We start from the raw sequence: 288,358 nt of genomic DNA on the forward strand, positions 1-288,358 counted from the left end.
GCGGTGGTGGTGACTGGCAGCATCTCCTCACTCAGCCTTCCACTTCCCAGAATTCCCTCTCTCTGCTTATCACACCTATACTATACTTCCTGCCTGGCTACTGGCCAATCAGCGTTTTATTTATCAATCAATCAGAGCAACACATTCACAGCATACAGAAAGACATCCCCAGCAATCCCATGAACTTTGAACTTGGCTTAGCACCATATTGGAATTGTGTGGCTCTCAAGACTGACACTGACTGCTGCTGTCATCCAGCTGTGATGCAAGCTGGTACTCAGGCAGGGAGTACACACTTTCATCTATCATTGATGTAGAGGCTTTACACCATGTGTATCAGGCAGGAGACAGATGCATGAGGGTGTGCCCGGTGCTGGTTTTTAATGTAGTGCATTCAGTATGGGGGTCTGAGATAGAGTTCTTTGAATACAGCCTCCACATTCCCAGTTGTTGTCTATGTATGTTATGCTAAAGAAGATGGAAGAGGAATTGAGGATTTAACTCAGTGGTAGAGCACTTGCCTAGCAAGCACAAGACCCTGGGTTCAGTCCTCAGCTCCAAAAACAAAACAAACAAAAACAAAAAGAGGATGGAAGAAGGGTATAACCATAAAACCATCCTCTCTACCTCTGTGATGGATTATCTCTTACTATAACAGGTTTATTTTGCCTTCCCCAAGCAAGTATATTATTGTACTTTCTCAAAGTCACCTCTCGTTACCAGATCTTGTCCCACCCTCACTGGTTCTGTCTCTTCCCACATCTGCTTTTATGTCTTATGTATTTTTTAAACCTACACTCCACATGACCTGTCTTAAAGTTCACATTCTTTCTTCTGTTTGATAAATTCTCCTACTGATGCTCTCTGTCCAAAGAAAATACAGTCTTTGTCTTTTTGAGTCTAGCTTGAGTTCTGCAGGTCCATTCCATTCCTGGTAGCTGCAGCGGGGACAGAGAGCTGTGGCTCCACATTGTCACCTCCAACAGTTGAGGAGTTCCTTTGGCAAACCTTGACTCAGCTGAAGCTGAACCCTTGCCCTTGACACAGAACAGAATTTCAGCTTAAGCCAGTATGAAGCAGAGTTGGAGTTTACTAAAACACATTTTAGGCTAAAGAGCTGTGTCAGTGGATAAGGGTACTTACTACTCTTACAGAAGACCTGGGTTTGGTTCCCAGCACCAACATGGTGGCTCACAACCATCTGTAACTCCAGTTCCAAAAGGTTCAATACCTATTGTTTTCTCCTTGAGCACTACATGTACATGATGTACATACACACACACACACACACACACACACACACACACACACACACCAGGCTCAAGCACATACACATAAAATTAAAATTTCAAGGATATTTTAGTATAGTTTTAAGGGTTAAGAGGAAGAACATCATTCAGAAAGAAAGACACATCCAATGATATGAGGGGGGCTCCTCAAGAATCTTTACAATAGCCATATGCACAACTTTGGAGGGTTTTGAAGTCACAGCTTTCAAAGGGGTTCCATGAAATCACAGGGTGATTGCTGAGTGGAAATGACAGGATTACACATTGCACAGAGACAATGGACGTTAGGATAGCTTCATTGTGAGCAAATTTGCCAGTCATTTGAGAATCCTAGAAAACATTTAAGAGTAAAGCCATATAGGCCACATGTGTGTGGGCCTTAAGCATGCATTGTTCATTACTATTTTAACATAAAATATATTAGTATGAAAAGATTGTTGCCTCTGCCTTGGTAGCCTTCCTAGAAATGTTGTTAGTTATGAAAGGATTCTTGTCTCCAACTGATACAGGCCTCAACCAGACTCCAGAGTGAGGTATCCCATAAGTCTCCTGTCTTACCATCCTGCCTCAATTCTCTGCAAGTGATGTAATCCCATTCTTCTTTAAGCTGTGACGAAAACCCTACTGAATGACCTTTCACACATCCACCCATAGATACCTAGGCTGACTCAGCATCTTAGCTTTTCTGAATAGTTCATCAATAAACAGTGCACGGGTATCTGTGGTGTGCTGACTGGATTGCTTAGGGAGCATCAGGAGGATAGGTCAGTCATTAGCTTTTGAGGAAGCACAGTACCCATGCCCACAGTGTCTGGTTTCATCTTTTACTCCCACCTGCAATGCGGGAAGATTGCCTCTTCATCTAGGCACCCCGCTGGCATTTCCTAGCCCTTATTCTCTTGAGGATAGTCATTCTACTGAAGTAAGATGGAATCTCTCAGGGTCATTTCCATCTGGCAGATCCCTGAACAACTAGAGATATTGTACGTCTTTCATACATTTATTGGTGATTTATCCTTTTTTTGACAACTGTTTGACCTGTCAATCAGCCCATTTGCTTACTGACAGTTTTTCTGGAGATTTTGTTTGTTTATTGTTTTGTGGATTTTTGTTTGTTTGTTTTGAGATGGGGTCTCTGTCTGGCTTAGAACTCGCTCTGTAGACCAGGCTGGCCTGGGACTCAGAAAGAACCTCCTGCCTGTGCCTCTCAAGTGCTAGGATTAAAGGCCTGTGCCACCATGCCCAGTTTAAAGGGCTTTTCATGTTTAATTTATTCTACTTCTTTCTATGGTCTGGATATTAATCCCTGACAGAGTGTAGCTGGCAAAGCCTTCCTCTCATTCTGTAGGCTGGCTTGCCTCCCTGTGAACTGCCAACACTTGCTGTAACTTCCTGAGCTGTTAAATCCTTTCCAGATAGTGCCTGCCTTTATATTCAGCTTGGGATATTTCCCCATGTTTTCAAGTCTTATATCACGATCTTGCTGTACTACAGTTAAGTTCAGTCACGGATAAGCTAGCACAGCTTTCTTGGGTCTTTCCTCAGCATGCAGGTAGGTACCAACATGCATGCAGCATGGCATGTTGCGTGTCTAGGCAATTATCTAGATTTTTCAAAAAGTTCCAGAGCATCTCATCCCCACTTTGCTTCCTTGACTCCAATTGTGCTCACTGCCTGAAGTACCTGTGAGGTAAAAGATGGGCTCCTAGAATAGTGTCACCTTCACAGACCCACAACTGAGTCAAAGGAACTGAATGCGTGCTCAGATGGAAGAGCCTTTTTTGTTGGTGGAGCTCTTGATGGGGGAGGGGGGCTGTTGGTTTTTCAAGACAGGGTTTCTCTGTGTAGCTTTGGAACCTGTCCTGGAACTCCCTCTGTAGACCAGGCTGGCCTCGAACTCACAGAGATCCGCCTGCCTCTGCCTCTCGAGTGCTGGGATTAAAGGCGTGCACCACCACTATCTGGCAGTTAAAATAATGACCACATCTGGGAGGCAGAGCTTTGAGAGAAGGGGAGAAAAAAATCCTCCTCTGGAGAGGCTGCAAGTTCCTAGTCTTCATAGCTACTATGGAGCCAGCTACTACTTTCAGTTCTTGGTTTGGTAGCGTGACAGGTGGTACGCTCAGCTGTGGAGGTCAGGGGACAACTTGTGCGATTCTCTCCTTCCACGGTGTGTGCTCTGGGGCTTCCTTCTCAGATCCTGAGCTTGGCCGCAAGCCTCCTCGCCTTCTGAGACCTCTCACTGCCCACACTTTAAGAGTGACCAGAGTTGGGAAAATGACAAGGAAATTGCTAGAACTCTCTTTTCTCGGTGTGAGTCACACATTTTTTTTTTCTTCTTGTGTCTTTGCAAAGCTTTAGTTTAATCCCCCACTTCCCAAATGGTGTTTATTTGTGTGTCCGCGCCCCTCCACCTCCAACCCCGCCCAGAAGGTGGGTTGTCAGGATTCTCATAGTGATAATGAAGGAACAGCTCTTAAATCCCTAATCCTCAGTGCTATTTTGTGTTTGGGGTTGTTGTAGAAACCATCAAATTAAATCATTGAGTTATTAACCTGTGTCATACACAGATTTTTCACATACTCAATAGTTCTTAGGGAAATAACCATGATGTCCCAACTTCCCAAAAAATATTCCATTGGCTTAATTTAAATGTTTCAACCAACTACATATTCCTGCAGGGGGTACTCCATTTGTTCATGACCTGTCACTATTTTTAAGTATGACAAAATTCACTAAGCAAGTTTTTGTTTAGGATTTTTTTACATTACTTTATCTTGTATAATATTAGAGGGACCAGCCTTAATACCATACATCCCAGGGGCTCAGAAGAGAAACTACAAACAGTGAGGACTATTTTTGGGAAAATAGAATCTCAGCACACTGAGCTCTTTAGTCCACTTGCTTTAATTCCTCTGGGATAACATCCTGTTTACACTACTTCAGTTCTGTTCTCGCGCCTAGCTCCTTTCTTGCCTGATTTCTCTCTATATTTATCTACTGCTCCCTCTAAGTTCTATCTTAATTCTGCCACATCTAGGTCCTTTTCATCTTGTTCATACCCAGCTAGTACTTCACCATCTGACTCTTCCTCATCTTCCAGCTCATCCACACATTCTTGCTGGTCAAAATCCTCCTTATCCCTCTCTGTTCTCCCCCTCTAAGTTCTCCACGTTCCTCCTCAGTCTCCCAGCAATCCAGTTATAAACCCTAGCAATAGCAACCCCTGGTGGAGCAAGGTCAGCAGGCTTGAATTCTACGGGGTCATAAAGGCAGGTAAGAATTTTCCTCAGGCAGTGACCACCAGGCTTTCTTTTACAACCCAAAATGGCAGTGGTAAAAAGAGGAGGTCAACTGAGTGCTAACAACCAGTTAGTAGATCAAAAAGGGGAGCTATGTGCTCAGTCTGCATTCCGAGACGTGGTTAAGTAAGAAGTTATGGGTCTATTAGTAAGGCTGTAAGGAAGGAGGGTCTCACCCTAAATTGCACAAGAAATAAAGCTATCCGCCTGACCTAGGAGACAGGTGTTGTTTTGTTTGGCCTTGGTTGCTTGATAGGCATTTTAGATAAATACACTGTTAGGAGTTCTTGGAAGCACACAAGAAAATCATTGTAGGAACCAGCTAATATATATAACAAAAGCTAAAATATCACCACGACTTCTTAAGCCATGGCTTGACCTTTGGAGAAGTCCTTGACTTTTTCAAGTAGTAGCTTTCGTGATAGCAGCTGAATTCCCTGACGGTTTCCTGCGGCTTGCAGCAAATTTAAAGCAAGGTTACAATGTAGCTTTCTTCCATGTAAGATCTTTTTCCATATTTGAACATTCTAAAGTTGCAGAGGATAGTAGACTTTTAAAAACTAAGTCTTCTGGGCCAGAGTGGCATTTTAAGATTTTGGCAGGTTAAACCAACTAAAAAGAAATTTTCTTTAAAATGAAATCTACAAGTCACCAATGTCAAGAGATGGAAGATAGCAGCACAAATTGCAGCTGGACGGCGGACAGCTGGGGATGGCCTCGCGGTTCAGAGTCCGTACCGCCCTTACACAGTTCAGAGTCCATACCGCCCTTACACAGTTCAGAGTCCGTACCGCCCTTACACAGTTCAGAGTCCGTACCGCCCTTACACAGTTCAGAGTCCGTACCGCCCTTACACAGTTCAGAGTCCGTACCGCCCTTACACAGTTCAGAGTCCGTACCGCCCTTACACAGGACTTGATTCCAAGCATACCTAAAGGGCAACTCCCAACTGCCCATACATCTAGCTCCTGAAGAATGCAATGCCCTCTTCCCACCTCCCTGGGCACCTGCACTTACGTGCTCATACACACACACACACACACACACACACACACACACACACACACATCTATCTGTGCAAGTAGAAATAAAAAATAAATATTTTTAAAAGATTAAGTTTTCTTCCACATTGGATTCTAAGTCTCTTGAATGTAGCTACAAAGCTGTTCTGTTGTTTTGGTTTGGGTGTTGTTGTTCTTTTTACAAAGCTATTTTTTTGGTCATTGCCTACATTAGTAGTTCTCAAGTAAACAAATATCAAACACCTCACATTTTCATGGGGCATGCAGAAAGAACCCAAGTGTTGTTTGTCTAGGTATCCACAGTCCAGATTGGCCTCAAATTAGATTTTTTTTTTACTTCATCAACAACTGAAGCTTTTACACATTCATGACAACATTTAAAAAAAGAAATTAAGAAATGAAATGTTAGTTAAGCATCTTAATCTTGTGTTCCATGTAAATAGATACGTTTTGATAACTCTAATAGTATATTGCTAGGCCCTTCTCCTCCCTAATTTTTGAGATGTCATGGGTGTTGTTTAAATACTGATGTGTGGGAAGTAACTTTCAAATGCTCCCGTGAAGAACGCTGCTGGCATGGGTGGGGTTCCAGTCTCTGCATGATAAGTGAAAAGGAAGTGTTGTCTAGTCTTATATAATGAAGAAATACATATTTATTTATTTATGTATTTTTTTAATGTATGAGTATCTGTATATCTGCACACCAAATGGCATTGGATCCCATCATAGGTGGTTGTGAGCCACCATGTGGTTGCTGGGGAATTGAACTCAGGGCCTCTGGGAGAGCAAGTAACCAGTGCTCTTAACCATGGGATGATCACCTCAGGGGTTGGCCAGTCTTGATACCCAGTCTAGAAACAGTATTTTACTCTTTCTGAATCCTGCATGAAGCAGACCCAATGAAAAAAAGGCCAATCTTGTGATACCCTGAGAAAAGGACAGCCCTAGAATGTTGTATCAAGGTGTTAATTCTGCTGTCCTACTCTGTGAGCACAGGTTCTTCTGATGGTGGCCCTCCCATGAAGCTGACATAAACATCGCTGGCCTCCACATTCACCTGCACAGCTTTCTTGGGAGATGAAGCCACTTAGCCTTTCTCTACTCACAGTGACCGTCCTTCTTTGCTGTAACATGACTCAGCCTAAATTCAAGACAAGAGTGGGTAAGGCACAGTGTTCCTGGGTCTGCTTGGTTAGGAAAGCCTTTCCTCTGATGAGTCTGTGGAACCACTTGGCACTGGTGCTCAGAGTCACCTTGTGGTATTCTTCTGCAGGTATAATCAAACCTGGGTTTTGCCCAGAGTTTCATCTTTTCTGCCCTTTTGTCCTCCTGCCCAAGTGCAAGCATGACAGAGGATGCAAGGGGGACAAAAAGTGCTGCTTCTACTACTGTCAGACGCACTGTGTGGAGCCATGGACAACTCTGGATTAGGTGAGCAGCCCCAGAAATGCTATTCTCGACACTCCTTCTGGAACCCTTGTGTGCAGTCCCTTGCCTTGTAGGGAGCTGCAGACTGTCTATACCTCTAGACAGTGTGGCAAGCAGAGCATCTAAATTAATTAGGATTTCCAGAGATTGTCCCCTTCACTAGAAAATGCACCATCATTGCATGGGTAGGCATCATATCACCCTTTCCTGAATACTAAGGACATCTGCATAAGATTATCCCTAGCTGAGTGGTAGTGGCACATGCCTTTAATCCCAGCACTCGGGAGGCAGAGCCAGGCAGATCTCTGCGAGTTCAAGGCCAGCCCAGTCTAGAGAGAGAGATCCAGGACAGGCAACAAAATTACACAGAGAAACCCTCTCTTGAAAAACAAAGCAAAACAAAACAAAACAAAAAAAGATTATCCCTAAGCTCCTCAACTGCTACTGGATGTTTCTTATGTTTATTTTTAGTTGCCCCTTTTCATATCTTATAGCAATGAAGCATTTTCTACTACACTTTAAATTATGAAGGAATTATGAAATTATAATTTCCCATTTACTTGTTTAGAACCATTCATGCTGAGCCCCTAATACCCTGACAGCACATCTCACTGTTCTTGGAAAGAGAGCACACAGTAGGAATCAGGGCACGGTGACTAGGTGACCCAGAACCATGTTCCCAGCACAGTTTGTATCTGTTCTTATCTCTGTTCTTTCTAGACACAAATGAGAAGACACATTTGGTACAGTCTCAGTCCAGAATAGCTGGCCTCCAGTTCCTCCTCAGTCCTCACAGGCCCTTCAAAAAGCTAAGCATTTGCTAATATGAATACAAAACAAAGGAATAAAGAGTTGGGTATTTGTCTGTTTTCTGTTACAATTAAGGATAAAAACTACCTTAGGCTGGGATTTTAGAAACAAGAAAGATTTACAGCCCAGCATTGCAGAATCTACTTTGAAAGAGTGTACACAAAATAGAAAGGAAGTTCCAGTATGAAGAATATAGGAAGAATTGATTTCACGAGAGGAATAGGAGAATTGTTAGATACTCTCCATTGATGTGACAAGATGCATGACCATATGAAGGAATGGGGTGTTTTTGATCATGGTTTGATGATGCTACCCATCACAGTGGGATTGGCACAGGGAACCTGATATCTGACAAATTCGACTTCAAAATTGGTCAGAAGAGATAAAAGGGGGCCTCTACATATTAATAAAGAGAACAATTCATCAAGAAGATATAATGATTGTGAATACATATGCACAAAACACAGAGACACCCAATTTCAAAAAACAGACACCAGAGTTAAGATGGGTCCAGATACTAAGATAGGAGTGGTTTTATTCCCCCATTCTCATGTCTAGATAGGCCATCCAAACTCACAGTCAAAAAGAAACTGTAGAGTTAAACTATACTATAGATCAAATACACTTAACAGATACCTATGGGATATTCCACCCAATGGTCTTTGTTCTCAGCAGAATTATCTAAAGCAGACTATACCATAGGTCACAAAGAAAATCTTAATAAATAAAAAGTAATCAAGATCATTTTTTGATACTATCAGATAACAGTACAGTGAAACTAGAAGTCAAGAGCAAGAGAAATTATACTTGAGATTGCATGATACATTTATGAATGAAGAAAAAAGATCATAGAATGAAATGAAAATGGGAATGCAACTTTACCTATACCCAACAGCTAAGGAAATTTCAAAGGAGAATTTGCAGCTATCAGAGTTTATATGGTGAGTCAATGTGAAGATCAGGTAAGAAACTTAAAGCATCCAACAGTCAAATTAAAATGAAAGCACCATTTAGGAGACTCTTAGGAACACAGCTGAGGCAGTTCTAACAATACTTACATTTATCAATATTTGCCTTTTAAAAAATTATCAGAGAAATCTCAAATAAATAACTTAGTCATCAACCTCAAGGTCTTACACAAACAATGAAAAGCCAAACTCAAAACAGTGGGTGGCAAGAAATAATAAAGATCAGGGCAGAAATATATTAAACAGAGACTAAAAGAAAAACAGCTACAGAGCCATCGACTCAGGACATGGAACTGGTACTAAAGCAGACATCCAGACCAATGGGAGAAAACAGAAGAACTAGAAATAAACCTCTGAAGGATACAGCCATCTGAGTTTTTCCAAAGGCATCAAAACCACTTCCCCAGCCCTGCCATCCACAGCACGTACAGCTTGTCTTGTAAACTCGGGCCAAGCTTTACTCCAGAGCTGCTGCTATCCTTAATGGTGCTCCACAGTTCTGGCATCTCCAATATCCTGGGGTCTTTACTGAAGCTGAGGCTGTATCCTCGCCAACAGCCTCCTGGCATCTCTTCAAGGACTCTGATCCTGCCTCACTGTGCCTCAGTTTCTCTTTATTACACTTTTTATTCTCTCCTGCCTAGCTATTGACTGTTCAGCTCTTTATTAGACCAATCAGGTGTTTTCAATAGGCAAAGTAACACAGCTTCACAGAGTTAAACAAATGCAACATAAAACAATTTGCATCATTAAACAAGTATTTCACAGCATGTACAAATGTAACACATCTTAAACTAACATCCACATCAAACAGCCTTGAGATTCTTTGCTTCCCTCTGAAGCTTCACAAGTCATGCCTCCATTGCTTGCACCTTTCTCCCATCCAAGTACTAACCAAGCCCAACTCTGCTTAGCTTCTGAGAGCAGACAAAATTAGGTGTGTTGGCTGTAGACCCTCATACCTTTCTCAACATTCCCATCTTCCAAGCTTCCATAACACTTCATTGGGCTTTGAGTTCTGAATGGCTTTTCCAAAGCTTCAAAATTCTAATCCTTGTCAAAAAAAAAGAAAAGAAAAGAAAAGAAAAGGGAAGGAAGGAAGGAAGGAAGGAAGGAAGGAAGGAAGGAAAAGGGAAGGGAAGGGAAGGAAAGGAAAGGAAAGGAAAGGAAAGGAAAGGAAAGGAAAGGAAAGGAAAGGAAAGGAACGGAAAGGAAAGGAAAGGAACGGAAAGGAAAGGAAAGGAAAGGAAAGGAAAGGAAAGGAACGGAAAGGAAAGGAACGGAACGGAACGGAAAGGAAAGGAAAGGAAAGGAACGGAACGGAAAGGAAAGGAAAGGAACGGAACGGAAAGGAAAGGAAAGGAAAGGAAAGGAAAGGAAAGGAAAGGAAGAAAGAAAATGTCTGATCCATCACAGAAATATTCCACTCTCTGCTCCAAATTTCTGCTCTAGTTTTCTGTTGCTGTGATAAAACATAGACCAAACCTAACTTGGGGAGGAAGGGTGTCTTAGTTACCTCTCTATTGTTGTGAAAAGACACCATGCCCAAGGTAACTTACAGTTATGGAGAGTCACAGTTTCAGAGGGCGAGTCATGACCATCACAGCAGGGAGCATGGTGGCAGGCAGGCATGGTGCTGGAGCAGTAGCTGAGAGCTCACATCTTAAAACACAAACACCAGGTAGAGAGAAAGGAGGGAAGGAAGGAAGGAAGGGGAGGGGAGAGGGAGAGACTGGGAATGGTGTGGGCTTTTAAAACCTCAAAGCCCCCCCCCCAGTGACACACTTCTTTCAACAAGGCCATACCTCCCAATCCTTCCCAAATGGTTCCATCAAATGGTGAGCAAGTATTCAAACATATGAGCCTATGGGGGCCAATCTCATTCAAACCACAGACTGTATTTGGTTTATACAGTATATCACTAAAAGAAGTCAGAACAAAAACTATGGAAGAATATTGCTTATAGGCTAGCTTACAACCTGCCCTCTAACAAAACCTAGGCCCATCTACCCAGGGTAGCACTGCCCACAATGGGCTGGGCCTTCCTTCATCTTTCATTAATCAAGAAAATGCCCCCATAGACATGTCCACAGGGCAATTTGATGGGGGCATTTTCTCAATTCAGGTTTCCTCTTCCCAGATGACTCTAGTTTGTGTCAAGTTGACAAAATATAATGGCTACAACCAGTCATAGGGGAAGTATAAACTCACACAGAGGGAAATACTGCTAGGTGGCCCCCAGAATAGCTACTGAAAAGGCAGACATTACCAAGTGTTGCTGAAATTAAGGAGCAGCAAATCTCTCACACACTGGTGTTATTTAAATTGTTTAAACATTATTTAAATGTGTGTATTGGATAGGTGTTTGCCATATTTATGATGGCAGAGTATATCTACTCTCTGTGCCCTCCACTCCATCAATCCAGCAATTCCACTCCTAACTACATCCCACTCACATTCTCCAAAATGTATGTACAAGAATATTCACAGCAACGCTCCTTGTAAGTAAGAGTCAAAACAACAAAGTGGATGCATGTACTTTTGACATCTCCTTTCTGCTGATTTGGATTTTGTTCTTGGATTTTGTTGCCCTCGTTTATTTGTTTTGTTTCTGTTTTGTAGGTTAACAAAGTAATGGTTTGTTAACCTACAGGATAGTCCCACTGCCAGTGGTCCCCCCCTTTGCTTTCATGTCACATGTATTCCATTACTTTTTTTAATCCTTGCCTCTCCTTTAAGCTCTCAACCTCCCCTCTCCCAGCCCCCTTTCTACTTTACACATACGTACAATCAACCTACAGTCCCATATGACGAAAAATCGTGAAGCATTTGTCTTGTTTGTTTGTTTGTTTGTTTTTCAAGGCAGAGTTTCTTAGCATAGACATAGCTGTTCTGGAATGTGATCTGTAGATCAGGCTGGCCTCAAAATCAGAGATCTACCTGCCTCTGCCTCCTCAGTACTGGGATTAAAGGTGTTCACCACCACCACTTAGGGGAGCATCTGTCTTTTGAATGTGAATTATTCCACGTAAGACTATGAGCTCCTGTTCCATCCAGTTTCCTGAAGATGGCATTTATTTGTCCTTAATCCCATTGTGTATGAGCACCACACCACGTTTTCTTTATTTATTCTTCTGTGGTTGAACACCAAGGCTGAATTCTTATCTATTGAGACTAGTGTGGCAATGAACATTGACTGATCTGCAAATATCTCTAAAATATGTAGAGTTCTTTGGGTAAATGTCCGGAAGTGATATGGCTGGCTCACATGACAAATCTACTCTTAGTTTCTGAGGAATCTCCACATTGATTCTTATAGTAACTGAACTGATTACATGACTACAAGTCTATAAGGATCCTTTATTTTTAATTCCCCACAGCATCTGGTATTTGTATGTTTATATAATAATTTAAAGCTTTCTATATTACACATCCCTTAACAAATTATTATAGTTTTACATTTTAACAAATTTATCTTTTAATCTTCAAATTAAAGATATGAGTGGATTTTTTGTCATTTTTTTGTTTTGTTTTGGGGGGTTGTTTTATCTATCTTTAATAAAATATTTTATTAATTCTTTGAGAATTTTATATATTGTATTTCCATTATATTCACGCCACTCCTTCTCCTAACTCCTTCCAGATCCATTTTCCCACCTCTCCACCCTTTCCCAATGTCAAGTCTTCCTTTGTATTTTAATAACCAGCTGAGTCAACTTTATGTTGCCCATATGCTAATAAATGTGAGGCCATCCATTGGAACATGGTTGCTCACATGGCTGATTTATATAGCACTGTTACATTATTACATTTGGTGGAGTTTACTTTTCCTTTATTTTTTTTTTCTTTCCCCCACTTTTTTTTTCCTATGTAGCCCAGGCTGGGTCAAGAACTCAAGATCTAGGACCTCACTAGACCTGGATAGTTGGCCAGGTTTCTAATATTGAGTGAGAGAACCTGTCCCCAAAAAAGACAGAGGAGAGAGAGGGTAAACATATATAATAATTTATTAGCCTTAATCTTAAATCCCATGACACATATGAAATTTTCCATAAATCTAGAAAGAATATTGCTGGTAACCCATTACACTGTCTTGCTTTATCTTTACAATGGTGTAGGTAGCATTTAAACATTAACAGCAAAAAGTAAAGCCTCCTGTGCACCCATACCTGAGCAGTATTTGGAGAAGTGGTGTTTCAAACTTCTGGCTTCGTGATAAGAGTGGGTTGGCTAGCTGGGACACATGGCCTCTGAGCAGCAACTCTCTTACTACCTGAATCTACAGCAAAACTTACCAATTAGGAAAGGCCAGGCAAGCCCTGATAGACCCCAAGAACACAACATTATCTCACTTACACATGGAAAGGGGGAAGGGGGAAGGCTTGGAAAGAAATCAGCTAAGTCCTTCCGGTTCAGGCAGATAACACTTCCGTTTTTTTTTTTTTTTTCTGACCTGTGAGCCACAGCACCACCTGCTGGTTATCTGCCACCAAGCGCTGATCCAAACAGCTCTTTCTTCCATGTTCACCTGGCAATTTTCTTAGATGAAACCAAGAAGTCTTACACTGTTCACAACAACCATCCTCCTTTGCCTCAGCATGGTGCAGCCTAAAACAAAGAAGAAAAGAGGTGATGCAGCGGGGGGGGGGGGGGGGGGGGGGTGGGCTGGAGGTACTAAGGGAGGGGAGCATTTTCCCACGTGAGAATTCTGTGGCACCAGCTAGCTGGTGCTTGCAGTGATCCCACTGGTGCTTCCTATTCACTCAAGGGCATTTTTCTGCAGTAACGACGCCAAAACCTGGGTACTGCCCGGAATTTTTTCTCCCCTGCCCGTTTGTCCGCTTACCCGTATGCAAGCTTGATAAAGGGTGCAAGGGCATCAAAAAGTGCTGCTTCTACTACTGTCAGATGCGCTGTGTGGAACCTTGGACGACCACGATTTGAAGTGAGTGGCCCCAGACCTGCTGTACTCGGTGCTGCCCCAGAAACGTGTCCGTGGATCCATCTTATCTGCCTTAGAGCTGAGTGTTCAGCACCTGTGGAAATCACTGTGATCAGAGCTTTTAAAATGGGGGTTGCCTAGAAAACATAACATTCAAGCAGGAAGTGTGTCCCATACCTGTAATCCTACCACTTGAGAGGCTGAGAGAGGGATTAGGAGTCCAGTGTCATCTCTGGCTGCATAGAGAGTATCAGGTCAGCCTGGGCTACATAACACCCTGCTTGAAATGGGTACCAGATTTCCCTGTATGATGGGATCATCTGGACAGCGTTATCTCTAAGCCAACCAACTATTACTGAATTTTTTGCCATGATTATTTTCAACTGACCCATTTCTCAGTTTGTTGTATTTCACATTTAAGTTGAAAAGTTAGCACACCCCAGTTCTCTTGGCAGAAGAGAACCTAGCAAGACTCAGGCCACAGTGGCATTGGGACCCTAAACCATGTCCCCAGAACACTTTACAACTGCTTCTATTTCTGATTCTTCTCTTCCTAGATGGAAACCCTTTCTTAACCAAGCCTGGGAAGATATGGTGCCATTGGTTCCAACTTGGATAGCTGACCTCAAGTTCCTCTGCCTCACAGGCCCCTTTTATTTGTGGGTTAAATGGTTATTAATATTAAAGCAAAACAAACAAACAAATCTCTATGTAATAACTGTTTCTTGGTGTCATAGTCAACTGCTTGAAGCTAGATACTTTATCTAGAGAAGAAGTTTAGTTTATTTCCCTTCTAGTTCTGGAGGCTCTAGTTAGGGACCAGAGGTGAACGGCAGCACACGGAAGTAACAACACACATGAAAGTCAACAGCAGTGCATGCAGAACAAAATAAGGAGAGGCGCCAGCCTATCCCAAAGGAAAAATTCCAGTTCCACCAGATATATGCATTGATTGTTTCTGAAGGTGTTCCTCACAAGACCTAATCAGCTGCCACTGGGCTGTACTGCTTAAAGGCCACACTGAACACAAGCTTGCCATACATGAACTCTTCAGAGAAACACTCAAAACAAATCAGACCCACTGTGTACTTTTAACTGTGCGGAGCTCCGTAAGACTTCTCTTCACCCCCTTCTCTCCTCTCTACCTCCTTCCTGCTCTTCTGTCCTCTTCCCCCCCTCCTTCCCTCTCTTCCCTTTCTCCCCCTTCTCTCTCTTCCATAGATCAGATTCCAGAGATTTTAGGGTCAAATTTTTAGAGTTTGTACCTTATGGAGGGCAGACACATCATCCTAAAATGGACAAGCACATCACATGTACTACAGCTTCCTGGACACAGGTGCTGGGTCCTTCCCACATCTTGATCTAGGAACTTTGGAGCTTTGAGTTAGAAGCAAGTCAGGAACTGTCTTTCATCTGGAGTGTTTAAAGACTGGGGAGATACTCCATAGGTCAATGTCTGCTGCATAAGCATGAGGACCTGAGTTTGGATTCCCAGGCCCATGTGTGGCACAAACCTGTAATCCCAATGCTGGGAGGTGGAGACAGGAGGCTCTCAGGGGCTATCTGGTCAGCCATAGCTAGCCAATTAGTGAACTCTAGGTTCAATGAGTGACCCTGTCTCAAAAACAAAGCTGGGGAGTGATAGAGGAAGATACCCAGTGTTGACCTCTGACCTCCACGTACACACACATTCATGCATTACACTCAGAGAGGAGGGGAAGGATTTTTTTTTAACTCTTTACTCTTTGCTCTTTGGGTAACACCTCCACCCAGCTCCCAAATAAATACATGGAGACTTATTATTACTTATGAATGCCTTACCATAGCTTGGCTTATTTCTAGCCAGCTTTTCAATCTTAACAATTATCCTTTCTACCTTTTGCCTCTGGGCTTTTACCTTTCTCTGTTTCTGTATATCTTTTCTTTACTTCTTACTCTGTGGCTTGCTGTGTAGCTGGGTGGCTGACCCCTTGTGTTCTCTCTCCTTCTTTTCTCAGTTTCTCTCCTTCTCTTTATCTCCTTTTATTTATTCTCTCTGCCTGCTAGCCCCACCTATTTCTCTCTCCTGACTAGCTATTGGCTGTTCAGCTCTTTGTTAAACCAATCAGGTGTTTTAGACAGGTACAGTAACACAGCTTCACAGAGTTAAACAAATGCAACATAAAAGAATGCAACACATCTTTGCATCATTAAACAAATGTTCCACAGCATAAACAAATGTAATACATCTTAAGCTAATATTCTGCAAGATGGTCCAGAGGGAGGGAACTAAGGTCTTTATGGTCTTGAAATTTAAGTTATTATATATTAGCAATTAAAGAAAGAGATCCTCTGTGGCTCATCCTAATCTCCCTAATAATAAAACATTTTCTGTTCAGTTTCTTCACCTCATGCTTTTGTGCTTCCAGCTTCCTTAAGAGCCACAGTAGAGCCAGGCGGTGGTAGCACACACCTTTAATCCCAGCACTCAGGAGGCAGAGCCAGGTAGATCTCTGTGAGTTCGAGGCCAGCCTGGTCTACAGAGTGAGTTCCAGGAAAGGCGCAAAGCTACACAGAGAAACCGTCTCGAGAAAAAAAAGAAAAGAAAAAAAGAACCCACAGTGGTAGTAGAGATTTGCAAACATGGCCAACTAAATTTTTGTAACAATTACAAAACAAAAAAATGTTTGAGGGAAACTATTTATTCAGTGCCAAGTTTTCATCTGATATTGTTATAATAATTACACAGTCACAGTGAGTGCAGCAAACCACCACAGGAGACCATTCTGCGTGTAGCACAAACAGGTTTATTGGAGAAGAAACTGCTGAGCTGTCTCCTGAGGGTGGAGAGCATCAGCCCAGCAAAGAAAGCAAGTAGGCTTTATAAGGCTCCTGAGGGCTTAGGGCAGATGCCTTCCTCTCAGAAGATTTTTTTCCTGTCTTGGGTAGAACAGGGTCCTCAGGCCAAGCCTACCTGGTGTGTGTTTGCTGTATTCCAAGTGTACTGTTAGGAAGAATTTTTTTCCTGGAATTTAGGAAGGCTGCTCAGTTTGCTGAAGAAGGCATACAGCCCTGCATGTGAGATGATGTAACTATTGTCCCCAACTAACAGTAATTATTTATTGGCTCACAGTGTCATTGTGTTAGTAACTACAGCAACCATAATTCAACAACAAAAATGGTTTTTCCACTCTGAACTTCCCGGGGCAGTCCAATGAAGAACACACGTCTATTGCTATTGAGTTTCGAGTGCCCATGTTCTATCAAAGAGGAGAGTGCTGCTCTTTGATAACACTCCTCCCCCAGAGGAGTGCCAACAGACTCGATCCTGATGGGATTTCTTTCATCTTTAAAAAGTCTTCTTTTATTATTTTGTGTGTAAAAGTGCTTTGCCTGTATGTATGTCTGTGTACCACGTGCATGCATGGTGCCTGAGGAGTCCAGAAGAGGGCATGGAACTCCATGGAACTGGAGTTACAGATCATTGTGAGCCACCATGTAGGTGCAGAGGATAGAACCTGGGTCCTCTGGAAGTGCTCTTCACCACTAGGCTATTTCTCTAGACCCCCCCTTTTATATATCTTTCTGTTAGTCGGTGTTGCTGCTATCAAGTGAAGACATAATTCAGTTTCACTAAGAACACTGAAAAGTGCAATGTACCCATTTTATGTAAATGACACTAATTCTGTATATAAAACTTTACACCTTGTGACTGTTAGATGACAAGAAGGCCCCTAAGATTGTGGTGTGGCTGCCAATACCCTAAAATGGCAGCTAGGGCAGATGCCATGAGTAAACAGAAGCTAACCTCCAGCAGTTCTCAAAAACCCTGTGACTCAGGGACCTTGTTTATCAGAGACCTGCAATTACTTGTTCCCCCAAGACAGGCATCCACCACAGGCAAAAGGACATCTGCTATACACAAATTGGCCTGATTGCATCAGGCACAGACCCCTCCTGGTAGGCTTGGCCTGAGGACCCTGTTCTACCCAAGACAGGAAAAAAAAAAATCTCCTGAGAGGAAGGCATCTGCCCTAAGCCCTCAGGAACAAAAAACCCAGGATAGCCAAAAGAATCCTGTATAATAAAACAACCTCTGGAGGCATCACGATCCCTGACCTCAAGCTCTACTATAGAGCTACCATAATAAAACCAGCTTGATATTGGCATAAAAACCGACATGTGGACCAATGGAATCGAATTGAAGAACCTGACATTAACCTGCACACCAATGAACATATAATTTTTGACAAAAAAGCCAAAAATGTACAATGGAAAAAAGAAAGCATCTTCAACAAATGGTGCTGGCATAACTGGATGTCAATGTGTAGAAGGCTGCAAATAGATCCATCCATTTGCCTGCAAACCTCATGATATTGTTGTTTTTCTCTGCTGAGTATTACTCCATTGAACACAGCTTATGCTGGAGAGGATGTGGAGCAAGGGGAACTCTCCTCCACTGCTGGTGGGAATGCAAGCTTGTACAGCCACTTTGGAAATCAATATGGTGCTTCCTTAGAAAATTGGGAATCCATCTCCCCCAAGACCCAGCTGTAGCACTCTTGGGCATATACCCAAGGAATGCTCAATACCACAAGGGCATTTGCTCAGCTATGTTCATATCAGCATTGTTTGTAATAGCCAGGACCTGGAAACAACCTAGATGCCCTTCAACTGAAGAATGGATAAAGAAAATATGGTACATATACACAATGGAGTACTACTCAGCAGAGAAAAACAATGACATCATGAGGTTTGCAGGCAAATGGATGGATCTAGAAAAAAATCACCCTGAGTGAGGTAACCCAGACTCAGAAGGAAAAACATGGTATGTACTCACTCATAGGAGGATACTAGATGTAAAACAAAGATGACTAGACTGCTACACAACTCCAGGGAGGCTACCTAGAAAACGTGACCCTAGGAAAGACACAGGGATCACCCAATGACAGAGAAATGGATGAGATCTACATGAACAACCTGGACGACAGTGGGAGAAATGCAGGGCAAGGTTTGAGGGAAGGGAGGCTTGGGGGAGCAGGAGATCCCAGCTGTATCAGGAACAGAAAGGGAGAACAAGGAATGGTAGACCATGATGGATGATGACCACATGAGAACAGGAGTGGGCAGAGTGCTGGAGAGGTCCCCTGAGGTCCACAGTGATGCATCCTCTGTAGACTGCTGGCAGTGGTCGAGAGAAAGCCTGATCTGACCTAGTCTGGTGATCAGATGGCCAAACACCCTGACAGTCGGGCTGGAACTCTCATCCAGTGACTGATGGAAGTGGATGCAGAGATCCTCAGTCAGGCCCCAGGTGGAGCTCCAGGTGTCCAGTTGTTGAGAAGGAGGAGGGACTGTGGGAGCATGAATTGTTGAGCCCAGGATTGGAAAAGGCACGGGGATGAAAGGCCAGATGAATGGAAGCACATGAATTGTGAACCAAAGGCTGTGGAGCCCCCAGCTGGATCAGGCCCTCTGGATAAGTGAGATGATTGAATAGCTTGGACTGTTTGGGAGGCATCCAGGCTGTGGGACCTGGACCTGTCCTTAGTGCATGAGCTGGCTGTTTGGAACCTGGAGCTTACACAGGGACACTTTGCTCAGCCTGGACGGAGGTGACTGGACCTGCCTGTACTGAATCCACCAGGTTTAAATGAATCCCCAGGGGAGTCTTGGCCCTGGAGGAGATGGGAATGGAGGGGAGGGAATGGGGGAAGGTGGGGGTGGGAGCGGGAGTGGGGAGGACAGGGGAACCCATGGCTGATGTGTAAAATCAAAACACAAATATAATTTTAAAAAGGGGGAAAAAAGAGATGATTTTTAAGAATTACCCTCTCTTTGACTAAAATGACTCATATTCAGCCTTATCCCAGCTATGTAAACAATCCCTTTGTGTGCCTGAGTTGAAGTAATTGCAGCAAATAACTTCACTTTAATCCAAATAGCCTTGGATTATCTTATGGAGAACTAGAGGGAGGGGTCAGTCCTATCATTTTGAAACCAGTCCCTCCACTGAAGGGCAAGCTGACCTGCATATCTGAAGTAGGCTCAGCTCATTATAACCTATTTTCATAACAGGACCTGGAAAACCTTCAGTCATGACTCTTCAGTGTCTCCCAGGTCCTCTTCAGCACCTTCCTCTATTCTTGCCTTTCACACAGTCATTTAGTTTAGACTCTCAGAATACTTGAAAGACTTTCAGAAGATTCCAAGCAAGCAGGGTTAAGCTCAAGGGGGGTTGGATATGAGCTAGGCTGACATTAGGGTACCAGCAGTGGGCCAGAAGAGATGCCATAAAGTGTCTTCTGGAGGCTGATGTCCCTTCCTGCCCTTCCTCACACCTTGTCCCTGCTCCCTGACACACACACACCCTATATGCAAGTTTGTGCTTGAGAGAGTCCAGAGCCTGAGTGGTGAAGACCCAGCAAGTAGATTCCAGGCTGATGGGGCCAAAAGGGAGAAACCCTGACTCCAGTGTGAGTCAGCCTCATCCAATCACTTGAGAGCATTAAGAGGAGCAATAGTGGATATGTAGCCTCAACTGGTCATCTCTGGTGGCCAGGCAAGACTTCCAGTGGAGGGATTGGCACACCAACCGAGCCACATAACCTTCACCTGCAGTCTGACCTGCCTAAGGGATGTGCTGGAAAGGCTTGTGAGGGCTAAGGGAGGGGAAACTGTGGTCAGGATGTAAAATAAATTCAAAAAAAGAGAGAGAGAGAAGAAGACAGAGGTTTCTGGAAGAACAAAGAAGTCTTCAGACATGATTCCTGCCTGGGTTTCCAACCTGTCATCACATGCCCTTCCTTTTCTTTTTCGTTTTCTTTTTCTTTTTCTCTTTTTTCTTTCTTTCTTTCTTTTTTTCTTTTTTCTTTTTTCTTTTTTTTTTGGTTTTTCGAGATAGAGTTTCTCTGTGTAGTTTTGGTGTCTGTCCTGGATCACACTCTGTAGACCCAGGCTGGCCTCAAACTCACAGAGATCTGCCAGCCTCTGCCTCCCAAGTGCTGGAATTAAAGGCGTGTGCCACTGCCACCCGGCCAGATGTGCCATACTGACGCCACAACCCGTGCACTTGAGCGCCCCCTTAACCGCTGCCACCCACCACCACCACCCACCCCTGCCAAAACCTACTGGTTTTGTAAGTATCTCTAGAGAACCTTGACTAACATGGTACATATTCATTTATTTGATGTCTAGTTGTATAAATTTTAATAAATACATAGATAGATTTGGTTAGTGAATACTATCAGGACATAGTACATTCCTGTCTCTAAACATCTCCACCACATGTTATTGTTTGTTTGCTTGTTTTTCCATAATAGTGACATTCCACTCTCAGCCCCTGAGTACCTACCACTGGTCATGTGCACACATTCTCTGTTCTTATCTCTTTATTTTTTCCAGAATGTTACACACAAGACAAAAGTGTTATTTAGCTGTAGCTACAAAAATATGTCCATGCATACAGAATATGCTGGTTTGGGTTGGGGAGGGGTCATGATGTGTTGTTGCTTCAGCTATTGTTGTGTAAGATGGGAGGGCTCTCACTATGTAGCCCAGGCTGTTCTCTAACTATTGAGCTGCCTGCCTCTACCTGCTGAGTGCTGGCATGACAGGCCTGCACCTTCATGCCCAGCTCTCCAGGTGGATTTAGAGTCATATTGCTTCCACATAAAGGCAACAAGAGCAGATTGCTCTTTTAAACCAAGGCCAAAGTCAACTAGAGAGGAAAATGACCACTGGTGTAACATTTAGGTCCAAAAATGAGGATGCCTTCACTCTACCTTTGGCCATACCTCAAAAGCCACAGGATTTGACAACATCCATGTCCACCAAGGAAGTAAAACATGAGAAGGATAAATGGAAAGTTTGAGAGAGAAGGCACTCCTAGAGCAGTGGTGGCCTGTTAAATTCTAGTCTATTATGCTCTCTGGTGTTCTATTAAATTACTATATGTTGCTGGGTGTGGTGGCATACATCTTTAATCCCAGCACTTGAGGGGCAGAAGCAGGGGCGGAGGAGATCTCTATGAGTTCAAGGCCAACCTGGTCTACAGAGCAAATTCCTAGGACAGCCAAGACTTGTAGAGAAACCCTACCTAAAAGAAAACAAAAACAACAAAAAAAGCTTTTTGTTTTGTTTTGTTTTTGTTCAAAGCTGCTGTTCTCAAAGGGTAAAAATCTTTCACCTGTAGAGCTTATTGTATGGGAAAGTTGTTGTTGTTTTAAAGAAACCGCATCAAAAATTAGCTACAAGTATACTCTGGAGACAGGAAAGCAAATGTTGCTTTTATTGTCATGTAGCATTTATTATCAGTTTTCTAAGACATGATTATCATTTTGTATGTTAGGGACTTACATTATTAGAATTTGCATGATATAGTGTTCAGCATGGAGGATATACCATCTTTGAAAGTTGTCCTGCATCACACACATAGCACCACTCTGCCTTGGGCTTCCAAACAAAACAAAACAAAACACCAAAAACAAAAAAACCAACACAGGAGTCCATAATGGATTCATATTTCTGAAGGGAGGAGACTCGGAGTCCAAGACTAGAGAGATGGAGATGCTGATTGGGCTTTTGGTGGGGGGTGGGGATTGGGGGAGTGTTTCAGGAAAGAAAACATAATTCCTATGAGTGAGATAAAACTATGACACCCATTTTATGACTAAGGAAATGAGTTTAGAAAGTGCTGGGAGCCATTCCTGGCGGTGGCTGGGTCCTGTAGAGGGTGTAAGGAGTTGGCAGGAGAAGGAAGTGACCCAGACCATGGTGGTTGGGAGAATCTTGTAGCCTGACTGACTAGCAGTCAGAGTGTTTTTTTTTTTTTTTATTTATACAGAATTTAGTTAGCAGGGATATATTTATGATGTTTTTAAAATGTAGATCATACCATTTTTGTTTTTGGACATGTGTTTTACTTTCTTTTGTTCATCTTTTAGTCATCATTAATAAACTATGACAAAACAGAGTTATCATTTTCAATCATTTTTCCTCAAGTTTTGACATCATTAATAAACAGAGTTATCATTCTTACTCATAAAACTCATAACCCAATTTAAGAATCTAGAGGCATATGACAGCCTGTGCTCAGGCTGGTTGTTTTGGTTACTTCAAGGACACTAGACCAAAACAAAATTGTCAACCACCCTGGGCATTTTGCCATGTCTCAAGCAATGTATTTTTAACTCTTAGTGGTCAGAGTGCCCAGGAAAAATCCTCAGGCTAAAACTACTGCAGTTATTATTCAAATTCTTACATAATATAATCAATGTTCACGTTTATATCTTTATAGAATTTGTCTATATGTCTAATCCTGGCATTCTGTTGTTCCTTGGTCATATGACATTATAGTGGCTCTGCATGAGCTAACTTCTAAGAGAGGGAGGTCCTGACACCTCATACTTTTGTCATCTTTCCACTCCATACTTTGCTCATCACTATGTCTCTATGTAGGGCAGAGTTGTATGCCACATAATTGTCTGAGTGTACAGTAAGGAAGAGCCTTGTAATCTGAGCTGTGGTCAACTCCTCTAGCCCACCAAATCTTGTTGACCTTTTTGAATTTACTTTGTTTTGAATATCTTGTTCCAGTGTAAGTACAGGGACAGATATTTCAAGAATGTCTCATAGCCTCATGAAGACACCTCTGGCTTCTTTATGTGTCACAACCTCCAAGGCATAAGAAAGACCTTCAAGTAGATAAGGATATCTCCCTCAAAGTGGGGAGGGGGAGTAGTATATTCAGGACTTTCCTGGATAAGCTTAGAAGCAGCATTCCTGGGAGAAGGTATAAATGATTCATAAGGAATTTTCCATCAATCCCATATCCTCAAAATGTACAAATGTTAAAAGTGCCCCAAGAATGTAACAGGTGGAGATGAAACCAAAGGTGGCATGGCAGCCATCAATCATGTGGCTCAGCTCTGCTGGACCTTTGTCAAGCAGCTGTGCTGACTTTATGACTTCTGCCTTCCATTCAGACATGGCTGTGCCAAGAAAGGAAATGCCTTCAGTCACACAACTGCTGATAGGACCTAGGTCTGCTCTCACCGGTGGCATGTGAGGGTGGCATGGTTTGGAGCACATAGTGAGCCAGTTTTAAACTGGGTGTTCCAGAGCCTTCCCTGGGGTGAGAAGAAACCTGGGGACCAGTCCAGACATGACAGGAAGAAAGGAAGACCTCTGTCTAGTGAAAGACACACAGAAACAGGGCTCAGTGGTGAACATCAGATTTGAAGAAACTTAGTCCGGCCACTGCCAGGCTGTGTGTCCATAAGTGGCTTTGCTCCCTTTCTGTGCCTCCTTCCTTCCCCATAAGATAATATCGTCTTGATGGTAATGTGATGTCAGTAGAGACTACTTATGCAAACATGGATGTGCCCTTGGAGTTTCCCAGGTCCCATTTCTGACGGGGCTTGGGGAACACAGGCCTCCCTGTTATTGCAAACTTTCAGCCCTGCCCAGCACCACTCCCAGCATTAACAACTGAAAGACAGCCTCATCCCCAGCCCCAGCCTCAGTCTCAGCCTCAGCCATATGAGGTTCTCATTTTCTCCACTCTGGTAGCTGGAGATAGCGTCAAAGGGGGTGAGTGGATATGGTGAGCTAGGTGAAGCTGGGATGGGAGCTCCCAGATTACGCAGGCCTAAAGCCCTCCCCTTATCTTGTGGTTTCCTCCACCAAGAAGAGAAAGAAGGAGTTTGCCCGGTGGACAATGTACGCTGCATCAGGAGTGAGCCACCCCAGTGTAACAGAGACAGTAACTGTTGGGGTCAGGAGAAGTGCTGTTACCTGCACTGTAGCTACAGATGTGTGCATCCTGTGAAGTCAACAGAGGACTGTGAGTAGCTCCCACTCCTCTGAATGGTCCTCCCTGTTCCCATGCCTCTGCTATCCCTGAAAGCATGGAGGAGCAGTTCTTGGAGGAGAGGGACCAGGAGGGGTGGCTATGAGCTTGTGGGATCAGAGATCAATGGCCTTGAGCTTCTCCTTAGTACAAAGAAGAAAACAAAGGTGAAGGTGTGGCAGGGCTGTCCCCAGAGCAAATTGGGAAGTCCAGCCTTTTGGCTCTCCCTCCTCCCAAGCCTGTCCTCTTAAGTGATACTACATCCTTTCCTTCTCTGGAAGCTGCTGTCATTTAGCACCAACTCACTGAAGGTCTTAAAGGGTGGGAGAAATGGGCACCCCTAGGAATCTTGGCCTCAGGGTCCTTGTGTCCAAAAGAGGGGACCACCTACCAATCCTGAGCCCAGCACAAGTGGGTTCTCTTCTGCGTGTTCTCTTCCATCTTCCTAGTTGGAGCCCTGAGGAGTGACATGTAAAACCTCATAAAAAAGGACCTCAGAGAACTGCCTCACCCTTCCACCATATAAGGACACAGCAAGAAGTACAAAGACCAGAAACCAGACCTTTCCAGACCCCGAATCTCCTGGCTCCCTGACCTTGACTTCCCAGCCTCCAGAACTCTGAAAAATAAATGTTGTTTATAAGCCACTCAGCCTATGGTCATTTGTTACACTGGCCCAAATAGACTAACACAACTTAATAGTTTAAAAAATCCTTGTTCAAGAAGCTTCGCCCAACAGTTGATGGGAACAGATGCAGAGACCCACAGCCAAACATTAAGTGGAGCTCAGAGAAATTTGTGGAAGATGGAAGGAAGGATTGAAAGAGCCAGAGCAGTCAAGGACACCACAAGAAAACAGACCAGAGAATCAACTAACCAGTGCTCACAGGAGCTCACAGAGACTGACCCAACAATCAAGGAGCTTGCGTGGGACTTACTTAGGTCTTCTGTGTATACGTTATGATTGTGTAGCTTGGTCTTCTTGTGGGACTCCTAACAGTGGGAACAGGGGCTGTCTCTGACTCTTTTGCCAGCTTTTGGGACCCTTTCCTCTCCTACTGGGTTGCCTTGTCCAGCCTTAATACTAGAGGAGGTGCCAGTCTTATTGCAACTTGATATGTCATGTTTGGTTGACATCCCTGCCCTTTTCTGAAGGGAAACAGAGGAGGATGGATGGGGGAGGGGAGGGGGGAGGAGAAACTGCAGTATGGATATAATATGTGAGAGAATAAATAAGAAAAATCCCTGTTCAACACTGTTATATATATATATATATATATATATATATATATATATATATATATATATATATATACACACATACAAATAAACACTTCTGGAAATATACACAAAATTTCTGGGAAAAACTATAAAACTTTATTAAATGACATTTAAAAAAATCTGAATAAATAGGATAAAATTGTCCATAATATGATTTTTTTAAATATATGCCCTTACAACTGGTTCAAAGGGCAGAGAATAAAGTGACTATGGAGTCTTGACCTGTTTATTCCTAAATGAGATTATCTGTGTCACACAATATTCACCACTACCATCACCAAGGTTCAGGGAATATCAAGGAAGGTCCTGGAAGATTGCTACAGATAATGTCGTCCACACATGACAGAGTCACTGTTCTCATGAACTCACAGCAGCTGGTATAACCAGCCCAAGACCTAAACAAATCAGGCCAGTCAGTCAGTCCCCTGGCATAGAGAGGGAAGGGGAGCATGAGGCCCACCTTTAGCTTAGGAGCATTGGCAATTGATGGCCACTAAGGGACCCAGGGTCAGTTTTCCTCAGTGGTTTGGCCCATGGTGGGTTGCCTGTGCCCCAGTGGATGGTGCCTGACACCCATGAGCATATAGACACAGTAGCTGGATTCACTGAGTTATTAAAAAGAGACAGAGAGACAGAGAGAAAGGTGTGAATTGGAAACAGAATGTGAGAGAAGATCTGGGGGAGTGGGAGGGATATGATCTAAATATATTGTGTTCATGTATGAAAGTAGTAGAGAATATATAAAAATTATATATGTAATTATATATATATATATATATATATATTATATATAGAATACAATGCATATATATGCCTATTCTTCCCCAAACAGCAAGTGTCCATAAGACAAAGATATCCATCTTAGTCAACATAATTTATACTTAACTACAATCTAAATCCTTTGGAATTTGCCACCCCTAATCAAGTTGTTGACTCAAGCACTGGTCATCCACAGCTTCCTAATGTTTACAGGATGCCATTTCATCATTCCATGCTCTGCTTGTCCCTGTGTTGGGGAGCATGGCTTTACAATGAGAGGTTTGAGGTGTACCAGCTGGAATACATCGGTCTGTAGGAACAACATTACCAAGAGGTGAGCTGGGCGTGGACTTCTCCTCAAGTGATGAAATGGGAAGTACACATCATCCACCACCCAGGAAGGTAACTGCCAGGGTGGTTTTCAGCTTATTGAGTTTCTAGTACATGGAAATGTGAAGGGCAGAGCTGAAATATGACAAGGAAGGGATATGGGCCACTAACTAGACATTCATCAGTTTGATCAACCAGAAATAGCAAAGAGGATGATGGGAAGAGGGGCAGAAATGAGCCAGAATGTCTATTCAGAATAAAGGAAACTTTAGGGATGTTGCAACCACACAGTAAGCACCCCTTGTGTGGATTTGGTTCCAACAACTGCACGAACTCACTTTTAAAAAGAGATTTATTTTTAATTATGTATATGTCTGTATGTCTGTCTAAGAATATGTGCATGTAAGTGCAGGTAGCCATAAAAGCCAGAGCCAGAAGAGTGTGTCATATGCCCTAGATCTGGAGTTAAAAGAGGTTGTGAGCCACCCAACATGGGTTCTGGCAATCAAACTTGGGTCCTTTGCAAGAGTGGTGAGCCCCTAACCACTGAGCCATTTCTCCAGCCCAGCCAAGTCAGTGGGGACAATAAGGAAAATATAAAACAAATGTAGAGGCGGATGATTAGGTACGACAATGGCATTAAACTATGTGAGAAAGTGTCCTTATTCCTTTTCTGTTAAAATTGATGCAGGGTCTTGCTATGTAGCCCAGGCTAATCTGGTACTCAGGATCCTGCTAGCTGCACATCCTGTAGGTACACATTGCCACACTCAGCCTAAAGTGTCCTTATTTCTTAGAGATCCATACTGTAATATCTAAAGGGAAAATGTATGACGTATTGAGTTTACTTGTAAATTCTTCAGAAGTAAAACAAAAAATGGTGGATATGTACAAGAGGAAGTATTGCAAAATGTTACTGTTGAATTTGGAATGTGCAGAGCTTCATAAAAAGAGTTACTGCTCTTCTGTATGTTTTTGAAATGGTGGTAAAATTGTTCATAGCAATCAGTGGGATTTTTTCAACTTAATAAAATATTTGTCATGTTCATATTGGACAATGAAAGACTATGATATAAGCAGTGATAATGTAAATGAGTAGAATTTATGGATACCAGAAGTCAACAACATTTCACAACAGTACTGGATCAAGAATAAACAAAGCAGTGGTGGTGCACGCCTTTAATCCCAGCACTCAGGAGACAGAGCCAGGTGGATCTCTGTGAGTTCGAGGCCAGCCTGGTCTACAGAGAGAGTTCCAGGGCAGCCAGAGAAACCCTGTCTTGAAAACAAACAAACAAAAAAGAACTGAAGAAAAAGAACAGAAACCCAGCAACAGTATATTATAATGGTAAGCTTCATTTGTCAGCCTGACACAACCTGGAATTACCTGGGAAGTCTCAGTGGGGGGTTGCCTGTGTGAGGTTAATGTGTAGGCATGTCTGTGGGCGGTGTCTTATTGACACTAATTGATGCGGGAAGACCCAGTCCACTGTGGGCAGCACTATTCCTTATGCAGTGAATTCTGGAGTGTGTAAGAATAGGGAAATTAAGCTGACACGGGCAAGCGAGCATGGATGGGTTTGTTTCTCTCTGTTCCTGAGTGTAATTGTGATGTAACGTATCTATATGTAACATATCTATATTGACTTCCTTGATGCCTTGACTTCCCCACAACGATGGACGTAAGGTGGAATTAAGATAAAATCAAGTTTTCTTCTAAGTTGCTTCTTGTCAGGATATTTTATCACATCTACAGAAATGACGCTAAAACACCCTGTGACATATATGATGAGGCTTTTTGCAAAGTTCCAGTTGTTAACGAGTGACAGAAATTTGGATTTTTGAGTCTGAAGAGATGGCCCAGCAGTTGAAAGTACTTGCTGTTCTCACAGAAGACCCAGGTTCAGGTCAGTTTGAAGCCCTATATTGTGACTCATCCTCCTGTTTTTCCAGTTCCAGGGGATCCTATGTCCTTCCCTGACCTCCTCAAGCACTGCACTCATATGAAGGACATGCATGCAGGCAAAACACTCATACAATAAAATAAAAAGAAATCAATCTTTTTTTAAAGAAAGGGCAATACAAGGATGAACATTATCAAAGTATAGTATGTGCATATATGGAACTCTCATAATTAAATCTTTTCATTTGTGAAACTAGAAATGACAAATAGATATTTAATAAAGGAAGCAAATGTAAGCGAAAAGGCTGGTTTGAGTGCCCTAAAATTTAAAACTTTGGTGCAAGTCCAAAAAATTGAAAAATGTATTTGGAATAGAGGATTAGAATAACCATTTATCAAACTTATTCAGTTCTCAAAACTGGCATATAAGATAAATATTATTTCAGTCCATCTTATAGAAGAACAACTGAGGTTTATCAAAGTTCAAATCAACTAGGACTTGGTAATACTAAAATTCAAAACCAGGTCTGTCTGCCCAGCACACATCTAGCAAACCACTCTATTACCAATCACATACAGCATCCTTAAGCTCTTTTAAAAAATCACGGTCATGTAGCTCAACAATGAAAATAAGAAGACATCCAATAAAATTTAGCAAAATGGGAAAGCAAGCCATTCACTAAAGGGGAAAATACTCCAAGCGAAGTGAAGTGAAAGCATGAGAAACGTTTGCTCTCACCAATATCCCGAGGAAGACCATTAGTGGAGGTTTTATTTAGTTTGGGTTTTGTTTTTTAAATATTTTGTGTTGGGTGTGCTCAAGAACTATCTGGCCATGGGCAGCAGCAACAGAACTTTGGAGTGTCCTCATGTGAGCAGGGCCTTCTCTGCTTAGGACTCAGGTGGAGAGGTGGGCAGGTCAGGGGTGGGCAGGAGAGGGGAGGGCAGGTGAGGGGCAGGAATCTAGTGGTCCCATCCGGATCCAGCACTTTCTCCTGTCTCAGGAGAAATACGTGGTAAATGACAACCAACCAGAATTAAAAGAGCTGGGTCAGGAGGCAGTGGATCTACCAAGGGCAGACACATGGGGCAGACAAAATGGCAGGTGTCTATGCAGGACAGATGGAGGTTCTCCTCTTCCTTTTGACTTCTGAAATGAATGCTGATCAGGTATATCCGCAGCCTGGAGAAATCCACCATGCTTTTTGACCTAATATTTCTGTTTAAACAAATTTTTAAAGTGTCTGAGATGTGACTGCAGAACTCCAGCCTGGGATTGTGAAAAAGAAAGACCAGAAACCTGCTCATCTCAGCATAGAGCAGCTCATGAGAGTTTGTCTTTTAAAACAGCACACTGACATCAGAACCCCTGGCGTTTAGAGAACACTGTACAACACAGGAGAATGTCTATAAAATAATCATAACTGGGATAGCATGTTGTCAATGGATGTGTACAATTTATACCTGGGGGAAATGGAGCCCATAAAATTTTCCCACCAAAATAAAGCTGCAAAAGACGTGCCAGACTCCTAAAATACCATCAGCCTCTACATGACAAGTTCCCCTCCTTTCCTGAGGGCTTAAAACACAGCACAAATGATTCAAGCTGAACCCAAGCCTTCCTGCTTGGTCCCAGACTGGGATTGAGTTCAAGTGAGACAAGTAAGTGAGACAAACCCTGGAATGTCACCTCAGGGTCACATGAAGTATTCCCCTGCTTTCAATACCCAGGAAGTTGCCTAGGAATTAGGTGTGTGTTGTTGGAGCAGTCCACTCTCATCTCTGGCTCACATGTTCCTCATCTTTTGAATGGGAGAGTTGGGGCAAGGTCCTGATTGTCCCAGTGTTGATGGAGCACTGTGTTCTGGAGTTTCCATTTGGGTCCCCATGGGATGCCATGCTTCAGCTACTCTCTTCCACCAAGTGAAGAGCCATCATCTCAGGTGTGAAACTCAGGGTGTGGCCCCTTAGTGAAAGGAGGGTGATTTGCTCAGGAGGCCGGGGAGGACAGGAGTCTCATTGACACCCACATTAGCTCTAGCCAGAGAATTTCGTCAAACCAGAGCCATGTTCTATCCATCCTGCAGAGCCATGCCAGTCCAGGCAAAGAGCGGTACATCTGGATGCCTTTGGAAGTGACCTCACCTAGGATGTTGGTCTCACTTCCATCCACAGAGTCTCAAGATGAGAGGCTAGTCTTGACCTCATTCACCATGCCAACCTGAGCCAACTTCTCCAGAAGGAAGTCCTAACCCTGGTCCTTTGCTGTCCCCATTTCTTGTCACCTTGTCATCCAAACTGATTCCTAGCCCTTGTCTAAGACACCATGGGAGCTTCAAGACCTTAAGAGAGTCAGGGGGCACAATCTCACTCAACTATCACCCTGCACACCATCAACGAAGCCGAACTCAGGACAGGCACAAATAAAAGGTCTTTGCTTGGAATCTTAGGAATTGAGACCCTGGAGGCACGAGTTCAGAGTCTGCCTTAGTATTCTGAAGAAGGCAGGGGTGACGGGGGCTCAGACTGGCAAGCAGAGCTCGTGCCACGGAGCAGTAGAATTCCCTTTGTGGGAAAACTGCACTGGATGTTGAGGAAGGAAAGGGGCTATGTTGAGGCTGATGGTGCAGGCCTGTAATCAAAGCTACTCGGGAAACTGAGGCAGGAACATCAGAAGTCTGGACTGACTGGGCTACATACAGAGCAGCAAGGACAATGCCAGGCCAGGAATCTTATCCAGGCCTTGTCTCAAAACTTAAAAGTTAAAGGGCTTAGGAATGCAGCTCGGTGGTAGAATGCTTGCCTAGCGTGAGAGAGGCCCCGGGTTTAATCTCCAATACAGGTTGGACAGGCAGTGGGGAGTAACTCGGGTAGTGGCCAAAGGAAACCAATGGAAGGATTATATACTTAGTAAGCATGTCCACAAAACAAAAGTTCGATGCCATCTCCTTATGCATCTCTGGGCACAATAAACTGGCCTGTTGTACCAGATGTTCCAGATGCCTGTAGTCAGAGGGTGGAGGTGGCCAAGGCTTACATTCCCAGGCAGAGCCGGCCATGTAAGTTGAACTGCCTTACAGGAAAGTCACCATGCCTGACTTTCGTTATAACCCCGCCTCCACTCCCCATGATACAGATGAGAAGCCTGAGGCCTAAAGACGCAAGACTTGCCCACTACTCAGAGGCCAAGTCAGCAATACAGGCAGAACTAGACCCAAGTCCCCACACAAGTACCTCTGCCGCCTGCCTTCAATTCTTGCACAAGCAGCCCTTGCCTTGAAGAGATCAGGCAGCAGGGTGGGGACGAGATCAGGGAAGCACAAGCCATCCTAATCGTCCTCTGGTCCTCCTCCCCTGACTCAACTGCTCTGGCATCCCTGGAGCTGCAGGTGTTAATTTGGAGGCCTCTGGGCCCTGAGCTTACTGGGTGCCACAAAAGAAACATGAGAATCTGGAGCTCCCTCCTCCTGGTAGTCCTCCTGGCTTTAGAGACCCAGCTGCCTGTGGCCTTGTGCAGGAACAAGGGAGGTGAGTGTCGTGAATTCCTCTGCTCCAAAGGCCAGGGGGCTTCTTCCTCTCTATGGAGAGTGAGGTCTTTGGGAAAGCCAGTGATTTTGTGTGTGTGTATCTGTCTGTGTGTCTGTGTGTCTGTCTGTCTGTCTGTCTCTCCACACACGTCAGTGCTCCCAGGAGCCTGCATTTTTATCTGTACATCGAGCTTGTTCATGCTGTGTCTTCACCTATCAATGACCTCTGCCACTTTCTCTGTGCTTGCCTGTGCTTACAGTCACATCTGAACGTTTTCAAGGACACACATCTGTTTCTGTGTACATATGTGCCTTTGTTCCCGTTCCTGCAAAGCTCTGTCTATACACATAAGTTTAGTGTGTCTGAGCTTATAGACATGTCTGCATGCATCCATGTGTCTCTCTGTATAGGGGAAAACATACCTACCATTCTGATTGCGTTAACGGGGGTATAAGCCTTCTCTGGGCCCCAGGGACCTGTAGAAGGGACTTGGGAGTTAGTAAGGAATGCGGCCTTCGGGATCTGGGGTCTGATGGGAGGAATCTCTGCTTTTGCCTCTCTTCTTCCTCCCTTCTGTGTCAAAGCCATTCCCACAAAGCTCAGGTTGGTGTGTTGACAGCGAGGGATGCACAGGTGTTCTTACACAGGGGCCGCCCTGTCTGGCGGAAGCCACTCCTCCGTGCCCCTCTGAGGCTAGAATGCTTTGACCTACATTCACTCCTGCAGAGCTGGCCTTGCTTTTGTGGAAAGACTCCTCCAAGGCTGGGGAAGCCTGTGCAGGGCAGGTTGATGGAGAGAGCCGGCTCTTCATGGCGCCCTTTCCTTTTGCCCTGGATTATGCCTTTCTGAGAGGCACAGGTCTCTGCCTGGGGCATGAGCTGGCTTGGGGAGGTTGGTGTTTGGAGATCCCTGGCTGAGGGTGGAAGGCTGCTAGGAGGCTCCAAGGCCAGACCTCGTGTTGACTATAATTCAGGCAACCATCATGGTGTTGTAGTGGGTCAGTACTATTTTCATCCATTTTACTGATAAGGAAGCCAAGGCACAGTGGTAACCACCTGCCTAAGGCCAAAGACCAAGATGGCATCAGAAGTGGGTCTGGTCATGGTCCTTGTGCCTCAGAAGGCTCACTTCACCAACTTACTCCCTGTGAAATGGATCCACGCTTTCCTCTCAGGAGGAAATGGGGCCTTGAAGGAGAAATGTCAGGTACACCCATAAGTACAACGCATGTGGTGATGTGTGGATCGACTGAGGTGGCCTAAGAGAGCAGTCCTGCCACCACACCCAGGCTGAGAGACCTGGTTCCACCAGAGCTTGGGCCTGCTCTGCCTGGCCAGGTGTGACACACTTACCACTCCTGCCAATCCATCCTGCCCAGGTTTCTCTGACACAGCTGCCCGGCTCTCAGTAGAGTCTCAGACAGTGACAGAAGGTGACAGGACTGGGGGAAGGAAAGCCTCAGTTTGTCTAGGTGGACGCTCAGCCACCTCTGTTTGTAGGAGCCCACGCTCCTCCTTCGAATGTCAGGGTGTTGGCAGTTGTGTAGAGTTACATGTATCAAGGGTGAGGCGTGCTCCTGTACCTGACTTCATCTGTGGAGCTGAATACATTGATTTAACCATGCCCAGGTCGGTTGCTACACAGGTATGGAGTCTACACATCAGCTGTGGGGTGTGTGTGTGTGTGTGTGTGTGTGTGTGTGTGTGTGTGTGTGAGAGAGAGAGAGAGAGAGAGAGAGAGAGAGAGAGAGAATGTGAGGGGGGAGTGTGTGTGAGACTCAGAAAAAATGTGTCATCGAGTAGGAAACCTGGGTGTGGAGGGAAGGTAAGGAGATGGGGTCGGGAAGTGTGACCACCCAAGCCCTGCACCTCTCTCTGTACGCTCCAGACTTTTATGTCTGTCTCCACACTGTGGCATTGACAGTTTGTTCCACTTAAAACACCAACTTTCTGTTCCCTCCCTATCAGTTTAGTCCCTGGAATCCAACCCCTGGGCCCTCCTCCAGAAGTTCTCCCGGCCTCTATCCTGCAAACTACGCTCCACCAGCGTGCACACCCCTCCACCCCCAGCCCGATAGGAGTTTCTGCTTCCTTGCTTAGGATCCAGGCAGCTCCATTTGGCCCACTGTCTCAAGCTTGAGCATCCCTGCAATGGGCTTGTGAATTTGATACTAAATCTTGGCCTGTAGATAGTCTCCAAAGGCTCATCCTCCAACCCCCTGGCCCAGCGCGCAAACACACACACACACACACACACACAGCCCTTCTCCCCCCACCCCCAAATACCCACATTCCCCCAAGGAAGACATTCCTCAGAATGTGTGCTCCCTCCCAGGCTAAGCTGCTCACTCTCCAGCAGGGGGCAGCAGTTCAGTTTAAATCATCAGTTTAAGAACTAAAGCACCAGCAAGGGACCACCTACTGTGTGCATAGCCAGTGCCCAGGCAGGCACAGAAAGAAGAAGGTTGGACATTGAGCCAATGGAGCTGTTTGAACGCTAAGCAAGGAGTGGGGAGCTTCTCTCTGATGGGTGGAGCTAGGGTAGGGTGGGTTGCAGGATAGGGGCAGGAAGAACTTCTGGAAGAGGGTCCCCAGGATCTCATCATAACCCTGGGTCCATCTATGATGCTAGACTGAACTGAAGCTCAAGGACCAGCCCCATCCCTATAGCTCAAAGCAGCCACAGCAGAATGAAACAATTAAAGGGAGCCAGACCCAGAGAGTCCCAGCCTAGGCCGGCGCTGGCGTAGGCCGGTCACCGTCCTTGTGGGGCTTTAATTTCTCTCTCCAAATGGATATAGTGAGTGGTGTGTGTGTGTGTGTGTGTGTGTGTGTGTGTGTGTGTGTGTGTGTGTGTGTGTGTATAACTCATAGAAAATGTTTCAGTGAGTAGAATTTCCACCTTGTGTGTGACATCACAAGAAGACTAATTAGATCAACTCCAGGACAGAACATTCTAGAACTGTTAGGAGGAAAGGTTCAAAGACAGAGTTGATGCCAGAATCTGAAGTGGTGGGCATAGCAGGGCTGATGTGCCTCATTGTAAGCAGCGGGGCACACATGAAACACTGGACCTCTCTTCAAATGCCCCTCTTCCCAATGGCCATTATGTCCCCAGCACTGTGCACTGTGCTGTGCTCGTGGAGAACCAGGCAAGCAGGTGACAAGTCTCAGCCTCTAGCCCATGAGAGGGACAGACAGCTGCAGGCACACACCCCAGTGCTGACCCGGCTCCATGGGCTCAGAGCAGCAGGGTCTCCTGCAGGGAGGTGATGTTTCAACTGAGACCAAGAAACTGATCAAGTGGCTAGGGCAGAAGATGGTCCCAGGCAAAGCCCAAGCCTTGCAGAGAGTGAGCTGCCTTGGAGCAGCTCAGGAGCCTGTGAGCAGGAAAGTAGGGGTGACGGAAAATAAGGCCAAAGAGGTGCAGGTGGGCAGGGGCCAGACCAGGCACGATCTTATTATCTGAGGTGAGACTGTGTATGTATGTTTGCACATATGTGTGGAGGCATGGAGACCAGAGGACAAGTTGAGGGAGACTGGAGTGTCACATCTCAAGTGACATCCACCTTGTTTTTGAATCAGAGTCTCTCACTAACCTTGAACTCATCTAGCAGGCCAGGCTGGCTGGCCAGCAGGCCTCAGGAATCGACCTGTCTTCACCTCCTAGGAGCTAGGATTACAAGCGCATATCACACCCCATTACCCACTCCACCTACCCCCACACTTTTTTTTAACATGGGTTTTGAGGATCAAATTCTCAATTGAGTGATCTCTGTAGCTTGAGGTTTTAATTTCATTTTTCTCCTATCTGTTATGCCACTTGAATGTCAAATTAGCCCCAGATGGGAGAAAAACTATAAAACTCATCCTGATGGCAAGCAAGAAATAAGAGACTGAGAGGTTAGAACCTGCAATCCCCAGGTCAGTGATTGTTACACAACCCTGAGTTGCCTCTGGTTACGATGTGAGGGTTCTCGTGCAGAAAAATTGGGGGGCTGCCCACCAGACGATGGACCTTGCCTCCAGGGGACTCCTGACCAGTGCATGAATGACCGCCAGTGTCCCTCATCTATGAAGTGCTGCTCCAGAGCCTGTTTCCGCCAGTGTGTCCCCAGGGTCTCAGGTAAATGGCCTCTCACTGTGCCGACCACCCAAGCCCCAACCCCAGGGCTATCGGGCACAAGCGAGACTCATTCACGCTCCTGTATTGCAGTAAAGCTGGGCAAGTGCCCCGTGGATAAACTCCACTGCCTCAGTCCTAAAAAGCACACGTGTAACAAAGACTCGGACTGCTCAGGCAAGAAGCGATGCTGCCTCAGCGCCTGTGGCCGGGACTGCCGAGACCCCAGCAAAGGTACCATTCCTGGAGGCCAAGACAGTGTCTTCCCCTTCAGCCTAGCTCTAGTCTAGCAGAACACCTCCCTCAGAAGTGAGGCCCCGCACAAGGCCACAGCTGGAGAAGGAGGGTGCATGGGCTCCCTTAGCTCTCTTATTGGGCATGCAGTGCCATGGAGACCACGTCCCGAGCTGCCTTGGACATCAGTTTGCCCTTCTGGGGGAAGCTAGGGAGTCCAGACTTAGCATCATGAGTTGGACTGATAGGATCTAACGCTGTTACAGAAGAGAGGTTAACCCCTTATTTCCCTTTCTTTAGGCTAATTCTGGCTTAAGATCTGTGGCTCTGCACCTCAAGTATAGTTCCCACCAGGAAGAGATCACGACGTGGGGCCAGGGATCCTGCCACCCAGGTCATCTCTCCAGAGCAGTTGTAACCTTCTGACAGACACTGGCCTGTTGCCACTTCCCCTGCAACTCATGCCTCCTGGTTTCTCTTCCTGAGTGCCAAGGTCCACAGCAGACCTTAAAGACACATCTCATCACTCCAGCTCCCCACCCCCCATTCCCTGTCACGCTGAGCTTCCCACCCTACCTCTTAGCCATTTTTACATCTCCCTGTACATTCTGTTTCCTCCACTTAAAATGCCAGCTCAGGCAGCCCCTTCTCTACGGAGCCCTGAACCCACCTCCAACAGTCCTTCCCCACAAATGTATGTCTAGCAGAATTTCCCAAACACACGCTGTTACAACCTTCACCATCCCTGCAGAACCGCACTGTAACGTGTTAAGTTGTGTAAAGCACCCCCTGTACATCGATTTACTTGATGTCTTCATTTAAATGGCTCACTTTTGGGTGTAACAATTCATTTCCAAAGGATGGTGTGTGTGTGTGTGGCAGGGGGTCACTACAGTAAGTGAGATCTGCAAGAAACAGAAACAGAATGGAATTGTGAAGCCAACTGTAATGAAAACAGCAGTTCCCTTAAGTTAATTTATGCTCGATTTAAATAATATCGTTAAATTCTGGATAGATATGGCCACCGGCCAAGGCAAAGCCTGTCTCTGTTTTAATAAATGGAGATTAACAAGGGTTAAAGAGATGTCAGAGATGCAGAGCTCTGACTGAGTCAGCTCCCTGGGCAGAGTTGGGAGCAAAAGGAGAGCCTCACACTGCTGGGTTGATGCTGTTTCATGTTGTAGCCAAGCGCTCGCTAAGATCATTCCAGTTGTCCCACATCCAGGGAAAGGTGCTCCAGCGGTTGGGATGCCATGTGTACAATGGGTCTGTCTCTGCTGTTGGGCTGTGTCTCACTTGTCTTGATTCCCCTGGAGCCCAGCCTGTAGTCAGGGCCTAATGGGGGCTTCTTGAGAGGAATCAGCAAGGATCTATCCATTCCTTGGGCCCAGACAGCTGAATTCCTGACTGTCCTTCCTCCCCAGGACTGTCGGGAGGGAAAAGGAGGTGCCCCTGCCCCTTTCTCTGTGGGAATGCTGGCTCTCCTGCTCCTGTTCTTGTGACCCTGCTGTGTAGCCCTGGTGAGCTGCTGTGTTTCTCACTAGATTCCAGTGCCTGGACTGTTGACTCATAGTAACAGTTGCTAACAACATGGGTCAAGGTGACATCTGTAAAAAAAAAAAAGAAAGCTCTCTGGAGTCACTGGATCTGTGCCATCTTGGATATTTCTCTGCCTCCTTCTGGGCCTCAGTTTCCATCCCATTAACACAGATAATACAGAGGTTCATAATCTCTGTCCACCATGTCCCTTCCCTTCCACAGATTCCCTAGGGGACAGTGTATGTCCTACCTGTAATGGTTAGTTTATAAATTGCCAACTTAGCAGAATCTAGAATTACCAGAGAGACAGGCTTCTGGATATCCCCGTGGGGGATTATTTTGATATGCTAACTGACATAGGAAGACCTATCTTGATTGTGGGTAGGACCATTCCGTAGGAATTGGATCCTGAGCTGGACAAAACGAAGTGAGTGAGCCCAGCAAAGCATGCGTGCACTCACCGCTCTCTTCTGGATGCAGACGTCATGTGACCAAGTGCTTCAAGCATCTGCTGCCTTGGCTTCCCTGCCATGAAGGACTGTATCTTGAACTGTGAGATGAAATAAACCCTGTGTCTCTCCCTGCTTCTGTCAGAGTGTTTCGTCACAGGAACAAAAGGAGAAGCTGAGACATCACTCCAGTCATCTGAAGCCTAGCTGGGAACCTACTTGGTAGAACTAACAGCCATAAGCCTCCATCCTTCTGGAAACTTCCAGCCTTGGCCACAAGAAGAGCTCATTGGGCAGCCACTAGCCTAAAGCTGAGCTGCCTCAGCCATGCCGCACACTTGTGAGGGGAAACTTAATAGTTGTGGTAGGACATCTAGGGACTAGGGGGGCTTTTGGTGGCACAGCAAGAGCCTGCTAGAAACTGACTGCTAACTAGTCCAGAGTAAGTGCCCATCCTAGGCTCCCTACTTTAAAACACTATGACAAGTTTTTCAGGTTAGAGTCCATGGCTCCCGGGGTACAATGTGCCTTCCAGTTCCTGGAAGACTGATGCACTCCCTCAGGCAGTGAAGTGTTCAGGCAGCTTTGTGTTTCTCAGCATGTTCCTTTAGCAGTCAAGGCAGCATGAAGGCTTGACAGGACAGATGTTAATCTCATGTACCCTGTATAGCTTGCAAACTTCATTGTATTCTGGCCACTATAACTGTCTTGATCATGGCAATCGCTATTATATTCTGTTTCTGATAAAGATAAAAAAAAAACAAAACAAAACAAACAAACAAACAAACAAACACTATGACATCATTCACCCCATCACCCCGAGAAAGTGGATACTGGTACTCTGTTTGACAATGGGGGAGTAGTAGCTTTGAGATAATGACTTGTCCCAGCTCTTAGTTAGGAGGTGATGGGAGGTGATGCTGTCAGAATTAAACTACAGCATTTCCTTCCCTAGACAATGACAAACTCAGACAAGAGCCAAACACTGCAGAGTACCCACCCCGTGCCCCATATCCCTTCATTCAGGTGGACAATCAATCCCTCTGAATCCTCACAGGCCTGCTGGGTTTCTCTGTTTCACATACAAAGAGAACTAAGGTACAAAGAGGTTTATTTGGACAAAGCCAAAGGAGTCACACATTCTAGAGCTAGGATTCAACCTGGAACAATTGGGTCCCAATTCTTTATATCTTTATTAAGTAGTTTCAGTAGGTGGACACTTCAACAACAGTGTCCACAGATGGAAAAATGAGGCTTGCCCAGCTCTAAGAAGGTTATGTGAACAGGCTCAATCATGGACATCAGAGGCCTGTTGGTTCAATCCTGATTGCCTAGGGTTTCATTCTTGAGGGAGAAGAGGATGAAAATTCAGAGGCTCAGGAAGGAAGCTCCCATATAAGCCAGCTAAAATTTGGAGACCAGTGGTCCCATGGTTCTCTAGTGGTTCCAGATTCTGAGCGAGGTCCCTGGAGTGAAAGGAGGTGCCAGATCACTGTGGGCTGTGGCTTATAGCCATGCAATCCCTCTAGCCCAGTTCCTGGCCCACTCACAATCTGCTTCTTGGAGACTAGCCTTGTCTACACAGTGTCTCCTCAGTCCTCAGCTGCCTAACTGCTGCTGCAAACCCACTGCCTCTCTCCCCTACCCTTGGGGAAAGTCTCCTCGCATGCCAGGCACCTGGTTCCTGTCCTTATTCATTCAGTTGTGTTTGCTGAGCACTTACTATAGGCCTCACACTCCAGTGGATAAAATCAAGGCCTAGAGAGGAATCTACATGATATACACAGGCCGCACAGGCTACTATAGAGATGGACTTGGGAATTCTGGCCTAATTTATCCTGGAAGCTGTCCAAGCCCAGTCCCTAAGTTTTAGTGAAAAGTGTGACATGCTTCTCCCCTTCCCAACAATAGTGTCTCCAGTTAGAAATATTGTCCAACTGGGCAGTGGTGGCACACGCCTGTAATCCCAGCACTTGGGAGGCAGAGACAGGTGGATCTCTGTGAGTTTGAGGCCAGCCTGGTCTACAAAGCAAGTTCCAGGACAGCCTCCAAAGCTACAGAGAAACCCTGTCTCGAAAAACCAAAAATAAATTTAAAAAAAGAAAGAAAGAAAGAAATATTGTCCATACCACTCAGCTACTGGAACACTTATGACGTTCTACATATTGCCCAGGGCAACACAGAGGTAGAAACTTGAAATGCTAGTTCAGCCACAACTGTATATTTGTGTACTTTAATAACATCTTATACTGATTTTAAAAGTTAAATTTCAAAGTTTTTTTTTCTTTTTTTCCTTCTTGGCTTCCTTCCAGCTAGAGATGTCCATGTGGCTCAAGATTGACCAGTCAGAAGCAGAAACTAGTCTACTATTGTTTATCCCACTGATGAGACAAAGTCAGCCTTTTGCCCCTCCCCCTTCGAGTTTCACACTTCCTGGAAGGTGGCAGCTACACCTGCAACCTAGAGAACTGTCTTGGTTGGGCTCCCCCAGGAGGAATCTTGGCAAACAGATTCATTTGGTGAGGCTGAGTTAGAAGTGTTCCTGGGGGAGTGGGGGAGGGGGTGGAGGGGGTGGAGTGGAAGGTGCCGGATGCCATAGAGAAGTAGACCAGGAGAAGAGGTGGCTCATGAGGGTGTGGCAGTGGATGAAGCCCACAGGGCAACTGCAGAAACAAGTGTAGCTCTCACTGCAGCCCCCCACTTGCTAGCAAGACTTTGGTAGCCTGGGGAAAGCTTTAACGAAGGGCACAGACAAGCTTGTCAAAAGGGAAGGCATTCCAGGAGCCAGTGTGCACGCAAGGCCAATGGATCCTCAAGAGGCTGTGCATAAAACACCAGCATCATCCACTCCTGGGAAGAGGGCCCCACCAGAGGGTAGAGGAAGGAGTCCCAAGGAGCCTGATGTCAGCACTGCTCATGAGCAGCTATGTCAGCCTTATCCTACCGCAAAAGACAGGCTCTTCTCTTGTGTAGCCACTGGGAATCCATTTCTGTTCCTGCAGCTAACTTAGCCTGAAAGCAAAGGGTGGGGAAAAATATTCGTGGGGATGGCACAGCATGTGCTAACCTGCTCTGAAATCCAGAATGGTGATACGGTTCTCGTTTTGCACTTAAGGAGAGAAACAGCCAAGAGACACTTGGTTCAAGGTCACACAGGCAGCCAGTGTCGAAGGCCTTATCTAATGCTGAGTATCAAGCCACCATAAGTAAAGTGGATTAAACGATGCACACTTATTGGGTCATAGTGTCCTAATGAAGCTGCACTCAGCCTGGTGGGAGTCTTATCTAAGCCTCAGCTGCAGAAGCCTTTGCTTGCAAGCATTTGCTGGCAGCATTTCAGCTCTGTGAGGGTGAAGGAACCAGACACCAGCTGGCAGTGGCCAGAAGTCACCCCCATTTACTTGCCCTGCATTGTAACTTGTTTCATCGAAGTTATAACCTTACATAATCTAATCACAAAAGGGACATGTCATCACCATACTCTAAAAGCAAATCAGTAAGTCACATACACAAGCACACACTTATACTAACACACATAAACATATACTAACACTCATAACACACATATATACATATATACATACATATGCTAACACACACATACTAACACACACACACATATACACATATACACTAACAGCATATACACATACATATACTAACACATATACACTAAGAGCATATACTAACACATATACACACATACACTAACAGATAGACACACGCATATACTGACACACATATAGACACGCACATACATTTAAACACACATAATGAGTACAGAGTCTAGCTATGCCATTCACAGACTTCTGATTACAGAAACGGTGAGATGACCAATTTGTAGGGTAGGGGCTACAGAAATTATAATAATTTGTAACACTGCAATAAAAAAAAACCTAGTATACTACATTTTGAAGACTTAGCCCAAAAGTGATTATAGAAAGTATCTCATTATTGATTTCTTTTATTGATATCATGTTAAAATTATATTTGGGATATATTGGGTTAAATAAAATATATTATTTTTTTAAAACTCAACTTTTTTTAAAAGATGTTTATTTATGTATATGGTATTTTGTCTACACACCAGAAGAGGGCATCAGCTCCCATGGGACTACAGGCATAGACCATTGTGAGCCACCATGTGGCTGCTGGGAATTGAACTCAGGACCTCCAGAAGAACAGCCAGTGCTCTTAACTGCTGAGCCATCTTTTCAACCCTCTTTTTATTTATTTATTTTTAATGCTGCTATGAGAAACAAAACAAGCAAACAAACTCAGATAGTATCTTAGTATCCCAACTAGCCTAGAACTCATCATTCAAGCAAGGATGACCTTGAATTTCCTATCTTCCCACCTTTGCGTCCTGACTGCTGGGGTTACAGCTGTAAAGGGTGGTGCAGTACTGGACATCAACCCCAAGGGCTTCAGGGCCAACAGACAGCACTCTACCAACTGAACCTCATTCCCAGGCCAGAACCTGTAAAGGGCATAAAGTGGCTCCCATCATATGTTGGAAACTTGGTGTAAACTTCAGCCCATGACCTAGAGAGAGGCAGGTGCTTCTCAAGTCTTACACCTCCAGCTGAGGAGTAACATCTCACCCAGCCAACAGAGACATTCACATGTTGAATGACAGATGGGCTGTGTTGGCCCAAGAGAGGCGCTCAATCAGTTTTGGTGACTGTTGTTATGTGTGAAGGAGCACACACATCAGCTACCCAAGAAATGCTGGAGGATGGGCATTGCTAAGTGTTCAGCACAGTTGCACTCCCCAGCCCTCCTGGAAAGGAAGTAATCAGGGTTCTCTAGGTGAGTGGGAGTTCTGAGCCTCCCGGACAGAGGATGGGTTGCTGGCTTCACAACTCACTCGGAGAGAAGAGGGCACTAGAGCCTTCGCAGATACATCCAAGAAGATGAAGCACCTCCTCAGCCTCCCATCTCAGACCTCCACAGTCTGAGCAAGTAACTGGGCGTCACATATTAAGTCAAAAGCTTAAGAGCCACATTGGTGTCAAAAATGCCCGGGCTAAGCACTTGAACTGGTGCCCGGCATATATTAATCACTAAATTAAGCAAATCGTGATTTCTGCCATTCCTGGGCCAGAGCTTAAAATCTTTCTCCAAGGGTGTCCCCATTCCCTAACATCCCATCCCTCCAGGCTCTGACTTTGAAGGATACTCCCAGCTGTTAAGCCCCCATCCATCCCGGGCAAGAATAGAAACCAGCGCCTCCGGCCGCCCGCGGCCTCCCTCCCTCCCCCGGCGGCGATCGATGCGGCCTCAGCCGCGGGGGACGGGAACACAGGAAAGGAGGGGGCCGCCTGGCCTCCGCTGTAGTGAGGCGCAGCGGGGCCTCCCGGGCAGAAAACAGCCCGAGAGGCGTCTTTTGGAGACAGGCACACTGGACTCCCTGGAGTCTAGGACAGGTAAGGAGCCTCCCTTGGGGAGGGGCGTGGCTGGGAGAGTGGGAGGTGAAGATGGCCTGGGGATTCCTGGTGCTAGAGTCCCTTCACGGAGACTTCCAAGGAGAGACAGCGTGACAGAGATGTTCTTGCTTGCACATTCTGCAAAATGGGATTTAGAAAACTTGGTTGGCGTCAGGATAATACTGAGTGTGCTGTGTGTGAGGAGCTCAGAGAAGCAGCCAGCATGCAGAGAAAGTATCAAGAGTGCAGAACCAGTCCCCCGAGAGGCCCACAGACAATCTGTGTGGTCTTGAGCAAGTCACTCAGTCTGACTGACTGCGAGTCTTTAACAAGAAATGTTTGTTGAATTAATTACCTGAATTCGTACAGCAGGGAGGTGAGTGCCAGATAAATCCCCTTCTAACATGTGATAGAAGAGGAATAGAATAAAAACTGTATGTTTTGATGCCGAAGCCAGTGGAGATGCCAGTGATGCACCAATTATGGGCCCGGGACAACACTACCATAAACATCATCTTGTTTAATCCTCAGAGTCTCTCCAGTGTGGTCCAGACTACAGAGCAGGGGACAAACCAGAAGCTCGGAGAAGCAATGGGTCCACTCAGGTCAACAGCTAGGGAGTGGCAAATTCAGAATCTGAAAGCAGATCTGATGAAAAGAAGGGGCACGATTGTGATGTTGACTGAGCACCCATTGTGTACCAGGGATTTTGCATGTATTCTCATAAGAGTTCATCCAGTGCCCCGCTCTCCGTTCTAGGTAAGAGAGCTAATGCCCAGAGCACAGTAGCCAACTAATGATGGAATCTCACTGCCCATAAAGCCAAGCCCAGTGTTAGTGAAAGGCATCTGGGCTCCAGGGCTTGGTGTGCCCTCCATCCCCATCCCCTGAAAGAAGGCATTACTGATCGCTCAGCACAGATGAGATTACATAGTTTCATGGAGCAGGGATGAGCCATCAGCCCTCGGTTCCAGGAGGATCAGGGATCAGTGGACAGTGGAAGAATCTAGCATTTCTGGAGTATCAACTAAGCCAGACGGTTTCCATCTGGACCACCACCACCCTCCACCCCGTCCCCGGCTATCTCTGGAACGTGTGCTATTGTCTGTACTGTGTAGTCTGCAGGAAACTGAGTTCTAGAGAAGAAACATTTTAGTTAAGGGTCAGGTCCATTAAGGATAAAGTTAAATTGTGGTTTGCCTGACTCCAGAAGACAGTGACATAGGTGGATAATTTAAAAAACTCTTTCTGTGAGCCTGAAAAAGGAATTAGGCCACACAATCATTTTACCCATCCTTTCAAGTGGGTATTCTTGGGGAAGGCTATGAGGAAATATGTGACTGTTAAGGTAATACAGAACCAATGTTTAAGGTCAGGTCTGAAGGATACCACAGGCATATTATTACATAGTCGATCCCGGTAGCTCTCAAACTTGACCATGTATTAGAATAACCCTCCAAGCTTCTTAAAAGCAGACTGGCCAGGTGCACTGGTGTGTGCCTGGAATCCCAACACTCAGGAGACTGGGGCACAAGAATCAAAGGTTTGATATCAGCCTGAGTGGGCTGCATAGTGAGATTGTCTCAAAATAAATAATAAACAAACAAACAAATAAAAACAATATAAAAATACAGAGTGCAGGCTCCAACTTCAGAGGTTCTGAGTCATCAAAATCAGAGCAGACTGAGGCTGCATCTTTGACCAACTCCTGTGGTGAAGATGCTCTTACCGCAGGGAACACAATCTGAGAATCAAGGGTCTCCCAACTGGCTTTCTTAATAGTCCTGGGTAGTAAGCCCTGACTAACCCCATCTACAGAGGAGGATACTGAGGTTCAGAAGAGCCACCATACACACCTGGTTTCCTAAGCCCAAGCTTGTCCAGGACAAGGAGAGATGTCCCACACTAGCGCTTAGCCGATGGCAGGCCAGCCATCCCGCCATCCCATCGCTTCTAAAGCCCTTTAAGGTAGGCCTCCCCATTTGTTGTGCCCTGGAGGAAATAGATTGGGCATGGGGAGGATGGGTGATTTAGTCAAACTCATCAAGTCTGGGTGTGAAGGATATTCAGACCCAGGCCTGCCTTGAGTCCAGGGGGCATTTGATATCTGGGTGCCTACTGCATGCCTGGCACTTCGGTCTCCAGCACACCTACCCTGTCTGGTGGATGGAGCCAAGGATTTTAACCCACAGGGCAGCACCCCTGAGCCATGGTGAGCGAATCCCCGGGGCCGGGCTCCAGGGTGCCCTGGCGGCCAAGAGATGAGGCGCTGCGCGTGAACGTGGGAGGAGTGCGGCGGCTGCTGAGCGCGCGTGCTCTAGCACGCTTCCCGGGCACACGGCTGGGTCGCCTACAGGCGGCGGCGTCCGAGGAGCAGGCGCGGCGCCTGTGCGACGATTACGACGCTGTGGCGCGTGAATTCTACTTCGATCGGCACCCGGGCTTCTTCCTCGGCTTGCTGCACTTCTACCGCACTGGCCACCTGCATGTGCTGGACGAGCTGTGCGTCTTTGCCTTCGGCCAAGAGGCCGACTACTGGGGCCTGGGCGAGAATGCACTGGCCACGTGCTGCCGCGCGCGCTACTTGGAGCGGCGGGTGACAAGGCCTCGAGCCTGGGACGAGGACAGCGACGCGCCGAGCAGCGTGGATCCATGCCCCGACGAGATCTCCGACGTGCAGAGGGAGCTGGCACGCTACGGTGCAGCCCGCTGCGGTCGCCTGCGCCGCCGCCTCTGGCTCACCATGGAGAACCCGGGCTACTCGCTGCCCAGCAAGCTCTTCAGCTGCGTGTCCATCGGCGTGGTGCTTGCCTCCATCGCAGCCATGTGCATCCACAGCTTGCCGGAGTACCAAGCCCGGGAGGCAGCGGCAGCAGTGGCCGCAGTGGCTGCGGGTCGCAGCGCAGAGGACGTGCGCGATGACCCGGTGTTGCGCCGCCTGGAGTACTTCTGCATCGCCTGGTTCAGCTTTGAGGTGTCATCGCGCCTGCTGCTGGCTCCTAGCACGCGCAACTTCTTCTGCCACCCGCTCAATCTCATTGACATTGTGTCGGTGTTGCCCTTCTATCTCACACTGCTGGCTGGCGCGGCGCTTGGTGACCGGCGTGGAGCCAGCGGAGAAGAGCTTGGAGACCTGGGCAAAGTGGTGCAAGTGTTCCGCCTCATGCGCATCTTCCGTGTGCTCAAGCTGGCACGTCATTCCACTGGGCTACGCTCGCTGGGTGCCACACTCAAGGTAGGATGGCTGAGGCCGGGTTTACCCGTTGAGCCAGGCATAAGGCAAGAGGCCAGATATACATTCATATTCACTCTGATCTAACCCCATGACTTTGTAAAGAAGGTTACCGGACCTGGAGTGATAACTTGATTAAGAGCGCTAAGTGCTTTTCCAAAGGTTTGGCTTTTCCAAAGGTTTCAGGTTTGGCTTCCAGCTCACAACAGTCTGTAACTTCAGTTCCAGGGCATCTGATGCCCTCTTCTGGCTTCCACAGGCACTGCACACATGTGGTGCACAAATACACATGCAGGCAAAACACCCCTACATGCAAATAAAGATAAATCTCCAAAAACTATGTAAGTAAATAAATAAAAGAAGGGCTTGGTGCTACCTGTATGTCCCCAGAAGAATACAGAAAAATTAATATATAAAATTAAATACAGAAAATAAAATGGAGTGAACCACAGGACTGGAGACATCACCCAGTAGTGGTTAAGAGTGGATTCTGCCCTTGCAGAGGACCCAAGTTTGGCTTTCAGCACCCACATCAGGTGGCCGACAGTCACTTCTGATGGCAGCTCCAACGGACTCGAGCACTCTGTGGGCACCCAGACACATGCATATAGCCACAAGCATACACATAATTTTAAATAAATCTTTTAGAAATTAAAGTGAACCACTATTGTGTGTGTGTGTGTGTGTGTGTGTGTGTGTGTGTGTGAGAGAGAGAGAGAGAGAGAGAGAGAGAGAGAGAGAGAGAGAGAGAGAGAGAGAGGGAGAGAGAAGGAAAGAGAGGGGAAAAGGAGGAAGAGCTTTTGATGTACCTGTCAAATACCAAGTAAAACAGGACAAATATGCCAAGCAGGATGTTAACTGGCTTCTCTTTTGGAGCCTTTCCTCTAGCATCATTGGAAGGCACAAGTAGTCTCAGGTCACTCTTAGCCTAGAAATAACCTAGAGCTAACACTTACTATGCATAGAATGAGTGTTCCGTGCCAATTTCACATTCATTATTGATTAGTCCTTAGGACAACTTCCTCGGGAAGATGCTATAATTAATTTTCTTCCCGTAAATGAAGATCCTGGGGTGGTTAGGCTGTTTTATAAGCCTGGTTGCAGTTTATTGGCCACTGGCCCTGCTCAGGGGGTGAAATTAGCCTGGTTCAAGGAAGGAGGCAACATGAACAACTTGGACCACAATCTGATAAGGGAACAGAGTGAATGTCAGCAGAGGGGACACAGAAGGAGGATATTTGTAGGTCTGAGGTACTGAGGGACAAGAACTCTGAACCCATGTTTTTATTTGTTTCTTTTTTTAAGTTGTTCTGAGGGCACCGAGGAGCTTGTGAAGGGCTTGTATTGTCACTACAGATGTGGAAACTGAGGTTCTAAGAGGTGACAGGACTTGTGGGAGGCTCCTTAATAAGTGGGCGACCCCAGAGAACAATCCAGCCATGCCCAGCTCCAGCCTTTTGTGCAACCCTGTGAAGGATCCCCAGAAAGGCACTCACAAGTCCCTCCCAACCTTGATGACACAGCATCTTGTATGTCCTAATGATGCAGGGCAGCCAGGATACTAGCCACTGGTGTGTGACCTGGGAAGAACCCTCAGGTACCAAGCAGGTACAGGGAACTATGTTAGCCAGACCTCTTCAATTCAGAATCACTCTAGGGAGGAGCCTTATGCTCCCCAAACCTTTCTACTTTGCAGAGAATCAGAGCTTGAGGCTCCTAGCTTTGTGAGAGTCAAGACACAGGTGTAACATAGCATGAGGGGGGTGTGGGGGGGTGGTACTAAAGTGAAGTCCCAGACCATCAACAGCTTCCTCAAAGCTTGCCAGAAAGGCAGAATCTCTGGCTCTACCCCAGACCTACTTAATTGACTTTTAGCTTTTAAACAGACCCCCTACATAATTCCTCTCTATGTTATAATTAGAGACCCTGCTGTAGAAAAGGGTTCTAAGCATTGGTGATTTTGAGGACAGGTAATTCTTCATTGAGGAGGAGGGTGTCTTATGTTCTGTGAGAGAAATACTAAGCCTTATCCCTGGCCTGTGTGCATGCATGCCAGCCTGTACCCACTATGACAACCAAGTACTCCCTGGGTGGGCAAGGCGAGCAGAACTGCTTTGTTTGAAAATCAGGCACCCATAAACAAGTGTATTTATTCTTTAAATAGCTTAGGGAACTCATCTCTTCTCAGTTTCTTTGTGGGGCAGACAGTATTTTTGTACTTGTCAGAAATGTTACAGAGCAATTCAAACATACATGAAACCAATTATTTGCACTATGAAACATAAACCGTTGTTCTCTTGTTTCAGCAAGTGCATAAAAAACACCAGGATGCCAATTAGTGTGGCCAAGCTGGCACCATGTGCACAGAAACTGGGCCTGTGTTCAATCACAGGGAGTTTTGTTGCTTAGTGTAGTTGGAGGAGTACAGTTCAGAGTCAGGGTCTTGCCATAAGTTCTACCATTTGATGTTGGCTATTCTTTTATACTCAGTTAAGCCTCAGCGTCTCCCGATAATGTAAGTCCATATAGCTCTGACTTGGGTTCATACATTTTCTTTCAGCACAGCTACCGTGAGGTGGGCATCTTACTGCTGTACCTGGCCGTGGGTGTGTCAGTATTCTCGGGTGTGGCCTACACAGCTGAAGAAGAAAACGTTGGCTTTGATACAATCCCTGCCTGCTGGTGGTGGGGCACCGTGAGCATGACCACAGTGGGCTATGGGGATGTGGTGCCGGAGACTGTAGCTGGCAAGCTGGCGGCCTCAGGCTGCATCCTAGGTGGCATCTTGGTGGTGGCACTCCCCATCACCATCATCTTCAACAAGTTTTCCCACTTCTACCGGCGCCAGAAGGCACTGGAGGCTGCGGTGCGGAGCAGTGGGCAGCGTTCCTTTGAGGACTTGCTGAGCAGCGTGGACGGGGTATCAGAGGTGTCTCTGGAAACATCTCGAGAGACTTCTCAGGAGGGGCAGTCTACAGACCTGGAGACCCAGGCCCCTTGTGAGCCTGCAAAACCTCAAAGTTATTAAAACCAGGGCTCTGCATTCCCTCCCTACAGCCTCAGAATCAGCTGACAGAGCAGAGCCCTCCCCTGCTTAAGTTCTGCACGGGAGTCATCCACCTGAGCAATGAGACCTAAGCCCAAGGCAGGATAGTACACAACAACCTCCTTTGAAGTAGATACACACCAAGAGGAGGAAGAGGATGGCCTCTATATGAGCCCCTTTAGCCCTGTGCTGGCAGATAATTATCCCCATTTCACAGATGAGGGAACTGAAGCTCACTCGAATGTCTCAGAGCTGATATAAAGAAGTCAATCTTTTAACACTAAGTCTCAGGAAGGATCTGGAGGCTGAGTCCTTTCACAATCTGTAGGGTCCATAGCACAACCATCTTCAGTACTACTTTCTAGGGCTGACTTATAGAGAAACCTGAACAGACCCTTCTGGGACTTAGACCCAGCTCTATACCTGCTCTGGGCAAGGTGGCCAACCCCATCCCCAGAACTAGATCCTAGCCCAAAGGTCACAACTGGTGACACAGAGAGAAGATTATGGAGGAAGAACCGATTTATAACCAGCTCAGCTTTGAGTTCTTGGTGGCAGAGGGCTGCTGTGCATGCTCCTGTCCTGCTTGGTCTTTGTCAACTTGACACAAGCCAAAGTTATCCAGGAAGAGGAACCATAAATGAAAACACCTCCATCTGATCACCTGTAGGCAAGCCTGTGGAACGTTATCTTGATTAATGACTGATATGGGAGGGCCCAGCCTGCTGTGGGTGTACCATCCCTAGGCAGGTGGTCCTGGGGTGTATAAACAAACTGAACAAACAATCCATGGGAGCAAGTCAGTAAGCTGTGTTCCTCCTGGTCTCTGCTTCAACCCTTGCCTCCATGTTCCTGCCTTGAGTCCCTGCCCTGGCATTCCTCTATGGACGATGACCTGGGATACGTAAGTCAAATAAACCTTTTCCTCTCCAAGATGCTTTTGGTCATGGTCTTTATCACAGCAATAACACCTGACTACCACAGCTCATCCACCCTTGGGGAGTTCTCTCTGCCCATCACACAGAACTCTAGCCCTGCCATGAGTAGCACCCAGGCAAATGTTTGAGATTCTTGTCCTTTTGGGCCAGTGCTGGTCCCATCATCCTTGATAGAGGTAAATCTTTTACACTCCCCCTACCAAATCTTCTATCCCTTTGGCTGAACAGGTTGTGAAAGGGTCCGGTCTCCACGTTTTTACACATTGCAACCAAACACCCATTTCTCTATCACCGGGGCCTCCCTGAGGCCCTAGCTGTTCCATCACACTGAACCCCAAGGTAGAAGACATCATCTGGCTCATCCCCAAGATCAGGGCAGGGCAGGTTAGTACATATTGCCTAGACTGAGCCTGCTGGGCACCAGGTACTGGGAGGAAGGAGGAAAGAGACCTTGCTCTTGAAAGAGTGTGAACAACATTGGAAAGGGGGCCCACAGGGCAATCCACCCCCGGCCCCACTTTGGTTTGGGAACTTTTAACAATGACTCCATCATGGTTTGCCACTCACTCATTTAACAGGTTATTGGAAGACTCGTCAGCTTAGGCTTCCCATCTGACCTACATTCCCTTCAGATGCATGGTAATTTTAGTGTATTTTAGACGTTTTCCAATGCCTTTGGAGGAGGAATGCACTCTCCAGTGTCCCACAGCTTCTCCTCTGTCCCTCCCCATACAAGTCATCATGTTCCACCCTCTTCTGTCCTTGTCAGAATTGCCTTGGCTGTTGGACCTCTGCCTGACTGCTTACCAGGTTCAAGAGGTAGTCATGGTAGAGAACACAAACGTCCCTCTACTAATAAGGGAACTAGTCGGGGAGACAGACTCAAATGTAATAGTCACAAACTTTCATGACAGTTAACTTTACTAGGTAGGAAACCAGGAGCATGTGTACTCTACCAGGGTCTGTAACCTGAGACCATCAGAGAATGCTTTCCTGAGTGACAGACAGTCTAACCTGCTCTAATAAGGGTAAACAGCAATCAGGCAAAATGGGTTCCAGGGAAGAGTATTCCAAACAAGAGTATACAACAGACACCCAACACATGGATTCCCAGTCTCCGGATTGTGGCAGAGACAGGAGCTGAGCCAAAAGGCCTCTGGGGAGCTCACCATGTTAATCATCTTTCCAGCATACTCACCTCCTAACATCTGTGTCCAGCTGTGCCCAGCTGAGGGACAGACTGGCAAGCTTAGGGCACGCTCCTTTGGCCTGGCTTAACACACACCAGACTTTCTGATCCCTCGAACAGAACTCTAAACGTGGCATGGGGGCAGATTGGGGAGAACTGTCTGGCTCGAGTCTGATGCAGATTGTCAGCCATCCCAGCAGCAATGCAGTGGCTCTCTGCTGCTCTGGTGCATTGGCGGAAAGTGTTACACAAACAGAGCCCTGGCTGTAACACCTGCCTCTGCTAGCCTGGAGCTGGCTGTCAGATTCATTGAGTGACGGGGGAGAGTGGGCAATCAATAAAATGAAACAACTTGTAGACCACATCCTCAGAGGCTTTGTCTGTGGTAGTACCAGCCAGAACAGTTTGCATGGACAGGAGTCCAGTTGGAACTAACATGAGAAAGTGTTGACTCGCCAGGCTTTGTGGCACAGGCCTAGAATCCCAGTGACTAGAGAGGCTGAGAAAGATTTCAAATTCAGCCTGAGCTTCAGAGTAAGTTCGAGGCCAGCCTGGGAAACTTAGTAAGATCAAGATAAAAAGGGCTGAGATTGTAGTTTAACGAGAGCACTTGTCTAGGATGCATGAGACCCTGGGTTCAGTTCCCAACATCACGAAAAAGAAACCAGTTAATGAAACAAATAATGAAAACTATGAGTGACAGGAACAAGGCCCTGGTTGCAAACACTAGAAACTAGCCAAAAAAGAAAAGAGAAAGAAGGAGAGAAAGAAAGAGAGAATTGGAAGGTGTATTCATTTTTAATGGTTCTGTAACAAATTACCACAAACTCGGTGGCTTAAAACAAATTTATCATTACACAGTTCTTAAAGCCCAAACTCTAAAATCAAGGTGTAAGCAGGGCTCTGCTTCTGGGAGCTGTAGGAGGAGAGCCTCCCCCCCCCCTTACACCCACACACCCACCCACCTCTTCAGCCCTTGGCATCACTCTCGTCTCTGCCCTGGCATTGCATCATGTTTTCCACTGTGTGTTAAATTTCCCAAAACTTTTCTTCTATAAAGATACTCTTGATGACATTTAGGGCTCACGGGGGATGATCCAAGATGATGTCATCTCAAGATCCTTTTAAACACATTTGCAAAGAAGACCACATTCTGTATAAGGTAACATTTACAGGTCCCAGAGATTCCTGGGGGACATGTGAGGCCACCATTCAGCCTACTGAAGTGGAGTACATCAAGTCCACCCAAAGGAAGAACTGACTGACAGGGCCTGAGGCAGCAGAGCCATGAGGAGAGTTCTGGGGACCTCAGCAGCAGCCTAGAATCCTTCTGTCTAGGGATACTGCCTTCTAGACATTCACCTCTAATCACTGTGTGTGTGTGTGTGTGTGTGTGTGTGTGTGTGTGTGTGTGTGTGTGTTCCAGAGCTGGAGTTACTCTAGCAGCAAATGCTCTTACCCACTGAACCATCTCCCAGGTCCATTCCTGTGGTAACATTTTATTTGTGCAACCCAATAAGGTTTATCTGAGGATCAGAGGAAAAAGCCAGCCACTATATTAAACATAGAAGTCAGGCAATGGTAATACATGACTTTAATCCTATCATTCAGGAGGCAGGGATCTGTCAGGATCTCTGTGAGTTCAAGGCCACACTGGGAACAGAGCACACACCTTAAATTCCAACACTAATTAACCATAAAGGTTTGGAGGTCTTTACAGATAGGAAGTGACAGAGCTGGGCAGGAAGAGGAAGTGATGTAGCTAGGCAGAGAGAGGAAGTGAGAAAGTAGAACAAAAAGGCAGATAGGCGTGGGTATATAGGAAGTAGGTCTCTTTTGGAAGCTGAGGGTCGGTAAGGTGAGGTTGGCTGTGGCTTTTCCTATTTCTCTGATCTCTCAGGTTTTAACCCTGATATCTGGTTCTGGGTTTTTTATTTAATAAGACTGTTTAGCAATTCGTCTACATATCCCCTTCATTATTTTGCTTACAGATCCAGTTTCCCTCCAGGAAGGATGGTGGCTTGGCTGAGTCGGCTGCTTTTCTCCTGGTAGATCTGGAGGGCAGAGCGCTGAGGTTTTCAAGTGCAACAGACGGAACGAAATTAGTAATTCAAAGACAAGGCCATGTGCTGTCACTTAAAGGAGGGTCAAAAATAACTGGTGTCCACTACAGTCCAACTCTGGGTTTCTCAACACACCTCATGCATGCACATGTGGAAACTGTCACATATAATACAAACACTGATCCCCTCTCTGAAGGGAAAGCACCCCAAAATCATGTCCCGCTAAAGGATCCAACTCGTAAGTTCATTCTTCCGTTGGTGCCACTTATCCTACCTCAATATTCTGTAAACAGCCAGTGGACTGTCACCAGCATGCACTGTGAATGAGACACGAGTAAGGAGATGAGAGCCTCAGCCTGAGAAAACCCTGAGGCTGCTGCAGATGCTGAGGATATGATCTATTTGACATGTCATGTTCACCCTGCCTTTGGCTGGCCCTTCAGTCATTGAGATTTACAATCTGATAGGGTGACCTAACCCTTTATTCCTAGAGACTCTGAACCCTTGAAAGTACTGGGAGATGCCTCAGGGAATTCCCTGGTGTTGCTTAAAACTCCTTGATGCCTTCTCTCTGTGTAGCAGTAATGGAATTTCCCCTTGATGGTATAGTTGATTACCCAGCTCAGCACTGTAATTCCCTTTATATTTGTATTCTTGAGGATACTTTCAGAAATGCCCAAGTGACAGATTCAACCTCCAATTCAGGGAGCTCACTGCTGTATCCATTAGGGAAGCATTCTGCTCTTGGGCACCAAAATGTTGAAGTTTGCAAAACTCAAGCCACAGAGATAGGAGGCAATGGATCTGCAAGTGGATCAGTGTGCTTCTTCAGAAGAGACACTTCAATGGTGAGCACCTTCTTATGCAACCAGCATACATCAGAGGTCCACATGAGCCCATGCACTTCGTGTTGGAGTCCTTGCCAGGCACGCTTGACTTTTTGTCTAAGTGGAGGACACAGTACCCAGTTTCAAATGGGCATGATTACTTGATGTCCAGTTAACCTGACATTCATCTTCAAACCCCAATAAGGCAGAATCTGATACCAGAGCCCATCACATGAGAAGAGTATGTGCCTTTCACAATGTAGGGGATAAATCCGGTACGTATGTATCTGTGAAATTCTATCCTTTCCCCTCCTGTCTTCCCATCTCTCCGCTTCCTCCTCTCCCTTCTTTCCTTCCTCTTTCTGGCACATATGTAACATGTGTGCATGTGTGCACAGAGACAAAGGGTTGATGTCATGTGTCTTCCAAGATTGCTTTCCACCTTGTATTTTGAGACAGTCCCAACACTCCTGACCTAGACATTCTTCAGGAGTCAGGGTAAAAACATGCTGGGCTCACTGGAGGCCATACTTAGTGGGATTTATGGGAAGAAAGCACAAAAAAGTCCAGTCCAGCACAATGTCTTCAGAAATCTTTTATTCCCTTCCTCTAAAGGATGCCAAAGGACCTGCATTCTGTAAGGTCCAATTCATGTGGGCTAGCATTTGGTCCAAGTTTCATTAGCCAATGCATCCCGTTGCTAGAGCCCAGCCAGCTCCTGGAGCTAGGAAAGAAGGCCGAATCTCTGGTAACTGATTCCATTTCAAAATCAGACTGGTCCGGGTCCCACTGCCTGGGTGCCTCCCAAACAGTTCAAGCTATACAATTGTCTCACTTATCCAGAGGGAGCAGGAGTGGGGAGGACAGGGGTACCCATGGCTGATGATGTAAAATTAAAACACAAATATAATAAATTAAAAAAAAGGAGGAAAAAAATCAGACTGGTCCCAAATTACATTTTCCCTCTGAAACAAACAAACACACACACACACACACACACACACACACACACACACACACACACACACACAAATCTATTTCCACAAATATACCCCAGGCTGATGGTCTCAATTAAGTTTTTGCAGTTCTGTTTGGGCCAGAGAATCTTTCCTGCCCATCTACTTTTAGCTTTCCAGGCCAAATTGATTTCACCGTCCAGCTAAGCAACCTTGAGCAAGTAGGAATCTGCGAGCTCTTACACTGAGAAAGGTTATGAGCTGCTGGCATAGGTCTCACAAGGTCTTGGGTTTCTCTCACACTCTCAGTGGGCCAAGCTTCTTACAATCCTACTCAACCAACACCAACTCCACAAAGTGCAAATTCAGTCAACAACCAGCTACCAGCTTTGGAATTCTAACTTGGCTGTACTCCAAGTCTTAGGAGATTCTTTACCATAGAACAGAAAAACTCTTTATTTTGTGCCAAATAAATAAATGACCAAAATATTATCTGGGCTCACTCAATTGATTTTCCTTTGATATCATTCAATGGATCTAGAAACCACAGGTTCCATCATACAAACTGGGAGTTGCTAACTTGTAACTGAACTATGCTGGATACTCAGAGAACTACACTACTCTCTGATCAAATGATATCAAAGGACACAAAAAGTAAGTGTCTTTATCACTGAGACCTCAGACCCCTGACTTTCCAGGCTGAAGAATAAGCAGCCCCCTCACCTGTTGTCTTAGTCTGGGTTCTGTTGCTGTGAAGAGACACCAGGAGCACAGCAACTCTTGTAAAGCATTCACTGGGGCTGGCTAACAGTTCCGAGACAGTCCATTGTCATCATGGAAGGGAGCATGGCGGCATGAAGGCAGACACGGTGCTGGAGAAGGAACTAGGAGTTCTACAGCTGGATTGGCAGGAAAAGAGAGGGCCACACTGGGCCTGGCTTGAGCATCTGACACCTCAAAGTCCACCCCCAGTGACATACTTCCTCCAACAAAGCCACACCTACTTCACACCTCCCAATAGTGCTACTTCCTATGGGTCTCCAGGGGCCATTTTTATTCACACTTGTTTTGCCCCATTAAAGTTGTGATGGCTTGTTTGTCACCTTGACACAATCTAGAATCACCTCAGAAGAGATTCTCAATGAGGGACTATCTAGACCAGGTTGGCCTGTGGGCTTATCCATGGGGGACTGCCTTGATTACATGAACTGATGTGGGAAGACCCAACCTAAAAGTAGGCGACCCCATTCCCTAGGTGTATGTTCTAAACTATATTGTCTGTCTGTCTCTCTCTTCCTCTCGACTGTAGGATAGGACTGCTACTTCAAGTTCCTGTCTTGACTTCGCCAGAATTGTAAGCTAAAATAAACCCTTTCTCCCCTAGGTTACTTTTTGTTGGGGTATTTTATCTCAGCAACTGGAAAATAAACCAAGACAACAGCCAGGTAATTTTAAACATCCCACATTACTGGAGGATATGTTGCCTACAACTCAACTCTATTTCAATTTATGTTACTGGGTAGGAATATGTGGTTGCAAACAACAAAACAATTGCACTGGATAGACTGGCTAAAAATAGAAGTAAATGACCAAGTTTAAAGAACAAGGAATGAGCTGGGTGTGGTGCCACACACCTCTAATCCCAGCAGAGGCAGAGGTGGGCCAATCTCTGTGAGTTTGAGGCCAGCCTGGTCTACACAGCAAGTTGCAGGACAATCAGGGTCATGTAGAGAGGTGATGATGATGATGATGATGATGAAGAGGAGGAAGAGGAAGAAAAGAAGATATGAAGGGAGAGCAGAAGGAAGGGTGAGAAACACAAAGACTGAGGTTTGAGAATTCATTAAAACAGCTAAGTGATATCTGCCTCCACTTGGATCACTCTGCTCAGGCTAAAATTTCCTTAAGAGTGAGTCTAACTGGTCTGAGTTGGATCCCACACCCTCAGATGGCCTGAGGGACAGATAAGAACAGTTATCACAGATGTTCCCACCAGGATACTAACTGCAGTGTCTCCCTAAGGAAAAGTAGAACGCTTTCATTAAAATGAGGGTAAAGGATCCTAAGTAAGCATATCCTTTACCACGGGGTGAGAACAGTAGACAGGTGGCTCAGCTCAGCAGTATCAGAAACCCAAACAAAAAAAGCAGAAAGATTGATTTCAGTACCATGTGGTACACAGTAGCATGCCAATGTCTGCCAATCATGCAACTTATAGTGCCTCCTCTGGAGAGCTTCCCAGCTCTAGTTTGAAAAACCCAGGATTAGCATGGCTACAGCAAGGTGTCCACACCTCTCAAGGGGGATTCACAGGGAAGTTAGGTCTGTAACAACTTAGCAGCCACCATGTGAGTGTCAACGAGTTCCCAGTAGACCAAGGGAAACTGGACAGCTCCCAGATATTCCTCAGAGTCTTATTTTCCTGGGCCTCAGTTTCATCAACCAAGTGGAGAGAAAGTCAGGAGTGACTGGTGCCCGAAGTGAGCAGGGTACATGGGACAGATCAGGATGTCTGGGACTTGGGGATGTGATGTGCTTGTCAATGATGAAGGAATAGTTTCTCTGTATTTACTGTTATGGAGAGAAACACAGCATTCTCTAGGGACGTCCTCACTCAAGTTCTTCCTCTCTTCAGCTCCCACATTACAAGTCACAGAGCCAGAGAAGTCTATATGGTCACATAATTCCATACCCGAGTCCCTTTCCAGTTCAACGGCAAACCAAGCAAGTTGTTACTATTCAAATATGCAATGTCCCACATGGGTTCAGAATGCCTAACCCCCAGGTTTGGTGCTATTTGATGGAGATAATGGATACTTTGGGAGGCAAGGCCTTGTTGAAAGAAGTCACTGAAGGCCTTTGAAGATTATACCTAGTTTCTGTCTCACCCCCTCATGGCAGACATTTCCTGTTTGCCATGAAAAAGCTCCTCCTTTGTAGTGGGTAGCCATCCCAGCATTGGCCTGGAAGTTCCAACCCCCATTGAGGCTTCGGGAATGGACACGCCCACAAGGCGGGGCTGAGGGAGGAAGCAGAAGACCCAGGATTGAGAGGAGAGGTCTCTCTTGGTTCTGGGGCCCTGGATGCTGGAGGTGGACCTACCGAGCAGAGTTCTCCAGAGAACACCACCGGACTACGCCATACCTTTGCCAGACCCTACAACGTATCCCTTCATTTGTAAGTTATCCCACAAAATAAACCTCTCTTTTAACTACGTGGAGTGGCCTTAATAGTTTCACCAATATCTGGCTCCCAGTGGGGCAAATTCCAAAGGCCTGGGCGGCTCCCTCCCTCAGCCTCCTCCCCAGCTGTCGGGTACCTAGACCCGCCTACACAGTTCCATTCCCGAAAAAGGGAGCAGCTAGTCCGGTCTCAGTTCCCTAGCTTAGCCTCCAGACCAGCGAAAACCGCTGTGAATGAGGTGTTCCCACTCCTCCCTGAGTGCCGGCTCCCCGCCATCTTGGCTCCTGCCTTTGGAGCTATACCAACACCTCCTGCTGGCTGAAAAGTGCTTCTGCACCCCCCAAAACCAAGGAAAGGTAAGCTTATTTCAAGTAAAAGTACTTGATAATTTTACACCTTAAAACTGACTAACAAATTTTGAGTAATTCTTGTAATATGGCTGACAACATTACCTCACAAGAATTTAAAAACCTTTTTGCCTGTATGATGAATGACATTTTCCTGGAAATATATGACCTCCCTAAGACATATCTGGCCTGTACCATTTTGACATTCATTGTAATAATTCACACAATGTTCAAACACTGGTTTAATAATAAGAACAAAGATGAGTCATTATTGGGACTGATACAGGCTTTAAAAATAGCAATAAAGGCTTACAAAAAAAGATTCTCTTTCTGGAATCTGCTAACCAAGATTTACAGACTTTAAAAGATAACAACGGGTCGTGGGTTTGTGCCCCACATTGGGCGCCAGATATTGGTGAAACTATTAAGGCCAGTCCACGTAGTTAAAAGGGAGGTTTATTTTGTGGGATAACTTGCAAATGAAGGGATAGGTTGTAGGGTCTGGCAAAGGTATGTCCGGTGGTGTTCTCTGGAGAACTCTGCTCGGTAGGTCCACCTCCAGCATCCAGGGTCCCAGAACCAAGAGAGACCTCTCCTCTCAATCCTGGGTCTTCTGCTTCCTCCCTCAGCCCCGCCTTGTGGGCGTGACCATTCCCGAAGCCTCAATGGGGGTTGGAACTTCCAGGCCAATGCTGGGATGGCTACCCACTACACTCCATCACATGCTCTAACTAACCATCACTGGCCAAGGAACTATGGACGAGCAGTACAGCTGTTCTCTTGGGTACCTGGGCCACAATGATGGGAAAATACTAATACACAAGGAGATTACATTGGAAAATGGGTATGGCTGTGAATCCGTTCTTGAGGCATTAGGTACCTTTCTGAGGTTCCCAGAGTGAAGATGGACTAGTGAAACCAACAACCTTCCACATGTCTGTGCACTCTACAATCCATAGAGTGGTTTCATACCCTCTTTTTCAAAACACATCTTATAAGAACCCTGAGTGGTGACAGGAACGATCATGAAACAGCATTATCATTAATGTGCAGATGGGGATGCCAAGGTCCATTAACTCAAAAGCAGTGGAGGCTTCATGGTGCTGGATTATATATACCCTTTGGTGCCGCATTCTCATCATAATCACTGTGTGTGTAAAACCTAATTCCCTAGGTACCATGAAGGAAAGGGCTCTGAAGTGTGAGTCCTTGGAGTCTTTTCTCAAGCCCTGGATGCAGCTGTGCATGCTGAGTGCGACGGTCCTCACTGACTACCAGACCTCATATTTTGGGCCACCCAGGCCCTATTCCTGAGGGAGAAAATTCTCTAGTTTGCTACACTGAGCAGCTCATTTTCTTGGCGAATCTGACCAGATATGTCTTTCAGAATCCTGATGGCTAAGAAGAATAAGGCCAGGATAGATGCTCAGTATGCAGCACTAAGTTCAGACTCGCCAAGAGATTTAGTGCATCACCAAGAGAATATGCACAGATCATGAGTGATGCTATGAAGGATAGAGGAAGCAACATGTTTGTGAGCAGAGACATGCCTCCCTCCCCCAGCTTGATTCTCTGCTATGTATAAGCAGTATGATCATTACCTCAGCATTTTCTCTCTTGGGGTGTTGATGCCAAGGTTAGGCACAATAAACATTAAACATTGCTCTTCCGGGGATGGTGCTTAGAGGCACACAAAATGTTCCAGTGTTTGACATACCGTCGTAGGCTTTCCTACAACACAGCCTCTAACAAAACTAGGCTGTCTCAAACCCCTGGCAAGAGGATTGTTTACCTTTATACCGAGAAGGTTGGAAAAGCACCAAAATCTACACACGGTTTGTGCCCAGGCAGGCATCGAGGGGTTCATGCTGGGAGATGGAAAGTCCTTAGGAGGTTGTCTAAGACAAAGAAGCATGTCAGCAGGGCCTACGGTGGGTCCATGTGTGCTAAGTGTATCCGTGACAGGTTCAAGCGGGCTTTCCTTATTGAGGAGCAGAAAATTGTTGTGAAGGTATTGAAGGCACAAGCACAGAGTCAGAAAGTGAAATAAATATGCGGTTTTTTTAAATAATAAAGGTCAAAGCTTGGTCTGTGAAAAAAAAACACTAAACATTAAACAAACCAATAAATCACAGAAAAGAAAGAGTGTGCATCCTCCACGGAGCCCTTTATTGTCTGGGAGGGAAGTGAGCAGCAGACATTGGCAAAGGAATCTGCTTTTTACCGACAGCAAACCAGATTCCTCCATAGACCTGAGTCCACATTTGGGGGAGTCTCAGAGTGAGAAGTGAACTCCAGAACCCTGGCTTGAGTCTGGACTCTTGACATGGCCCAACTTGGGTCTTGGTTGCTTCCTTCAACAAAATAAAGTGCTGGCTGAGATAAATGCTACCACCTAAGAGGAAAGACTCCTCAGTTGGCATAGGGTCGGGGAATTTGTCATCCATCCATGACCTTGGAGCCTTGCAAATAGTCCAAAGAGGAGGTGGTCTGTTTACTGGGGTGTAAGACACATGCCTGGCATGAATGCAAGCACAGATTCTACAACCTCTAAATGAACTTCCTCAGTGTGCACACCCATGCAGTGAGTACACAGAGCATCAGAACTTGACATCACAGATCCTACAACCCCTAAATGAACTTCCTCAGTGTGCACACCCATGCAGTGAGTACACAGAGCATCAGAACTTGACATCACCCTAAAGCCCTCCTCATATTCCCATCCTGGTGCTACCCACAGTCATCAAAAGGAAGATCTGTCTTCCCTGTGTCTCCTGGACATGGCAGAGCAGCCACACTCATGAAGTCACCGCAGCTCTGCTGACCTGCCCAAGATCAAGGCAGGCAACATTCCAGCAGGATGAACAAAGGGCCAAAAAGGCTCCATCCCTAGCTGAGTAGCTATTGGTTGTAGATGGCAGCCAGGAGGGGCGAGTCCATTTTCTTCAGGCCCCCTGGTAGGTTGACCATGTTCCAGTGGGCAGCCCCATGCCCACGCACCAACTGAATGCAATGGGTTATTAGAGAGATAGAGAAGAAGAAGAAGAAGAAGAAAGAAGAAAAAGGACACAAAAATGAAATGAGATGTGGTGATGGGGCTCTGGGATGAATTAGAGACTCAGACCAAAGACACTGTATACATGTATCAAATCCTTAAAAGTAAATCCAAGTATCAGATAAACAAGATTTGTTTTCCCACTGAACATCAGAGGTTTCTTTGTACACTATATATTCTTTTGTGCCTGCTTTCTTGTTGTGATGATGGTAAAATACATCTGAAAACTGCTTTTTTGATCATTTTAAATGGACAGTTCCGGGGCAGAGCATGCATTCACACTGTGACACAGCCATCACTGGACACTACCTCTCCTCAGACCTTAGCCTGCTGAGCTGAAACTCCAGCTCAACACTAATTCCCAATTCCTTCCTCACTCCCTCCAACATTCCATTCTGTCTATGAATCTGACCACTACTCTAGGACCTTGTAAATGAAATAATATATGTGCTCTTTTATGGCTGGCTTATTTTACTTATCGTAATGTCTGAGGTTTATCCGTGTTGTAACTTGCATGAGAATGAATATCCTTTCTTTTTAAGAACCGAGTAATGTCCATTATACATACAAACAGTATTTGTCAGTTCATCCAACAATGGACATGTCTCTCACTTTACTCTAGAGATTAACCAGGCTTTTGTGTCCAGTGAGAAACTAAACATAGAGGCAGACAATGGACAGACCATTCCCACAGACAGTTATGACTTGCCACCCACCACAAACTACTCAGGAAATCAACTCCATTCTTACAGCCAACAGCCTGGGAGGCAGACAGCTTGCTATCTCTGATGGCAGTTCAAGGTGAACCATAACTGCCGTCACCACCAGCCTAACAAGGCTAGGACTCGATTAGCACCCAGGCTTCTGTAATTTCTGCCCGTTTCCAGTGAGGACCAACCAGCAGCACAAAAATGTCATTAGCTGGCCTAGGGCACCTCCAACCCACAGCTCCAATCAAGGTTTTCCACTGTAGAGTGAGGTTCCCAAATCCTACTTTCTGCTTTTGAGTGTCTGCTCAAGTCTAAGTGTGACAGAGCAAGAACTAAACAACCTTTGCTCTTCTTATCTGGTCAGTCTTTGCTTTCTTCCACAAGTTATTGATTCATTTCCAGTGCTGTGTAGTATTCCACTATAGCAGTTTACATAACTTATCTACTCTATTGTCCCTGGGTGTCTGGATGGCTTCTTCTTACAAAAGGAAGGACTATGACCATACTACTATGAATGTACCTGACCTCTTCTGGTCTCAAAAGGTAAGTGAGATTGTGCCAAGTTAGTACTTGGAGGGAGACCACCTGGGAATACCACTGTTACAGGCTTATGACACAGGCCCATAATCCCAGCTACGAATACAGCCGAGGCAGGAGGACTGTTAATTCAAGGCCTATCTGGGTACAGCTTGGACAACTTATTGAGACCCTTTCTCACAATAAAATATGAAAAGAGAGCCAAGGCTCAGTGGTAGAGTGCTCACCTAGCATGCATAAGATCCTAGAATGCATGAGACTCTAGACTCAGTTTCCAACACTGTGATGATTATAGTTATAATAATAAATAATGCCATGAATATACATGTACATGTCTTGTAGAAATATGTACATAGTTCCATTGAGGAACTACCCAGGAGAGCTGCTGGGTCTCAGGTACACTCACCAGTAATCAAGAGCTCATCTGCTCCATGTCCTCACCTACCTTCAGTGAGTCCTCTTTTCTGTTTGGGTTGCTAAGGTCGGTGTGCAGGGCCAGCACGCTTGTTTTGATATGTTCTTTATTAAAGTTGAATACTCTTTCAAAATGGCACTGCAAACACATGAATCTTTTAATACCAGTCTCTTGATCAAAGATTTCTGATGGGAATCTCTCTCTCTCCCTCCCTCCCTCCTTCTCCCCCCCCCACATACACACACACACACACACACACACACACACACACACACACACGCTTTCACTTACCCTCCCATCCTCCCAGGCCTTCACACACAGCCCTCTCTATGTTGCCTCCTGCTTTGTTTTCTTACAGCACATCACCCTATTCTGAAAATTATCATTTGTTTACATGGTACAGACTTGCTATGAGTTGGATATAGACTTGGATATGAGTTCCAAACTAAACCAACAGTGTGCTGTCCTGTATTAGTGACTCAAAACTCATAGCATCGCTGTCTTTGAGGGTGTGATTTTCTGAAATGGGGAACATCTCTTGGCAAAGCTCCAACAAGGAATTCTTGAGTGTCTGCATTTCTACACAGTCCTCTCTTCTGAAGTCAAGAGTAAACATCATATAGAGTACGAACATATCTGGACATTGTACAGGACCACCAGCATACCTGTCCCTGTTGGAGAGGTGCTGGTAACAGCACCACTCTAAAACATTCCTATGCACTTCCAAAAGCACCCTAGTGGCCAGTTCTGTAGGCTGTTGAGAATAATGCAGCCACTGAAAGGAAGCACGGAGGACAAGCTGACTATCTGAAAGGCTGTCATATGCCAACTGCCTAGTATAAAACTACAGCATTGTTCCTCTCTCTGGGCAGATTGAGAATCTGACCAACAGGAATATTTGTCAGCCCTGACAAGAGTCCGAAAGGTGCGCTTAGTGTTCCAGGGAGTGAAGTGCACTCATTAGGCAACAATGAAAATGTCATCCCTCCAACTCCAAGAAGAGCAGAACAGCACAGGACAACATTAAATATTACTGAACAACTCCGCTGGCAAGATCTGCACTGACTTTCCATATCCATCTGTCTGCTCCCTACTACTGGGTGAACTTTTTATGATTTAAGAAAACCTGGGGTCATTTAGGCAAGGTAATTCCTGGATGAAGATGCACCACCCAAGGGTGTGGTCCCACTACTTAATCTTGGATGCTGGCCCATGTCTGACCTGGCCATGTGAGGATTCCCAAGCAGCTCTGCACAGGCTCCTGTCCCAGCCTGTCTTTCCACATGTTCATTCCTGCCTTCCTCTCCACCCTCTGCTGACCTTTTTCTTCACTTTTCAAGTTTCCAGATGCTTCCTGATGCCTCAGCAGCACTCACTCTTCTCTGCATTCACAGACTGGATACTTCCTTCAATCAGCCTCTCTGGTGATGCTTCTGTACTTGGCTGTTTATCAGAATCTATAAGAACTAGGTCCAGTTGCTGACCCAGAAGGAAACCTGCTACTATTGTTTTGCTGAAGAGTCACGTGGCCAAACCGTTTTCTAAGTACATCTATACTCACAGTTTAGTGCAGTGTCCAGCTTCCATCAGAAAAGTATCCTACTGCAGCTGGCAGTGGTTGATGCAGAAACCTGTAAGAGTGATGATGGAATGCCCCACATGAGACATTATGACACCCCCCCCCACACACACACACACACAAAGGTCAGGGGACATTTCAGAAGAGGGGCAGGAAAGAATATAAGAGGCGAGGATGGGGAGATGTGCAGCAAAGACATCTGTACACAACACAGCTGTTGCACAAGTCTGGCACCAGAGTGGAATAATCAATGCTTTATCATGAATGAGGAAGGGGAACAGGGGGCCTCATGCCTTCCAGAGGGACTACTGGCAATTAATGCTTGGAGGAGGGCTACTTTATTCAGTAGTGTAGCTACAGATACGTTAGCCTTGCTCCACCGAATAACTTCCCACCCACATTCAGACAGTGAGCCATGCACACAAGGAAGAACAGAGACGGGGCTCACTGAATGGAAGGAAAATGAATGAGGGGAATGGGGGTGAAAATGACGAAAATCCATTACATAAATGTATGAAACTGTCAAAGAACGATCAAAACAATGTAGGATCCATGGGAGTATAGCAAGCAGCTGGGATGTGGTGGTGCTCCCAAAAACTTGTTATATTGTATGTTTAATAAAAACTTTAATTGCATTTGTATTTAAAAAAACAAAAACAAAAACAAAAAACTATGTCCATTTCAGTTCATTGTAATAGTATTGCCACCAGCTCTGTCTGTCACCCATGTCCAGCAGCTCACCTCCCTCCTGGCTGTGGACCTTAGAATATACACTCAATAGCATCAACATCCACAACAACACTGTACAGCACTGACACTCAGGAAAAAAACCCTCACTTTTAAGGAGGGACAGTCTGTGGTCTAAAGGACAGTTTATTTCAAACAAAGCTGACAGGTGCTGGGGGAGGGATGTGGGGGAACAACTCTAACACAAAAGCAGACAGCAAGTCCCTCAAGTTAAAACCAAATGGCAGTGGAAGAAGCTAGGTCTCACACATGTACAAACCGCTGACCTTGACTATTTACATCCAAACCTTACAAAATAGCATTTCAAGTCAGCACTTAAGCCAGTGTGATGAGTTTTTGTTACAAAACATTAAAGCTACAAACTTCACATTTTTTAAATCATACATCAGCAACAGCATTTCAGATTTTTTTTTCTCCAAGTTGGTCTGAGTGCAGGCTGGTGGAAGAGACCTCCTCCTAAACCCAAAGAACATGGATTCCAAAGATGATGAATGTAATCCTAGTGAAAATACAAACACAGTGTTCAAAAGAAGGGTGAGGAGGGTGAGGGGTTCTGAGCAGGAACAACTTCCCCCAAATAAAGAACTGCAATCTTTAGAGGCCGCACAGTATGCTGGGAAGGACAGTGGCATAAGAACCGGACTCTGTTACACTCTGCTGGCATGACCTTGAGGAACAGGCTTTACCAGAGCCTCAGTTTCCTGGTCCATAGAACGGAGAGACACCCGTATCTCTCAGAGCTGTCAAGTTTTGGTAGAAAGGGGCTGTTCAGATTGCCCACATCTTCTTTGAGTAAGCTTTGTCACTTCCTAACCTTCCAGGTATCTGTCCACTTCACTTAAGCTGGTGAACTTACTAGCATGCAGCTGTCATAATATTCTGCTATTAGGCTCTGAGCATCTGCAGGGGCTAGAGTGATGTCATCTCTCTCATTCCTGATATTAGATGGGGTACTGAGTTTTAAATGGTAAAATAAATTTCTGACATCTGCCAGATGCTACTCTTCAGTGTCAAAGACTCAAGATTCAATGCCTGAGGCTTCAGATTACCATTTCTAGCTATCCACTAACCCAGCAACCTTCTCACTCCCGGCCAGTCAAATTTTCGTCCAATTAATTGGGGTTGAAGGAAAGAGATACATAAGAAAAATTAAAAATAGAAATGTGCTTCAAATCTATGACTGGGAGCACAACTAGAACATTTTTGGAGACTATGAGGTTTTGTTTGGTTGCTTTTTGAAAAGCAAAGTTAGGTGTGGGTCATGGCTTCTCAGAAGTAGAGAGCCCAGAGTCCTGTCAGCCTGAGTCACAAACGCTCAAGCTCTAAGGAATCGAAATGCAATTCCTGGGACTCAGTCCTCGAGGAAAGCATGGCTTCCTACCTTGCCTGTCACTGGATGACACATACACCCTGCCAGGAAATTTCGTTGATCCAAAACAACTGACTTCTGGCAAAGGGCTCTGTTCAGCTGGACTGCTGATACAGAGATGCATGAAACCAAATAAACTCCAGATATAGGTTCACAGCTGTAGAACAGTCACAGGAAAAATTATTTCCCTGTGCTTGGATACTGTTTCGGAAAGGAGCCATGGGCTTCCTTCTTCTGCCTGGCCAAGCCCAAAGCACTTTTCTTCGAGAGGAAAGAGCTCCAAGAATGGGCTATTAAGTAGCAAACATCAAGCATGCTTGGTGCTCTGGGTTTTTAAAAACTTACTTGACTGGGGGATGTGACTATTAATTCAGCTGGTTTTTAACCTCAAAACAAAACAAAACCACTTAAACGTAGTCTTTGTGAGAAGCCATGGTCACTTCATTCTAAGCATTGAGGACTTTCATGTTTTTGTGACTAGCCCCACAGAGTGATGCCATGAATCCAGATCCAGTGTCGTGGGAAGGAAATCTTTCAAATTCAATTTCATCATAGGAGAAATAAGTCAATGAGCCCATAGGATTACTGTGAAACCTGTAGTGCACCTAGCTCAGTGTCTGACACATTCTACCCAGGGAATGCTAGCTGCCATGTATCATTCCAGCAAGATCTGCAAATTGTCCTCTAATTCTCTCAGCTACATAGTTCCTTTGCTAGCCAAGTCCTGAAGACCAGCTGCCTCTTGCATTTTTAAAAGCTTGCTTTAACTGCAAAGAACAGAATCTGGTCACAGAGGAGAACATCCCCTTCCTTTTTATCGACTCTCAGGTTAGGGAGCAAAAGCAATTATGGGAGTTGAATTTCAGTATCCACAGGTGCAACCCAATCGTGGCTCCCATCAGAGAGAAGAGATAAGAAGAAAATAAAAGGGCGACTGTCTTTCCCAGTCTCTTCAGACTGCAGTTTGGAGCCAAAGGTGCAGGGCAGAGCTTTGCAAAGTCCTCTACTCTGCTGCAGGCCTTCTGAGAGTGCTTGTCTGGATCTGGGAGACACTGCAAGGAAGCCACCGGTATGCCGAGACTGACATGGCCCCTCTGGGGAGCCCTTCCATAGCAGCTCAAGGACCAAAGAGGCAAGGCAAGAGCAGGAGTCCTGGGACAACTTGATGAACATCGGTAGTTTCGTCCTCTCAGTGAAGAGCTCTTGGTTCAGCAGCCCAGGGGAGGAGCCCTGAGTTCCAGTCCTGCTCTGACTCGGACTCTATCTGTGACGTTGGCAATGGCTCCTCTCCTCTCCTCATTTTCCCACCCGCACAGCACAGTCAGACTCACGACTGCTACGGTCCCTTCCAGCTCCAGCATTCTGTGGACAACTAAGCCTCCTATGGGCGAGTCTCAGACCCTTGCCAGATGCTCCACAGTGAACGAAAAGAATAAAACAATCACATAAATTGAATGTGGACTACAAAAGCAATCCCCTTTACCCTGTATGTAAGAAATGCAGAGCAAAATGCCACATGTGATTTTTCACACGAACAGTGAGGCCTTCAAAACCCCTTTCTTTTTGCTGGACTGGACACAGTCCCGTTTGCTGGCGAGTTCTTGGTAGACCTGTCCTTTCAGCAGATCGTGTCCCCTTCTTAAGGCACTGGGCAGTATCTGGGATGTGACTTTAGGCAGCTGGGAGAGCGGGTTTGGATGAAAGGTGTTGAAACAGCAAAGGCTAATTTGCAAAGAGGGTGCCAGGCTTCTCCTAGGACTCAAGGAGCAAACTCAAGTTCTCCAGGCCTTCCCCTGGCGTCACCAGTAGCTTCCAAGGCCAGGCAGGGATGACCCTATGAGGTTCATCACAGTGGTGGCACGACCACCCCAGTCTAATTTTTCCATGAAGCCCTGCAGTGGGTGAGGCTGACTCCTGGGATTCGGTGACCACCTAAGAGCTTCCCAGTGTCCTCTGCTCTCTTACTCCACAGTACCATAATCTCACAGGAAAGAGGCAGAGTGTCTGAAACTGTACCTGTACAGAGACACCACCACAGAGTGGGGAATCTATTTATAATTTATATATATGCATATTTATATATTTTTTTAAAAAGTCTTCCAGAGAGAGCAATCAAAAACTATTACAAGAAAGAAAACAAAAAGACCATGTAAAATTCTCTCAGCTATCACTCATCTAGGAGTCTCTGTTCCTGGGGTCTAAAATTCTGAGTTAAAAGCGCCAATCCAAACCCTTCAATCCACCCATGTACACACTGGATGGTACGTACACGCCTGTCAAGGGAGCCCTTCCCACTGGCGCACTTTCCTGAGTTCACAAAGGTGCTATGGAGAGAAGACAGAGAGGAAGTGCCGGCTAACAGACCCGCAACCCAGGAGCCACCAAAGGCCTGGGCTGGTGCCATCAGAAATTCTGTTGCCTCCTCTTCTTGGCTTCAATGGCATCCAGGATGGGCTGCCGCTTGGACCGGTACTTCTGCCGGATCTCTTCCATCTCCTGTTCCATCATGGGGTCAAGGGCCAAGAGCCTCTTCTGAAGGTCCTCCACAGTCCAACTCTTAAGCTAGAAGAGAGGTGAGGAGTAGTCACCACAATGTCTAAGCTGAGAAGCCCAGCCTCCTCCAGCATCCAGAAGGAAGGCATCAGGAAGAGGATACTGCAGAGTCAAGGGGTAGGGCAGCTAGAGAGTGATAACTAATTCCAGTGATCACAGGCCAGAGCTGTTGCAACCATGCATCCCTGAGAAACTCTGAAAACTAATTGTTTTGATTTAATGTGCCCTGAACAAAAAGTAAGGTACATACTCATTATATATAGTAACTTACTGTATAAAAACTAATGTTGCTTCCTGCCTGATCCACGAGAGGAGCAAGGACAGTGCCCATGCCTCTCTCTGAAACTTACACTGGAGGCCACTGTTCAATACAGGTGAGTCACCTCCTTCCCCATTCCCCTCAGTACCATGCACTATGGTGATATTTTATGTGTATGTTAATAAAGTTTCCTGGGGGTCAGAGCTAATAGCAAGCCATAGCAGAAGCCAGGCAGTGTTGGTGCACACCTTTAATCCCGATCACATGACAGGCAGATCTCGTGCGTTCAAGGATACAGCCAGCATGGAGACACACGCCTTTAATCTCAATACCAACCATAGAAGACCTGGAGGTCTATATAGATAGGCAATGACGAGGAGGTCATGTGGTTGGGATTACAACCAATGAGAAGGCAGAACAGAAAATCAATTAAAAGACAGATACACAGGAAGTAGGTCTCTTTCTGAGGGGAAGGACCACAGCGGCAGCGAAGGGTAAGAAAGGTTTTTAGTATCAGCTCTTAGCTACTGCTCTCACCTCTTGGATTTTAACTCTGCATTTGGCTCTGTGTTTCTTATTTAATAAGATTGTTACATCTACAATGCACAACCATACTAATTCCCACTAACATTCATCAGAGTCAGAGTAAAGCCAAGCATTCTGTATGGTTCTCTATATGTGGATTCTGAACATATGGATACAACCTTTGGCTGGAGAAACCCTGAAAATTCCAAGAGAGAAAAGGATCTGATGTATAAATTAATGATGATAGCTAGTACTTAGATGGCGAGCACCTGAACCAGACAGACCGACTCTAATCTTCGTAAGAATGGATAGGGATGTTTTGTTATCCCCATGATACAGGATGGACAAGCCAAGGAAGAGTGACTAAGGAACCTGCCCAACATCTCCCAGCTAATAAGTGACAGGGTCAGAGCATACACCCAAGCAGGATAGCTCCACAGGTCATGCTGAGCCAGCTTTGCAAAAAGGCAGACCAGACCAGCACAGCCCTTTGCAACAATTCATGTTTCAAACAGGGGTCTTGCAAATGCCAGAAGACTGGCAAATTATGGTCTTTGGCTGGTGCAGGGGCACACAGCCCAGCACTTGGGGGTGTGTGCACTTGGTGGGCACACAACAGTAAGGCCAGTACCTTGGGGGCACACAGCTGTAATCCCAACACTTGGGGGGACACACAGCAGTAAGGCCAGCACTTGAGGGGCACAGGCAGAAGACTACTGAGAGCTGGAGACCAGGCTGGTTCACACAGCCAGTTCCAGGCCAGCCAAGACTACATAACATTACCTATCTCAAAAGAAAGATGGAAAAGGAAAGCAATTTACCAGTCTTCCTAAGCTGCTGGTATCTACAGGAGGGGGAAGTGATATTTCATCAGGAATACTGTAAGAATTAAATGAAATCTGCTGCCCTAAGTGTGTGAGGTATGGTTGATTTTTACACAAGGGTGGTCCTGTTTGGCAGAGGTGTGAGTGAATGCTGGTATTATCCACACTGGGTGGTGAGATTCACTCTGCTGCTCCTGAGAAGCACAGTGTTCCTAGAACTTAGAGGCGTGCCCCGTCTCACAAGGGTTCTGTTGTGCCCACATTTATAACCCTATCATATCCCCCAGTTAGCCCTGCCTGAGGCCGCCACAGGAACACATTATAGAAGCGGGGTGAAGGAGCCCCTTTCTGCCCACCTTCCTCAGGAGGTAGGGCGTGAATGAGTGTTACAGAGGCCTCCTTAGAAATGGTTTGGTGTGACCTGTCACCACAGGAACTTTCTTTGGCTGGTATCAGGGAAGTTTTCCGAGAAGGCAGAAAAGCTTACCAGTGTAGGACGAAAGGTTCTTTGTAATGGCAGAATGGAAAGACTTTAAAGTATGGGGAAATGCTGGAAAGCTGAGCTGAAAAACTGCATCTTTTTTTCCAGGTTGTGGTTTTATACCACCTTGGAGGCTTATTTCTTTTGGCCCAGGAACACCCCGAAGACTGATGCTTGCCTAGTCTTTTCAATTCCTCCTCCAAAAGAAAACACCCCAAGCCCAATACCGAACGTTACTGGTAGCTAAGAACTTAATCTTTAGTCTCTGTCTGTGTAACCCTGAAGAAGCAACTTCCGGCTTGAGCCTCAGTCTCCTCTGAAAATACAGATAGCTTTAGTTCCTCCCCAATGGGCTTTAAGGAGAGGCTGGAGATCATGGGTGCCATGAATGTGGTACTCTTGGCTCAGAACTTCTACAGTGCATGTCTGACAAACAGTGAGCCCTGATTCAAGAAATGCTGGTGGGGTCTGGAGAGATGGCTCAGAGGTTAAGAGCACCAAAAACTGCTCTTCCAGAGGTCCTGAGTTCAATTCCCAGCACCCACATGGTGGCTCACAACCATCTGTAATGAGATCTGGCGCCCTCTTCTGTATACATAATAAATAAATAAATCTTAAGAAATGCCGGTGACCACAACTGTTATTACTGATATCCCAGGTATCTAATCATCTTCCATAAACAAGCTGTTTGTGAAACTGATTCAAGTAGAACCATACAAGTGAAGGGGAAAAACTATCTTACTCATTTGTTTTAACAATACCTAAAGGCTGGTACTTTCCACAAGGTCCACGAATTCAGTTTAAGAAAATGTTTCAACCATCCATTTCTGAAATGCTCACTACTGAGGATACACAAGACATGTAAATGAAACAAAGAACACAACAGAAGCCACCACCCCGGTAACACAGTATGTCAGTAAATACCCTCATGTCAGAGGGGCTGCCCGCTCTGATAAGGACAGAGAAAACAAAGGGAGGGAGACTTGCTTCTCACCCATGCATCAGGACAGAATGCAAAGGGAACTAAGGAACTGCACACATATCCGGACGTGCTCAGCGGCTGCAGGTTAGCCCCTTCTCCCCTGAAGGCCTCTGTCTCCACATGGTTCTCAGACATCCTCACGAGCTCGGGGTGTCTCCATGGACACCTGCATCAGAACTGCCTGTGAAAATGACGGTCCTGAGTACCAGCCCAGATGCCACAGGAAGTCTGGAACCTTAGAGAAACTGTGCAAGTGTTTCTTATACAGCCCCAAAGTGATAAGCACAAGTCTACATCTGTCTTTCTATTTATTGTTAGCAAACTTCTCACAAAACTGCTGCTTGGTCTAAAGCTTCTTTGAGGTTCCTAATTTCTAAGCCACTCTGCTGCTCTTGATCCTGACCTGGGGTAACAGGCACTCCTATTCTAACCTGGCCACCTACAGTCTAACCATGGTGACCCTTAGTCCTCTGGGGTTGATGCATATTTGTCTTATTAGGACACAGCCAGCAGGGCATGGCTGAGGATCTGATCACACCATCCAGGTATGGATTTTTCAGACAATCAAGCTCAGATAATAGTGTTATGGTGCCAGGTATAGCATTTCACCTTCCTGGTCCTTGGTGACATAAATAAATTTCAAATGGAAATCTTGCAATAAAATATCTGGTTCTGCAGTTTTGCTGTAACCAGCATCCAAAGGATCAGATTCTCAAATCAGCAATACAGTGAGTCAGAAACAGGCTCTCTATGCTGAGACTCCCACTCAGTCACATCTGTACCACAGACTCCAGCTCTGGACTCCAGGTGCACCATCTAGGAGACATCTGGTCCTCCTGGCTGTCTTAGTCCCTGGTACCTCACAGGAACTTGCAGCTTGCACCAAGGAGAAAGCTCTAGAGATCCACTCTGCCTTCCTTCCTTTCAGGATCTCCAACTCATCCTGTTCCTTCCTTCCCTCACCCTCCTGCCACATGTAAGCTTCAGCAGTTTTAGGGGCTCACCTCTGACATGCTGGCATGATTCAAATCCCATCAGTGTTTTCTGCTTCTGCCTCCAGTCCCCAGGCCAAGCCACCACCAACCAGCAGCAAAAACCCAAGGACAACCAGAGTAAAGCAGGTCTTAGTAGCCCACACCTCCCACTCCAGCCTTGCTCCTTACAGTCCGACCCTTTGTTTGCTCTACAGACAGTTTACTTGGGAGTCCTCCAACAATCCTACTTTTGCGGCATCCAGGGCCCGGAGCACAGTGGCTTGTAATCACATCCGTAGCCTTCCCATTTCCACTGATGTTCACTCCTCAGACATCACAAAACTCTTCTGACCAGATTATCCAGAGGGACTACAGCCACCACTTTATTTTTTTTTTTATTTTTAACATCACAGTTCAATGAACTTGAATCAGAGGGGAAATATAAATGATTAAATGACTAATTTTATAATGAGTCTGTTGAAGTACATAAAGCTTAAGCCATTCTGCCACTTTTGTCAGGACAATAAGGTTACTTTTCTAAGTTCCTATTTTCTGTTTCATTTCCTGGCTAATTCCAGAGTAATTTAATTTTATGACCAGGTAAAGGCTGTGGCATGCATTCTTTCTTAAGTAAATGCGCCTGCTCATAAAAGCACATCTGGTTGTTTTTACTGATTTTACTTGTTGGGAATTACATGGCCTCATCTAGCTTATCCGCTAAGCCTTAACTGGCTGAAGAGGCGACTAAACGAATAGGTCTTCGTTTCTGGTGACGGCTTCCCATGATGAAGTCCCCAACCTTTAACTTCCCAACAGCTCTACCAGCCAGTCCTTTACCATGTGAGCCTGTGTGTGTGTGTGTGTGTGTGTGTGTGTAACGTCCTCGAAGACAAGCCTCAGCTGAATGAATAGTCCTGTTTTCTGCTACAGTCTCTGGTCAGCCATGGGTAAAGGGCATGTCTAATGTGGTGTCTTCCCTCAAACGAAAAACCTCTACTAGAACAATATTCCTTGGAGGAATAATCAAAATATTAAGAAATGTGAACCTCTGAAAAAGACTAAATCACTGGCCACCCACCTCACAGCGTTACTAAAGGTGAGAACAGACGACACACAAATAGGATCCTGTTCTAAAAAAGCTTTCATTTCAGATGGAGAGCACAGAATTAGTCTCTCGATTAGAATTTCTGGGGTCACCTGAAGGCTAATCAACACATCAGTCCTGGGTCGATGGAAAGAACAATGGGAAGGCAGCGTTGATTCTGGGCTGCACTCACTCACTGCAGTCTAACAAGCACCCAAACCTCATGGGCCACAGCCCTCCCTCCTCTGATGTGTGTGCTGGCTGTTCAAGGACACTTCAACAACCTGAGCACAGCTGCTGTTTCTCTTTACAGCTGCTCTCTGACACGTGCTTAGATTTGTTTTCAGCCTACAGTTCAGTCTTCTTTAAAAAACATTTTTATTTTATAAATAAATTTTACATATCAGCCACGGATACCCCTGTCCTCCCTCCTCCCACCCCCCAGCCTTCTCCCCAGGTCCACCCCCATTCCCACCTCCTCCAAGGCAAGGTCTCCCCTGGGGAGTCAGCCCAGCCTGGTAGATTCAGTTGAGGCAGGTCCAGTCCCCTCCTCCCTGCACCAAGGCTGAGCAAAGTGTCTCAGCATAGGCCCTAGGTTTCAAAAAGCCAGCTCATGTACACAAGGACAGGTTCAGGTTCCACTGCCTGAAGGCCTCCTAAACAGTTCAAGCTGATTGACTGTCTCACTTATCCAGAGGGCCCGGTTCAGTTCCATGGGGGCTCCTCAGCTACTGGTTCATAGTTCATGTGTTTCTGCTAGTTTGGCTATTTGTCCCCGTGCTTTTTTCAATCATGGTCTCGATATCTCTTGCTCATATAATCCCTCCTCTCTCTCTCTCCAGTTGGACTCCTGAAGCTCCACCTGGGTTTGGCTGTGGATCTCTGCATCTGCTTCCACCAGTGACTGGATGAGAGTTCTATCATGGCAGTCAGGGTGTTCAGCCATCTGATGAGAATAAGTCAGCTCAGGCACTCCCTCGACCATTGCCAGTAGTCTACAGTGGAGGCATCTTTGTGGGCTTCTGGGGACCTCTCTAGCACTCTGTTTCTTCCTATTCCCCTGGGGGCCTTCATTTATCATGGTGTCTCTTTCCTTGTTCTCCCACTCCATGTGCGTCCATCTCTCTCGAAGCTGCACGCTCGGTCAGTTGAAGAGGATGACCTTCCTCGAATAGAGGAGGACCGGTCTTTGGTCAAGGGTATACAAGTAGCTGCGCTCCCCTGCTAGAACCTCCAAACAAGCTATCATTCAGTCTTTAGGCAAGATACATGCTATCTTATTACTGGACTCTATACTTGTGCATGTAAATATATACTAATTACCTTAGTTTTGCCAAGTATTAAACACTGTATATTAACTGCACTGTTTCATTTAACCTGTTTATAAGGTAGGTACTATGATTGCTCTCCTTTTACAAAAGAGGTCAGTGCAGGTTAAGAGTGGCTAATGCCAGGCGGTGGTGGCACACGCCTTTAATCCCAGCACTCGGGAGGCAGAGCGAGGCGGATTTCTGTGAGTTTGAGGCTAGCCTGGGCTACCAAGTGAGTTCCAGGAAAGGCACAAAACTACACAGAGAAACCCTGTCTCGAAAAACAACAACAACAAAAAAAGAGTGGCTAAGCAGGGAGCTGGAGAGATGGCTTAGTGGTTAAGAGTGCATACAAGGACCGGAGCTCAGTTCCCAGCACCTACACCAGGTGACTCATAACCCCCTATAATAAATACCAGCTCTAAAAGGATCTGACACCTCAGGCCACAAGGATGCCTGCACTCACATGCACATACCTGCCCCCCATATATATATATATATATATATATAATTTAATGTTAAAAATTAAAAGAGTTGCCCACAATACAAGCTACTGAAAGAAAGCAAGAGTTGTGAAAATGATGCCGGGCGGTGGTGGCTCACGCCTTTAATCCCAGCACTCAGGAAGGTAGAGCAAGATCTCTGTGAGTTCGAGGCCAGCCTGGTCTCCAAAGTGAGTTCCAGGACAGGCGCAAAGCTACACAGAGAAACCCTGTCTCGAAAAAACCAATAAAGAAAAAAAAAAGAGTTGTGAAAAACGAGGCAATGAAAAGTTATGAACTAACCTAAGTATGTCACGTGGCCCTCACATTAAAAATTCTACCAGTGTTGTCATGTGACTTAGGTGAGTCACTTCACCTCCCTGAATTAGTCCCCTCACCCACAGACCCGTGTGCTTGGCGCTTTGCTCTCTTTCTTCGTGTGGAACTAGGAAGTGCCGACTGTGTGAACGTGCCGAAGTGACTAGATACAAAATGGTAGGTGAACGTTACATCCAATCAACCAACTCTGCTGGCAGCTCTACTGCCAGGAACTGTTGGGCAAGATGAATAAAGCGCAAAACATCCACCAGAGAAGTGACTCCTGGGACAAGGGCAGTGGTTCTGAGCTCTGTCCTTAGTAAATCCACAGTACTGGGCAGGTCATCTGGTGTGTGCCTCTGAGGGTCCCAGCACGCGTTCTCACAGTATACACACTAACACCTGGAGCATGCCAGGACATGTGCTCAGGAAGAAACTACTGTCTCTGAACTCCTTGGGGAAAGGAGGAAGCAGATAATATAAACAGTGGGTGTGACTGCCTTAAGATGAACTACGAAGTCATTTTAACTACACACAGAGGCATCTCTAGCAAACCCTGATGGGTCTTGGATTATTTCCTCTGGGCGAGACCATAATCAGATCCTCAGATTCTAATATGAAGAGGAATACAGAACTGGTTTCCTCTCAAAATATCCTTAGCAACTCTTGACTATGATGCTCTGAATCATGCCATGTCACTGTCAACACACCATCTGGCTCAGGTACATAAAACCTTCAGCACAACAGAGAATTTACAAGAATTGCACAGACAATAGCCCATCTGGAATCAACAAGGACAGTGGAAACTAAACAACTAAGAATACACAGCAGAGCTTCATCCTGCCTTCACAGCAAGCCCCACAGTGCACAAACAGGTAGTCATGGCCAAGACACAGTTGAAGCCTTCGTCCTTTACTTCTAGAAACTCTCACCTTGATAGTTCCATACACACAATGCCTAAGTACTAACAGTTCTCAAGATGCAGAATCCCCACTGAGTGGACACATTAGACTCAATTTGAGCCAAAAATAAGGATAAAAACCCACCTTCTGGAGTTTAGGGAAATGACAGGAAGCTTAATAAAAGCTCAACAGTCAGATGACAGTACCAAAGGTGCCACCCCATACCTTCAACATACACCAGCCACTAGATACCCAGCCAAAGTGCCTCAGAGATGCTTCCATTCCACAAAAACTAGCTCTGTCTAGGGGCAGGGAATGTGTCCCTGATAAGATGGCATTCCCCAGTAATCAGCTAATTCATCAGATGAAGGTGAAAGCTGAGAAGCTGAGGGCAGTCTTATACCACATGGTTAGGTGAGCACCATCAACTCCAACAGAACTTGCTCCTTAAACGAAACTTGGAAGAATTTTAATGAAATAGTTCCTCTGATTCAAATAATAGTCATGGAAACTCATGTTCCCATTAGGCCCTTTAAAATCTTCCTAATGCCATGTGTGGTGGCCTGTGCTCACAGTTCTCATACTTGGTAGACTAAGGAAGAAGAATCTAGAAGTGAAGGCCAGCTTGGGCTACATCTTAAGGATGGGGGAGGAGTGAGTAGGGTAGCACATATTTATAATTCCAGTACTTAGGAGGCAGAGGCAGGAGGACTGGAAGAATGGAGAGATCTGGGGACTTCTCAGGTCTGTGAAAACACTGACCTCTGCACCTCCACACTTCTGCTAACTGCGCCCTCTGCATAGGAAAATGTCCATCCAGCCTTCCAGCCCTGGTTCGAACTTTTCTCTGTCCTCTAATGCCTTTCTTTGCTAATTTGAGAATCATCTGAAAGCCGGTAGACCTAACACATTCCCAAGCCAGTAGAAATAGTTCTGAATTAAGAAATATACCCTTACACTTTAAAACTACTTGAAAATGACACTGATATCTTACTGGATTCTCTCAAACACTAGGAAGATGCTGGGCTGTTGAGAGGTTTTAAAAGTACATAATCAATAAATACATAAGCCTAAGAGGACAATATAAGTTCATTAAGTAACTATATCAATTGCTCAAAACTGACCCATGCAGTCTAAAATCAAACGAACAGCTCATCCGGTGTCCTGATTATAATAAAACTACAAGGAAAAATGAACCAAAAAAATCCACTTGGACCGGGGTTATCTCTGGTACAGCACCTGTTTACCATTTCTAGGATCCTAGGTTTGACTCCTAGCACTACAAAGAAAGGATTCACTCTGGTCCTGTTGGACAGCATTGCTCTTTAAGAAAACTTGTTTTAAGAGTAGCTCTAAATTGATACATAAACTTCATACTTAAGAAGGTCAAACTGTAAGAGGAAAACCTCCAGAAGCTAATAAACATAACCCCCCAGAATAACTGTAAATTCCTAAAAGGTGGAGGGCAAGAACAGTGCAGGAGACGCTCCTGCTATCTGAAAACACTAAAGGGAGACACTGAGATTAGCGTCATTCTTGTAGGACATTAATCTTTCAAAGACAGGAAGATCTAAAGCACCAAGTGCACCAAGCTGCTGTTTTAATGCAGCTTAATAATTTAAGAAAAGGGTTGGCTAACCAGAAAGTCCCCGCGTGCTGTGGCTTCTGGGCACTTTCTTGAGCTGGAAATTTCCAAGAGAGTAGGAAGGTCAGGCTGTTTCTTCTCTGTTCCTGTCAGATAAAAGAAGCCAAAGCATCCCACACACCATCTGTTAACCTGCAAACTGAGGCTGTGGTACCGTGGTGTATGCCTATAATTGTAAGTACCTGGGAGACTGAGGCAGGAGGATTAAGGTTCAAGGTCAGCCTACGCTACACAGTAGGGCTCTTATTCTCTCAAAAATTCAAAGCCATTATCAACACACACACACACACCAAATTAATTTTAAAAAGGCACATGAATTAAGATTCAACTTTACATACCAAGAATAAACCACTTGCAGAAAACTAGTAAAAAGGCGAATAAACCAGAACACCAGCACAGCCTGATCCAGCTACCCAGGAGACTAAGGCAGGAGGGTCAAAGCCAAAGCGGACAACACAGTGAGACTTCGTCTTAAAAGTAAAAAGCCAGGTGTGGTGGCATGTGCACCTTTCACCTCAGCACTTGGGTGCTATGGAGTAATCCTTTTGTACACTGTAAAGATTTGTCTCTCGGATTGGATCTGGTCAGTAGCTAGGCAGGAAGTATAAACGGAACAGCCAGACACAGGGGCTGGGAAGAAGAGGGGCAGAGTCAGAGGAGCTGCCAAACAGATAGAGAGGTAAATGCCACAAGCCTTGTGGCAGAATGTAGATTAATAGAAATGAGTTAACTTAAATTGTAAAAGTTAGTAATAAGCCTGAGCTACCCACCAAGCAATTATAATTAATATTAAGTCTCCGTGTCAGTTATTTGGAAACTGAGGGGTGGAAAAGAAAAGTCTGACTATACTCGGGAGGCAGAGGCAGGCAGATCCCTGTGAGTTCAAGGCCAGCACGGTCGACAAAGCAAGTTCCCGGGCAGCCAGGACTGTTACACAGACAAATCCTGTCTGAAAAACAAAACAAAACAAAACAAAGCAAAACAAAACAAAAAAAAGAGTAAGTGTCTGGGGTTAATTGCTCAGTGGTAGAGCACTTGCCTAGCATGCACAAGGTCCTGGGTTCAATGCCTAGACCACAAAAACAAATAAATAGAAATGTAATAATAAAAGGAAATAGAAACTAAGTAATAGCACTATTTTCTAGGAAGTGAATAAGCCCTACAAGCCCTACAACTGGACACTCCTGTACACAATGAAGGACAAGAGAGTTATAACCTAAACATTTGGGGTGCACAGGTACCTCAAAAGCTATATTCTCAGCCGAGCGGTGGTGGCACACACCTTTAATTCCAGCACTTGGGAGGCAGAGCCAGGAGGAGCTCTGTGAGTTCGAGACCAGCCTGGTCTACACAGGGAGATCCAAGACAGGCACCAGAACTACACAGAAAAAAACCCTGTCTTGAAAAAAAAAAAAAACCACCACCACCAAAAAGGCGGTATTCTCTCTCGGGGACAGTGAGATTGCTAAGCAGATGAAGTTTGCTTTCTGCCAAGCCTGAAGACATGGGACAGACATGATGGAAGGAGAAAACTAGCCCCCCACAACTTGTCCTCTGACACACACACACACAAATAAATGAACAAACTAGTGTGTGTGTGTGTGTGTGTGTGTGTGTGTGTGTGTGTGTGTGTGTGTTCTCTCAAGCAATCCTTTGGGCAGATTCAGGGGGAGGGAGACAGGATGGGGCTTATGAGTATGAACTTCCACAACAAAACTGAACAAGAAGCCCTGTCTGCAAGGTATGTTAGAAGGTATGTTAGTCTTCCTGTAGGAGTCATAAAGTCTTGAGGCCTGAACTCATGCAGTGTCAGAAACATAAATCATACCTATACAGATGGTGTGTACGCACCCACATGTGTGTGACTCTTAGTTTTATGAGAACCATGTAACTTAATTTATATCATGTATTTTTTTCATGTTCCTCGTTTAAGTGTCTGAAAAAAGATGTGTTTAATTTTTATTCTATGAAACATTAGCATATTTATGTCTCAGATATTTTGGAATAGTGGATCATTTTTTCCACAAGTGCTTAATTGTGACTGAACATGACTTCCATGTAATATGTTTCAAATATGAATAAACTCACAAGCCTGACAGTACTCTTTGTTAAGACCATGTGTTCTAGTTTTTCTGTTCAGAAAATCTGACATCACACATCCAAGTAGTAAGTTCATCTAAGGTCAAAATTAAAAATACTTAGCTTCGATCTCTGTGAATGAATTCAAGGTCAGCCAGGGCTACAAAGTGAGACCCTGTCTTACTTCTCCAGTATAACCCCTCCCTTAATATCTGCTTCCTAAATCACTTGTACCACTGTAAGCACTTGACAGAAAGAAGCTGCCTTTAACTTGGAATCCACAGTGACCAGGAGGGAAGCCGCAGTGACAACACACATGCTTTGTGTACCACAGACAGGTCTCTCAGCAAAGTGAAATTCACCACTCACATGATAATTACGTGACTGTGAACATGTTCTTTGTTACCGGAAGCTCTATGCTCCAATTGTCATGTGTTTCCTCTGGTGAAGGGTTTGCCTGCAGACTGCACCAATGTGCACTCAGTACTGCCTCCGACTTAGTGTGTTTTCTAAAGAGCACAGGGAGTATGTATCAGTGAGCAGCTGCCTCTCAGGTCTGTGGGTACCTTCTCCATGGGCTCTGAGGCAGTCTTTCATCCGAGGGAACACATCTTTCCCTGTGTAACCTATTCTGTGGTAGCTACCTCCTGAATGGATCTGGACCATTACAGGGGGGAAGAATGTAAGTGAACATGTATAATCTCATGAAAATCTTCCAAGATGCCAAACCCTAAGTCAAAATTTAAGACGGAAAAACTGCCAAGATTATCTTAAAACACCCAAGAGCCTAGAATCTGAATTTATAGCCTGTGCTGTCTAGTTTGTGTTAGCTCAACATAACCTGGAGTCATCTGTAAGGAGGAAGCCTCAATTGAGAAAATGTCTCCTTAAGACCTAGCTGTAGGCAAGCCTGTAGGGCATTTTCTTAATTAGTGATTGATGGGGGATGGCCCAGTTCATTGTGGATGGTGCCATCCCTGGGTTGGTGGTCCTAAGAAAGCAGGCTGAGCAAGCCATCAAGAGCAAGCCAGTAAGCAGCACCCTTCCATGGCCTCTGCATCAGCTCCTGCTTCCAGGTGCCCACCCAGTTTGAGTTCCTGTTCTGACTTTCTTCAGTGATGGACTATGATGTGGAAGTGTAAGCAGAATCAACCCTTTCCTCCCCAACTTGTTTTCAGTCATGGTGTTTCATCACAGCAACAGTGACCCTAACATAGCCCAAGCACAGAAGAAAACATTCTCACTTTCTTCTACTGAAAATTACTGCTGACTAGACAAAGTCTAGGATCCATACAGTTAAAGGAACTCAGAAAATATAACCAAACAATCCAGGCAAATGCGGTAAGATGGATGAAATGGACACTCCTGGGCTAGAAGAAAGCTGAGTGGAGACTGAGTAGTAGTTAGGTCACTGGCCTGATGGTGCCATGTGAGTGTCACGTGAGCTAGCCAGGGTAAATATTGGCTACATGCTAATGGGTCCTCACTGGGGGTGATAATGCTGAGCAGTCTCCACTGAGAAGACTCTTCGAAATGGCTAGGGGCAAGAGATCACAGCTTTATCCATCTGTATCATGGAAAATACAGGTAACCCCACTAACCTGAAAATTTGTGAAGAATAATCAAAACTGTGTGGGTGGGAAGTTCCCTGAAGAATTTTAGTTGAAAACTTAAAATGTAGTATCTTCAGGGCTGAGCAATGATACAGCCTATCTGCCAGCTTGTGGAATTCTCCCTCTTCTCAGAAATGATCAGAAGTGGTTGAGAAAGCACAGCACGACAGCTCTGCCAGATCTCTAAGAGGAACCAAAACACAGGCCTTTAGCCCCCTGACTCCTGAGAGGCTGCACTCCTGACCGACAGGGTTGGAAGAGCACTGAGAGACCACTGGAGTCAGAGATGGCATTCACTGCCTGTCAGCCATGCTTACTGGGAAGCCACAGAGAACAGGAAACTGGCTTCAGAAGGCCTCACAGGGCCCATGGTGCCAAGATACTCGTCTGCAGTTCTTAGGGTCCATTTCTGAGCCAGTCTGGACTCAGATATCTAGCTGACTGCATTTGAGATTAAAATTATCCTTTAACACCAGAATGGCAGAGCAGAAGTGTGAACTTTAAAAAGAAAGAAGCCAGGCATCCATGGATCAGGCAGTCTCAGACTCCAGCAGAGCAAATGAAAGAGCATCAATCTGTGTCCAGGGCTTCCTGTTTAGCGTGTTTTTATTTTTGTTGTGTGTGCTTTAAGTGACCTCTGGGGTTATAAACCATAGCATTTAAGTCCTGATTTCAATGCCATTTCAGTAACTGTTAAAAAACCAAGCTCAGATCTGATATTGCGATCACAGCAGAAGCGGGCAGCTGTGGGTTCTGAGACAAAGACGACATTCACTAGCCGTGGGGTTTCTCAGAAAGCATATCTACTCAGCAGCTCTCCCTGGCAAGCCTGACACACATGCCTTTTTCAGATTGCTATTTTTGGCCAGGTTTCTCAAAGTAAAGAGCAAACATCTCTTTATATTCCAAAGCACAAATGAGTTCAGTCTCAACATACTTTAAAATTGGCTGCAGAGAAAAACAAGAAGTTGAAACAAAAACAGTGTGTCTTGTCAGGGACTATTTCAAAGAGTCTCCTCACCAGAGACTGCTCAGCATGATCACCCTACACTGAGGAGCCATTAACATGCAACCAGTATTTACCCTGGCTAGCTCCTGGGCACTCACATGGCACCATCAGGCCAGTGACCTAAATACTACTACTCAGTCTCCATTCAGCTTTCTTCTAGCCTGGGAGTGTGGGGGAAAAGAACCCTCACCTGAAAATGTCTTCAAAGTAAACAGTGCACACAGTTTGAGAGCATACAGTCTCAATGGTTAATATCCCGGCTACTTCACACTCTTAACTAGGGCAGGAGGGGACCCCACCAATAAAAGCAAGCACAAAAACCCAAATCCTAAGCCTCTCTCTTTTGGGCATGAAGAATTCCTGGCTCAATAAATTGGAATGATCTAAACTAATTAAAAAAGCCCCAAATGCTAACTGTCAAATAAAGGAGACTGATTAAGTCGATCATAATAATACGTGATGGCTATTATATGACCATAAACAAGTTGAGGCAGGAGGATTACAAATTTGAGGTCAGCACAGGCTACTGCTAGAAGATAGTTCTAGCAGGCTGGACAGTTGGCTCTCAGTTAAGAGCATGTACTGTTCTTCCAGAGGACCTAAATTCAATTCCCAGCACCCACATCACATGGCTCACAGTTGCCTGGAACTCCAATTCCAGGGAGATCCAGCATCTCTGGCCTCTGTCGGCACCTGCATTCATGTGCACATACTCACATAACATAATTTAAAACAATTTGTTAAAGATGATTCTACAAGTGTGTTTAATTATACAATAAAATAGCTAGGTTATGTTAAATGAAAAAATAAAAACTCTAGTCGTATAAGATTATAATCATAAAACCCACAAGAAAAGACCTCAAAATAAAAGTTATAATTGTTGCTGGGGGTGATAAATAACAAGTGGCATCTTTAAATTTTTCTTCCATCTCTAAACTTTCTGAAATGGGTATAAGACATTCTTTTTACAGTTGGAGTAGAGGCAGTTGATATCCTATAAGATCCAAGCACCACTAAAAACCAAGAAAGAAGAAAATAACATTTACCAAATGCTTAATATAGGCCAGGGATGTCTACATATTTTATACACAGTACATCAGGTGCTACTCACTAGCTTCACGAGAAAAGTGTAATTTTTAAAAATGTGTGTGTGTGTGTGTGTGTGTGTGTGTGTGTGTGTGTGTGTTGCAGCCACTGGGGCCAAAAGAAGGCAACAGATTCCCAGGAGTAAGAGCCACAGGCAGTCGTGAGCTGACTGATGTGGGTGCTGGGAATCAGACCCCAGTCCTCTGGAGGAACCGCAAGTGTTCTTCACCACTGACCCATCTCTCCAGCCTTCAAAGGTGTGATTTTTTATCCACCTCTGACAGACAAGGAAATCGAAGGTCAGACAGGTGACGTAATTGGTGACACAGATGGCCGCAAAGGCTTAAAGAAAGACTCCAATGGCTTTAACTGTGTGTGCTGACCTTCAGCCACACTGGCCGGACTTATTTCCTTCACTGGTGAAACTTATTTTAGATGATACATAATCTATTTTAGATGGAGCAGGACAGCTCAGGAGACTTGGCTACAAAGGACACATCTGCAAAGGTCTAGAAGGTTCTCAACCTTCCCAATGCTGTGACCCCTGAATACAGTTCCTCATGTTGTGGTGACCCCCACCATCAAATTACTCTGTTATCCTCTTTGTTGATGCTGTCTTTGAAGCCATGGCTGTCCAGATTAAAACTGCAACTCTGCAACTACCAGCAGCAGTTAGGCCACAAGGGCTATAGCTGAAGGGATTCTGTTCCCTCAGCACCAACTCTTTTAAGGCTAAAAAGGGAACTTAACTAAATCTCTGTCCCTCTAAAGAACTCTTCAGAGGCTGAATAGCAAATAACTCACCTCCTCTCCTGCTCATGTCCTACAAAATGCCCCTCCTGCTTCTCCTCAGCCCTCCACCTGGCTCCTCCCTACCACTTCCTGTCAGCTAGTCGACTGCAGGTGAATTTTGTTTAATCAAACACGTTTGCATCATTAAACAAATGTTCCAGAGCATAAACAAAGTAACACACCTTAAAATAATATTCTACAACATTATTTTATTGTCAGTTCATAACTAATTTTGCTACTGTTGTGAATCGTAACATAAATACCTGATATACAACTCCCAAAGGGGCTGTGACCCACAGATTGAAAACTCGCTGTCCTAGATACACAGGGAAGTTGTCAGACTGGAACTAAACACACTTCTAATGGAACAACAAACTGGGTCAGGTATCGCCACATCTGAAAACACAACAGCATGAACCAACACAGCAAATGCCATGATACAAGAGAAAACTAGAAGTGACGGTCAGGGGTTTATGGAAATGCCAAGGAAACAGACGGGCATCCAAAAACACCGTTATTAGCACGGAGACCTGGAGAGACAGCCAGAAGGCACCCTCCAAACAGCCTGAAGCACAGGACACAGACCCTGCTCATGAGTGGAGCTTAAGAGGAAAATTAAAAGCACGCCTCGAGAGCCAAATCATGCAACAGCCCAGCCAAGGAGGCCGCCTTCCTTTTCTCAGTTCAGTGCCGTTTAGTCAGAAATAATCAATTTTGCTTGGCAAAAAAGGCATCAAGACAGAAGAAACACTTTGTATCAAGTTCTGTAGAATCAGCCTATTTGAGATGCATTAAAGTCAATGCCAAAATCAATATGGTGTTTCACAGTTCCTTTCTGGAGGCTTTTAGAAACAGAAGAATACTGAAACTCCAAGTCCCAAGGAGGAACCTTCTAACTGTAGAAACAAGCCACTTTTACATACAGATGATGCCATGAGCTGATACCTCAAAATTAACCACACATTTTGAAAAGCCATGACTGTCAGCAAAAGAAGCTAAGAAAGATATAAAGCTGGGTGGCTACCTTACTCTTTACACCAAGACAAATTCCAAACAGATTACATATTTAGAAAAACTAAAACAAAGCAGCAGTTAATATTTTTATAGTCTTAGAATATGAAAATACTTTCTAAATAAAATGACATTCTATAAGAGAAGGAAATTAATAAATCAAAATACATAAATTTTAAATGCCTGAATAGTTAAGATACTATAAATAAATCAAGTTTTTAAAACAGCAAAGAGGGTTGAAAGGCTAGTTCAGTGGATAAAGCAGTTACTGTACAGCATGGGGACTAGAGTGCAGATCTCCAGAATTCACAAGAAAATTGGGCAGGTATGGCAGTACCTACAGAATCAAGCACTCAGGCACGGACAGTGCCTCACTAGGGAAACCTGGCAAGTTATGAGTTCAGCAGGAGATCCTACCTCAACAGAGTAGTGAGCAATCAAGGAAGCAAGCACAACTTTGTTAGCTTTGCCCCCCCCCATATACACACATGCATAACACACACTCACACACACACCCCAACAAACATAACTTTGTTAGCTTTGCTCTCCCATACACACCACACACATATATAAAACACACACACACCCCAACAAACGTAACTGTTAGCTTTGCCTTCCCGTACATACACATGCATAACACACACACACACACACACACACACACACACACACACACACACACACACACTGAGACAGTATCTTTATGACATTTGCTGCAGGGTTTGTATCTTATTTGATATACAAATATTTTTTTAAAAAAATCAGTAAGAAAAATCAGAATTTCAGAGAAAACTAGGTTAAAGTAACAAACTGTCAATTCCTTCACAAAAATAACATGGGAAATAGTCACAATTTCTAGTTTATACTTTGACTCAATAATTCCACTTGCAGGAGTTAATACTAAGGGCATAATATGCAACGGGGTTCCTTAAAACAATATTTACTAATATTGAAAGTTCAAGAAAACCTGCAGAAGAAGGGGAGGAAGAATTGTAGGAGCCACAGGGGTTGAGGAACCAGGAGAAAACAGCCCACAGAAAACAACTAAGCGGAGCTCATAGGAGCTCAGAGACTGAAGCCACAATCACGGAGCCTGCACGGGTCTGCACTAGGTCCTCTGCACACATTATGGCTGTGTAGCTTGGTGTTTTTGTGGTACTCCTAACAGAGGGGGAGTGGGGATGACTCTGACGCTTTTGCCTGCTCTTGGGACCCTTTTCCTCCTCCTAGGTTGCCTTGCCCAGCCTTGACATAGGGTTTGTGCCAAGTCTTACTGTACCTTATCGTGCTCGGTTGATATCTCTGGGAGGCCTGCTCTTTTCTGAAGGGAAATGGAGAAGTGAATCCAAAGGAGAAGGGAAGTGGTGGGAGGGGGAACTGGGAGCAGGTGGAAGGAGGGGAAACTGGCCAGGATGTATAGTATGAAAGAATTAATAAATAAATATTAAAAATCTATAAGCCACCCAACATTTTCCTAACTTGGAGCTTCATTAAATCATGGGTCAGAAACATAAATGTTTTCAGCATTCTGTCCAACACTCGGGTATAAAAGACATATAGGAAGTGTGTCTGTGGTGTACCAGAGCTTATTTTAGTAACCCAAGTACACACATCACATGTGCCACAGGCCAAACTAGCTCTCCCTTCTCAAGTCCCATACACCTGAGTGAGATGTGTCAGCCAAAGCACTGGGCCAAGACTGCTGACTGTTCTGCACCAGCCTTTGAAGAACCTTTACTCTGGATGCTGAATGCTCATCTATCTATCCGGTCACATCTGAGTGCCCACATGAGGCCACTGATATGGCATCACAAACTCCCAGGACTGACCAGAAAGCCAGAAGTCAGGGAATGGGGAGTAGGCCAGGCTACCCTGTCTGGTTTTCATTTTTCCATAGAAAAAACCTGTGAGCCAGGAGGAGAGGAAGCAAGACTGGAAAAGGGTAAACTCCTGTGTTTCATGTAGCTTCCACATAACTCAATTAAAACTCACACATTGACCAAATACCACGAACCTAAGCGCTACCTCATCTAAACACATGGTTCCCTTGTTAAACATTCCTTCAGCAATAAACTTCTGGGCACCTGATTTTCTCATTAACCAGGCTGGCTCAAGGAAGGCTGCCACAGATAATGTGACAGATTGTGTATGTATTTTTACTGCAAAGATCTTAATTCATCCCAGAAACTATTTTAAATTAATCCTAGAATGGCTGTAGTTTGTAATTACTGCCTCAGCAGCTCTTCTAAAAGTGGAAAATCTTCACTGGATCTGGAATGGAACATTTCTCCACAATGTGTGAAAACAGCCTTTTGCTCGCTGCCTCATCTGGGAAGAGCACTTGGGAGGGGTAGCAAAATTCTCCACTGTACTCATTTTAAACACCACTCCCATAAGATATTTTAAACTCAAACTACACACAGCCATGTGTGAAGGCTATAAAACCCTAGAATAGTTTTTGCCACGACTTTTCTAAATAAAGAGCAAATGGGAGAGTGTGCTGAGTCTGGAAGAGGGCACTAGTCTGTCTTTCTCAGTAACGGCCACCTCTGGATCCCAGGATCTGGATCCCAGGCTGTGCAAGAGCTTAGACACAAACAGGGCAGCTCTGTGTCAATCAACATGATTGACACTTCAACCGCAGGAACATGACTGCCAGGCTCAGCTGTGTGAAGTACTGAGTAAGTGCTCCAAGGCAGGTCTAAACTACCACAAGGCTACCAACAAAACGGGAAAAGTGTGTTAGAGCTTCCTTCCACCTTCCTTAGGGGCAGCTCACCTGATTTAACTCTTCTTTTAAACCCTTTTTGCTGGTTCATTCATCTTTGCCACCTTAGATATTAAGTATGTGCATGAAATTTACTAAATGCTCACTCTGCTAAGTACTTTAAAAGCACTTTTGAATTTAATACTGTCAATAAGCCCGAGGCAATGCAGTCAGGACACTCACTCCACGTTAAGCTTCTGGCCACAGTTACAGACCTCATGAGAGGACTGCTCTTGCTAAGCAACCCTGACACTGGTGTTCACTTTAATGTTCCAATGCCCAAGGCACCACAGGAAGAAATACATGCCGTCTCAGTTCTTTCCAGCTCAATCGGCTGCTATGAAAAATACAGCAGCTCCATTTTAAAGATGAGCAAGGAGCAAGAGAATCTGAGAGTGAAGCACTTTTGAAACTGGAAAGGTAAGGGGCTGACAAGGACACAAAGCTGGCTACTGGCAGACCTGACCCCTGCCCAAGCCCTAACCCACTGCTCTCTATATGTAAGCCTGAGTGAAAACGAACCCACATTAATAATAGAGTAGAATACTGGGCACTTTCTAAATGCTTGATGTATTTCATCCAACTTTGGTCAACATGCTCTACTAAGGGCTTACCAAAAAGAGAAAAACCAAAAATGAAAGATAATAAAACAAAAAAACCTATGTTCCACACCTGTCATACTTATTACTCTAATTAACATGGTCTTATAAACACAGGTGAAAAGTTATTACAAAATGAAAATCTCAAATAAATATACAGTACTGCAAAGAAGGCACAAATGGGCTAAAATAACAGAATTCAATAACATTCTGAACATTCATGTACTGTGGCTATTTGCCAAATGTTGGGCGCAGTAGAGAAAGAAATACAGGGCACCTGAATTAAACAAAGGTTCAGCAGCAGCACACATGAACATTTCCCAGGCAGAAAAGTATGTTATCTGAAGGATAATAAAGACTTCACATCAGAAAGCTGAAAGCCTAAACTCATCACTTACTAATCACCTGCTCTTGTATGGGCCATGCACGTCACCTAGTGTTTCCAAGCCGTGTTGACAAATGAGTAGGCATAAGATCTATCTTAAGACAGTTGAGAATTGAATGGGACAAAATGTTTACACGGGGGCATACACACAATATGCACTTCGATGGCTGCTATTTTTATCCCAAACTCTACAACCTAGTCTTTTTATGTTTATTTTATGTGTGTGGGTATTTTGTCTGCACACCACATATTTGCCTCCTAGAAGAGGGTGTCAAAGCCCCTGGAACTGGAATTATAGATGTTTGTGAGCCATCATGTGGTTGTTGGGAATTGAACCTTATTACTCTGTAAGAACAGTAAATGCTCTTAACCCCTGAGTCACCTCTCCAGCCCCTACAGCCTAGTCTTAAGGCAGCAAGTATCCCAGCAGTCAAAGCAGAAAATCAGACAATAATCAACACATCTACAGACAGTTAAAAATATTCAGTACCTATTAGTGATGTGGGGCATGAAGGGAGGGAAATCAGCACAAAGCCCACCCATACTATCAGACAGGAGATGAGAGCATCAAAGAAAAACTCAGGAGCAAATTCCTGAGTGAGATTAAAAGGCACATTGTGACAGAGGTACCAACAGAAAAGCCATCAAAATCTCTTCTACAGTAGGCATCTTTGTTCTGACAGAGGTTACATTTGGTCAAAGCCAACAGGATGCCTAAAATAATAATGTCTTTTTAGTGACATTTCCTGACAACATATTACTATAAAGCCCACTATTACAAAGTCAGTAATATAGAGTAAAAACAGATCACTTCAACTTGGGGCATTATTTACCTAGATGAACAACAAAATGAAGTTTGTCTACTCTGTACTCTGAGTATGAAAGCACACCGAGTCAAGGACAGACAGACAGCCCTCTGCTGTCTTCCTCCCCACTGACATCATTCCCATTACATATGAAAAATGATTCTTCTTTTTTCTGGCTTGTAACACAAACTACGTACCTACTATGGGCTCACAGCCTTGGCTGTCCAGTAAAAGGAAGCATCCAAGAATTAACAGAACCAGGAAATGACTTGGGGGTGATGAGTTCCAGACCTGATTCTGGCATGAAGTAAGTCTCTGGGGGCTGGAGAGATAGCTCAGTGGTTAAGAGCACTGGCTGCTCTTCCAGAGGACCAGGGTTCAATTCCCAACACCTACATGACAGCTCCACAAAAACTGTCTGTAACTCCAGTTCCAGAGGATCCAACGTGCTCACACAGACACACATGCAGGTCAAACACCAATACACATAAAATAAGAATAAATAAATCTTTTAAAAATAAATTAAAAGGTCTCTAGGCTTCCATTTCTCAAACTATTATGAAACATCATCTCATTCTCTCAAAAAAAAAAAACCAAACAAAACAAAAACCACTGTATCATTAAATAAGAGTATGACTATACTTGAACTGCATTAGACTTTGTATTACATGATGGTGTTTGTTACAGTCACCGGGCATGCCCCATGTGTGGTTTACCAATGCTTTGACCTTCTGTTGTCCCTGGATTATCTCATCATTCAAAGAGCTAAAAATATTATTTACAATGATAAAATGTGAAATAGAAATAATATACAACTCAAACATAAATAGCCTTAAAATTCTTTGCTAACAGAATTTTACCATGGATCTTACATTTGGCTCATAAATCCAATCTACATTTCCTTTTATCCTTTCTCCAACCCAAAAGAAAAAAAATCAGGACAGGTGGTATCATGCTTGATTTTTGCAAACCACAAATCTCAAGTTAAAAGAGGAGAGATAGTCAACTAAGGTCCCAGCTAAGGCGAAAGTCACTGATCTCTCTTCTCAGGCAATCTGATGTTGGTTCTACTGGTCTATATGATGAGGTACTCATGCTCAAGGAATGTTACTTCATACAAAGTCAAATTCAAGACTGGTAAACTAATTTTGTCATGCACTATACACAGCTGACGGCCTCTGCCACAACACTACACACAGCAGACGGCACACAAGAAGCAAAAGGGTGGCATCTGCTGGCCACAGTGTGCTGTTGCAAGGGAAGTACCAGAGCTTTGGGATGTAAGAAACATCCAAAACACCAACAGTTCATGGAACGGGGGAAAGTGGAAAAAAAACTACATGGAATAAATATGTAAGAGGGACAAGAGGGGGGAGGGGTGGGCAGAGGGGAGGGAGGGGGAGAGAGGGAGGCCGGGAGGGACGGGATGAGATCATCTAAAAATGATACCTGGCACAACTTGGGTTTTCCCCACTGGCAGGGTTTTAATTCCTGTTTTGTAAAGTAGCTCGTTTGGGAGCAGGTGCTCCTTGGGAATGCATTTCATAAGGGAGTCAAGGCAAATCATGGAGGAAAAGATTTAAGTAACTAGGCTTACTCCACGAAAGAGAAAGGCGGAGAACACAGAAACCGGAAGTTGGCATTTACAAAGTGCCTGTTACATCGGCCGGGCTCTAGACAGTATCCTCTCCACTTTAGAGACACCAGGCCAAAGCCACTCTTCACACCACCAAGTCAGGACCTGATGCCAGAAGCCTGACTAGACCTAGCGACCCTGACCAGCCCCATGCCACATTAATTAGAGGAGCAGGCACTCCGGTATATGTAGACACGGTCCTCTTTCATGCAGAGGCCCAACTGTAATTTTATAGACTCTTCTTATAAATGTTAAGCTAATATTTTTCCGTCAGAAACCCCCAGACTTGGTTGTGTGGAACCGCCAATACCGCTGGCTGTGCTTCTCGTGCATGTACCAAAACAAAGGTCCACCAGTGAACTCTTTCCGCCTTGACTCACTCAACACCACTCTCCCGCACCCTGCCTGCCATCTTGAAATCTCAGTAATCAACTCTAACACTGGAAGGAAGCAAGGAAAACAGGTCCGCCGTCATCCAGAGTTATCAGTGGACTAACTGCTGCCTGCTGCAGACAGGCTGGTAACTGTACACTGGGATGGGAGTGGACGAGCACCAAGAGTTTTAAGCACAGTGCTCATACTGGGACAGGGAGGCTGCCTCACAGGGGATATCTTGATGTTGAAATGAGTTCCCCTCAACCCCGAGACGTGACTTCCTTCTTTCAGAGGCCCTGGTAACACAAGCAAATACTCCATTTAGAGTTGGGCCAGCCTTGAGCACTGTCCTCCTGCCTCCATCTCTGCTCACACAGAGTCTAATAGACTCTTTGGACAGAAGTGGGAAACTGGCCTAAATCTCTCCTTTAGTCTTCTCGACATCTCATTTCCCGGAAACCTGGACCTCTGGCAAGACTGAACTATCAAGAGCCCACATGAGAAAAGATGTGTGATGTAAAGCTGCCAAGTTTGGATAAGGTATTTCTGATATGCCAAGGAAAAATAAGAAAAGCCTGCATCTTGGTGAACAAGATCACAATGCACACTCAAGTCTGCAAATTCAGTAGTAAAGAAATAATTAAATGCAGACAAATAAAAAATGTTTTCTAGATCAATAGCTAATTTACATTTAAAATATCTTGAAGCCTTTGGAAACTTCTTGATGAACAAACAATACTGAATTTAGTTGCTTTTCTTTTTCTTTTCTGACTTCAAATTACAACATTAAAGTAACTACGCCAGATCTGGCCCTGGCTATTAGGAGATTCAAACTTTGAAATGTCAGGCTCTGACGACAGCAGTTAGGAATGCTAGGCCCCCAGGGACCTCTTCACTTGTTAGCACCAACTTGGCAGCATTCTGACTGATGTCTGGGGCAAGCTAACCATGTCTTGCCAGGAGACTGATTGCTCATTCTCCTGTGGCACGTGGTATTATGATTAAATTAGTCTTACAGATTAGGTACTTTATATAATAGCAACAGGTTAGCACAGGAGATTCCTCTAAAAAAAACAAAAACCTAAACAGGAAACTAACACAGTGCCACTTAAAACTGAAACAGACATTATAAACCAAAGGCAAAATTTCTAATATATGTGTGTGTGTATACATAATTCCTAACTTACAAGTAGGCTTATACATGAATCAACTTTAAAGCCCCTGCCAGGTGCTAAGTATGTGGCTGCAGAGAGGCTGTACTTACTACAGGCCATCCTCCCAATAAGACACCACACATAAGGAAGAACAGGCTCACAATTCTTCCTACAGACTGATCACATAAAGTAAACAAAGGCAGAGAAAAGTACACGCCGTCCATTACTGCTACCTACCCCAGAATGGGAGTGGGGTGCGTGCGTGCGTGCATGCGTCCTCTGCCTCCATCTGTGAACATAACAACAAAAAAGAGGAGGAAACAAGGTAGGGAGACAGACATGAGCTGACAGCTGAGTAACCTTGTTTTATGGATTCCCACTTGGAACTATATAGTCTATATAATCACAGAGAAACTTAAAAAGTAAAACCTAAAAACAGAAAGCAACATTCAACACAGATCTCTGCACATTGACGAACAACCATGTGGAACCATGTGGAACCAGTCTAAGGGGCCTTAGCAACAAGAGAGGACAAAGGTCTGTGGCAGTGCCTAGTGGTGGAAGTACTGGTGCTGCCACTCAGAGGTGGCATCCACTGTGGAAATGTTGGCACTGCCAGGGAAAGGAATTATAGGCACGGATCAGAGTGGTTAGTTAAGTAAAGCACCAAATATCCAGCTTGTGCTTAGTGTAAAAAGGTGAAATAAACATATGCCTTTGTTCTGTTCACTGAAAAAGGCCTAGGGGGGAAAAAAAAGACCTGACTGCACAGAGCACACCTTGTATCTAGACTGGCCTTTAAAGGCCATTCCTATTAAGAAGAACCAGCTGATTGTGGTGGCACATGCCGGTAGGATTTGCTGAAGAAGGCGAAGGCAGGAGGATCATGAGTTTGAGGCCAGCCTGGGCTACACATTTAGGGCTGGAGAGATGGCTCAGAGGTTAAGAGCACTGACTGCTCTTCCAGAGGTCCTGAGTTCAATTCCCAGCAACCACATGGTGGCTCACAACCTTCTGTAATGAGATCTGGTGCCCTCTTCTGGCCTGCAGGAATACATGCTGCTACATAATAAATAAATCTTTAAAAAAGGAGAAGGAGGAGGAGGAGGAGGAGGAGGAGAAGGAGAAGAAGAAGACGACCCAAGGATGGCCTTGAACTCTGAATCCTCTCCTCTCAATAGATATGTCATTTATCACACCATCTTTTAAAAAATTAAATTAGGGTTGGGGATTTAGCTCAGTGGTAGAGCACATGCCTAGCAAGTGCAAGGCCCTGGGTTTGATCCTCAGCTCAAAAAAAAAAAAAAAAAATTAAATTAAAGGACTGTAGAGATGGCTCAGTGGTTAAGACCACTGGCTGTTCCTCCAGAAGACCCAGGTTTGAATCCCAACACCAATGTGGCAACTCATAAACATCTGTAACTCCAATTCCAGGGGAATCCAACACCCACTTCTGGTCTCTGTGGACATCAGGCATACACTTGATGAATGGATAAACATGCAGGCAAAACACTCGTACACAGAAACTAATAAAAATAAATTTTAGAAAGTTAAATCTTAATAATGATTTAAAGTCTCTTTAAAGAGACTTAAAAGCTTTAAGAAAGGTCTTTTGATTCTCAGTGGGAATTAATTTTTAGAAAATGTCTGCTGATATTCAAGTCTGAGTAACTGTAATTTGTTAGTATTTCTTTCAATGCATTTGATGGCAGAGGACCACTGTTCTTCTTGACTACTGCACATGACTATCACAGAAGACTTTAAATTTTTACTAGTAGTTCTACAGAAGAAAAGCAAGGATCAGCAAATGTATGTGCCTTCCTCCATCACACCTAGGAAGGAGAAACAGTGGCTCTTAGAAATACATCATACTCAGTCCTAAGTCTCAGATGGGAATTACCTTCCAATCAGTCACACATACAATTCAGCCAGTGTTCAAGAAGCACTGGCGTTGGGTGTACTGCTCAGTGGCAGAGTATGTCTGCAGCATACACAGGGGCCTCAATTAATCTCCTGCACATCCCCCAACCGGGAAGAACTTTTGTCTTTACTGTGTAGTAACTCAGATACAATCCACAGAACCTCCTTCTCTTTTTCTTCCCTTTCCCCACCCTTTCCTTCTACTTTCCCTTTGAGAGACAGGGCTTCTTGAGAGGCAGAGGCAGGCGGATCTCAGTGCGTTTGAGGCCAGCCTGGTCTACAAAGCAAGTTCCAGGACAGCCGGGACTGCTACCTAGAGAAACCCTGTGTCAAAAAACCAGAGGGGGGGGGGGGGGGAGACAGAGACATACACACATACACATACATACACACATACACATACATACATACACACACACACACACACACAAATGTAAATTTAGAAAGAAAATGTCACAATAGAATGCATTTCCCTGTATACTAACCAAAAATTAATTTTTAAAGCGGGGGGGGGGGGGGGGGGAGAGTAGCAGCCCTTTTAAAATCATTGGTCATCTTTGTAGAATGGTAGGTAATCAAATAGTTATTTTGAAAAATGGCAAATAAAGGGGGATGCCTAATATAAATTCTGTCTTTTGTACATCGATTGTAGCTGAGAGTATCTACATCTCTAAGGAAACACTGATAGAGGACCTTCACGTGATAAATGGACAAGTGGTCAAATACCACTACCTGTATCCTTTGCATAATGGCATTTAGGCCAAGAAGCAGAACAAAGCAAGCATTAGCAGTGACTTGTATTCTCCACAGGTACAAACTACAGTTAAAAAATAAAATAATAAAAAATAAAAATAAAAAAAACTTAAGCCCATTCCTTTAGGATGCTCTCAGGTGCAGTAAGTAGTAAAAGTACTAATTTTATTACAGCTTTTTAAAATGGTATCCATGATGAAATGGGAGGCCTGCACAAAGCACTTTTTTAACTGAAATCGATGGTTGTCTTAAGCAAAGCACTTGTGCAATCGAGCTATGAGCCCAACCAGCTGCTTTTTCCATGGAACATCAATTTCACTTGAAAGAAACATTAACAAACTGTGGTTATGTAGACTTGGGTATCTGGCAGACATTTCCTTTAAAAATGAAAAATAAATCTGGCATTTAAAACAGCTGACGGTGTTTACTGCCAATGATAAAATTCCAACTTTCAAACAAAAATTAGAACTTCAGAAAACTTGACTGCCGTGGTAAGTTTGACAGCTTCTCCTACATAGACATTCTGTTGATGAGACTGGTTATAATGTCAAGGAACATAATCTCCTTATGTTGTATAATGAAATGCCAGCACTGTGGCAGATCTCTGTAACTCACCGAGGCAATGTTTTCCAGATGACCAAGCCATGGGGTTACAAAACCACGTGCAAGTAAACCTTCTATTCAAACACAGGATGAATCAATGGATTCTTATATGCAGTACTGGAACTCGAGCAGCCCACTGATGGCCTGAGAGTCTCCATCATTAACCGTTAGGAAACCACCACTGTTGGGCCTGTAGGGCTGGTTCAGCAGTGAAAAGCCCTTGCAGGTCTTTCAGGGGACCCGAGTTCAAGTGCCAACAGCACCTGAGACAGGCAGCTCACAACCACCTGTAATTCCAGCTCCAGAAGATCCAACGCCCTCTCTTGACCTCTGTAGATGTATCCTCTTACAACCACATACCCACACACAACACACACACACACACACACACACACACACACACACAACTAAAAATAAAATCTTTTTCAAAATTAAAACTATCCCCCATACAAGGTTGAATAAAAATATCTAGCTAATAAGATGCATTTCTCTTTTCCAGTGATACTTCTTTATTTGGCCATTCTCCACCCAAAACAATGTATGGCAGACTGAACGCAAACACTCATATAATAATCTAGCTGTCTCCCATTCACACAGATTTGAAAACATGTTCACATCGTCATTGTTACTCATTTTTGTTATAAAATGGAATATTATTTTTAATAAAAATATTTATAGTAATACATAATAGCTTACTGCTAACTTGAATAATCAAGAAATTATTTTATTATGCTTTAGAATAAGAAGAGATTCTTAACATTGGGGTTCCCCCCAGAGGAAAGGATACTTCAAACTATGGGCCTTGCCCATGCTAAGCAAGGGTGCTAAAACTGAGGTTTTATTTTTATCCATTTTAGTTTCTAATTCTGTCAAGTATCAACAGATAAAACGCACACAAATAAAAGCTTTTTGAGAACCTTAATAATTCTGAGAAGCAGGAAGGGGTCCTGAGAACTGCTGCTATACACTGAACTACCCACATATAAGAAATTCAGAACAAACTAAAAAGATCACTTAGAGGTAATGAGCAACAACCATCAATATGGCCAACTGGAAGGAACACTGGCTATCCCAACAGTATTACCAAGTATGTGGGAATGAGGGGCTGTGAATTAAGTGATGGCCAATCTTGGCTGTCAACCTGATGACATCTGGAATTAACTAAACCCACACAGCTGGGCACACCTAGGAGGGGTTTTCCTTGGTTGGATTATTTGAGGCGGAAGACCATACCTTCTGGTGGCAGCCCACATAACAGGACATGGAAGAAGGAAGTTTTGTTTTTTGCTGCTTGCCCTCACTCTGGCTCGAAAGTCCATCTATCCTGTTGCTGAGACATCCCTTCACAGGTGTTATAATCTACTTTTTCAAGATACCAGCATAGACTGAAAACCAGTGACTCTCTAGGGCTTCCCTGGAACTTCAGCACCAGATTGTGACTGCTAAGGAATTCAGCTACCAGATCCCTGGCCTTTCTCTATCAGGAGACAACCACTGTTGGACTACTCAGACCACTGCCTATAAGCCACCTTAATTTAAAAAAAAAAAAAGTATGTATGTATGTCTGTATGTATGTATGTATGTATGTATGTATATCCAACCCAGGAAAATCACAACTGCCTGGTTTTAGTTAATTCCATATATGTATATACATATGTGTACACACACACACATAGGCACACAGGCACACACACACACACACACAGGCACACGCGCGCACATGCGCTCATTCTATCAGATCTATTCCTTTAGAGAACACTGATTAATACAGAAACCAATTGCTACATAAGAATCTTGTTGGGGGCTGGAGCGATGGATCAATGGTTAAGAGCACTGGCTGCTCTTCCGGAGGGCCTGGGTTCAATTCCCAGCACCCACATGGTGGCTCACCACTGTCTGTAACTCCAGTTCCAGGGATCCCTCATGCCAATGTACATAAAGTTAAATAAATTATTAAAAAGAAGACTCTTATTAGGATTCTAAAGCAAACTTTGGAAGGTATGATTGGAGAAAACTAAACAGTAACAAGTACTTCATGACATTAAATATTTTTAAATTTTAAAAGGTACACTGAGTTATTACATTTAGAGGAGTCTTCGAATCTTTATATATAAAGATTTTATATGCTTGTATTTATAGATACATACACACATATAGAAAATATTTTCAAATAATACAATACACACCTACCTTTGACTTACTTGAAAACAAACCACGGGCGTGGGTAGAGAATGGGAGAGACAAGGGCTTCAACATGAATGAACTGACTGCTATAGGTATAGGATAATAGTGTTCACTAGACTTCATCTTACCATGGAGCCTGGCGTGTTTAAGAAAATGAGCTAATATTTAAAATTCATTTGGAAGTAGATAGAAAATAAGCTCAAACACGACGCTTTAGAATGTACTTTTGTCTCCGTAAGATAGCTGGTAAAGGCTTAAATTGTACATATCTGGGTTCCCAGAGAACATTACAATGTGCCCTTGGAAGTATTGAGCATGAATACCCAAAGCACCCCTGCCACAAAGTCAGCCATGCTGATGATAGTAAGAAATGGTTAAGCCTCACCTCCCAGCCAGTTTCTAATTTCTAAGGAGTATAGATAGTTAAAAGCAAAATGTGAAACTTAATAAAGAATGAGTGAGTGATCATGTTGTGATAATCTAGTAAAGCCTCTTTATAAAATCCCAAAGATATCTCAACTTACAATCAGGTTTGGAGACTTGATCTAGATAAAAATAGTTAAGATAAAGTTTCAAGAAATCCTTGCTAGCCTCTTGGGGGAAACTCAGGGCTAAAACTTATCCTTCCCTCCTACAAAAAGCCAACTTACTGGCTTATGATTATACAGGGAATCTGAACAATCAATATTCAGGTTCTGGTACATTTATAAAATTAATTTTAAATTAACAGTCAGTGGTTTTTAACACCCTGGAAGACCAATTATCACATGGTTTCAGAGAGTTAATTAATTATCCTTATGCTGCCTTAGAAGTCTATTTTTAATTTCTCCAAAACACCCAGGAAAAATCCAAGACAACTACGGATTTAGGGGAGGACATAGCACATTGGGCATTAATGGCTTCACCCCACACTCCAGACATGACTGTGGAAGGTCCACACTGCCCTGAGCTTGCCCTCTCAGCTCAGACCTTTGCCCTCCTCCTCTAGCTAGAGAATGCCAATCATCTTCCAAATGCTCTTGCTGCCTATCTATAAACCCAGCATAGGGCAAGCTAAGACAAGAGGATTGTGAGGTGAAGGTCAGCCGGGGCTATACAGCAAGCCAGACCTTGTTGAAAGAGACCAAGAAGGGGCTGGAGAGATGGCTCAGTGGTTAAGAGCACTGGCTGCTCTTCCACAGGACCCAGGTCAGTTCCCAGAACGAACATGGTGGCTTGGCTCACAACAGTGAGCAACTACAGTTCTAGAGGATCTCATACCCTCTTCTAACCTCTTCGGGCACTGCACACATGTGGTGCTTAAGACATACATGCATACATATAAAATAAAAGTAAATCTTTAATTTAAAAAAAAAAAGGAAAAACTTCAAGTGAGACCTCTTGACACCTTCCCTAGGGTTCTTGCCGAGGTTCCTGCTCTCTTCTGAGCTACCCATCCACCACATTTCCTGAGTTTCTAAGAGAGGCTTGCCATGTAGTGCAGGCTAGCCTCAAACTGGAACTCCACCTCCTGCCGCAGCTTCCCATTGTTCTGCATGTGGTGCTGGGGACTGAAGCCAGCCAGAGCTCTGTACAAACCAGACAGGCTGAAACTACACTAAGTGCTCTAACACTAAGCTCCAGCCCCAGCCCCAAAGCATGTTTTATATATACTTTAAGAAAGCCTAGAGAGAAGCCACTCGGTGAGGATGGTTAAGATGGGCACTACATAATCGTTTTAAACTCAATCAAAGCCAAGTCCCTCCCACAAACTGACTTGGTTTTATGGATTAGTATTTTCCCATTTCATTAAATTCTGCTCTGATATTTACCCTACTTATGCTCTAGCTACAGTCTTTCTTGCATCCTAAAATTACACATCTTCCAGAGTACAACTTTTTCTTGTTGTGTTCACCATGCTCCTATCAGGCAAGGGGTACCCTGTTCTCCCTTGAAAAGGGCAGACCCATCAACTAGGTCCCAAATTGAATCTAGGCCCAGCTCAACCTCAACTACAGGAGGATTTCTGGTGTTTAGAGAAAAGCAAGCATTCCTCAGGAATTTATGAAATCAGTTCCCATCTGCGAAAAGGAGTCATTTCCTTACATCTGATAGAGGAACATATGGCTCCATTGATGACATATACTTGTGGTTGCACATCAAAGTCCATGCTGGCCTCAGCTTCCTCTGTCCCTACTCCCAAGTACTTGGTATACATTTTAAAGTCCATACTAACCTCCCCAGGCTTCCCTCCTCCCAGACAGCCATTTATTCTTTACAAAGGCAAGGCAAGGCTTCCCCTGCGATACTCTCACTATTCTCTTACTCTCCATCTCTGGCTATTCTCCCTTCTCTCATGGACAGCCCTGACCATGTCCAGTCTGCTTTCTCTCTCTGCTCTGGACTCTCCTAGATGCCTCTGGATATTTTTTCTCTTATTTGTAATAAGGATCCTAACCATACCATGAAGTGGTCATATCAGTAGTTTCTTTGCTACGCCCCCTTGCATACAGTTCCAAACCACAGCAATCTGAACTTTCTATAGTTTTTAGAGTTCAGGTCTCAACAGTTTATAGGTCTGTACTGATTTTATCTTTAAAGCCATGATTACTTAGGGATATATTTTTACATTTTTAAGATAATGTGGGTTTGGCCCCTTTCTTACTAATTTCCAAACGACTGAATTACAGACAAAAAAAATTATATGATTTCTATGCTGAATGAGATTTCTCTTTTAGCACTTTAAAAGACGGGCAAGTTTTGTGAGCACTGTCTGTTCTTAAAGTTTAATATTTGAAAAGTTTTCCTGTGCTATAAATGTTGTGAGCTGTGTTAGTTTTGGTGCTGGAGCCTGACCCCAGAGCCTCTGAACAATTTAAGTGTGTACTCCACCCCTGAGCTACAGCACCACCCTGTCCAGGGTGTGTGCATATGCACTCATGTACCCGTGTGTACTTCAATTCTTGTTCTTCAGGCACTGTGGTTTGGTTTTGTTGTTTTTGTTTTTGAGACAGGGTCATTCGTCCATTCATTGACTTGGAGCACACTATGTAAGCTAGGCTGGCTGGTCAGTGAGCCCAGGGATCTGTCTGTCCCCACCTCCCCAATGCTGGGTTACAAGCATATATCACAACCCCTAGATATTTTATAAATGTGGTTCTAGGGATCAGGTTCGTGTCCTCAAGCACTTTGCTGACCGAGCTATGTCTCCTGTTCCTGAAGTGGCCATTTTTGAGAGAATAACATTTATGTCATTACCAGGCTTGCAGTTTTCACATTGTTCTTTGTCCTTCTACTCTATGTTGTAATTGGATGGTGAGATTTGTCCATCCACCATCAACAGATAAATGCTTCACATAGATTCATGACTCTGATCTCCTACAGTTCATTTGTACCCTATCGCAATACAAAGTAGATTTCTTCCCATATAATGCTCTTTTGTCTTGAATTCTGTTTCACTTCATTACTGTTGTTTGTTTTCAAGATGTGGTCTTGCTATGTTGGCCAAGTTGGACCCCTCACCTTAGCCTCCCAAGTAGCAAGGCCTACAGATGCACACTGCACATCTAATTTCTACCTTACTTTGAGTGTTTGCATGGGCATCCTTTTATATTTCTCTATTTTAAGCTTTTTGGTAACACTGTATCTTAGGTTTTTCTTTTATATACATGTAGAGACAATGGGAACTTTTAATGTAGTCACACTTTTTATGATCACTAATGTGTCTGTCACTCAGCTCTGGCTACTATGACTTCTTTCCTTCCTTACACACTCCACTATATGTGTGTAGTGCTCAGTCTGGGCAGAGCTTCCTTTCCTTCCAATGGCTTCTTCTTCTTCATGGGTCTTAACCGAATGCTCTATGTCAGGCCTCTTGCACGTTTTCCCTTTACCATACTTTACAAAATGTGCCACTGTGGTACCTTAGCTGATTTTATTTTCTGAATTTACTGAGTTTATTTTTGTTTCTCTCATTACGAACTCCATAAGAACACAGGCTTTGTTCTGTGCATCCACTGTGGACATGAAGTCATCTTAAACTGAAATATTACAGGGTGGTTTTGATTTTCTTTGAAGATTCATGAACCAAACTGGATTTAAATTTAAAGCTTTTTGTGGCATTAGGAATAGCAAAATGAGACTGTGAGTTCTCATAAAAGGAATATTCTTTTTTTAAAAAAATGTTATCTGTTTATAGAATATCAGTTTATAAAGTATCAGTTTTAAAGAACATTTCTGAGCACTGTTTTTACTTCAATCACCAACCACATATCTTAAACACTACAGGGAATCACTGGAGGTTTTTTCCCCCACTTGGTAAATAAGGCAATTCAATTTTAGAAATGGGATAAGTATTCAATTTCAGATTAAGTATCAAATTCTGCCACTTCTAATTAACTTATTTCCTATTTTGGGCAAAAAGTTTGTTTCAAAAAAGCAATGGCCTTCTCAGGAAGAAAGAGGGTATCATTTTCATAATTAAATACTGCTTGTCTAGACTCAGAAAGCCTCTCTCTGAAGCTGCTGAGGTAAACTTGTTAGTTATCCTCACAGACACCCATCTCCTAAACATGCTAAGGCTGCCCAGGCACTCCTCCCTCAGTGCGTATGCCTTTACCATGCAGAGATTCACAGAAATACATCCTCCATGCCCCAGGCACTTCTTTGAAGTACCACATAGAGAGAGATTCACAGAGACACACTCTCCATGCTCCAGGCACTCCTCCCTCAGTGTGGTATGCCTTCACCACGTCGAGATTCACAGAGACACACCCTCCATGCTCCAGGTACTTCTTTGAAGTACAGCAGACTCAGAAGAGAGAAGGAAGTTTTAAAAATCAAACACTATTAACAAAACACGAACACACTCTGTTTCTGAATCATGGCACCTACTAAGAAAAAAGAAACTCGGATAACGGTACACTACACTCCAGGAGTCTTTTAGGTCAGAACTTCACAGGTTAGTGTCACCAGCAGGGCAGGCTGAAGCACCACCTGGTGCTGTCCTCAGTTCAGTTATCTCTTGGTGACAGTGACAGCTGCTTATGGGGAGCACCTTGAGTGCCATCTTTTAGACTACCATTCCAAATCCTGGCTTTCAGATTGTGGCAATGGCTATAACACCAAGGCATCAGAGGAAGTTTTCACTTATCTTTAGTTCATCTGTGTACATCCTAATTCCATCTTCTCTCACCACTCAAGTATGAAATGCCCTTCAAAGAGAATTAAAAAACTAAAACAAAAAAAAAAAACAAATTCTCAGAGGACTGGAGAAATAGCTTAGCAGTTAAGAGTATATACTGCTCTTGCAGACAACCTGAGTTCATTTCCCAGCACCCATATCAGGTGGCTCAAACTGCCTGTAATTCCAACTCCAGGGCATCTGGTGCCCTGTTCTGGCCTCTGCAGGCACTGTACTACGTATATGTGTCCTTGTGCACATACTCCCACATAGATCCACACATAAATAATCAAAACTAAAAATAAACTGTTTTTAAAAGATGAATTTTCAGGCTGGAAAGATGAAAAGTCCAATGGGTAGAGGCAGGCACTTGCCACCAAGCCTATGCACTTTAACAGTATACCCAGGACCTACATGGTGGATGGAGAGAACTCATACCCAATCCAAATTTCAGTTTGGATTTAGAACAAAAGTCCTAACAGCAAATATCTCTAAGTATGAGATAGGTCAGACTATCAGTAGAAAAAAGTGAGACTGGCCAGGTAAGGTGGAGAATTGGAGAAGCCATGCTCAAACAGGGCAGCCCAAATAACTATCATCCAGTAGAAATAACCCATTATGCCAGGTCTTCCAAGTTTCTGGGCCAAGATGAAAATACAGCATTTTATGTAAAATCGAGTTTTAAACATTGGCAACTGAGTTTCAGTTGGGTTTTTTGTTTTGTTTTGTTTTTTCCAAGACAGGGTTTCTCTGTGTAGCCTTGGCTGTCCTGGAACTTACTCTGTAGACCAGGCTGGCCTCAAAATCATAGAGATCTGCCTGCCTCTGCCTCCCGAGTACTGGGATTAAAAGTGTGCACCATCACCACCTGGCAAATTTCAATTGTTTAATACTGAACAGACACACACAAGTGTCTCTGAGCTGCTGCTGCTGCTGCTGCGGTCTTTGGATTAGAAGAGTCTTGGGTGAAGTACAGACTAGACAGATGTTAGTTAACTTGTTCACTCATAAGGTCCAACTCCCTCTAGCCACCACCTTTCTCCAATAAGGTGCTCTCTGAGGACCAATGGACCTCTGCAGAAACAGCCTGCCTGCCAAACCAAGCTCTTTGCTAATGACTCAGCTTAATAAACTAGGGCAAAGATAAAGGAACTCTCCATACACTAGACCTACTGACTTCAGAATGGTGACAGCATCAGGTGACTGAAATCTCAATTTCTATGGCATCTAAAAATGAAAAACCACGTATGAGTACAGATTTAAGGGCTCCTACTTTATGGCAACAATGATGTGATCTTCTGACTGAAATTCAAGCAGGCTTGCTTAAACTAAGAAAATCAATCTTTACAAATACATTGACAACAACTCCACAAGCAACATGGGGAGCAAGGGGCAGTTCAAAGCTTGTGATTCTACTCTGCCTCACGATAGCAGGCAGAGCACCCCAAGAAGCATCCAACACCAATTCAGAAAAAGATAGATGCCAAAGCCCAGGAAGAAGAATGGCAGCCGGTGTGCCCCTCTTTGTGGCCTTCTTTGTATAGGAGATTAAAAAACACTGCACCCGTGTTCCTCCTGCTCTGTTAACAGAGGGACCAGAACACAAGTTTCAAAATATAAAGTGGATCGGGACGCCTCTAGCCAAGGTTCCCCATGGCTCTAAGAGGAAAAGCTAAAGTCCTAATCTCACCCAGAAAATGCAGGACCAGCTGGCTCTCTGCCCTCCACACCCCTGCTACTCAGTGCTCTCTGACGTCACTGCATGTGCACGCCATTTCTCCACTCCTCTGCAAATGCACCTAACAAGTCTCTGCTTCAAGGACTTGAGTCGGCCATTCTCACTGCCTGAAAGTGGTCTCTCTGGATATGTGCATAGTTCATATCCTCATTCTCTTACTTATACTCTATTTTTCCCTCAGTACTCTTTTTTAAAGGTACACAAACACACACACATACCCTTCTCTCCCCAACCGCCCCTTTGCTTTGCATTTTCTACAATACCGCCATCTGACACACAAATGTTTCATTATATTCCTTCTTCTAGAATGAAATCCCCATGAGGGTGGCTTTCACTTGCCTGTTTACTTCTATAGGCCACTATAACTGTGTCAAGAACATGATGGTACTCAAAAACCACCTTCTTGGTAAATGAGCACACAGACTACCAAAACAAAACAAATAAAGCTGGGCTCTGGCACAGGACCAGTGTCAAAGTTAAATAAACCCAGGTAAGTCATTCAGGCCTTCAGAAGACCCCTACCCTGAGTTATAGAAACCACAGCATTCTACGACAGCACAGAATAAGTCATGGAGGGATGGCATCACTTCTGTGCAGTCAACAGTCAGTGGAAAGAAGGACCAGATAGGTCTCTCGGCGCTCAAGTCCACCGCCCAAGCTAAACTCTTTTATAAAGACCAACAGATTTCTGACACAGCTGAATAGCACACTTTAGAACTTGAGAATGTAAAGAGTCCCAACAGAAAAAAGCATTTTCTGTAGTCACAAACAAAATTTGGGCTCCTTAGCTTACTTTTTGCCCAAAATGTTTTATTGCCTCTACTTATTAAATCCTGCAAACATTAATAAATGTCTACACTTGAAGGAAGATGTTCTATAACAAGAGGGAAACATACCCAGTTTTACATAACAAACTCTGAAAAGATTTAGAACAATCCTCAGTCTAAAATTAAAAGAATGATTAATGAAAACAAAAAAGACATTACAAAATACTGTCAAATGCCCTCCAATGCAACTCCTAAATAAAAGATCACAATCCCAAATATACTATTATAGTTGTTTCTTCACTTTGTTATGAAATATTTCTTTTATCACTAATCATTTTAACCTGGACAAAACAGAAAATATTAAGTGAATAAAGAATTTTTAAAGGAAAAAAAAGTCATTAGTCAGGGATCCCAGGACTTTTCAAATGTCAGTAAAATTATTGTTTCAAACTAGTGAGGCCCTTGGCCCTGGAGCTGCTGCCAAGGACAGTTATAGGAGGCTCGAACTTTGTAAGAAAATGCACAAGTCTCAGGTACTGTGAGCAAGATGACTGGACTGGATGTGTGGCACTACCAATCCCTTTCCCAGAAGACATAACTGTTTTTAATTCCAGCACTACTCACAAACTCATAGTCTCCATCCTGTGGTATTTTCCAATCTGAAGAATTTTTCAGAGAGCCGGATACACTCTTGCCAAAGCTGTTGATCTGGTTTTCCTTTTCTTTTTGTTCAAAGTATTCAAGGAAAGATGGTTTTGCAGGCTGCATGGTCTCATCTCTTCCTGAAAACCAAGAAAAACAAAAGGTTAAAAGGAACACAATATGCAGTTGTGGGCAGGATGCCTACATGGAATACTCCAGGTCAAGTCTTTCCATGGGATATAGGCCTCTTTACAGAAGCTAAAGAGAAACACACAAATCCTCACTCTGAATACTTCTTATGGAAATAAACAGATTCTGAGGCCCCCTGGAATATATGGATATGTTTTCCCAGAGTCCTTATTTCTAAACACAAAGATTTGAGTATGTCAATGATTCTGAGAAAGCCTCAATAATAGTATTGTTCTCTTTATTATTGGTTTCCTGTAACAAATAACTCTAAAAATATTTGAGAAGCAAACAAAAATATATGTATCCATCATATTCATTATTCTCTCTATAAGCATTATAGCAGACAGAGGATGACAGATGGGAGGTGACTGCTCCTTAATAAGCTCACGTTCTAGTTGAAAGGAGACAAATGTGCTTGAAAAATAAAATACAAGTTAAGGACAATCCTTCCATTTGTGAAATATTGCATGAGCTTCTTCTGGTGCTGAAGATCAAAAACAAAGCCTTGTACATACCAGCAAGTGTTTTCTCACTGAACTATACCCCAACCTTATATAACTTGCTTTTTCTTTTCTCTTCTGTTTGTTTACTTATTTGAGGCAGGATCTTACTTTGTTGTCATTTATTTATTTGTTTGTTCATTTATTTGAGGCAGGGTCTCACATTGTAGCCCTGGCTGGCCTAGAATTCACTATATAGATTAGGCTGGTCACAAACTCTGAGATTCTCCAGCCTTTGCCTTTCAAGAGCTGAGATTAAAGGCACAGAACATCATGCCTGGCCCACAAATAACTTTTAAAATATTATTTATGGCCAGGTGGTGGTGGTGCACGCCTTTAATCCCAGCACTCGGGAGGCAGAGGCAGGCGGATCTTTGTGAGTTTGAGGCCAGCCTGGTCTACAGAGCGAGATCCAGGAAAGGCACAAAGCTACACAGAAAAACCCTGTCTTGGAAAAAAAAAAATTTATTTATGAATGATTTATAATCATGGGGTATAATATCAAATGTAAAGCATAAATTGAACTCAGTGAAAGAAAAAAATACCAAAATATTAAATAAACCATCAGACATTTGTCTTCTTTCTCATCATCAACCATTTCAACCAATCCCAAGTTTGCCCACAGCTAGGGGTTACCCATTGCTTACTATGTTGCTACTTACTTCTTATGGGGGAGTCGATACAGAATTTGCTAAGACCCACCAATCACCCAAGACCATGATGTGCTGTTTCATGTGTTCTATGTAAACACTAGGTGCTTCTTACATTTGCTTTGTTAGTTGTTAAGCTCCATTATTATTGAATACCAAAGTACCACAAGAACTGCAATAAAACAATCCTTGTGAAAATGTAACACTGGGTTAGCTGAGGAGACAGAAGCCGTCCGTGGTTTGTGCTCAGTGCCTTCCTCTGGGAAGGACTGGCTCTGAGACAGCTGGATACTGATCTGTCACCTAATCCTACACATGAACAAGGTGCATCAGAAAACCTAGTCAATCAGCCTGGAGACTGCTGAGCTGACAGAGTCAGAATATGGTAACAATACAAAACACCCGCAACTCACTGGGCAGCTGAACAGACTAGAAAATCCACAAAGTCCAAACTATTACATAGCTATTTGGGGAAGGAGTACATTGGATATGTATCTCATACCCAAAACAAGAAACTTCCAAGTGGATAAACAATTACTGCAAAACCAGAAACTATCAACTCTAGAGGAAAGTGTAAGAATGCATTTAAAGCCTACCTGTGGGAAAGGCTTCCCAACCGTGACAAAAATGTTTACATATAAAATAGATTACTTCATGTGTGTGAAGGAAGCAGCACAAATTTTAAAATTATTAAATGGTAAAAGACACATACAGTATAAGACAAATTATGGAAGAAAATGTTTGCAACAAATACCATAAAATGTTTTAAAGAACTTATTTTTTAAAGAATTGAAGCCAGGCAGTGGTGGTACACACCTTTAATCCCAGCACTCAGGAGGCAGAGGCAGGTGAGGCCAGCCTGGTCTACAGAGTGAATTCCAGAGCAACCAGGGCTACACAGAGAAACCCTCTCTCAAAAAAACAAAAACAAACAAACAAAAACAAAAAACAAAGAAAGGAAGGAAGGAAGGGAGGGAGGGAGGGAGGGAGGGAGGGAAAGAAAGAAGGAAGGAAGGAAGGAAGGAAGGAAGGAAGGAAGGAAGGAAGGAAGGAAAGAAAGAAAGAAAGAAAGAAAGAAAGAAAGAAAGAAAGAAAGAAAGAAAGAAAGAAAGAAAGAAAATTGTGAGGATACTTTGTGGATTTGTGGAGATAAGAATCCAGTATGTAAATAATTTTTTAAATCAAAGGAGACCCTTAAAAGGGAGCAGATAGTGGACTAAAGATTGGTAGCATACACAAAGCTACCCAACTGCTCCTCACAAAGATTAAAAATAAACTGCTTTGGTTCACTTACAAGAGAAACTTAACTAAGCCACATGAGGGACCACTTCTTCACGCTTCAACTGACAAACTTGAAACTACTGATGCACTCACGGGTAAGGGGGGTCAGCCACTCTCACTGCAGCTGAACCAACTCTACAGTGTACAGCTGCTGTCAGGGACTGGAACTGAGTAAGAAAGAAACCCTGAGCCAGAAGCCACACGACCAGCCTGCAGTGATGAATCTCAACTAGAGCTTTTAAAAGGAACTCATGGTTTTTAAAAAGATTTTGCCAAGCTTTTTTGATTCAAGAACACCAAAGCCATGGCACCCCAACACCAGTGAACATCCCCAGCGCAGATCTGAGTTTGCATAAACCCTCCTCTACTGAAAAGAAGGGTTTCATAAGGGCAATAGCAAACTCCAGACTAAGGAAGAAAAATCATGAAGTGAGCCTCCACCTTCTTAGACAAGCAACTGTTAAGCTACACCCACAGACCAGTGCAGCTCACAACCCTCATCAGAGAAGCTTCCTCTTGTACTAGATGGTGATTAACACAAACTGGACAAGAAGCGGAATGAGAAAAGAAAAATCCTTTTTCTCCAGTGGAGTGACAGTGGTTCTGTCAACCACACATGAGGGCAGGCCTCATGCTCAGAAGCAGCTGGCCAACACAAAACAGCATCTATGGGTGTGTGTATGTGTGTATGTGTACACTGGTGTGAGATCCTCTCAGAAGCAACCGACAGCAATGGTTTGATGTCGCCAAACTGACACCCCCAACACCCACTCTTTTTTGAGAAAAACAGAATCTGGGGCCCTTATTAGGGGAAATTCCATCGAGCTGAAGTGTCTGTAGCACGTCCCTTGCAACTTTATAAATGTTAATAGGGGGTGTGAATTTTCATAGATGCTCAAATACTTACTAAACTGGGCTATTTTTAAATTCTATGTATTTTATTAAGCCTCAATCCATTTTTTTTTCCCCCAGACAGGGTTTCTCTGTGTTGTTTTGGTGCCTGTCCTGGATCTCGCTCTGTAGACTAGGTTGGCCTCGAACTCACAGAGAATCTACCTGGCTCTGCCTCCCGAGTGCAGGGGTTTAAAGGTGGGCTCCACCAATGCCTGGCCCATGTATATCTTGAGGTCTAATAAATTACTAATGCAATAATCTAAGATTACTCAAAACAATTGAAGATTCACTTTTTCAAAACTAATGGGCATTTAATTTAAGAGGTACCTGGGAGAGAACCACCACTATCAATTTGAGGACACTATGAATACCAAAATGACCACATTATAGCATGGGCTACACAGTGAATTCTAGGCCAAACTGTGCTACAGTGACACTCTGTCTCTAATTAATTAATTAATTAATTAATTAAATTATAATGTAAAAATAAATACATAAAAGGGACGAGACTCAAAACATTTTTGTGGCTTAATTCTAAATCATTTCATTAAAAATATCAAAATAATATCTCCTAGGAGAATATAACAAAACTAGTTAAAGTAGCAACATTTGCTTTCCTCCTATTTCAATTATTTACTTGACAACAACAGCCCTTCACAACTCCCTTAAAGATTCCTAATATGGCCGGGTGGCGGTGGCGGTGGCGGTGGCGGCGGCAGACAACTTTGATCCCAGCACTCGGGAGGCAGAGCCAGGCAGATCTCTGTGAGTTTGAGGCCAGCCTGGTCTACAGAGTGAGTTCCAGGAAAGGTGCAAAGCTACACAGAGAAACCCTGTCTCGAAAAACAAACAAACAAACAAAACAAAACAAAACAAAAGATTCCTAATGTGTTTAGAACTAAAGAACTATTCTTTGTCTCTTTGAACAACTAAGCATCACAAACAAGAAATCCTAACAATGTCCTTTGCTTTCATCATGTGCTACCAAAGCCAGGGACCTGATCATCCCTGACATGACTCAGAATTCAGAGACCGCCCCCCTAAACAAAAAACTATGCTTTATAATCTAATCACATATTCAGACATAAGCTGGGAATGAAAGTCATACTTTTCTTCGGAATTTAATCATAGCTAAACAATCAGTCAAAGTTTACATACACCATATTACCAAAGAGGTAAAGATGATTTCAGGGTTTTATTTTGGGGGGTTGGGTGGGAGGATTATCTGGGGATGTAGTGTGTAAAGCCCAGGGCTTTGTGCACGCTAGGCGAGCCATTTACTGACTGAGCTATCTGTAGCCCCCAAAGATGATTTTGGAAATAGCCCAACAGACTAATTACTAGCCTAGGGATTTTGTGCACATTTCACCACGGTTCTCTTTTAACTGAAAGAGTCCCTATCCCAGAGGGTACAATGATTTAAACTTCTGGTCTTGACTATAGATAGCCAGCAGAGACTTTCAAAATCTTCTGTATTCAGTGTTAATAAATTTCAGTGAGCTTCCCAGGAGTAAACACCCCACGGAGGGGTACTAGTCAGCAGCTGTCTTAGCTGAGGCCTTCACACAAGCCAGCCCAGCTGCTAGTGTGCCAGCTGACCACAGATCTGAGCCAAACAGACCGGACCAAAAGAAATATCCAAGTGTAAACTTTTGCTAACCTACAGAATCAGGCTTTCAGTAAACTAGCTACTATTTAATCCACTCAATGTTGGAGTAATTCGTTCTGCAGCAAAAGCTAAATGATTTAGCCATCCTGTCTCCCTCCCTACCCTGCTCACTCACACACCACCTTAGTCCACCACAGCTTTCCCTTAGAAACCCAAGGGCAGTTCCACCAACACTGCTACTAAACACCTGAGTTTGAGGCTTTCACGTGACTTTGATCCCTACTTCCTGACCACCACAGAAGGTACAAACAAAGAAGGCTTGTACATGCTAGAAACCCGCCCAGTGCCACACTTCGCACAATTGGATTTTCACTAAATCCTTGCAGGATCTTTTGAAGGACTGTGACTCCTGTTTTACAGATGTGACATTTGCCTGAGATTTTATAGTTATGACAACAAAAACTGATGTGAACGTCAGGTTTTAAGCCTGGTGAGTTGTACCTCATAAAGTGAGTTCTCTAAAACCAAAATGAAGATTCTTGACATGTTAGCACTGCCATTAAGTGCAGAAAGAGTGAGTGAACGGAATTTGCCCAGGAACCTTATCTTTGACCCATTCTTTCAGCAACCTTGAGCTCGATGGTCAAATGCAGAAAAGTAGCCTGTCAGAATTGAAAAGCATAAGAGCATCACTCCCAGCTGATTAAAGGTGAGGCTGTCCTGTCCTCTCCTCTCCTCTCCTGCTCCCAGGCCTTCGGCTGGTCAGGGGACATTTTGTTTCAATTTGAACTAGAGTATTTTTTCAGATGTATCACAGGAAATGAACACATTCAGCTGAATGATAATATGGGAAACCTGAAGCCACAGGGAGAATGGACTGGACAAACCATGAAAACAGCCATATCTTGCTTTGATTCTTTTATCCAATACAGGAAATAAATGTTCTACTATACTATGGTGTCCTACTTCTCTGTAAGCCCCATTTATCAACTGAATGGACAACCTGTCTAAACCCACAGGAAAAGAGGGAAATGATGCGCACCTGTGCCTTGTCTCTCTGTTCCTTTGAAAAATGTTACATAAAAGCAAAAGAAATTATCCAAATGTCTCCAAAAACAAAAACAAAAACAAAAACAAACAAAAAAAAAAATTAAAAACTGGTGGTGGTTGGACAACTCTGCAAACATACTAAAAGTCACTGTAGACTCTAAATGAGTAAACGGCATACATTTATAACCCATAAAATGGTTCATAAATTATGTCAATAACTCAATCTTGAAATAAATCAACAAGACCTTCCTCTAAGGTGTGCTCTATTTCTGGATTTCTGAGAACTACAAAAGAATGCAGGGATGGGCATGCTAGACAGGAGCTTACCCAAAAAGGGGAGTTTACATCTTCTTTGGGGTGACCATCTATCCATCCCAAACCTTCACTGTCAAACTAACTAACCCACAGTGGTCAACCTAGCCTTTCCTTAATTCCCACAATAACTTCTTCTTCTTCCTCCCGTCCCCGTCCCCCCCCCCCCCCCCCCCCGCCCCGAGACAGGATTTCTCTGTGTAGCTTTGAGCCTTTTCTGGAGCTCACTCTTTAGCCCAGGCTGGCCTCGAACTCACAGAAATCCGCCTGGCTCTGCCTCCCGAGTGCTGGGATTAAAGGTGTGCGCCGCCACCGCCCGGCCCCACAATAACTTCTTTTTATCTAAATAGTAATTAATTCTATTCAAAGTAAACAACTGGGCACAGGCCTCCATTTTCTTCTGGGATCCATGCATAAATATTTGCAAGACAAAAACTCCAGCAATGCCTCTAAAAATTAAAATAACGTAGTATAATGTAAATGCATGCATAGGGGGGTGAATTTTTTTTTAATCTAACATTTATTGTACATGTGGTTTCTGGTTTTGTTTTTGTTAAGGAGCATCTATGGGTTTCAGATGTATCAAGTGACTTAATTACATAAAGTCCATATAGCCATAAATGTTTGAATGGTCTTAAAACCACTAAGAACCACAGGGTGTAAGCTGCCCTGGAGCCCAGAAAAACATTCTCCCTGGTAAACAGCTTGGGCAAATGCATCTGTGAACTGACTTGCGTTCCAGACAGTGGCTCACAAGCCATCCTAACGCTAATGAGCTGATATGGATTACAAGAGAAAGTCTAGCTCCAAAGTCCAAGGCCTCCAGCTAGAGCACTAGGGACAGCCACCGGAAAAGACAACAGTCACCAATGAAGATGATCAACACCTTGGTACTGTAAGAATCTCCTGAGACTGCGTCTCACCTTTCCTGGCCAGAGTGTCTTCAAACACCCCCTTAACAACAGTGTCAAGTTCAAACTGCTTATTGGGTACTCAAAGTCCTTTTAAAAGCTGACCGATGCCCACGTCTGTTTCAGTCAACCTCAATGTTCAATACATACTGCCCACATTGCTGCTCTGCACCTGCCTGGAGTATTCTCCGTGGCTATCACAATCAAAGTCTTTACTATCCTTCTTACAAACTCTTTAACCTTTTTCCATAACTCATCCAGCCTTTCACCAAGTGATTTGTTACCTTCAGATGCAGAGGGCCTCTCTCAGCTACTCAAGTCACTACCGAATTCTACCCAGTACAAAGCGCTGGAGAGAAGAGTGACATCATGTGCAGCTCTGGTAGTGGTAAAGAGACGCCATCTTACGTTTCTAACCTGCAGGCTCCCTGTCAGCAGTAAATGTCCCATTTGGGCTCTGCACATTACACAGCTGTGGCACACAGTAAGTATCTAGGAAGCATCTCCTGGATCACAATGGATAGTTGTTGTTTTTTTAACAAATATTGAAAATGAATTTCTTAGCACAGACATGCTTACAGAAAATCATCTACTTTTCCTTATAGATCCACTGAAATTAGGATTACAGTACATCTCCATTTCTTTCTAAGCAAGAGCCAGCAGGTCAGAAGAGCTTAAGGCACTGGAACTAGAGTACTATTGGATCAAGCTATCTACCTGTACCGCTTACACCAACAGCCAAAGCCTAACTTCTGGATTCACTCTCCTTTCTGCTCACTACTATTGCACCGCTGCCCTCTTTGGAAAAATGTACTGCCTCGTGGCTATTCTTGGCTCTCCTCTGATGAACAAAACCACACTGGAGTAACTTATATTCCAAAAACTATAGGCCTTGAGCCCATCACCCAGGTCACATGGAGATCTGGTCCTTTCACATCCTAGTATGTGGTCTGGCTGGGCTCTCTGAGTGAATATTTAGGCACCAAGAGTCTGTGTTTTCTGGCGCATCCCAAAGAAACGAAGAATGTTAATCATTTCCAAAGATAAAAGTGAGCCCGACATGTGGACACAATAAGAGAAACTGCACAAACAATTAGGAGTCAGTTTCCATTCTGGAAGGATGACCTCCAGTTATCTGTGACACTGTGAGAAAAGTTTAAACCCAGGGTGTCTGCTTCTCTACTGTAAAGCTCACCCAGGAGGGAACCTCTTCTGAAAAGCAGTTCCCCAGGAGACTGCCTTTCAGGGATGGGAATGAAGACAGCCAGTAATAAACGCCAGTGCTAAGATCGGGGTCAGAAGCCTCATAAAAGAGGGCTCATGGGACCCAGAGCCTGGCCTTCTTTAAATCTGCCATCTTGTATATTGAGCTGTTTAACTCGTTCTCAAAATAACTATCATCTCATTGCCAGGGAACTTAATTCTCAATCTCTCTCAATCTCTCTCAACCTCTCTCTCCCTCTCCCTCTTTCTTTCTTGCTGAATAACTAAATGCTTATTATAACACTTTCATCTCTGAGCATTTAGATACTAAGTATTTTATATGTAGCACCTTATATTAGTTTGCAAAACTGCAAAATAAAACTTCTTGTGCCCTATTTTTCTAAAGGTTTAGGAAATTGAAGGTCAAAAGGGAAACAGCCTCCCTAAGGAGACTTCATCTATGAGACCCAGAAATATATATACTCCAAGCCAAAGACTGATTCCAAAAATCATTCCACTATTTTTCTTTCTTTTCTTGCCCTCCTTCAGAAACAAAACTGCAAAGGAAACTAAATTATTGTAGGGTTTCACTCTGGTCATGTAACAGCACTAACACTATCCAGAACTTTCCTATGGTGCCAATTCAGAGGGCCAGGTACACACAAGCACTGAGTTTTCTGATAAGTTTTGAAGCAATCAGAAACTAGACAATAAAGCTACTGTTGTAAAAAAGAGCGCTCAGACACAGGCAGGCTTACACTCTGATTACCATACTTGCCAATGCTATCCTCCAAGACAGAGACAGGAAAACAGCACAAGGATGTGTTAACAGCCTCCTTCAGGCACCCGCAGGTGGGAAGAAATGGGCTGGGAGTCAAGAATTTCTCTGGGAGGCAGCTCTGATCTGCATATCTGACAGTGCTGAAGTGAAATTTTTTCAACAGGAGCCTGGCCTTTGGTTTTAAAGGAGGAAACATAGCCACAACAGATGTCCTCAGTCACAGAGCTTCCTGAACTCAACTATGCTGCTTGGCTTTAATATTCTATTCCAAACAGACTAGTGTAGCTATTGCTCTAGGGAGCGAATTAGAATGCTGGGAAGCAAGTGCAAATTTTAGGAAGAAATCACCTCGTGCTCCTCAGTTCACAGGGTCTAACGGGAAAGGCCTGAACCAGGAACAAGAACTTAGTAAATACCATTTCCCTTCTACCTCCACTGCAAATAAACCTGGAAAGGAGGAGAGGGCAGTTTATGTGGACACGTAGAGAGGCAAGGCCACATCAGTGCAGTCACCAAGCACTGGTGTCGAATCTTCAGCAAACAGAACTTTTCAGAACTGATAGGCTTAGACCTGGCATTTCCTCGTACCAGGCGAAAGCATGCACCTGCTAAATTAACAAATTAAGTCTACTAGCTATACATTCCTGTACCAAACAACTGGAAACACGCATTCTTAGGCTGGCAAGATGACCCACTGGGTAAAGGCACTAGCTATGCAAGCTTGTTGACCTGAGTTGAATTCTCAGAACCCATAAAAGTTGTCCACTGACTTCTACATCATTGCTTCATGGCATACATACACAGAGCTTTTAAACATTTTCAAAAGAAGAAAATACAATCTTGCTAAAGCACACAAAGACTATTTGACAAAAATTCACAACAAACATGCCAAGCCACAAATGTCTCAAAAAGTACCAAAGAACTGTTACCACATAGACCATGTTTTTTAATCTCAATTCTCTGTAACTGAAATGGGCAGTTTTAAAATTTCACACCCGTAGTTTTGAAAAAAGCACTTCTGAATAATTCACAGGCATAGCAGCAGTACACGCCTACAATTTCAGAATTCAAGAAGCAGAGACGAGGGGATCTGAATTTGAGGCCACCTGGGTTCCATGGCAAGTTCCAGGCTGGCGGCAGATACACAGTGAACAAAACTCTGTTTCTAACAAACAAAATGGTCATCAGAGCTTCTGTGCAGCTCCATGGAGAATATCTGAGCAGCGTGATGAGGTCCCTGGGCTCAACGCCTGGCACAAGAGGGTAGAAGGGAAGGAAACAGAGAGCACATGTACCATGTGCACAACAGAGTGATGCTGAGCCACAGATAAGGGAAAAGCTATGTCAACCCGATTAGTAAGCAGGAAAATCCAACCGCAAAATAGTAAAGCCAGAGGTAAAAGAACTGTAGTCTAAGGAGGAGCCCTCATGATTCTGTTTCACAGTCAGACTCGGTATAAAGATAGTAGAAGACTTTTCTCTAGGGTGAACAACAGGACGAGAAGAGGCACTGCTATTCAAACTATACTAGAGCTCCGAGTAGACCAGAAAAAAAGGTGCACGGATCACAAAGGGAAAAAACTAAGGTCATAATTCACAGGCAAGGCCTTCTCTATAAAAAATAAAAAAGGAAACTTACAAATTCCTAATCTCACAGGATAAGGAAAAGCTACCCACCGAAAAACATCAACAATTCATCTATAAAAGTAAAACAAGGTCTGTGAAAACTTGTGTTGGGATTTTGATGGGGAGTGCATCAAATCTGTGGATTGCTTTTGGCAAGATGGCCATATTTACTATGTTAATCCAACTTATCCATGAACATGGGAGATCTTTCCATTTTCTGATATCTTCTTTAATTCTTCAAAGACTTGAAGTTTTTGACATACAGGTTTTTCACTTGCATGGTTAGAGTTAAACCAAGATATTTTATATTATTTGTGGCTTATTATAAAGGGTAATATGTCTGATTTCTTTCTCAGCCCATTTATCATTTGTATATAGGAGAGCTACTGATTTTTTTTTTTTTTTAGTTAATTTTATATCCTGCCACATTACTGAAGGTGTTTATCAGTTATAGGAGTCCCCTGGTAGAATTTTTGGGGGTCACTTATATATATACTACCATATCGTCAGCAAATAGTGAAAGTTTGACTTCTTCCTTTCCAATTTGTATCCCCTTGATCTCCTTTTGTTGTCTTATTGCTCTAGCTAGAACTTCAAGGACTATATTGAATAAATATGGAGAAAGTGGACAGCCGTGTCTTGTTCCTGATTTTAGTAGAATCACTTTGAATTTCTCTCCATTTAATTTGATGTTGGCTGTCAGCTTGCTGTAAATTGCCTTTATTATGTTTAGGTATATTCCTTATATTCCTGATCTCTCCAACACCTTTATCATGAAGGGGTGTTAGATTTTGTCAAACGCTTTTTCAGCATCTAATGAGATGATCATGTGGGTTTTTTCTTTCAGTTTGGTGGATTTGGTGGATTACATTGACAGATTTTCATATGTTGAACAATCCCTGCCTACTTGATCATGTGTATGATTTCTTTAATGTGCTCTTAGATTCCGTTTGCCAATATTTATTGAGTATTTTTGAATCAATGTTTATGATGGAGATTGGTTTGTAATTCTTTGTTGCATCTTTGTGTGGTTTGGGTATCAGAGTAACTGTAGCCTCATAGAAAGAAGTTGTCAATGTTCCTATTATTATGTTCCTAATAGTTTCTATTATGTGGAACAATTTGAGGAATATTGGTATTAGCTCTTCTTTGAAATTCTGCCTGAAACCATCTGGACCTGGGCTTTTTTTGGTTGGAAGACTTTTAATAACTGTTTCTATTTCCTTAGGGGTTTCAGATCTATTTAAATTGTTTATCTGGTCTTAATTTAATTTTGGTACATGGTACCTATCAAGAAAATTGTCCATTTCTTTTAGACTTTTCAATTTTGTGGAGTACAGGTTTTTGAAGTATGACATTAATAATTCTCTGGATTTCCTCGGTGTCTGTTATGTATCCCTTTTCGTTTTGGATTTTGTTAATTTGGATATTCTCTCTCTGCCTCTTGGTTAATTTGGATAAGGGTTTGCCTATCTTGTCAATTTTCTCAAAGAACCAACTCTTTGTTTCATTGATTCTTTGTATTGTTCTCTTTGTTTCTATTTTGTTAACTTCAGCCCTCAGTTTGATTATTTCCTGTTGTCCACTCCTCCAGGGTGTGTTTCCTTCTTGTTGTTCTAGAGCTTTCAGGTGTGCTGGTAAGTTGCTAATATGAGATTTCTCCAAATTCTTTATGCAGGCATTTAGTTCTATGAACTTTCCTCTTAGCACTACTTTCATAGTGTCCCATAAGTCTGAAAGAACAATATTCAACTTCATATGGAAAAACAAAAAATCCAGAATAGCTATAGCAATCCTGTACAATAAAGGAATTTCCAAAGGCATCCCTGACTTCAAGCTCTACTATAGAGCTATAGTAATAAAAATAGCTTGGTACTGGCATAAAAACAGACTCGTGGATCAATGGAATTGAAGACCTTGACATAAATCCAAACACTTATGAACACCTGATTTTTGACAAAGAAACCAAAATTATACAATAGAAAAAAGAAAGCATCTTCAACAAATGGTGCTGGCATAACTGGAGGTCAACATGTAGAAGACTGCAAATTGATTCGTATCAACTGCCCTGCACAAACTCAAGTCCAAGTGCATCAAAGAACTCAACATAAATCCAGTTACACTGAACCTGATAGAAGAGAAAGTGGGAACTAAACTGAACACATTGGCATAGAGACTACTTCCTTAATATAACACCAACAACACAGACACTTAGATCAACAATTAATAAATGGGACCTCCTGAAATTGAAAACCTTCTATAAGGCAAAGGCCACTGTCAATAAGATAAAATGGCAGCCTACAGAATGGGAAAAGATCTTTGCCAACCCCACATCTGATACAGGGCTCAAGAAACTAGACATCAAAACACCAAATAATTCAAATAAAAAATGGAGTACAGATCTAAACAGAAGTCTCAGCAGAAAAATCAATGCCCCAGACCCACCAGCGGGAAGAGAATCAACTGCTCCAGTTGTCCTCTGACCTCCATGTGTGCACACACACACACACACACACACACACACACACACACACAAAGACAATTTTTGAAAATAAATTTAGTAGCTTAATAAAATACTTCAGAATGCTAGTCTGGCTGAGGAGACAGCTCAATGCATTAAGGGTTTGCAGACAGATGACCCAGGAGAGACTGCAGAATCCCTGGGCTCAGTGGCCAAGCAGCCTGGCCTACTTGCTGAATTCTAGGCCAGTGAGAGAGAATCAGTCTTAAAAACCAAGATGGGGCTCAACAGTTAAGAGCATGTTCTGCTCTTCCAGAGGACCCATGTTTGGTTCTAACACTTACATCAGTTGACTCACAATCAAACACGTGTCCCTCCAGTTTCAAGGGATCCAAGTCACTGACTTCTTGAGGCATCTGTACTCAAGTGCACATACCCACACATATACACCTAATTTTAAATACTAAAAATAAAATATGGTATAACTTTTCCCCAAAATCAGTTCTGCACATGAGTTGTTTTGTTTTGAAATCCTATTCCATTATTTGGTTGGGACAGCTTAAACTGATGCCATTTTAAAAGCTGTGTGTGGCACTGTGCTGAAGAATGACAGAGTTTACTAGAAATCTGAGAGGAAAAGACACTGTGCTGAGGGGCTGACTCAGACTTCAACTCTGCCAAGTGTCCAATCTCCTAACTAAATGAAATAAAGGCAATGCCCTAGTGTTGCTGTGGTAACTCAAAATAGACTCAAAGTAAAGGTGAGGATGGAGAGATGGCCGAGCACTTAACTGGTTGCTCTTGCTGAGGACGGAGGTTCAATTTTCAGCACCTACATGGTGGCTCATAGTAACTACAGTTCCAAGAGATTCAACAACCTTTTCTGATCCCTGCAGGCACTAGACACATGTGTGCACAGACATGCATACACAGACAAAAGCACCCAAACACATAAAATAAATATACATATATACTTAAAGGTAAATAATAGCCTTGATCCAAAAAGAAAGGGTATGTAAACATGAATGGGAACACAATTTCAATTCATAGCTTAATACAGAGCTCCCTCTGCTGGCACAGAGGAAGTACAACAATCCCAATACTGACAATTCACACAGGAATTTGACCTTCACTTTTGCGATCAAGAGAATTTCTTCTAGAATCCTCATTCAAAAATAACAGAATAGGCCTGGCGGTGGTGGTCATGCCTTTAATCACAGCACTTGGGAGGCAGAGCCAGGTGCATATCTGTGAGTTTGAGGCCAGCCTGGTCTACCGAGCAAGATCCAGGACAGGCACCAAAACTACAGAGAAACCCTGTCTCGGAAAAAAAAAAAAAAAAAACAACCCCAGAAGTCTGCCCTGCACATATTCTACAGACTAACAAGAATTGCCAATATGTTTTCAGACAAGTACAATTAGCTAATGTTCTCTCTCTTCATATATTAGCTAAGGGCTGGAACTGTACCTAATGTTTTTGTATACACAGTATTCTATCTATAAATACCATGTTTGGGAAAATTATTGAATATAATTTATTATTTTCTTGGGCCTGGTTCCTAGCAGTGGAATTTACAGGGTCAAAGGTTTGACCTTTTCTTTTAAGATTTAGTTTTAATTATGTGTACATAGCAAGAGGTCTGTTTATATGTGAGTACAGGTGTCTGCAAAGTCTAAAAAGGATACTAATCCCATGAAGCAGGACTTACAAGTGGTTATGATATGGGTGCTGGGAACTGAACTCAGGTCCTCTGGAAGAACAGCAAATGCTCCTAACTGTGGGGTGATCTCTCCAGCCCCAAATCTGAACTTTTTAAATGCCTGATACACAAGGCACTCCAGAAGTTTTATCAACTTATGAATCTACCACTAACATTACCATTCCTTTATAGTCTCAGGGACAATGAATCTGAGCCCCTAATCAGACAAAGGGAACTATGTTGCCTTTGAAAACAAGAGGCTAGTGGTTACCTTGCAAACCATGACCTGGAAGGTGAAGAGCAGAGGAGACGTTGAGAACCCTGCCCTGCAAATGTCCCTCTCAGCCATAAGAAGCTATCCTGAGTTCCTCAACTCACCAAGCTGTTGGTGAGGCTCTGTGGAAAGGGCTCCTTCTGCCGGAGTACCTCCACCTACTTGCCTGCTGCCAAGCCTACAGCCTTTCTTTCTAAAGGAGCCCCAGTACAAGTTAAATACCCTTCTACTATACTTTGACAACACCCTTAGCTTACCCTGATATTAGAACTCATTTCATTCACTGAACTTGATGGCATCTGGGATCAACTAAGAGATACAATGAGTAGTCAGTCTGTGAGGGCATTTATGAAAAGGACTGACTGAAAAGAAGTCTCTCCCTGAGAGGGGATAGCAACACCTAACAGCTCAGATACAGAAAGGTCTGAGACAAAAAAACAGTCTTGCTTGCTAGCCTGTCTGGGATTCTTAATAACACACCTGTCCCTGCTGCTGCTGCTACTGCAGCAGCCACTGTCCCTGCCATCCCTACTGGCATTAGACTCTAGTTTCTTGGGTTCTTCAACATGGACTAAAGACTAGTCCATGGAAGACTCTCCAGGATTCTTCCAGGCCCTCAGGACCAGGCTGAGACCAACCACTAAGACATTCAGCTTTGTGGACTGAGCAGCTATCCCGTCCTTAGCTCTCCAGTCTGCAGCCAGCCACTGTTGGACTATCCAGACTCTACATGTAAGCCATTCCAGTCTGATCCCTTTGCTTCGGTTTAAAGCCCCAGGTCTGTTTGATAATCTTTTTCTTTCTTTCTTTTAATTGTGCACCCTCCCTAGAGATCAAACCCAGGGCTTCACATGGCACCAGTCAAGTGTTCTACTAGCCAACGGGCTTTCTCTGTCGGTAAAGGAACAGACAAAAAATACTTCAGGCCATGAAGGCAACAGTCTTTCACAGGTTCTCAACTCAGCCTTTTCAGTACAGAGGCACCAGCAGCAACAAAGGAATGGCCATGGCTGTGCTCCAGTTGAGCCTTACCACCAAAAGTGGGAGGCAGACCAGACTGGCCTAGACTGGTTTGCTGATCCCTGGATTACAAGGAAGACTTAACTATTCTAAGTGGAGGCTGAAGGTAGAGCTCTACAGAAGACTAGCACACGTGGAGCCTAGAGTTTGATCCCTTGCATGGGGGTAGAAAGTTAAAGGGGAGAAAAGAAGATGACCAACGAGACCCGGGCCTTTAAACAGACCTATACACCTCAGTTATCAGTCTGTACTCTCAAGTTATTACCTCTGTGTACTCGGGGTAGAGTGCAGGACTCTGAAGTCAAGAGCTGAACCCAGGAATAAAGTCAATCACAGGAAGATCAGCCAGCAGAGGAAAGGCAACCCCGGGTCTGTGGCACACACCTAAAACCCTAGCTACCTGGGAGGCTGACGCGAGAGAACGAACCACTTTGAGGCAGGCAAGCACTAGAAATAGTTTAGTAACCGGGACTCCATCTCGTTTCACTTGGCAACCTGGGAAGGTCCTTGACCTGCACTTACTATTCACACGCACCACTCTCTGAAAAATGCACCTAGCAACCTGTTGGCAACTTAGGACCCCCATCTGACCAGGGTACACACACACCCTACACTGAACAATGGAATAGGTTTCTCCTTCCCTTAACAACCATCAAACTGACAAACACTATGCAATCATATTCTTCTCGTGTCCAAGCACAAGACAAAAAAGACAAATCTGGCCTGAACTAGTTTTAGTGTGTCCTCACATGAACTTCTAGGGAGGCAGGACTCTCCTATAACTCTGCTGCATTATAGAAAGACGCATGCACAGCAGTGGGGAAATGATCATATAAACTAATCTATTAATCAAAACAACAGAACCACCCAAACTACTTCCCTAGAAACCAGTCCCTCCTTCCTCTCGGCTCCCACAAAAAGAAGCCTCCTCAGGCAGTAACTGCCTTCCTGCAGCCTACCGCTCTCCTGCAGTGTATTCTCACCTGTGCTTTGCCTAAATAGCTACCTCTGCAGTCTCTGTGGGCTTTTATTTCATTTCTGAATCCAATGACAACAACCTGAAACACGAGGCCAGACTCTGATCACAGGCACCAGCTTGAGCCCAGAAGTTTGAGAGAAGCCTGGGCAACACACTAAGACCCTGTCTCAAAAGACAGAAGCAGTGGTGGGGTGGAGCTCATTGGCAGAGTGTTTGCCTAGCATGTGTGAGGCTCAGGGGTCTAGTCCCCACAAAGAAAGTGAAGGGGGAAATAGGCAGGGTAGTGGGGTAAGAAAAGGAGAGAGAAGAAAAGAAGCAGCAGGGTGGAAGAAAGGAGGAAGAAGGAAGAGAGAAAAAAGAAAGGATACTTCTGAGAAGACTTGACAGAATTTTTTAAACTGCTCAATTACCTTTGACTGACTGTCTTAGTTAAACAGACACTATCAAGTTAGGTGGTGGTGCACGCCTTTAATCCCAGCACTCAGGAGGTAGAGGCAGGTGGATCTTTGTAAGTTTGAGGCCAGTCTGGTCTACAGAATAAGTTCCAGGACAGCCAGGACTATTTCACAGAGAAATAAAAAAAATTTAAAAAAATAAACAAATAAATAAAAAACCCACAGCATTTCAAATTTCGTTCCTAATTGAGATGAATTATGTATCAAAACAATGTATCTGCCCTCCTCCGGGGAACTCTTCCATCATGAAAGGATAGCCACTGGGGATCAAAAGCAGACCCCTTCCCACAACCCCCTGCTCACACAGCCCTCCAACGGCCTCCTGCTGAGCGTCTCTCCTCCTGACAAGCACTTAGCTAGGGCGACAGAACAGAACAACAGGCCCGAGACAAAGACAGCACAGACCAGGAGAACCCGTCCCTGGAGCAGTCAGTGTGACAGAGCCTCACTTTTCATAGTTCCTTCCTCTTCCTCGTCCTCCGTGTTGATCACCATGGTGCCCAGCTGTGACGGCAATGTGTCACTGTGCTCAATCATAGTATTGGCTCCATCGCTCATTGTACTGGCTACTCGCACGGTGCCCATCTCATCACCAGCGGCTCGAACCATTGTGCCAGAATCCATCTCATCCTCCTCCTACAAGTGAACAAATTTGTTCAAAGGATTGCTAACTTTCTGAATTACTGTTACCCATCTTGGTGCAAACATTCCTGGATTTGACACTTCTCTAGGTTGTATACATACCTTGGAAGCTGAAAAGCACACATTTAACAGGAGATGATCATAAAGTCACCCATGTGACAAGTGCATGTCTAACCTAAAGGACCTTCCTCTTCTTCCTTCTCATCTGGCTTCCAGCACAGACCTAAGAAGCCGACACGTACCCTTCAAATCTCTAAAGCTGTGAGTGACTCCAGAATACGGTATGAAAATTTTAAAAGAGCTTGGTAAACCAAGTCTCCAAACTGGGGGATATCTCCCCCTGCCCCCTCTCAAAGATCAACTGGATAAAGGATACGGGGCAAAACAGTAAAACGTAGGCGTTCTGAGAAACACCGAGTAACAAGCAAACACAGACCCACCAAGTGTCCAGTGACACTGAATGAGGTTGGGACAAAGTGCTGTGAGTCTCTAGCTCCAGGCTTCCCCAAAGCAGCTACTTTCTCACTTCTGCAGCAACCACGACCTAACAAGCATTTACTCCTGAAGCCACGGCAACGCCTGACACTCACTGAGTTTTCATCATCGTCCTGGTCCACCTCCCGCTGCTGGGCTTCCTGGCGCTTCAGTTTCACGTCCATGGCTTCGTTAATTAGGTCTCGCAGTATCGACACGCCTTTGGCACTCTTGACAAATGGGTGCTTGAATAAAATGGAGAACAAAGGACACAGCTTGACTTTAAAACAGTGCATGGCACATAGCAGAAATCTGGCAATATTGTCATATAAATCAGTGGATCTGGCAATATCTGTCATATAAATCAGTGGATCTAATTTCTCTCTTCACACAGGGAGCAACTAGGCCAGTCACTTGATGACTCTAAGGAGACAGATGACTGCTTGGACCTGTGCCGTTCCTCTCCTTCTTACCTAAGAGGTTCTTTTTTCCTTTATTTCACCCACTACATCGGTCCCTATGTCTAAATTCAGGCTGCAGGCCTGGGGCAGGCACCTTTACCCTCCGAGACACCTTACCAGGCCCATCTTCTGCTTCCTGCTTTTGTGGAGCAACAAGGAGCCCCAGCAGTTAGAGCTGCGTGCAGAAATTCTTTACAGGAGTTGCCTGTATACCCACACTTACTCTGGCAGTACCCATGTTCCCTCCCTGCAGGGACAGTACATGCCGGTCCCCATCACCAACAGGGCAAAGGTCTCCAAGCCTTTCTTATGTACTCTAAAGACTGAAAGGATGCTTCAGCATGTGGTAGAACTGCAGAACAGAAAGCTCTTCCACAAGCCTCTGTCATCATCACTTCATCCATTCCACTCTTCCCAGATGCACACACATCTGGCCAGTTATGACTTGACATCAGTCTTGAGCCATTACCCACCCACTGCTCTTCCTGGTGTGAGAAATAGTTCTGAGCTTCTTACAGCTCTTAAATAGCCGGGGGGCGGTGGTGGCCCACGCCTTTAGTCCCAGCACTGGGAGGCAGAGCCAGGCAGATCTCTGTGAGTTCAAGGCCAGCCTGATCTACAGAGCGAGATCCAGGACAGGCACCAAAGCTACACAGAGAAACCCTGTCTCTAAAAAAACAAAAAAAACTAAACTCAATCTCAATGCACTTCCTTCCATTACCAGTATGTTCTTCAAGTTAAGTGGGTTTTGTTCTTTGGGGGTTTTTTTGTTTGTTTGTTTTTGAGACAGGGTTTCTCTGTGTAACAACCCTGGCTGTCTTGGAACTCAATTTGTAGACCAGGCTGGCCTTGAACTCACAGAGATCAGCCTGCCTCTGCCTCCCAAGTGCTAGGATTAAAGGCGTGTGCCACCACCGCCTGGCAAGTTCAGTATTTTCTATGCCCTTCCATCTCAATAGTTTTACATCTCCCTCAGAGTATGGAGTATCTTATACCTCATTCCTACGTCCAAGCAAGTGATACAGCAATGTAGGCATGGCATGGAGAGGTTTCGCATACCTGTAGGAGCTGAGTGGCCGTGGCTCTCTGCTCAGGGCTTTTTACCAGACACTGCTTCACAAAATCCATGAAGTTGTCTGACCACAGCTCTGGCTTACGGAATGTGGGAGGAGGGTTTGTAGGAATCATGAATATTGCCTAGTTAGAAAAAAAAATAGGTAAAATGAAAATGGCACTCCAATCCAACTACACTTACTTGGTGAAATGCTTTTCCACTTATCCAACACAGTGTCCACGTAGAGTACAGAAACCAGACTCTGATACTGTTCTCCTTCCCTTCCCTTGCTCACACGCAGTCCTGTTCTAAACCTAACAATGCCAAGCAACAACAAACAAACCTTTCCCTTGTGTGTCTGTGTGTCTGCGTGGTAGTACTATACATGTTCGTGCAGGTGTGGGTGCAAGTACATGTGCATACGTGCATGTGTGCATGAAGACCAAGGCTCAACCTCAAGTGTCACTCCTGAGTGGGACTGTAGCTCAGTGGTGGAGCAGCTGCCTCACATAAATGAGACCCTTGGTTCAATCCCCACTACTAACAAAATAACAAGAGTGTGGCTCCTCAGGAACCATTGATCTTGTTTTTGAGTCTCACAACGATTAGGTTAGGCAGGCTGGCCAGCCTGGAGCCCTAGGAATCTACCTGACTTTCTCTCCCAGTGCTAGGATTATAAACACACATCATCACACCTAGCTTTTTATGTAGATGCTAGAGAATGAACTTGGGTCCTCATGCTTGCAAGGCAAACACTTTACCAAGTGAGCCATCCCTTTAGCCTCAAACAAATTTGGGACAAGGGGCAACTACAGCACAATGTGGACAGACACCACCTTTGAGCATGTGTACCCTGAAGACAACGCCAGCCCCACAGTTGTTAAACTCCCCTCCTTCAAAGCCACCAATGAACTTGGTGTCATCAATGACTCTAAGATCATCAACCAGAAGTCCTGAAAGTCACAGGGAGCTCTCAGCTTGGAGCCACACCAACTGATTTTCATTAATCTTCATCTTTTAATCATGTGTGAAGGTGTAAGTATGGGGCATAGGGGTGAGGAGAAAGAGAGTGTATGTATGTGTACTAGGGACTGAATGCAGAGTTTATGGATGACAAACAGGATGTCTGCCACTAAGCTATCCTTCCAGTCCCTCAAATCCTCACTGTGCCGAAAAGAAAAGCTAAAAATTAAGCTACTAAAATAAAGCAAATTAAATTCTACTTTACAAAGATCGAGGTTATTACTAAGGGCTGGAGAGCTTGCTCAGTAGTTAATATCACATACTGCTCTTACAGAGGGCCTGAGTTCAGTTCCCAACACCCATGTCAGGCAGGTCACAACCACTTACAACTCCAGCTTCAGGGAATCTGACATCCTCGTCTGGCCTCCAAGGGCAGCACACAATTAAAATAAATTTCTCTAAAAAGACTACTAATTGTTCAATTTTAAATGATGGAAACCCCTACTTTATGCAAGATAAAACTCTTTACATTAGACAACTAAGTTGTATCCTTTACCTAGAAGTATAACCATGTGAACCCTCCACTCTTTGCCTCTTCAGTCCCATTAAAAAAAAAAGGAATTTGTCTTCAGGCATATGAATACTTTTTAAAAATTTGAAGCCAGCATGGTCTACAGTGTGAGTTCCAGGACAGGCTCCGGAGCTACAGAGAAACCCTGTCTCGAAAAACAAAACAAAACAAAAAACAAAAATGCTCATCTTTTTTTTAAAGATTTATTTATTTATTATATAATTATGTATACAATATTGTCTGCATGCATCTCTGCAGGCCAGAAGAGGGCGCCAGATCTCATTACAGATGGTTGTGAGCCACCATGTGGATGCTGGGAATTGAACTCGGGACCTCTGGAAGAGCAATCAGGGTTCTTGACCTCTGAGCCCTCCCTCCAGCCCCCAGCTCAAGTCTTTTAGTGAAAGAATAAGTTAATTAAAGACAAGGAAGAACTGGTGGGGGGTGGAGGTGTGGGAAGGCTGTGGAGCCTCTGGGAAAGGTGGGGGTGGGGGGTGTCCTTTCAACAGAGCTGTGTGTTCTTTGAATGAGAAAAGCTTGGGAACTCCTTAGAGTACAAGTACTGAGAGAGGTCATGGGAGGTGCAGCCTGTGAGCCATAAAGCTGTAAGAGGGCATAGGATGCAGGTTGGAGAAAACACAGCCACCAGGTAAGTCTGAGGATTCACAAAGTAAAACACCTACAGAGATCAAGCATGAAAGAGACAACCTGTGAACCAAAAGCACACTGAAGAAGGCACTGTAGTAAGTAAGCAGTATCTGCCAGCTGGTGACCCAAAGGGAGTCACAGAAAATGATGACATGGAAAGCCAATGTTTACAAAGCTGAAAATGTAGTTCCCTCAGCTGTTAAAAGTGTATATAATGTAAATACAATATGTAAGTCGATCTACACACTTCTATAGCCTATGTCCTTCAAGAGGCTATCAAGACACTCTAGAATTCAGAATAGACTAGATTCAAACTAATACCAGGGGAAGAATATCACCTACAGAAGCATTTATCGTTATATAAAATTAGCTCATTTCCTGTTTGGAATATAACCAAGGCAGTTGCCAACTAACTTCCTATGGATAACCAGTAACCAACCATCCAACTGGCTGTTTCCTTACCCGCATTGGATGGATATCAGCATATGGGGGCTTTCCTTCAGCCATTTCTATGGCAGTTATTCCCAGAGACCAGATGTCTGCCACGCAGTTGTACCCAATTTCCTGAATAACTTCAGGAGCCATCCAAAATGGAGTTCCTATCACTGTATTCCTCTTTGCCATGGTGTCCTAAAATGGAAAAGGGAGATGAACACAAAGCATGAAAACTACTGAGAAAAAAAAGGTTGAACATTAAAAAATGTTTTGTCTATGCTCAGCAGTACAAGAGCGGCACAAATGTTATGAGAGCAACCAATTACTTTTTGCTTAGATTTAATTAGGGCTCACTCCATGAGATGGAACCCATATCTGATACTGTTAAATGAGGCCAAGAACCTAAGATTAGATAAGGCATCGGCTCTCTGGGAAACTTACTTCTTTTATTCTGATAAATGGACACAGCAATAAAACAACTCATAATGACCTATTGCTACACCCATAAACCAATGCATCACTCACTCAACCATCACCAGAGAGGCTTCTGCAATTAACAGAGGCCACCACAACTGGACAACACGCAAAAAGTTGGGGCAATGTCCCACCCCTAGTCAAGAAGCTATTGGCATTTAAAAGCTGCTGGGAGAAGGCAGATCAGTTTCTTCAATGGAGTGGCACTGAGTATATCATCCATACTTCACAACAGGCCTCACACTCAGGACTAGCTGGCCAATGCAAATTGGACTCCATGTTTTCTAATGGTTTTGCTTCCTTGATTGTTTTCTTTCTTTTAAGACAGAGGAAAAAAAAGAAGTTGAGTGGGTAGAGAGGTGGAGGAGGACCTGGAATTGGGGAAGGGGAAGAATATAATTAAAATATATTGTATAAAAATCTGAAAGATTGGGGGTGGGAAGAGGGAGGAGGTGGGATCTGTGGGTGGTATGCAGACTGAGTAGAAAATTTCTTAATAAAGAAAAATTTTAAAAGTCTGAAAAATCAAATAAAAAACATTTAAAAAAGAAAAAGAATATCTTGTACTTGAAACATATCTAAAAACAACACTCAAGGCATAATGAGACAAGTCACTAAAGAAATTCAAATGGCCAAGAACCATAGGATTCTCAATCAATTAAATTTAAACCAGTACTAATAAAAACATAGAAAGTCAGCAACTGACACACAAGGTTACTAGACCATGACATGAGATGGTACAACCTCACAAACTGCCAATATTCAGTAAACTTTTAAATATCCATATTTTTCTATTCAAGTATCTTTCTAGAAATTTGCCTTACACACAAGCACCCCAAAACAGACGCACAGATTGTAGAATGTTTGTAAAAGGGGAAGAAGGACCAATTAAAATGACTATCAAGCCTGTAATTCCAGCTACTTAGGAGGGCCACCGAACAAAGAGGTCCAGACTGGCAGGCGCACTGAGGCCTCATCTCAATAAATACTTTAATCACCACAAAGGTACCTAACACTCATAACCTGAGTCCTGGGGTCCCGAGGTAAGAAGATCACCGAGAGAACTCAAGGCCAGCCTGGAAACTTGTGAGAATGGCAGAGGCCCCAGAATGAAACCCAGTCTCAAAACATAAGTAAGGGCGACCACGGTATCACAAGCCTTTAATCCCAGCACCCAAGAGGCAGAAGCAAATGGATGTCTCAGGGTCATCTTGGCCTACATGGCAAGTTTCAGGATAGCAGGGCTACCTAAGGAGACCCGCCTCAAAAGGAAAAATAAATATTACAACAGATACTCATTGTATACTATTGTATACTGAAATGCTACATTAAAAGTTCTCCAAGAGGCAGACATGGTGAATGCTCACCTATAATCCAAGCACAGGAGAGAGAAACAGGAGCATCTTAAATTTGAGGCTAGCCAGGACTATGTAGCAAGCCCCTATTTCAAACAGAAATAGGTATGGAAAATGTGTAAGATATTGCAACACCAAAAACCAGTTTACAAATGATGAATAACACAGCTTTATTATGGTGATATTTTATTTGTACTGAAATGTGATTTTATTTGTATGTTAATAAATAAAGTTGCCTGGGGGTCAGAGCTAATAGCAAGCCATTTAGCAGAAGTCTGGCAGTGGTAGCACATGCCCTTAATCCTGATCACATGACAGGCAGATCTCTGTGTGTTCAAGGATACAGCCAGCAAGGAGATACACGCCTTTAATCTCACTACCAACCATAGAGACCTGGAGGTCTGTATAGACAGGCAATGACGAGGAGGTCATGTGGTTGGGTTTACAACCAATGAGAAGGCAGAACAGAAAGTCAATAAAAAAGGACAGACACACAGGAAGTAGGCCTCTTTCTCAGGGGAAGGACGATAGCAGCAGCAGCAGTGAGGGGTAAGAAGGCGGTCTTGGTCTCAGCTCTTAGCTACTGCTCTCTGACTTCTGGGGCTTTTTTTTTTTTTTTTTTTTTTTTGGTTTTTCAAGACAGGGTTTCTCTGCGTAGTTTTGAGCCTTTCCTGGAACTCACTTGGTAGCCCACACTGGCCTCAAACTCACAGAGATCCACCTGCCTCTGCCTCCCGAGTGCTGGGATTAAAGGCGTGCACCGCCACCGCCCAGCAACCTCTGGGGCTTTTAACTCTGCATTTGGCTCTGTGTTTTTTATTTAATAAGACCGTTCAGAATTACAACTACACTTTATTTCTCTGAGAACAAAACAATAATCATGACAAAGCAACAACCAGTAAAAAGAAATGCCCCTGTGTAGCAGAACAGCAGCAGAGAATGATAAACACTACTAATAACAGTCACATCTAGAAGGCAGAATTACTCATTTGTCTTCTGTCTTGCAGACTTATGTAACACTCCCTTGGTTTAGAAAAATCATTTTAAAGCTTAGATATCAAAAATGGCGCCAAGTTTGACCTGTGGTTTGATGAAGGATCTGCAGCTACAGCATACACTACACTAATCAGCACATGCACTTCTCCAGAGTGGCGTGGTCGTACTGAGAGCCTTGCTACAACTGACTCGCCACAGAGAGAGGACTTCCAAACGCAGGCAAAGATGCAAAAAGAGCCTCCCTATCCCGCACATCTGAAGTGTGTGAGACTTAGGTTACACCAGTCGGGAGCAATGATAGGTGGCACTTCTGATCTGATCTCACACTGTCCATCATATATAAAAACAACAAAGGAGGCTCTCGGTGGTTAAGAGCTCTGGATCCTCTTCTAGAGGACCTGGGTTCAATTCCCAGCACTCATATAGTAGCTCATCACTGTCCAGTTCCACAGGATCCGACACTATCACACAGACATACATGTAGGCGAAACACCAATGTACACAAAATTTTTAAAAATTTAAAAATTAAAAAAAAAAAAAAAAAACCAACACAGGAAACAACTTGGGCTTAATCATTTCCTCAGCTCTGAATCCTCAAACTTGCCAGGGTGTTTTCAAATGGTGACACCCAAATTTGTTTTCACTCGATTATTTCAACCAGAAATGGATACTCACATAATGGAAAATGTTTTCAAAATTAAGGGACCAGTGTATCCTAAACTCCAATTAGATCAAAGTTACAGAGTTACTAAGTACAAGAGAGAACAGAGAGTGTTAAATCCAGAGAAAAACTGTGGCACATAAACTAAATATGCACACACTCAAAAACCAGTCAGATCCATATGCCACGCACAACTTAAAATGGTCAAACCAGCATGAAAAGGATAGAATATCCCCAAACTACAGAGCAGATCTCTTTGAGTTCAAGGCCAATCTGGTCTATATCAAAGTTCCAGACCAGTCAGTACGACATAATGACACCCATGAATAAAAGCACTAAAACCTAGGTAGCCATCTGTAAAACTTAAACTTAAATTCCTACCTTATGCTTTCACTAAAGGAAGTTCAAATAAGTCAATCCTCAAATATAAAAACAAAGCCATTGGAATCCTGAAAGTATAGATGAACTGCTACATGATGCTGGAACAGAACACCAAAGACAAAAATCTGGGGGTGGGGTGGGGTGGGGTGTTTCTACATAAAATCCAGAAAGTAAGGAGCAGGCTCAGTGCTTCAGAGCACTCCCCAGTCTTCTGGAGGACCTGAACTCGGTTCCCAGAACCCATGTGGTGTGGCTCACAACCACCTGTAACTCCAATGCCTTCTTCCACCTCCACAGACACCTACACTCACACACAAAAATACAAATTCAAAATTCCGTGTTTTTCAAACCCATATCAAAATAGAAGACAACTAGCAAAGGGAGCCATTTCCACCATAGCAAAGAAGCAACAATTTAACCATGTCTTAGTTCTGGGTTCACCCTTATAACAAACGTGTGTGTGTGTGTGTGTGTGTGTGTGTGTGTGTGTGTGTGTGTGTGTGTGATAGAGAGAGACAGAGAGACAGAGAGAAAGAGAGAAAGAGAATGAGAATGATGAGAATGAACCTGAGCCTGCCCAGCCTGTGGAGGACAACCTGTGGAGCCAGTTTTCTCCTCCATGATAAACCCAAGGATGGAATTCAGGTTGTTAGGCTCGCTTGTGCCTTTACCATCTAAACCATCTCTTGTGCCCAACAAATACATTTTTTTCAATGGGTGTTACTTCACATTTGTAGTCCAAGCATTCTCAAGAGATTGAGGCAGGAAGACTGTGAAATTTCAGAACCAGGCTACAGTGAATTCTAGGCCAACCTCAGCTACAGGATGAGACTGTGCCTAAAAAGGAGGGAAAGAAGCCTGGAATGATTATGCACACACTTGGAAGGCAGAGAGAGGCAGGGGTGTATGTGAGTTTGAGGCCAGTAGCCTGTTTTACACAGCAAGGTCCAGGCCAGCTAGGGCTACACAGTAAGACCACATCTTAAAAATAAAAAAATTAAAAATGTAAAGCACATTATCCTAAGGACAAAAAAAATCAAGGAAATGCTTAAAAAAAAACACAAAAGGATCTTGTGATGGTGGGAACTTTGAAAACAACATTAACGAGCACCCAGTGTGCAAAAGGGAAGGAGTTCAGCGAAATCATGGCACACTCACACATGAAAACCCAAGTTGCATCAGAAACTGATCGAGAGCCAGTCATGTGCTGCTAACCAGAGAGCTGAGGCAGAGGGATGGAGTCTAAGGCCAGCCTGGGCTACAGAAGACTATCTCCAAAGCAGAAAAAGAAACTAATTTCACATTTCTGCTAAAGATGACAGACCGACCGAATACATCTTATTTTCACTTCTTCCTAAAGCCATCTGAAAATGCAAAGCAAAGCCACAAAATTCTGTAAGCTGGGAAGCAGATGGCTGTCTGAACAGTAACTAACTAAACAGACAATCAAATGGACTCTTGAGTCAGTCACTGGGGAAAATGAGAACAACCTAACTCCAGCACAGACTCTTCCAAATGGCTTACAAACTGTTGGCAGTGAGGATGATAAAAATGGACCTCACAACAACACTGGATTGAAGAACTCTGAAGGATTTAGAAAGTCAGGGCTCTCGGCACAGGCATCTAATCCCGGCATTCAGGAGGCTGAAGCAGGGAACCAAGAGGTCCAAGCCAGTACTGCAAAGCCCTTTCACAAAAAGAAGCCAATATATACAAATTAAGGATGGCTAGAGGAGGGGCTCAGCAATTAAGAGCGCTTCCTTCTCTGTCAGAGGACCTGAGTTTGGTTTCCAGCACCCACATCAGGAAGCTCACAACTGCCTGTAACTCCAACTCCACATGGTTCCTACACCTCTGACCTCCTTCCCAAGGGCACCCACACTCACATCCACGTACCCGTACAGAATATACGCATACACATAAACAAAAATAATAAAAATAAGGCAGCTGTGGTGGCACATGCCTTTAGTCCTAGCACTTGGGAGGCAGAGGCAGGAAAATATCTTGGAGTTTGTGTTCAGCCTAGTCTATACAGCAAGCTCCAGGCAAATCCCTCACTCACTCCCTGGAGGGAGAAACTGAGGACCCCGATAGTAAAGTTGAGGGAGCACTGTGAATCAAGAACAATGTTAGCCTTTCTATGCTAATGTGAAGCCACCCTCACCGTCACCACCACTTCCCCCAAAACATTTGTTAGGAGGCCAGTCAGACAGAGCTGAACTTGGTAGTACTGGAAGCCCAGATGGTTCATTATAGACTATGGTTGCACTTTGTCAAAACAACAACAACAACAACAACAAAAACCTTTTTGTTTTTGTTTTCTTTAGCAAAACAATACATGTTCACTGTAGGGTTTGGGGGTAGGGGGTGGGGATGAGCAACAGGAGCTGGAGACAGTAAAGTGCCTGAAGACCTGAGTTCTAACCCAGTGAAAGCTAGGCTAGGTAGACCATCTATAATCCCTGTGCTCCTACTGGAAGATGGGCGGTGGAGACGAGAATTTCTGATATAGGTACCGTGAATAACAAACATCCCTGTCTCAAACATTAAACAAGGTAGAAGGCAAGGACTCAAAGGACTCACAACCTATAATCACACACACGAACTTTTGAGTACACACACACAATTTTTAAAAATAAAAACTAGCAGTAAACAAGCTCAGCAACATTGTAGAACACAATATATAAATATCAACTGCTGGGCGGTGGTGGCGCACGCCTTTAATCCCGGCACCTGGGAGGCAGAGCCAGGTGGATCTCTGTGAATTCAAGGCCAGCCTGGGCTACCAAGTGAGTTCCAGGAAAAAGGCACAAAGCTACACAGAGAAACCCTGTCTCAGATAAACAATTAATAAATAGATAAATAAATAAATAAATAAATATCAACCATATTCATGTATACTAACAATGAATAATTTGAAATCAAGAAGTGTTCTACTTAAAATAGTATCAAAAAGAACAAACCACTAAAGAATGAACTAACCAAATTAATGCAAAATGCTTCCTATACAAATGATAAGACTGATGAAAAATGAAAGATATTAAGTAAATGCAAAAGCATCTTGGGTCTGTGAATTACATGGCTTTACACTAAGATGGTAGCCATTTTAAAACAGACTTATGAGTCAATGCAGTGTCTATCAAAATTCCAATGATTTCTTTTGCAAAAATAACCCACTAATCTAAAACTCAGAGAGAAATGCAGGATCCCAGAGGAATCAAAACTGTCTTGAAAGAGGACAAAGTTGAAGGTCTCATGTTAACCAAAGCTGTAAAAGCTGAGACAGTGAAGTATAGACACAATGACCTAAATACAGGCCAACAGAATACAACCAAAGTCCCAGAAATAAACCCATACTTGATTTTCAGCCAGTACCAACACATAATTCAACAAAAGAAAAACTAAAGGCTTATCGACAAATAATTGAAATAAATAGTTCATGACCAGTTATCAATACACAAAAGAATGTATCTGCATAACTATCTGCATACCTATCTGCCTTCAGTCCCAGTACTTGGGAGGTAGAGACAGGCAGGTCAAGGCCAGCCTGGTCTACATAGAGAGTTCTAGATTAGCCAGGCCTACACAGCGACACCTGAGCAAAAAAAAAAAAAAAAAAAAAAAAAAAAATCGGTTTGTAGCTGGGGAGTCAACAGGAGGGGTGAGGAGACAGGAGGGATAGAGAGACAGGAGGGTAGAGAGACAGGAGGGTAGAGAGACAGGAGGGTAGAGAGACAGGAGGGTAGAGAGACAGGAGGGTAGAGAGACAGGAGGATAGAGAGACAGGAGGGATAGAGAGACAGGAGGGATAGAGAGACAGGAGGGTAGAGAGACAGGAGGGTAGAGAGACAGGAGGGTAGAGAGACAGGAGAGTAGAGAGACAGGAGGGTGGTGGTGAAGCACATGAACTCACCAAAAAAACCCTTGGCATAATACTGTTGGAGACTCGTGTTGTCCATGTAGAACTGTTTCCATTTTTCTACATAGACTTCTACACATCGTCGGTTATTTTACAAAGCCAGATCACTCTAGCCTTCCTGTTTTGAACAGCTCCCTTTGGCACTGGCACGCACAAGCGAGAACAGAGGGAAATCAAGAGCCCACACTGAAGCAGGCCGGAGCGCTTCCAGGGCGGTAACTGAAGGAAAGCAGCCTGCTCCAATCTGTCTTCCTTTTATGTCCCTGATGTATTAGAATTAAATTAATACTCATGTCTTATGTTAGTTTCCATTTTTATAGAAGTTAAATCATGAACTTGAACCCCAGAAAAGATCTAAAACGCTCACTACCTATTTGGTAATCTTCTTGTGAATTCTACAAATTTGTATTAACATAATTAATTAAGTATTATATATATATTTTTTAAAAGTAGGGGCTGGAATGACATCTCAATTGGTAAAGCATTTGCCATGTAAGTATAAGAACCTGAGTACAGCTCTCCAGCTCCACACAAGAAGCCAGATGCTACAGCACACACCTGTAATCCCAAACTGGAGAGGCAGAGAGAGATCCAGGAGGAATCCAGGCAGATTCCTGGAGTGCACTGGCCAGCCAGCCTATCTGAATCAATGACCTCCAGCCAACATGGACTCTGGCTTCCATATGACACAATATGCACATGCGCCCCACAGGCATACACACAAATACATCTCTCTCTCTCTCTCTCTCTCTCTCTCTCTCTCTCTCTCTCTCTCTCTCTCACACACACACACACACACACACACACACACACACACACACACAGGAAAATGAATCACTCAATGACCTTCTGGGGACATAGCTAAAGTACTAGTACCAGTCACCTTTTCTACTTACTGTAAGTTGACCCGCAACTCCAAAATCTGCGAGCTTTGCATGTCCTTCTGTATTGAGCAAAATATTTCCTGCCTTGATATCTCGGTGTATTTTTCTCATAAAATGAAGGTATTCCAGTCCTTTAAGAGTTGACTGTAATATTGTAGCTATTTCCTCTTCCGTTAACTGAAAAACAAAAACCAGTAAGAAGTTCCAACCCTGCTCACATCACATATCAGAAAAGGGCAAAGTTATCTCCAAACTCACGCACAGCTGTTTTGGCCATGCCATTTCCTGAAAGCTCTGGTCCCTCTCGCTCCTTCCGCCTGCCTATTCCCTCTACCTCCAAGGCTCTCCTCTTCATCCACACATCCGCACTTTGGCTTTCTTCACTGACTGCCCAAATGCCACTGATGAGAACAGCAGAGGCCTTTCCTCCTCCATGCCTGGCCATTCTGCTCCCTTATCTTACCTTGTCAGCACAGAGACAACCTGACTTACTCTACAGTCGTCCTTATTACAGGTACACATTACAAAATGTTTCAGTGCTTACTTCTGTATCCCAAGCATCAAGAGGGGGAACTGAAGTAGTTCTAGAACAATGTGGATCGCGACCCCTTTGGAATCACTTATCAAGTATTCACACTACGATTCATAACAGTAGCAAAATTACAGTTATGAAGTAGCAACAGAGTTATTTTATGGTTGGGTGCTGTGGGATGGTCTGTATGTCAAATGTGTTCCTCTGATTGGTTAAAATAAATAAAGTACTGATTGGCCAGTAGCCAGGCAGGAAGGATAAGGTAGGCGGGACAAGGAAGAGGAGAAGGCTGGGACAGGAAGGCTGAGGGGATACACTGCCAGCCGCTGCCATGAGAAGCAACATGTAAAGACACTGGTAAGCCACAAGCCATGTGGCAAAGTATAGACTAACAGAAATGGGTTAATTTAAGATAGAAGAAGTAGATAACAAGAAGCCTGCCACGGCCATACAGTTTGTAAGCAATGTAAGTTTCTGTGTGTTTACTTGGTTGGGTCTGAGCGACTGTGAGACTGGTGGGTAAGAGAGATTTGTCCTGACTGGGCCAGGCAGGAAAACTCTAACTACAGTTGGGGATCACCCCAACATGAGGAGCTGTATTAAAGGGTCCTGGCACTAGGAAGGTTGAGACCCACTGGGCTAGAGTGACTAAGTGCTGGAGACAGACACAGGGCTTCTGATCAGACCTTATGCCATATCTGCAGATCACACCCAAATCCTAAACAAGATCCACCCAACTCTCTCTCAACCCCGGCACAGCAAACAACTGACATTCAGGAGTAAGCTGTGGTCAAAAGGGTCCAGGGTTGGCAAGACCCGGCTTGCACTTCTGGCACTACCTTCTTTTATTTTTATTCTAAGAGTTAAACTTGCATAGTGAGAACTAATAAAGAGGGAAAAGCATCAAAACAAAAACAATGAAACTCAGTGGAAATAGTTTAACATGTAGAAATGCACAAAAACAGAAGGTCCTTCAGCAGCAGCGGTAATCATCAGAAGGGGAGACGCACCTGCAAGTGAACTTGACCATAATTCCTAAAAGGACATAATCAGGATTTAAAACTCCTCACAGGTGGTCAGACCTTAATCATGACTTTTTTAGTTTTTAAATACAGCTAACATCTACTTAGATTCAATTATACAGTAACTTAGTGCTTAAAATAAACTTTTTCCCTCTTGTGGGCCCTTTTCTAGTTTCTCCTCCTACCCCACATGGAGAGCAGTTATCCACAGGAGCAGCTAAGATCCACATCAGAACAGACCCACGTCAGAAAGAGCACGTAGTGTCTGTCACCCTCAGCCTGGACAACCTCACTTAACACAGTATCATCATTCTACCGTCATCATTTTTTTGAGACAGGTTCTATAATGATAAAAATTTAAAGTTTTTACATCTTTCTGTGGTCATATTTCTTCAAACTCAAACAGTAATTCTAGTCCCCTGTGGCTGGAGGCTGTCACACTAAATAGTTTTTAGTTAACATGGTTAATAATTAAGTACATAGACTAAGAAACTAGTATTAAGATATCAATAGAAACCACTAACAGAGTTAATTCTGGACTGCTGAGAGGCCAGAAACAACTTGCTGCTGCACACACCTGGGGCTTCAATTTTAAATCAACAAAGTAGTCAAGGTTTCAACTTCTCTTAAATGATTTATTTCATTTTTTGAGATTATAATATAATTATATTATCCCCTCCCTCCCCTTTTCTCCCTCCAAGGCCTCCTAGTCTTTGCTCTCAAATTCATGGTCTCTTTTTCCATTGTTGTTACATTCATATATGTTTGTGTGTACGCATATATAATATATATATATATATAATATATATATATATAATATATTCCTAATACATAAATATAACCTCCTCCATCTGTACAATGTTACTTGTATACATGTTTTCAGGGCTGACCATTTGGTACCAGAAATATATATTATGTCACAGCACTACTCTTGGCTAAAGAACTTCCTAATAAAGAAAACATACAAATTCTCAATAATGTAAATTAAGAAAAGGAAACAATGATATATACAAAAATTTATAACTTGAGTTTCAAAACAGTCCCATCTTATAACTTATATAATACCTCATGATTTACAGTATACTTTTGCATACTTAAGTTAATTTTTACAACATTGCAAATACTTAATGTGGGGATGCCCACTCCCATTCTTACAATCAAAACCAAAACCACCCAAGAGCTAAAATTTCCATTTTCAACAATCTACACAGAAACTAGGCTTGTTTTTCAAATCGCATGTCAGATGACTCACTCACTTTCTTAGAATCTAGACATGTTCCTTCTGCACCTGGAATAAAACAGCCTCAGCACCATGACCTAACAAGACACGCAACATCACCCTGTGATCCTAGCACTCAGGTGGGGGGGGGGGGTGGTAACACACCCTGTGATCCTAGCACTTGGGCTGGAGCAGAAGAATCAACAGTAAAGAAAGACCACACTGAGATTCTGTTTTTGTTGGAGGTGGGAGAAAAGTGAGTAAAAAGGAGCAAAGACCCAAGGAAAAGCAAGAATCTGACAATCACTTCTCTCCGGTACAAGCAGCACATGGCCAAAGGCTGGAAAAAGATGACAAAAACGGTAGCCAAGCAGTACCTTCTCGGAGGTAAGCTTACCGTCTTGTTCCGTAACCGAATGATATCCGATACAGAGCCAGCCCCACAGTACTCCATAACAATCCAGAGGTCTGTGTTCTTAAAGTAGCTGCCATAATACTTGACTACATGCGGGCTGGAGAGAAGAAACACAACACAAAGTAGTGGAACATCCGCAGACATTTTAATTCACTCTGTTCAATGCATGGAAAGTAATTTCTCACCTCAAAAACTGAATTATTTCTAGTTAGGACTAACACAAGCAATCTCTTGATAAAAACGTGAAATGGGATCACTTTTCCTATGAGTAATAATGTATATTCAAAACAAGAGAACAGCATAAGTGTAAAATTTATCCTCAGAAAATCACAAATTCTCAAAAAATTAGCTACCAACACAGAATGATAATAAAAGAGAGATTAGATACAATTTAAATGACCATCCAATATGAGGTAACTTAAGAAATAATGACATCACAAGTCCATGGAACATGTTAGAGGAATATTTAATAAATAATGTTAATATGTCCTAGGACTGACTGGAGACATGGCTTAGCTGTTAAGAGCACTTGCTGGTCTTCCAGAGGTCAAGGGGTTCAGGTCCCAACACCCACATGGTGGGTCACCACTGTCTGTAACTCCAGTCCCAAGAGATCTGATACCTTCTTCTATCCTCAGGCACCAAGCATGCAAGCAGTGCACAGACACACATGTAGGCAAAACACCCATATAAATAAAGTGTGTGTGTGTGTGTGTGTGTGTGTGTGTGTGTGTGTGTGTGTCCTGTTTACAAGAGAGAAGAGAGAGGTAAGCTAGAAAACAATAAAGTAATAACAGTTAAACCCCCAAGAGACATGGAAAGATATACCAAGGGATATATAACAATGATTTTACCAAAAAGAAAAGCAATCTTTTTTCTTTTTCTTTTTTCCAAAAAGTCACAGTATAATTGGGAGTAACAAAATCATCACTACATAATATAAAGAAAGAATATTTAGTATCAAAACTAGAACCTTAGGTCTTAAGTTTGAAGAGAGACACCAAATAAGAAATACCTGAGAAGTCAGAGTATTACTGAGAAATACCCAGTAAAACCAAAAATCTGTCTTGACAACTTGCAGCATTAACAGCTGGACTGCTGTTGGAAACCAGGTTGCAGAGCAACCAAAGACGCTCAAACTACCCAGGCTCCCTGACTTTCCATCTCAAATGCCCCTCCATTCTCGGGACATATTCCAGTGACAAGGACAGAAAGAAAACACAGCACATAAAATGAGTACTATTAGTGACAGCACAGGAACTGCGTTCCTACAGCTCACAATCTCCCCCTCCACCCCCATGTGCTCTTTCCTCTCTTCCCGCAGTCACTTTCTTTATCGTCCAAACACACTGTTGGGATGCACTCTGTGCAGTCTTGCACTGTCAGCTACACTTCCTGACTGTACACGCCTGGCCTATGAACTCCCAGAAAAAGGAGGGAAACCACCATTCTCACTCCAGCTGCTTTTTCCAGCAAACCAGACAAATGTCCCCTAAACCCTGCCCTTACTCAAAAGACTGTGCCATAAAAACAAAACAAAGAAGCAAACAAACACAACTCCCAGAACACAAGGACTCTGCCCTGTCTTTTTTTTAACCCAGAAGGATCTTCAAAACATCACTTCCTAGCACACGGTACTCTTACAGAGGACCCAGGTTCAGATTCCAGCACCCACATGACAGCTCACAACTATCTATAAATCCAGTCCCAGGGGATCTGAAACCATCTTCTGGCCTCCACAGTCTTCTTCAGACAAATGTGGTCCACATACATAAATGCAGGCATACATATAAAAAAGAAAAAAATAAATAAATCTTTTTAAAAAAAAAAAAAAAAAAACCTCTTTAGTTAGAAGCATTTCCATACTCTGTTTATATACAGTCTCAATTTGCCAATTAAAATGAGTTTGAATAAAGTAAGTCATATAGAGAAAAAGAAAAACTGCTAACTTAATTCTGGCCAATCCAGCCAGAAGAAAAAAAAAAAATGGAGGTTTTTGTATAGTGGACAATAACCACAATAGGGAAAACACAACCGAAGATGAGCGGCAGCTGTATTTCAAGATCGGGGAGACTTAAGGTCCCTGAAAAATAATAAGACCCATTGCCCCCACACAATCTACCGCTGAAGCCTGACAAACGGAGTAATAAACTTTCTCACCACCATGGCCACGATGCCGTCTCAAGTGCAAAACTTCCTCACCCTCGCTTCCAACCCCCCCCCCCCCCCCCCCCCCCCCCCCGGGCTAGGCCTGCCCTTAACCTTACTTGTCTCTCCCCTCTAAACAGTGCTGGGTATGCCCGCTCCATCAGTGACCAGCTCATGCTGTCATGGAACTTCACAGCAGATCACGTGCTCGTCTGTGGCTGACTTTGGGGCCAACTTCCTGCTTATAGCATTTGACAAATTTTAGTTCCTCAAAATTAAAACTCTTCAGAACTCTTGACTCGAATAAAAATAACAGTTAATACCCAAACAAATAGTCCCTTTTTACAGACCAAACTGATAGTCTACAGTTTCTGGGGCTAAAAGATATTTGAATTATCTGATAATCTACGGTTTCTAGAGTTAGAAGGCATTTGAATATCTCAGCTATCTCTCAGTTCTCTCAAAAGAGAGAGAACAAGGAAGGAAGGAAGGAAGGAAGGAAGGAAGGAAGGAAGGAAGGAAGGAAGGAAGGAAGAAAAAAAGAAGGCGCCATCTCTAAGAGCTAATGATGAAGGGGGAAATGCAAACATGGAAACTATCAATCTAGGAAAACATACATGCTTTCTCATTTTTCAGAAAATATGAAGTTATCCACCAATCTCGCCCTCTGCAAACGTCTGAGCAAGTCAATCTGTAGGTGTCAAACTATGTGATCAGGGCAAATGCAGAAGCTCGTTCTGTCAGAGGATGCCCTTACCTGTCACACTGCTGCATTATGGAGATCTCTTTGATTATCTCCTGCAGGTCTGACTCCACGGGCACTTGCTTGATAGCAACAATCTGGCCAGTCTCTTTATGAATAGCTTTGTACACACTGCCATAAGACCTGCAATCGGGAAAGGAGACACTTTAGAAAGCCAGAGCACTCAGACAGAAAACCAGGTTAGCATAATCAACCCACAGGCTTACTTTCTATCCCAAGTGCCTAACAAGCTTAGTTACATTTGCAAAACTAACATGGCCTAAATACCTGGGGGAGAAGACGGCACCCTAAAACTTCACATTTGGGAACCAGGGTGTAGCTCAGCGGTAGAGCACTGATCTAGCATGAGCAAGGCCCTGGGTTTAATCCCTAGCACCCAAAGAGTTACCAGGTCTAAATTACGATTTTCAAATTCTGCAATAGTCTCCATCCACCATCCCTGCTATCTGCTAGAAAATAGATCTGGGCCTAGTCTTTGAAAATGAAATTCTCTTAAAGACAAAGAGGTGATTATTTTAGAAGTAAAAATTAAAAGTTTAGAGGTCACATGATTTACCCAAGGTCACCTAAGTGATGAGCTTATGATGTGAGCCCATGTAGACTGAACATAATGCTGTTTCCTCTCCACACCAACACATCTGTTTTCCTACAGCCACTCTATTAGTCTTTCCGTCCTTGTCCACATGCCGCAATGTTTAAAATATGGAGACTCCTTAGGACCTAAGCCTCCTTCATGCTAGTGTCAAAAGAACAGTGCATATGCAAATCTTTCTGCCTTCTGCTTCATCTTCCCTGAAAAGCTCCTTATCAAAACCCACCACCGCTACACATTGTTATAAACACATGAGTTAGCTCTCTTGTGTCTTGGCTGTATTATTCACAAGATGACCAAAAATAAATAAATGAATGAATGAATGAATGAATGAATGAATAAATAAATATAAAAATACAAACTCCCTTCCAAGACAGTTATGGTGCTCAAGTGAGATCCCACCAGAATCTTAGTGTTTTCCCCCACTTAATGTCCAGGGCAGTTCTCAGTGAAATAGGAGAAAATCATCTTTTAAATTTCCCAAACATTCCAGGTGGTGGTGGCACACACCTTTAATCCCCGCACCTGAGAGGCAGAGGCAGGTGAACTCTGTGAGTTAAAGGCCAGCCTGGTCTACAGAGGAACTTTCAGGTCAGAGAGGACTACACAGAGAAACCTTGTCTCAAAAACCTAAAAGAATAAATTTCCCAAACACACCTGTTTCTACACACTATCTTGGTGAAAAGAAAATCAAAATAAAGAATGTGACCTAAGATGTCAAAATAACAGAGCATTCACACAGTGAAAAGGGAATTAATGTCAAAATAGACTTTTAAAACTTTTTAAAAGAAGAAATACCTATGAATGTAGAGCACATATAAAGCTCTATCTGAATCCCTTACACTTAACAAGGAGTAAGAAGACGCTCAAAGAGTTTCAACTACTGTTTTACCACAGAAAACAACTGCTAAGCATCTGTGGAAGACCAGCCACTGCCCTTTGTTCCCTGCTAAAGTCACTCTCAATTAGACCAGCAGTGTTAGTCCTGGGGAAACGGTGATAGGCCCTTCTCTCTTGCCTTAACGAGCAGCAAAAACCTAACCTAGATCTGGCCACTGTATGGCTAGAATTCTGAAGACTTTCTTCCCGGGGAAGACAAGCACATAGGGCCGTCCATTTTCACCTGTCACTTTCCTCCTGGCTTTGACTACTGTCAACAGGGATGACACTTGAAACTAATATAACCATCTTGTGACCATAAGAACTGCCCAGAGCAACCATTTGCAAGTCAACTATCCACTTCTGGGAGATTTATTAGTCTGTCACTAAATCATCATAGTTGGCCACTGCTAGCAGGTGTTCTGTTGCTGTCATCCAAAGCCTTTTTGAAACACTAGACCCCGAATGCGCAAAAATATCTTCATGATGAAATGAGTTTTGCTGGGTACAAAATTCTTCTTTCCCTCAGCACTTGTACTGTACTTTCCCACATCTACTGTTTCTGAAAGTCTGTTTTCATGAGAGCAATATTCTTCATAGACAAGCTCTCCATAGTTTTCCATGTTTTAACATTCCATAATTTTACTATAAATAGTTGATTCACCAAATAAGCTAATGCCTTTGTCCTACAATTAAATATTTAATAGAATTTTTACTCATTATTCTTATGCATTAGGAATGAAAAAAATAAAAGCAAGTCTTCCCAGTAGATTTGTCCTGTAATCATGACCAAAACATGACCCAAATCCCTACCCCCTACACGATCCTGATAGCAAAGGAACTCCAACAGAGCAGGTGATCAGTGAGCAAAGATTCATGATTCCATCTATCATAGTGATCACAATCTGAGTTAGGCTATGACAATCATGTCCAAGGTTATGGTTTGGAAGTGAAATGTCCCCAGAAGATGATGATGTTTCGGAAGGCTGTGGACCTTTGTAAGGTGGTACCAAGCTGGAGGACGTGAGCTGGTACTGGGTGGGCCTTGAGGTTTACACCTACCTTAGAACCTCCTCTATCTAGTGCCCCAGTTGCCTTAGGCTCCCTTTCACAGCTGAAAGCTGTGCCTGACACAACTTTTCTCCACCATGTAGACTATACACTCTCAAACTGAGACAGTTTCCTCCTTTCTTAAGTTGTTTCCAACAGGTATTCCATCAGTGCAATACAAGTAGCTAATAATAATCCACATACAGGCAAGTCCCTTAAGACCTGATTCCCTACAATGTTAACTGAACATAATGAAGTAGCTGTTTCACAACATCATCAAAGTAGGGATGAATAAAAAAAAAAAAAAAAAAGGAAATAAACAGTATCTGTGGCCAACACAAACAGGCACAAGTCTCACTAGTCAACAGCACTCCTTAGCTATGGAACTAGGGGAATAAGTTGTTACTATGATAAAAACTTCAATGAAGGCTGGGAATGTAGCTCAGTGATGGAGCACTTGCCTAAAGTACATGAGGATCTAAGACTGCAAAAAGAAAACAACACTAAAACAGACAATGTGCAAAACTTGGAAGTTAGAGAAGCAAAAGGACGCCAGGCTCCGTTCTAAACGTTCCAGATGCTCGCCAGTCATCTCGGTTCAAGCTGTGACTGCCCTGCCAGAGCCACATGATTTCTTCAAAACTGCACGACCACAGCTCCAGGACCCAATACGGTTCTTCAGCACAAGCTCGCTTTGAGAATAAGCCAAGCCCAGTGGCTTCATAAGCTTCCAGTGAAGGGACATCTGAAGGTGGTGTGGCATCTGCATTAGAGAAGCACAGGTAAGGAAGGTCTTCCTTTAGAGTCATGTGAGCTCCATCAAACTGCCCAGGTCACTAAGTCAGGATGACAAAAATCCAAGTGTCTGTGGTGTCATTCAAAAGTTCAATGAGAGACAGCATGAGGAAGGATCTTCAGAGGGAAATTCCCAAATTCTCTGCTGAAGACGTCCGTATCTAAACACAAGTAAACAAAACAAAACAGTTAAGCTTGTTTTCTTCTTCCCCACATTATCTTTCTGACATTTTCTGCCTATAATTTCGGTATTTCTTAGATCAAGCATGGCAAGCGGCCCTGCTAAGAATACCTAACTGTATTCTAAGACTTAAGATTTAGCTTTGATGTGACATAAGGTCTGAGAAATGCTTCGGCTGATACACTCAAAAATAATGGTTGTGTCTTACTGAGCAATCAGTTCGTGACACTCACTGTACCTTGTACTTGACATCTGTTACATCATGCAGTACTTTCCATGACACCATTTAACAGATATTGTTATTATCCCTACTTTGTGGATGAAGGTTGTGAGGGTCGAAAATACAAACTCATCTGTTATGCTAATAAATAGGATACCGAGGCTTTTAACCCGGGTCTGTGCAACTTCAGTGGATGGGTTCTTTATTACTCTAACATGCTTTTATTCAAAATGAAAAAAAAAAAAAACAAGTTAGTTACATATATGTCCACCAATTTATATCATACTCCAAGAACTACCTATAAACATTGTTAGATTAAAGGGTATGGACTAATAGCCTTCAGGAGAACAGCAAGAATGCCAAGCTAAAGCTACAGATCCCAGACAAGAGATACAGGGTGACTGTCACTACCTCATACCTTTAATAATGATGTCATTCAACTGGCAATCTTCCACCATCTTGGGCTTGTCTTGAGACATCACAACTCACGTTCTTTTCCTTTCTTCCTCTGCTCGATTTTTTTGATGGATCCCAAAGAGTATTTTTTCAACTAACAGAAAGTTGAAGACTAATGTTTTCAACAAGGAGGCAATCTGTGAAAATCTATTCCATGAAGTCAGAACTGCACTTGTCATTACCACAGATCTGTGTTTAAATATGACAACACTAAACTCTCACACAGTGAGGGAAGGGAGGCTTCGCTCAAGCAGAGCTCTTGCCTAGTGAGTGTATAACCTGGGATCAATCCCTAGCACCACAGAAAAAGAAAAAAGCATACAGTCAGTCAGTCAGTCATTAGTCAGAGGTATTCTGAAGGGACTAAAAGTTCATATACAACAATGCCTGTTTATGTATGCATTAACTATCTCTGAATCATATGAATTAATTACCTAGTCAAAAGTTAAACAATTAAGGTATCCCTACTATTTTAATGTACTGATCATTACAGAAGAAGCAATAAATACACAGAATTAAATTGAAAGGATATGTAGCAGTATAAGAAATCTGATGCAGCCGGGTGTGGTGGCGCACACCTTCAATCCTAGCACTTAGGAGGCAGAATCAGGCAGATCTCTATGAGTTCGAGGCCAGCCTGGTCTATAGAGTGAGTTCCAGGATGGCCACAGCTACTCAAAGAAACCCTGTCTCGAAAAACCAAAAGCAGAAACTCTGATGCCATGCCCTACTGTATCAATGAATATCAATCACAGCCCATCATCTATTACTGAAGTCCCTGCAGCAGCATTTCAGGACCTCCACCAGAAATCAGTCCTTTAAGAAGCTCACTGTTTCCCAACCTCAGAGGGTAGATCTCCTGAGAAGACATCAAAAGCTCTCAGTTTATTTGCTATTTTTCACAAAACTGCAACAAAAACATTGAATTCCATGATTTTTTACTGACTAGTAACTACATACTAGTCAGAAATCCTGATCAGCATATAAAATTGCCTATGTTTAACTCCTTTTTCTTTCTTTTTTTTAGACAGTGTCTCACTATATAAACTGGCCTAGAACTTGCTATGTAGACCAGAATAGTCTCAAACTCACAAAGAAACACATGCCTCTACCTCTTAAATGCTGGGATTAAAGGTGTGGGCCACCATTCTGACTTTTTAAAATCTTAATGAATTATAATCTAACTAGCATTTTCTGTTAACTACATAAAATCACACACATCACCACAGATTCTGTAAGAGAAAACAATAAAAGACTTAATAATATTAAAAAGACTGGAGCCGGGCAGTGGTGGCACACACCTTTAATCCCAGCACTTGGGAGGCAGAGGCAGGCGGATCTTTGTGAGTTCGAGGCCAGCCTGGTCTATAGAGCGAGATCCAGGAAAGGTGCAAAGCTACACAGAGAAAACCTGTCTCGAAAAACAAAAAACAAAAAAAAAAAAAGGGTTGGGGATTTAGCTCAGTGGTAGAGCGCTTGCTTAGCAAGTGCAAGGCCCTGGGTTCAATCCTCAGCTCAAAAAAAAAAAAAAAAAAACAAAACAAAAACAAAAGACTGGAAATTACTGATAAACCACTAAGTTTGGTGATAGGCTGAAGACTGACACGGCATTGCAAGCAGTAATGTACCTCCCACACCACCAGGAACAATGCTGATACATGGCGTTCTTTCTTTTGTGCGGGCTTGAATTTTACACCATGAGAGGCTCACATCCTTCAGCTACTGGGCCAGAAGAAAGACTGGGACCCACTGCTCTAGACACATTCTAACTATACTCACCCTTCTCCAAGTTTCTCTAAGACGTCAAACACTTCTTCTGGTTGTTTAGTTAAACTATCTTCATCCAATTTTTTCAGTTGCCTGTGGATGAAGAAATATAAACACAAAGTATATCTTACTTGCAACTAAAAAATAAAGTACATTGTTTATTTTACAAATAGCATTCTAGGAATTGCTCTACAAAGTCTACTTTCTCTACTAGCAACTATTAGTAAAGCTAAGAGTTTTTTTAAGACAGGCTTTCACTACTGTAACCCCAATTGACATCAAACTTACAATCCTTTTGCCTTAGCCTCTCAAGTGCTAGAATTATAGGTGCTAGAATTATAGAATTATAGACCACCATCCCTGGCTCTCTTTAAGGAGGGATTATACTTTTGCTGGGTCACCCGATGAGCACACAGAACATGAAGAGCTGCCAGGAATCAAATTCCAGTTCAACATATGTATGAACTTTCTAACAAGAAGAGCTGCCCTACAGGGGTTCAGACTACCTTAAGAAGTCCAAGTTCTCTATGGCTGGAAAACTTATGAAAGTATCATGAGATGAAATGTTACAGTGTAGAATCACACATTAGATAAATTATTTCCATGAATTTAAATGGCTCTCTCTTCAAAACAGACATTTAAATGTAAGACTGAATATTTAAGCCTAAATGAACTAGCTGACCTTTTCCCTCTATTGGCAAAGCTTTGGTCATTTTGTCTATCCAACTAGGTTCTATAGGTAACACAGAAACGGGAAGTAGAAAGCAGACATTTATACAGACCCAAAAGTGCAAACTGACTTGACGGCAGAGTTTAAACAGTCTCGGTGAGCCCTCCCGCCGTGATCAGGCATGCACCTGTCACTAGTCCCAAGCACCAAATGGGTCACTCACTACTTCGACGCAGCTCCTGGACAACCACAATAAACTGGAGAGGTTAAAACGCAACATTTCACATTTAAAACTCTGAGGCCTCTAACAAAACATAGTAACAGGCGTAAAGAGTTTGCTGTGGAGTGAGTGAGTGAGTGTGTGTGTGTGTGTGTTCTACACAATGGTTTCCTGAAGCAACAAAAGACAACAAAGAAAAGACAGCTCAGGAAATGGTGAAATATGGAAGTAATCACACTGTAAATTTCTTGTGCAGAAAAAGGCTTGAACTCGCCAAACAATACCAATTCTTAAAATAAATGACTTTTAAAAAAATAGAAAAATAAAATTAAGAGTAAAAAAAGCCTGACCACATGAAGTGCAACTAACTACCAATGAGCCCTGACCTTAAAGGGGTAATCTTGGAGAATTTTATAGAGAAATGGAGAACCACAGAAAGTCAGTGCCTTAACCTGAAGAGCTACAAACGACTACACTGACATTTGAAGATTCTAACACTGAAATCCCAATGACTTCATAAAAACTTCCAGCTTCAAAACAAAAGGGCTGAAGTGAAACTCCTCTTAAACTTCAGAAGTGATATTTCTACAATCTCAGAAATTAAAGCCAACAGCTCATATGCCAGAGTTTTTGGTAAAATCCCCAATCATAGCTGTATAAACAATAGACAATACCTCATTCATCAAGAATAAACTCTTATACACAGCTTATATAAAGGAGATCTGATTCTCTTTTGAGTGTTGACTCTTATAGTTTAACAAAAGCCAAAGTCACTATTTCGGAGACCACACAGAATAACAAAGGAAACTGCCTGAGCCCTAAGAGACAGTTGCAAGACTCGATAATACTCGGGGACAAACTTTAAACAATGCTCATGTGCCTCCTTTAAACAATCTATGTGGGAGTTTCGCTTTGCTTCTAGAATTTTTAAAACACTTTAAACTTAAAGAAGCATTATTATCTCTGGTGCCAAATAACCAAGAGATGGCTAGAAACTATTTGCTAAATGGATCAACCAACGTAGGGGTAGCAATCACATAACTTTGAGTAGCAATATCTGTGTCCTCTGTGTTCTCAGAATAGAATTTCTTTCTTTCTTTTTCTCTTTTGAGACACAGTTTTCTCTGGAGCCCTGGCCATCCTGGAACTGGCTCTGTAGACCAGGTTGGTTTCAAGCTCAAAGAGTTTCATCTGCCTCTGCCTTCCAAAATGCTGGGATTAAAGGAGTGCACCACCACACCTGACTCATCAAAATAAAATTTCATCTAAAATGCTAGCTAGTAGGTTATCAACAAATAAAACTTCTATGAAACATCTGCTAAGTGAATGAGTCTTCATGGATGAGGACTATTACCCAAATGGTCTGACTTTAGTGAACTGCAGATGAAATCCACTCAGAGGTGACATCCCACTCCAGTTTTTACTTGCTCATAATGAACAGGTCTGTCCAATAAATACAATTACACACACCAAATGTTGGTGATGTCCCCATCCCAAGTCAGCCGACACAAGAATGGCCAGCATCCCAGGAATGCACCCTACAGCCTTCTACTACACCATTACCCAACAGCAACTTACATTTTAAAATCACTAAGTCTTGCAAGACACCATCCATCATCAGTCACTGAGTCACACACAAATGTCAAGCTCATGAATACAAAGAGTATTTCCTGCACTGAGACTGCTGGGCAGCACACAACCCGAATCTCTCAAGAAGACATCTGTACCTTTCCAAATACAAGAATGTTATGATGTGGTGGCTGAGATCTGGCTAATTCTCAAGCATCCACCCCGTGTCAGAACTCTCAAAGGTCCATTTTTATGCAAATGTATCCCTCTAACAGAATTTTACCAATTACATCAAATATAAAAGATAAACTGAAACATTTTAATAACAAAGTTGTCAGGTCCAATGGCTCCTGCCTGGCACTCAGGAGGCTGAGGCAGCCAGACTGTAATGAGTCTGAGGCCAGCCTGAGCTACAGTGTGAGACAAACAAACCAAAGTTAACTAAATTAACTATGCCCAAACCTTCACACAGTCATTAAGATTCTAACTCAAAGAACATCAGAACTCGAGACTGTATCTGGAGATAGGTGACTTTGTAAGCGGAAGAGGTGAGGGCAGGGACAGATATGAACAAGGACCACAAGAAGAAGTGGGGGAAAGATGACCATTTGTAAGAGAAAGACACGTAAACTTCCAGCCTCCAGAATGGCAAATAAAGCTAATTTCTGTTGTTTACACCATCCCAGTGTGGTAGTTCTTCCGGCCACTCAAGCCAGTAAATACTGATGATACAAAGATGCAGCAGCCCACTAGTTACAGGGAACAAGACAGCACCAATCATCCAACGATTCAGTCCTGCAATGCTCTTCCCTTGCACTTTATTATAGTTCTTAAAATCCAAAAGGTAAACTGGACAGTGATGGCACACACATTTAATCGCAGCACTCGGGAGGCAGAGGCACTTGGGTCTCTGTGAGTTTGAGGCCACCAGCCTGATCTACCAAGCAAGTTCCAGGACAGCCAGATAAACCCTGTCTTGAAAAACTAAAAAATAAAAATATAAAAATAAAGATAAAAAATCCAAAAGATACAAGGATGAGCAAAGTATATTATAAAAAAAAAAAAAAAATCACCCCTGCCAGATATCACCAAACTCACATTCCCAATTCTCATTTTGATCAAATGAAGGTTTTGGGAAAAGAAGCAAAGAAAAAGAAGAAATCCAGTGGTTACATAGTGGCACACATACGGTAACTATCTGCTAAGATACACATATACAAAGACCCAACGTAGCAGGTAACTTCCAGAGAGATGTCAAGAGTAGGAAAATTTTAAAAGCAAGGCTTTGGACTAGATCACCGACACTAAAACTCCAACTCTGCCTCTTACTAACTATGGAGCAGCTAACAACCAACCTGCCTCTCTGTGCCCTGGCTTTACCATCTGTGAAAGGGGGATGCAAGGATATCCTCCTTAATGACAGTTCTGAAGGTCAGTGAGCCAGTGAGTTGGACCATTTCAAAGTACCATTTTTTTTTAAGCTGAGGATAGAACCCAGAGCCTTAAGCGCTCTACCACAGAGCTGAATCCCCAACCAAAAGTACCATTTTTTTTACAGTCCAAAAGTGGCCAGACACCAGCAATTTCAGATGGCTGAACAGGCAAGATGGAAAGCAATTAAAACAGTGCCTGGCACCCTGTAAGCACTCTCTGGAAGTAATTAATGATCATTACAGTTTCAGCACACCACACTAACAAGCTATTGGTTTTATTCCATGTTTGTTTACTTCCAACAACCCCCAAGTGTGCTCCCCAGGCTTTCAATCCCCTCCCTTCACCGCTCAGTTGCCTGCCGGGCACTCCCTTATTCTGAACACTTCCTATTTCAGTGCTCTTTCTGCTACAGGAAGTCAAATGTCTTCTCTGTGACACCGAAGTTTTTAGCTGCATCTGAGAGAAGTCTGACTCCCTCGGGCTCTACACTCTTCTCTCCAGGTGAGGGGGAGTGGTCCAACACAACATCAACCAGTCCAGACTTCCTAGAGCCAGGTCTTCTTCATCCAAAACAATTCCAGATACTTTTCAAATCTGGAGTTGATAGTATTGAAACAGAATTTGAAAAGGACACAGTCTGGCTGGATCGATCTACTGTGTCTAAACTATTTATTGGACCTCAGCTTACCCATCCTCCGGTATTTTCTTTCCTTATCTACGTCCCACCTTTGGGTTTTGGAAGGCTGAGGAGGATTATGAAGAAAATTAGGCAGGCACTCAGGACATCTGAGCAACAAAAGCCTCCAACAGCACCACCACGATCATCATCCCCACATGGGGATGACACCCAGAACACCCCTGGAAACTCTCCTCCACGACCCTTTCTCCATTACTAGACCCACGAAACTGGTCCTTCCACAGTAAGGCAGGTAGGAGCAGTGACTCTGGACAGGACCACCTAGCTAGGATACCGCTAACAAATTTTTCTACCGACTTCTGCGTCAGAGGCAATGCAACAGACCTATCCCCACCGCATGGTCGGTGGGACTCAGGACCCTCTCGGCGAGCAGTCCTCGCTCATCCCAAACAGGTTCGCCTTCAACCACCCTCGGCATTGGCCCCTAAGTCCTCGAGTCTCTTCTTGGGGTGTTTTCCCGGGCCTCAGCAGGTGTCACCCTAACTTGTCCCACGTTACTTGGCGGAGTCCCCCACGGAGAGTGCTCCCTCTCACCAAACCCATTTTCTATCCCGGCCAGCGGATGCTCCCTCACTCAGCAGGTGCTCCTACAGCCCGGGCGCCTATCTCGCGGGTCCCACTCCGCCCGGTGCTGGCACACCGGTGTCTCCGCTCAGCAAATTCGCGCCATCCCTCCCCACCCAACTCTCCTCCTCTCAGCCTACGGCCCCTCACCTGCGCGGCGGGTTCCTCAGCTGCACGGTCTCCATGGCGCTGCCGGCAGCCGCCCAGACCGCCTCAAGACTCCATCCTCCCGAAGCCCGCCCCGCAAACCCTCCCACACTTCCGCTTTCCGCCCCTACCGGAAGCGGCGGGGGGGAGGGGAGGCGCTGAGCGGCGTGGGTCACGTGGTACTGTGGCGCGCAGATATAGAAGCCAGAAACCAAGAAGCGCCTCTCGGGCGGCCTCTGGTGGCTCAAGTGTTAGCGACACCCTCCCCTTGACTTGCCTTTAGACTGAGTACTTTATGCCTGATTGCCTGAGGGTTCCCCAATTTCTCCTGCAGTGAGGCTATTAGCAAAGCATGGGCTTTATAAGAATTGAGTTCTTATTAGGGAAAAAAGGGAAAAGCCCCAAGCATCCTGTAAGCTAGACTGCAGTGAAAAAGCAAAACAAAACACCGAAATGTCTGGTCCATGATGGGTGGGGGGAGGGGGAGGTGTTAATTGTAGATAAAAACAGCCAGAAGCATCTGAAAGATCCAGAGCAGAGAGAAAAAGCAGAGTGGCCAGGACTATTTCTTGGGAGCAGAAAAAATAAGGGAGAGAGAGAATTGTGGGTCGGGTAAAATAAATAAACAAACTTGCCATAACTAGAAAGCAGAGTTGCTGTGGAGGGGAGTGAGCTAGCTGAATCTAGAACAGCCTGGGAGCTAGCATAGTGGAGGAGAGAAGGCCAGGATAGCGTCCTGGAGCTTTGATATTCATAACAGGTACATGTTACTAAGGCCCAAGGAGCCTGGAGATTAGCATGGGCTTTGATGTGTAACCACAGCTATGTGTCAACAGAGAGCCATAGGTATCCTTTGCCACAGGCAAGGGAAGATAACAGAAGTGGCACCTTTTGGTAGACAGAAACTCTGGTTCACACATTCCAGAGGAATACACCAGTCTACCCGCCAGTAATTCTTTTGTTTACCCTGTCAATATTCAACATAAGCTGAGCCTAGACTGTCATCTTGGACCTAGTCAGTAGGCCTGCCCTTTTGGGGAAGAGGGGAGACTGGGTGTTCCCTTTGGACCTGACACACTCCCAGAAACAGCAGACCCACTGCCTTGGTCCAAATGCTAGTCTAGGCTCAGCTCAAGCTGGACTAAAGAGTTGTTGGTGGATAGAGCAAAGCTCACAGATTTCTGTGGTTTCTTCTCTGCGCCCTCACACTTGTTTTGTTTTAGTTTCGGTTTGTTTGTAGGGATTTGTATGAGGTAGCATCTCATATACATCTGTGGGGGGCTTGTAACTCCCGAGACCCACCTGTCTCTGCCCGCCACGTGCTAGGGGCACGTACCACCACGATGGGTCTTTTGCGTACTAGCAGCTTTGTTTTAATTTGTAATTAGCATATGTTGGTTTGTTTTTGTCTCACTGTTGTAGCCCTGACTGGCCTGGTATTCCTGATATTCCTGTTGCAGCCTCCATACTACATGATTATAGGTATTCCCATTACACCTACTAAAAACTATTGTTTTAAAGTGAACTCAACCTCAATGGAAGAACTTGATTCATCTGCATTCACTCATTAAATTTTATGGCCCACAAGATGCCAGGTACTTTGCAGCTCTCTGGAATCCTACGCCTTACATCTCAGGTTTCAGCTCAATTAGTTACTCAGAGGCTTTCCTCAGCCTGCTCTTGTCTATATTTCCTATAACATAATTGTGTGTTTTCTTCGTTTTGTTTTAAAACAGGAGCACAATTACATTGGCCTTAGCCTCCTACATGGTTGGATTTCAGACCTGAGCCACCAAACCCAGCTGCTTTGGATTTTGTTGATTCTCTTTTTTTTTTTTGAGGGGGAGGGGCCTGCGTTGTATTCTTTTGTGTGTATGGTCTTGTTCACCAGTCTCACTGTGTAGTCCGTGAAGTTCTCTTGATTGCCGTAAACCGGTTGGTTGCTTTAACCTTCCATAAATTTGCATCACCCCAAGCTTTGCTTCCTTATAATATTAATCTCTTGACGAAATGTGCATCTTCTTTTAGTCGTGAATTGTTTCCCAGGCTCCCCGGACTGTGAGCCTCACAAGGGATGACAATCCGCCTCCTTCAGTCACGGTCGCCACCGCAATCCCGAAAGAAACGTGGAGCATCGCCCTCATTAAACCGGTAGACCGCAAATTCCAGACTGAGCACGCGCAGAGGGCCTGGGTTCTCGAAGGCCCCGCCTCCGATCCTCTCGGCTCCGCCCCTCCTAGCCCCACCCCTGGAGAACAATGAGCGGCCTAAGGGCTTGAGCCCACGCTTCCGCCCGCCCCCGGCCACCTAGCCCCACCCCTCGGGCCCCGCCCCTCGAGCCCAGTCCGCAGCCGCCCTTAAAGGCACGCAGCCTCAGCTTCCGGGTGGAAGCTGTTGCGCACTGGTTAGCTGGGGACCGAGTTGGTCCCTGCTTACTGGCCCTTCCGGGGATGGCCCCCAAAGTCTCAGACTCTGTGGAACAGCTCCGCGCTGCCGGCAACCAGAACTTCCGCAATGGCCAGTATGGCGAGGCCTCGGCGCTGTACGAGCGCGCACTGCGGCTGCTGCAGGCGCGAGGTAGGAACCCACCCCGAGTTTCCCCCACTCCGGGCTTGCATCCCCGCACCGAGCCTCAAGTTGGCTCAACCTTCGGGTTTTCCTTTCCCTGCATCCAACCGCCACACCAGGCCCTCGCAGGGCTTGATCCCGCGCTTCCTCCGGTCCCTTGCCGCCTAGCTGCGACCCCCATCTAGCTCCGCCCCCCGAGACCAGTGGGCTGCGGGCCTTAAGGGCACGCAGCCGCCGCTTCCGCCCGGAAGCTGTTGCGCACTACTCTGCGGGGAACGGAGGTGATCCCTGTTTGCCGGTCTCCCGGGATGGCCCCCAAACTCTCAGACTCTGTGGAAGAGCTCCGCGCTGCCGGCAACCAGAGTTTCCGCAACGGCCAGTACGCCGAGGCCTCGGCGCTGTACGAGCGCGCGCTGCGACTGCTGCAGGCGCGAGGTAGGAACCCGCCCCTCGTTTCCCCTCTGGGCCTGCAGGCGTCATGCACCCGCATCGGCGCCCAGGCCTCGTGTTGTCCTACTGTTCTGGGTCTTTTCCCAGGCCAACCGCCGCACCAGGCGCTCCTATCACGCTCCCACATCTTCGTCACTTTAGCATCCTATGGAAAACTTATTTGGCTCTTTCTGCCTGTTTTTTTAATTGTCCTTTTGGCCTGTATTCTAAGTTACTCAGGCCTCCCTCTGACCCTTGATAGAGCGGTCCTCCCCACATCTATAAATTTTACAATTCAGTTGAGCACCTTTTGTATACTGACTGACTGTGGCGTGATGGGGTCTTTTCAAGGGTCGAACTTCCAGGGGGCAGTTGTCTTATGTTTGTGAACGAGACCTCTGAGATTAGAGCTATTAAGACAAGGTAATGTGATTAGAGTTGGATCCCTTAGAAAGGAAGTCACGAACAATTTCTCAAGAGATATTTGAGGTGATGTCCATGAGATGCTGGGCGTCTAATGCTTTGGGCACTGAGCATCCCACGTGTACCCCATCGGAAAGGATCCAGATAGACTATAAACAGTATGAACTACTAACGAGAATGTTTAAAACATGAAGTAGATAAAGCCTTATTGTGTAGGTGGTTTAAGCCCTCCAAAGAGTTGAGATCGCATCCCCTAATTGGAAGAGCTTGGAACAGAGGAACGGCATATTATCGATTCTCCTAGTCTTCGCTCAAAGTTCCAGAAGCTTTGACTTGAGGATATCCTTGAATCTCGTTTTCTCTAAGTCCTCATTCTCATTTTCTTGAGTGTTTATCCATGTGCTAGATATTATCAGTTTATCTTCATTAAACACTTGTAAATGGGGAATTCTGAAGAATTTATTGCCTAACTAGGATTGCACAGTGAAGATGTCAGACCCAGGATTTAAATATAGATTTGTCTGATTTCTGAGTCCAGATTTTTTTAGTTTATTTATTTGTAATCATAGGTATGGGGTGGGGGGCAATGTACATGAAGCATCCTTCTAGAGCTGGAGTTAAACTTGTGAGCTGCCTGATGTGGGTAGTGGGAACTGAACTCTGGTCCTCTGCAAAATCAGTACTTCCTCAATTTCAAGCTCCCCTCTTTTTCTCCCTGGAAACCCTCTTGGGCTTCTCACGTTATGAAGTTGCTGACTTCTTTTATTCATAAGCCCCTTCCCGGAATAAATATAATCACTGTTGGCCCAGAAAAGCTATGTTTTTGCAAGAGTTTATTCGAGACCCCTTAGAATAGTTACCCTAGTGTTTAAATTTACCAGATTTTTGTTCTGATCCTACTACTGATTTTCTGTATAATTATGTAGGTAGCTCTCTTGACTTCTCAGATCAGTCTTCTTGGCCTTAAGAGAAGGTGGGGCACACTGGAGCTAGAGAGATGGCTCAGCAGTTAAGAGCACTGACTGCTCTTTCAGAGGACCCAGGTACAATTCCCAGGACCCACATGGAGGGTCACAACTGACTATAACTCCAGTTCTAGGGAACCTGACACTGACAGCCTCACACAGACATACATGCAGGCAAAACACCAATGCCCATAAAGTAAAAACTTTTTTTTTAAAGAGGAGTTCAGGGAAACCTTCAAATGTGGATGCACACAAGTGCTCAGGAAGGTTGAGTGAATTGTGTAAGACCCTCAGCCAGATTTGAGGTTCTGAGAACCTTTCCAACATACCCCTGCTGCCTGTGTGCAGCTCTGTGCTTTGGTGACTTAAGATAGATTACTGGTTTTTAAGTGCTTGTACTTGTTCCTTATGTCAAAGATGTATTTATCTGACCTGTGTATTTTCTGACCCAAGAGAAGAGGAAAAGGGGTATAAATTTATTATGTTTATTCTTGTTAGTATTGAACGAAGGAGATCGAGTGGCAACATGGTATCATACTTCCTGAAGCAAGTTGCAATGTGATGCCCCTTGGGAACCACTTAACGATACTGTGTGTACCTTATTGTTAATGGTGGTGTCTACTAAAATGGGCAGTGCTTGAAAATTCACACAGCAGCTTGAGGATTGTGCTGGCCTCCAGGGAGAGGGGGCAGAGGGACAAGGGTGAGAATGGATGGAGCTTTAGCCATTTCAAAAATAAAATGAAGGCAAGCTGGTCTGTGTAGCGGCTTCCAGGCCAGTTAGGCCTACATAGTGAGACTTTGTTCGGGGATAAATAAATTAATGAGTGAGGCTGTGGAGGTGCCCACCTGTTCTCCTAGCACTCCACAGGCTGGAGCAAGAAGGCTGTTGGGAGGTCCTCCTGCCTCTGACTCAGGAGCGCTGAGATTAAAGACGTATGCCACCACATCAACAATTGGTTTTGAATTTGAAAGAAAGAAAGGAGAAGAAATCAGGTGTGCTGGGCTGGAGAGATGGCTCAGAGGTTAAGAGCACCGACTGCTCTTCTAGAGGTCCTGAGTTCAATTCCCAGCAACCACATGGTGGCTCACAACCATCTGTAATGAGATCTGGTGCCCTCTTCTGTATGCATAATAAATACATAAATCTTTTTAAGAAAGAGAGAGAGAGAAAGAAAGAAAGAAACTAGGTGTGATGACATGAATCTTGTAGCCCCAGTATTTTGGGAAACTGAGGCAGGAGAACTGCTAGTTCAGTGTCAACCTGAACAGTGAGGCCTGACTCAAAAAAGAGGGCTAGCCGGCGGTGGTGGCGCACACCTTTAATCCCAGCACTCGGGAGGCAGAGGCAGGTGGATCTCTGTGTGTTTGAGGCTAGCCTGGGCTACCAAGTGAGTTCCAGGAAAGGCGCAAAGCTACATAGGGAAAACCTGTATCGAAAAACAAAAAAACGAAAGGGGGGGGCTAGGGTGCTAATTTTGCTAAAGTGGTGGGTACTGAGTATTAGACAGTTTAATGTCTAAATAGGATTTTTCAGTAAGACCTTTGGACTCTATGCCTAGGAGTTACTTGGTCAGCACTAATTGTTTTTTTATTTTCTATGCTTTGTGTTGTTTTATGACCCATGCTAGTGAGTAAAATGTAGTTGAAAATTTCTTCTAAAATGAAGATCAGGAGTTAAAAAAAGAGAGCACAAAGTTGGGGAGCATGGAAGTGGGGGTGAGTCTAGGAGGTGGGGGGTTAATACAGCCAAAATATGTTTAACGATACTCAAATTATTAAAATATTTGTAAAATGAAAATTGGGGTCTATGAGGTGGCTCAGCAGGTAAAGGCACTTGCTGCCACACCTGATGATCTGAGTTCTGTTCCTCCGACCCACGTGGTGGAAGGAGAACTGACTCCTTCAAGTTGTCCTCTGACCTCCTTGGGCACATGCACATACACACAGAGTACACTTTAAAAAATAGAAATGATTATAGCCACAGCTGAGAGATCACAGCTTCTGTGACTGCTGAGAGTAAGCATTGGCTTTAGAGAAATGACTAATAATAATTGTTCTTTGGGGTAGTTCACTTTGGGTTACCCAGAGTCCTGGCAGAGCCAGCTCTGTTTCCACTTCTCCAGTAAAGCCTTTTCCGACTTAACTAACTGCGCTTGCATTTCCCTCCAACTCTGGGCACCTCCCTCTGTCAGGCATTTATTACTGTCCTTTTCCTTGTGCTTTGCCACTGAGTGCCCCATGCTTTCTGTAATAAAGTTAGCCACACACCCAAGTAATTAAAGCATTGCTTTCTCTGAGGCAGAAGCCAGCTGTTTCGTGTTTATCTTTACATCCAAGTTCAGTGTTTAAATGAGGAATAAATAAGGTTCCTAAGAATGGCAGAAATCTCAATTCCCCAGCTTGGCAAGAATGGCAGATGTGCTATCCTGCCTGATAGAAGCCTGGTTAGACTACAGTACTCTGCTGCGATTTCCCGAGCCTTGTGAGGTCCAGATGTGAGGTACACCCTATGTCCTCTGACCTCTACCTCCCAACTCATGACCTTCTTGCTCTTCCTGCCTCCATCTGGGCAGGCTCTGCAGACCCCGAAGAAGAAAGTGTTCTGTACTCCAACCGTGCAGCGTGCTACTTGAAGGATGGGAACTGCACAGACTGCATCAAAGATTGCACTTCGTAAGTGGCCCAGGGAGACTGGAATGCCTGAGGGTTTCCAAAGAGCAAGCCAGGTTTCTTTTTTTGGGAGAATCCCACTATTTCCCTCTGTGACAGATCTTAGAAAGTGTCACTAAATATTATCAGGCCATTTAGAGTGACAGGCCCACTGGGTCCTCGTTGTCTTAGAGTTTTGGCAGTGTTTCTGAAAATGGTGTAGGATAGGAAGTTAGACACGTGGGGTGAGACAGAGTTAGAACGACTGACTTGCTCGGTGTTTTCCAGGGATGATGTGAGAGGTAAGAGGAAGGAAAGTGGGGGTGTTAACTGATTATCTAAAGGAGCACACCTTTAATCCAGTGTTCAGTAGCAGAGGCAGGCAGATCTTTGTGAGATCAAGGCTAGCCTGTTCTATATAATGAGTTCCAGGCCAGCCAGGGCTGTATAATGAGCTGTCTCAAAAGGAGCAGGGGATAGGAGGCAAAAGAGAGGAAGAAAGGACAGTTTGTCAGTAACAGTTGTACAGGACATTGAAGGGTTTTTCCTGACCTGTTCTTCCAGCTAGCCTTTGTTCATCATGGCTAAGCCAGCATACATCTGCCGACTGGGTTCTTCTGGCTAATCCTAGATGTGATGCTCTTTTACATACATGCATAGGAGGAACAGGGAGAGAGGTGTGCTCATGGAGCCTGTGCTAGTTTTTTCTCTTTACCAGGGTACTCACTCTGACGGTAAGGTTAGCCTCCTTCCCAGAGCAGAATGAGTTGCCAAAGACTGGGATGATAAGGTGATTTGCCTGGGGTCCCGTGGCTAGTGGCAGTGTGGGTAGAATGGGAACTTAGCCCCAGGGCCTATTTGTTCCTGCTGCTGCTGGACCACAGTGTGGAAACATGTCCACATGAAAACTCTGAGACTCCTGTTCTTCATTGGGGTGGGGGGACATAAAAATTGACACACGTGCACATGCATTTCATTAGTGGTTCTCTGCCTTCTTTCCCTTCCCAATTCAGTCTAAGTTGAGAATTCCCTACCTATCCTAGAAATGGTGTCTTTCTGCCAGAAATTAACTCCGTTATGCTGACTGCTGCAGATGACCCTACCTGAATCACTACACTGTTGAGGAAGCCTGTTGGCCTAGCAGACAGGTGACATTTTTGCATCCTGTTCTAGAGCACTGGCCTTGGTTCCCTTCAGCATCAAGCCCTTGCTGCGAAGAGCATCAGCATATGAAGCCCTGGAGAAGTACCCCCTGGCCTATGTCGACTATAAGACTGTGCTGCAAATTGATAACAGTGTGGCATCAGCCCTGGAAGGCATCAACAGGTGAGCCCAGTGTGTGGCAGAACTTCTCCATGGAACTTGGAACCAGTACCCTTGGCCTGGGCCATTGCTTTAGTTGTTTTCTGAGTGTGATCGCCCTTTGACTGTGCTTGAAAAATTGTGTGTGTGTGTGTGTGTGTGTGTGTGTGTGTGTGTGTGTGTGTGTGTTCGTTCATGTATATCTGTAGAGGCCATGGATTGATGTGGGTACCTCCCTTTATCACTCCCTACCTTATTTTTTAACAGTCTCTCATTGACAAAGCACATCAGTTTGTCTAAACTAACTGGCCAGCAACCTCCAGAGACCCTCCTGTCTGCTTCTCCCAGATTATTATAGGCATACACTATCATGTGCAGCTTTTATTCAAGTGCTCGATATTCAGAATCAGCCCTAATGCTTACATGGTAAGCATCTCTTTGGCCCTGTTGACTTAGGAAAGTCTTGTTTGTTTGTTTGTTTGTTTTGTAGCAGGGTCTCACTATGTTGCTCTGGCTGTCCTGGAACTCACTATATAGACTAGGCTGGCCACAGAGACTTGGAAAACTCTTAGTATGTTCAACTAAGTATATAAGAATCTGCTGCTGTATTTAGCAGATTATGTAATATATAACTGGAGCTAAAGAGATGGCTCCTCGGCAGTTATAAGTACTTGCTGCTTTTGTAGGGACCTGAGTTCGATTCTTAGCACCTACTTTGGACAGCTCATAACCATCTGTAATTCTAGTTCCAAAGTGATCTGATGCATCCATGGGCACTCGAGCTCCCACGGACTGACTCACACACATACACATAATTAAAAATAGTAGAGAGGATTTGTTTAAGTCAGAATTACTGAGATTGATGTGTTTTGTCTGCATGTGCACATTCTTTCGCACACTAATATTTATTGGGCTCTCTTTAAAGTATAGGAGGCTCAGTGGAGGATAGCAAAATTGAAAAGAGATTCAGACCCCACTTGTGTTCAGAGTGCTAACTCTAACTGGAGGGTAACAAACATGTGGAGCTAGAATGCTGCTAGGTGGGATTCTGGTCTCCTGAACCATGGCTAGGTTTTTCTTTATCTTTTGTTTGTATATTTGATCAGGATTCCCATTCATGTGGACTGCTAGAAAGCCAGGCACCAAACAGTGTGATGTGGTCTATGTTTGGTTTCTTGGTTGGCTTGTGTCAACACCCAGTTTCCTCTTGGAGTCTTTTTGTCACTCACTAAACACTGCTAGTTTTGTGCCAGACTTTGCACAAGGACCTACTGAATGAGACGTGACTCTCTGTCCTTACACAGCTCTTGGCCTCCAAGGGAGTACTAGTCAGTATTGCACAGGTTCAGTGTAGTCATGCAGCGTTAAGTGCAGGAGTGGCCGGCACACGGTCTCCGGGGCAGAAGCGAGGCCAGAGAGTGCTTTTCATAGTGAAGTCACTAGTGAGGCCGAGAGCAGCAATACAGTGAGTTCAGAAGCCCATGGCAGGTTATGGAGGGAGACGGGAGTGTAGCTGGAGGGGTCAGGGGTGTCCAGGAGAGTTTTATATGTGAGTGAGTTGAAGGGACTTTAGTGTGGAGAAAGATGCTGCCTAGGTGAGGTCCCTGAAAGAGGCAGGGATGGGGCCCAGAGCTTACATGGGACTGTAAGCTTACATTGGCTCTGTGTGACAGGAGAGAAGTAGGGATGATTGAACAGTATCTTAACTACCTTCCTGGTGCTGTGATAGCGTACCCCGACAAAAACAATTAAAGGTCAAAGATTTATTCTGGCCCACAGTTAAAGGATCTAGTCCATCATGGCAGGCAGCAGGAGCTTGAGGGAGCTGCTCACATTTCATCTGCAGTTAGGAAGCAGAGTGGTCAGTGCTGATGCTCAGCTGGCTTCGCCATTTTGTGCAGTCCAGGACCCAAGCTCAGGGAAGGAGTGGGCTTCCCACCTCAGTTACCTTAATCAAGAGAACCCCTCACGGGTAGGCTTACCCAGATGCTTGTCCCTTGGGTGGCTCCAGATCTCATCAAGGTTGTTTTGCTGCCTGTGTATATGTGCACCATGTGCATGCCTGGTGCCCTCAGAGGTCAAAGGAGGATGTGGGTGCCCTGGAACTGGAATTAGAGATGGTTGTGAGCCACCGTGTGGTGTGGAAACCTGAATAACAAGTGTTCTTACACACTGAGTCATCTCTCCAGCCCCAGCAATTGAGATTCACCGCCATAAGCCCCCAGGCTTTACTTGGGGCCTAGGGAAGAATGCTCTGAACAGACGGTAGGGAGTGAGGCCGCAAAGAATTGGAATAGCCGGGCCAGGCAGGAACCGCCCCAGAGCCAGTGAGAGGCTGTGGGTGTGCTGTTGTTTCTACTGTGTGGTTCTAGTCTCACGACACGGGAGCAGGGTGCGGGAGTTTCATTCACTCGTGTAGCGCACGCATACTTACTGTGCCATGGTGGGAGCCAGGTGATGTAGTAAGTGCCAGAAATCCATTTCCATTAACAACATGGACCTCATGGGTAAAGAACACCATTTTAAGTTGAAAATTAAATAAGCAGGAGTTAGCTAGATCTCCAGACTAGGAGTGGAAGACAGAAGGAGACCTGCATAAGGTCAGGGAGAAGGAGCTTGTTTGCTGGGGTCGAACCTAGTGCCTCTAAAAATAGAGGAGGGAGAATGCCAGAGCCCACAGGCTATGTTAGCCTGCACATGGAACCACTGAGGTTTTAGTATTGCTGAATGGGATGATTGACACAAGAAAATCCAGCCCGAACAGTAAGCAAATGACAGGTGTGTGCATGCTTTGAACTACTTTCAGTGAGAATACACACACACACACACACACACACACACACACACACGTGTGTATATATATATATATATATATATGAGACAGGGTTTCTCTGTGTAGTTTTGGAGGCTGTCCTGGAACTCACTTTATAGACCAGGCTGGCCTCAAACTCACAGAGATTCACCTGCCTCTGCTCCCGAGTGCTGGGATGCCACCACTGGCTTTTTTTTTTTTTTTTTTTTTTTTTAAATGGGATCCTTTCTTAGGAGTGTGTATGTAAGGTTATCTTTAACAACTAGCAGGGGACCTTAGTTTGGCAGCCAGGCTAAGGGAAAGTGTCCTGTGGGGTCAGGTCTGGGGAGTAGTAGTAGGCTCCCATTCATCTGTTAGAGCATGTGGGAAATACAAATAGTGGGGGGTGGGGAGTATGCCCTGCCTTGAGAAGGAGCCTCCATCCCTTGGGGTGAAAGAGGAACAGCTTGACCTGGCGAGACACCTCATGCAACTCCTCAACCTTTCCTTCCAGAATCACTAGAGCTCTCATGGACTCACTTGGGCCTGAGTGGCGCCTGAAGCTGCCCCCCATTCCTGTGGTGCCTGTTTCAGCCCAGAAGAGATGGAATTCCATGCCTTCGGAGACTCACAAAGAGACAGCTAAAAACAAATCCAAAGAAACTACAACTGCAAAGAGCAGAGGTGAGCTCTTTCCAAGTGTCAATCTAAGACGTTTAGCGTGGCCTTCTAAGAGTGACCTCTTGTAGCTGTTGGAATAAAGTGAAAACATCATAAAAGGGTCTCAACTTCTTAGAGATTACCTCCTTGACTGGACAGTGAAGTCGTCAATGAAAGGCTTAAGTGATATGTGTAAACCTGGCCTGGGACAGGGGTGGAAGTGCTAGCTCTCATTCACTAGCAGTGCTTGGAATGTGTTGCTTAGAATGTTTTTGTTTGCAAGAACAGAAACTTCCAGTATGGCAAAATAATAAAGGAAATGTATATATGTAATTATATATGTCATGTCAAAAACCCATCCCACTCTTACCTACCCCTCAACTCAATAGTGTTTTTGTTTTTTGCCAGAGCTGAGGATCGAACCCAGGGCCTTGCGCTTGCTAGGCAAGCGCTCTACTACTGAGCTAAATCCCCAACCCCAGTTTTTTTGTTTTTTAATTCAGTTAAAAGGTACTTCCTTTTAATAACTTAGCTGTATTTTCCCAGTGTCCTGGTGTGATTGGTCACAGACTCCTGTGACCAAGAGATGAAGTTATATGACTGTCTCAGTCATCCCATCCCGTCCCGTCCCGTCCCTCCGCCCCGCCCCGTACCATCCCCGTAACTAGAAAGTAATGCCTCCCTTAGAACACATGTCCTGGGTGAACCTGGAGAAGAATGAATAAGGCAGACAGACGGACAGCTGAGACAGGGGAGTGCAGAAGGGACTGGGGAGAGCTCTTTTATGGATGAGCTGGTCTTAGATAGTGGAGGGGCAGTGTTACTCCTCTTTGCAGGAAGCCCCACACACACACACACACACACACACACAGCGTGTGGGGCCTGGTGCCTGTCTTCCGCTCTTAGAAGGAACTTAGAGTGCTGATGAACTAGGTGGCCTCGAGGGACCTGGCTTTTATTTTGTTCTCTGGAGTCACTCAGCCATGTGGTGCAGGCCCTGTGCTAAGCAGTAGAGACAGAGAACAGAATTTGACCCTCAGGGAGCTCCTGGTCTAGGGAGAAATAGAGTTATGGTGATGGTGTTTTAAGCTATATGGAGGAAAAGCAGGTGCCATGGAATTGTTAGTGTTTGGGAAGTTGACATTGAGGAGTCAAGACAAGGCTCACACTAGGGTGTGATAAAAGTGATATCTTGAGCTGGACCTTAAAGGGTGAGGTCATTAGGGAGGAAAATTGGGGGCAGAAGCAATGGAAAGGAGCTGGAGAAGGGAAATGCATGAATGAACATGACTGCAGGGGCGGGGTTGCAGAGCCCAGGTGAACCTGAGTCTGCATGCATCCACCCTCCTGGACCGCCTCTAGAAACCCATGCTCCTGTGCACAGGAGTGGTCACTGCAGAATGTTTTGTGATAGCAAAACAAAGCTAGAAATAACCCAGGTCTCCACAAGCAAGAGGAGGGGACAGATCCTGCCTGGAATTTTGCAAGTGAAAATGTATCAACATAGACAAATGTCAGGAATAGAATGTTGAGGGACAGCAACCAAGCCGTAAGAGACTATATAGAAATACTTGCTTCTTTATAGGACGCTTCATGACAAGTGGCTTATAGGTGCTTTTGTATCCACAGCTGCAGTTTATTTGGATTGAGATAGTTAGCTTAAGGGAAAGGGAAGCACAGAATTAGAAAGAATAGTCTTTCAAGAGTGGGTGGGTTGGGGAGGGTCCACAGGGCTTCCAGTCCTAGTAATAATTCCTTAGCAGGGGATGAGTCCAGGCACTGATTTTATTCCTGCAACTTTGCCCTGCTTTTAAATACTGAGTGTTTCACCATGATAGTTCTTAAAGATTAAAATGTGGTGCTGTGGAATGAGACTGGGACAATTGACTGGAGCCACACAGTCAAGGACCTTCACACACTAGTGTGAGCAGCTTGGCCTTCACCTTGTTCTCTGCTCTCTCCCCTAAGGGCTGGGGCAGAGCTGCTGGGCAGGTGAAAGCACATCACAGGCTCCCAGCACATCAGGACAAGCCTCTTCAGCCCCTTTCTGAAGCCCAGAAGCCGCAGCCTTTCTTTACTAGATGCTTCTCGTTAAGTCTGTAGGCTGTTCTCCACTTTGGCCTGTATTCTCAGATCTGGTCCTGACATAGCCCTTCACATTGGGGAGGAAACGGAGGTACTGAAGTTAAGTGGGTCGTGCAGACCATTCCAGCTACCCAGTGGCAGTACTACAAATAAACCTGGCTTGCTTTTTATTGTGTATATATTATGCATATGTAAATGTGTTTGTGAGTCTCCATTCTCTTCTAACAAAAACCTTTCATTGACTAAAAGCCATTAATTAGGGACTGGGTAGTCAGGAGGAGTGGTCTGCAGCCGCCCAGGCAGTCCTTGACTTGGAAGAGATGCTGCTGAAGAGATCTCACTGATCTCCTTTGAGCACCTGATCCATGGTTTTTCCCTCTTCTGAATTTGTGTCTAGTGCCTTCTGCTGGGGATGTGGAGAGAGCCAGAGTTCTGAAGGAAGAAGGCAATGAGCTTGTAAAGAAGGGCAACCATAAGAAAGCTATTGAGAAGTACAGTGAAAGCCTCTTGTGTAGTAGCCTGGAGTCTGCCACATACAGCAACAGGTATCTTCTGCGCAGCTGCTGGCCTCGGGAATTCTCCAAAGGCTTTTCTGAAGGCTGGGGTGTAGCTCAGTGGGGAGATGCTTGCCTACCACAGACTCCTGATTGTGGAGAGGTTTGGGTCCTTTTCTGGAAGTCATGTGCATTCCCACCTACCTCAGAACTGTGAACAAGGTATTGATAGTGGCAGCTGTTAAGGATAGAGACATAAAGAGCTGCTCAATAGTAGTCTTTACTGTCTGTCCTAGCCCTCATCCCAGAATTAAGCTTTCAGTAACCTGCTCTCCTGCTCTCCACCCATGGTTGCTCTAACCCACCTGTTTCTGACAGTTCTGGCCTAGAGCCCAGTGAGTGGAGTAACTATTGTCTGGCTAGAGCGGGAAGAAAGAGTGCATTCTGGCACTCATATTGGGAAGCACTGAGCAGGGAGGCACAGGAGCCAGAGGGTACCCCTCCTTCCCCTCTTGTGGGACACACACACACACACACACACACACACACACACACACACCCTTGTGTGGTACTCACTGCTCTATACTGGTGTTCAGCAGTGTAGGTGACAGACCGGTATTACTGGTTTTTAAGTTGAGAAAGTGAAGGTGCTGTCTAAGCTCTGACAGTCTTTACATGGTGATAGCAGAACTGGAATCTGGCTCTAGTGAAATTCATTACTTTTAATGTCAGAAGCTTGATACAGTCCACAAGAGGCGCTGCCTCATCCACACATTTATTCTTGATTCCCACATGCATTCAGTAGTCTAGTCAGAACATCTTTACTCTGGGAGCTGGAGAGACGGCCCAGCATGAGTAGGTCACACCGGATCAAACAATTCACAGCCACCTATAACCTCCATTCCTGGGGTGCAGTGCCCCCTTCTGGCCTCTCTGGGCAGCTGTACTTACACCCGTGGTACACATAAAACACATGCAGGCACACAAAACAAAAAGTGTGATCTGGTAGAACTTCCTTGTTCCTTAGTAAAAACTTTTAAGATAAAAGGTGTTTCCAGGCAGTGAGATGACGCAGAGGTAAAAGTACTCATCACACAAGTCTGGTGGCCTGCATTCTGGTCTCCAGAGCCCACGTTCAATAAGAGTGGAAAGAAAACTGACTCCACATGTATGCCATGGCATGTGCACCTGCATGTGCATAACAGGTTCACATAGACAGACAGTATTTTCTTAGTTGAGGAAAATTCACAACTAAAGCATGTTTCAGATTATAGCGAGGTGCTTTGGTACACACACTGAAACACTTGGGCAGGGGCTGAGGCGGCTTCCTGAAATCAGCTGGTGTTTCTTGAGAGGACTGTGGGAACTGTGTTCACAGGAGATGGCATAAGAAATTAAGTAGATTTAACTCACTCCGGTTTGGTTTTGCTTCTTAAGAGTTGCCTGTGACTTTCCGAGCTGGTTGGACCAGGGTGCCTTCTTTGTTAGGCTAGCTTGTAAAGGAAGCCTGCAGCCCACTTGTTCTTTCCCTTCTCTAAGCTCTTTGGCCTTGGTGCTGCTAGAAACCCATTAGCTCATTCTCCTAAACATATTTTATTTTTGCCATAACTTGTAAGAATTTGTTTAAATACTGTCCTTTAAACAAATGTATCTGAGCTCCAGGTTTATTTCTCTTCGTTTATAATGTGCTCATTTGAGATGTGGTCTTGGCCCTTGGGTGGGGGTGCCCTGCCAGGCCTCACACTGAGGGCCTTGTGCATGCTGGGCCAGCATTCTCCACTGACCTGTACTCCAGCCTGAGGTAGATTTTTGTGTTGTGTTTGTTTTTAAGCGGTGATGATGATTCCAGAGTTTTTCAGGGGGAAAAAGAAAAAAAAAACAAAAAACATGATCATTTAGTTTAAGTGTGGGGAGAAGAGGTATCAGTCAGTAAGTAATGTTGGGTTGTCCAGGTGGGAGTTAAATACAAATTCTTCCTCTCCGTATTTTCAAATGAAGTTTTAGAAGAGCAGAATTTCAATGCAAACCCTGACAGTTGTGGAAGAGCCTAGAAGCTGCCTGCCTCGCAGTGTGGAAGGGAAGCCCCACAGACGCCATTAGGATAAATCGGATAATTTTGTTTTTATAATAGTAAAACACCTTATATAAAGAAGTTCAACTTTTCATGCTTATAGCAACTAACACAAGACCCTGGGTGTGATACCCAACAGGACCAGGAAAAAAATGTAAATAAAATTCATTAGCTACCATATTCTTCCATCTTCACAGAAATTAAAATTTGAGACCCAGGTTTGTTACAATTCTAGGAAAAGAGACTCTGGTAACTTCTTCAGAGTGCCTGGCAATTATAGAATTTGAGATGTGGGTGTCTCTTGATCTAGCGGCCACTTCCCCAGAGGAGTTCACTGCAGCATTCTGTATTTACCATACTGGAAACAGTGAAAATACTTGCAGAGAGGAAATTGGCAAAACAAATGATGCCATATCCAACTAGCGAGTGCTCTGTATCCACTAAAAACAGTGAGGGAAAATGAGTGGGTCAAGTTGACAGGCTTCCTTCTAGTGACTATCTTTGAAGAAAAGGACAGACTTGGATGATGGAAATCACAGTGGGTATTTTCCACATTTTATTATGAGACATTTCAAAGTATGGGAAGTTGGAAACATGCAACCTTGAACACCCATCTATTCAACATCTAAGTTGTCCAGTGGATACACATGCTGGGGACCCTATCCAGTGCTGAGCTCTGTACTCCATCCGTAGCCCAATCCATGTTCTTGTTGATTGTTCCAAAGTAATTGCTCACATATTGACAGTCTACCCCTGAACCATCAGCAAGCATAATGTTAATTAGTATTTAATATTCATGCATTTATTTTTTCTTAAAATGGGTAAGTTTTTCATTTGTTGAGGAAAATGCTTGGAGAACTTTTCTTTGCTTAAAGAACCTGATGTGGTGAATGACAGAAGTATGCAAAGTCAGGCTCTGGGTTCCTGCAGACCCACTGGTTTGAATTCCAGCTCTGCCTCTCACTGGTAGTGGGCCTTGGGCAGGTCCCTTGACTCCTGAGCCAGTTATGAAGCTGCTTAGAGCCTTTGCATCTGCAAAAAAAGGCTAGGGGCTAGAGAAGTGGCCAGCAGTTAAAGAGCACTGGCTACTCTTCCAGGGGACCCGGTTTCCGTTCTCAGCACCCTTATGGCAGCTCACAGCCACCTGTAACTCTAGTTCCATGGGCTCCAGCACACATGTGACAATAACATACACACATAAACCTAAATCTTGGGAGGTGAGGTTAGACTTGAGAGGATTGAAGTAGAAACAGCGGCACAGAGTAGGTGCTCAGCAAATCGGTCATCCCCAACTGCCTCCATGTTGTTTGAGGGGACCCACAAGTGACTGACCTTGTGCAATGGTCTTTCCACATCAGAGCACTCTGCCATCTGGTCCTGAAACAGTACAAGGAGGCAGTAAAGGACTGCACAGAAGCCCTCAAGCTGGATGGAAAGAATGTGAAAGCGTTTTACAGACGGGCTCAAGCCTACAAGGCACTCAAGGTAAAGGATCCCTGCTCGGAAGCCCAACTGTAGTCAGATTTACGCCAGGGCTGGCTCCTGCGGTGTCAAACGAAGCAGCACTTGCTGGGTCCTTCTCACAAGCCCTGCGACAGCTCTGGTCTGGGGTTTGAAAATATTCTCCTGCCTCAGCAGCTTTCCCACTGCCGTGGGTCTCACCTCCTCCCTTCCCCAACTCTTCTTTTGTCTTTCTTAGGACTATAAATCCAGCCTTGCAGATATTAGCAGCCTTCTACAAATTGAACCCAGGAATGGCCCTGCACAGAAGTTACGGCAGGAGGTCAACCAGAACATGAAGTAGAACCCCAAGAGGGCAACAGGAACCCTCTACCTGACCTTCCCAGAGAAGGAAGCTAGGGGCCACCCCTGCATCTGCCCCTAATACCCAGCATGCCCCTACAGGAGTGCAAAAGCAACCCCACTTTGGCCCCTTGGAGAGGTAGCAGCCTTCCACCTGAGAAGCTTCGCTTGTTCCATTTAAGTCCATTACAGACAAGCACAGGGCAGTTTGTTTTTGTTTTTGTTTGTTTTTTTTGTTTTTTTTTTTTTTTTTTTTTTCAGAAAGGTCTCCCCTGAAGCTAAAGTGTGAAGGTCCAGCCCTAGCCTCATCCCCTTGCTTCAGCCTGGTCCTCATCAACAAAGTCCTTGGCAATTGTCATGCCCCAGATGTGCTGCAGACTGATTGACCTTGTGGTGTCCCCAGACACCACGGTCTGCAGTTAATCTGAGCTGGGAGGGTAGTGTTGACAGGCTACAGTGCTGGCTTACCTACACCCAAAGCAGCCTGTTGAGCTGGTTCTCCAAGGCTGCCATCTCCCCACGGGGACAGCTGCTGTCTGCACCCTGTCCTTGGCACAGTGTCCTGTGTTGAGCCCCCAGTGCCTTTAGTCCAGGCCCTTTGTGGGAAGGCAGAGCCTGACCCTGGGAGGTTCTGTGCTGCCGCCTTCGGTATGGAGCTACCTAGACTGTTCAAAGAGCCCAATTCCTCCCGGGGTAGGGAGAGAGGCCTCCTGGAGATCAGTGTCCCTCCGGTCTGAGCAGGAACTGACCTTCCCCTGACAGCAGCTCCTCAGGCTTCTTGGTTGTTTTCTGTTGTTATTGTTAATATGTTGACGTTCATTGAACTGATTTCATTGAACTGTGTGTTGCTGTTGCATTAAAAGGTTTTCTTCTGTACGACCGGCTTTTTCATGTTGGTCTTCTCAGCCTTGCACCAGACACTCGGTGGTGATAACAGTTGTTGTTGAATATAGCACAGAACAGAAAATAAAAGCAAGCTAGAGCTTAAACATACCTCTCCTATTAATGAATTTCAACCCTGTTAAAGAAATGTTAATCTTAAAATATTTTCACGTATGATTGTTTCCTGAATAAGATACAGAATGATCTTTGAAAAAGAAGAAACAGCTATTGATTTTTGGACATTCATTTGTTCATTGAGAAAATTTTGAGAACAGCCCAGGCATTGTGTCTAGTCCGGAGGAAACAGGATAACTAGACTGGCCCCTGCTCTCAGAGGAGTGACCTTGTGAGAAGACCAGGAGTTAATCAGATAACTAAGTGTAAAGCTGCAGCTGCCTCGCCTGCCTCCATGAAGAGGTTTGCACAGTGGAAAGGTAAAGGTCTTCTGGTAAGTAGAGAGTGAACTGAGTTCAGAAGCAAAAGCTAAGAGCAGGGGATGTAGCCCAGTGGTAGAGCATTTGCCTAGCATGCATGAGGCCCTGGGTTCAAGACCCTGCACCACAAAAAGTAAAGGGCAGAGCTGCCTGTTGTGGAAATAAGTATAGAGGTTCCTCAAAAGTATCCACAGTGAGTTCTGGGATTACACAGAACCTGTCTCAAAAGAAAAAAAAAAAAAATACATCTAGCAATCACCACTCCTCAGAGACACCTGTACATCCATGTTTAATGTGGTAGCATTCACAAAAGCCAAGATTTAACGAATTAGCTTAAACCACCATTAACGGATGAAGTGCACACATGCACAGTGAGCAGGTGTCTTAGCATGTGTGAGGAATGTGTGCGCCAGAGTACACATGGACATCAGAGAACGACTGTTTCTCTCCTTCCACCTTTACATGAGGTGTCAAACTCAAGTCACCAGGTTTCTGTGGCAGAGACATCCCCTGTTGGACCATTTCTCTGACCTATACAATAGAGTTTTATTCAGCCATAAAGAATGAAAAAAAATATTTTTTGCAGGAAAGTGGATGGAGCTGGAGATCATGTTAAGCAATTAAACCAGACTCATGGTTTTTAGTTTTTGTTTTTTCTAGACAGGGTTTCTCTGTAGTTTTAGAGCCTGTCCTGGATCTCACTCTGTAGACCAGGCTGGCCTCGAACTCAGATCTGCCTCCCAAGGATTAAAGGCATGTGCCAACAGCACCCAGCATGTTTTCTTATATATGGAATCTAGATTTATCTGTGTGTGTGTGTGTGTGTGTGTGTGTGTGTGTGTGTGTGTGTATGTGTAAGGGTCTGGGACGGGAGAGCATAATGAGGGTGGTGAATCAGCAAAGTGTGTGCTGTACAGCTGTACATAACAAATGTGATGATGAAACATTTTGTATGATAAATATAGACTGACAATAGGAAACTTGTTTTGTTTTGTTTTTCGAGACAGGGTTTCTCTGTAGCTTTGGAGGCTGTCCTGGAACTTGCTTTGTAGACCAGGCTGGCCTCGAACTCACAGAGATCCGCCTGCCTCTGCCTCCTGTGTGCTGGGATTACAGGCATGCGCCACTACTGCCCGGCGACAATAGGAAACTATTCTACAGGTAATATTAATAGGTGGGAAACTGGACAAACAGAACACATGTGCTCCCTAGTGGGAGCACTCACTAAAGGAGGACTAGTGAAGTACCATTCACATTTGCGAAGTCCTCAGCGTGAGATGAGGCTGCAAGTGACATTGTTTTCACCTTGCTGAAACAATAAAAAAATGAGACATCAGATTTTCATTCTGAAGGCAGCCTTCTAATTGCTTGAAGGAAAGCACCACCAATACAGTGAAGCCACAGGGGCCGCTGCCAGAGTCCAGCTGAGCTGGGGATGACAGTGGAGGGTATGCAGAGTAGGAAGAAATGAAGGGTGGGAGTGAGACTGATAGGTTGCATAGGACGACGAGAGGAAGGAGAGTGGAGACCTCAGTTTTAGAGCAGTGGGGGTGGGGGACTCTGAGAACACCTGAGGATGAAGCCAGAGGGACAGGGAGCTCTATGCCATAAACTCGGCTTTCGTTGTGACGGTCTAAGAACTAAGGGTGAGTAGGGTGTAAGGTCTGTGGTCCAGGAGCTCCCACAGTGGATGTGGCTACCGAAACCAGAGTCCTCAAGTATGATTGAAAATGGGGCTGTAAACTAGATATGGAGAATGCGGACAGAGGAATCAGGGGTCAGGCTTGGAAAAAATGCCAGCATTGAGCATCTGAAGAGAATGAGGAGAAGCTACTTGGGAGAGCAGTGGAGTGGAAGTTGAGGGTGTGAGTTTAGAAAAGCATTTGTGGGGCCAAAACTGTGAGGCAGAATAGCAGGACCCTGTTGGATTTGTTTCTGTGAACTTGTGACAGCACCAGTGTGTAGGTGTATCTTCACTACTGCTCTTTGGTCACATGGATATGGGGAAGGAGCTGAGGTTGGTACCCCTTAAGGAGGTGAACACTAACTTCACTGAAGAACTCTGGAGCTCCCTAAATACCAAGGAAGGTAATCTAGTATATTTCTACAGAATTCCTAATTGCATTACACAACATTTGGTCAGCTGGGACCTACATACAATCGCCAGCTTCTGTGGCATTTCTCTGGCCTGCAGAAATGCAACATATTTCAGATGGGGCTGCCTGGTGCTTGGTCCATTGCGTGGTGGTGCCCATGTAACCATCTGCTGTTGATGGCCAGTTTGGAGTTTGGAGCCAAGCTCAGCTCCCATGGGTCACCTGTTGTAATATATACCTTCTGTGTATTTCAGCACTTGTTTGGGGTTCTATTCCTTAGAGCCAAAGTTCCAGTTCAGTAAAATCTTTTTCTCTTCCCCTACCCTCCCCCAGGTGCAAGAAAGCCTCCTGAGAGGCAAGACAGATTTTTGCAGCTTATTTTAATATACAAAGGAAAAAGATTAGCAATGGACTGTGTGTCCAGCCTTCATTACACATCTATAGTTCAAGAACAGAGGGACCAATCAGGAAATAAGTTAGAGTTCACCCGACCTTAGAACCAAAAGCAGAAATGCTATACTCGGCAGTCAAGGGAGGGAGGGTTCCATTTTCAGTGGAGGAAGGAAAAAAAATGTTCCTAAAGTATGTAAGACATCCAGTCTTAAGAAGGTAGACTGACAGCAGACCAGGGCTTCAGATGAGCAGAGCAGAGCCAGGCGGTAAACCCTGAGGCCTGGCAGGGCCACTGGCATGAGAACACTCCAGTCACTCTGTGTGTCTCCTATGACTCATTCAGCCTCACCAAACTCCTTCGCGCTTCAGACAAAGCCACCAGCACATCACAGTGAGTTTTTAAATGTCAGCCTCTGCTGGGATCTCTCCAGGGTCTTCTGAGAACAGCTCAGCTGTTGTGTCGTGGATCCTCCCACCCCCAGCCACCCACTGTTTTCAGGTCCTGTTGCCTTCCACAGACTCCATTTCCTGATGCACCTGCAATACTGCCAGCGCCTCTTCTATCTACGGGACACAAGAGAGAGGGGCTAATGCAGCTGCCCAACAGGGTCTCCCAAGAGCCATGACTTCACTTGTCATCCTCTGCCGCTCACAAGATCCCAGCCCCACTGCCACCTTCTCAAATAGAGGTGCCAGTGCTGGACAGGACTGTACAGTCAGAACACAGCTACTTGGGCTGAAGTTTCACTAGGGAGCTAGACAGAGCTTGTCTGTGGAGGGAGTGAAGTCATGAACCCTCCACTAAGATGCAGCAGATTGATGCCGGCTGCCACAACCTATCTAGGCCAGCCCTCGCTCTTTGCTGGGCCTGCCTCCCAACCTCCACCTGCCTTGGCATGGAGGGACTCTGGGGACTCCAGCAAAAACAGAAGTTCCAGGTTGTCCATCTCCAGCAGCATGCCTGTGATCTTGGCGGTCAGTGGGGCGCAGGTGTCGTGGATGAGGGAGTAGAGGCGCTCCCCTGTGTAGAACAACCTGATAGTGGCATCACGGCGCACACCTGCCTCACAGCCCAGCCCCAGGAGTGTGGCATCATGGAGGGGAGCAATGAGGGTGTCTGGGATCTTGTCCTAGAACCTGTCAGCCCAAGCTATGTCATGTAACCGTACTGGAAACTTCTCTGTCCACCTCTATAAAGCATGGCAAACCCGCCTTGGAGGACAATCTGAAGGACCAAGTTGAATATTACTTGTGAAGAGCAAGGTAGCAAGGTCAGCTGAGTTTCAAGACTCCGTTTGTTCCTTTTGTGAGAAGTGGTTCTCATGGGACACATTGGGATTCCACACAGGACATAATGCTCAACTTGAGACTTTGAGTGTGGGAAGCAAACGCACAGCGTAAGTTTACCTTCTACCACCAGGTACTTCCGGCAGTACAACCTAGTTTTGGGGTCCGCCCATCTTGACAACGCATGAAGGAACACTACAGGATGGGGGTGCTTAAGTGGGAGCAGAAAGGTCTTCCCATAAAGAAGGGACATGTTGACAGACAAAAGCCAGATGAGCCTTCATCAGGCGTATGTCATTGTCTTCTGTGTTAGGGAGGGCCACAAAGTGACAGAACCTGGTGAGTAAGCTAAGGAAATGACGGAGGAGCGGCCATGAGGGCCTTCAGTGAAGGGGCCCACGGTCTGCATGGTCAGGAAGTGAAGAGTGTGCTGACCAGAAACAAGCTGCTCATTCATTCCAATATTAGTAACATCACATTCATGTACACGTGTGTGTGTGTGTGTGTGTGTGTGTGTGTGTGTGTGTGTGTGTGTGTGTACATGTGTGTGGGTGCATGAGCGCACACACAGTGATGTATGCACATGGAGGGCAGAGGAGGATATCAGGTATCCTGCTGTATCACTATCCACCTTATTCCCAGGAGACAGTGTCTCTTACTGACCCTGAAGCTGCCTGTTCAGCTAGGTGGGTTGGCCAACAATTTCCTACCATCTTCCCGTCTCCATCCCCCAACTCTGGAGTTACAGGCACACATAGCCATGACCAGCTTTTTATATGGGTGCTGCGGATTCAAACTCAAGTGCTCAAGCTTACACAGGAAGCACTCTTACCTACTGGACCATCTCCCCAGTGCCCACTAGTGCCATCTTTTATTGGAGCCTGTCAAACTCCAGGGCTGTAGAGGAACTGCACTTGGAGCTCAGAGTCCAGAGGGAACCACCTGTGTTTCCCCAGCACATGGTTATTTCCCACCTTCTGCAGCGGGCACCAGGAGACAGATGAAATTTGACCAGGGCTTCCCCTGGAAGAGGTGTGAAGACATGTAATGACCACCCTGGACCATTTCCCAGTAGAAACCCAAGGGCATTCTACTCTGCTTCTTGGCCCTGATCTCACATCCAGGTATCTCCCACCGAAAGTCAGACAGAGTCAGATACCAAGCTGGGTATAAAAAGCCTTGGGAGCATCAGCCCATTAGTACTTTTAGGCAGCTGGGGTGAAACTACCTCGCATCTCAGTGAGGAAACTAGACCTTGTTCCCAAGTCTGTCCTCACTGGAGCTGTTCCTGGAAGGCTAGGCAGCTCTCAGCCCTCCTGCCTGCCTGCCCCAGGGTAGGAGAGTCAGCCACTCACCAATGATTTGTTTCTGCTCTTGCAGGGGTGCGGCAGCCAGCATGGACACAGTCAGAGGTTGATGGCCAGGGACATACACAGCTGACTCCTGGACCTGCACATGGTGCCAGGAACACATTCCTTAACCACATGGATGGGAAAGGCCTCACACACTTACCCCATCAGGTGAACATAAACCTCCAGGAAAGGTTCTGGAAGAGGGAAGCAATGTCTGCACAGTCAGGTGGGACAGAGAATCCTAACAAGGGCATGGACTAGAAGACCAAGTTATCCTCAAACGGAGATGTTGTGACCCAGTGAAGGCCAACACTTCAAAAACACCATCACAGGAAAGCCACACTTCACTAATCACTTTGCACCCAATAAAGCACTTTTCTTGGCAAGCTTTACGAACATATCAGCAGTACACATACATCTCCATGGTTTGTGTGTGTGTGTGTGTGTGTGTGTGTGTGTGTGTGTGTGTGTGTGTATGTGTTAGGAACTATATAGTCCAGGATAGCCTAGGTAACCTAGGCTGGCCTAGAATTCTTGCCTCTTCCTTCAGCCCTCTTACATCTTGCTAACTTTAGAAGTACTATTGTTATTTAAAGACTGTTGTTCATTTTGCAAGAAATCGTTCAAAAAAGACATATTGAAATTCTATTATAAAATTTAAAAAATATACACAATAAAAAAAAACTAAGGTCTTTTTCAGGCTTTGTAAGCATACTTGCAATGGAATCATCTTTAGATATTTAGATACTTTTATTTTGTTAGTTTTGTTAAATGAAATTCTTTTTCCCCCAGATTTTTAAAAGACAATGTGAATGTTTGTGTTCATAATCAGCATATAGATTTGTAAATGAGAGTGAATGCCTACAGAGGTCAAAGTCATCAGACGTCACAGAGATGGGATTTAGGCATTCTATTACCACCCTAAATACATACTGGGAACTGAACATTAGTCCTCCACAAGAGAGTATGTTCCCTTAACCACTGAGCATGCTTTGCAGCTAATTAACTGGAATTTTAAAAATGGAAGAGCTCCTTGATATTGTAGTCTTTATTTAAATCAAAGATGCTTAAATGTAGCCTTTCAACTTAATAATTTAATAATAAAGTATGGAATGTGTTAGGAAAAAAAGAAATTCTAGACATGTTTCAATAATGTTGAATTTGGAACCTTTGGTAGGGGGAGTAAGGAGATACATAGCCTTTTGTTTAACTATAATAACATTTTTAGTCCTATTTTGAAGCTTAATCTTATTCCTTCAGAACTCAGTATGTTCTTAGAATTGCTTCTCCTGATACTCACAGGAAGTTCAAATTCATTTTGATAATAACCTAGACAAAAAGTTTATAACCAGTAAATAAAATATGACCATGGTTCTTTTTCCTCTCTGCTAGTAAGAATGATCTTTGACTGATTGCACATATTAATAAATTAAATTATATAAGCCAAGAAAAGCCAAGACCAGAGGGAAACACTCTAGCCAAAGTTATGAGCCAGGATACCCAGAGCCCACAGTGAGCAGGCAGCCTTACCCCATGGGCACTGTGTACAGCTGAAGATACTCTATGTGTCAGGAGAGGCTGGCCTGGAATAGAGCGTCCCTCCCCACCTGGTCCTGTAGTCTGAGTACCAATGTTGACTGTGAAAAAAAAAAAAAAAAAGAAAAAGAAGAAAGTTTCAAATAGCCATTTAGAAAAAAAAAAAAAAAAATAGCAAATTTTGGTGAAGCAATAAAGAAATTGAGGCATTTGTGTACTATAGACAAGAATGTCAGGTATACAGCAATTATAGAAATACAATATAAGGGTTCCTCAAAAAAATTAAAGAGTCAACACATCCAGCAATCTCAGTTCTGGATATATATTCAAAAGAATTGAAAGCAGGGTCTCAGGGAGATATTTGCAAATCTGTGTTCGTAGTAGCAGTATTCATATACAGGAGCTCCCAGGTGGAGCCATCTCTGTGCTCATCAACAGGTGAATGCGTAGCCAAAATCTACATCTGCAGGAAATTGCAACATGCTAGAACATCACTGAATCTTGAAGACATTGTGCTAAGTGAAAACTAGTCACAAAGCACTGATGGTCTGATTCCACTTACATGAAGTAACCATGCTCCAATTCATAAAGACAATTACTTCTCAGCCTTTTGGCTAAGATCCACTGAAAATTCAGAGTCAAAAATTGAATGGTGCTTCTTCTAGGGGCTAGAAAGGATAAAATGAAGAACTCTGGCTAATGGGAAGCTTGGTTTCACAAGCCAAAAAGTTTTAAAGATGATGGTGAAAAATGCTGCAGTTCTTACTCCACAGTGTGAATATACTGGATGCCACTAAACTATAGGCTTAAAAATAGTAAAGCTTGGAGCTGGAGAGATGGCTCAGTGGTTAAGAGCACTGCCTGCTCTTCTGGAGGACCTGGGTTCGATTCCCAGCACACACATGGCAGTTCACACTGATCTATAACTTCAGTTCCAGGGCTCCTGACATCCACACACAGACATGAATGCAGGTAAAACATGAACATTTAAAAAAAAAAAAAAAAAGTAGTAAAACTCTCACTGCTCTTGCAGAGTACTGGGGTTCACTTCCAAGCACCCATATAGCAACATAGAACTGACTGTAACTCTAGTTCCAGGGTATCCAACACCCTCTTCTGACCTCTTTGGGTACTGCATGCATGTGGTGCACATACATTCATGGAGGTAAACACTTAAGCACATAAAATAAAAATAAATCTTTAAAAAAAAGTAGTAAACCCTGTCTCAAGAAAAACAAAAATAGTAAAGCAGTAAATTTTACATCATGTATATTTTACTGAGGTTGAAAAATGTAACAATGAACATATATGTTGAAGCCTGCAACAATATAAGACCAGGGATTTCATCTGGCTCATTCATGCAGAATCCCCAAAGAACCCCCAGTGCTGAATGTAGGGCCAGCACAGAGATGTGAGGATATTGGCCAGCAGATACACTTGTCCTCAAGGCAGAGCACCCTCAATCCTTGCTGAGATTCAAGTCCTCCCACTTGTGAACTCACCAATCCGTACCACAAAATGGGCCTACTATTTTTAAAGATTCTAAAGACTATTTTAAAGATTAAGTTAACAGAGATAGCAATCAGTAAGGGGCATGAAGTGACTCCCAAGTGCTGGATGCCAAGCTAACATTTCTGTTACAGACAGCCTCCAAAGCTGGCCTGGCTCACCAAGGAAGCAACGTCACTATGGAGCCTGGTCTAGACTCCCCTCCACTGCCAACCCCAGCGATAAGACTTTGCCTCACCCGCTGACACCCTTCTATTCCAAATCTTGCCCTCATTCACTGATACTCACCTACTCTCTGCGTGTGAGGCAGCTGACTAGAGGCCTGACTGGTACTGCTGAGGTGAAAACATGTGTGTTGCATCGTGCTTAGTGGTTGGACCACTGAGGCAGCTGGAGGGCAGGTGGCTTCGAGCAGAGAGAAAAACAGAGAGAGGTTTTGGGTGATAATCAAAGTAGCACACTGTGGCCTGGAGTTCCCAGGGCTGGCGAGGAACTGGAAAGTCACAAGAAAGAAGAGTCGATTTACCTAGACCAGGAACTCTGGAGGAGGGTATATAGAAATGTGCCATGACAAAACCAGCTCATGTTCCCCCCCAGGCCCTAAAATTCTGATCATTCAGTTTCATCCAAGTGGAAGCTTGAATCTCAGAAGGCCATTCACCAACAATTTAGCCAAAAGAGTTTCATTATTTTCTCTGTTCTACAAGAATTTTCAGCCCCAAATCAGAGTAGCCTCTGGAGATAACTGACAAGGGCCACACTGTGTGTCTCCGTCAGGGTTACCATGGTGCCTGCTGCTTCATGAATGCTTCATTTGGTCCCAGGTTGAGAAGGGGTACTGAGGCTCAGAGGACGGAAATAACCAACTCTGAGAAATGCAAAGCTGGGCCCTGTCGCTATACAATGCCTCTTCTCATGAGGCTCACACCCACAAGCTTGGCTGAAGGTAGAAGGCTGGATCACTTACACGGAGGTCCGTGTGGCTGGGCTGTCCACCTGGGGTCAGGCATTGGAGTCATGGAGCCAGAACCATAGTATATAGCCTGTGCTGTGGACTGTGGGAGAAGAGGACCAAGGTGAGAGAGGCTTTGCATCTTCTCAGGACACCACTGCAAGAACCACACTATCCCCTGCCAGAGAAAGCTCAGGCCTACACAGCTAATATGAAGTCTCCATTCTTCCATCTCAGGATGTCCTTTATCCCTAAACCCCTCAGAGCAAGATCACAGATTTATTTCAACCATGACTCCTTGCCCCAGCCCAGTAACCAGATAACGTTTGTCACTTACTCCAGCTTGTACAAGCACGGCCAATTGCTAAAGGACGTTACCAAGTGGTCTTCAACATGCACACCCATCTCCTGCTCTCAGTTCTGTGATGTCATTCCCTAGCCATGCTCCTCAGAACAGGAACAGGCAGGTCATGCTAAGATGCATGAGCATCTGAGCTGGGAAAATGCTACAAGCACTATGGCTGTTTAGGAGAGCCAATGGATTCTGACATAACTGCAGAAGATAATGTATACAATAAAGTAATTGATGTTTCGTGTGTGTGTGTGTGTGTGTGTGTGTGTGTGTGTGTGTGTGTGTGTGTGTGTGTTTTGAGACAGGGGTTTCCCTGTATAACCTTGACTGTCCTGGGAGACCAGACTGGCCTTGAACTCACAGAGATCCACCTGCCTCTGCTCCCTGAATGCTGGGATTAAAGGCATGCACCATCACTGCCAGCTTTAGGCTTCAGTACTTAATGTCAGACCTCCCAAACTCATTTAACCACAGAGACGGAATCTTACGCTGACTGGAAAGCAGGATAGCATGCTATGCCCCTTTAAAGATGGGGCGAGTGAGGCTTCACAGGGCTAGCACAGCTTGCCCAAAGTGTTTTCAACAGAACCTATACTTGTGATGTTCCATCCCCCTGTGGGAGCTGTAGGCCCACCTGGGATACAGCAGGCAGTAAGTAGCTGGTAGGCTGCTGGAAGGAGCTCAAGACAGGACGAGGGAGGGACTGCCTATACCGGTTGGTCAAGATGGCCTTCCGTTCCTCCTTGCGCTGTGCCAGGGCCACATACAGAGGCTTAGTACCCACGATGCGCCCATTCATCTCCGTCACAGCCTTTGTTGCCTCTTCTGGAGAGGAAAAGCAGACAAAGCCAAACCCCTTGCTGTGGCTACTTTCTGTCATCACCTAAAAGCAAGACAAGACAAGGGTTGCTGGGCACAGGGAAGCAAGACTCCTGGGATACACACTTCTCCCTTCTCCCCCGGGACCACATCTGAAGAGGCCTAACTTAACATCAGTGCAGCCATGGCAGGACTGGGACTAGGCCTCACCATTACAATAAGCAGGAAAAGCCACAAACTGTACTCTGCTGGAGACCAATCAGAATTGAGACAAGCAAGTACTAAATGCTCTAGAACATAAAGGACGTATGTATGTTGCCAATTTCCTTGTAGCCATACCAGTACCAATCACTGTTTGACAAAACTTTTGGACCTCACTCCTGCCCAATCAGGAGTTCAACCCCCATCTGAATCTGGAATTCCCCTACCGCCCCCATCTTTTACTCCTTAAAAACCCTGCCTGTTGGATCTCCCTGATCCAGCTGCTGTATCAGAGTGGATGGGAAGCCCAAGCTTGAGTTTGCAAAAAGGCTCTTTGCTTTTGCATATGAACTTGGACTTCTGATGGTTTCTAGGGGGCTCATGATGAGGGCATAACACATCCATCACTGAGAAGATCCTGTGACATGCTGTGATAGAGGGATGACCCATGCACCCCGCATTACTGAAGCCTGCTGTATGCCACATACTTGGCATCATGGCCTCCCTGTGACAGGAGAAAAAGTGCGACCCAAGAGGAACTTGTCCAAGGCCACCTACTTAGTGACTCAAACACAACCAGGACTCAAGACAGTCTAGCAATTCCTGTGCTTCCTCAAGGTGTGGGGCCAGGTTCTTCAGAAGTTTTCAACAGATTTTCTCAGCGGCCCTTTTACAATAATGTCATTATTTTGGAGTCACTGTAGACTTCCAGAAAAGCTTGAAGAGGAGTATAGAGAACAAGGTGTGATGGTGCACACCTGTAACTCTAGCACTGAGGAAGTTGAGGCAAGAGGAGCACTGTGAGTTCAAAGCCATCCTAATTACACAGTGAGCCCTTGTCTCCTACCCAACAGCCCCCTACCCAGTTTAAAAAAAAAAAGAAAGGAAGGAAGGAAGGAAGGAAGGAAGAAAAGAAAAGAAAAGAAAAGAAAAGAAAAGAAAAGAAAAGAAAAGAAAAGAAAAGAAAAGAAAACCAGAGATTGCTATGTGTCTCAGACCCAGTTGTCCCTCCCTCACTGTTCTTGACTAATGCTGCCGTTAGCTTCGGTCAACTACGGTGCTGCAGTTAGCTTCAGCCAACTACCGTGCTGCAGTTAGCTTCAGCCAACTACCGTGCTGCAGTTAGCTTCGGTCAACTACGGTGCTGCTGTCCTAACTTCAGGCTTGGCTCAGATTGCAGCGGCTTTTGTTTCACTTTGTTTTGTTCTGTTTGAGACAGGGTTTCTCTGTGTAGCCCTGGCTGTCCTGGAATTCACTCTGTAGACCAGGCTGGCCTCGAACTCACAGAGATCCGCCTGCCTCTACCTCCCGAGTGCTGCGATTAAAGGTGAACACCACCGCCGCCGCCGCCACCACCACCCAGCAGATTGCAGCTTTTAAACTAATGATCTTCATCACTTCCCAGATGAGAGGCACACTACATTCTTAACCCGTGTAGGCTGGAGGCACAAGAGCCCCTTTTAACAACCTCTCCAGTAGAGTTCATTCTGTGACATAGGGACTCTCCAACTGCCTCATCTCTTGGTTGTGGAACTGAAGCAAGGGGCATTGGTAGAATTGTGCAAAAGGGTCTTTGTTTTCCTTAGGTACAGAGATGGGCAACCAAAAGTAAACACAGCAGTGTCAGCATTGCCTGTGAAATCAAATACTTTTGTGTCTTATTTAATGTTGATCTCTATGTGCTACTTATTCTCACTGCTATTGTGATGGATCTTAGCTTAATACAGTAACAACACAGCTTGCAGCATCATTGCTTTAATATTTTGATAATTAGATTTCAATACAACTGGCTTTCTGGTAATCTTATGTATTTTATCCTATGCAAAATATTCTTAGAAGGGAACCAAAAGCTCATCAGGACCAGATGCCATTGCATGCATACACACGTGTGCATACTTGTGCTTGTGTGTTATGTGCACACTGAGGCTAAAGAAAGATGTTGGACATCCTGCTCTGTCACTCTCCACCTTATTCCTTTGAGACAGAGTCTCTCACTGTACCTGAGAGAGGCAGCAAGGCCCCACCATCCTCCTGTCTCTATCCAACCTAGCACTGGGGTTACAAGCACATACGTGAGCAGTTAGTTTTCCGTAGGTTATGGGTGTTTGAACTCAGGTTTTCATGTCTGCACAGTGCTCTTACCCACTGAGTCATCTCTCCGACCCAGGGACCAGAAGTCTCGATGTGAAAATATTGTTAAGAACTTCTCGGGTTGGGGATTTAGCTCAGTGGTAGAACACTTGCTTAGCAAGCGCAAAGCTCTGGGTTCAATCCTCAGCTCAAAAAAAAAAAAAAAAAAAAGAACTTCTATCAGCAGATAGATTTTAAAAGGGGCACTCCAGTGGAGTTTACTGTGAACCTGGCAGTGGCTTATTCACAGTAGACAATGTATTCACCTTCATCCATTTAATTCACATTTTGTATAAAATAGAAAATATATATAATTAGATAAATCCGGGGATGGAGAGATGGCTCAGCAGGTAGAGGCCCTTGCTGCCAAGCCTGGTGACTTGTTAGATCCCTCAGGTCCACACAGTGGAAGGAAGAAAAATGACCCCACAGGTTGACCTCAGAACTCTGGGCATGTGTGTACATACACATCATAAAATGTAATAAGAGTTTAAATTTAAAAAAAAGGACGTCAAATGTTCAGGTCACGCCCTCTGAATTCTACATGCATCTTGTCTGACCCCAATGAGGAGCCAGGGCTGAGAACCACAGTCCATGCTGCGCCTTCATCTTCTGGACGCAGACATGGACTCTGAGCCTCTTTCACAGTCATGGAACTGCCGAACAGAATGGCTGTTTGTCACATCTTAGGTACTTCGAAGGATTGGGCACATCCCTAGTTCTCAACAAGTGGAGAAGAATGAGTGAAGAGTCATGAGTGGCAACCCAGCTGTCTCATTTTCCAGATGAGTAAACTGAGGCCCAGAAATAGGGTAAATTTCTTGAACCCTGGCATATATGGTATCCATGGATGTTTGTTGAATAAATCATAGTTACAGTGCATCAAGTCCAGCTTTACAGCTAGAGTATACATTTAATTTCTTCCCCCCCAATCCAGGCAAGGCTGCTGGTGGATCTCCAAAGGTATTAGCCAGACCAGAAGGAGGAACTCAACCCAAAGTCCCTGGAAACCAAGCGAGAGACTGGGATTTGTACAGGAGTGAAAAGCTGGGGTTTGTACAGGGGTGAGAAGCTGGGGTTCCACAGAGGTGAGAAGCTGGGGGTTGTGCAGGGGTAAGAAGTGGGGGGTTGTGCAGGGGTGAGGAGCTGAGTTTGTACAGGAGTGAGAAGCTGGGATTCCACAGGGGTGAGAAGCTGGGGTGGTGCAGGGGTGAGAAGCTGGGGTTGTGCAGGGGTGAGGAGCTGAGGTTGTGCAGGGGTGAGAAGCTGGGGTTGTGCAGGGGGGTGTGAGAAGCTGGGGTTGTGCAGGGGTGAGAAGCTGGGGATTGTGCAGGGGTGAGAAGCTGGGGTTGTGCGGGGGTGAGAAGCTGGGGTTGTGCGGGGGTGAGAAGCTGGGGTTGTGCAGGGGTGAGAAGCTGGGGTTGTGCAGGGGTGAGAAGCTGGGGTTGTGCAGGGGTGAGAAGTGGGGGGTTGTGCGGGGGTGAGGAGCTGAGGTTGTGCAGGGGTGAGAAGCTGGGGTTGTGCAGGGGTGAGGAGCTGAGGTTGTGCAGGGGTGAGAAGCTGGGGTTGTGTGGGGGGGGTGAGAAGCTGGGGTTGTGCAGGGGTGAGAAGCTGGGGATTGTGCAGGGGTGAGAAGCTGGGATTCCACGGGGGTGAGAAGCTGGGGTTGTGCGGGGGTGAGAAGCTGGGGTTGTGCAGGGGTGAGGAGCTGGGGTTGTGTAGGGGTGAGGAGCTGAGGTTGTGCAGGGGTGAGAAGCTGGGGGTTGTGCAGGGGTGAGAAGCTGGAGGTTGTGCAGGGGTGAGAAGCTGGGGTTCCACAGAGGTGAGAAGCTGGGGGTTGTATGGGGGTGAGAAGCTGGGGTTTCACAGGGGTGAGAAGCTGGGGTTGTGCAGGGGTGAGAAGCTGGGGTTGTGCAGGGGTGAGAAGCTGGGGTTGTGCAGGGATGAGAAGCTGGGGTTGTGCAGGGGTGAGAAGTGGGGGGTTGTGCAGGGGTGAGAAGCTGGGGCTGTGCAGGGGTGAGAAGTGGGGGGTTGTGCAGGGGTGAGAAGCTGGGGCTGTGCAGGGGTGAGAAGCTGGGGCTGTGTAGGGGTGAGAAGCTGGGGTTTCACAGGGGTGAGAAGCTGGGGCTGTGCAGGGGTGAGGAGCTGGAGTGTGGAGGGGCGAGACAGTGAAAGGCAGGGCAGGCAGTGCCGCAGTCCCCACCTTGGCACTGGTGATCACTCCATAGGCAGAGAAAACTTCCTTCAACCTCTCGTCGTTAATGGAGTCATCCAGGTTCTTCACGTAAAGGTTCACACCCTGAAAGAATGGGTTCTGCTCAATCCCCTTCCCCTCTCGTCCCAGACTGCCTGGAGTGGGGCTAGTGGCTAGCAGGGCCACAAGGGACATGCAGGGCCCAGCTTCATATAGCCAGTCAGCCTGCCTGTCCCCAGTTACTGCAGATCCCATCACGAATGTCGAAGGCCCACAACTGCTCCCACACACCTGCCCAGACCCTCGCCTCCCACTTCACACATGGGGACCACGGAAGGAGGTCTCAGACCTACAGCAGGCTGAGTGAGGCTCCAAGCTCAGCCACATAGCTCTCCAGAAGGCTGTGTACAACAGCTGTAGGCAGAACTCCTGATGGGCCAATTCTGCTTTTGTGGCAGAGTATAGGATAGCTGCCACTCTGCCATCTGCCGGCTTGTGACATATTATCTTACATGATGCAAGACACCACTCTACCCTTTCATCCACCAGCCCTAAGATACGGAAACTTTAATCCCTGTTTTAGAGATGTCAAAGTGGCGGCTCTCCTTTTGTGCCAGTCCTTTGCTAAGTGAGCTGCGCTGCCCACCCACAGGGTGTTTGCCAGCATCCCCTCCCCCCAAACTGTGGAACATGGAAGTTCTAGACATTCTCAAATGTCCCTGCCGTGAGAAGAAAGCTGTCTCTCACTGAGAACTATTACATATGGATAAATGTACATGACAATATGTATACATGCATACACACCATGTACATTCTCCATAAAATCTAAAACTTTTATTAAAAAATGTAGAGGGGTTCATCTCCAAAAAGTCACATTGTACTGATCCACACTATTAATTTTAATTAGTTAACTTGTAGGGTTTGGTGGCTCATGACTGTAATCCTAGCACATGAGAGAGAGAGAGAGAGAGAGAGAGAGAGAGGAGGATTATGGCCAGCCTGGTCTACATAGTGAGTTCCAGGCCAACCAGAACTATATAGTGAGTCTGTCTCAAAAATTATAAGGGCTGGGGAGGGGGGGAGAGGTAGTAGCACACGTCTTTAATCCCAGCATTCAGGAGGTAGAGCCAGGTGGATCTCTGTGAGTTCAAGGGTCTACAAAGCAAGTTCTGGGGGACATCCAGAGTTGTTACACAGAAAAACTCCATCTCAAAAAAAAAAAAAAAAAAAAAAAAGCTGATGAAGGGGATGGAGAGATGACTCTGCAGCGGACCTAGGTTCAGTTCCAAGAGCACGCATGATGGTTGACAATCATCTACAACTCAGGTTCCAAAGGATCCAAGGCTCTCTTCTGACTTCCACAGGTAGCAGGCATGCACACAATGACTTACGTACATTCAGGCAAATACTCATATGCATAAATAAATCTTTAAAAAAAAAACAGTGAACTTAATGGAATTTTTTGTGTATGTGCATATGCAGAGGAGGCCAGAGGTTGACCCTGGGTGTCTTCCTCAATCACTTCTTGTTTTTGAGACTTGGTTTCTTCACTGGGAGTTGAGGATCACCAGTTAGGCTAGCCTGGTGGGTCAGGGAATCACCTGTCTCTCCTAGTGTTTGTAGTAAGTTGTGTGCTGCTACACCCAGTTTTTATGTGGGTACTGGGGTCAAACCTAAGTTCTCATGTTTGCACAGTGAGCATTTTGCTGACTGGGCCGCAAATTAATGTGACTAATTAACGACTAAACAACATTCTATTCTCTGGATGTAACCTATATGGCCTAATGATTTTCAGCCTAGAGTAGGATGTCATCCAGAGGCATTTGGCAATATGTAAGTCCTTCTCGTTGTTCATCACTGGAGGATACAGTGGGTATCGGACACACAAAGGATTATGTCAACCAAAGTTAACAGCATTCCCAACAGCTCTTGGTAGTGCAGTTATGCGCCACTTCTCTGTCACAAGCAGGTGACGCCTGCCCTGAGCCATATTTCCTTCCAGGAGTGAGGCAATTGTAGGAAGGAGTTGCATCCAGGGCGCCCCTCCCCGGCCCCACCTCAGCCTGCTCTCCTCACCTGATAGCGGTTCTGCCGCTCCTGCTTCATCTGCTCAAACCTGCGCTTCAGCTCGCTCTGCCGCTCGGCCCGCTTCTGGGCCCGGCCCACGTACAACTGCTGCCCATTCACATCCTTTCCATTCATGTGGTCCACGGCCTGGAGAGCAGGAGGAGTGCACATGGAGAACCATCCCTGACTCTGGTCCTGCCTTCTGGGCCAGAGGAGGTCACCTACAACTAGGCTGGCCTTTCTAGCCGAGAATAATTAATACCAGGAAATGGCCTCTTACAGGACAGCCACTTTTTAAAGACATGGCACAAGGCTCTAGAGTAAATTGTGGATTTTAAATGCTTCATTATTTTAAAAAAACAGAGTAGAAGCCTGTGTAGTGACAACATGACTTTAAACCCTAGTATTCAGGAGACAGGACAGAAGAATTCAGTGAGCACAAAGCTAGTTCGGTCTATTCTCTGACAAGGCCAGCTAGGGCTGTAAGCTGAGACTCTGTCAAAAAGAAAAGGGGGGAAAAAAAAACCCAAACATAAAACTCAGAATTAATGTTAAGTTTCCCATATTAAAAATTTTAATTTTTTAAAAGTGTGTGTGGGTGTGTATATCTGGGTGTGAGTATGAGTACTTGTGTGCAAGTACCCACAGAGGCCAGAAGAGGACATCAGATCCCCCCAGAGCTGGAGTTACAGGGGGTTGTAAGACTCCTAATGGGTGTGCTGAAAACTAAATTTGGATCTCTTTAGCCCCATATTTAAATACCAAATATTAAATGCGTATTACATTGAAAGAAGTCAGTCAGTAAAGGATACATACCATCTAACTCTATTCAAGTAACATTCTGGAAAAGGCAGAACTATGAGGCCAGTAAAAAGCTCAGTGGGGGTCGGGGGGTGCTGGGGTATTGGAAAAGGTGGACAGAACACAGGTTTGGAGGGGTGAAAATACTCTCTCATATGGTCATGCTGGATGCATACACTTTTACATTTGTCCAAACCCAGAGAGTAAACAATACTAAGAATGACCCCTAGTGTAAACTGGGGACCCTCAGTGACGATGGTGCATGTGCCAAGTAGATTCATCAGTGTGACAAATGTCCCCTCTGGTGGGGGATACTGATAACAGGGGAGGCTGTGCGTGGAAGAGGGGTGACAGGCATACAGAATGTCTATGCCATCTACCTAGTCTTTTTTTGTTTGGTTGTTTTTTTTTGTTTTTTGTTTTTTTTTGTTTTTTCTTAATTATGTATACAGAAGAGGGCGGCAGATCTCATTACAAGTGGTTGAATTGAACTCAGGACCTCTGGAAGAACAGTCAGTGCTCTTAACCTCTGAGCCATCTCTCCAACCCCTGTTTGTTTGTTTTTTTTGTTTTTTTTTTTGTTTGTTTGTTTGGTTTTTTTTTTTTTTTTTTTTGAGACAGGGTTTCTCCATGTAGTTTTGGAGCCTGTCCTGGATCTCGCTCTGTAGACCAGGCTGTCCTTGAACTCACAGAGATCCACCTGGCTCTGTCTCCTGAGTGCTGGGATTAAAGGTGTGCGCCACCACCGCCTGGCCATCTATCCAGTCTTGCTGTGAACTTTAAATTGCCCTAGAAGGTCTATTACAAGATAAGCTGAACGTATATTTTATTGCCACAAAACGGGGCTAATTTGAAGAAAGCAACAAACATCATTCTTCCAAAACAACATGGCTGCCTAGTCACCATCCTTCATGTTATAGTTTACAATGCAGGACAATTCTTTTTTCTAACCATGAGAGTGTTCATAAAGATTTTTAGAATAAAAAAAAAAGATTTTTAGAAACATTTGCACTTCGATCCTGATTTTTCCTGTCTTTAAAAAAATCTTTTAAAATTTTTTTAAAAGTTATTTTATTATCTTGGCCAGGCGGTGATGGTGCACACCTTTAACCAGCACTCAGGAAGCAGAGCCAGGCGGATCTTTGTGAGTTCGAGGCCAGCCTGGGCTACCAAATGAGTTCCAGGAAAGGCGCAAAACCACACAGAGAAACCCTGTCTCGAAAAACAAAAAACAAAACAAAATTTTATTGTATGTGTATGGTGCATATCTGTGTGTGAGTGTGCCACCTGTGGTAAGTGTTCAAGAGGACGTCAGATCCCTGGAGCTGGAGTTACAGTCAGCTGCCTGATGTGGGTGCTAGGAACTGAACTCAGGACCTCTGGAAGAGCAGCAAGTGTTCTTAGCTGGGCCATCTCTCTAGCCCCAAGCTTTTTCTTCTCTTAAACAGCCCAAACCTGTTAGATGGTGTAAAATCCTGCATCTTCTGCCAGAGCACAGAGGAACCAAGCAGGTTCTTTCTGTAATCCATGTGGAGAATACAATTCCCGTTTATTTATCACAGAAAGCAGCAGAAGTCAGACCCAAGTGCACACTGACTCAGGATTTTTACCAGTGTGGGGAGAAATATTTGAGAGGGTAAGGCTTCTTACGAGGTCAGTTATTAGTAAATATTTATACCTAGTGAGGACTTTTGCTTCCCCGCCTAAATGTTCCATTCTTTGAACTTCTAGGCTTAGAAGCCAACAAGAAAAGATAGAACCTTTGATCCTTGCATCCTGGGCTGGGGGAGGGTGCTGTCTTGCCCTCCACTTGCAGCCCACTCTTGGTCTCCTGGCATCCCAGTCCTGGCTTTGGGCCACCTTAGTGGAGCAGGACCATGGAGGCACCTACCTTCTGGGCTTCCTCATGCTTCTCAAAATTGACAAAGCCGAAGCCTCGGGATTGGCCATTGCTGTCTCTCATCACTTTCACGCTCTGCATCTTTCCTAGGAGGGACCAAACTGGCTTAGCAGGGAGTTGGGAAAGAGCCAGCATGTCCCCTTCCTTCCTCGAAGTCCCCAAGAAATCCCAGGGAAGCCCTCCTCCCACCAGACCTGGGCATGGAAGAACAATAGTGCCCCCTTTTCCTCTGGGGAGCATGCCCACCAAACTGGGAGAAGAGGTCCTGGAGGCCCTGCTCATCCATGTCCACATGCAGGTTCTTCACGTAGATGTTGGTGAACCCCAGGGCCCGAGCCCCCAGCTCTGCCTCCCGTTTCTGTCGAGACTTGAAGTGGCCTACAAAGCTGTGGACACATCAACAGAGTAGAAGCCACCAGATTCATCATCCGTCCATCCAGTCTGGGATCACCTGGCAACTCTGGGTCACTTGGACCAATTGCTATCCTTCAGTTTTCTATCTGTTGTTGGGAACCCTGGCAGGTTCATACTCCATGGACTGAACACGCCCAGAGCCCAGCTGTTTTAAGAAGCTGTATTCCAGAGCTCCCCCTTGCATGAGGTTAATGAGCTTCGATCTAATGACAATTGCACACAGAATACATGCTCCAGACTGGGTAGCTGAGAGCACAAGAAAGAAGAGCGTGGCAATGGACTCGGGCTCAAGCCTGGAACCTCACTGCAGTTACCTGGCTGTGTGATATAAGCAAGTTACCGAACCTCTCTGAGCCTCAGGGTTTGTTTCTGTAAATCTGGGGTCCAACTCCTACCGTGGGGCTTTGCTTATTCATTCAGCAAGCACGGAGAGTACCAGAGATGCAAGGGTGAGCCAATCAGATGTGGTCAGTGCTTGGGTCACTGGTGATGGAGGGGAATAGACTGACATCATTTAAATGGGACATTTGGGGCTGGAGAGATGGCTCAGAGGTTAAGAGCACTGACTGCTCTTCGAGAGGTCCTGAGTTCAATTCCCAGCAACCACATGGTGGCTCACAACCATCTGTAATGGGATCTGGCGCCCTCTTCTGTATACATAATAAATAAATAAATCTTTTAAAAAAAACATAATAAATAAATAAATAAATAAATAAATAAATAAATGGGACATTCATTTTAAAACCTGGAGTTTCTAAGCTGGGGATAGAACTTGGTGGTGGAGTGCATGTCTAGCATGTGTGAGCACCTAGTTCAATTCCAAGCATAGCTAAAAAGGAGAGGAAAATATCTAGAAGTGTTCAAGTTCACACAAACATATCTAAGAATCATTTTTTCAGAGAGAGAGAGAGTATAAGAAACCTGCTATGTTGCCCAGGATTCCCTGGAACTTCTGTGCTTTTTTTTTTTTTTTTTTTTTTTTTTTTTTTTTTTTTTTGGTTTTTCGAGACAGGGTTTCCCTGTGTAGCTTTGCACCTTTCCTGGAACTCACTTGGTAGCCCAGGCTGGCCTCGAACTCACAGAGATCCGCCTGGCTCTGCCTCCTGAGTGCTGGGATTAAAGGCGTGCGCCACCTCTGCCCATCCCTGGAACTTCTGAACCCAAGTAACCTCCTGCTTCAACCTCCCGGTAGATGGGATTACAGGCACTCGCTACTGCACTTGGCTGGAAAGAATCCCCAGTTGACAAGTTAAAAAGGCGTAAGGAAGGCAAGTGGTATGGAGCACACGTGTCATGAGGACATGAGGAAGTTGGAGCAGACACCAAGAGTTGAACACCAAGCGTCAGAGGTCAATACAGAGAAGTGGTTGCTATTAACATCTGAGAATCCAGGAAATCTCAGAACAAAACAGTAAGATCAGTACACAGGACCCTCCCCAGAGAAACTCCAGATCAAATAACCCAGTGCCTCTGGCAACTCAAAGTTGCCTCTTCAGTCAGGGCCAGCAGTTCACACGTGTAATTTTAATACTTAGGAGGCAGTGACAGGAGGATAGGGAGTTTGAGATCATCTCCACCTATATAGTATGAGACCCCTGTCTCCAAAACAAAACAAAACAAACAAACAAACAAAAAACAGCAACAAAAAGAGCTGCCTTCCCTCCACAGCACTGACCATGTGGCTGGGCCAGCAGATGGGCAGATTCCAAATATGGAAAGGAGCAGCCCAAGGCAGGTTCTCTCAGGATCTACATGCAGCACAATTTCCCATCTGTGAAGTGGGATGATACCAAACTTGGACAGGCCTGCTGTTGTACCCGTCTGCCCCCAGGTCCCATGGAACCGCACACAAGACAGAGGAAAGAAACTCCAGCCATACTGAGAGATTGAAAAACAGATGAAATCATCAAGCCCATCAATGATTTGGCCATCAGCTGTTCCCTCTGGAATTCTCATCCTTTGCTCAGAATAGTCCTTTGATGCCTACCAACTCTGATTTTACACAGTAAAGAGTCCCTGAGAGGTTCAGCCACTCACCTGAGGTTACACTCCAAGGAAGAACTCTGCCCAGCACCTTGTGCCCATTAGACAGTCTCAGAAGCAACATTACCAATTCCACAGTCTTGACCCTTCAGCCGCTACCCTCCCACCCGGGGCCGAGAACTCACACTTTTCGGTCATTCAGCAACATCCCGTTCATGGTGTTGATGGCTTTCTGGGCAGCCTCGTGGGTCTCAAAATGTACAAAGCCGAAGCCCCGTGATCCATGTTCATTGTACACTACCTGGGTCACAGGGAGAAAGACAGAGAGCACCCAACAGGGACTTCAGGGAGAACAGAAGGACTAAGGGGCAATGACTTGTTCATCGGTGAGTGTAAAAGACAATTATGTAGGGGAGCTTAGTGATAGCCTTTGCTAACAGGTACTAGACCTTGGGTTTCATCTGGGGGGGGGGGGGGGAACAAGACTTAATCTCATAACAGCCCCAGTTTAGAATGGGAGAATGGAAATTTAGAGACCAAGCCACTTGCTTGAGGTGACAGTGTAAGGAGGAGTGGACCTGGGAGTTCAACCCCACAGATGCCCCTGACTCTGACGGCAAACTGGAGCTACTATGAACACCCCAGGGCAGCCTAGCTCTAGAGGCTGTGTACAGTTGCCCTGGTCCACTGCACGGGCGAGGCTGAAGAGAGAGGATGTGGTGGTTTAGAAGGCTGACAGCCATCTGAAAGAAAGAACTAAGGTGCAGGCAGAAACCAAGTCTATTTGGATCAGAGTGGGATCTACGAACAGAAAGTTTTGAAACACACACACACACACACACACACACACACACACACATACACACACATACACACACATACACACACATACACACACATACACACACATACACACATACATACACACACATACATACATACATACACACATACATACACACACACACACACACACACACACACACACACACACACACACACCTCTGTTTTAGGGGGCTTTTGTTTGTTTGGGAGATTTTTGAGATAGGATCTTGCTCTGTAGCCCAGGCTGGCTTCAGACTTGCAATTCTCCTACCTCAGTTTCACAAGAGCTAGATTACAAGTGTGTGCATCTGTGCAAACCTCACAAAACTATTGACAGTGGTCATTCCTGGGGACCAGAGCTAGAAAGGACAGAGCTTTATTTCTTAGTTCCTTCTCTTCTATATTGCTTTTTCCTTTTTCCTTCTTTTCCTTCTTTCTTCTCCTTTCTTTCTTCTTTTTTTTTTTTTTTTGGTCAGGGAGGGAATTTTTGAGACAAGGTTTCTCTGTGTAACAGCCCTAGCTGTCTTGGAACTTGGTTTGTAGACAAGGCTGACTCACAGAGATGCACCTGCCTCTTCCTTTCAAGTGCTGAGATTAAAGGCATGCATCACCATGCCTTGCCCTGTATTGTTTGAATTTTACCAGTTCCTATACTATTCCAACAACAAACTCACCTCAATGTTGTAACAGAACATTCCATGTCTGTTCTGTAATACAGAACAGCAAAAAAAAAACAAAAACAAAAAACAAAACAAAACAAAAAACAAAACAAAACAAAAAACCAAACAAACAAACAAAAAAAACAACCTAGAGTTCAGGGTTCTCAGCTCTTGGGTCAAGGCCTTAGGCCCAGTTTCTTTTTCTTTCTTTCTTTCCTTCTTTCTTTCTCTCTCTCTCTCTCTCTCTCTCTCTCTCTTCCCCCCTTCCTCCCTTCTTCCTTCCTTCCTTCCTTCCTTCCTTCCTTCCTTCCTTCCTTCCTTCCTTTCTTTCTTTCTCTCTTCTTTTCTTTTTTGTTTTTTTTTGAGACAGGGTTTCTCTGTGTAGTTTTCGTGCCTGTCCTGGATCTCACTCTGTAGACCAGGCTGGCCTCGAACTCACAGCAATCTGCCTGGCTCTGCCTCCTAAGTGCTGGGATTAAAGGCGGGCACCACCACTGAATTAAGCCCAATTTCTAAGTCTCCATGACCTCAGTTTCATGGAACCACCACATAGTTCAGCTCAGTGACACTGTCCACCCCTCCACCCCCATGCCAATTGCTGGGGTACTCTTCCTAAAACTGTGATTAGGTCCCTTTAACCTTCAATGGCTTCAACCATGCAGAGATTGGCCTAAAGCTCCCTCCTTTCTGGGCCCCTGACTCCTTGAGAACCCCAGTCTTCCCTCTGAGCCCAATTTCCAGTTATTCCTACCAATTCCAGCCAAGCTCCCTGGACTGGAGGTAGGGACCTCATCGTAAGCCTTATTCCTGACCAAGCCCACAGCAGGGCTTCCTGAGGCCTACAAGGGTTTGCTTGTGTCACACAAAGCTTGCCATCCAGTCTTTAGTGACCCAGAGGATTCCAGGCCTAAAGGAGGGGGGAAGACATCCTTCCCCTGCTCAATTTACTACAGTTCATCTGGTAAGGTTGAACCCTCCAGACTCTAAAGCCAGGCACAGCGGTGCACAGAGTAATCCCAACACTTCAGGAGACTGTGAGGCAGGAGGACTGCCTTGAGTTTGAGGGTAGCTGAACTACATAGCCATAGTAACTCAAGGCCAGCCAGGACCATGTAAGACCTTGTCTCAAAAACCAAAACAACAACAGAGAAGCACCATGCGGTGGTGGCACACACCTTTAATCCCAGCACTCAGGAGGCAGAGGCAGGAGGATCTCTGGGTCTGAGGCCAGCCTGGTCTATAGAGTGAGTTCCAGGACACCCAGGGCTATTCAGAGAAGCCTTTTCTCAAAACAAAATAAACAAACTGGAAAAACAAACAAAAAACAACAAAACCCCACAAAATCAAACCCAAAGCTTTTAATGTTAACCCCCATCCATGTACTACACTGAATGGCAGACAAGCAATCTTACTGCTCCAAACCTCTGTGGCCTCAAACAAAACTCTGGAATCTTCCCTGGGGACACCTTAAGGGGTGGCAGGGAGGAATCCAGAGCGGCTACAGAGGCAGACAGCCAAGCTCACAGAAAGACAAGCTTCTGACAGTATGTAAGAACTTAGCCCACAGTTAAGCTTCTTCCTCTCACTGGTTTTCAAAGCAAGGAGCTGCCCTGGCTCAGTCTTAGTACAGTACACACCTCAGGTGTCAGTCGACTCCTTTGAGGGGCCGACAGGCCCTATTCACAGGGGAGGCGGGAGAGCTCAGCTGACAGCTTAGGGACTGCAGCTGGCTCATAGCAGTGTTCAGGAAAGGCTCAAACCAGAGATCATGATACCTCTGCCTTTGCCCTTCTAGAGACCTCTGGGGACCTAATCAATCATCCTTAATAACATCCAGGGCACAACACCCAGGCTTTAGCCCTCTACTCAGCACATACTGACCTGCTGTTAAGCCTTGGTCCTGCACAGTCTCATATATAAGGTTAGAGAATTAATCAGAACCCTTCACAAACCATAAACCATCCAGTACTTATTGCACGTCATGATCGGGGGACATCCAGTGTGCCCAGGGATGCAGGAAACTGAACGCAAAGAAAGACTCAGAGACACAGCAGCAATGACTAGAAATAATAGCACCACTTAGGTGGACTTCATGTTCTAATACAAGAAACATCTTAAAAACAAGACGTGGTGGGGGCTGGGCGGGACACTCAGTGGTAGAGTGGGTTGTGTCTTCAGCAGCAAGGAAAACAGAAGCAAGATGCCAATCGCTACAGTGTCCCTAATGAATAACTTTATCATAACTAGACACTTCATTCTGTTTTGTAGGTGTTAACTACCCCCTCACTTGAATGTGGATTGGTCTGGGACTGCCTTTGGCGTAAAGGGGTCTCAGTTCTGAGTTGAAGTCATAGACAGCCTGGGGAATTTCTACTCTCAGTTGTCTGAGACCTGGCACAGCTGTGAGGAAAACCTGGGATAGCCTGCAGGAGCATGGAAGACCACACAGAGAAAACCCCAGATGTTTCAACTGACAGCCAGCCAAATCCATATGGGCCTCCTGAGAGTTTCCGCCAGGCTCAGGTAGCATGGGAGGAAACTCAGTCAAGACCAGAAATGCTCAACCCAAATCACCAACTCCAAATTATAAATTAAATAAACAGTGTTGTTGACAGCCACGAGCAAGCGCCCGATGATTATCCCATGAGCTGGCTATTGGGTTCAGGAGCGACCTCTAGTGGTTCTAAGAAGATAAAACCATGAATAGCTACTGGCCAAAGTGCCTGCTGTACCCAAAGCTTGTGAAGTGGGGTGCTGGTTGGTACCCCTCTACCACAGAGATATCTGACACCAACTGACTCTTCTAGAGGGGCACACCCACCTTAGAAGAGAGGATGCTCCCGAAGGTGGAGAAGGTGTCATAGAGAGCCTTGTTGTCAATAGAATTCTCCAAGTTTTTGATAAAGATGTTGCCCATACCAGACTTTCGAAGCCCTGGGTCTCGGTGGGACCACATGATACGGATGGGTTGGCCTTTGATCATCTCGAAATTCATTGTGTCCAGTGCCCGTTCCGCTGGCGGGTGAGGTGAGGAGAGAAAGGGGCAAGTTAGGTGACATTTGTGACCCTGAGTTTCCACTTTTTTTGAGGAAAGGAAAGCCATAATTTGGGTTTCACTTGAGATATGAGCCTGGAAACTTGGGTGGATTAAAGCTGAGGGGATCATTGTACATGGTACTCCTTGGACATTCCAGAAAGATCAACTCTTAGCAAGTAGCATGGATCCCCATCTTACAGATGGGGAGACTGAAGCTTGGGAAGGCAGAGCCAGGCTAGTCTAGCCAAGAATATTGCATGGATGAGCATGTAAAGGAAGGGGATGTGAACTCACTCCCCTCACCAGTCCCTCATCCCCACCTGTGAAGCAAGGAGATGATGGTGGTACCTTCCTCCCCACGCCTAACTGAATCGATTCCACCAACTGCCTGGCAGATTGGAAAGCAAAGCATGCAACAAATCGTCTTGGGTTTTGTACCACACAGGGAATAGGTGTTTGGTGAACGGCAGTGTGTCAAACCACCCTGTCCACCATCCTTCTACTTTGACAGGCTATGCCTTGCGGATAATGTACTGCCTGCTTCAGAGACCATGTTAGCTTCAGAGGCACAGAAAGACCCAGAGAATTCAGTGGAGTAAGAACAGAAGTCTACACTTTTCACCCAGTACTAACATACCCAGTCAGAAACAAAACTACAGTTCAGACCTCCCATCTATGGATTGGCCCGGATGGTCAGGTCCTGTTTCACTCATGAGCCTTGGAGAGAGGCAAGAGAAGGCAGAAATGGGGGGTAGAGGGAGGGAGCATCCTGGACTCTGGGAACCTTTCAGTTTACCCAGGAGGCCTGAACTAAGGGGTCTTTCTTCCTTTTGAGACAGGGTCTCAAAATGTAGCCCAGGCTGGCCTCAAATTCATGTTCCCGCCATGGCTTCTCCAATTCTCGGTTACATTTCTGGAGTGGTTCATAGGCTGTCACTTAAGAGTAGTACATCCAGTGTCCCAAATGGTCCTTCACACTCCGGTCCCCATTCTTCATGCTGCTGAGGAACAAGCCTTGGTCCCACCAAGGCTGGTCCAGCCAAGTGACATAGCTCCAGCAAAACCCATGGCTCTTAACCCTTGTCTTCCATTCTCGGCAGAAGCCCAGGCATGCTCAGCTGACGATTACTAACCAATCCTTTCACCTTGACAGTGGCCAACAAAGTCAAGAGGAGGCAGCTTTTCCGGAATCAGAAAGGTGAGGCACCTGGTGTAGACCCCATGTCAGGCTACACTGGAGGGCAGGAACCCAAGGCTTTCCCATTCTCCACCTGCAAGGCGTTGGGCAGCTTCCTCCCAGGTGCTCTCAATCTCTTATATAACCACTCTTGAAGGGAGGCAGAACTCCAGTTTTCCTTCTACTCAGGTAACTGAGCTCAGAATGGTTGAACCACTTGCCCAATGTCACACAGATCCTGGGCTCCTAATCCAAGTCTACTTAACACAAAAGTCACCCAGCAACAACCAATACACCCAGCAGTAACTGACAATTCTCCGAATGCCTGCCTTCCAATTCCCTGTTTCTGGGTTTCAGTTTCCCTACAGTTATATAGAAGATGGAAACACAGGCTGCTGCCTCATTTTCCCTGGCTAGGATCTGTACTAATAAATACCCACAATTAGTTACAGGCCCATTTCTACCTGAAAGATAGAAAGTTACTATTACGTAGCTAATAGAAGTTCATTTGAAATAAAATCTTCCAGTTCAGGATGGTAGTTTTTAAAAGGGCATATTTTGCACAAGGATGTTAAAGGCAAGGTTTTATTCTCCTCTGGGGCTCACCATCAGCAGGCTGCTGGAAGTTGATGTAGGCATAGCCCAGCGAGCGCCGGGTGGCCATGTCCCGACACACGCGAATGGACAGAATACTGCCGATGGGGGAAAACATCTCATAGAGCATAGCTTCGGTCACGTCGGGGTGCAGATCGCCCACATAGAGCGAGGAGAGTGAGCAGCTCTGGCTACCAGGGTCCATGGTTGTGCAGGGCAACCAGAAGTGGGTCACCAAGCAGCCCCAGCTCGCAGGGTTCTGGGCCTGGCAGACGTGATGGTGGCCGCAGCCGGCCTCTGCCTGTCGTCCCGCCTGCCTCCGTCAACCCCTTGCCTTTACCAGGCCTGTAAGCCAATCCCAGCGCCCAGCCCCACCCACCTGGGAGTCCTCAGGCTGGGAAAGGCGCAGGTGGCGGACATCTCCCACCTTGCCTAGGGGCAAGACCACAGGTCAGCAAGGCCTGGGGCAGGGTCACCAAGATGAGTGGGTGGAGTCGTTTAGAAGAGGCAGAGTGCCGGTTTGAACCCAGGTCATTCATTTTCTCCCTATATAAAATGGGGATGACTCCCTCTTGGGAACCATTAAAGGAGACTTCTTTTGTGGTTTCAGTACAAACCAGAGAATTACGGAAATACTCTGTTCCAAGTTTTTGCAGAATTTGAGACTGGGGGATGGCTCAGTGGGTAAAGTGCTTCTATGTGAGCCTGAGGACCCAGGGTCAGATCCCCACTGTCCAAGTAAAAGCTATCAAGTACAATGGGGATGGACCTGTGACTCCAGCCTTGAGGAGATGGAGAGAGGTGGATCCCTGGGCTTGCTGGCCAGCCAGTCTAGGCAAAACAAACAGATTCAGGCTCAGTATAAGACTATCTCAAAAACAGGTAGTGAGCTACGGACACCTCCAGCCTCCACACCTGCACACACAGTCGCGTGCACACACAAGCAGGTGCATACAAACAATTTTATCTTGTCTCCAGAAAAGCCTTCTCTTAGAACACCCTGGTCCAGTGTCACCTTGGGCACTGAGGGTACAGACCAAACAGTTCTGTGTCAGCGGACTGAAGATTGCATGTGACAGTTTGGAGCCTGTGGTCTGTTATATAGGAAACCACAAGGAGAGCTGCTTCTGTTATATATTAACTGTGCATATCTTACATATTGACTGTATTTAAACCTATACAATTATATATTTATATACTATATAGATTTAACTGTGTTATATATTTCCAAAGCTGCTCTTTTCTCTACCTGTCCAGCTCCCACCGGTTTCCCCTGTCCTGTTGGGCCCTCTACAGTCAAGCCTCTGAAGACAGCTGAAGGGCGAGTTTCATCCACATTACTCTGAACTCAGCCCCCTGGCTACCCCTCCCCTCTCCTCTCTCTAGCCACTTAGCATCTGTGTTCATTGCATTACTGTAGCTACCATTTCTGGCTGGTGACCTTAGCTGGCCCATCACCTTGCTTGTACCAGGAGTTTAGAGGTATGGGTGGCATCCCTTCCAGTACCTTTTCCAGTTTGACTGTTGGTTCAATTACTAGGGGAGATTCAGTGGCTCAAAAGGATCTCAGCACAGCCTGGATGGGGTTGGCAGACACCACGTGGTGCTGTTGTAAATGTGTGTATTGCCTTTGCAGCACTGGATGCTGGGTCACCCTCACAGGAGGTTAGGCCACGAGGCTTTCAACTCCATCCTTAGCTGGATATGTTGTTTTTACTGTCACTGAAGTGGATCCAGCGACAGCTTCCAGCTGTGGCAATGCTTTGTCCACAGCTGGTAAGAGCTGCATCAGTGCTGTACCTAGATGTTCATTCCTTTGCATGGCTAGGGCCGGGATCCTCCTGGGACCATTTGCTCAGGTCGGCTCTGCCCAGCCCCCAGCTGCAGCCCTCTGTAACTTGCTCAGAAGCTTCTTAGGCCTTTTTGTAAAAAATTCCACATGGAATCTCCCTCCCCCACCCCCCCCCCTTTTTTTGCCTTTAAAAATCAAGTTCTGCTGGGCGGTGGTGGCACACACCTTTAATCCCAGCACTCGGGAGGCAGAGGCAGGCAGATCTCTGTGAGTTCCAGGAAAGGCTCCAAAGCTACACAGAGAAACCCTGTCTCAAAAACAAAAACAAAAAAATTTTCAGGTTCTAAGGATAAGAAGGTAAAGTATAAAAATACCAGTTGCAGAGGACCCAGGTTCAGTCCCAGCACCCACATGGTAGCTCAAAGCCATCTGTACCTGCAGTTCCAGGGGACACTGATGCCTTTTTCTGGTCTCCAGGGTCACTGCTCATGATGCACATACATGTATGCAGGCAAAAGAGTCATACACTTAAAATAAAAATAAGCAAGTCTTTTTTTTTAAATCTAGAATTCACACCGCCTTTAAAAAAATAATTTACTTCTTTATGTGTATTGGTGTGAAGGGAACTGGAGTTACAGTTGAGAGCTGCCATGTGAGTGCTGGAAATTGAACCCAGGTCCTCTGGAAGAACAGCTAGTGCTCTTAACCACCAAGCTGTCTCTCCAGTCCCAACAAACAAGTCTTTTAAAATTATTTTTTTTAACTTATTTTATATACCAACCAGTTTCCCCTCCCTCCTCTCCTCCTGTTCCCTTCCCTCCCCTCCTTTTTACCCTCCCCCCATCCACTCCTCAGAAAAGGTTAGGCCTTCCATATGCCCAATGCATGGCATATCAAGTTGAGGCAGGACAAAGCTCTTTCCCGCTGCATCAAGGCTGAGCAAGGCATCCCACCATAGGGAATAGGTTCAGAAAGGCCAGCTCATGTGCCAGGAACAGATGCTGGTCCCACTGCTAGAGGCCCCATACAGACAAGCTACACAACTGTCACCCACATGCAGAGGGCTGTCGGTCTAGAGAGTCAGCTGTCTCTGTGGGTTTTCCTGTCATGATCTTCAGCCCCCCCCCCCCACCTAGTTCCTACAATTCTTCCTCCCTCTCTTCAACAGGACTCCCAGAGCTTAGCTGTGGATCTCTGCATCAGCTTCCATCAGTTACTGGATGAAGGTTTGATGATGACAGGGCAGTTACCACTTTGATCACAAGGGAAGGTCAGTTCAGGCACCCTTTCCACTATTGCTAGGAGTCTTAGCTAGGGTCATCCTTATGGAATCCTGGGATTTTCCCTGGCACCAGGACAAACTAGTCTTAATGAATAAAAATAAAATAAAAACACACCAGTTCCCTAGAAAACTCTCAAACACCCACATCTGTTCTACATTCGTCGGCACAGGCTATTAGAGAATTTTTAAAAGCTATTTTTATTGTGTTAAAGATTATTTTAAAAATTGTATGTAGGTGTGTTTGTGTGTAGATAGCTACATATGTGTGTATGCACCCATGGAGGTCATAGGTGTTGGTTCCCTGTGTTGCTAGAATTACAGGAGGTTGTGAACCACTAAATGTGAGTACTGGGAACCAAACTCGGGCCCTCTAACAAAAGCAGTATGTACTCTTAACCACAGAGCCATCTCTCCAGCTTCTACTTTTTACTCATTCATTGAGGATTTCATACATGTATCCAATGTATTTTAATCATATCCACCCTCACTCCCCTCTCCAGCTTCCCCCAAACCCCACCTCCATGTTCCCCTCCTGACTTCATGTCTCTTTTTTTCGAGACAGGGTTTCTCTGTAGTTTTGGAGCCTGTCCTGGAACTCGCTTTGTAGACCAGGCTGGCCTCGAACTCACAGAGATCCACCTGCCTCTGCCTCCCGAGTGCTGGGATTACAGGCATGTGCCACCACCGCCCGGCTTTTTTTTTTTTTTTTTTTTTTTAAATAACCCAGAGTTCCATAGTGCTACCCATATATGTATGGGCGTGTACCCATCTACTAGAGCACGGTCAACTTACCAGGGGCCACACCCCTAAACAAAACTGACTCTTTCTTCTAGCAGCCATTGGCTGGCTGTCAATAGCCCCTCTCGCGTTTGTGCTAGAATGCTGACTGGCTTGATTCTGTGCACGTCTGTGCGGGCAACCACAGCTGCTTTGAGTACAACAGTCATGTCCAGAAAATACTGTAGAATTTGATCAATACCTTTTCAGGGATCGTATGTCTCTCTCTTTTTTTTTTTTTTTTTAAATAATTTATTTATTTATTTATTTATTATGTATACAGCAGTATCCCTGCAGGCCAGAAGAAGGCACCAGATCTCTTTACAGATGGTTGTGAGCCACCATGTGGCTGCTGGGAATTGAACTCAGGACCTCTGGAAGAGCAGCCAGTGCTCTTAACCTCTGAGCCATCTCTCCAGCTCCCTCATATGTCTTACCAACCCTAAAATTCTTAAAATTCCTCAGCTAGCTCTCACACCGTGTGGATTAATTTCCCACTCTCTTTAGGTTTGGTTTGCTCCTCAGGGTGTTTAACATCATATCATCTATATAATGCAACCATCTTGCAGAGGGCAGACAGTACAGCAAGGTCCTGGACTACCATCATGTGACCAGCCACTGGGTTTGTATCCTGATGAGTGTAAAGCCAAAAGTGAATTTATTTTACTGCTCACAGCCTAGAAAGAGGGGTCTGTTTCTAAAGCAATGCCCTCCTTGGATGAAGGAAGCATAAGGGTTTTATACAAGACTATACAGCTATTCACAGAGGATGTGGCCCCCTCCTAAGTACACTCAGGTAAAGTATGCTCTTGAGGACACTCAGTTTAAGATGCTGAAACCCATGTGTAAGAAAGTGATGGACAGGAATGCCTCTGGGCTTGCTCAGTTCACACTATAGTGTTTAATAGAACATAAACATTTCAAAGGTACATTAATCCAGGATTATGTCCCTGAAGGTGCCTGCCTTGTTTATTGGCTAACAATCCCTTGACAGTGAGGCTCTGGAGGAAACCTTGGAGATGCTCCTGCTGAGCGAGAGTATGTCTGGGGATCCAGCAGCTAGGGCAATAGTGAAGCTAGGGGACACGTCATCACTTGCAGTTTCCAAAAGACCAATTCTGGGTATAAGCAGGTGGATGGGGGTGGCACTCTCTGTTTAGCTCTCTTTAATTCCGCCATTATCCATGAGCTGTTGGGCTCTTGTTGTAATGTAAACACTAACTATCTATTGTACACTTACTCATCCTGTGTGTCTATGAACACACGTACATGTGCACTGTTGCATGTATGTAGGGGTCAGGGGACATTTGAGAGTTGGCTCTCTCTTTCTACCATGTGGGCCTTGTAGATCAAACTCAGGTTTTCAGGCCTCTTGACGCCAGTCCTCACCAGTTGAAAAACCTCAAGGGACCCGTATCTCTGCTGCTGCTGCTGCCGCCGCCGCTGCCGCACAGGTCTCTATGCAGTCCTGGCTGTCCTGGCTGGGATTAAAGGTGTATGGCACCATGACTAGCCTCCATCTGGCTTCTTTACTAGACACACTGGGCTGCTGAAAGTGTTTGGGGCTAGGTGGATACTCTATCCTTTAAAAATTCTTCATGGTTTCTGTAATTTTGTCAGACACCCTGGGAAGCCCGTTGTTTGGTATTTATCGCCCCATGGCAAGGAGGTTTAACAACTATAGCTCTCATCTCAGTTAACCAGGCATGTCTACCTTACAGTCACCCCAAGTAGAAACTTGACCAAGTGGTAAGCAGCGTCCCTAGTAGTACATCTACCAGCTGGGGAGGAAAATGTACAGTGCCCTGGGCAGATTAGCCACCCATAGGATAAACTTAGCACCTACCTGTGTCATTCTCTCTAAGTCTACTCACTACTGCTCAGTTCTTGGTACCTTGGAGGGCTGCCAAGGTAATTTAGCTCCAGTACCTTACCACAGCCCGTATTTTACACATTAAGAAGGGGCAGATAAACGTGCAATCCTTTGTATGCTCATTTCTGAGGGTGGGCTGAGGCGGTTCCATTCCAGAGCTTCCTCCAAAGCTTCTTCCATCCCTCTCTGCTATCATTCACACGGGTGAGCTGATGCCTGACTCTGAAGACTTTCTTCTAGAGCACTGGTTCTCAACCTTCCTAACGCTGCACCCCTTAATACAGTTCAAGTTGTGGTGACCACCAACCATCAAATGATTTTCGTTGCTACTTTATAACTGTAATTTTGCTACTGTTATGAATTGTAAATGTTTTCTGTTGGTCTTAGGTGACTCCCTGTGAAGAGTTGACTCGCCAGGGGGTTGTGACCCATAGGTTGAGAACTGCGGTCCTAGAGGCTCAAAAGCACCAAATCTGGTTTCCTGTCACCCCAACTCAATACAAATAGGACTCCATTCACTTTTAAGCAACCAAAGACCTTCTTTGCATTTCCTTTTTCTCAAGCCCTCCTGAGTACTTTAGCACTCACTAACTCTACGTATACAGTATGCTTCATCACAGACCAGCTGGCTTCTCCTATCTAGTGAAGGTCATGTCCCCTACTAGTATCAGCAAAGGCTTAAAGGCCCATACCAGTCCTGAGGTCACTGCTGAATTAGCTTTTAACTTGCTTGTCTTATCTAGGTGTTGAACTGTACAGCAAGCATTTCCTTCACACCCAGTACTCAGTAATGCCTGCCCTTTTTATTGTCTTCTAGTTCCTAATATACATGGCAGTGTCAGGAAATGACCAAGGGTCCCCAGTAGTTTATACGAGCTGACAGTCTGATTCCTATTGTCTCAGACTATACCCTTTATCTCAAAGAAGGAGGGATGAGTGATAATCTCCATTTCATGGCACCTACACTTAGACTTTTCACTCCATCTCCTATGCCCCAGAGTCTCAACAGACATTGTTTAAGTCTTTTTGTTGTTGTGTGTGTATGAGTACACACACACCAGGGTGCACGTGTGGTCAGAGGTCAACTTCCCTTTTCTCCTTCCACACGTTAATCCTGGGAATCAAACTCAGGTCCCTGGGCCTGGCAGCAGGAACATGCTTTGTTTTTACCCATGGAGCCATCTTGGTCTTTCCCCAGTCAAGCTGTTCAGAGGCAGAGTATTCTGATTATCATTTTCCTGTACTGAACCATCCCTAAGGCCACCTACATGTTGGGCCATGGATCTTCCCTTCCTTTTTATTAGCAAGTTTTTGGATCCCAGGAAAGACTCAATTTGTACCTCTTCTACCAGTTGGGTAAGACAAGCACTCCCTCTCCTCTCCTCCCTTCTCCCATGAACTCCCAGGAGCTAACAGCAGGTAACATCCATTCTTCCACTGTAACTCATCGAGCAAGAAACTATGGGCTGACAGTGCAGCCTCGTCACGTCTTATTTTTTTTAAAAGATGTATTTATTTATCATGTATACAGTGTTCTGTTTGCACGTATCCCTGTAAGCCAGAAGAGGGCACCAGATCTCATTACAGATGGTTGTGAGCCACCATGTGGTTGCTGGGAATTGAACTCAGGACCTCTGGAAGAACAGCCAATGTTCTCTAACCTCTGAGCCATCTCTCCAGCCCCTTGTCACGTCTTATTACCTACAGCACAGGTAATAACCACTGCCGCTACCTGCTTACATCCTGACCCACAAATGCTTTCAGGAAGTGTAAAAACACTTTGTCCACCAGCTGCTTGGGGGTACCTCTTACCTGGCAGACCCTATTACAGAAGAAAATTGCCACCTGGGGGTTTCTCTGATACTTGGCACAGTTGTGTGCCTTCGCACCTATAGCTGGGGGCCATTACCTGCCCCTCCTAGACTCGCCTTTGGTTTTGTACATGGCATATCACAGGGCTTTTTCCTAGGAAGATACAGACACATCTACTCATTACAGATAGGGAAGATGCTAAGAGACTAAAGGATCCCATCTGAGTCCAGTCTGGCAAACGAGTTGTCTTACTGGGCACTGACAGGAAGGAGCATGGGCAGGTGCATAGGCAGCTGCACCACTGTCAAGCCCCCATGCCACTTCAGAACAGCTATGTCACCAGCAGTGTGGCCATTTGTGCCTGTCGCCAGCCAAAGCGCTTAGGTAATCTTGTGAAATATGCCCCACCCCCTCCAAAAAGAAAAAAAACAAAACAAAACGGGCCATTTTGGGGAGGGCCTTGCAGAAGTGATCACAGCCGCTCTGGTTCAAGATGGCAATGGTTACGTCCAACTTGACAGAAACAGCCGTACACAGTCTTAGTGCTGGCTCCAAAGGCTTAAATGAAGCTACTTTTTAAAAGAAAAAGCTCCCAAAGGGTGTGATCAGAACAGTCCCGAGAGTGACAGATGGTGTGATACATCAATCCACAGGCAACTAACTGATAAAACGTTTTATTTCACTTTTGAGTTTTTACATTTTCCTGATTACACCTCCGGGTAAGGTGAAACTAGAATGTTTAGAAGACACACATGAATCTAGTACATCAGTAACCAGGGTTTTCTTTTTCTTTTTGCTATACTATTTTCACAACCACAGGTGTGCTTGCCAGGTAAATATAACCACCACAGAAGCAAACGTTAGGCAGAATACTGGTAAGGAAAAAACAAAGCAAAGAGCGACCAGATATACAGACAGGCTTTGTTCCACACTCACTACTGTGTTGTCAAGCGCCAAGTATTAACTGCACATTTTTGTTCAGCTAGAAAGAAGGGAGGTTTTTTTTTGTTTTGTTTTTTGTTTTTAGGTTTTTTTTGTTTTGTTTTGTTTTTTGGTTTTAAATCAGTGCATGAATTCTTTTCTCATTTCAGCAGATGGACAGATGGGTTCTACAGCTACGTGGAATGTCAAGGTAGAGGGTGATACTGTGAGACTGACAGGCCTGGCAGTTGTTGGTTCTCTACTGTAGTGTCCATGCAACTTCCCTGTGCTACAGGGTCTTGTCTCGACGACATGTCTGAGAACTAAGCTGGATGAGTACACTGGGAGGGTCTGGTGACAGGTACTAACAAGCATTATCAGGGCTGACTGCAATAGGGAGAAATCATGGCTACTTAAAGAGCCTTCTTTTGATTCGAGTCACTGAATGCAGAGCAACTGTGCCGAGAACTGCAGGAAGACAGGGGATGGTGCTGGCAGGCCGCCTTTCCCACACCCTGAAGCAAGGCTTGCTCCCCAATGTGCTCTATGCCTTGCCCCTGCCCATACAGTAACAACAAATAAAGGCTTCCAAAAGAACCACCCAAGGAAGCAGAAAGCTGTACATTTTAAGAGGAGAAAACCAAAGTCAGCAGCCAGAGGGATAGGAACGAAAGAATGTTAAATCTCAAAGTTCCCACCCTCCAAGCTAGGAAGAACCCCAAGACTAGGAGTGCTCCTCAGAACATTATCCTTAGAGGAATTATCCAGCAAACCAGTATGGCCATTCCTAAGATATACTGCTCTCTCTTTTCCTCTCCTTTAGCTAGTGGGTAACAGAAATAGATCTCTGTTTTCACAAGTTGCTAACCAGGAACACACTGCTGTAGTAAAGGGGTTTAGTCACACATGTGGTATGAGCATGGGACCTTTTTTGGGGTGTCACTGCCCAATTACCAGCCAAAGAATTTCACTTTCAGGTTTTGAGTTTCCTCAGGAGAAGACACTGCAGATATTTGTGGTCATGAGTGGCAACAGCCCATATTGATCAAGTGTCAATAAGCCATCAACCACAGGCAGAATTACCATGAGTCACCAAACTCAGGGTGCCAATGGTAAGCATCTCACCCTAAGTCCCGGCATCACAAGAGAATCTCTACAACTTTCTGTACAACTTTACAACAGAATTGTATTTTCAGTGACTATTCTGACATCAGATTAAACTTTCCAAAAAGTTATACATGATTCAGGTCTATTTTTCCTACCAGTAAGAGCTCTGCTAAATTACAAACCCCATAATCACAGTGTTCAGTTTGTAGAAATTAAACACACAGTAATCCTTGTCAATGTTGATCAAAAATCAAGACTTCAGAAATGCCATGGCATTTAAGGGACCAGTCTGAGTTTTAGATTCAAATACTAGCTGTTTATCCCAGGGACCATTTTTGCTAGGCTTAGGCTGTGAAAAATCGAAAGTCAACATTCGATTTTTTTGTTTTTGTTTATCGTACAAAGGGATATAATGTGGAGGATACAGAGTGACACCAAATAGATCACAAAGCATGACAGACTTTAGTTCTCTCCCTCTCCAGCATCTCCTTCATCTCCCTGGTTTTCTGATGTCCAGAGCTGCAAGAGAAAAGGAAATAGAAAGCTATATTAAGAGATCATTACAATTTTTCTCCAAGAGGTGGCCTAGTATATTTACCTCAACCACTAAATTTTCTTTTTCATTTTATCTTACATGTTTTGCCTGTGCGTATGACTGTGCATCATTTACACGCCTACTGCCCTAGGGAGTCAAAAGAGGGCACCACATCCCCTAGAACTGGAGTACAGATGGTTGTGAGCTGCTGAGTGGGTGCTGGAACCTAGGTCCTCTGGAAGAACAGGCTAAGAACCACTGAGTCCTGTTCCAGGTCTCTACTCAACTATTCAAAACTCCTAATTACCATAGACAATGGTGACTGCAAAGGCATAAAGGCAGCAGTACAACACAGGTTAACTTAACAACGTAAAACTGTACTGTGAGTTAACAAATCCCTCTTAAATCCTGGTTAAGAGTGGATTAAGTAGGTAAACAGCCTCGAGGGTACTTACAGTGAGGTTGTCCCTGAGCAGCTGCATGATCAGGGTGCTGTCTTTGTAAGACTCTTCATTCAGCGTATCCAGTTCAGCAATTGCTTCATCAAATGCCTAAAACAAAGAGCTATTAGCAAAGATCTGGACATTGTCTGCATTAGCTCTAACCTTCCTGCAGGTAGGAGGATGGGAACTGCCCTGCTCTCCTCTCACATGTCTGCCAGCTGTTTCCAATGTGTGACATGTATAAAGCACCAACCAGCAATGACAAATCCCCACTAACAAACATTGTTACTATTAGCACATTTAGTCTATAAGCTCATTCAAGTTTTTAACTGCCAAAGTGGTTTCTATTTTTGTTTAAACTAAAAAGGTCTGTACACAAGGGTCAAAGGGGAGAACATCAAAGCTCACCTCACTAAGCTTGATTTGTCTCAGGGGTTCAAGTTGTAGAATTCAATGCAGGCACCCTTTCCAAATTCAAGTTTCAAATAAGTGTGCATAGGAGAAAGCTCCCCAGAGAAGACAGGAAGTAACATAGCACAAACAAAATGGGCCTCATTTCTTTCGTCATGTCCTATCTTGGCACAAAGATGACAATGCCCAATGCTCAAAGCTTGTTGAGAAACACCACTTTTACCTCAAAGGTTCTACCAATGACCCCAACAGTAATCAAACAAAGTAAAACAAAAGCTAGCATATATTCAGATGAAAGCACCAAGTAACAGCTCTGTATTTATTTCCTAAAATCCCACCCCCTAGGAAATGTTAAAATGTCCAAAACAGTGAGGACTGTCACAAATAGAAGGAAGTTCTTGGAAATAGCAAAAGGGTTTTTCTTTCCTCACCGTTTTGGCCAGGCTGCAGGCCTTTTCAGGAGAGTTTAGAATCTCATAGTAAAAGACTGAGAAATTCAGTGCCAGGCCAAGTCGGATCGGGTGTGTAGGCTGCATTTCTTTCTTACTAATTTCAAAGGCTTCTTGGTAAGCCTGCTGAGAGTTCGACACAGTGGCTAGAAGGAAGATAAGAACGTCAGCTTCCTGCACAGGCTGCACCCCATGGGATGATCCACTAGCAAGTTACTCCAGTCAAGAGGCTAAAGTAAATGAACTATCACAACAAAGGTCAGTGTCTTCACCATTCAACCTAAACACTTGTTCAATGTTTATGCTAAGTACTACATTAAATGCTTCGGAAGAAAATAGACAACTATGAGGAAGTCTATTAAAGCATCCGAGAAATATAGACACAGCCTTTCCTAAGACTGAGTGTGTAGCTGGGTGGTGGTGGCGCACGCCTTTAATCCCAGCACTCGGGAGGCAGAGGCAGGCGGATCTCTGTGAGTTCGAGGCCAGCCTGGTCTACACAGTGAGTTCCAGGACAGGCTCCAAAGCTACAGAGAGAAACCCTGTCTCGAAAAACCAAAAGACTGAGTGTGTAAAATATGTTCTAGTGAAAAATAATGGGTTTAGGGTCACCATAAACAAGCTCAAATTTTCAACTTAACTCACCCAGTATGTGGCCTAAGTAAAAAGTCCATACATGAACTCTGGTTTCTTTCAGTGGAAAAACTGGAGACCCACACCCAGATTCAAAGTGCTAAGAGAAAGTGCAACCCTAACTACTTGGCACATGGCAACAAGTAAAGCAGCCACAATCACATTACTGTAAGGCACGTGTGGAAGAAATGCATCCCTATGGTGGTCCACACAGTAGTCTCCTCATCTGCGGATGCTGGTCACTAGACAGTACGGAAACCTATCATCTGTGCTCAAGGTAACTCACACAGGAGATTAACAGGACAGTTCTATCAATATGCTGTAATGTAAGTTTGCACCCTGGAAATCAGTAAATTACTTGAACACAAGCAGTGCCATACTAGAACAGTCCATCAAGTAAGCAATATGGCAACTAGGTAAGTAATAGATGGCTAGCATATATAGAGTTACTTGGGAAAATTTATGATTCATCTATCTTTGAAATTTCTCATTTAGATTTCAGACTACATTTGTAGTAACTAAAACTGGGTAAAGAAAGTCATGGCCAAGGTGAATATTTTACAGCTTTACTATACAGAGAACCATCAATTCCCAGGTAAGAGTTCACCGCACATATCACATACTAAACTTCTAATACCCTTCCAATCTATCCACTAACTAAGAGATGTGCTAACCCCAGGACCCATGCGGGGCAATTCTATGGTCCTGAAATTCTCCTTACTGTGATCTTATTGTCTAGTAAATGAAGTCAAAGTGGATTTCATTATGAAATACTAGCCCTCCTACTGACTGTAGTTTTTAAACGTTACTTACTTTGTTTACTGTCTCCAGATGCAACCTCAGAAAGATACCTAAAATAGTCTCCTTTCATTTTCAAGTAGAACACTTTGCTTTCTGGCTGCGTAGCATTAGGAATGAGATATTTGTCCAACAGCTCCTAAAAAGTGATTCACATTAAGAATTTTGAATTGCTTCTGAGATGTTAAAATTACATTTGAGATTCAAGATAGATACTGCTACTACTGATTTTTCTGAAGACTAAAAACAACAAAAAAAACCCTACACAAACAAACAGAAAAACCCAACCAATTTTCATCAAAGCTGCTAAATACTGTTTAGCCAAGTCCTAAGAGTAAACACCTGTATTCTTCACTTACAAGTCACTCTGACCACTGTAAGGGCTGGTTATATATAATTCAGCCACCACAGTGGAATGTGATGTCAAAAAGATGGCAGAAAACCACACCACTAACACACCTCTAAATGGAATCTCACTTTAATATTAAAATAAGCATGGGTGCATGCCACAAAAACATGGGAAGCCCTGGAGGGTTCTATTAGCAATGCTTCTCTGGATTAGAAGTGACATCAGAAGAGACTTCTACTTGGTAACTCTTCTGTTAGTCTCTTAAAAACAAACAAACCCCATTTAAACTTGTAATTCTGTAATTGAGAGTGTGTGGGTGGATATTTCCATTCTGGGCAGAAAAAAAAAAAAAGCAGTAATAGAACCAAACAGCCAAGAACTAAGTTTAAAAGTAATCTGACCTGGGAAGAAAACCTTCTGATGCTTACTGTCTGTTTCCACACGACCCTGGAGAGACTTAGAACCCCAAGCCTCCGATTCCTTGGCTGCACAGTGGGGAGGGGAAGGGGACCGGCATGGACCTTCTAAGGCAGTTATAAGGACAAGCGAGGTAACGTACATCTAGTGCTTAACACGTTGCTTGGCACGTAGCAAACACTCAGAGAGTCTAGTACTATTATTAATAACAAATTCCTTTAAACATTTATGCTTACAACAAAAGTAGTTCTGAAGGAGTCCAAGCTTCGTATACAGAGCAATATTTTCGAAGAGTTGTTTTAGAATGTGGCATCCTGAAAAACTGGTTAAGAGGCAGTAAGTACCATGCTCTTCTTCACATTCTTTCAGATGCTCTTAAAAGCTGGTCTACATGTCAGGAATTATGGAACTCTCTTGCCTTTGGAATGCATGCCATACTTCATCTGAATACCAGATGTACCTAACATTCAGGAATTAGTGCACCATTAACAAACCCCCAAACAACCGACAGGCAACAAGTTTAGCCACGAAACTCTTATCTTACACCAAGAATCTAATAAAAAGAGAGGCTTGACGCAGCTCAGCTATCAAGGATTTCATTAACCAATGTCCGAGTGTGTGAGAGGCAGTAGTTGTTTTCAAGTGTTGTGCAGAGGGACGGGGCTCCTGTGGTGGGGTGAGGAGTGCTGCCGGAGAGCTGACAGGCTCACACTGGTTTTCAGAGATGTCAAGGGAGGTCATTTGGAGACATAGACAGGAGGGTAGGAAGGAGGTCAACAAGTGTTAACCCCTTCCCTTTACAGCTGCCCTCCGAGTTCATTTGTACCCAATTTCACACAGAAAATAAAAGTTCCCAGTGGGCTCCAGATATTAGGGAAAGAATATAATCATGAGGTGTTCCAGGATAGGCCACCAACCCTCCCATCCAACCCGAAATATAGTTACAGGGATCCACCACCTAACAGTAGTGTCCATAACACACAGGAGAAGCCCCAGACCACCTTTGATTTGGCTTTGGACTGCACACTGCAACTGACAAATGTGCCTAACCTTCAACATAGATTTCTACACTGTGAAGGCATGGCCACAGAGATGATCACTAGAACAGCCCACTAGTGACTGCATCTTTCTAAGTATCCCCCCTCCATCTGGCCTTAATTTCTAAAGAAAAATGGAGGAATGTTGATGAAATGTTCCTGAAATGCAGGTCTTTTTGAGAGAAGGAAGACATCCCCAAAGAGATGAACTGATCAAGAAAGGGTGATGGAAATCACATCACAGTCTTTAGATCAGGTTATAAATGGTTTTCAGCTCTTTGAGTGTAGTGGAACACCTCCACTCTCCCTAAGCTGTTGGACAGTGTACCTGGACCACTCGTTAAGCCTAGAGATGGAAGTGAAAAGCAGAAGCGCTGCTCTCACCAGCACATCATTGCAGATGTCCTGCAGCTCAGCCTCTATCTTCTCACGGTACTCTTTGCCCATCTGTTGTTTCTTCTCATTCCTCTCTGTTTTCTGTTCGATGCTGGAGATGACACGCCAGGAAGAACGGCGGGCGCCTACCACATTCTTGTAGGCAACAGAGAGTAGATTTCTCTCTTCATTGGAGAGTTCATGTCCCTGTTCTGTTACAGCCTTCATGGCTGCAGCCATATCATCATAGCGCTCAGCTTGCTCAGCAAGTTTGGCTTTCTGTACCAGCTCACTTTTGTCCATGGTCATTCCTAGAACAGCCAGAACACAGAGAGGCAATGTCAGCAATAACACTCTCAGAAGCACAGCCCCCAGTGCCATCAGGAACGTGGACCGTGTACTGAATACCAACAAAGTCAGGACTGGGCTGAGGCCTTGAAATTATTTTGGTCAATTGTTACCAACAATCCCACATGGTAGGATTACTCCCAATAACCCTTCTACCTTCTTAGAAAACACAAAGATTAAGAGTAAGACAACAATGTGCCCAGAACACCACAGCAAGAAGAACACAATGGGGAGTCAAGGCTTTCTGGCTTGTCTGTCTTCTAGAGCTTGTTTGTTCCATTACCCTAGTGTCCTCCCCAATACACAGACACTGCTTAAAAATGACTTGCTTTTAAACACCTGTTTATGTGTGCATGCACATGGGAGAGTGCACACATGGGCATGTGTGGGAAGGGAGGACAACGTGGAGCTGGTTCTCTCCCTGCACCATGTGGGCTTTAGGGATCGAACTTGGGTCATCAAGTTTGGCGGCAATCCCCCTTTCCTGCTGGGCCATCTTGACAGCTCCTGCCCCAGGGCTTGTTTTTCTTTTTGTTTGTTAAGTTTATGCTACATACATGTTCTTTACCTTTTTAACTTTTAAAAAGTGACCTTAGTTTGGAGTTGGAGAGATGGCTCAGAGGTTAAGAGCACTGCCTGCCATTCCAAAGGACCAGTATTTAATTCGCAACATCTACATGGCAGTTCAAAACTGCCTGGAACTCCAGTTCCAAGGGATCTAACTACCCCCACCCCACTTCTGGCCTCTTAAGGACACAAGGCATGCATGTGGTACACAGACATACATACAGACACAACACCCATACACATTTTAAAAAAAGCAACCTTAGCTCAACACCCAGCAATACAGAAGGCCCTTCTCACTGTCCAGTTCCCAGCTAGGAGTCAAACAGCAAGCACTTCAGCCAGATGAAATGTCAGCTGAGATGACAGTTCTCCCTGGGCCCTCTTCTTTGACAGCAGTTACCTAAAAGTCCGTGTATTCCAGTATGTACAGTCCTCAGATGGTGACGTTCTACAGCCCAAGTTCCTGCATGACTCTGCCACACTGGACATGCAGTACAAAAAAGAAACTTTTGGGAGTGGAGAGATGGCTCATCAGTTAAGAGCACTGGTTGCTCTTCCAGATGACTTACTTGGGTTTAATTCTCAACACTCACATGGTGGCTCACAACCATCTATAATTCTAATTCCAAGGGATACAATGCCCTCTTTTGGCCTGTGGGCAACAGGCGCGCGCGCGCGCACGCGCGCACACACACACACACACACACACACACACACACACACACATGCTGGATAGACATACATACACACAGACAGACATACCTAGATACAAAAAAATAAATAAATCTGAAATAAAATGGAGCCTTTCTGGTTTGGGATTATTTCAAGATTCTCTGACATTGTCACAGAGTTTTTTGAGACTAAAAACTTAGACCAAGCATTATGTTTTTAAAAAGAAAATTGATACTCATTTATCCATCAGTTTCTAAAACTTTCAATACAAAGAAACAAGAAAACACATTAACTAAAGGTCCTGATGCCTGCTGCTTATGTAACTCTAGACTTATATAACATGGATTTTGGAGCAGCTAGGCCAATTTCAACAGGAAACGGGTTACACAACATCTCGTCGTTTGGAGGAAGGCACAGAAGGAAAAAGTATGAGTCCCCCTTTCTCCATCTACACTAACACACCTGTGCTCCAGGCCACCACCTGCAGCTATTCCCTGTCTGTGATATCAGGCTACCTCTTAAGTCCCCAATAAAGACACTTCCCGAGTTAAGTTTCCACAGTCCCACAGCAGAGACAATGAAGAGTAGCAACTGACAGCAAGCCCTCTGCTCACGTCCCTCTGTCCAAACAGCTGTCTTCACGCAAGTCTGCTTTCCCACCTCGACTCACTAGGCAGCAGCTCCCCTTCACATGACCCGACATTGACCTTCCCAAAAGCTCCAATAGTCACTGGCCACTAGAAAATGTGTGACTAGTACCACCTTCGAAACCACGATATTCTGAATATTTAAAAATGTTAGTTTTACTTGTCTTTCGGTATCTATCTTTTTAAAGCTGGTTGGGCTTGAACTGAGGGCCACATGTGTGTTACACTCCAGCACTGCACAACACCCCTAGACTGTCTTTTTCTGTCTGTCTGTTTGTTTTAAAGATTAATTTATTTATTATATATACAGTGTTCTGCCTACATGCATGCTTGCAGGCCAGAAGAGGGCACCAGATCTCATTACAGATGGTTGTGAGCCACCATGTAGGTGCTGGGAATTGAACTCAGGACTCTGGAAGAGCAGTCAGTGCTCTTAACCTCTGGACCATCTCTCCAGCCCGTTTGTTTGCTTTTTGAGACAAGGTTTCTCTGTGTAGCTCTGGCTGCCTGGAACTCACTCTTTAGACCAGGCTAGCCTCTAACTCAGAGATCTGTCTGACTCTGCTGAGATTAAAAGTGTATGCCACCACTGCCCAGCTATTTTTTTTAAGTTTGTAATGAAATTAGCAAAATTTATTTTATTTTATTTTTATTTATTTATTTTGGTTTTTTGAGACAGGGTTTCTCTGTGTAGCTTTGAGCCTTTCCTGGAACTCGCTTTATAGACCAGGCTGGCCTCAAACTCACAGAGATCTGCCAGCTTCTGCCTCCCAAGTACTGGGATTAAAGAAGGCGTGTGCCACCACTGCCTGGCTAAAATTTATTTTATTAAATTTAGCTGACATTCTGTTTCTAACAAGAAAATATTTCTGGCAAGAATTCTGTCTGTACCTGCTGGTTAATGTGTATCTCCAGTACTGAAATCATTTGCATCTGTTCCCAAGTTCCTTCCCACAGGTTTTGAGCTTCTTTGGAGAGAAGCTCCCAGTGTCCTGCACACTGGCACGAGCGAACAGCCCCTAGGTGAGGAGCTTCTGAAATGAAACCACCCCACTCATTTGGCAGTATTCTCCTTCCACAAATACAACAATCCAGAGTTCTTCTTCCTTAAAAGAACACTCCCTCACTCCACAGATTTCTAAACTACAGCTTCAGTCACCACACCTTCACCTTAACTCAATAATCTTGAGGTCTTCCCCTTTGGGCTAGTCCATCACTTGAGTCTAAACCCTTGCTGGCTTGCTTTCGGAAGTCCTTCAGGATGTGGCCTGTGAGGTTTTCTGACTCACTGATCTTCAACAGGTACCGTTTCTCAGGTACACAGTCCCATATATCCTGTAAGCACCTTGCCCAAGTATGAGGTCTCTCCATCTAGACTGCTCCTACCTATGCAAACACTACCCAACTGTCTAGGGCTACAGCCCATGCTGGCCTCTGATATAGGATTCTCAACACACACGAACCTGCTATACATACAGTCTAAGGCTTCTTTATGCTGCTCTACATTAGATAGTGAAAGCTATACCACTTAGTTTCCCACATATTCTTTTCAAAGGAAGGACTCACATGTAATCCTAAACTGCTCAAGTAAGCATTGTTAAGTTTTTGAACACACATGACTGGGAGAACAAAGAACACACAGAAAGGCAACAGCACCACGTGTCAAAACACACTCTGCCACCACACAGAAAAGGATCCTGACAAACTCAAGTCTTAAAGTTTACAACAGAATCTCCCTCAGCAGAGTTGCTTACATCAGGGACAGGGCATTAAACAACAGATGAAACATTTCTTAGAAATACATACTGCACAAACAATCTGAAGATCATTAGTTCTCTCCAAGTGTCTAGATACCATTTTTTTGTCTCTTTTTTTTTTCCAGGGCTAAGGATCGAACCCAGGGTCTTGTGCTTGCTAGGCAAGCGCTCTACCACTGAGCTAAATCCCCAACCCCTAGATACCATTTTTTAAACCCAAAGTGTGAGCTTTTTTAAACTTTAAAAAAATGTATACAATTTCAAAAAATGTTAGGGGTGTTAGTGCAGTGGAAGAACACTTATACATATTTTGTAAGTACAAGGCCTTGGGTTCAATCCTCAGTTTCAAAACAATAAACAAAAGACCAGGAAGGAGGAAGTGAGTCTGTATTGATCTTTGCACAGAAAGTTGTATATATATTTGGTTTTTTGAGACAGGGTTTCTCTGTGTAGCTTTGCACCTTTCCTGGAGCTCACTTGGTAGCCCAGGCTGGCCTTGAACTCAGAGATCCGCCTAGCTCTGCCTCCCGAGTGCTGGGATTAAAAGCGTGTGCCACCACTGCCCAGCCAAGGAAGTTGTTATATGTTAACATGAGACTCATTCTCTCAGTGAGTTCAAAATGGGACATACATGGTAACTATGACATTTTAACAATTGCCAATCAGGCTTTTCTGGAATTAGTAGGCAGTGGTAGCTTATCAAAAGGGCATGCATTTCTTCTGAGACTTTGAATGAGGGTCACAGGCTTTATTTGCTTTCTACTGGGCAGACAACTCCTCAGAGGCCATAGTCTAGACTGGCAGCGAGCCAGTAGGAAAGCACTGACATGCATGCGTTTGCAGAGCACCCACACAGTAATGATGGCTGTCAATCTGTCTGTTCTAGGCCACTGGAAGCATCAAGTCACAGTACTGGTGGGCATTTGCTAATAAATGTAACAAACACTTAGAGACATACTGGAAACAATTCAAACATTCAACAGTAGAGAGCTGGTTAGTACAGAAGAGTCAGGACAGTACAGAAGGCAGGATCCTCAAAAGGAAGCTGCACAGGAAAGACAGTTAAGATGTATAGGGCTGTGCATGAAGGGGTACGCAGTACTTTCCTAAAATGTTCTAAAGAGTATATAAGCATGATTAGAAAAGTCAACACACGGTGGTTGCGCATGCCTTTAATCCCAGCACTTGGGAGGCAGAGGCAGGCGGATCTCTGTGAGTTCGAGGCCAGCCTGGTCTACCAAGTGAGTTCCAGGAAAGGCGCAAAGCTACACAGAGAAACCCCGTCTCAAAAAGCCAAAAAAAAAAAAAGAAAAGAAAAGAAAAGTCAACACAAAATGGCTAGCCAGGCGGTGGTCCCAGCACTTGGAAGGCAGAGGCAGGCAGAGTTTGAGGCCAACCTGGTGTACAACGCAAGTTGCAGGACAGCCAGAGCTGTTACACAGAGAAACCCTGTCTCAAAAAAACAAAAGAAAGAAAAAGGGGGGGGTGTGCTAAGGGTATTAATCTCCTCTCTAAGTGGTAAATTTTTATAATCTTTACTTTTAAATTTTACTTTTCTTTTTTTGGAGACAGAGTCTCGCTATGTAGTCCAGGCTGGTCTGGAACTCACAATGTGTCTTAGCCTCATAAGCACTCAAATTACAGATGTGTGCCAACATACCTGACTATCTCCTACTTTTAAAAATCATTTTATCCCATATCTCAGTCACAATACAGACAGCCCAGATGAGGCACAGGGCCTGGAACTCTACATCCTCCTGCACTATGTTTACGGGTGGGTTTCCTTTCTACACAGTCATCCCAAGACCACAGCCTGGGATAAATAGCAACAGCATTATAGGAACAGACTATTTGGTCTTATAATAAAGAGCTTTTAAAAAATAAGCTACCGTGTATGGTGGTGGTAAAGCAGATGGTTTAGTGTATACTTCCTGCCCTCTCAGAGGACCCAGGTTTGGTTACCCCTATCCAGTGGCTTACAACTGCCTTCAACTCCAGTTCCAGGGGATTAGACACTGTCTTCTAACTTCTGCAGGCAAGCCCCTCCTCCATAATTTTCTCTGAGGAAGAAGTAATACTGAGGAATCCACCAGAGACTTGCTACACTGGCTAAATCATTATTTGCAGCCCTTGCTGGTGTTTTGAGATAGGCTCTCACCACCTAACCCCCAAGACAGCCTGGAACTCCACATCCTCCGGCCATCTCCCCAGTGCTGGGATCACAAGAAAACTTCACAATATAATCCTAAAAGTGACTACAAATGAAGAGCTAACTCAGCTAACCAATGCTGTAAAGAATACATGACAGCCAATCTCACTCCTGTAGCTAACGCTTTGCCTAAGGGACATTTTCTAGTTAGAGGTCATTCAAAATTTAGAAGTTATTTCAGAGTGGCCAAGCAAACAGAAGATCACTATCACTCACCTATATATTCTTTTAAAAAGTTATTCCACAGAAAAGTTGAAAATGATAACTTCGGCTTTTAGAAGCATTAACTATATTTTCAAGAAATAGAACACTTTCGATTATAAAATAAGCTTGAGTGTAATAACTTGTTAAAATTTAAAATGTGAGCTAAGCGGTGATGGCACACAACTTTAATTCTAACACTCAGGAGGCAGAGGCAGGTGGATCTCTGTGAGTTTGAGGCCAGCATGGTCTACAGAGTGAGTTTCAGGCTAGCCAGGACTGTTTTATAGAGAAACCCGTCTCAAAAAACAAAACAAAACAAAACAAAAAAATTTAAAGTGTGGATTCCATTATCTACTACATGTCAAAAATCACCTGACTTTATAGAAAATATGGTGCCCTACATAGAACCAGTAGGAAGCTATATAAAGCAATTAAATGATTTCCCCCACATTATAATACCTGTTTCTGCAGTGTTGAAAGTAGACATTAACAGCAGCCAAATAAGAAAATACACACCAAATGCTTAGACATCACTCAGAGTAAAGGTTCATGGACAAGTAATTCTGACTCTTCAGGTACTTCACAAAAACAAAATGCCTACAGTCCAGTGTTGAAACAACTGCAAAAATGATCAGTATGTCCAAGAATTCTTTGGATTATTCCTGAGAGGAGCTGAAAAGAACTATCAGCAGAGTGTCCCCACACTCAAGCTACAACTATGACAGAAACACAAGAAAAAGGAAGCACACCTGAATCTCCTTTGGGAAAGCAACTAACTACACCTAGAGAAAGGAAGAGGCCAAAAGAATGTGTGTTCTGGAACTGGAGTGAGCGCTCAGAAGTTAAAAGCATATACTGCTCTAACAAGGAATCAGTCTGACCTCCAGAATTCATTTCTGGAGCTCACAAATGCCTGTCACTCCAACTCCAGGGGACCGGATGCCTCTGGTGTTCTAGGGGTGGGGTTGGAAGACAGACAGACAGACAGACACACACTCTAAAATAAATAATTTTTTTTTTAAAGGTAGGTGTCCTAGCTCCTTATGAGATGAGATGGTAGGAGAAGAATAAGGCCCTAGCTATAGTGGTAGAAAAACAAATCCGGGCTGGAGAGATGACTCAGAGGTTAAGAGCACTGACTGCTCTTCCAGAAGTCCTGAGTTCAATTCCCAGCAACCACATGTAATGAGATCTGGCACCCTCTTCTGTACACATAATAAATATTTAAATAAATATTTAAAAAATAAATCCAAGCTCAGAGGTGTGAATGGGTGGGGGCCGATCACACTCACTAATACACCAGCTAGAGCATCCCCAGTACCATAAAGCAGGTCATAGCTGAGGAAAGAAAGTATGCCAAGCTTGGAAAGGAATGAGAAGTCAGGGGATCAGTTGGTTGGTGGGTGTTATCCTGAACAAGTGAAGAGCTCCTGGCTTTCAAAGGAAACTACTCACTGAAAACACCTACTCTAAAAATGTCTGTGTGCCATTCCACACACAAAATGTAGTCTTGTAAAAGTAATTTCATTTAAACATGTGCAGATTCTTTGTTGGAAACATCAATGACCAAGTGGCTTGAAATTCAGTGTGGTGGGCATATTACATATTACAAAGGATAAATAACAGTCTGGATTCCTTAGTGGCTTAGAGCCCACTCTAGGTACCAATAAAGGTGTTTAAGAGTAAACTCTGAAATACAATAGCTCTATGTCCAGCAAACACTGAAGTGTGAAGAAAAACCAAAATCTCTTCCTTCTTCCACAGTAGTTGTGGAATTTTGTTGTTGTTTTGAGAAGGTCTCATGTAGCCTAGGCTATCCTCAAACTTCCCATGAAGCTATGAGATTGACCTTGAATTGAACTACTGATCCTCCTGCCTCCTAGTCCTCAGTGTTGGCATTACAAGCATGCCCAGACCTGAATCTTTTACATCAGTTTTCAAGTATCATTATGAATTATGCCCAATGAACCAACACTTAACTTAAAAACTACCAGTGTTGAAACCCTGTCTCAAAAAACAAGCAAACAAAAAGCAAAAAAACACCAGTGTTAAGTGGTATATCAAAGTGTGAATAAATAATATGCACCACAATAAATCGATCTGCTGGCTTTAAGTGACCAATCCAAAGACATATGCTAATTCTGATTCATAAAGGCAGCCCAACTGACTCTGAATGGATTTCAAAGGTTTGCCCTGCTATTATAATGAAGCCACTCAATACAACTCACCAATTTATCTTACCACAGAGACACCTGCATATCCAATAGTCACTGCTGCTGTATTTACAAAACCTAGGAAACATTCAGTCTAGGTACCATCTACTAAGCATATATATGGAATGAATTTTACTCTGCTGTGAAAAAAATAAAATAACAAAATTCATGGAAAATACACTAAGTGAGGTAATCCAGGCCCAGACCCCACTCTGGAGTTTGGATCTGTGTATTGTAGAGTGTGTCTGTAGTGTCTGTAGAGGTCAGGAAGCTAGAAAGGGCCATGAGAGTGGGAGGGAAAGCAACCTTCAAGGAGGAAGGGGTGACGTGACATGAAGAGAGGAATTGGGGGAGAGACTCTTAATGGAATAACCCCTTTCCTCCTCTGTTGCTCTTTGCCAGGTGTTTATCACAGCAACAGAAACTTCAACAGTTAGAGTAAGGCCACTTTCCAATTAGACTGGAGGGCATGGATTCCCTAGGAAGGGAAGCATGCCAGGGACTGTAAGCCTGGCCAAAAGCCCACCGCTAGGGAGGTTCCAGACCCTGGAGGGAAGCTACTACCACTGGTTTACTAAACGACAATATGTCAGAGCACCTTCCACATTCTATGCTCACACCAATGGGTTAGTACTCATCTCAGCCTTGCTCAGAGACACTTCTTTTGCCGTGGACAGTGGATAACAAAGACTTACAACTGGTCAAAGTGCTGAAAGAAGTGACTACTGCCCGCCTGGGACATCCCCCAGCCCCCAAGCCCAGGGAACACTGGGAAGGAGTGTGGTGAAATGAAGTCTTCTGGCCACGGTGTGGGTGTTCACTCATGACTCCTACCAGCTGCACAAGATGGGGCCTGCTAAGGTTGGGGGAAGGGCAAGTGAGGCCCCAGCTCTGGGTGAGGAGCTATTGGCAGTGAACAGTTGTTGGGGCATAGGATTCATTTTGCTTCAGGGATGTAGCTTCCACTGGTCAAGTCATCTCTGATCCTGTAAATAACACACATCGATGTGGAGAGGATCTCCTTATTAGGAGACCCTAGTATGATACTGTAGAACTTTGCACCTTGTTCAAGCAGTTGACTTATACATAATGAGACTCAGAAACTTCAGTCTATGGTAGCCATTTATTAATTTTAACTGTTTAAAAATAAATACCCCACCTCCATTTAACTAGATCTGAAAGCACATGGAAGCAAACACGGTGATAATTCAAAGTAAATTACTGCTCCAGGTACTGGAGCTCTATTTTAAACTCAATATCAATGTTTCTAATGTTATCTGTAGGAATCAAGAGATAAAACAGTGTTTCCTGTTGCCAAAATAATTTTAAATGTATAAATCATCTATAGCCATACTACCTTAAACACACCCAATCATTTCAAAGGAATACATTTAGTTCATGATGCTAACTGTTTAGGAGTCTCTGTAAGCACTCAAATCAACAGCACTGACAAAGCATTCCACTCAAAAGTTAACAGTCAATGAGGAAGGGACACTCAATATGCACCTCATTTCTCTTAAATCTATCTTGTTCTCTTTAAGGAGTTTAAAAAGAACAGCATGTGGTAATTACTTATGCTTATTTCTAGAATATGACTCTCAAGAGTTTACTGTAAACACCTTTATTGGTACCTACAGTGGGCTTTAAGCTTAAGTTAGGAATCCAGACTATTATTTATCCTTTGGACACCCAAAATGTATGTAATATGCCCACTGTAAGGATTATGTCCTTAATTACGTCACCAGCATGCAAAGCGGGCGTGCCCTCTCTTTCCACATTCTCTCCTTCCGTATTCTCCCCACTCTTCACGGTCTTCCTCTCTCTCTTCCTTTCTCTCAATAAAGCTCTAGAAAGGTAACCATGGCTTGTGATTCTTCTGCCACTGCAACATCCATTGGCATGGCCGACATGGGTGGCAGCTAGCCACAAGGACCGCCGCTTAACCAACACCCACCACACTGAATTTCAAACCACTTGATCACTGATGAATTTTAAAAAAGAGAACAAGCTGTTATTTCCTATGTGGACAGAAGCAGATAGGTCACATTTGACCTAGAAAATACAGACTGTGTGTGTGTGTGTGTGTATATATATATATATATATATATATATATATATATATATATATATATATATATATATAGTCTTTTTCTTTCTTTCTTTTCTTTTTTGGTTTTTGAGACAGGGTTTCTCTGTGTAGTTTTGGTGCCTGTCCTGGATCTTGCTTTGCAGACCAGGCTGGCCTCGAACTCAGAGTGCTGGGGTTAAATGTGTGCGCCACCACCACCACCAGGCTTTGACTACTTTTTTTAGTTGTTGTTGGTCTCACTCTATAATGTAAGTCGGCCGGGAACTCTAGGCAATTCTCCTGCCTCAGCCTCTTAAATGCTGGGGTTACCGGGTGTGAGCCACCACATCCAGCTGGACTTTCAAGGCACTACCTTAGCTCAAATCAAGACGCAGCATCAGACTTTTAATTACTATTTTTTCAGCTACCAATCATACTTAAAAGATTCAAACTGGGGGCTGGAAAGATGGCTCAGAGGTTAAGAGCACTGACTGTTCTTCCAGAGGTCCTGAGTTCAATTCCCAGCAACCACATGGCAGCTCACAACTATCTGTAATTCCAGTTCCAGGGAATTCAACGCCCTCACACAGATATGCAGGCAAAACACCAATGCATATAAAAAAATTTTAAAAAATCATTAAAAAAAATTCAAACTGGATTCCAACAAGTCCCTAAAATATTTTCAAACCACCTTCCATACAAAAATATCAGGTACCCATACAAAACCCAGAACAGCTAAAAGGCTAAGTAACAACACCATCATTTATGGTCTGCTGAAAAGGACAAAGCACTCAGGAATTGGTATCAATTCCTACAGTACTAGATACCTATGAGATAGGTGGCACCATCTCCTTGGACATATAAAGAATAACTTACTGAGGGCCACACAGCTAGCTATTCATGGCAGAGCTGGATCTACCTCAATATTGTGTGCAGAGATCACCAGTCAACTTTTTGAGTGTCAATCCTCAGGAGCTCTCCTTGGGGGTTATTGTTCGTTCGTTCGTTCGTTCGTTCGTTCGTTCGTTCGTTCATTCATTCATTCATTCATTGTGTTTGAGACGGATCTCTCTCAAAGACCAGCCACAGAGCCCCAGGCATTCTCCTGTCTCCATTCCCAGAACTGGGATTATATATGCACAAAACATCTGGCTTTTCCATGTGGGTGCTGAAGACCAAACACAGATCCTTCCTTATGCTTGTATAGTAAGCATTTTACCAAGGTAGCTATCTCCTGAGCCCATAAAATTAATTTCAAAAGTTGTTATTTGTTTCTTTTGTGTGCACACGGAAGTCAGAAGACAACTGAGGGAGTTGGTTCTCTCCTTCACCGTGTGGGTATCAGGGATCGAACCTAGGATATCAGGTTTGGTGGTAAGCACCTTTACCAGCTAAGCCATTTCACCAGCCCCTCTACATTAATTCTAAAGTTAATGTCTTCTCAATGTAGCAACCTTTTAAAGATAAGCTGTTAACTGTGTTGAAGAATCATGTAAGGTTATTACAGTAGTTATAGTACACTCTGAAAACTCATTAAACAAGCTTTAATGTAAGACAGGAAGACAGAGTAACAGACCAGGCTCATAGCTACTTTAATTTGGCTTTTCATCTGTTTGTCAAGGCCATTCAGAAATAACTCCTCTAGCTGAGTCTTTTAAGGAAAACAATGAAATAAACAACCAGAACAGGAAAACTTACATAATCAAGAACTGGCCAGAACTTGAAGGGAAAAAAAGTTTACCCAAAATCTGCCAGAATAGCTTGTTTTTGTGAGGCCATCACTCACTTTCATCTCATTACAAGAATCAGAAACATGTAACTGCCTCTCAGAAAGCAGCCTTGTAATTGCTTTTAGCAGACATATCACAGAACAGAAAAGTACTTCAAATCCCTATCTCTTCCTTTAACATTCTCCTTAGGAAAATCCCGAGTCTCCCTACCTACCTCATTATGAAATGCAGATCTACTAGAGTTCTTTTCATGTAGTAAAGACAGCTCTAACGTTAGACTCATTACGTAACTATATTCTCCTGGCCCCTAGCTAGTGCGCATTCTCATCTCCTTAGGTAAATGTATAAAATGTATAAAGCAGGGATATCTTCCTCTCTCTCTCTCTCTCTCTCTCTCTCTCTCTCTCTCTCTCTCTCTCTCTCTCTCTCTCTTTGAGGCAAAGTCTTGCTATGTAGCTCTGGCTATCTTGAAACTCACTATGTAAACCAGACTGTCCTCAAACGCACATGGATCAGCCTGCCTCTGCCTCCTCCCAAGTGCTGAGATTAAAGGCAAAGTCATGCGGGGCAACCAAGGACCTTCTAAACTTCAGTTTACCATGAAGCTCTCGTTTCTAGGGATCCTCACTGACACAACTGCTTTTGCCTGATGCCATCCATAGAGTAGGGAGCACAGTTCCTTCAGGACACAGCAACTTAGCTTCTCTCTACTTACAGAGGGAGATCTTCCCTCTTTTCCTTCTCCCAGACAAAATACAAACCTAAAATACTACAAAGTATATGGTAAGTAACAATAAAAGATGGTTACAGCTACAATCTAGGAAAGCAGAACCTAGGGTGGCTTTCTGCAGAGCACCTGGTGAGTGTCCTCCCCAGTATAAAGCGAGTACTAGAAAAACTGGATTCTTAGCAGCTTTCATCTGATCTACACCAGCAATATCACCACCCTATGAAAGAACAGCACTGTATATGCCTTTAAGAACAGATGAAGGGCGGTGGTGGCGCACACCTTTAGTCCCAGCACTCTGGAGACAGAGGCAGGCGGATCTCTGTGAGTTCAAGGCCAGCCTGGGCTACCAAGTGAGTTCCAGGAAAGGCGCAAAGCTACACAGAGAAACACTGTCTTGAAAAACCAAACAAACAAAAAAGAACAGATTAAACACATTAATAGGATGCTCCAACAAAAAAGTAAGGTGGTCATAGAATACATATGCTGTTACAAGTCAAATCTATCATTACCCAGAGTCAAAGACATGGGTGTAACTCCTGATTTCAGCACTTAATTCTGTGCTACGTATATGTGTATCCTTGAAAAAATTTAATTTCTGCACCCCAGTTTCCTCATCTATACAATAAGGCAAACAGTACTTACCTTTCATTGGCTGAAGACTAAATAATTAGTGCTTGAAGTGTTTACAAGTTCAGTTACACAATGCACTGTACCCTGACTACACATAACATGTACCCTGCCTGTGTGCTAGATTTCTCAATGGGCTAGAAGAAAAGACTTTTATTTTATTTTATTTTAATTAATTAATTAATTCATTTATTTATGGTTTTTTGAGACAGGGTTTCTCTGTAGCTTTGGAGCCTGGCCTAGACTAGCTCTGTATTCCAGGCTGGCTTTGAACTCACAGAGATCTACTTGCCTCTGCTTCCCGAGTGCTGGGATTACAGGCGTTCGCCACCACCGCCCGGCCAAGACTTTAATTTTCTATTACAAAGAAATCATGTCTGGCCGGGTGGTGGCGGCGAATGACTTTAATCCCAGCATTTGGGAGGCGTATCTCTGTGAGTTTGAGGCTAATCTGGTCTACAGATTTGAGTTCCAGGACAGCCAGGGCTGTTACAAAGAGAAACCCTGACTTGAAAAACCAACCAAACAAATAAAAAGAAATCATGTCTGAGGTGACAGGCTATTTAAACATTACACAATATATACATATATTTAAACATCATAGTATATGTCCATTCATATTCAATTGATTTTTTTTGGGGGGGGGGGGTTTCGAGACAGAGTTTCTCTGTAGCTTTGGAGTCTGTCCTGGATCTCACTTTGAAGACCAGGCTGGCCTCGAACTCACAGAGATCCACCTGCCTCTGCCTCCCAAGTGCTGGGATTACAGGTGTGCACCACCACCGCCCGGCAATATTTTTTTAATTAATTTTATTTGTATTAAGAAAATCTACAACCCAGAAGCTTATTTTAATTCAGCCTGCCACCACACATCAAAAGCTGTATTAGCAGCCTGGTGCAGAGGTACACACCTGTAATCCTGGCACTTAAGAGGCTGAGGAAGACCAAAGCAGTGAGTGTGGGGAAGAGGGGCACCGTTATCATACATAAAGTTATAGAATGTATCGTTTTAATAGCAGTGGACAAAACAAGACTGTGTCTTATCAGAAAGGGAGAAAGAGGACATGAACTCAACCACTAAGATACAACAAAACCAAAGGCTTAGACTTAACAACTTACAGTTTACAAACAGTCTCAGACAACTGTGGCGATAGGGAAGCTAAAAACCAGAGATCAATTAACTTCTGAGGATCACTGTTAGAAAACGGTACAGGGAAAGAACAGAATCAAATTTACCTAACATCAACTCCAGTGCTGTTTTTGGATCCCTGGCCAAGTGGGAAAAATGCACTTTTTGCAGCAGCCCAAATCTCTGGAGACTCTGCCTAGGGAACAAGCATCGAGGGAATGTGCTCGGCCTGGTTTCACACAGGCTGCCTCCCTGAGCCATGCAGCTCCAAGTCTAAAATGGCTTCAACATAACACAAGCACTGCATGATGGGAAATGTACAGAAGATAACAGGGTAAGAGCCATACTCCAGGGGCTGACAGTCCATAAATACTTGCCACAGATGAAAGAGGCTATTCAATCTAAAAGTAGGTGTGTGGTTTAGGCCAAATCACCCCACTTCTCATAAAGATTTCATTTGTAAGATCGGTGAATGGTTTCTTATCTTGTTTGAAGGTAGAGGCTATGGAAATAATTTAGCAGTTGGTACTGGATTTTCAGTCTTCCATTTCTAAGGTCATGCTTAAAATTCTGACTTGGGTAGGGAAGGGAAAAAAAAAACAATATTCTCCAGCTGTATGCTGCTAAGGACATTGAGCTAAAACACACACACACACACACACACACACACACACACAACTACCTCTCGGGCAACCCTAAAAAATGAGGTTCTCTGGATGGAGGCAGTCAAGAAAAAACCCACCCAAAACCAAATATTTGTATGAATTCCCAGTAGCTAAATGTAAAGTGCTCAGCAACCACGCGTTCAGTCCTATAAACTGTATGTATGCGTGGTTTCACAGAAACACCTGAGATACAGTGAGAAATGTAATTTTCATATTCTCCTACATGTTGCACCTTTCGGCATTGGCTTTTGTGATATTACAGACTCATAACATCTTGCAGATTCCACCTCCCACATCAGACAAGTGAAATCAGGAGTCGAATGCTATCTCACCACAGAGAATAGGCAAGGACAAGACTTATTCTTACAGAGAGGTTGGCAAATTCTCATCAACGCTGCCACCTTTGCAATCCTCCCTGCGCGCAAGTTCTCCATTTGCAATAGACCCAGATGCGCTCATCTTGGAAAGAAAAAGGGTCTACATTACGCCCACTCGATCCCCACCAACAGACTTCAAGCAGTGTAAAAAAAAAAAAAAAAGGTGTATGGAGGAATTTGGGGCGCAGACACACGAGATTATGGCAGTAAATGACGACAAATATCATGAGAAACCTCAGTCTGATCTTCCCCCACCCCACTGGGAATCCGGTTTAGGTCAGTAAAACGATTCCGACAAATTTCTTGATTCAAACCTCAACCCTGCTGTCAGAGAATCTCGGGTCCAGCAGGGTTTCCCACACCAGCGATGATGAAACAGCTTTACTGCAAAGTGGGAGAGGGATTCGCCCCAGCTGTCGCCAAGGTTAAACCCTTACTCATCCAGGGGAGTGCAGCAGGGGCATCGCGGTTCGGGGAACTCGCTCGCCTTCCCCTACATTTCAATTTTTGAAAGCCACAAAGGAGCGAGGTTGACAGGCCCAGAGGGATGGCTCCGGGCCCGAGGGGAGCAGGCAGGGGCGGCGCCGAGCAGAGGAGGTGCGGAAGGGAATCCGCGGCCCAGGCGTGCCCAGCCGCACCCCGTATGGCCCGCCGAGGGAGAAACCCGGTGCTTCCCGCGGAGGCACAGGCCTGGCCGGAAGCGGGGAGGGGCGGTGGCGAGACGGGCCGCGGCCGCCGCCCGAGAAGGGGCTTCGCGCTGGGGCCCCTGGGAGCCGCGCCGCACTCACCGTGGAGGACGGTAGGGAGCAAAGGCGCTTCCGGGAAGCTCGGAGGGCGGCGACTGCGTCTTTCCCAGTCCCACTCCTGAGGCGGTGGTGGCGGCAGCTGCGGTGGCGGCGACCGTAGCTGCAGTGGCGGCGGCAGCAGCTACCCGGCTCCGGAATCGGCGGCGGCGGCGGCGACGGCAGCGGTGGTGGCGGCAGCTGCACTTCCGCTCCGGCCACCACTTCCGCTCTAGCCCAGGTCCCGCCCCACCCTGAGACGGCTCCTGATTGGGTGAGAGAGGCACGGGGTTGCCCCGTCCTCCCGAAAAGGGCGGTGATAGCCAGAAGGAGGGGAAGTCACGGACGGCCTAGAGGGAGCGGTCGTGGGAGGGCGTAGGGCCTGGGTGGGAGCGAAGAGGGGGAGGACGCAGGGAAAGGAAGTGGGGTGGGGGAGCAGGAAGAGGAGGAAGAAGAGAGGGCGGAGCTGAGGTGACCGCCCCAGGGCTGGGATGTGTGAGAACAGGGCGGGCTCCAGGAGGGAGGGCTCAGAAGCTTGGAGCATTCTTGGTCCAGGTTCGGGTTCCCACCCCACCCTGAAAATAATCCTCACGGGATCCGAGGCCCTAGCAGTCCTATTAGCTGTGCGCTAAGGGATTTCTTGTAACCAACCAAAGGAGAACAGAAAGGGCTCAGCCCCACATTTTCAGTTAATTCATATTTCAGTCCTGAAAGGTACAAACTGTTCCTTTCCTAGACTGAGGAAAATACATGAAGTGTCAGGAACAGAACACCCTCAAGGTCTTTAAAAAACAACAACCACAACAACCTGTGTACATCCGTTCTTCGTTGAGAGTCCCTGGTCCCCTAGGAAAGCCTCAAAGACAGAACTCCAGGCTTCCCTGATGGTTTTCACCATTACCTGAAATTTATTAATACTCCACTTAAGCCTGTTGGCCCTTAAACCTAGCCCTTCAAAAATACCTCTGTCACCACTCCTTCACTTTACACAAATTCTGTGTGGCAGCTTTCTGAATGCTGGAGAATACAGCAAGAAACAAGACAGACGGTCATCCTGCTGTCTTGAAGCTTACAGTCTCTAGGAAAAAGAACAAATAGACCCTTTTCACTTCTCCCTTACTTAACTTAATGATGGACTTCTAATACTTGACTCTGAGCCCTGCCTCCACTAAGTGATCTTTTTTTCAATGCTATTATAAGTGTAACAATCAGAGCTCTCTAGAAGCTGTCCTTTCTGGTTGTCAGCACCCCAATTCATTTATGTAACTCCCTATTCTTCCAATATACTGTTCCAGTATTTATAAACAGTTTGAGATAGTTGCTGTCTTAGGGTTTCTATTATTGTAATGAAACACCATGACCAAAGCAACCCGGGGGAGGGGGGGGAGGGTTTATTTGGCTTACACTTCCAAATCACTGTTTATCATCAGAGAAAGTCAGGACAGGAACTCAAACAAGGCAGGGACATGAAGGCAGGAGTTGATGCAGAGACCTTGAAGAGGTGCTGCTACTGGCTGGCTCAGCCTGCTTTCTTACAGAACCGAGGACCATCAGCCATCCACAATGGGCTGGGCCCTCCTGTCAATCACTAATTAAGAAAATGTACTATAGGCTTGCTTACAGTCTCATCTAATGGAGGCATTTTCCCAATTGAGGCTCCCTTCTTTCAGATGACTCTAGCTTTCGTCAAATTGACATAATACTATCCAGTACATTTGCTGACATTTTTTGCGCGTGCGTGCGTGCGTGCGTGCGTGTGTGTGTGTGTGTGTGTGTGTGTGTGTGTGGTGTTTAGGCCTGAGTTTGGTGTCAGGAATCATTGTCCATCATTTTATACCTTTTTCATCAAGGCAAGGTTTTTCTATCAAACCCAGAACTCACAAATAAGGGCATTCTCCCAGACCAGTTGTTTCTAGGAATCTCCAGCCTCTGCATTCCAAGGTGGGAATTAGAGGTGAGAGGTCATGTCCCACCTGATATTTGTGTGTTGTTTGGGATGCAGAATCCAGTCTTCACACTCATGTGGCAAGTGCAGTAAGCACTAAAGCACCTCTCCAGCAAAGCTGTTGCCCTTTTATATTGTCTCATATAACCCTCCATCTTAAGGGTGAACTTGAATTTCTGATCCTCCTGTCTCTAGATCCTGAATGTTGGGATTACAGGGGTGTGCCACAATACTAGTTTATAGGGTTCTGAGGATCAAACCCAAGACATCACTCAGGATAGGCAAGGACCCTACCAACTATGTTCCCAGTCTACTTGCCAACTTAAAAACATCAGATTTCTATGGGCAGAAAATTGCATCCCTACCTTGTCTGGCACTGCTGTCCACATTTCTGTATGGCAGCTGAGACCGTAGAATCCTTACTTTAGATTGGGTATGTATGCACAAATTTTCCAGGGTGTGAGGGCCCTCTCCCAGTCTGTGGGCCGTTTTCCCTGACATCATCTGTTGTACAGACATTTGTTCTTAAGGCTCAGACTGCATCACATGTCCTGAACCAAACACAGCAACTTTTAACTTGAACAAGATTAAGTGTGTTGTGTAATGTTTAAAAGATGGATTTTAATCAAAAGCACAGAACTAGAATACTGGAGGGGTTTCTTAACACCACAAGTACTCCATGGGGATTTGTCTTTGGTAGACCAAAGACCAGTCACTAATCCAGAGTTTGTTCAGATTGCAGTAGCTTTGATGTAACAGCGCTGTCCTATGCCCCCATCTTGAAAGTGGCCTAATGGGTTAGAGGTTTATAATGATTACACCACCGGTTACATCAACAGTACATGGAGTGAACCGAAACGCTCTTTGTCAGGCCTCCCCGGTGCCTGCTAACGGGTTGCAAGGACTAAGTCTTTTCACCCTCTCTGTGTGCTAGGCCAGGGGTCAGCAAGCCACAGCTAGCAACTGTCAGATTCAAAGGTGAAACATGATGTGTATTCCAGTTTGCTCCTCTCTTGCTGGGATAAAATACCATGACCAAAACAACTTGGGAAGGAAAGGGTTTCCCGGGCTTACACATCCACATTATAGTCCATTCTTGAAGGAAGCCAAGACAGAAACCTGGAGGGAGACACCTAAAGCAGACACCATGGAAGAATACTGCTTACTGGCTTCCTTTCTGTGGCTTATTAGGCCACGAACCATCTGCCCAGGGGTGGCACTGCCCACAGTGACCCTTCCACATCAATCATTAATCAAGAAAATGCCCCCTAGACATGCCCACAGGGATAATATGATGCCGGTGACCCCTCAATTGAGTTTCTGTCATCCTAGCTGACTCTAGTGTGTGTCAAGTTGACAGAAACTAAGCAGCACAGTGTGGTTCAGGACTAAGCAGATGGGCCAGTGATTATGGGGACTTGGGAGGACACATAACCATCTTGTGAAGAGAGAATGAAAAGTACGTCATTCCAGTATCTCCCTAGTCCTAATGTACCTTCTTCTTGTTGATACATTTGTGACATTTGATGAGCCAGTATTGATACATTATCTTTAACTGGTACCTAGAGTTTCCTATCCAATTACATTCTTTGTATTTTAGAGTCCCATAGAGCTTGAAAAGCAGGACAGGCAATGTATCTACAACTGTCTTCCAGAAAATGCACTGCCTTAACAATCCCCAGTGCTTCGTTTTCCACCCCTACTTCCATACCCTCAACTTTTGGCAACTACTGATATTTTATACTCTTTATAGTTTTGCCTTTTCTAGAGAGAGTTGGTTCATGCAGTGGGTAGCATTTTCTGACTGGCATCTTTCATGAAGTGATACAGTTTAAAATTTCTTCATGTCTTTTTATAGCTTGATAGCTCATTTCTTTTTATCATTGAATAATATTCCATTGTATGAGTATACCACACATTGTTTATCAGTTCACCTATTCTTTTTTTTATAAGACAAGGCCTCTCACTCTGTAGCCCTATAGCTGTTCCCTTGCCTCAGTCTTCCAAATGATGGGATTACAGGTGTGAAACATCACACCTAGCTCCCATAACTCATGTCTTCACAATTGACTTGTGCCTTCCATAAAGATTTGTTGAAATTGAGATCTTAGATACCTGCAAATATCACCATATTTGGAAATGATCTCCTTGAAGATATAATCAAATTATGATGGGGTCATTAGAGTAGGTTCCAAAGTCACCAGGACAGGTCTCTGTAAAAGGAACATGTCGTGTGGAGACAGAAGCACACAGAGAGAGCACTATGTGACAGAGAGGCAGGGAGTAGACTGACGTGGTTACAAGCCAAAGAGCACCAAGGAACAGCAGCAATAGTAGAACCTAGAAAGACCTAGGAGGAGTCTGCCCAGAGGAGGAAGAGAATACTGCCCTGTGGATCCTTCATTTCATACTTGTAGACTGAGTTGTGAGCTAACACATGTCTGTGTTTCAAAGCCGCTTCGTTGATAGCACTGTGTTGTAGAGCCCTGGAGACTAATAGAAGCACTGAGGGAGCTCTTGATCAGCCTTTGACAATTACAACTAACGCTGCTGTGGGCGCTTACATGCAGGTTTATGTGGACATTGGTTTTCAGCTCAGCTAAGTGATATGTAGGAGCAAGACTATTAGGCTGAACATTAAAACTGTGTCTAGTCAGGCAGCAGTGGCACACACATTTAATCCTAGCACTTGGAGGCAGAGGCAGGTGGATCTCTATGAGTTCAAGGCCAGCCTAGTCTACAGAGCAAGTTCCAGGACAGCCAGAGCTACACAGAGAAACCTTGTCTTGAAAAACACAAAACAAAACAAAAGAAGCCCCCCAAAACAAAACAAAAACAACAACAAACCCCCCTGTGTCTAATGTGTGGGGGCACAATCGAATGTGCATGCATACGTGAATACATTCAGGTTGCAGGTGGACATTGGGTGTCTTCCTTTTCCTAAATTTAAAAATAAAAAATTTTTTTTTATTTTATGTGTATAGGTGTTTGATCTGCACATATATTTGGGTACTGTGTACATGCCACTCTCTGATTCATCTAGGCTGGCTGAGCAGTGGGTTCCAGGGATCCTCCCACTTCTACATTTACAGTCCTGAGATTAACAATGTGTCTTTCTGTGACTGAATTGTTATGTGGGTGCTAGGAGTCTGAACTCAGGTCATCCTGCTTGCTCTACAAACACGTTACAGATGGAGCCGTCTCCCTAGCCCCTAAACCATGTCTGACTTTTAAAGGAGCTACCGTATATTTTATATTATGCTAGCAATGAAGAGTGCTGCTCTCTGAGCATGCCTCTATCTGGTCTGTCTAGTATGTCAGGTCTTAGTTTCTGTTGATTTATTTTTTAGATTTCAGCCATTGGGATTAGTGTGCATTGGTATCTTGTTATTGTCTTAATTTACAGTCCCTGAGTGATACCTTTTCACAGGCTTATTTATCATGCGTATCTTTAGCAAAGTGTCTATTTCCTTTTCTTCCCTTAAAAACAAGATTGAGGGGTTGGGGATTTAGCTCAGTGGTAGAGCGCTTACTTAGCAAGCGCAAGGCCCTGGGTTCGATCCTCAGCTCAAAAGAAAAAAAAGATTGAAGCCGGGTGGTGGTGGTGCACACCTTTAATCCCAGCACTCGGGAGGCAGAGGCAGGTGGAACTCTGTGAGTTCAAGGCCAGCTTGGTCTACAAAGTGAGTTCCAGGAAAGGTGCAAAGCTACTCTACAAGAAACCCTGTCTCGAAAAACCAAAACAAACAAACAAAAAACAAGATTGATTTATTTTTATTCCCTGTGTGTTGTCTCCATGTATGTATGTATGTCACATGTGTGCCACATGCCCATGGAGGCCAGAAGAGGTCCTCAGATCCCTGGGAACTGAAGTTGTGGGTGGTTATCTACCACCCTGTGGTCCTGGAGCCAAACCTGGGTCCTTTGCAAGAGTAGCAATGCTCTTAACTGCTGAGCCATACCCCACACAATCTGCTTTTTGTTTCTATTCTTTTCCTTTTTGTCCCTTTTTAATTGGGTTGTTTGTTTTCTTGTTGTGGAATGTTGGGGCTTCTTTGTAGATGATTCTGCATTCCTGTCCTTTATCAGATGTGGGTTTTGTAGATTATCTCTACTCCTGATTGGTTTTCGCTTTCCCAGGAGTGACTTCCCAGAGCAGGAAACTTTCAGTTTAATGGAATAAAAGTTGCCTTTCTTTTTCCTCCATGGATCATATTTTTGGTATCTATAAACTCATTGCAAACACAAGGTTACCAGAGATATTTTTTTCTGTTTCTTTCTAGAACTCGTATAGTTTTGTATTTTACCTGTAGGTATGTGATCCACTGAGGGTTAAATTTTCATTGGGATCCACTGAGGATTCACTTTTGTTGTTTTTGTTGAGACAAAGTTGCATTTAGCCCAGTCTGGTCTCAAACTTGCTATGCATCAGAGAATGACTTTGACCTCCTGGTCCTCCTGCCTCCACCCCTGAAGGGGACTAAAGCCACACCCAGCAAGGGGTAATTTATTTGTGAAATAAATACAAGGGTTATGTCTAGTTGTGCGTGTGTGTGTGTGTGTGTGTGTGTGTGTGTGTGTGTGTGTGTGTTATACGTATGTGTGTGTACTGTCTTATGCAGATGTGTACATGTGTGTTTACAGGTGTGTATGGAGGTCAGAGGTCAATGTTAGGTGTTTCCTTATCTCTTTTCATCTTAGTTTTTGAGACAGGATCTCTTACTGGATCTGGAGTTCATTGGTTGGCTGGGATAGCTGACCAGTGAGCCTCGGGGGTCAACCATCTACCCTGGACACTCCAGCATTGGGGTTATGTGTAACCTGCTCTTTCCATTAGAACCCCTAGATTAGTAATATTAAATTCCTGGTTCAGTAACACCATCTTCACCATGTCTGAGTCTGGTTATGAGTCTCTGTCTGTCTCTGTCTCTCTGTCTCTCTCTGTGTCATTTGTATACACACACACACACACACACACACACACACACACACTGTGCAGCTCTAGGTATAAAACTCACATATTAGGCAAGTATTCTACCATTGCGCTATAGCCCAGTTCTTGCTTTGTCTCCTCAGATTTTTTTCTTCTTGTTTTAAGGAAGCCTTATAATTTCTTAGTAGTCAGACATGATGTATTGTGTAATAGAAACTGAGGTAAACAGGCGCATGGTGATTTTATGTCTATCTGCCTGGATTTAGGCTGTGTTCACTGCTTACCGTAACTGTGTCAAAGGCACAGTTTCCTCTTTAATTTACCTCTCTTGTCTAGGTTTCCCTGGAAACTCCTTTGAATGGCAGCTTGTATCTCGCCATCTCTCCGCTTTCTCAGTTGTAGTTCCCTGTTTTTATATTGAAGACGTAGTGATGCTATGGAGAGGTTCTGGTGATGGGAAGCTGTCATCTTATAATTAAGTCTCTTTTGTGTGGGGTTATGTATTTTAGCGGGCCACAGTCCCTAGCATGTAACTTTGAGATACATTTTAGCCCATTCTTCTCTTCTGTGAAACAGGAAACTAAAGGAGGCTGGAGATGTCTAATTGGCTTTCTGCTAGGTAGATATGGCTCTGATAAAAGAAGTTTCCTTTGATGGGAGGCCTCTGCCACAGAGAACATAGTGACCTGAAAATGAAGGAAAAAATCCCCCTCTCCTCTTGCCTAGCTCTTTATGGTGAAGCGGGCTGGGCTCAGTGTGGAGTGCCCTGGGAATGGTAAGTCCGCACTCAGCCCCTGGCGATTGCCAACTACTGTTGAAGCTGACATTGTGCTCAGCCAAGGCTGCCTGTTGAGCTGTGTTCCTGTCACTCTAATCACTCTTGTGTTCACCACCGTGATTTCCCCCTCACCCCAGTTCCCTCAGGGCTCTGAGAAGAGCTGCTGCCTTCCATTTGTTCCTGCTTCTCTTGTGAAGATGGAGCCATGCGTCTTGAGCTTTCGCATACAATTTGAGCAGAAATTGGAAGTCATTCTAGTGAATTTTTCACTGGTTTAGAGGAGAATTAAAAAAAAAAAAAACACAAAACACAGCACTTTGTCTGAAGCTAAATGTTAGATTTTGTACAAGTTAATCGATGTCCAGCTCATCACTGGCCTGGAAGTTCCTTGAGAGCAGAAATGGTTCCCACATCTGAGCCTATGCTGGGTACAGAGGATGCTGCACCTGCCTCCTAATGAAAGAAATTAGGGACATGAGCTCCTGTCCCTCTGTGAAACCAATAGCTGTGATGATCAGACCTGGAGACTCCATGGCTGCCTACTGTAGTGGACCTCTGTTCTGCCTTTGACCTCTGCACATCTCTGGATTTTACTATGTGTCTCTCGTTTGATGTAGTTCTTGCTGGGTGTAGTTCTACTTTTGTTTATGTTATTACCTTTCCCCTCTCCTGGACAATACTTGATAACCATTCCTATTGTATATACTTTTTTTTAAAAATTAGGTTAGCACTTTCTTGTTTAAACAAAAGGGGGAGATGTAGTGGATATCTGTTCTGCCTATGGCCTTGAAGCACAGCCCCTAGAAATATAGCAGGTTCTGACTGTTCTACCTGCCTATGACCTTGAAGTAGCTGCCCCTAGAGATATAGCAGGTAGCTGCTATACCTTGAAGTACCTGCCCCTGGGGTGTGGCCTCGGGGCTGCCCATAAGATCTCAGATGCATGTATGCCCTCTCTTCTCTCCCTAGTGGGCTTGGATGGCAGACTGACTCAGAACAGCATGGGACAGTACCTCTGCATTCCAGGCACCCTGCGCTGATTCTCCTATTCTGTTTTAGTGAGTTTTCTTTCCTAATAAATCCCTTTTGCCCTTTAAGCAGATTCCCATGGATTTATCACTGTACCCTACCTCCCGAGGAATATGATCTGGTGACATCATAAGAATTTGGAAGATGACAGAAACCAAGGCTGCTTCAGAGGAGGCTTCAGCCAAAGAACCATTGCAGTTTTGCCCATTGCCTTCCATTCCAAAGGTGGAATCCAAAACAGGCTCTAAGCCTCCCATGGTAGGTTGGATGGCAGATCAAAAACATTGTCTTTGTGTACTATGGCCAGAGAACAATGTATCTTTATAACAGTATTATTACATTACTGTTGGTTGTAGATTCTAAGGTATGTGTAGTTTCCTGGCTTTTGTTGTTGTTGTTGTTTGTTTGTTTGTTTTTGGTTTTTTGAGACAGGGTGTCTGTGTAGTTTTGGTGCCTGTCCTGGATCTTGCTCTGTAGCCTAGGCTGGCCTCGAACTCACAGGGATCCATTTGGCTCTGCCTCCTGAGTGCTGGGATTAAAGGCCACTGCTGTCTGGCTGGTTTTTGTTTTTGTTTTTTAAATAATTTTATTTATAAAACCAAGATTTTTTAATTTAATTTTATTTAAATAACTAATTTATTTTATTTTTGTTTTTTTTTCTAGACATGGTGCTGTGGATTTTGCTCTGTGTAAATAAAGTTCTGATTGGCCAGTGGCCAGGCAGGAAGTATAGGCGGGACAAGAGAGAAGAGAATTCTGGGAAGTAGAAGGTTGGAGGGAGACACCGCCTACCGCTGCCATGAAAAGCAACATGTAAAGACACTGATAAGCCACAAGCCATGTGGCAAAGTATAGACTAACAGAAATGGGTTAATTTAAGATAGAAAAGGTAGATAACAAACAGCCTGCCACGGCCACACAGTTTGTAAGCAATATAAGTTTTTGTGTGCTTTCTTGGTTGGGTCTGAGCGACTGTGGGACTGGTGGGTAAGAGAGATTTGTCCTGACTGTGGGCCAGGCAGGAAAACTCTAGCCACAAATGGTGCCCAACGTGTTGGCAAGAATTTCCACCCAAAACCTGAGAAAAACAAGATTCTAAACGGAGCTAAAAACAGCTTCCTAGTTGTCTCCCTCAAGTTAGTGGCAGCCTGCCGGTTTGAGCTACTATGGCGGGTTCCTGGCATGTGCGTCTGATCTGCAGTGTGGCGGGAATGAGGAATCTATAAGCGACACTTTACTCTGCTGTGTGGTGGATTTAGCCTTTGCTAGTTAAAAAAAAAAATACGTCAGGATGGATGTTTGCCCCTGATCAGACCTGATGGGGGAGCACTTATGCTGCTGTAAATCGTAACTTGGGAGCCATTTTTCTGGAAACCCAGAGATGGACCTGGCCAGAGCCCATCCACCTGGCCAGTATTTAATTAAAGCTTGTTTTAAATTCTGCTTTAAATTGTGGTAGTGGTCTTATTCTTGACTGGGATTAATCACTAACTCTGGGATTAATAGAACCTCAGTTGAGAAAATGACCCCACCAGGCTGGCCTGTGGGTAAACCTTTGGGACATTTTCTTGATAACTGATATAGGAGGGCCCAGCTCACTGTGAATGGTGCCAACCTGGGATGGTGGTCCTGAGTTCTATGAGAAAGCAGGCTGAGGGCTGGAGAGGTAGCTCAGCAGTTAAGATCACTGGCTGCTCTTCTATAGGTTCTGAATGCAATTCCCAGCACCCACATGGTAGCTCACAAGCATCTTAATAGGACCTGATTTCCTCTTCTGGCATGCAATTATACATGCAGAGCACTCATAAATAAAATGTAAATAAATAAAAAAAATTAAAAAAAAGAAAGTATAGAAAGCAGACTGGGCAAGCCATGAAGAGCAAACCAGTAAGCAGTTTCTCTCCATGGCCTTGCATCAGCTCCTGCCTCCAGGTTCCTGCCATGCTTGAGTTCCTGTCTTGATTTCCTTTGACCATGAACAACAATGTGTAAATGTAAGCTGAATAAACCCTTTCTTCCCCAACTTGCTTTTTGGTCATAGTGTTTTATTTCAGCAATAGAAACCCTAACTAAGATACAAGACAAGGTCTCTACTTTATGCTGGTTTAGAATTCATTATGTAGCCAAGAATGACCTTGTTTCCCATCCTGCCTCCATTTCGTGAATACTGGGATTTTAAGTACTTCCATGTCTGATTTATGTCACCCTGTGAATCCAACCCAAGGTTTGTACTACCAACTGAGCTACATCCCTAGCCCCCAAGGAAAAATTTTATATATATAATAAATATATAATTCTATATTTTAAATATAATTATATTTTATTATAAAAATATATAATTTTATATACTATAGATATAATTATACATATATATTTTCAGTCTGATTTATGATAATATGTTTTTAAAAGTCTCTTGTATCCCTATATTGCTCTGAGCAGTTACTATTATGAATTATTGTGCAGGGTTGGTGGGGAGGAGGGACCCACCAAAGGTATCCCACACATGCAGGGAAACATGCTGGGCAGATTCAGCAGCAGGCTGGGCAGTTGCATGCCATGCATGCATGGCAGTTGCGGCGGCCAGTAATTCACAACCCAGATGCTGTTGGAGAGTTTATCATAATAGAAAGATGAAGAGAAAGATAGGAGAGGGGGGGTTGAGGGTGTAGACTTCATAGGAGGAAACGAAGAAGAGAGGGAGAGGAGGATTTTACATCAGGGCCCAAGGCAGCTCCAAGGGGGTGGGATTTCAAGGAGCAGGTCAAAATATTAGCATTCCTCTGTTTTGATTATTATAAAAAGAAGTGAGTTATGGGAGCAAGTTGGGGAACAAGAGCGCTGAATTCTCCAGGATACTTCAAGCTGACAAGGGGCAAAGTGGGGAGGGGGGATTCAGGAGTCACTCATGGCGGAAGGTCTCAGGAATGTTCCTTGAGGGAGCTGAGGAGGCAGGTTGCAGCAGTGGTGTTCCAGGAGCTGTGGGGAAATGGCACACCAAATCAGGAGTATAGAAGCCATGGCTGTGAAGGGGCCCCAAAATAGCTTGACCACACAGCAGCCATAACAGGCTTAGGGGCCTAGATACAGCTTCTATGACAGGCTTACTGGCAGCCAACACCCAGATCCAGGAAAAGCCTTACGCTGATACCTCCCAGGGATCTACCCAGGGGTGAGGAAGTACCTGACATCCCAAACATTGCAACCATTAGATAAGGTGGCCAGATGTCCCTGAGTCTAGCACACACCTATTTTTTGTTTTACAGATACCCCTAGACAATCATCAACCAGTCAGGGTCCTGGACCCTGAAATCCCCTCACCCCAACCTTTGCTATGATAAAAACTCTGCCGCACCTGAGTTCAGGGCTCTCTGCTCTCACTACTGCATTGCACAGACAGAGCTTGAAATAAAGGCTATTTGCATATATATATATATATATATATATATATATATATATATATATGATCTTTATTGACAGATAATTCACATAGTATACAATTTTCCTGTTTGCACAATTTGATAGATTTTAGTCCAGCATCCTCATAGGCCCATGACACTATCACCACTTCCTGTTTTAGAACATCGCTGTCTTCAAATTCTTTCTTTCCTTTTTTTTTTTTTTTTTTTTTTTTGAATGCCAAATGCCATTTATTGAAGGAGGGAGGAGGAGGTCTTAAATACAGGCTTATAGCACAATGGGAGAACCCTGGAGGGCAGAAGTTGCTTCCGGTGTTTTACAATCTTGCATCTAAGCTGTTAATGCCCAATATGCTGGATACACAGACAAGGAACTTCCCTTAAGCATTCAGAAGGGTGGAATCTTGCAGGGAACTAGCATAGGGAGGATATCAAGGTCAAGGTCAGCAAGCAAGGCAACAGTTACCCAAAATGGGGGCTAGGTCCCTACAGGTACCCCCCTTTTACTAAAAAATGGGCTTCTGACTTAGGTTGCCTGGGACATCAGCAGGTCACCTTACCTGTTATGGAGACACCTGTCCAGGCCACACAGGCGCTCTGTCTTAGGTTGGTGAGTGCCCCCCAGAAATTACTTGTCTCTGAATACTCATTATCATACAGGCTCAATCATGTGAGAGCTGCAGAGTTAACTGTTGCCAAAGATCTCTAAGTGGCACTGGGCTTGCAATCTGTGTGTTCAACACAGAAAAGACCAACAGAAGTCTTAACCCACCCATAGTTGGTAGGCTAAAGGCAACTGAGTCATTCCCTTCCTTAACGAGGCTCTTTGCTTTTACATGTGGCATTTGGTCTCCATGGTGGTGCTATTTCTCTGGAGGTCAGGCAGGAACAATGAATCTGCAAAATATGCTCGACAAGTAGGTGGGGTCAGAAATGGGCTCTGGAGATAGTTAGGTTTTTTAAATTTAATTTAATTTTTTCATTTTTTATTTTATTTTATTTTTTTGTTTTTGTTTTTTGAGACAGGGTTTCTCTGTAGCTTTTGGAGCCTGTCCTGGACTAGCTCTGTAGACCAGGCTGGCTCGAACTCACAGAGATCCACCTGCCTCTACCTCCCAAGTGCTGGGATTACAGGCATGCACCACCACCACCTGGCAGAGAAAGCAGTGGGATTGCCTGGCAACGTTGGGTGCCAATGTTATGAATTATTGTGCAGGTGGGGGGACCCCCGAGGGTATCCCGAGTGTGCAGGGAAACATATTAGGCAGATGCATGCCATGGGGGCATGGCTGCAGTAGCAGCAGCCCGTATTTCACAAGCCAGACACTGCATCTACATGGAGAGTTTATTATAATCGAGAGATGAAGAGAAAAATGGGAAAGAGAGAGACAGAGACAGAGACAGAGGAAGGAAGGAGAAGTTTTTCCTTAGAATGAGGTCTTTAAGTCAGGATGCAGGGCAGTGCCAAGCAGTGGGATTTCAAGGGACAGATCAGAATATTAAGTTACCTTCTGCAACTTACTTCAAAACTATGCATTTTGTCTGCAAGCTCATGACTCACATGCTTTTAGAAATTTCTTTTGAATAGTTCGTTAAATAAAATGCTCAATTTCTTTCTTTTTTTTCTTTTTCTTTTCTTTTCTTTCTTTTTTTTTTTTTTTTTTTTTGAGACAGGGTTTCTCTGTGTAGCTTTGTACCTTTCCTGGAACTCACTTGGTAGCCCAGGCTGGCCTCGAACTCACAGAGATCCACCTGGCTCTGCCTCCCCAGTGCTGGGATCAAAGGCGTGCGCCACCACCGCCTGGCTAAAATGCTCAATTTCTATCCCATGTACCATACATAATATTCCTTCAGTTCTCCCAGGTTTAAAAAAAAAAAAAAGACCTGAAACAAATTTCCTAGGTAAATACCTATTTCTGCCTCCTCCACATCCTTCCTTTCACAATAATTATGTCATAATTTTAGTCAAGTCCATATTCAGTGTTTACGGTTTTTTTTTTTTTAGTGTCTCTGTGTAACTGAAAACAAGCAAACAAAACCATACCTAGCTGTATTTCCTTGGTAGCTTTCTCTTCATTGTGCAAATTTTTGTTGTCTTAAAGAAAAGAAAAGCTTTTGTTTCTTTGCTCAATTTTCTATATTCATATTTGATAGAGATTACATGTCCACACGGTTGGGCTTGCCCGGCGGACCGCCTAATTGTTTCCGGTTCAGAATAGCCATCTCCGGGTCAGACATCTCGCGGGACTGGGACTCTGTGGCCTTATGTGGTTGCGTAAAGCGCACGCACAGCCATGTAATCTACGCGCATGTGTGGAGTACCCACAGGAGTCCCTGTACGCATGCGCGGCCCAACCTTTAAAAAGCCGGTGCCATCTTGCATGAGTCTCTCAGTCTCTTTTCTCTCTCTGTCTCTCTCTCCCCCCACGTGTGTTTCACACAAGCCTGTCACCTCTATCCTCTTTAATAAAACTCTTCTGTGGTCTTGTCGTGTTCGGGACGTGTTCCTAGCACTGCTTAAATACTAACAATATTGAAAGGAAAAGTGTTGACTCAGAACCTCAAGACCAAGTTCTCAGCACAAAGGAGATTTATTTGCCCCAGAGGGACAGAGGTTAGGGATAAGGGATAAAGACAGGAGATAGAGGGAGAAGAGGAAGGGAACAAAGGGAGAGAGAGGTAAGGGGTATTTGTCCCAGAGGACAAAGGACTGCCTCTGGATAGAAAGGAGTCAGATGTGGCACATAGGAAAATGGAGGTTTATAAAGGCGCAAGGGGAAATCCTGTGTTAGGATGAGGTGTTTCATTTGAATTGGGCATGTTAATTTGGTGAGCCAAAGGGGGCTTCTGATTGCTGGGCTTAGGTACTTGGGTAGCTATAGTCAGCCTCAGGAGGAAGTGACCAAACAAGGGAATAGACCTTGGTGCTTAACTTTAGGAATGTAATTTAATGGTTTTTAGCAAGGCAGAGGGAATGGGGGAGAAGAGCAGGGCCTGTCAGAGCCACGCCAATCACGATCAAGCTGGCCAGAGTCCCTTCACTCATCATTGGCCACTCCCTACTGTATTAGTTTCCTGTGATGGTTACTGCTAATTTTCAACTCAACAGACTCTAGAATGACATGGGAGAGGTCTGGGCCTCTGGGCTGTGGATTTATCTCCATTAATTTAGTTGAGGTGTGAAGACTGGCCCACTGTGGGTGGCACCATTCCCTGGCCAGAGTCCTGGACTGTACACATGGAGTCGGGAACTGAGCACCAGCGTGTTCTCTGCTTCCTGCCTGTGGATGCCAGTTGCTTCAAGCTCTGGTTCACTTCCCTACCATGATGCATTGTGTCTTGAGCTGTGGTTAGAAGAAACCCTTTCTCCCTTAAGTTGCTGTCAGAGTATTTTATCACAGACATCGGAAAGGAAACTAAGACATTTCTTACTGCTGCTTCAACAATGTCTTACAGAATTTGTTCCTTGAAACAACACCATGTCTCTGTCTGTCTCTCTTCCTAGCTCTTTTGACAGTGTTGGGAATTGAATACAAGGTTTTACGCATGTTAGATAAGTGCTGTATCACTCAGTGACTGACGCCTTTAGTCCTGAAACCCATTTGTTTCTTATCTCATGGTTCAGTAGAGAAGAATGAGCCCAGCGTGAGTCAGTTGTATTCCCTTCTCTGCTTTGAGACTCACACAGTAAAAGGTGTCAGCTGAGGAACAATCCTTACTGATGTAGGTCTTAGGTTTGAAGCCATTTCCTGGCTCAGGAGGTTGTGGCTTGAGTTCTGATTCCCATAGCCACTTCCCTCTTGTCTGTGTTCTAGGCTCTTTGCTCCTGGAAGCTGTCTGCATTCCTTTGTGTCTGCTCCTCCCCCACCCAACAACGGTGGATCTGGAATTTTTGCACTTGCCACTTTATGTCACCTCTCTGCCTTACCTCTCTGTCATTCCAGCTGAGAAAGTCCTCAGCTTTTAAGGCCTCCTAAGGGGAGACTGCTCTTCTGATCACGTTTCACTCCTTCAGTTAATCTAGGGTGTTCATCCCTGCTTTAAGGACCTGTATCTCAATAACATCTTCAAAAATCCTTTGTCATGTGGCACAATACACTCACAGATTGTGGCATGGGGCATGAACATCTTTGGGGCACTGTTCTGCATACCGTATGTTTTCTCTCCAATACATTAATTCACTCAACAAGTGTTTATTAAATTCCACTCTACCCCGTTTCTCTTCCTTTCTCCTTCCTTAAGTACAGAACATGGACAATGAGGTCTCACACAGGAACTCTACCATTGAACTATATCCCCAGCCCACTTGTACTTTTTGAGACAAGGTCTCACTGAAGTGCTTAGGCTGGCCTGATCTTATGTAGCTGAAGACATCTAACTGCTGATCCCTCAGCCCCACAACCTCCCTCAGTGCTGGAATGACAGGAGAGTGCTGCCACACTTGTTTTTGGTTTGGTTGCTGGGAATTGCTCAGCACCTCTGAGACATCTCCCCAGCCCTATTTTTTTTTTGAGGGAAGATCTTGCTATGTAGCTCAGGCTGTCCTAGAACTCACTAAGTAGATGAGACTGGCTTTTAGCTTGTGGGCCTCTGCCTCTCAAATGCTGGGATTGTAATTACAAGGGTGGGCCACCTGGGCCATCACACCCAGCTGTGATGATGTCATCCTTACATTTCTCAAGCATCTGTATTGCTGTGGCAGGATCTGATGCCCTCCCTGGCTGTCCTGGAATTTATTCTGTTCAAGATCAGGCTGGCCTCAACTCACAGAGATCCACCTGCCTCTGCCTCCTAAGTGCTGGGATTACAGGTGTGTGCCACCACCGCCCGGCCCTTTATGATTTTTAAAAAGGTGTTTTCACATCCCCCCCCCCCCCCCGTGTGTGTGTGTGTGTGTGTGTGTGTGTGTGTGTGTGTGTGTTTGGGACTCATGCCATTTTGTATGAATGTGGCACTTGTGGAGGCCAGAGGAAAATTCACAGGAGTGAGTTTTGCCTACAATGTGAGTCTTGGGGATCAAACTCTAGTCATCACTGGTCCCCTCTCTGATTCTCGATCTTTTGTAATAAACTGTCTATTCTCCCTGAGTTTTGTTTGGTCCTACTATTTGAAAACTCATGTTTAATGGGATTTTGGAATATGGCCTCAGAATATCCATTAGTGTCTGTCCTTCCTTCTTTCCTTTTTTTTTTTGTTTTAAACCCCACCCTCCCACACACACTGGAGGTTAGGATCGAGAGTGTGTGTGTGTGTGTGTGTGTGTGTGTGTGTGTATTAGAACCAAGGGCGTGTGTGTGTGTGTGTGTGTGTGTGTGTGTGTGTGTGTATGTGTGTATGTATGTATTTGAACCAAAGGTCTGTACCTGTGTGTGTGTGTATGTATGGATTAGAACCAAGGGTGTGTGTGTGTGTGTGTGTGTGTGTGTGTGTGTGTGTGTGTGTGTCTGTAGGAGCTCGTGTGGTGGTCAGAGGATAGCCTTGGGCGTTAGTCCTCAACTTTCACCTTGCCTGAGTCAGTATCTCTTGTTCCACATCATGTAATCCGGGCTACTGGGTCTGTGAACGTCCAGAAATGTTTTCTCTGCCTCCTATTTTGTTATGGGAACTTTGGGATTACAGACATGGGCTTTATGTGAGGTATGAGGATTTGAACTCAGGTCCTTATACAGCCATCTCCTCAACCTAAACCAAGGGTCTTGCCCAGAGATAAGCACTCTACCACTGGGCTGAGGGCTGGACCCTCTTCCTATTGGCCTACATGCTTGGTTGCTCGTTGCTTTTCATTTAAAAAATTATGATAATCTAAGTAAGCACCCAGCAGAGAATGATAGAATAAACCCACACGTTTCTATTGCTTAGTTTTATTTTTCTGGTGAGTAAGCAGCGTTTTATAGCAAATGTTGGTACATTGGAGAGTTCTGACAGATGAGAACTTAAGAAAACAGGCAGCCATTATTCTACTGTTGCACGTAGGGAACTGGCAGTGATTTTTACCCAAGCTGGGTTTAGTTTCTCTGAGTCTCCAACATGGCTTTGCGTGCTGGACTACTTAAGTAGACATCCTGCCTCCTTTCCTCGTGTGGTTTACTGTTGAAGTAGGATCTGGATTTGCCGGCTGGGCCTTCAGGGTTTCAAAGTGTTTGAAAATATGACAGCACCCTTTGAATGTGTTATAAATTGATAATTCTATCTAGAGACTCAATTAGCGTCCAGTCCTGTCTGAGAGACTTTTACAGAGGTGCTGCAGGTGGAACTGCAGACTTCCTGCTGTGCCATCTCAGCCGGTGAGCACCGTCCTTCCTGCTCAGTGAGCTCACCCAGTGAGAAAATCCATCCCTCATACTCTGCCATTGCTGTGCGTGTGTGAAATTGTATTTAGACAATCTCTCTTCTTTGTTTCGATAGTTTCTACGTTTTCACTTCCGGGGCTCAAATTCTTCAGTCATTTGGCCCCATGGGATAGTATTCTAATTTCTAACTTTCCTTCCCTCCTGTGTTTCATCTTTCAGTCCTACCATCTGGATGTTCCAACCTCTGCTAAGTTGCGTTGCACTCAAGGCAAGGAAGTGGAAACCATCCTCAGTAGCAGAAGCAGGAAGGGCGCTAACACAGGGGATTCTATCTTATGAACTCTGGACAAGAGCTGCAGTCTTGGGGAACTCTTGTTCCTGAGTCACCACAGCTGCTTCTCCTGAGGCTGTCACCGCACTGTGAGGAAGTTATGGTGATGAGCAGACTGCCATTTTGCTTCCGAGAGAAGCTACAATTGCAAGGGAGCCCATGACATGACAGTTTACATGTGGTCTTTTATATCCATCCCCTCTGGTTCAGAGAAGTCCACAAGAGGAATCAGAAACAGAGTTTTGTAGCTCTTACCAATGCCAGAAGGCAAGAGGATGCGGTGCTGAAGATTCTCCTAGGTAGCCTGAAGTGAATCGGTCATGAAAAGCAGGTCACTGGGAAGGTAGACATGACACATGTAAAATTAATTAATTAATAATTAATTAAAAGATTCTGGGAGTTGAGGAGATGGGCTCAGTAGTTAAAAGCACCTGTTGTTCTTCCAGAGGACCTGAGTTTGGTTCCCAGCACCCATGTTGGGTGGCTCACAACTGCCTGTAACTCCAGCTCCCAAGGATCTAATGCTCTCTTCTGGTCTTCATATATACCTACACTCTCATGTATATAATTAAAAATGCAATTTCTAAAAGCATTCTAATCCAATCCATGTTTCAATTTCATGATAGCTAGAGTAGAGGTAAGTTTCCCAGTGTGCCTAAGCTCCATAGATTGCTACCTGCAGAGAGGCTGACAGACACCGTCATGCTTTGACCCTTCCTCTTGCTCTAGAAGCTTCACAGAGTTCTCTGCCTCAAGACTCCATCTTCAGAGCACCAGATGGGCAGAAAGAACCATTAATTTATAGGGCGTTTATGTGTGTATTTTAAGAATGATATTTTTTAGCATTTCATTTTAAGGAAGAAAACACCTGTTATATTCCTTTTAAGTTATGTATTTTTATTATATGGTGATGCATGAATATATTTTCAGCATAAGAAAATGAAAATAAATATAAAAGTCCCCTGTGATCATCGCCCGCCCCCATGTTCTCCCCCTGCTCCAGAAGTCACTGCAGATCAGTGATATGGCAGCAACAAGTAACCGTTGTAGGCGAGGCTGTGCTGCAGTTAACAAGCATCCCTAAACCTCAGGGTTTCAGCCACGCAGATTTATATCTTGGTGTGTTGGGGGAAGGTGTGATGCATGTGAGGGGCACATCCATGTGGGGGCCAGAGGTTGATGTTGATGTCTTCCTTGATTGCTTTCCATTTTGTTCTCTGGGGCAGAGTCTCTCACTTACAGCCAGAGCTAGTTGATTTGGATACTTTAGCTAGCTAACTTTCCCCAGGGACTCCCCTGACACTTCCTCCAAAGGCCAAGAGTAACAGGCAGCTGCCCTTTCCAACCCAGCATTTATGTGGATGCTGGACATGGGGACTCCAGCCACATGCTTGTGTAGGGAATGTGTTATCCACTGAGCAATCTCCGCAGCCTCATATTTACATTGTATTCCTCACATATTTTTATGAGTTAGCTTTAGATAGATTTCGGGACATGGGTTGAAGAAGCAGCTGGTACCTGCTGGTTTCTTGACAGAGGGAAAGGGAAGAATGCTGGGCTCTTGAAGCTTCTGCTTGAAAGCCTCCTATGTCACTGTCACTCATGGTCCCTTGGCCAAAGCAAATCTGATGGCCACACCTGCCTGCCTTCCTTGTGGGGAAGCAGAGAAAAGTTTCCCACATATCTTGTGGAACACATGAAACTATAGAAACCATAGCACTCATGTAATTTATTATGGTTCTGGTCTTTCTTCATGTAATAACATGTTTCGAGTCTTTCTGGAAATCCAGCCTCCTTTTTAATCAGCTGCACAGCATGCTGCGCTATATGAGTACAGTTATTTTACCAGTAACATCTGTTTAGCTGCTTCTCTATTTGAAGGCATTTAAGCGATTTCTAAATTTTGACTCTTGTAAACAAGGGTGTTGCAAACGGCCTTCCACTTGCCCTTTGTGCAGATATCTGCCAGTGCGTGTCTGATGTGGGTACAGAGATGTGGAATTGCTCATGGACAGGCATCCATTGGCTCTGGGCCCACTCATCTCCAAACCAAATGCAATATTCTCACTAGGAGACTGTTGAAGGCAGTGTGAGAGGGGGCTGGTCAGAGTGGGTCCATTAGCAGTCCTCCAAAAGCTTTGGGAGCAAGGAGAGCATAGAATTCAGTAGAGAAGAGTCATGTGGGAAGAGAGAAATGAAACCAGTGCCATGTGGCCCCACAGGGAAGGAGCTATGGGAATAAGTGTCTTGGGTCATTCTTTCTCTCTGTCTCCTACTGGGCTGACCTCACCCAGATGGCAGCAGAACCTGTCGATGTAGTCCATGCAAGTGTGCCTGCTGGGACACAGAGGAACACGTTGAAGATAAAGAGCAAATATGGAGAGGCAGCCAGGAGGTATTCACCCCACACTCTCACCCCCCTCCAGAGAAAGAGTTCAGCCATTTGCTAATGGTGAACTCTTTCATAGGTGAAAAGTGGAGCTTCATTGAAAATTCATTTTTTGCATTGTTCTATCCATTATAACATTGCATTTTCCTATTATTATACAATTATGGTCCTCTCACATTTACTAGCAATTTCCTATTTTATTAGTAATTTACTTGCTCTGATTTCTGTGCATACACTTTGCCATCTTAGTTTAAGAAATGAATTGTTTTCTGATCTTGAGATGGATGGAAACCTTTCACAGACTCAATCTCTCACAGTGTCACTTGTATTTTATGCCTGTTTTGTCATAGAAAGGCTGAAAACATTAAAACAAGTAATTCATTTATTTAAATTTAAAATACATCTTTATTTGCTTTTTGAGAATTTCATAGATTTTGATCATATTTACCTTCAGCTCCCCACTCTGTCTCTTCCAAGACCCCCCTCCCAATTCCATGTTGTCTTTTCTTTCTTTCTTTTTTTTTAAGTAACCCACTGAGTCCAATCAATGCTTTCCATTAGCACATGGATACAGGCCCACCCTAGGGACATGGCCAACTTACCAGGGGCCATACCTGGAGAAAACTGGCCCTCCATCCTGCAGCAGCCATCAAAGCCAACAGTTCCTCAGCTAGGAGTTGGGGCCTCATGAATCCCTCTCCCATGAATGCTGGAAAACTGACTGTCTTGTTCTTGTACAGATCTTGTACGGGCAACCACAGCTGCTGTGAAATAATAATTTAATCGATCTTTTCTTTTATAGTTTTTGTCTTGCATCATGTTTAAGGAGGTCCTTCCTATTCACAAAGGATCAATATATCTCCTTATTTTTCTAACACTGTTAGGACTTTGATCCATTGTTTATTCTTCATTGTTTCACCATACAGAAATAATAGGTAACACATATTAAACCCCATGTGTGCATTCTGGTTTCTGGTTTCACAGAAGCATTTATAAATGTCAGTACTGATTTAATCACTGGAAATATCTTGTGAGTTTTGATATCTGACAAGATTTTGCTGTTCTATTTTTTTTCAAAGTTGCTTTTGCTCTACCTGAACATTTATTGTTTGACACAGGTTTTGAATCAGATTTCCAGGTAGTCTAAAAGATATTGGAGAATTTTCTTGGAATTGCATTGCATGTATATATTCACTTTGAGAAAATCAATTTCCTTTTAGTATGTCTTTCATACCCAGGAAGGTAATGCATAGAGAACTTCTGGTGAGGTCTTACAATGAAGACTTATAGTTTTGTTTTTAAAGGTCTGGCACATTTTTAAGTACCTAGGTATGTCACCATTTTGTGGCTATTTAAAGTGGTATATTTTGTTCCTTGATTTTAAAACATTTTTGCTTGTCTTGAGATGGTTTTGCTGTGTATTCTTAGCTGTACTGACATTAGTTATATGGCCCAGGCTGCCCTCTAACTTGTGGCAATCCTCCTGCTTAGCATTTTGTGATAAGGTTGTAGTCGTTTACCACCATGCCCATCCTGAAACTTGGTTGTTGTATACACGATGGTTTATATCAATCGTCAACAGCATCCAGAGTCATCTTGGACACAATCTCTGGGTACTTCTGGGAGGGCGTCTCCTGATTAGGTTAGCTGAGGCAAGATTGACCCTAAACGTGGTTGGAATCATTCTACAGGATGAGGTCCTGGACTGCACAAAAAGGAGAGAGCTAGCTGGGCCAGAATTGATTGCCCTCTGCTCCCTGACTGGATGCAGTTAATCAACTGTCCCAAGACCTTGTGGCTAGAACTTCCCTGGCATGATGGACTGTCCCCTGTAACTTGAGCCAAAGAAAACTTGTCCTTTCCTAAGTAGTTTTTGTCAGCCATTTTGTCCCAGCAATGTATAAAATAACTAATATAGTATGTTTGGTCAACCTGCTAAAATCTCTTCATTCAGTGGTGATGAGTTGATTGGTATGGGTTTAAATGTTTTTCTTGTGTGCCTAATTGCCTCACACTCTCTCTTCCTGTCATGTGAGGATGCAGTAAAAATTTGATTGTCTGGAAGCTGGGAGGACAGCCCTCACTATAACTTGGCCATGCCAGCACCCTGACCTTTGACATCCAGCCTCCAGAACTGTGAGAACATCTCTCATTTAAGCCCTCAAATATTCTAAATTGTTTAGTGATAGTTTTAACTTTTACTTTATATATTTGTGTTTTGCTTTTGTTAGAATTTAAAAAAAAAAAAGAATTTCTCCAGACTCCCTTGCAGCTAAAGTATGCAATCTGCTACTCATCTGTTTTCTTCACTGAAAACATAGCTAGAGAAGTGAGCGATGTCAAGAAGCAGCAATGTGTGGAGAGTTAGATTCATCTGGCAATCGTGGTGGATGGAGAGTATTGGTTTGGGCAGAAGTTCCTTCACTCAGTTATAACATTATCTGATCCAGGAGTGGATGGTCTAAGGGATGTTTTCCTGAGGACTGTATTTTGGAGCTGGTGCTGGCCAGGGTGCAGTAGAAGAGAGTCCTCTCCCCTTCACATAATAGAAGGACTGTGGAGTGTTATCACTCGAGCGCTGTATTAGAGTTAAATTCATCTGTGCACAAGAGATGGTAGCTGTTGGTGACATCCACAAGTCAGAAGTTGGAGGCAGGACGTTCAGAGTTGATTTGGTGGCTTGTTCCTTGAAATCTTCTGAGATTTGGACATCCATGCTGCTTCCTTTTGTGTAAGCTGCCCTTCCTTTGCTCATCTCATGGTTGAAATGACTACTTCAGCTCCTGTCATTCTATCTGTACCCAAGATGGAAAGAAGGACAAAGAAACCAGGGTCAAAGGTGGAAATAAGGGGTACAATCCTGATGTTTCTTTAGGAAGATTCTAGAACTTGCTATGTGACTATTTGATTCACACCCTGTTGGGCAAAACTCAGTTTCACATCCCTCATGTGGCCTATAAAGGATTTGGGGGAATCTCCCATATGTTCTCGAGGGGTGGACCACACTCCTAGATGAGAGAGACAGCAGTACTAGTCAGAGCTCTGGATTATACAGACATACTTCTCTGGCAGTTAGTCTGGCTTTCCGGAAGGAATGGCCTCTGTCCCCTATGATGCCTGGCTCTACCCTCTGGGAGGCTCTTCTTTACCCAGCATCCTCTGGGTAAGAAGTAATAAAATTTCACAGGTATTATAGCCTCATTTTTTCCCCCAGAGCTGAGGATCAAACCCAGAGCCTTGCACTTGCTAGGCAAGTGCTCTACCACTGAGTTAAATCCCCAACCCTAGCCTCATCTTTTAAAACTTTTTTTTATATTTTAAACTTAAAAAAAATCCATTTGAATGTTTTGCCTGCATGTATGTATGTGCACTACATGTATGTCTGGTGCCACAGAGGTCAGGAGAGGGTTTCAGATCCTCTGGAACTAGAATTATGTTTGTTTGAGCCATTGTGTGGGTGCTGGGAGTTGAACTTGGGTCCTCTGCAAGAGCCACAAGTACTGTTAATGGCTGAGCCAACTCTACAGCCCCCTAGCCCCATTTCTCAATAGTCGTGGACTCTGGATTTCTCATTGTTTTATAAACAAGAAAGGGGGAGCTTTCTTAGGGGATGCTCTGCAGTGTTTGTCACTGATATAAGAAAAGTGCCTGGTCATGTGCTCAGTCCTAAACTCAGTCCCAAGGCTCAAGCAACGTGGTGTAAGAAGGGATGGGAAGATCGTGAGAGAAAAACAAGACAGGATTCTTGCATTCACGCACCTGTGGTTACCTGCGGAAGATAGGGCCAGTCATTATTGTGGTATGGATGGGGGAGGGGCACCTAAGGTTCTAGTCATAGCTGAGGAGCTATGGGGGCACGGGGGTGGGGGACTGATATGAAGGAGTCCTTTTTATTTAGGAATGTGGCTGCTGGTAGGTTCCCATGTTCTGGGGGCTGGTGGAACACCCATGCACACTCAGGCGGCACTAGACTCAATGGGTCATCAAAAACAAAAGCAGAGGGAGTGAAGTGGGTGCTGAAGGGGCCTCAGGGGAGTGGGAGAGGGAAGTTGGCAGTGGCTGTGATTAAGACACATTGTACACGTGTATGAAATCATCGAAGAACAAATATAAATATTCTTCGACTTAAGACAGGAAAGGAAGGTGCCTGGCCCACTTCTTTTGCCGTATGAAAATGCAGGAGTCACATCTAGAAGGAGCAGTTCTAAAGAGAGCCTTTACCAAAAAAGGAAAGTCACAGTTATAGTTCCAATGCATCCTTGTGTTATCCTCTAAAATCATATAAACGTATACCTGTAAGCTGCTGATGTATAACAGGCCACCTCAAAGTTCAGTGACAAGCACTAACAACCGTGTGTTCTCATTCATGCTTCAGCAAGTTGACTGATCCTCATGGGCTCAGCAGGCTTGGTTGGGCTTGGCCCTAAGCGGGAGGCTGGCAAGGAGGAGAATGGGCGGAGTGAACTGTTCTCAAGCAGTTTAGTGAGGCTGGTGGCACGCGCCTGTAATCCCAGCCGTTGGCAGGTGGATCCAGGAGGATTAGGAGTCCAAGGCCGTTCTAGGTTACATTAGGAGTCTCTATTAGGAGACAGAGAGAATGAATTAATCTACAACAACACGATTATTTTAACCAGTTACTTATGGGGTTCAGAATTTCCTTTTACTATTTGAAAATGTTGAACAATTCACCAGCCACTTTACTTTTCCTTCTCTATCTGTGCGTTACTTCACGGATAGAAATTGACCCAAATTCATTGGTTATTGTAACAGAATGGTCTAGGTCACCAGTCCATTGGGTGGATGTGGGAAGACCATTATCATTATTTTTTTCTTTTCTTTCTTTCTTTTTTTAAAAATTTATTTATTTATTTATTTATTTATTTATTTATTTATTTATTTATTTATTTATTGGTTTTTCCAGACAGGGTTTCTCTGTAGCTTTGGAGCCTGTCCTGGACTAGCTCTGTAGACCAGGCTGGCCTCGAACTCACAGAGATCCACCTGCCTCTGCTTCCTGAGTGCTGGGATTACAGGTGTGCACCACCATTGCTGGGCAAATAATACTTTTTTTTTTTTTTTTTTTTTTTTGCCAGAGCTGAGGACTGAACCCAGGGCCTTGCGCTTGCTAGGCAAGTGCTCTACCACTGAGCTAAATCCCTACTCCCATTATCATTCTTTCTTTTTGTATTATTTTATTTGTGTGTGTGTGCACATGTGTGCATGTGGGTTTGAGTGCATGTTAATGTATATGTGTGTGTATGTACACACACACACACACACACACACACACACACACACGTATACGAATCATGCTTGTGTGGCTATCAGAGGACAACTTGTGGGAGTCAGTTCCTCCTTCCTCGGAAGGCTCCAGGGTTGAACTCAGATCCTCACACTTGCCTAGCAAGTGCTTGCACCAAACAGTTGAGCATCTTACTGGCTCCGTTATCATTCTTTAAAGCTGTAATCCATAGCTGTCTTTGTTGGCTCAACAGCTAGCGACCCTCATGCACCCGCCTTGCCCTGAGCTGTGCAGTGAATCACCAGGCAGTAGGACAGAGGCATGGGCTCCATAAAGGGCACCGTGGCACACTGCCCCGATCTCCCACTCCAGGACTTGGGCTTATTCACCCAGATGTCGAGGGCACCGGCTGATGGTAGCTCTTAGCTGGGTCTGTCTAGGGAACTGACTCCGATGAGGAGAGCAGCTGGTCCAAATCCACACCCCTCTCCTGAGGGATGATGGATGTATGTATGAGTCAGGGTCCCGCCTCCTTGTCATCCTTGTTCCATCTACACGTGGTATCAGCTGGCACCTGCGGAGGGTACAGGCTTCCTGCTTACAGGTCTCCACCTTGCAGTCTGACTTCTGGGAATCCCACAGACATCACACTCTGAAGTGAGGTAGACCTGATTTTCCGTCCCTTCCCAGACAGACTACCTATGTGTCTTTCAATGTGATAAAGCACTGTGAATCTCGAGGCTTTGGCATCTAAAGCGGCATTAATTATAGTGTCTGCCTTTTGCAGTTACTTTGAGGATGAACAATGGCACATGTGCTTAACCAGTATCTAGCATGTGTCAGGTGCTGTGAGCAAGAAATCACATGCTTACTTTGATTTAAAATGCTGTTTGATAAAGATAATTGCTAATATGGGCAAAACGGTCGAGAGGTCCTGAGCAGAGGGCATTGGGGCCATTTTGTTCTTTCCTCTTTGGAACTGGGTTCTTCCATCCCTGCAGTGGAATGGACCTGTTATGCTAACCTATGTCCAGCAGGTGGCGCCAGCGCATAGAGCCTCAGTCCTCGCCCTTTTACATGAGAGCATTATCGCCTCCCATTCTCCTCCATCAACCATCGTCAAATTCAGATTATCCCGTCACTTATTCTTCCATCTTTTCCCTCAACAAATGCTTTACTGAGCATTGACTACATCCAAAGAGCAGTTTTAAATCCTATCTAAAGTATCATGGTGACTAGTAAACAAAAAGGAAAAAATAAATTACAAAGCCCCTAACAGCCAGCTAGGCTGTTGAAAGATGTATAAGGCAAGTTCTAGCCATGGTTTTATTTCTGTCTCTGGGATGGTGCCAACTCATGCTCTGGGTTGCTTTAATAAAACTGAAGAAGTTTATTTGGTGAAACTGAGTCAGAGAGCGAACAGTTTCTTTGCAAAACCACTGAGGGCATCCCAGAGACTATCTACAGCTCCCTCAAGGGCCATTGATCTGAGACTCATTAAAATTGCCAAGTAGGAGAAAGAAGAAGAAAATCCATAAAGAGAAGGGGAGGGGGCACTGAAGGTCTAAGTGGGAGGAGGGTGAGGGGACCTGGGTTCTAGAGCTCCAGTCAGAGGTGACTTTGCAGGTCCTTGCCTGTGCAGACAGACCAGCAAGCTACCAGAATGCCAGGACACTAGGGCTGGATGAGGACAGTGAGTGCCTACCCTCACCTGTCTCACATTGACTCCCAAACTCCAGGAGATGAGCTTGCCTGAAGGCCACCTAAGCAGAGTGGTTGGAGATATCAGGAAGGGTACTGGGGATGGGGTTGTAGCTGCTTTGGTGGTGTTCTTGCTTAGCATGCATGGGGCCCAAATTCAATCTCTAGTGCCATATAAACCAGGTGCGGTGTGCATGCCAGAGATCTCAGCACTGGGAGGGAGGTAGAGGCAGCAGGATTAGAAGGTCTATGTCTTGCTTTCTACATAATGCATTTGAAGCTACTTTGGGCCACTTGAAATCCTGTTAAGAAGAGGGTGGGGGAGAGGCTCTCTGTATGGGTGAGAGTCCCTTCTCACAAACACACTCTCACACCCACTGTTAGTGTCCTTAAAGTAGATAATGCTTTATTAATCAAGTCAGAAGTGGAGTACATTTGAGAGATAGGGCTGCAGAGATGGCTCAGCAGTTAAGAGCACTGCTCTTCCAGAGGATCCGGGTTCAATTACCAGTGCCCACATGATGGCTCACAACCATTGGTAAACTCCAGTCCCAAGGGATCCAATGCCCTTTTCTGGCCTCCATGGGGTCCATGCATGCGCATGATGCACATGATATATGTGCAGACAAAACAGATATACAAACTTTTTAAAAGTTTGAGAAATTAGGTTGAACGTCTAAGAATGGCACCCATATTTACACTGGCCCTGGCATACAGGTGCCCCCCCAGCTCCAAATATCATGCTATCCCCAACCTGTTTGCCATTGAATCATAAGAACATGGCCTCTCAAGCCAGGCGGCAGTGGCAAACGCCTTTAATCCCAGCACTCAGGTAGCAGAGCCAGGCGGATCTCTGTGAGTTCGAGGCCAGCCTGGTCTACAGAGCGAGAACCAGGACAGGCACTGAAACTACACAGAGAAACCCTGACTCAGAAAAACCAACCAACCAACCAACCAACCAACCAACCAACCAACAAAAAAACATGGCCTCTCTGCCTCCACTGTTCCTGCCAGATAACATCCTCCTCTGTAGTTTTTCAATCCAAGTCTAAGGAGGATGCAGCTGGTTGGCAGAACCAGTTGCATGTGCATGTTCCAGCAGCCAGGGATGCTTGGCTGTTGGGAATGCAGTGTTTTCTGTCATGCTTGGAGGTTACTGAACTCTGGGTCCTAAGGAATCCAGTGAATCTTATCCTCTTCAATAATGAGAGGAAGTAAAGAGCATCAATTTAGCCGGACCATCTCAGTAACATTGTTGCAATCCTCCCACTCAAGTTACCCCATCTGCAAAATGGAATTGGTATTACTTCCTCCCAGAAAGCCTGGCCTGGAAGACTAAAGAAATGAACACTTGTACATCTCTTAGGGTTGTGTTGCGCTGCCTCCCTGAATTTTTAGTTACATAAACCCGTACCCTTCAGCCTTCGGGAAGCCTCCTGTTAGCCTGTTGGTTTTCCTACTTGGTACTGATAGCCATGACCACTGCTGGGGTGGGTGGTGCCTCCCAGGGTAGTTGCAAACCATGACTGAGAAATGAGATGCACAATTCCTGGCCCATAAGACATCAGTTCCCACTAACCACCTACTGCCAGTGTTAACAACTGTGATGTTTAATCCTGATTGTCAAGTTGGTGGGGGTTTAGAATCACTTAGGAGACAAAAAGCCCTTGCAGATCTGTGGGGGCATTCATAGTGAGGCTTAATGGATGTGAGACGACCCTCCCTGAACAGGGGGTAGTACCATTCCATGTGCTAGAGTCCTGACTGATTCTTCGTGATGCCCTCTAACAGAATTGCTAAGAGGTGGGTTTGTAAGAAGTGCCTGAAATAGCATCTAGGGAGAGGGTTTCATTATTTGGGGCGGGGGGCATCAGAGAATCTGGGACACCAAAGATAACAGAGCACTGTACATTGGAAGTAGGTCCATAGTGAGCCTAGTGATTCTTTCCCTGCCCCTTCAGTTCAGGGATGGAACACAGGGCCCCAGCACACTAAGTAGGCTCTTGACCACTGAGATACCTGCCCCGTCCTGCAAGTATCTGTTGACTGAGTAAGGATGTTGAAAGGGGAAGAAAGACTCCAAAAAGAGCTCGTGGAATAGTAGCGAGAGTTGCCTAGATCCTCTGGCAGCCCACTGCAAGCTGTCAGAGCTGCAGATGTGAACAAGGACCCAACTCTGTCTTCGAGGGCCAGCTAGCCCTGGCCCGAGGGAGGGAAGCCCAGGCATCCACAGGACTGAGTACGGTGATGTGAAATCTGAGAAGTGAGGGAGAACATGGGTAAAGGGACCATTAGCTTTCTTCTTTAATCAATCCAGTGTAAGAGGAACCCTTAATGTCAAGGTGGTGACGCACAACCCTTGATGAGGCTCTCTCACCAGGGAGACAGTGGGGTATGGCAGGGACTGTGAACAAATGAGGAAGGCACACTCTTTTCAAAGGGGGCACTGCTCTGAGGGCAGAGAAAAGAGCCCATGTTGCCTGGTTTCCAGTTTGCCAAGGAAAGCCAGAAATTGGTTTTTGTTTTGTTTTTTGAGACAGGGTTTCTCTGTAGCTTTGGAGCCTGTCCTGGACTAGCTCTGTAGACCAGGCTGGCCTTGAACTCACAGAGATCCACCTGCCTCTGCCTTCCAGGTGCTGGGATTACAGGCGTGTGCCACCACTGCCCGGCCTATTTTTTTTCTTTTTTTGGTTTTTTGTTTGTCTTTTTTTTTGTTTTGTTTTGTTGGTTTTTTTTTATTTTTATTTTTATTTTATTTTATTTTATTTTTTTGAGACAGGGTTTCTCTGTAGTTTTGGAGGCTGTCCTGGAACTCGCTTTGTAGACCAGGCCTCAAACTCACAGAGATCCACCTGCCTCTGCCTCCCGAGTGCTGGGATTACAGGCGTGTGCCACCACCACCCGGCTGAAATTGGTTTTACTTTTTGGGCAATGAATATAAAACATTTATAAAACATCATGTAGGAAAAGAAGACAAAAAAAAAAAAAAGCATAATTCTTTCTGAATTCCTGATCTGAGCCAGAGGCCCAGGATATGACCTCCAGTCTTACTGGGACAAGCAGATGGCTTCAAAGGGCAGTGGACACAGTTCATTAAATGCAATTTAGGAAGACGTGATGTGATGTGCCAGAGAGCTAGAGGCAACCTGGGGGGCACAAAGCTAGGTTCAGAAGGGCCAGTCAGAGGTGGCAGCCCACGGGAATGGGGCTGTCAGAGCTTGGATGAGAATGAAGGAGGGGACAGGGCTGCTGGGGGCTAGGACGTCCAGAGCATGGCCCCGCGTGCCTGGCCCACCTGTTAACCATCTCCCAATACTCCCGATTGTAACTGTTTTTATGCACCCCCATGACCACTTCCTGTAATTAGAAGGCCTTTCAGCTCTCAAGCTTGCCCCCCCCACCCCCCTTCCCCCTCATAGTTCTTTCTCCTTCACCCCACCCCCATATTTGTCCCATTCCTTTCCCAGGAATAATAAAGAAAACACATACTTTTGACCTTTATCTGAACACCTTGCACTTGCCAGTACAAAGAGAAGCAATTTGCACAGGAGGGGATGTCTTCCCCCACGGCTCTCTTTTCCCAATGCTCCGAGCCAAACACAACTGATGACTCAGACATGGCAGGAGCAGCCAGCAGGACCTGGGCTGAAAGTCAGGAGTCCAGTCCAGGCCTAGCCCAGCAGTCGACTCCTCCTGTGGTCAGGCATAAGCCTGGGCCACATAGGCTCAGCTGTCACATAAGCAGGAGGTTGGACAGGCTCCAGGTACCTAAGGTCATTGCTTCTACATCGTGAATCAGGACCCAGACCTCTCCCGCACAGAGCAGGTCTGAAGTCAGTTTGGGTGTCGTTCACCTAGCCAGCGCTTGCCATGTGCCAGTCATGGTGCTCCCGACACATGTGGCTCTAGCTAATAACTGGAATATCGGTTATTTTCTTGTTTCTGTCACAAAACACCCAAGAGCAGTGATTCAAGGAAGGGAAGGAATAGCTTTTTTTTTTTTTTTTTTTTTTTTTTTTTTTTTTTTTTTTGAGACAGGGTTTCTCTGTGCAGTTTTGGTGCCTGCCCTGGATCTTGCTCTGTAGACCAGGCTGGCCTCGAACTCACAGAGATCTGCCTGGCTCTGCCTCCCGAGTGCTGGGATTAAAGGTGGGCACCACCACTGCCTGGCAGGAATGGCTTATTTTGTCTCACAGTTCAAGGTACAGCCAGTTCATCACGGTGGGGAAGAGTAGAGAGCTGGTCCCATTGCATCCAGCCAGGAAGCAGAGATGAATTGCTGGTGCTCCGCCCACTTCCTCACCTTTATTCAGTCAGGACTCTAGCATATGGAATGGTACTGCCCCCTGTTCAGGGTGGGTCATCTCACATCAGTTAAGCCTCACTATGAATGCCCCCACAGATCTGCCAGGGCATTTGTCTCCTAAGTGATTCTAAATCCCCACCAACTTGGCAATCAGGATTAAACATCACAAGTTCATCCCTTGTTGATGTAAGAAATAAGCATATTACTTAATTATAGCATTCCTGGCTCTCCTGTTCATCTCCTAAAGCAAAATGCATTTATGATAGTTCTAAAAGTGTCTACTAACTTTAACATCCCAATACTGTCCAGGCGTCCAACATCCCTCTTTAGACTGAAGGCAATCTGACAGCATCAACAATATAAAAACAACTTGAATGCTTCCAACATACAACAGTGCACGTAAACATTCCCATTCTAAGAGGCAGAAATAGGGAGTTAGCAAAGAAAATCGGACAAATCAAGACTCTTCAGCTCTTGTGGGCTCAAGTGGATTTGGACAGTATGATGGTTTGAATGAGAATTGGGTAGCATGGTGGCCTGAGTACTTGGTCCCCAGTTGGTGGAACTATTTAAGAAGGGTTAGGAGGTGTGGCCTTGTTGGAGGAAGTGTGTACAACCACAAAATGGTCTTTGAGGTCTCAGAAGCCCATGTCATTCCCAATGAGCTCTTCCTGAAGTATGGCTGTGTCTCAAGATGTAAGCTCTCAGCCACTGCTCCAGCACCATGCCTGCCTGTCTGCTTGCTGCCATGCTCCCTGCCATGATAGCCATGGACTGTAACTCTCTGAAACCATAATCCCCAAATAAACACTTTCTTTTATAAGTTGCCTTAGTCATGGTGTCTTCTCACAGCAGTAGAGAATTAACTAAGACAGACAGCCCCTCCCCTTAGCTCTGCTGTCTGTAGCATATTACAGCCTCTCTCTTGGGTTGGCCCCTTTCTGCCTAACAGCTTTCCTCAGTGGGCATCCTATGGTCTCTTCAGCTACAACATCCTGGAACCTCCACTGCCTTTATCTTCACAGCTTCATGCTATGGCCTCACAGGGACTTCTTGCAGGGACTATGACCCTGCTACACATTGCCTGTCTTCAACAGCTTTCTGGAATCTTGGCGCAAGCCTGTGTGACTGCATCATCACTGTGTTCTACATGCCTACAAAACTAGTACCACATGGACAGTGCAAGGTCTGTCAGTTCCAAAGGGAATTTGGTCCCCTTGTATGGCCACTGTAGTGACATCTGGGCATTGTACTGGTTGAAGCTGGAAAAATACTTACCAGTGGCATTGTTTTCCAGTCAACAATGTTTTGAGAGCAACAATGGTGCTCTCAACCCAGGATCTCACCTTGCAAATGAATTTGCATTTTCACACATTGCAACCTTTGATGGGTAGAGTCTTGCTCCTAGAACAATTTTCTGATTGTCATAGTGTAGTGCTCAAGATTTCTCTTTAATGACATTTATGAACCTCTTTAACAATTGCAGCTGGTTTCTGCATGTCTACTGTGTTGGTAACTTTAAATTTGCTTATGTTTTTTTCTTGGCCAAATTACATATCTTTTATATATTTCTACTCTCTCTCTCATTGTAGATCTGATTAAAAGCAGTAAGCAACCATTCCACAGACTGGGTGTTACTTGCTCCTGGAATTTCCTCTGCCTAGTAAATCTGTACATTACTTTTGAATCCAGGTTCACTCAAATTTTCAGGACAGAGACACAATGCAGCCAAGTTCTTTGCCAGAAAAATAACACAAATGGCCTTTATTTCAGATCTGAGTCAGGCTCCTGTCCGTCTCTGAAACCTCATGAGTTGGGCCTCCATTGTCCATGTTTCTCTCAACATCTGGTCTTCTAAACTCCCACCAGAATGATGCCTTAAGATCTGCTTAGTGTAGCATGAATCTTAAAGATTAAGATTAAAGGTTCTTGTTACCGTGCCTGGCTGTTTCCAGTGTGGCTTGGAACTCACAGAGATCCAGACAGATCTCTGCCTCTGGAATGCTAGGATTAAAGGTGTGTGTGCCACCATTTTCTGGCCTCTATGTCAGTCTAGTGTCTATTCTGTTCTCTAACCCCAGATATATTTGTTAGGGTGCACAATATATTGGGGAACACAATATCACCACAGCTTAGGGCATTCAGATGCTTCTCTAGCTTGCACGTGCAAACTTTTACACATTCCTCCCAAAAACCAGTTCCAAAGGCCTACAAACCTGACCAGGTCTATGAGCAACAACTCCGCTGCTGGGACCAATTTTCTGTATTAGTTACTTTTCTTATTGCTGTGGTAATTGCCTGAAAAAATAGCTCAAGGGTTTATTTTGGCTCACAGCTTGAAGGTACAGCAGTCATGGTGGGAAGAGTGTGGCAGCAGAAGTGTGAGGTGGCTGGTCCCTTTGCATCCACAACCAGGAAGTAGAGGGGTAATGCTGAAGCTCCCTTGTGTCTCCCTCCTTGTTTAGCTGGAGTCTGAGCCCATAGAATGGCACTGTTTGTGTCCGTGGTGAGTCTTCCCAGCTCAGCTCTGTCTCGCTGGACGCACACTCACAGGCAAGCCTAGAGCCTGTTTCCTAAGTGATTCTAAACAGTGGAAAGGCAGCAAAGTTAACTGTCACCTTGTGAGGGTCCAGGAGGTAAAGTGTTCATGCAGAAGGAGATGAAACCAGGCAAGTCAAGTGGTAACACTTGATGCTATGGCCAGGCTTGCAGATGTGATCTCAGAGATGGTACTGTTAAAAACAAATGGATTCAAACATCACGGGAAGTTGAGCCTGCGGTCACAGTTACTGGGGAGGCTGAGACCAGAGAACTCAAGAGTTCAAGGCCAGATGGACAATTTGATGAGAACTTGTCTCAAGATTTAAAAAAAGGAAAGAGTTGGCTGAGGATACAGCATAGTGGCAGAGTATTGCTAAGCATGCACAAGGCTCTAGGTTCAATCCCTAGTATCCCTTACCCCTAAACACACACAATAACATAATTAAACAGCACAGGAGAATTTCCTGTGAAAAATCACTCAGCCTTTTCCCAGCTCCAATACCACTCTTCAGGGATACCTTGGTAATCATTTTGACTTTTTCATCCACTACAAACCACAGTGTTGTGGTCTGAGTCTTCCCCCCCCCCCCCCATCAATTCCTCTATTGAAATCCCAGTGCCACGGTGTGGTTTTGAGGATAGGGAGCTTTGGGAGGTGATGAGGTCATGAGGGTGGGGAATGGAATTGGTCTCTTACGAAAGAGGACCACTAGACATTATCCCTTCACCATGTACCTGAGGTAAGCCACAAGACACTGGATTTGCTGCTTGATTTTGGATTGCTGGTCTATAGATCTGTGAAAATAAAAGTCTGTTGTTTATAAGCCAGGCAGTTTATGATAGTTATAGCAGCCCAAAGGGACCAGGACAAACAGCTGGGGGGTATGTTCTGACTACACCCTGAAGTTCACTTGACCTCACAGCTTTCTCGTCTCCGACTGATTGACATGTATGCGCTTATTTGTAGTTCTGTTTCTTCTCATTAATTTGGTAAATGCAAGCCTTAGTTTCTTGACTTTCCCTTTCTCTTTGCTCTGAATCTGTTCTGTTGTGAGTTTATGTCACTTTGTTTATTCACTCATCCCTGGTGGACACTTGGGCCATTTCTGTGCCTAGTCATTGTGAGCAATGCTGTTGGGATGTGTAGGTAAAAAAAATCTCCCTCCAAAAGCTCTGTGTTTGCTTCTTTCTATAATTACATTTCTTTGCTGGGGACAAGTGCTTGCTCTGCCACTGAGCTAATTCTCCAGTCACCGAGCTCAGCCCTGTCAATTTCAGAATTGGAATTGATGGATTATATGGTAAATCCTTTGTGTGTGTGTGTGTGTGTGTGTGTGTGTGTGTGTGTGTGTGTGTGTTGGTGCCTGTGGAGTTGGAGTTCTAGGCAATTGGGAGCCACCCTCTGAGTCCTCTGTAAGAACAGCAAGAGCGCTTAACTGCAGAGCCATCTCTCCAGTTCCTTCTGCCTTTACTTGTGTGTGTGTGTCGTTACTGTTCTCTTTTCTTGAATGGTTGGTTTCATTTCCAGCACCAGTGCTCAAAGCTCAATTTTACCTACATTCTCTAATACCTTTATTAATATTATTTTTTGGTGTGCATGTATTATATATAAGTGCATGTGTGTGTGTGTGTGTGTGTGTGTGTGTGTGTGTGTGTGTGTGTTGTGTAGGAGTGCATATGCACATATGTGCAAATGTGCACGTATGGGTATAGAGGGCCGAGACTGATATTATTTTTTTGAGACAGGGTCTCTCACTGAACCTGGAGCTCACTGATTTGACTGGATAGCTGGCTGGAAAGCTTGAAGGATTTACCTCTCTTCATCTGGGGTTTCAGATGTGCGTGTGGGTGCTGGGAAGCTGAACTTGGGTCCACATGCTTTCCCATCAAGCCCTTGACCAGCCACCTCCCCTCCCACTTTTTGGTTTTCCACAGTCACCATCCTAATCCATATGAAGTAATCTCACTGTGGCTTTGAATTCACGTTTCCATAATGATCAGCTTCATTTTTTAAAATTAAGAAACAGCTCAGACACAGGACATTGCCATATCTTATAAATACAGATGAAACACTGTGCAAGTGATTTCCACATGTGAAACTACTAATCGATGAAGGTCTGGAACATTCCCAGGGCACCAGAGGCTTCCCTCTTGCCCCTCCTAGTCAGCAGCCCTCACAGGGCTGCAAGGGCATGTGTATCTTCAGTACAGTCTGTGGCTATTGCCCCACTCAACTAGTTCCCAGCCTCTTACGGTGTCCTCTTGGAATCACAGAAATGTTAACATTCTGTGTAGCTTTCTCATCTTCATCTTGGAGAGAGTGATTCCAGTGCTGAAAATTCTCCAAGTATTGACATTCTCCAGGTCGCTTCCCCTCTCTTTATGAGCCTCCTTATCAAATCCACTTGCAGCTCACACTTTTGTGACCAGGATGCTGCATGGTGTGAGAGCTGCTGTCATCTCTCAGAGGTGAAAATACATAAGCCGAGCTCCTGGGACTTGAGTGGAAAATTGGAATGTCAATGTGTTTGCTGATAACAAGAAATAAAATTGTTGGGCAGACAGGAATCGTCTCCTCAGCTTGAAGGCAGAACCAAGGGAAAAGCTAAATGACACTCGGGAGGTAGCTGGTGGGCAAGAGCTTATTTCACGGGATCAGCTGAGAGCTGTCAGGTGTCAGACAGTGTTCTGGACACAGGGAGAAGAATACCTAAGAAGGACAGGTCCTCATCCATAGATCCCAAAGTGCAGGGGAAGGCAGGCCCTGAACAGGTGACCAGACTTCTGGGTTCAAGGAGACAAGGCCTTGCACATGTTAGCCCTTGATGTCTCTCTGAACTCACTAAAATAACAGCCATAGATCGTGTAGAAAGGCAATTCACTAAGACATGGGTCAACAAATGATGACCTATGACCTAAATCTAGCTTGCTGCTAACTCATCTGCAGTCCAGAGGGTGGGGATAGTTTTACATTCTCAAATGGCTATATTTTATGACATTGCAAACGATGTAATGTTTGGGCTTCAGGGCTCCTAAATCAAGTCTTTTTGGGACAGCCACATGTCTTAGCAGGTGCTCCGTGCATTGTTTCTGGCTGCTCTTCTGCCACAGAGACAAACACATGCATCAGAGAGACCTTGTGGTGGGCAGGATATGCCAATGCCTGCTGGAGAGCAGCCCCATTCCATAGACCTCTATGCAACATGGGACACGTTATATACTACCCAGTATAGCAGCCAGCCACTGCCACGTGTGGCCATTGAACACTTTAAATATGGTTAGTACAGTTGTGAGCTGATGGGTTTACACATCTGCATGTGACTGCCATATTGCATAGCACAGCTGTGGTAGGAAGGGTGTGGCACTGTACACCAAGCACGGCGGAAGACAATGAAGACAGGAGCTTCATACCACAGACAGGTACATAGTGGAAGCTCCTGAGTAAGGCTGAGAGCCCTGCCCAACCTCTTCTTCTCTGGCTGCTTTCAAGCTACATTCTAGAAGGCCTGGAAAGATATGGAGATGTTTAGATGAAAAGATACGCAGGGTTATAATCTCCTTGGAAAAAGGAGATTCTCTCTCTCTCTCTCTCTCTCTCTCTCTCTCTCTCTCTCTTTCTCTCTCTCTCTGGTTTTTTGAGACAAGGTTTTTGTAGACCAGGCTGGCCTCAGACTTACAGAAGACCCACCTGCCTCTGCCTCTGAAGTGCAAGGATTAAAAGCTGGTGCCACCACACCCAGCTCAACTGTCTTTCTCTTAAAAGATGTCTTAAGAGTCTTTTTAGGAGAATTGACCAGCTCAAAAGCAAGAACCTAAAGATCTTTGGGCACTGGGGATATGGATCCCTAGGACCGATGTAAAAAACTGAGCAGGTCCTGCCCTATAATCCTAACACTGGGGACAAGAGATTTAGCCAAATTGATGAGCTCCAGGTTTAGTGGGTGACCTTGCAGACCACAAACACACACACACACACACACACACACACACACACACACTGACATTGAGGATCTATGGTGCATGGATACACCTTAGTTCATGGTTATTAAGCTCTGTCCACATGCACACACTTTTTAATAAGCATTGGTCAATGTGCTTCACATAGACAGCAAGGATTGGCATACATTTGGGGAGTGTGGGCTAAGTAAGACTGAAACCAGTTGTGAGGATCCTGGCAAAGGCCTGTGTGAGGGTTCCCGATTCAGTTATGAAGCTCATGACACTGGGTGAGAAGTGTGGGCTTCATTTGCACAAGGTCCAGTGGTATGCAGCATTTCTACTGATTGACCGGGAGCAGCAGAGCACAGCAGTGTCTAGCAGTCTCTGTGATTTACCCACAGACAGACACTGCATTTAAACTTAGCTTGTTGCTGTGTTGAGGTTATTTCAAATTCTCAGCTAAACTCATCATGACCTTGAATTATCGTTCTTCTTAGACACGCTGTTTAAGCAGATAGGAGTGCATGTGTTGTCATGTGAGAGATTTTTTTTTTTAAGATTTTGATAACTGTGTTTCAATATATAGATGCTTCTCAGCTTACAATGGGCTTCGCCTGGTAAACCCATCGTAAATTGAAAATATTATGAGTCAAAGCATTAAAGATGCTTAAGCTGCAGAAAAATCACAGCTTAGTTGCAAGATCCGCCACAGAGTACCGGACGTTTCCCCTGGAGATACCCCGGCTGCCTGGGAGCTGCAGCTCACTCACTTATCCCAGCAGAGAAAGAGAATATCATAGCACTTCACCACTGGCCCTGCGAAAAAATCAAAATTCAAAGTGCGGTTGCTGCTGGTGCTCAATTATTTTTTCATCATCATAAAATAAAAACAAATAAACTTGGGGACCATCTGCAAATGATCTCTTTTATAACTCTATGTGTAAACTCTTATTTTAAAATACAACAAACAGGGTTTGATGGGCTCCCCAGACTCTCAGGGAGAGCACAAGAAGGGTGTAAGAAGAAACCAGTGAGACATGTCAGCTGGTAAACCGTTTGTCATCACGCCTGGTGGCCCGTGTTCAATTCCCTGGGCCCATATGGTGGAAAGAGGGGATTGACTCCTGTGAGCTGTTCTCTGACTTTTACAAATGTGTTATGGCCTGCTTATACCCCTCCCATGTAAATAAATAAATGTAATACATAATGTTTTGTTTTGTTTTGGTTTTGGTTTTTCAAGACAGGGTTTCTTTGTGTAGTTTTGTACCTTTCCTGGAACTCACTTTGTAGCCCAGGCTGGCCTCAAACTCACAGAGATCCACCTGCCTCTGCCTCCCGAGTGCTGGGATTAAAGGCGTGCACCACCACCACCCGGCAAATAATGTATTTTTTAAAGGATCAAAAACTTTCCATGGTGACATTGTCTCTAGAGCTAGCCATGCATGGGAAGTGAAGAGGATGATCAACAAACACACCATGTGACAGATTCTGAATTTCTTAATTCCAAGGTGCAGCTACTGTTATTTAATAGCCTTCATTAGAACTTTGAAATACTTTTCTTAGTTTCCATAGGATATAGGACATTTGGAGGAAGGAAAGATGACCACATATATCCCATAAGCCCCCCTGTCCCCCAAACTCAGCTTTCCTTTGTAAATTAATACGTATGCATCATAAACCAGTTAGAGAAATACAAAGAGGAGAACAGTCACCCACAACTCATTACGAATGTGGTGAACTTCATTCTAGGCAGCATCTTATATAAATAAACATACACATGTACATTTAAGCCTATACATAGACAAATGTGTGTATACATATATAATTAACTTTAAACAAACAGGGTCAAACTGTAATCTACTTTTTAAAAAATGTGGTGTGTGTGTGTGTGTGTGTGTGTGTGTGTGGTTACAAATGTGTGAGGGTATGTATGTGCCTATGCACACACATGTATAGGCTAGAGGAGGACATCAGGTGGCCTTCCCTGTCACTCTCTGCATTATTCTCTGCATATGGAGCTGGGCTGGGAGTCAGCAAGCTGCCAGCAACCCTCCTGTCTCCACCTAACTCCACCACAGCACTAGGTATCTGTGGTCATACTTTAGCTACCTGAGTGCTGGGGTGACGACTCAGGTCCTCAAGCTTGCTCAACAAACATTCTTGCCCTCTGAGCTATCTTTTCAGCTCCCAGACTGTACATTTGTTATAGTTCACTGTGTTGACCTTTCAAATGAATAATAGGAACCCAAGCCGGCTATTACTACTACTACCACTACTACTATTATTATTAATTACTTTCAATGCACAGGAAAGAGACCTGAGAGGCAAATAACTAAAGCCAAAACAAAACAAAACAAAACTTCATCTGTAAGGATGTCATCTCAGAGAGTGGCAAACCCTGCTGCTGTGTAGCCAGGATGAGCAACCTCCCCTTCCTCCACTGTGTTTGCCTGTAAGTCAGCAGCCTTGGCAACTATAGAGAATTCACTTCTCAAGTGTATCCAGTCCACACACTGAGGTCCAGCTTCCACTGAACCGTCCCAGTCTGAGGCAGCAATCTGGATTCTTGCATTTTGTGTGTTTTATGGGAGCAATTGACTGATCATTTCACTAAGCCCAAGGACAGCAACTCACCACTAGGTGTCTCCGTGGGGCCCATGTGTACAGCCTTTAAGAGGAACAGGAGTGATTCACTCTGAGGGTGACCTGTCGTCCTGTTCAGCGTGCAGGAAACTGGAAAAAATGACAAGATTCAAATAGAAGACCCCAAAAGAAGATTCCACAGGGTCAGATCCAGCACTTAATTCACCTCTAAGTCCCAAGAGTCAGACTGTCACAGAATTATGCTCCCCTGGTAGCAGGTACCAATTTCACTATCCATGACAGACAAGGGAAGAGTCACACAGGCCCGTGTCTATAGGAGCAAGCGGCTCTCATATTCCTCCACAGAAACAGTGAGGACCATCAGAACCAGCTTTGTCAGAACTCCAGAAAACTATTGACAGGTCACAGGGTCACAGCACCTAAGTGGATGACGAACCACGGAAACACAACTAAAAAGCAGCTCCTTGGAACTGTAGGCTGAGACGGAGTTCTGGATAGCCCAGTTAGTGCTGAAGGAGAACATCAGCGCAGGTCTGTGTGCAAAGACCAAGGGGGTGTGTTTTGCTGTCTTGTTTATTTATTTTGACTTCTATTCAGGAATGCCTCTGTAAGAACTCCAGTTGAATAAAATCCAAAGGAACAGACTACAGTTCTTTTCTTTTCTCTCTCTCTCTCCTTCTTCCTCACTGCATAGTTCACAATGACCTCTAACTCTAGACCCCCTTGCCCCAGCCTCCCTAGGACTTGTATTACAGGCATGCACCATCATGCCTGGCCCTAGGAAGATGGTCCTTTTCCCCCTAAAAATGTTATAAGAATCACTAAACAAATATGACTGCAGCTTCCATAATCAATCAATAAATTGTTTCAAACGTTTATTGTAGTTATTGACTCATTTTGTGTGTGTTTATTATGTATGCTGATGCACATGCATGCACCACAGCACATGTGTAGAGGTCAGAGGTCAACTTGTAGGTGTTTGGTTCTTTCCTTCCACCATGCGGGTCCTAGGGATCCAAATAATGTCACCAAGCTTAAAGGCAGGTGCCTTTAGCCACTGAGCAACTTTGCCAGCCTCAGTGGTCCAGTTGTAGCAGAAAGACACAAATGCACACATACATGTAGCTTTAAGATCATCAGGCAGCCGGGTGGTGGTGGTGGCACATGCTTTTAATCCCAGCACTCAGGAGGCAGAGGCAGGTGGATCTCTGTGAGTTTGAGGCCAGCCTGGTCTACTGAGTGAGTTCCAGGACATCCAAGGCTACATAGAGAAACCCTGTCTCGAAAAACTAAACAAACAAACAAACAAAAAATGATCATCAGGCAGACAAGGAAATGGAGCAAGAGCCTCCACAGAAACAAAATAAGGTAACAGGACCTGTCTCTGAGGAAGCACAGTCTTTGTCATGGTGGTGCAAAACTTTAATCCCAGCTCTCAGGAGGCAGAGCCAGGTAGATCTCTGTGAGTTCAAGGCCAGCCTGGTCTACAGAGCGAGTTCCAGGACAGCCAAAGCTACATAGAGAAACCCTGTCTCAAAAAACAAAACAAAACAAAACAAAAAAACCCAACAAATTCCAAGAAAAAAAGTCAACTATTTGAAATGTGCTTGTGTTGGTTTGAAAGAAAATGGCCTCCAAAGGGAGTGGCACTATTAGGAAGTATGACCTTGTTAGAGTGGGTGTGGTCTTATTGGAGGAAGTGTGTCACTGTGGAGGCAGGCTTTGAGGTCTCAAATATGCTCAAGATACTATCTGGTGTCTCAGTTCACTTCCTGTTGCCTGTAAGATGTAGGACTCTCAGCTACTTCTCCAGCACCATGTCTGTCTACATGCTGCTACATCCCACCATGATGATAATGGACTAAACCTCTGAACTATAAGTGAACCACCACAATTAAATGTTTTCCTTTGTAAGAGTTGCTGTGGTCATGGTGTCTCTTCACAGCAATAGAAATCCTAAGACAGTGCTCAAAGAAATAAGGAAATTTTGGAATTACCTGGAGCTGAGGAGCCAGCCAGATGGCTCAGTGGGTAAGAGTGCTTGCTACCAAGACTGACAACCTGAATTTGGTATTGGAAACCTACATAGTAGAGAAACATTGTTCCAAGTTGTCCTGTGACCTCTATATGCACGACATGGCATACATGCACATGTACCCACCCATATGTGGAAGGCAGAGAGGTTCTTGTGCTCATAGATAAGCACTAGGGGAACCAGCAATGTTAAACACACAGGGTTGTTTCTTTATGGGGAGAGATGTATAGCCTTTTTTCCACCCAGAGGCTGGGAGTGGATGTGGTTAATAGCCTGATGACCTTTACGCTATGTAGCCAAGACCACACTGGATCCTTCCCTGGACCCTTATCATGAGCTTGTTTTTCTCAGTTGATCTGTAGAACTCACTTTTATAAAAGCTGTCACATGTACTTTGCAAAGGCCTTTGATGAAATCATATATTAAGCTTTGTTGTGCACATGGGATTGAGTTAATTATCACCAGGAAAATTCTCACCAAATTGTGCTGTGCTTAAATATGCCTAAAATAAACCACTTGGGGTAAGAATCTTGAAGTATGAACCAATACCATCTACCAAGTTGGGTTGAACTGAACTACCTTCTTGCCTCCCTTGGATCATTACTCATGGATCATTGCAGAGACACCCCCCCTTACCCCTCCACACACTTAAAACTGTTTTTTTTTAAATGGAGCTTAAAAGTATAATAGAAATTTAAAATATCAAATTAGACCTCACCCTGGTCTAATTTCATCAAAACCTTTGATGGACAAATTCCATCACTGGCCGCCTTCTTCTTTTTTTCTTCCTCCTCTTTCTCCTCCTCTTCTGGTCTCACTGTATAGCTCTAGTTGGACTGGAGACTAGGCTGGCCTTGAACTCACAGAGATCTGCTTGCCCCTGCCTACTGAATGTTGGGATTAAAGGAGCTACTCCAGGGTCTTCAACATTAACATTCTGTTGGCACTGAGAACCCATGTATCACAGCTCTGGCTTAGGAGACAGAGCTGGGATTCTGATGTACAGGCATATCAAAAACTTGGAAAACACTGAGGTCTGGACTTCCACCCAGGCTACAGGAATGTTCAAGGGTGTGGTAGGTCCTAGGTGTGGGTAGAGGCATTTTGAACACACTCTGGTGACCAGACAAATCTAGAAGCCATGGAGAGTCCTATGCTGTCCAAACTCCATGAAAGATTTTTTAAACAGATATATGGGGGTTCCTCACCCACAAGTGTAGGTTAATAAACTGTGGTCTAATGTTCATCATCGAGGCTGCTGATCCTGAGTCAATGTCACCATGATCTGAGATAGCGCAAAGTTCACCTTACTCTGTAAGCCTACCACCTGCCTCATAAATATTCATAAAAGTGTCCACACTGCAGAGCCTCTGGGCTGCTGGCCACCTGGAGTAGCCCACTCCAGTCTTTTTGGATGTTAGTTTCTAAATAAACTACTGCTCTAACTGTTTATCTTTTGACTGAATTCTTTCCTTCAAGGAGGCAAGAGCTGAGAGGCCCTCATAGCACAAAGAGATTTAAGTGGGACTGTGATGGGGCTCTCTGGGAAGCTCCAGTCTTCCTTACGTGGGGTGGGGTTGGGGCATGGAGGTACTACATGACATCTTGACAAAGACAACAGCGTGAGTTCTCAGCCAGCACAGGCCAGGAAATTTTCATTTTCCTTTTGCCTTTATTTCTGCCTGGACTGTAGGGTAGATTTCTGGAAGTGACTGTGAGGAGGAGAGCCCCTTTCCTAAGGACTGAGGATAGCAGCAGCAGAAGGAACTTCTGTCCTACAGGATTTCTTTCAGCCTCTGTACCTGCCCAACTTCCTCATTAGGTGAGAAGGTGAAAGCTTCTCCTTGGTCACATTTCTGCTGTGTGCCACTCAATGTAATCCTGATTGATACATTATCCCAGAAATGTCTCTTTTCCAACCTATAGCCCTGGCATGTGGCATTAATAAATACCTGTGGTGACCCAAAAATAGACACGAGGGAGGAGGGGTTGGCTGGGGCTCTGATCCTGAACTTGCTGAGCTATCACCTGTCCTGGCTGGGCTAGGAGCAAGTGTGCAATAATTAGCACCCTCCCCGCCCAGCAGAGTGCAGGACGCTGCGCCTGTGTGTTCGTTAGGAAGCTCAATTACAGTGCAGATTCCCGCCACTCCTGCTTAGTGGGCAGTATCGCATGTCTGAGGTCCTCATGCAGAACGGGAAGCATTTCTTGGAAGGTTCTAGTCTGAAGAAGAGGCTAGAGAGCAGGGGTGTTGGCAAAAATGCCTGCCTCAGGAAAACGGGGTCTCTTTCCCTGTCTTTGCATGAGGCAGGTGCTAAGAGTGAGGAGATGACCAGAGCTGCTTGGGGCCCACACTGGAACTTGGAGGGTGCATCACTGTGTTAGCCCAGGTACTGATTGGATTATGTGCGACAGAAGCTGGGTTCATGTAACTGAGGAAAATATCACTTGATGGAATAATCAGAGGCGGGTGCATAGTAAGCAAAGCTGGGGGACAGAGCTGGGCTCACCGGAAGCCACAGTTCTGGGAAGTCTAGAAAATGGAAACATTGTCAAACAGTGTAGCCTCAATGAAGGAAGGCAGCTGGCGCTTTCTAGATGGCATTGTGGAGAGGTTTTCTGAAAGCAACTAATTAGTCTAGTACCAGAAGAATGGAGGGAGGAGATGGGGGTGATAAAACAAGCAAACAAACAGACGGACAGACAGACAGGCAAGCCATGTAGGCAGACAGACTGTCTACTGCCCAGTATGGAATTGCTGACATGTGGGGCTTTGGGGATGAGGCTAACCTCAGTTACACCCCCAGCTCTGACCTTTTTGCTCTCTGACCTTTATTGGATTCATTCAGCCTCACTTTCTCTACCTGTGATCAGAATGGATCTTATTTATCTATTGTCTTTTGAGACAGGGTTTCTCTGTGTACCTTTGGCTGCCCTGGAACTCACTCTGTAGACCAGACTGGCCTCAATCTCACAGAGATCTGCCTGCCTCTGCTTCCTGAGTGCTGGGATTACGGCTGACCAGAATGAGTCATCTTTAAAACCCACTAGCCTGCAACCCTGAGAGGGCAGGAATTTTCGCACCCTTCCCCCATCTGTAGTGTCCAGCTCCCCATTAACCCACTGATGCTCGGTGTATGTTAGTTACATGAACTTTACAAGTGCCCAGGATGGCTCCTGGGCAGAGAGCTGATCTAGTGCATTCTGTAAGTGGTGGGTTCTTGGACTGGCATTGAGCATGGTTCTTGCCTGGCTACATCACTTTGGTGGGGGGGAAGGGAGCAGAGACCCTGGATCGCACCAACAGAGACACGGTGGCTTACACTTTAACATACCCCATCAACACGCTGACCTGCTAACCCACAGGTACAGTACACAGCTCTCACACTCCCAAGCAAACCACTGCAGCTAGACCCATAGTTTTGTGTCTTGTGTAGGGTGGACGTGTGCCATCAACTACAGGGCTTCCTGAACAATGTTATCATGTTAAACTCCACCTCTAGGTTTGACATGTTAAGGAGCCTGAAGTCATCACCTCCCTATAGTTCACAGTGAACCATGACACATAGTAGCAAATAGAATAAATGACAGCCCTGGGAATGTGTGCATTATTAAAAAAAAAATACACACAGCAGGTCTGCACAGGCAGGATGAATGTATTTCCATTCTCCGCATCATGTTTTTTATCTGCCTGTCTTGACAAGATGAAATGTTAAGTTGTTCTGATCCCCAGGGCCACTGAAGAAACACAAAGCACAGAGAAAGAGACAGACCTTGAAGAAACAGGGACGTGGGCACTTGTGACCTTCACTCCCACTTGTAACCAGCCATAGTCATCACCATTCTCCTCAGCACCACCTCCGTGCTAGCTCCTCAGCTGCAGACTCCCAATGGCAGCGGCCACATCAAACATCTCTGTCTCTATCACTTTTTCCATAAAGATGGTCGTCAGAGTGGTGACCACCAGAGGATGACTCATACTAAGGCCTCGGCCTGATGGCCTTCCCCACGGCCTTACCCAGCCCCCAGCCTCTGTCACTGTTGGTAATCAGAGGCCCCAGCTGTCCTCTTCTGAGAATTCCCCTCAGCCAACTGAGCTTCCTTATGACTCCTATCCCCAAAGGCAGCCTGCACACTGACTGGGTAGGCCTGAGAAGTCCTTTCCTCCCCCCCATAGCTCCTGGTCTCCTGCCTGCACAACCCTATGGAGGCCAGTAGACATGCCACCCTCTGTGGGATTGGGGCTCAGCTGACCATGTTTTCTCTTTTATCCTTCACTGCTTTTTATTTTATTTTATTTTATTTTATTTTATTTTTTTAAGATTTTATTTATTATGCATACAGTGTTCTGCCTGCATCCCTGCAGGCCAGAAGAGGGCACCAAATCTCGTTACAGATGGTTGTGAGCCACCATGTGGTTGCTGGGAATTGAACTCAGGACCTCTGGAAGAGCAGCCGATGCTCTTAACCACTGAGCCATCTCTCCAGCCCCTCCTTCACTGCTTTTATCAACCCTCTGCTGATTATTTATCACTAACTTGACAGGACCCTGAGTCAATTGGGAGACAAATCTTTGTACACATCTGTGAGGGAGTTTCTAGATTAAGTTAACTGAGGTTGGAAGACCCATCTTAAATGTGGGTGACATCAATCTTTGGCTGAAAACCCAGACTGAAGAAAAAGGGGAGAGTGAGCTGAGCACCAGCATTCTCTCTGCTGACATTCATCTCCTGGCTAAGGATGCCATGTGACCAGCTGCCCTCACGCTCCTGACGCTCCTGCTGCAATGGACTGAACTCTCAGGCTCTGAGCAAAACCGAGTCTTCCTCCCTTAAGCTTCTAATGGGTGTTTTGTCACAAGGATGAGAAAAGGAACTCTCTATCATGTTTCTTCAGCGATCATTCAATAGCTCATTGTCGGAGCATGCCATCTCTGATATGCCCACATAACTGGGCCCAGACTGTACGATTCTAGTCCTTCACAATACTTAAGAGGCTAAGACAGAGCCTAGCTCTGGAAAGACTTCTCTAGAGGCTTCCAGTGGTATATGAATCATATAGAAAAAAAATGGCCTCAGCCAGCAGATGCCTCCCGGAATTGGGAAACAAGTAAAATTACAGGCATTTGGCAAAGAGAGTTGAATATTGTGGCTACTACAGAGTGAATGCTCAGCTAAATTTGGGCCACGCCATCACTTTCCTTGTCTCATGCTTCTGTCTGTCTTGCAGTAATCATGTCTGTCTTGCAGGAATCGTACCGTCCTTGTTTACAGCATGGAACAAACTCAAAGAGCTGAAGTCTATCCAAGGCCATCTAGCTGGACTGGGCTCCAATCCCTTGGGTTTGTTTTTGTTTTTCTCACACCAGAGGCTGTGCTCATGAGACAGATCTGGGAGCCCAGACAGAAGAAGACCACAGGAATGGTGACATCCTGGAGAGGAGAAACTGGAGTAAGCAGAAGGTGTCCATCAGGATATGTCAGTTTCAAGTTGCAAAAACCGAACAAGAAGTAGTTTCCGATAAGTAAGGCTGCTTCTTAAGTTAAAATCCAGCCCAACAGGGGCAAAATTTGACCTGGATTTTGTGCTAAGCAGAAGGAGGAATCTGAAAGCCAAGTGTTATCTTTGCAGCCCTCTATCTTTCTCTCCACCCACTCACTTTTTCTTTATTTTACTTAGTATTATTACTGTGTGTGTGTAGGATGTATGTGTGTGTGAGTGCAGGGGCGTGTGGGTCGGAGGAGGAAAACTTTCACATGTCAATTCTCTCCTTCCACAATGAGTTCAGGGAGTGAACCATTAAGTTTGCATGGCAAGTGCTTTCACACAGTGAGCTGCTGTCTCACTGGCCCAACCCTCCTTTCTGTGTCCCCCTGCATAGAGGTGTCCTGCCAAGAAGAGTGAGGGGGAGCTGTCCCAGCTCCCTGGGGCTCTAATTGTAGATGGTTATAGCTCCTAAAATTTCCAGTAGATAGGGACCTTCTAATTCAGGGATTCATAACAGGTCTGTGAAGAGCCCAAGCAACTACAAAGGCTCTTTTAGTGGGGAAATGGTCTAGACTCACTCTCCTGGCCCATGGTTGGATTCCTGCATCTCTCATGGCCCTGTGTGATGTGGGAAGCATATGGTGTGATGGGGGAGAGGAACAGCACAGATTTGATGTCACAGACACCTGAATTCAAACAGTGACTTCGCTGTGCCTCCCAGATCTGGCCTAATGGATCCTCAGTTGCCAAAATACATCTGGTTTGGGGCAAATCATTTACCTTTCGGAGTCATTTTCCCTATGAAAAGGAGAGGGTCGCCATAATTAACTAGCAGAACTGTGGAGACACAGCAAAGAAGGAGAGGTACCTGCAATAGAGAGTGCTTCA

At 44.6% G+C, this 288,358-nt stretch overlaps 8 protein-coding genes and 1 long non-coding RNA gene across 16 annotated transcripts; 6 read left to right on the forward strand and 3 right to left on the reverse strand.

Moving 5' to 3' along the window:
• The first annotated feature begins 13,363 nt into the window (after positions 1-13,363).
• LOC118581921 (WAP four-disulfide core domain protein 15A-like) lies at positions 13,364-13,763 on the forward strand. Its single transcript, XM_036184319.1, has 2 exons — positions 13,364-13,448; positions 13,603-13,763. Exons 1-2 carry the CDS (start codon positions 13,364-13,366, stop codon positions 13,761-13,763), a joined length of 246 nt encoding a protein of 81 aa, XP_036040212.1.
• Positions 13,764-32,308: 18,545 nt separating this feature from the next.
• Positions 32,309-36,805, forward strand: Wfdc5 (WAP four-disulfide core domain 5). The gene is made up of 3 exons (XM_036184320.1): positions 32,309-32,393; positions 36,378-36,518; positions 36,609-36,805. The coding sequence occupies exons 1-3, from the start codon at positions 32,309-32,311 to the stop codon at positions 36,803-36,805; spliced, it is 423 nt and encodes a 140-aa protein (XP_036040213.1).
• Positions 36,806-43,880: 7,075 nt separating this feature from the next.
• Positions 43,881-51,157, forward strand: Kcns1 (potassium voltage-gated channel modifier subfamily S member 1). Of its 5 annotated transcripts, XM_036185053.1 has the most exons (5): positions 43,881-44,166; positions 44,698-44,925; positions 45,985-46,134; positions 46,359-47,401; positions 49,959-51,157. In XM_036185053.1, exons 4-5 carry the CDS (start codon positions 46,376-46,378, stop codon positions 50,424-50,426), a joined length of 1,494 nt encoding a protein of 497 aa, XP_036040946.1. In that variant the 5' UTR covers positions 43,881-44,166; positions 44,698-44,925; positions 45,985-46,134; positions 46,359-46,375; the 3' UTR covers positions 50,427-51,157. The 5 variants fall into 5 exon arrangements, with proteins under 5 accessions (XP_036040946.1, XP_036040945.1, XP_036040944.1 ...); XM_036185052.1 differs by lacking the exon at positions 44,698-44,925 and having other exon boundaries at positions 46,312-47,401; XM_036185051.1 differs by lacking the exon at positions 44,698-44,925.
• A 10,486-nt stretch (positions 51,158-61,643) lies between these two features.
• Positions 61,644-61,998, forward strand: LOC118582029 (60S ribosomal protein L34-like). Its single transcript, XM_036184481.1, has one exon. It carries the CDS (start codon positions 61,644-61,646, stop codon positions 61,995-61,997), a length of 354 nt encoding a protein of 117 aa, XP_036040374.1. The 3' UTR covers position 61,998.
• Positions 61,999-67,098: 5,100 nt separating this feature from the next.
• On the reverse strand, positions 67,099-159,058 carry Stk4 (serine/threonine kinase 4). 2 transcript variants are annotated; one of them, XM_036184482.1, is made up of 11 exons: positions 158,935-159,058; positions 153,643-153,723; positions 147,685-147,813; positions 144,762-144,876; positions 141,604-141,768; positions 132,949-133,116; positions 130,310-130,447; positions 128,906-129,034; positions 128,123-128,309; positions 109,761-109,918; positions 67,099-70,921 (listed from the first exon to the last, which is right to left on the reverse strand). In XM_036184482.1, exons 1-11 carry the CDS (start codon positions 158,967-158,969, stop codon positions 70,763-70,765), a joined length of 1,464 nt encoding a protein of 487 aa, XP_036040375.1. In that variant the 5' UTR covers positions 158,970-159,058; the 3' UTR covers positions 67,099-70,762. The 2 variants fall into 2 exon arrangements, with proteins under 2 accessions (XP_036040375.1, XP_036040376.1); XM_036184483.1 differs by lacking the exon at positions 158,935-159,058 and adding an exon at positions 150,673-150,974 and having other exon boundaries at positions 153,643-153,666.
• Positions 159,059-161,257: 2,199 nt separating this feature from the next.
• Tomm34 (translocase of outer mitochondrial membrane 34) lies at positions 161,258-178,163 on the forward strand. 2 transcript variants are annotated; one of them, XM_036185525.1, is made up of 7 exons: positions 161,258-161,508; positions 165,893-165,992; positions 167,142-167,294; positions 170,576-170,745; positions 173,204-173,351; positions 176,730-176,856; positions 177,071-178,163. In XM_036185525.1, exons 1-7 carry the CDS (start codon positions 161,382-161,384, stop codon positions 177,173-177,175), a joined length of 930 nt encoding a protein of 309 aa, XP_036041418.1. In that variant the 5' UTR covers positions 161,258-161,381; the 3' UTR covers positions 177,176-178,163. The 2 variants fall into 2 exon arrangements, with proteins under 2 accessions (XP_036041418.1, XP_036041419.1); XM_036185526.1 differs by having other exon boundaries at positions 161,264-161,934.
• A 3,311-nt stretch (positions 178,164-181,474) lies between these two features.
• Pabpc1l (poly(A) binding protein cytoplasmic 1 like) lies at positions 181,475-207,333 on the reverse strand. Its single transcript, XM_036184321.1, has 14 exons — positions 206,781-207,333; positions 204,782-204,975; positions 200,662-200,777; positions 198,326-198,465; positions 198,071-198,165; positions 195,388-195,525; positions 193,321-193,416; positions 188,602-188,850; positions 187,631-187,718; positions 186,952-187,068; positions 185,149-185,255; positions 183,622-183,715; positions 181,870-182,000; positions 181,475-181,543 (listed from the first exon to the last, which is right to left on the reverse strand). The coding sequence occupies exons 1-14, from the start codon at positions 206,971-206,973 to the stop codon at positions 181,475-181,477; spliced, it is 1,827 nt and encodes a 608-aa protein (XP_036040214.1). The 5' UTR covers positions 206,974-207,333.
• Positions 207,334-216,704: 9,371 nt separating this feature from the next.
• On the reverse strand, positions 216,705-238,711 carry Ywhab (tyrosine 3-monooxygenase/tryptophan 5-monooxygenase activation protein beta). 2 transcript variants are annotated; one of them, XM_036184936.1, is made up of 6 exons: positions 238,511-238,711; positions 221,789-222,090; positions 219,617-219,740; positions 218,153-218,316; positions 217,323-217,418; positions 216,705-216,851 (listed from the first exon to the last, which is right to left on the reverse strand). In XM_036184936.1, exons 2-6 carry the CDS (start codon positions 222,086-222,088, stop codon positions 216,795-216,797), a joined length of 741 nt encoding a protein of 246 aa, XP_036040829.1. In that variant the 5' UTR covers positions 222,089-222,090; positions 238,511-238,711; the 3' UTR covers positions 216,705-216,794. The 2 variants fall into 2 exon arrangements, with proteins under 2 accessions (XP_036040829.1, XP_036040830.1); XM_036184937.1 differs by lacking the exon at positions 238,511-238,711 and adding an exon at positions 238,037-238,341.
• Positions 238,277-247,880, forward strand: LOC118582240. Its single transcript, XR_004944745.1, has 3 exons — positions 238,277-238,778; positions 247,262-247,447; positions 247,853-247,880. It is a non-coding gene; the product is annotated as an uncharacterized LOC118582240 (long non-coding RNA).
• Positions 247,881-288,358: the final 40,478 nt, after the last annotated feature.

The sequence above is a fragment of the Onychomys torridus genome, chromosome 4 (genome assembly GCF_903995425.1).
Source record: "Onychomys torridus chromosome 4, mOncTor1.1, whole genome shotgun sequence".
Classification (NCBI taxonomy): domain Eukaryota; kingdom Metazoa; phylum Chordata; class Mammalia; order Rodentia; family Cricetidae; genus Onychomys; species Onychomys torridus.

What these genes read in the sequence shown, in the direction of transcription:
- LOC118581921 (XM_036184319.1), top strand. Translation starts at nt 13,364, where the DNA reads ATGAAACCAAGAAGTCTTACACTGTTCACAACAACCATCCTCCTTTGC. An exon ending in TAAAACAAAGAAGAAAAGAG is followed by an intron (nt 13,449 to 13,602) that starts GTGATGCAGCGG and finishes ATTTTTCTGCAG; the next exon opens with TAACGACGCCAAAACCTGGG.
- Wfdc5 (XM_036184320.1), top strand. Translation starts at nt 32,309, where the DNA reads ATGAGAATCTGGAGCTCCCTCCTCCTGGTAGTCCTCCTGGCTTTAGAG. An exon ending in CTTGTGCAGGAACAAGGGAG is followed by an intron (nt 32,394 to 36,377) that starts GTGAGTGTCGTG and finishes GTTCTCGTGCAG; the next exon opens with AAAAATTGGGGGGCTGCCCA. An exon ending in GTGTGTCCCCAGGGTCTCAG is followed by an intron (nt 36,519 to 36,608) that starts GTAAATGGCCTC and finishes CCTGTATTGCAG; the next exon opens with TAAAGCTGGGCAAGTGCCCC.
- Kcns1 (XM_036185053.1), top strand. Translation starts at nt 46,376, where the DNA reads ATGGTGAGCGAATCCCCGGGGCCGGGCTCCAGGGTGCCCTGGCGGCCA. An exon ending in CGCTGGGTGCCACACTCAAG is followed by an intron (nt 47,402 to 49,958) that starts GTAGGATGGCTG and finishes ATTTTCTTTCAG; the next exon opens with CACAGCTACCGTGAGGTGGG.
- LOC118582029 (XM_036184481.1), top strand. Translation starts at nt 61,644, where the DNA reads ATGTTCCAGTGTTTGACATACCGTCGTAGGCTTTCCTACAACACAGCC.
- Stk4 (XM_036184482.1), bottom strand. Translation starts at nt 158,969, where the DNA reads ATGGAGACCGTGCAGCTGAGGAACCCGCCGCGCAG. An exon ending in ATAATGCAGCAGTGTGACAG is followed by an intron (nt 144,877 to 147,684) that starts GTAAGGGCATCC and finishes TCTTCTCTCCAG; the next exon opens with CCCGCATGTAGTCAAGTATT. An exon ending in AGGACGATGATGAAAACTCA is followed by an intron (nt 128,310 to 128,905) that starts GTGAGTGTCAGG and finishes GTTCACTTGTAG; the next exon opens with GAGGAGGATGAGATGGATTC.
- Tomm34 (XM_036185525.1), top strand. Translation starts at nt 161,382, where the DNA reads ATGGCCCCCAAAGTCTCAGACTCTGTGGAACAGCTCCGCGCTGCCGGC. An exon ending in TACAACTGCAAAGAGCAGAG is followed by an intron (nt 170,746 to 173,203) that starts GTGAGCTCTTTC and finishes ATTTGTGTCTAG; the next exon opens with TGCCTTCTGCTGGGGATGTG. An exon ending in TCTGCCACATACAGCAACAG is followed by an intron (nt 173,352 to 176,729) that starts GTATCTTCTGCG and finishes TTTCCACATCAG; the next exon opens with AGCACTCTGCCATCTGGTCC.
- Pabpc1l (XM_036184321.1), bottom strand. Translation starts at nt 206,973, where the DNA reads ATGGACCCTGGTAGCCAGAGCTGCTCACTCTCCTCGCTCTATGTGGGC. An exon ending in TTGCTGAATGACCGAAAAGT is followed by an intron (nt 198,466 to 200,661) that starts GTGAGTTCTCGG and finishes ATGTGTCCACAG; the next exon opens with CTTTGTAGGCCACTTCAAGT. An exon ending in AGCGGCAGAACCGCTATCAG is followed by an intron (nt 193,417 to 195,387) that starts GTGAGGAGAGCA and finishes CCATTCTTTCAG; the next exon opens with GGTGTGAACCTTTACGTGAA.
- Ywhab (XM_036184936.1), bottom strand. Translation starts at nt 222,088, where the DNA reads ATGACCATGGACAAAAGTGAGCTGGTACAGAAAGCCAAACTTGCTGAG. An exon ending in ACATCTGCAATGATGTGCTG is followed by an intron (nt 219,741 to 221,788) that starts GTGAGAGCAGCG and finishes ATCACTTTTTAG; the next exon opens with GAGCTGTTGGACAAATATCT. An exon ending in ATCTGGAGACAGTAAACAAA is followed by an intron (nt 218,317 to 219,616) that starts GTAAGTAACGTT and finishes TCTTCCTTCTAG; the next exon opens with CCACTGTGTCGAACTCTCAG.